This window comes from Felis catus, chromosome C2 (assembly GCF_018350175.1).
Source record: "Felis catus isolate Fca126 chromosome C2, F.catus_Fca126_mat1.0, whole genome shotgun sequence".
Classification (NCBI taxonomy): domain Eukaryota; kingdom Metazoa; phylum Chordata; class Mammalia; order Carnivora; family Felidae; genus Felis; species Felis catus.
Window position 1 is genome coordinate 57,804,693 of NC_058376.1, and position 252,937 is coordinate 58,057,629.

Here is a 252,937-nt window from a genome sequence, read left to right on the forward strand (position 1 = left end):
CTCTGGAGTATGTACAGCTGGCCCATCAGAGTTACCCCACATTGGATAAAACAGCCAGGTCTCCATACCCCTCCCTCCCTCAGTCACGGGATGTGGGCTGTCCTGCCTCTTCGGAGAGGAGGCCCCTCTGCAGCAGGGTCGACCTTAGAGGCTGAGAGCGAGGGCAACGGGTTCTTCCTCCATGTCCACTGCTCACACCAGGAGAGAACTTGAAGGAAGCTAGTTACTTTCATTAGAATGGTCGCTATTTCTTTACAGACTACGAAAGCTCTGGAAATGGTAAGATAATGTGTAAATTATGATGTTTTCTGCCTGTGTTTTTCCCCCCTTCTCTCTTTCCCCATTCAAGGGGATAGTTTCCTGATGTCAGGGGAGGTTTGTTCTGTTCTTTTCTGAATTTTTCCCTAGCAGCCGAAAACTATTATTCTGAGAATAGAGTTTGAAGAGAAGGCAATTTCTCTCAAACTAAAAAAGATGCTCGGGGCGCCTGGGTGGCTCAGTCGGTTGGGTGTCTGACTTTGGCTCAGGTCATGATCTCACAGTTCGTGAGTTCGAGCTCCACGTCGGGCTCTGTGCTGACAGCTCGGAGCCTGGAGCCTGCTTCAGATTCTGTCTCTCCCTCTCTCTCTGCCCCTCCCCGTTCACACTGTGTCTCTCTGTCTCTTGAAAATAAATAAAACACGAAAAAATTTAAAAAAAAAAAGATGCTCTAGGATGGTAGGTCCCACAAGAAATATCCATTTGCACGTTGTTTTTGGTATTTCTGTGCATTAGCAATAAAGACTTAGAGAGAATGGTTACCCAGTCAGTGGGGAGGTTGGACTGTCCTGTGTCCTAGTCCTGGCCAATGAGAGCACAGTGGTGGACCCAGAGAGACACGTGGGCTGACACAACAAGGGACTGAGCAGAAATTTCCCATCGCTTTTGCCACCACCACCTCGGCACTGTGTAGGACCCCAGGACTTTGAAACAACCTTGAAATAGAAAAGGTAAGCGGAAGAGTGTTGCCAGAATAGCTTTGAATTTCCAACTCACCTGTTGGGATGGAAGCATGGCTTTGGAAGAAGTGGACTAGAAGAGGGGCGCCTAGGTGGCTCAGTCAGTTAAGCGTCTGACTCTTGACTTGGGCTCGGGTCATTATCTCATGGTTCATGGTTTTGAGCCCTGCGTCGAGGTCTGCACTGTCAGTGGGGAGCCTGCTCGGGATTCTCTCTGTCTCTGTCTGTGTTCCTCCCCAGCTTGTGGTCTCTCTCTCTCTCTCTCAAAAGAAATAAACTTAAAAAAAATCTATAAAAAAAAGAAGTGGACTAGAAGAAAATAGACATCATATTTCCTGCACACCTATGTGTCTGGACTGATTCAGACCTGCTTCACATAAAGAAGGGACCCCATCACATCAGTCCTCCTCTGCCCTCATAATCGCTCAGGTCCCCAGCCCCCCACCTCTTCCACCTGTACCTACTGTGTGCTTAGGCACACTGCCAGCCAGATGCTGAGAGGCGGGGGAGCACTCTATGCAAAGCCTCACTCCAGATCCTCTCTTGCCACCTCCACGACCCAACCCCCGCCCCCCCCCCCCCCCCCCGCCGCCCACATGCTGGTTCTTGCATTGACTGCACCTTGACTCTAGTCCCGCAAATATTTATTTATAGCAGGTCTGGAAAAATCTTGACTCCATCCATGTCTTGTTTTTATCCTCAGTTTTTTTCAGCCGCACAGTCATGTTCCTTTCCTTGTATCACTCATCTTGTATCTCTGTTCTTGTTTCGTTTCCATTTCCACATATGCGAGGGTCTCTGAGAGTTCTGTGAAACAATGGATTGCAGTATCTGTCATAAGAAATCCTGAAATGCTATTTTAAATTTTTTTTCAACGTTTTTTTATTTATTTTTGGGACAGAGAGAGACAGAGCATGAACGGGGGAGGAGCAGAGAGAGAGGGAGACACAGAATCGGAAACAGGCTCCAGGCTCCGAGCCATCAGCCCAGAGCCTGACGCGGGGCTCGAACTCACGGACCGCGAGATCGTGACCTGGCTGAAGTCGGACGCTTAACCGACTGCGCCACCCAGGCGCCCCTGAAATGCTATTTTAAAAATGAACTCTTAAAACGCGTAGAACATGCGAATACTGGTTTTAGAATCCTTTGGAGTATTAAAATAGAATTTTTGGTAGTAATATCAAGCAGAATCAAAGACCGAAGGAGGGTAGTACATGTGTCAAAATCCCATTATCCTGGAAAAGGGGCAGCTGGGTGGTTCAGGCGGTTAAGCATCTGACTCTTGATTGCAGCTTACATGATCTCGCAGTCTGCCGGTTTGAGCCCCGCATCCGGCTCCGTGCTGACGGTGCAGAGCCTGCTGAGGGTTCTTCTCTCTCCCTCTTGCTGTCTCCCATAAAATAAATACATGAAATTATTTAAAAGGGATATACTGGAAAGAAAAAGTTGAGATGTGTTCACATAGAAGGCCATTTAATGGGTCTCATCCAGATGCTTATCATGCTTCAAAGATGATTCCCCTTTATAACCCCCGGCCTTGTCAGCCCATGTTTCAGTGAGCTAGGCTTCCACTGAAAGTATATGCGTTTTCCTAACTCTTCCTTCAGGAATTCAGACTCTGACATCTTTGTACAGCTTCTCTATAGTTATCCTCTTTCCCTCCATTCTTACAGCTCTCATCCATTGTGCAGTCTCAACCTTTCTCAGCTTTCTGTGATATTCATTTGTTCATTCACCCACTCATTCATTTACTCATTCATTCATCCACTGGTCCAGTACATATGATTGCACACCTGCCAAGTTCTGCTCTAGGTGCTAAGACCAGGGCAATGAACAGAACAAATAGAAACAGAGGAGGGAAGAGACAGTAAACAACTTAATTTTTAAAACAATTGTAAGAGAGAGATAAATATAAATGAAAAACAAAGTAGGGGAGGGAGTTAGAAAGTTTTGGGGGCTTAGTGTTTACAATTTAGATAGAGCGGCCAGGGAAGGCCTCACTGATAAGGTGATATTCAAGTAAAGGTATTCCCCCAGGAGGGCCATGCGCCTGGGGAAAGATCCTTGCAGGCAGTAGGAGCAGCAAGTGCAAAGGTCCTGTGGCAGCACGATGTCCACCACATTTAAGGAATAGCAATGAATGAGTGAGGGCAAAAGAGGTAGATGAGGTCTGAGAGAGAATGGAAAGTAGACACTGGATCAGGTACTACTTTGTGGGGCGTTGGAAGGACTTGGACTTCTCTTTGCATGAGGTAGGAGCCATTGGGAGGGGTCCCCAACAGGGGAGAGATATAGTCTGCTTATGCTTTAACAGGATCACTCTGGCTGCCGTGTTGAGACCAACCGAATAGAAGCAAGAACAGCATTGGGAGTCTAGTTTAGAGACCAGTTAAAGCATTTAATGGAGAGGTGTGGTGGCTTAGATCAGGGCAGTGACAGGAAAGCTGGTGTTTATACTGAGGGCATACCCTCCTAACCATCTGTCCATGCTCTGATTCTGCCCATGTTCTCTAGGACTGAACCCCTTTCGAAGAGTCCTCTCCTCATGTCGCTCTCTTGCTCAAGAATGTGACAATAACCCCTTGCTGACCAAATCATGTTCTGTTTTCTAGTTCTCTAAACTTTTGCAACTTGGCATTCTACCTCTCTGCTTTATCCCTTCCCACTTCCCAGCACGTGTTTTCCATTCCCACCAGCTAAGGTGCTGTTCCCCCCACAGAGAATGCCTGCTGTTCTAACCTTTGCCGGGAGAGCCCACACTCTCTTCTTGCCGGGATCCTTTCCACCTTTTTTTTTTCTTTCTTTCTTTCTTTCTTTCTTTCTTTCTTTCTTTCTTTCTTTCTTTCTTTCTTTCTTTCTTTCTTTCTTTCTTCTTCTTTCTTTCTTTTTGAGAGAGGGAGAGAGAAACAGAGGCCGCAAGGGAGTGAGGGGGCAGACAGAGAGAGAGAGAAAGAGAGAGGAAGAGAGAGAAAAGTGGAGCTCACCTGATGTGGGACTCGAACTAAGGAACCGTGAGATCATAACCTGAGCTGAAATCGGATGCTTAATGACTGAGCCACCCCGGCGCCCTCCTTCTCATCCTTAAAGCCCATTCCAAGTGCCCTCCTCCTGATGTCTCCCGCAGTCGAAAGTCCTTGTGCCTGTGTTCTCTGGCCTGGCCCTTAGGGGCTGCACCTCCCGTGCTGACAGTTTAGCTCACACCGTTTTGCACTGTTTTCTCACTTGGTCTTCGGTGCCTCCATGAGTTCATAAGCTCCAAAATGTCAGGGACTGGTTACAATATATTTTTGCCTCTTCCATCGCTCCTCCAGAACAGCTGAGGCATGCCATGTATATTTGAGAAACATTTGCTGGGTTGAACAAAATGCAATACATGCTCTTCAAAACTAAGATAGCTCTTTCCAAAAGTGCCCTGCAGAGTGATCTGGCAGACTGTCTTGAACGAGTTAAAGACACATGAGAAAACAGGACGGCGTTCCCACCACCCGCAATTCCTTGCTCGTGCTCCAAACTGCTTTTCCCTAGGACTCTCCCTGGAGTGGTAGCACGCTTCAATGCCTCCTCTCCAGGACCATGCTGAGATCTCTCCTACGGCTCTTGTCTAACACCTACCCCCTGCAGACTGCTGCCTGGTGCTCTTCTAGGGATTCAAGAGCTGGCTGCCTTCTGCCGCTTCCCCCCTGTTTCTGCCCCTCCCCACCCTGTCTACCCTTTCCCCCACGTCGTGTGGATTATTCACAGGCATTACTTCAAGGATGAATTTCATCAAGACCTGTGGAGCCGCATATCTACAGAGTCTCCACATTTTTCTTACCAGCTGTGGACGTTTTTTGCAAACTCTACATTACCACCTAATTGAAATGCCTGCTTGGTTCCATTCTTCTTATTAAAGACAGATTAAGAAAATCAGTTCAATACCTTAGCCATTTTAAAGTCATCATTAATCTCTTGCTCTTGATTTCCAATCTGGCTTTTAAAAAAAAAGACGTCCCTACAAATCCGTCTCCGGCTTTTCAGTCCCCTCCCCCACCCCCTGCTGGCATCAAAACAAACTCCATTTGACTGCTCTTTCCACTCCCTTTAGCCAGCTTGACCAGTTACGGTTTTTCTTCCTCCCCCATTGGGCCTTTTCGAATGCATACCTTTTTCCTCACCCATAAATCTCTTGTAATTTCTTCTTTGAAGTTTCTAGTTGTTCAAGAACTTGAACGGTGAGAAGAAAACACATTATCTTGAGTTTCATTTAGGGTCTCCTCAAGAGCTCTCTCCTTGTTTTCTCGGATGACGTTCGTAGCCCCTTGCCACCTCCATCTGCCAGCCCCACAGCTGAGACCTCTCAAATCCCAACTGGTGGCAGGATCTGGGCTTGCTCCCAGGCCTTGCCTGGAGAATGTTTGGAGTTGGTACCTAGGCGTTGAGGATATTCTCATCCAGCCTCGCCTTGCATGTAAACTCTAGTAACCGGCCTCCTATTTGGATGTTGGGGTCCAAGGATCTGACCTCGCTTGTCCAGATCCTCAGATCATCCGGTGGGTCCCCGTTAGCCTTGCCGGTCTGTCCCCTAAGCCACAGGCAAGGGCCCAGGGGTCTGCCTTTGCTTGCTGCAACACCCTGATATAGCCTCACATTTGGGTAGACAACATATTTAGTTCTTCATGCCTTATCGAGATCAGGGACACCCACCAAGCATCACTCAAGGAACTGCTCAATGCCAAGTGCTGTCTGCTTGGGCGACTGCCAGCACCTCATCCTCCGGATGCATGCGCTGCCTTCCTGTGTGAACGTCTCTCCACTATCTGCCCCCACATGGGTAGGTCTGACCTGCTTCGTTTCTAGCACGCATCTTGATCTGACGCTCACTGCCATAAGAGGGTTGAATGATTTCTGTCCATCCCCGGGTCCACCCTAGGCTTTTCTCCCAATAGAAATATCCTCTGGACGACAAGCTATTAAACAGTGTGTGTTTCAACACTGTCAATCCTCAAAAACTCTTTTCCATCCTCCAGCACCTCCCTCCCCAGTGTCCAAAGCCCTCTTGCCGGCAGCTCGGATAGGCCCCCTGCTCCCAGCTTGAGAGCTGTCCCCTTCCTCAAACCTGCCCCCTTCGCCCTCCCCTTCTTTAAAACTTTTAAATTTTTCTAAATGTTTAGTTATTTATTTTTGAGAGAAAGAAAGAGAAAGAGGGAGAGCATGAGTGGGGGAGGGGCAGAGAGAGAGAGAGAGAGAGAGAGAGAGAGAATCCCAAGCAGGCACTGCACTGTCAACACAGAGCCTCACAGACCAGGGGGTGTCTCTTGAAACTCTACCCTGAAAACATTATAGTTCCCACCAGATGGTTCTCTTTATGATAGTTAAGGAAGGCTCTTTAGGTAGACCTACTATAGATGTTTTGAAGAAAATAAGCCATATACGCAATCACGCCTTTTTCCTAACAGAAAAGGAAACCTCTTAGAAACGATGAGACTTGAAACAACAATGAAGTGGCCGTTTTTCACTCCTTAGAGTGATGAGGAATTTTAAAATTATAATATTTAGTATTGAAAGCAGGATAAGAAAGTAATGCTTTTTTCATACACTGCTTCTAGCAACACAAACGAATGCATCTTTATAAAAAGAAACCCACACTCTCTGACGTGAGAATTTCCCATTTAGCACTCTGCCCTGTGGATATAGTAAAACAATCAGACAAAGATTTATGTATTGAGATTTTTATTATATTATTACTTAAAAGACCAAGTATTTGTAAACAATACAAAAACACATTAATTGGAAAAAGGTAATATATAATCATACATTTATACTATGGAACATTGCGCGTTCATTGAAATGTTTTCAAAGAATATTTTATTTATTTTTTTTAAAGCTTATTTATTTACTTCGAAAGAGAGAACGGGAGAAAGAGAGCAAGAGCATGAGTGGGGGAGGGGCAGAGAGGGGGAGAAGGAAAGACTCTTCAGCGGGCTCCATCTGATAAAGCATGAGGTGGTGACCTGAGCCAAGATCGAGAGTCCGATGCCTAACTGACTAAGCCACCCAGGTGACCCAAGAATATTTTAAATCAGAGGAAAATGCTAATGATATGTTGTTAAGTGAAGCAGTAAGATTGAAAATATTGTATCCTGTGATCTCCGTTATGTCACAAATGCTGTGGTATGGCGTGTGTGGTGTGATACAGACATATCACAAATTGTGTATGTGTGTATTGTATACATAAGGCTGGGTAAATACACTAAATGTTAACAGCGTTCCTTTATAGGATCACAAATGATTTTTATTTTATATTTATGTTTGTGTCTTTTCTCAAATTATCTATAATAAACAAACATGTATTACTTTTATAGTCTCAAGAACAGAATTAAGCGCACAAAGGGGGTTAGGCTTGAGTTCAAGGTAAACGTTAAAAAAAATTTTTCTTAATGTTTACTTATTTTTGAGAGAGAGAGAGCGCGTGAGCAGGAGAAGGGCAGAGAGAGGGAGACACAGAATCAGAAGCAGGCTCCAGGCTCTGAGCTGTCAGCACAGAGCCCGACGTGGGGCTCGAACTCATGAACCGAGACTCACAAACGGAGAGACCGTGACCTGAGCTGAAATCGGATGCTGAGCCACCCGGGCGCCCCAAGGTAAACATTTTTAGCGGCTGGAGCTGTGGATGCAGGGAGCACCTCTGTGTGGACAGGAGGGACGTCCACACAAAATAGTGCTTCTATCCGTGAGTTTTCCTGCTTCATCGCTGGAGAAATCACACGCTTTCGGCTTCTTGGCTTACGAGTATAACATATGTTCTCACGTTCAAGAGGAACATTCCATGGGTTGAGCATAACAATCATGATGGTGTAAAATTGTGTTTGTTGAGGGGCACCTGGGGGGCTCAGTGGGTTGAGTATCTGACTTGGCTCAGGTCATGATCTCACAGTTTGTATGAGCCCCGCAGCAGGCTCACTGCTGTCAGCGCAGAGCCTGCTTCAGATCTTCTGTTCCCTTCTCTCTGTGTCCCTTCCCCATGTGCGCTCTAAACATTAAACAAACAAGCAAACAGTTGGTTTTTTTTTTAATTTTTTTTTTTTCAACGTTTATTTATTTTTGGGACAGAGAGAGACAGAGCATGAACGGGAGAGGGGCAAAGAGAGAGAGAGACACAGAATCGGAAACAGGCTCCAGGCTCTGAGCCATCAGCCCAGAGCCTGACGCGGGGCTCGAACTCCCGGACCGCGAGATCGTGACCTGGCTGAAGTTGGACGCTTAACCGACTGCGCCACCCAGGCGCCCCCAAGCAAACAGTTTTAAAATTGTGTTTGTTGAGATAAACTCCACACAAGGAAGATGCTGGAACTCTAACTGATCGGCCACCTCTGACCACCGTGTCCCTGTGACTCTTGCCGGACATCCCCGGCAGGGAGTGCTGACCGGGCTCACTCACGCTGCTGGAACCCTGTCCCCGAAACGAACTTTGTTTGAGTGACTTCCTGGAGAAACTGCCCTTCTGTCTTCTGTTAGAGGAGGAGGCAAACGGACAGTGGAGCCAGCCGGGGAGCCAGGGGAGGAAACCTCAGACGCCTTCCTGGGCTGGGCCCACATGTGGTTTTGGTTTTTCGAGGCACAGGCAGCTGTGGTGGAAGCCAATGCTTCAGGACACCCCTTTTCTCCTGGTGCCACGGACTGGTTCCGGTGGGAAGGCCTTGCTGGTGGACATTTTGAACTCCTCGCCTTTTTGCCCCCACAGCTTCTGGGCAGGTGAAGGACGGCTCTGCCCCGACTCCTGCCCTCGTCTGAGCTCCGTAGCCGTCAGCAGCCCCTCTTCCCTTGGTGGCACAAAGTTTCCCGGCTCTGACTTATGCATTCCTTACTATAAAGGCTATATTTTCCTAACCTCAAACCCGAACATGTGGGGACAGGACACTTTTTCCCAATCTGCCTTGGAAAAGTCTTTTCAATATAGAAATTAGGTCATACGTAGTTATATTTAGCAAAATGCTTCTTTTGAGGAAAAACAAATGCACGAAACAGAACTGTCCCAGCATATCTGGCTCTTGTGGTCACTGTACTTCTGGCTGACTGTCCTGAGGAAACCCTGGAGCATCAGTGGGGTCTGCCCTCGGGCCCCCTCCCCACCCAGGTCAGGTGACTCCAACCTAAATGGGCAGCCATGGTTTCTTCTCTCTAATGCTGCTGCTCCTGGGAGAACTTTGGGCAGAATTACTTAGTCACCTCTGAACTAATAGGCTAGCAGTTTTCAGCCACTCCAAGCTTATTCCTAAAGGAGCTTTAGTGTTTACACTGCTAAGCTTTTGGCACAGTCTATGTATTTGATAAACAGTAAAAAAAAAAGAAAAGAAAGGAAAAATTACATCTGTCCTCTCCTATTTTTCAATGATAGTCTTCATTTTCTTCAAAGGTCAACTAAAGACAGAAACAATTTATCTCAAATTGCAAGTTATTTGCAGTGAATACCTGAACAGTCAGCTCTGATGGGGGCATAGGTGGGGAGCGAGAAACTTCAGGGAGCTTCTCACAGTCTCTAGAGCCACACGGGGTAGGTAAGCTCCGCCTCTGTGGAAGGTTAGCTTTACCACCAAGAACTTGCTCTTTAAACGGTGCTTCATGAGGAGCCCCCGGGGGGCTCAGTTGGTTAAGCATCTGACTTCAGCCCAGGTCATGATCTCGCGGTCTTGTGGGTTCGAGCCCCGCGTGGGGCTCTGTGCTGACAGCTCAGAGCCTGGAGCCTGCTTCGGATTCTGTTGTCTCCCTCTCTCTCTTTCTCTCTCTGTCCCTCCTCTGGTCACACTCTTTCTCTCTCTCTCTCTCGGAAATAAACATTAAAAAAACACTTTTTTTTAAAAAACTCTGTTTCATGAGTTCCAGGAGGGTTCAATGCCTCATAAATGTTGTATGTGACCCAGGACAGGAAATAGGATAAAAGCACAGGAATTTTTCTTAGGGAAGAAAGAGAAAAGTCTCCGGATGTTCTTTAAAAAAAATTTTTTTTAATGTTTATTTATTTTTGAGAGAGACAGAGACAGAATGTGAGTGGGTTAGGGGCAGAGAGAGAGGGAGACACAGAATCCGAAGCAGGCTCCAGGCTCTGAGCTGTCAGCACAGAGCCTGACACGGGGCTCGAACTCAAGATCCGTGCGATCATGACCGGAACCGACTGAGCCACCCAGGCACCCCGATCCAGATGTTCTTTTAAAGGCGGTTCCCCGTCTTGGCCCCCTTACTTCAGAAGATGGCGGAGCTGAATGAGATGAGCTCCTACCCCTGCCCCTCCCCCCATTGGCGGCTTATGCCCCCTTTGAACCTGTGGCTGGTCAGGACAACACGGAACTGTAACCACCACCTCAGGAGCTTGATGGTCGGGGACCAACACCTGTGCTTTGTGACACGGCTACAGAGAACACCCACGTGTCTAGCCTGAGGTAGCCATCTCCAAAACATGTGACCTTGTTCAAAGAGAAGCAGAGCCTAAGAGTATTCAGGAAGAGTGCAAATCCATAAACTCACTCAACGATACATGCCCAACAGTGCCACCTTTCTCTCTGCAAAGGACACCCCTGCTATTACTCTGGGTTGTAGAAGTTTTTCTTTAATATAATTAAATCTGCTGTTTCCTAAAAATGGAAAGCAAAACGGGAAGCTTTTTAAAAGCTATTGTGATAGAATGGCCTTGAAATGTATTAATGGACTCATCACTGAAGAAGAGAAGGGAGTAAGGATGTCTTAGTTCCATTTTTATTATGCATTTCTTTCCCATAGAGATTTAGATAAACTTGTCTTTGTCCCTAATCATCTCCAAGAGTGGAAAAGGATTTCCTCACAGAATTTTAAAGCAGGAAGGAACCCTAGAGAATGTCAAGCCTGAGGGTAGATTTAGCAGAAAAATCCCACCTTTTTTTCAGATATTCAAAAGAACCTTAGAGCCAGCTTCCTCTCCTGAGAGACGCTCATAAAGGTCATCGATTCCCTCATCTGAAGCATAATTTCACTTGATTTGGGGGGGGGGGGGTAGGAGCCAGATTTACTCAGGTATTTTTAATATAAAACAATGGGAAAAGAAATAGTTTCATTAAATGACTGATAAAAAAAAGGTTATTGGAAATAATGGATACAAGCCATGAAATGTGAGTTTCCAAACAACACATGGTAATAATACCAGTCAGAACCGACCCTTATCCATCACTTGCTGCATGCCAGGTGTTGCTCTGAGTGGTTCATACTTCTATGAACTCATTTAATCCTTACAAGGTAGGTATACTATCAGTATTCACACTGCACAGATGAGAATACTGCTGAAAGAGATGAAATAACTTGCCCCAAGTCACATGAATAGAAAGTGCTAGAGCTGGTATTTGTAGGTTGGCAGTTTGGCCTGAGGACCTACACTCTGAACCACTAAACACACTGTGCCTTGAATCAACGGTTGTTCCCGTTCAACGGTTCCCCACTCCGTTACTGAGAAAATCTCAGTGAGGGACTAGAACAAGCATTTACGGTGTGCCTACTGCATGCCAATTATTGGGCCAATTCTCACAACACCCCAAGGAGATCTGTTATCCGAGAAAATCTCAATCAAAGATCTGAGTGAGGGGCACCTGGGTGGCTCGGTTGGTTAAGCGTCTGACTTTGGCTCAGGTCATGACCTCACGGTTCGTGAGTTCGAGCCCCGCATTGGCGTCTGCACAGTGGGCTCAGAGCCCACTTCGGATCCTCTGTCCCCCTCTCTCTGCCCCTGCCCCATGCACTCTTTCTCAAAAATAAATGGACATTAGGGAAAGAAAAGAAACATCTGAACGAGCATTTATCCTGAAACTGTGTGCTAGTTATTGGATCAACTCTCAGAAAACTCTCAGGTAGTTTTCCTGATGTCAAATGAAGGACTAGATTCAGAGAGTGAGGTTCAGAGAGGTGTAGTTAATTTGCTCCAGTCACAGCCGGTCGAGAAAGAGAGCAGGTATCTGGACATGTATTTGTTTGATCTCAAATTTGTATTTATCCCACCATCCTGCACTAAGAAGTACAGGCAAATAAGTAATCTGATACCTGAACTTGTTCTGTGGTCTAGAATTTTAGTTTTCTTTCTTTCTTTTTTTTTTTTTTTAATTTTTTTTTCAACGTTTATTTTTTTTTTTTATTTTTGGGACAGAGAGAGACAGAGCATGAACGGGGGAGGGCAAAGAGAGAGCGAGACACAGAATCGGAAACAGGCTCCAGGCTCTGAGCCATCAGCCCAGAGCCCGACACGGGGCTCGAACTCACGGACCGCGAGATCGTGACCTGGCTGAAGTCGGACGCTTAACCGACTGCGCCACCCAGGCGCCCCAGTTTTCTTTTTTTTTTAGTGTTTATTTATTTTTGAGACAGAGAGAGAGACAGAGCATGAGCAGGGGAGGAGCAGAGAGAGAGGGAGACAGAATCAGAAGCAGGCTCCAGGTTCTGAGCTGGCAGCACAGAGCCCTTGTGGGGCTTGAATTCATGAACCCGTGAGATCATGACCTGAGCCGAAGTCAGATGACCAACCAACGGAGCCACCCAGGCGCCCCATAGAGTTTTAATTTAAAAATATATACAGTTATTAAATTTTCCACACGAGATCTTTATTGAACAATTACAATGGCCAGTTAACATTAATGACTCTATTTTGACCTAATATCTTAAAACACCTTTGCTTTGAAAGCGAAAGCATGAAAAAGAGCTGAAAGGAGAAATGATGTAATTAGCATTTTCAGGACAATACCTGTTTGAGTCATTCAACCAGGTGCACCGGCGATGTGCATATAATTGTATGTCCAATCTAACTTGAAGGACCTTCTAGAAAGAGAGGTAGGTGTCAGAAATAGAGACCAGAGCTGCTGTGTGAAATCAGCCATTTGCCATTCTACTCTGATTAGGGCTTCTTGCTTGACCAGTAATGAGTAGAAACTGAATTACAGACTTTGGCCTTTTCTGCGGGCTCCCGTTATGCCAAAAAGCAGCTGATTTATCCGTGAGATCTGTGTACTAAATGAAATGGCCCAGATAAACAGATGGCCTGGCCACGGTGGTATTTCACAGCAACATGTGCTTGTTTGAATAACATGGTCATAAACCTTTCACTCTGGGTCTAAAATTAAATTGTGGCTTTTGGATCTTACCTGGGGCTACTCAACAGAAAGCAGATTCAAATGTCAAATTTATGGCTTGGTTTCCTCAGTAAGTTCTACATAATTTTCTACATTCATTTGTAAGAAGAACTTAAAACGTGTATCTTTCGAGTGTGTGTGTGTTGGGGGACATTGTACCTACAGATCCAAACCCGACAATTCTGATTTTCGACAAAACCAATTACTGCGTAGGGTTTTTGTTTTGTTTTGTTTTGCCTTATCAAATGAAAAATATGCTTCGCTGCCATTCTGAACCTGAAGTTTTACATTCTGACACAATAGCCCGCCAAGACTCTGGGATCCACTCTGCTATAATATAGTGACTGATTGTCTCTGTATCTTAAAAAAGTAGGGAAAGAAGCACTCTGTTTCTATAGCATTCTGCTCTAAATGCTAATCTGATGTGGTATCTATGACTCTTAACATCAGTCCTCACAGGAGAGCCAAGGATGATGTTGGTGGTGTGGATACTTCCCCTTATCAATGGTGAAATAGCATGAATTGAGAGAGGAAACAGCAAAGCAGTTCAGGACCATTTTCTTCTCATCGCTCAGATGTACAAAGAATAAATAAGACTGACGTTTTTGCTTTGTTAAAATCATGAATTATTATTTGAGATAGTCTAATAAACCTCATCCTATTCTTTGTGTTTATCCAGCCGCTACCCCCAAGAATAAAAGAAATTGCCATTATTGTTAGAATAGTGAATTGGTATTATGGAGATTATGTTCCCTTCTCTCTTTACTATTATAATTTTTAATAACATTTATTTTGAGGTAATTATAAATTCACATGCAGTTGAAAGAAACAATATAGAGGGTTTTCTGTGTACCCTTCACCTAGTTTCTCCCAGCAGTAAAATCTTGAAACAACTATAGTACAATGTCACAAACAAGAAATTAACATTGATATAATTCGGGCCTTATTCAGATTCCAGTTCGAAATGTACTCGTTTTTTGTGCATGCACCTGTGTTTATGCATTTAATTCTATGCAGTTTTGTCACACGTGTAGATTCATGTGACCGACACCACAGTCAAGATACAAAACAATTCTGTCATGAGGATCCCTTGTACTATTCTTTTGTGGCCATAGCCTCCTCCCTCCGTTGTCCTCTCCCTAACCCCTTCTAACCACTAATCTGTTCTCCATCCTTCTACACATGTCATTTCAAGAATTCTATATAAATGGAATCATACAGTATGTAACCTTTTGAGATTGGCTTTTTAACTCAGAATAATCCCCCTGAGATCTATCCAAGTTGTAGTTCATAACATAAATGTACCACGGTTTATTTAGTCATTCACTCCATTCAAGGCTAAACGGTCAAAAAACCTGTGCTTTTTCTCCCCCCAATTTTGGCCTATTACAAATATGAACATCTGTGTATAGGTTTGGGGGGGGAACGTAAGTTTCATTTCTCTGGGATAAATGCCCAGGAGTGCAATTGTTGAATTTTATGGTAAACGCTTATTTAGTTTTATAAGAAACTTCGCTACTCGTTTCTAGATTGGCTGCACTATTTTATATTCCCAGCAGCAACACATTAGATTGTTCCGTAACAATAAAATCACGTTCCACACACCTTTGAGAGCCCAGGCCAATTCAAGTTCTCCGTGACATCTCTCCCTCATCATTTCCGGCTATGCTTACCCCTCTCTTACATCTTGTAATATTTTGAACCATTCACTAATATTGGTAGACTTTCAATATTTAAATATTTCTTATTTTAAAGCCTCCCCATTCTAACTACACTGTAAACTCGCCAAGCCCTAGGATCATTATTTTCCCTTGCTATTCCCCCTGCTGAGTCTGACACAATAATTAGTAATCAGAAAATAGGTGTTGAATGATTAAAGTTGAATACATAAGAAGTAATAGGAGTCAATTAAATGTGTTGTAGTTTTCAAAAAATTTACCAACTTTCTCTTTATCAGACTTAGCTAAATTCTAGAACCATGGTTATTAAGCGAATTGCTACAGATACAGCACACTTAAATGTGTGACTATTCTATTTTGTTCCCCAAATAATCTTGATACCTTTTCTAGGAAGATGTTACACCATTAGTGAAATAGCAAAATATTATATCAATTTTTGCTTAAAGTGGTTTAAATTACGTCTTTTCTCCAGGTGTTTCTTACCTCGTCATCCTAGCATTAGTTCACAGAAGAGCAATGATGTGTTGGTAAATGTTTAATGACCAGCTCTCCGGAAGGAAAAAGAAAATGCCCTCGGGTGTAGCTTTTGCCACTGAGTAAATACTCTGACCGAGGCCAATTTCAAGCTACCATTTTGATGTCACTGAACACGATTTAGGGAGAGATGCCTACAGGAAGATCCAGTGAGCCAGTATGAACTAGCCCCAGCATTCCAGTGCTAGGGGTATATTAAATGCAACTAATGGAAAATGTTCTACAATATATATCAACGTTCAAATGCGTCACATGCACTCAAACAATGAGACTTTTTAAATGGTTTCAGTCTCCAAAATCTCTTTGCTCACCAGCAACCGCTAGTGTTTAATGCTTTCCCAGAAGTAGCCCGTTCTACCCGCCCCCACCCCCCAGCTGATTTCTATTCATCCCTTTTGTCTGTGCTCAGAGGCCTTTTTCTTAGTTCCCACTGACCACTCCCTCTCCCTCACACAACCAGCTTAACACCCGACCACATATCATAATTTCTCATCACGGTTTTACTTTGCCTTCAGGGTACCATGCACGATTTATGGATATATATTTTTGTTTCTATAATGTCTGAAACCCTCACTAAACTAGATACCACAGGAAGGCTGGGACTGTGTCCCCAGCAGCACCATGAATGAATGGGTGGGTCCGTTGCCTTGACTGAGAATTCCTGCTCAGCAATACCTCACAGGTTTCACCTCCTTCTGCCCTGGGGTGGCCCCTCCTCTGCTCTAGGCCCATAACTCTTCAGTGGTTAAGATGTAACAGAGCAAAAGAAGCTATTGTGTTTCCAGCCATTTGCATCTGTTGAAGAAGGTCATTGAATGGACGTGACCGCAGGTTGACCCTCAACTCCAGAGCTGGTCTGGGGCAATCGGAGGCTCCTCCCCTGGCCCATCCATGGAGTCCTCGTTCTGCAGATTCTGCCCCCCAGTTCCAAAGCCGGAGCCATTTTCAGGGATACAGACGTGAGAGAGCAAAGCGCTGCTGAGACAACCTGGACGAGCGAGACGCTTGACTGAAGCCAGGTAAGGCCTCGATGCAAACTTTTAAGTTTCTGGCAGGCGGCGGGTGTGGACACCTACCCGTCCTGCGGCTTCTCGAGACAAGCTTCACGTGTAAGTTCCCTGGCTTATTAAACCCGCCACCTGCCAGCGTGGAGTGGCTGCGTCTCTCCTTGTCTCTCCTTTCCTCCCCCATGCACAGGGTCAGTTTCACATGTCACCACGGGAAGCTCCGGAGTTCCAGAACCAACACCGACAAAACGCTCTTCGCAATCACCATTGGTTGGGGTGGGGCAGGTTCTTTCATTCACGTTTCATTCCATCTTATAATGAAATGTTGTTCTTTAATTAACATTTGCCAACTTTTTCCTTCTCCTCTGTTGTTTTTCCTGTCCTTACCATAAAGTCACCTCCTGTTCAGCGGGTCTGTTCGGCTCTGCAGATGAGGCCCCCGCCACTCATCTTTATTTAACAATCAGGCTATGCTTGTTTTAGCATTATAGAAGTAAAGGAACATTAACTGGTGTTTGTTTCTTTTTGCATCACTCACAGAAGTTGCAAAACTGGAAAGAAAGATTTTCTTTGTTCTTTGTTTTCTCTCTTCCTACACTTGAACAAGACAATCCCTGAAAGCATTTAAAAAAATACTGCATGCTCTATTATTATCTGGGACCTAGAACAGTGCCTGCTACACAGTAGGTACTCCGTAGGCATATACTGAATGAGTGAATTTATTTCTGAATCATTTTCATAAATAAGGAGAGTATGCAGTCCATTCTAGAAAGAAACCCCGAGGACAGATGTTTTATACAAGAATGATACTTAGCTATTTTGAAAAGAAAAACAATCTGTTAATAGAAATAACTGTAAAAATTAGCAACCAAACCTGAAGTTGAAATAAGTGTTAACAGAAGATAAGTCCGTATATTATGGGATCGATCTTGTTTCTGTCCTAAAACATCTTTCAGACTATGAGTGTTGAAAGTGCCAAGTTCCTGAATTAAAAGCTAGTAGATTTTTACTTCAATGATAATGTTTTACATTCATGTGACGCTGGCTGTGTCTTATGTTGTCACAGTTGATTATTATTCAAACTAATTGGAGAATTTCCTGTGCTTAAAGTCAGGCTATGTGCTACTGAATACAAAAGGAATAAAGATACTATGTCAGATATGTTAGTTAACTTCCAAGATCCATTTCTCCTCCTTTCTTAGAAATAAAGGGCACTAATTTTGAGCTGGGCACACAGCTAAGAATCTATTTTCCTCAGGAAACTTGCAGCTCAGTGTGAATGAGACTAAGTTTTTGCAACAAGTTCTAAGTGATGAGGTGGATAGTTCCTCCCTTAAAGAGGGAAGACATGCTCTTCTTTATCCCTCCTTACATCCTAATGACTGCAGTGCATTTGTGATGGCTGGAGCTTTAGCAATCATTTTAGACTATGAGGAAAAAAGCCACAACCATGTCCATCTTCTCCCTCAGTGTGTTTTCAACACTTAGCACGAGACATCGTATATAGTAGATATACAATATATATTGAATAAATGAATAAATATGATTTCTTTGATCATATTCTCTTCCCCTGTTTTCTTCTTGGAGAAGCTTTGGACAACTATATTCTAAGAAAGTAGTTATAATAGTAAGCGTATTAACATTTCACGTTTGCAGAGTCCTATGCCACGCCCTAAACCATCTCCAGCCATTTATACAATTAACTAGTTTTATAAATTTCCACAAATAATGAGTTTAAAAGTTACACAAGTAAATTTACACAGTTAACTAACCATTTACACAAATAAGTAGTTAATAGAATTATTCTGAAGTTGCCATTGTAATTCTTGGGAGAGTCACTGAATGTAAAGCTTCATCATAGCATAAGGAACTCATGCAAGAGAATTTATATCAGCAGATTGATACCAGGTAAAAGATACACGAAGCAAGGACTGGATTGTTACCAGCCTCCAACAATTCCAATCAGCTAAGCTGGGGAAAGGAAGCAGGGGACCTAAGGAGATACTGAGTATGACCAGAACTGGAAGGTAAAGCAAGATTAATCTCAAGAGAGCCCTGAGGTCTGCATGGGAAGGTGATTTAGGATGGGGTTATGGGTCTGGGACTGTTGCCTATGTAGCTTTTACCCCTAGAGTTCTTACAGGTGCATTCAGTCACTGGTAATTCCTGTGACTTCATGACTAACTTAAACGTTCATTTTGGTAGTAGCCATTCTGATTGTCATTACGTTATTGCCTTAAGGTCCAAACTATATTAAAGCTTTTGAGAACAGATATCAATACATTACGTTACTGTTCAGTGTATTTCCCAGTGATCATTCAGAACATTCTAAACTCACAAACTTTCACCATTCCTTAATAAATTGCTCAGGCAAACTAACATTAGTGTAGTTTCAAAAAGATTTCAAGGCAGTCTTTATACGGAAGAGTCGTGTATTGTTCCTACCTTAATGGTTTGAAGGATAATGCTCAGCAACATCCAATAAAATCTTTTGAAATATTATGCACCCCCAGTCTTATTGCATCCCAGATGGATGCATTGCCTAATATTTATAAAGATGGATGCTTTGGTATGTGTTTAATGGTGGTATTTTTTGCAGTAACTAAGGCCGAAATTCCAGGAGAAGAAATTCGGTGCTGCAAATATTTACTATAGTACTGGCACATAAACCAAGAGCTATTAGACTTTAATGCTTTTTTCCCTAAACTTTTTATAGCCTTTCATTTTTAATCGTTGCCAATCTGCTGATTTTATTTTAAATAGATACTTCAAGACTGTGCTTTGTCAAAACAGACAGATGTATCATTAAATTCCCTCCCAAATTACACATTAGGCAATGTCTTTGTTTCATGTGCTACCGAGGTATTTGAATTTGTTATAATCTGGAGTAAAGAGGAAGCCGGAAAGCTGATTTGCAGAGTGAAACGCTCTATAATTTAGAATTGATCTGATTGCATATGGCTTCGTGAAATGCCATTTGGCCCAAATGGGGGTGGTCGTGGCTCTGTGTGCTCATTCTTGCACGTCCTTCTAGCACAGTTCTATTGGGAGAGGCTAGAAGTCTCTGGCATTGCTTTTCCTGTTAATGAGTCATCTCTTTAAAGAAAGGGGTGAGGGATAATTTGGGTAATTCTCCAATATTCCTTATCAGTTGGGGAACTTCCTGTTACTACTGCTGAAATGAGTGATCACAAACTTAGTGGCTTAAAACAATACAAATTTAATATTTTACGGTTCTGGAGGTCAAAGTCTGAAATGGGTCTTACAAGGCTACAATTAACGTGTCCGAAGGGGTGCGGTCCCTCTGGAGGCTTTAGGGAAGAATCTGCTTCCTTGCCTTTTTCAGTTGCTAAAGGCTGCCTGCATTCCTTTGCTTGGGGGCCCTTCCTCCATCTTCAAAGGCAGCAGTGTGGCATCTGGAAACTGTCTTTTACTGTCACCTTCCTGTCTCCATCTTTCACCTCTAAGAACCCATGTGATTACATTGAACCCACTAAGAAAATACAGAATAATTTCCCCATTGCAACATCCTTTTTAAAAAACACTTACTGGGGCGCCTGGGTGGCGCAGTCGGTTAAACGTCCGACTTCAGCCAGGTCACGATCTCGCGGTCCGTGAGTTCGAGCCCCGCGTCAGGCTCTGGGCTGATGGCTCGGAGCCTGGAGCCTGTTTCCGATTCTGTGTCTCCCTCTCTCTCTGCCCCTCCCCCGTTCATGCTCTGTCTCTCTGTGTCCCAAAAATAAATAAACGTTGAAAAAAAAATTAAAAAAAAAAAACTAAAAAAAAACCCAAACACTTATTTATTTTAAGAGAGAGCAGGCAGAGAGAGAGAGGGAGAGAGAGAGACTCCCAAGCAGGCTCTGCGCCATCAGCACAGAGCCTAATGTGGGGCTCAAACCCACAAACCCCGAGTTCATGACCTGAACTGAAACCAAGATCTGGAAGCTTAACTGATTAAGCCACCCAGGGACAACCCCCCCCCCCACACCCCCCCCCACCCCGATTGCAAGATCCTTAACTTGATCACATCTGCAAAGTCCCTTCGGCCTTGTAAGGTTACAATTTCACAGGTTCCAGGGATTAGGACATGGACATCTTTGGGAGGGACATTATTCTGCCTTCTACAGAGTACTTACTGAATGCATATTAAGCCACTTCTGTGTTTAAGACCCTTTTGTAAGTGTGAAAACCCTTGATAGATTTCCTCTCAGCCTGGACAGCTCTGGGAGAAAAGCCATCTTTTTACCAAATAAGTCTCAGTACTGCTGTTAGTAAATGAGAAGAAATAGAGATTATCTTGGGAAGAGAAGCCTGTCTTCCAATAAGGGAAGCATCTAAGAAAGTTAGCTCTCTATAAGAACTAGATGCATATCTTTGTCCATTGCAACCCTGCGCCGCACCCCCCCCCCCCCCCCGCCTGATTCCATGACACATAGGATAGCGATGCCACAATACGGTCTTCAGTGACCTTTTGTTTTCTCATCCTATAAAGAAAATTCAAATCCCCCGTTTCAGAATCAGGAGAGAAAAACATTTAAAGAAAGCACATCTGATATACCATACTTACATTTGCATTATGTTTCAACTGGGTCAGAGACTGTGGTTAAAAAGACCATTTGAAATCCTCAGAAAAGGCATCTCTGGATGGGAAAATATGAAAACTAGCTTTGGAGGCCCTCATATTAGGGATGATGGAGAAATTTCCATCAACTCTGCTAGCTGCCATGTTTGTGAGCGGTGTGGTCTCCTGAGTTGTGTGAAATGGCCGTGCCTCAGAGTAAGCCCAGGTACTGAGAAGAATGTAGTTGATTTGAATGATAGAAAGAGGACAGAAGAAGAAAGGCAAGCCCTGCATTTTATGTACAGCCTGTCATTGGCGAGGCCTGTGCATCGTCATTAGTAAGCCTTACTAAATCCTGAAAATGTTCTCTTTGCTTCTGAAACTGTCCCTACTTTGGAGACTAAATGTTCTTTCTGTTCCTTTGACTGCCTCTAGGGTACATTTAAACTTTCTTTTACTACCTGAAGTTTGTCATGTGTTGGCCGCTTTGGTTTTTGCTGAGCTCAGTGATACCCCACTGGGTTCTGGAGGCCCCTCCATCAATTGCTTACTGGAGCTCCCTTGTGGCCACTGAATTAGGTTTTCTCTTTACCCACCAGGAAGAGATAGAGACATTTTTTTTTTTCAACGTTTATTTATTTTTGGGACAGAGAGAGACAGAGCATGAACGGGGGAGGGGCAGAGAGAGAGGGAGACACAGAATCGGAAACAGGCTCCAGGCTCTGAGCCATCAGCCCAGAGCCTGACGCGGGGCTCAAACTCACAGACTGCGAGATCGTGACCTGGCTGAAGTCGGACGCTCAACCGACTGCGCCACCCAGGCGCCCCAAAGACATTTTAACATCTCTTCCAAGTTCTTTGGACCCCTGAAGAAGGATCTGTGCAGGTTTTCCTGTGTGTTTCCCTCATCAGAGTCATTTTGACTTCCTCTCTGGCGACAAGTCCTGGCACCTGATGCCAACGTGTTTTGCAGACAGTGGGAGATGTTCTACTCTTAAGGTAGTTTTGTCTTTGCTTTTTCTTTTCTCCTGTCAAGGTAACAAAAAGGAATGGGTGTTTATTTCCAGAGGCTCTTTTTCCCAATGTAAAGTGTTAATCATTACTAGTCAAGACTCTTTTAGTTTAGTTTTTCTATTCTTCCAAACTTCGTTTATTGAGGATCTACTATATATAAGGGATACATTTATACATATTCATAAGGATTCTACATCTGAGTCCAAAGAATAAGCAGCATGAACACACAGAAAAGAGAGAACATATTTCCTTCTGAGATTCTAGGCCTGGGTTTATTATGATGTCACCAACAGAGTGTGACCTTGAGCAAATCCCGTCCTGTCTCAGGAACTCTGTTCCGCCACTGGGAAAGAGACTGGCACTGGCTGATCTCCAAGGTCACTCCAGCCCTGGGTTCAAATGAGCATAAGTCCAGGCATGTAGCTCTCCAGGCCTGCCCTGTTTCAACAAGTGATGGAAAAATCTTAGGAAAGATGGGATAGAAAGATTGCTTCTAAAGGGTGTACGCTTTATGGGAAATACGCCCTTTATGTCTACAAGATAAAAAACTTTCCCCTCACAGTGTATTTCAGGAATCAGAGATGAAATCTGTTACGTAAAAGGAGTATGGTAGCAATGTTTAGAAAATTAACCAACTTTTTTAAAAATTGAAAATGTAACACAAACTCACTGTCAAAAATTTAGAAAATAAAAAGCAAAGGCAGAGGGATAACATTCAGCAGTAATCCCAGTGTTCAGAGATATCCACTGTTAACATTTTAGTGTGCTTCCTTAGAGTCTTATAGTTCCTTATATATCCCCCTGCAATTTATATGTTGAAGCCTAACCCCAGTGTGATGGTATTAAGAGGTGACATCTTTGGAGGTGATTAAGTCATGAGGGTGGAGCCCTCATGAATGGGATTAGTGCCCTTAAAAAAGACACCCAGAGAGCTCCCCCACCCCTTCCACCATACAAGGAGACAGTTACGACCAGATTCTGAATCTACTGGTACCTGAATCTTGAACTTCCCAGTCTGAACTGTGAGAAATAAATTTCTATTGCTTATAAGCCACCCAGTCTGTGGTATTCCATTACAGCAAACCTAATGGACTAAGTTAAGTCCCAACTAAAATTGGGAATACTTTCCGTATGTTTTTTCCCCCATAATAGTGTATTGTCAATAATTATAAAATGATATGTAATTTTGGAAACTAATAACATAAAGAAGAAAAAAACAGTTACCTTAATCTTCACATTAATTCTTAGACTCTGATGTGTGGCTCCTGCGTGGATCAGTTGGGTGAGCATCCGACTCTTGGTTTCAGCTCAGGTCATGATCCCAGGGTCGTGAGATCGACCCCCATGGCAGGCTCTGTGCTGAGTGTGGAGCCTGCTTAAGATTCTCTCTCTCTCTGCCTCTGCCCCCTCCCCTGCTCTCTCTCTCTCTCTCTAAAATAAAAAAAAAAATTGGGGCACCTGCATGGCTCAGTCAGTTAAGCATCCAACTTTGGCTCAGGTCGTGATCTCATGGTTCAGGAGTTTGAGCCCAGTGTCGGGCTCTGTACTGACAACTTAGAGCCTGGAGCCTGCTTTGGATTCTGTGTCGCTCTGCCCCTCCCCCACTCACACTCTGTCTCTCAAAAGTGAATAAACGTTACAAAAATAATACAAAAATTAAACATCTAATTCTTAGATACTAGGAAGTGTTTGGTCTCTTTCCCACCTTGTGCTTCATCCTTGATTCTTCTCAAAGATCTCATTTGAGACTCAGCACTGTTTTCAGGCAGCATTGTTTCTTCAGACAGGCGTGACATTCTCCTCTTTAAGCACAGGTAAAACAGTATGTGGTTCCTGCCCTGTGGACACTTCCCATGGCTGGCGCGGTGATTAACCTGGCATCAATTATACTAAATGCTGTTTAAGGAAGGAGGACGTGCAACCGAGAAATGAAACCATTAGCACTAAATTAAGGCCACTGTGTAACTGTCCAGGCACCTTTTAGACACCAACGTGCTTTATTCTCTGTCTTTGTGCTCGACATAGAGATTTGGTGAATTCATCCAAGTTAAGCTGAGTTGGTCTGGGAGATATTTGAACAGACATCTGCACCAGGACTACCTTTCCTTCCAAGAGAATTTTCTGTTACTTTGTGCTAAGTTACTTTGGCACTGGGTGTCAGCCGTGCTGTTCAGGGTTTGTAGACAATTCTCCCCCTAAAAAATCCCCACGTGTGTGATGCTCACTATCTGTTATTAAGCTGTTATTATCTGTTATTATCTGTTATTAAGCTGATGCATGCATGCATCACGTGCATGTGTGCCTGAATGGGTGTACTTGAGTGTGTGCCTGTGTTTGCACGTGAAAGTTCACATTTTTAAGTACATCAGCCTATTATTACAAGTTATAAATAGTATAGAAAGAATTTATATATATATATATATATATATATATATATATATATATACACACACATATATATATATGGATTTGAAGTCAGAATGCATTGTAGCTGACATGTGCAGCAATCTTGTTAACTGTGGTTATCGTCTTATATAGGTTTTCCTGTATCACACAATTTACAATAACCCCCTATCTACTAAGATGTATTGAGGGCCCACCATGTGTCAGACATTCTGCTAGGCTTTGGGGCTACAGCAGGGAAGAAACAGACAAACGCTGCTCTCCCAGAATCGATGCTCTAGTGGAGAAAAGTAAAAAAAAAAAAAAAAAAAAAAAAAAAAAGATATTGATTACTGCTGGGGAGAGACAAGGCAGGGGGATAGGACATGCATATGAATGCTGGTAGGTGTTGGTGGGGAAGGGTTTGAGGGTGGGTTGTTTTTTTTTAACGTTTATTTATTTTTGAGAGACAGAGAGAGCATGAGCAAGGGAGGGGCAGAGAGCAAGGGAGACACAGGATCCGAAGCAGGCTCCAGGCTCTGAGCTGTCAACATAGGGCCTGATGTGGGGCTCAAACTCATGAACCATGAGATCATGACCTGAGCTGAAGTTGGGGATTTAACCAACTGAGCCACCCAGGTGTGCCCAGGGTGTTTTTTTTTTTTAATTTATTTTAATTTTTTTAAGGTTTATTTATTTTGAGAGAGCGAGCACAGGGGAGGGGCAGAGAGAGAGAGGGAGAGAATCCCAAGCAGGCTCTGTGCTGTCAGTGTGGAGCCTGACGTGGGGCTTGATCTCACAAACCATGAGATTATGATCTGAGCTAAAATCAAGAGTCAGACGCTTAAACAACTGAGCCACCCTGGTGCCCCAGAGGGTGGGTATTTTAAATAGTGACCACATGTATGACAAATCATGTTCACCACAGATGTGAGTGATAAGGAGGCTTGTGAATGGGGACCTACAGCCTGTGAGGAAGGAAGTCATGCAGCTTCCTGGAGGAAGAGTGACAGAGGCAGAGGGATCCACACGTGCAAGTCCCCAAGGGTGATACACCCCAGATGTACTCGAGGAAGAGCAAGGAGGCTAGTATGGCTAGTCCAGGAGAAGTGAGGGGGAAATGGTAACAAGTGAGATCAGAGACGAGTCAGGGGGTTTGTTAAACTTCTCTAACATTTCTTCTAGATGCTGTGTGCGTATCATCTCACTCATACTTTGACCCAGTATACTTTGACTTTTGGAAGAAATTGTACAAGAGAAATTCCAGCCAAATGGACTGGTGATTATTTGTTCTCTTGTTTTGGTAATCTGGGTGGGTATATTAGTGGATGACGTTTCCATTGCTGCGTAACAAATCACCACACATTTGGTGGCTTGAAACAATGCCCGTTTATCATCTAAAATTTCTGTGGGTCAGAAGTTGGATCCTCTCCTCAGGGTCTCACAAACCAAAATCAAGAGATGGACTGGTCTGTATTCTTGTCTGGAGGCTCTGGAGAGAAATCTGCATCCAAGCTGGTGTGGGTGGTTGCCAAATTTAGTTCCTTACAGTTAGTTGGAGGACTGTCTTTGTTTCCTTGCTGTCAATCAAGACCTACTCTCAGTGTTTACAGTTCCCTGCAGTTCCCAGTCACAAGGCGCCCTCTGTCTTCAAAGCCTGCAAAAGAGAACCTCCCTTTCGCAGTTCCAGTCTCTTATGCCAAGAAGGGCCCAGTTCTGTTTAAGGGTTCATCTGATTAGGTCAGGCCCACCAAGGGTGATCTCTCTACTTGGAGTCAACTGATTAGGGAAATTAATTACATCTGCAAAATCTCTTCATAGCAGCACCTAGATTGATGTTTGACTGAATTACTGGCAGAAGGTGTATATACACTGGGAGCCAGGAATCCTGGGGGTCCGCTTAGATTTCTGCCTACCATAGCGGGAAAACCTATAGCTAGAGTGCACTGTATGTAGGAAGGGAATGTGTATGACAAACTTAGACCTAAATCCAAATGTACATTGGAAATGGGTGAAGAGGGAAAGTTGAAAAGGTGGGGAGTTTTAACAGTGGTAGCTTTGTGGGGAGTTTTGGGGTGTTTTTGTTTTTAGTATATTTATTTATTTGTTTTTTAGAGAAAGAGTGGGGGAGAGGAGCAAAGAGGGAGAGAGAGAATCTCAAGCAGGCTCCATACTCAGTGCAGAGTCCGACTCAGGGCTTGATCTCACGACCCTGGGACCATGACCTGAGCAGAAATCAAGATTCAGATGCTTAATTGACTGAGCCATTCAGGTGCCTCCGAGTGGTAACTTTGAATCACCACTGGTGGAGGTGTGAGAAATGAGAGGAGGAAACTTGCATTTGTTGGATACGATTGTGGATTGGATTTGGATTGGATTTGGATTTGGACTGCGGATTGGATTGTTGGATTGGAAAGCGTGAGCGTTGGTATGAATAAGGAGGGTAAAAACAGTAAGGGGAAAACTTCTTCAGAGGAAGATGGACGGTCAAGGGGTGCGGGACACAGAATTATGAGTAGCTGAATGGTGGCTTTCATCCTCAGGGCCAGGAGAAGTAGAGCCAATCAGGAAAGTGAAGTTCTAAGAATACCATCTGGGAAGAGGTATGCCAGGATGCCAGCCTAGGCCTTTCCATAGCCCCATGTAGGCCCACCAACCCAGTGTTACTCAGAGTGTGGCCTGCAAATCCCAGCATCAGTGCCAGCTGATGAAGACATGAAGACATGAAGACGTGAAGAATCTCGGGTCCCACCGCAGACCTCCAGAACCAATATCTGCATTTTAACAGGATTCCCAGGTGACTCATACCTGCATTAAAGTCTGAGAAGCATTGCTCTACCCAGCTGCTCCTAAGGAGGAAACCTATTGTGTAGGCTCCTCAATCATCTGACAAAAGGTTTGCACTCGGGGAAATCCCTGGTAAACCAGGACGGTTGGTCACCCAGGCTTCTATCATCCAAGGCACAGTGTTACGATTATACACACCTGCTCGATGGCACCTCTGTGGCCCTGTGCCATTCCCTCCAGAGCTCCACTGTCACCCCAGGATTATATCATTCCTACAGTGGCTTCTCACAACAGGTGGGCTGGAGACAGGAACGTAAGACCCTCTGGGATGAAAAGACTTCTTACAGATCTCCACCCAGAGTGCTACCATTGCCATCGCAGACTCATGGAGGGCATGTCAGACGTGAGAACTCAGGAGGCAGGACTCAATCTGCCCAAGTCGATCGAGCAGAAAGGTTGTCCCTGAGAAGCCGAACACTGGGAGGGATGTCCCCTGGGAACCGGCCAGATGGGAAGGAGCCATCCATCTTGTGAGCTGCTGCTCTAACTCTTCAGAAATAATGGGTCTGTCCAGCGGGATGTGACTAAATGGCTTGAAGTTATAGCTGAGTGCCAACCGAGGGCCTGTCCCCGCTAAACAGAGCTGCCAACAGCCTCCACACAGAACCGCCCAACAAGATGAATGGCCAGCCCACTTTGGAACCTCACCACAGCTTGCCCCCCTCTCCTGGATGACAGGCCAGACATCTGGTATGTTGGGATGCTATAAAAACAGTTACAAATGAATGAGGGTGGACCACGGCTGGGAACTGAGGAAGTGTTATCCAGTATTCAGTATTTTCTCCCGTAAGCCTCACACCCACTCTAGGGCAGGAGCGTATTTCACGGACGGGGAACCTAGGGTTCAGGAAGGAAAACCACTCGGAGAGTGAGTCGCAGTCCCAGTAGTCTTCCCTGGCTCTTTCTGACTCCAAATCTACATTCTCAACATGGCTCTCCTCTGACTTTATCTTGGCCATCCTCTCCCCACTGCAGAAACAACGTGCACAGGACACATCCTCCAGCAGAGGGGACATCTGGAGGCATCACATCTGACAGCATAGCCCAGCGCACCGAACCCCCAAAGTTGTTCTCTGTTAGAGGAAACAATGAATAGGAAATGTGTTAAAATTTTTGAAACACCTATAATTATCTATGTTTTGAATTATGTGAGGGCATGCTAGGTTTAACAAATACCAGGATGACAATAAGCAATTTATAATATATAAGGGTTTGCTTACACTTATTATATTCGTTTATCTTTGCAACCGCTTTGTGGTGTTCATGGAAGAGGTATTGTTTTCCTTTATGGGACAAAGGAAACTGAGGCTGAAAAGTGAAACTGGGCTTCGCCGAAGTCATACAGCTAGGATGTGGTCACAAGCACAACCGCCTGCATTCTGACTGCACGTTCTGTGTTCTTTCTGTGACACCACAGTACAGCCGCGCGTGGCGGTGTGTTCAGTTCATGGCTCCTCGTCAGGGAGGAAAGTAAACTAGGGTCCATGATAGTTGGCATAACTCATGACAGACCCGAGTGATGAATTCTCTACAAATGGCAGCATTTAGTGATCATAAGGTGTGTCCACATAAATCATCTAATACACAGAAAATACACGTACTGTTTGTATGTATGTGAGATACTTAGGGCAGTACTGAAGCCGCTAGACACGGGTGGCTTCTGGGCATGTGAAACGTGGCAAGCCCGTGGGCGCCTGGATGGCTCAGTCGGTTAAGCATCCGACTTCGTCTGGGCTCAGGACACGATCTCACAGTTCATGAGATGGAGCCCCACGTCCGGTTCTGCACTGACAATGGGGATCCTGCTTGGAATCCTCTCTCTCCCTCTTTCTCTACCCCTCCTGCGTGCTCTCTCTCTCTCTCAAAATAAATAAATAAACGTAAAAAAAAAGGAAATGTGGCACGCCCAGATTGAGTTGTGCTGTGAATATAAAATGCAGAGTTTCGAGGACATAGTATGAAAGAAAATGTAAAATATGTCAATAAATTTTTGTACCCGTTGCATGTTGAAATAATTATATTTTGTATATGTTGGGTTAAAATGTATTGGTAAAATAATTTTCAGCTATTTCTTTTCACCTTTGGATGCGGCTACTAGGAAATATATAAGCACATACGCTTGCCTTTGCGTCTCTCAGACTTGCCTAAAGTCCACAGCACGTTGATATCAGGGTGAAGATGTTAAAGAAGGTCCCCAGGACTCATTCCAGTGAGGACTTAAGAAAACCGTCCCTTTCTCCAGTGGTGGACTCTGTGTGACGTAGAAGTGGGGCTCCGTGGAATGGTACTTCTCAAATTTCAGTTGTGTACAGAACACTCGCAGGTCTTGTTAAATGCACGCTCTCATTTGGTGGTAGGTCTGAGAGTGCGACCTGAGGTTCTTTGTTATGAGCGGCTCGGTGGTGCTGATGCTGGGGCGCCCACCTACCTACTTGGAAGAGCAGGAATCCCTAGAAGAGGGACAGAAACCGCACTTTTGAGCAGGGGGGCTTTGCAGGCTTCTCAGGCCACACCGTGAGCACAATAACTGAGGGAGAAGACTGCCCCAGATGTTGACACGCCCATTCGGCATGTGCCAGGCACTGAAGTAGGTGAGGGGCACGGGCTCATGCGTGTGGATGGCTGGAGTGTGACATCTAAAGTCCATGGGAGGAGCGGCAGGGGTGTGATGTACCTTGTGTACTGTGGGGGAGGAGGGCGGAGGGGCTTGACAAAGTGAGTCATTCGAGCCACGAGTGCGCCGCTTTTAAAACTAGGTTACTTGTGTGTTAATAGCTCCCTGAATTTTGACTCTATAGTTGATGTCTTAAACTATTTTCCTGTCTACATAGAACTGGAAGATTTTTTTTTAATGACTAGATGGTATTTTCTCAAATGGGGCTTTAGGTGAGAAGCTTACTGGGGAAGGGGTTTGATTGAACCAAGCAACAAATAAAAGCTCTAATAACCTCTCATCTTTTCAGTTGAGACTGTTTGTAAAGTCAGCCTGCAATTCTTCCCTGTGTTATTTCTGGCTAAGGTCAGTTAATGAAACTCAGAGAGCTTTCTCTCTTCTGTTTCGTTGGGGATTTTTTTTTTTTTTTCTCATGCAATCTACAATCCCAGTGCTACCTGGGATAGTCTGAATTCTTTTTTCTCTTTTTCCTTTTCTCTTCTCTCCCCACCCCCACCCCCCACCCCCGCCCTCCGGCTCTCCCCTTTCTTGTCTTCTCTTCTTTTTCACACTTTTCTTGCAATTTTCTTGGGCTTTCAGCTGCTTGTTTCAGGAGTTGCTTTTGCGCCCGGGGCCCCAGGTTTGCACCCGTCTTGCTTAGCACAGTATTTTTTTTTAATATGAAATTTATTGTTAAATTGGTTTCCATACGAGGCCCAGTGCACAATATTTGTGTGCAGCCCCTAAGGACGGAAGTGAGTCCTCAGGAGAAAGCACCTCTTCGCGTTGAGGCCTTCTTCAGCACAGTGGGCTGGAGGGCTGCTGTGGGACTCTCACGATTCTTGAGCTGGAGCCCCCTCCAGTGAGACATTTTCTAATATCAAGTGGGCATTCTTCCCAGGGAAATCGTCTTCAGCCAAATCACAGGCATCTTCTCGCGTAGCATGAAGTTATTATTACTCTTCAGTCTCTTGCCGCTCTATATCTTGTAGCCATCTGGAGACCAAACCTTTATTTTGCAATCTGCAGGAAATTCTGGTAAGAGCTTGATGTTAGAATTCATAATCACTTCATAAGCCAGCTTGTTAGGATGGCAAGAAAAGAAGTTTTCAAATAAAACTCAAGAACCCAATAGGTTATATTTGAGGAGTAGTGGGCAGGTGGGAAGTATAGTGTGGTGTGGCTTTTGAGGATAGGGTGCCGTGTCTGTGTTTTCTCATGCTCTATTTTTTTTTAGAGCAGTTTTAGGTTCACAGCAATATTGAGCAGAAGGTTCTGAGATTTCCTTTTACTCCTTCCCCCACACATGCGTCCCCTCCCCCATTACTCACATCCCCCACGAGACTGGTACCTTGTTATAACTGATGAACCTGTATTAACACACCATTATCACCCGGAGTCCATAGTTTTTAGTAGGCCTTACTCTTGGCTGTTGTACATTCCGTGGTCTTGCACAAAATGTGTAATGACATGTATCCACCAGCACAGTATCAGAAAGAGTATTTTCACCGCCCTAAAAAAATCTCTGCTTCACTTCTCCACCTCTCTCACTCCCCCAGTCCCTGGCAACCTGCTGATTTTTTACTGTCTCTACAGTTTTGCCTTTTCCACAATGTCAGGTAGTTGGAATCATACAGTATGTAGCCCTCTCGGTAAGCTTCCTTCACTCAGTAATAGGCATCTAAGCTTCCTCCATGTCTTTTTGTTGTTTGGTAGTTCATTATTTTTTATTGCTGAATAATATTCCATTGTCTGGCTGTGTCGTAGTTTATTTTTCCATTCACCTACCGAAGAACGTATTGGTGGCTTCTGAGTTTTGGTAATTATGAGTAAAACTGCATACGTCTGTATGAAGAGTTTTGTGGGAACATAGGTTTTCAACTCCTTTGAGCAAATGCTGGATCGTATGATCAGAGTATGTCTAGTTTCATAAAAAACCACCAGACTGGCTCCCCGAGTGCCCGTACCATTTTGTGTTCCCACCAGCCATGAAGGAGTGTCTGTTGCTCCACATACTAGCCAGCACTTGGTGTTGTAAGTATTCTGGATTTGGGCCATTCTGATAGAAGTATGGTGGCATCACTTTGTTGTTTTAATTTGTGTTTCCCTGGTGACATAGGATGTGGGAGCAGCTTTTCATATGCCTGCTCGCCATCTGTATATAGCCTCTTTACTGAGGTGTCTGACAAAGTTTTCTCAGTAAAAAAGCAAAATTATAAGTATTGCTCAAAACTGTCCAGCCGTTTCCCATCTCGCTTAGTGTAAAAGCCAGAAACCTTCCCGTGATCTGGAAGACCCACTACAACGTGGGCCCCTGTCACTTTTCCGATAGAATCTTTCTGTTCTCCCTGTCACTCACTTCACCTCAGCCATATTGTTCTCTCATTCAGGCTCAGCGTACTCAGGCTTCCAAGATTGTACCAGGAGGAAGCTCTTCCTCTCCACAGGTCCGTGACTCACTATCTCATTTCTTTTGGATCCCTGCTCAAATACTACCTTATCTAGGAGGCTTTTCCTGACTGCCATTTATTAAGGAACTCCCTCCCCACAGGCACACTGTTCTGTTTACCCTGCCATATATATGTGTGTGTGTGTGTGTGTGTGTGTGTGTGTGTGTGTGTGTGTATCCAACAGGTGCTTCTCATTGGCCAAATCTAACTGGGCTGACTGGCAAGGAGGTCTGCGAACTACGGTTTTTGAGCTTCTCATCCCTTCAGTACAGAGGAGAGCTTAGAAAGGTAGGAAGCTTCTGATTTCCAACAAACAATATCCAGCACAGATGGTTCATTTGTTGATTAGGCAACTACTCTAGTTTTGTGGTGGCTACAGTCTGCTCCTGTCAATCATAAGCCACCCAGCACACTGCAACAGCATGTTGTAAAATCAGAACTCAGGGTGCCTAGGGGTTTCCTAGCTAAGACTAGATCTACCTGGCAAGCTTCTTCCCTGCCCCCCACTGGTATTTCCAGTGTGCCTCTGGAAATAACTGTCAGGAGCATGCCAGACTACTGAATTTTCATCTCCTCACATTGTGGTCTGTTTGCTTTCCCTTCACTAGAAAACCCAAAAGATGTTTCCCTCCACCCTCTTGTACTAACCCATTCCCTAACAAGTATGCTCTGCTCACCTGATGGGTGCTCTGGGAATCGCTTTGGCTTCAGTCACTTGTAGGTATGATCGCAGCCAATGGGCCAGTGGCACCAAGCATCCAGGTCTCGATTTTTCACTGACAATCCTGACCCAGCCTGGGACCCAGGGCGGGAAGCAGGAAATGGAGGGCTGTGCCGTAGAGAAGGCTTCATAACAATCCACTGGGGTCAGAGCAGGCAAAGTAAATATTGTCCTGACCCCCCCCCCCATGAGAGCTGAAATGAGGCAGAACAACTTGTGGGTGATGGCCCAGTGGCTGTGGTGCGGACCGTCTCTCCTGGTGAGTCAGCAGTAGTCCTGCCAGGAAGAGATCTTCGGAAGATGGCTCCCATTCCGTTTTGCTCAGATGGCTCTGACACGTTGGCCTCAGCCAGTTCGGGGCACATCACTGCAAACCAGTGCTCAAAATTAGAACCGGCCTCATCTATGAATTGCTGGTAGGCGTTTTCCATAGTCCTGTTATGTCACTTTAAAAGACCTACAGATAGACACACTCATACAGTTGGCTGGAGATTGAAGTCAGGCCAACAAAAGGAAACATCACGAACTCCTGGGTACTAGAAATCCCGAGACAGTGCCACTCCTAGCTCAGGGTGATCTAGTGGCAGCTCACCCAAGGCAGCATGTCTGCCGACACCCCAGTGTCACATGCTCCTCCCTTCTCTTAGGGACCCCCCCCCCCACAGGCTCCTCCCCTTCCTTAGGGACCCCCCCCCCACAGGCTCCTCCCCTTCCTTAGGGACCCCACACACGGGCTCCTCCACAGGCTCCTCCCCTTCCTTAGGGACCCCATACACGGGCTCCTCCCCTCTCCTGGTGACCCCACAAACTCACGTCCCCGTCTGATATCATGATTGGTCACTTACAAACACTTCGAAATACTCAAAGCCATGGACTTGGATATTATGGAGACTGTCAAATTCCTTCTCTCACCATGAAAACTGTATGTATTATAACTTATTGGGTACATCTCTTGATTAGATATTTCACTCTTCAGAGGCCTATTCAATGTAAGGGAAACAAATTTCAGACACTACTATGTGATGCTCTTTGATACTCACATGATTGCTATGTACACATTCTTGGGATTTCACTGCAAAAAAATATCTCTCCCATGAAGTGTGGCCTATTGACTCAAACTGATTTTAGTTCCTTCATTGTGTCCCCTTGGCAATTATAGAATCACTAATTTTGTGCTCTGTGCTGTTTTCTGGGGACCCTTTCCCCCACACTTAGGCTCTCATCGTCCACAGTCATCAACCTCCCTGTGCCCCCATCCCCACCCCACAGACTCCTTTCCTGTACAAGCCACTTCTATTGGGATATGACGTTTGATTATCCTGCTAACAATTATCCTGTTCATTTTAACCTCAAGGCTTCTCAACTATGTATTCTCTATGTATGACTGCCTTTCCGAGCCTCTTCTGAGGTGCTTAATACCTTAAAATCTAATTTTGGCACTTGCAATTTTCCTGAAGCATCATCATTCATTCTTAAAGAGCTCTAGTGACTACCTGCTTCCAAGTTCAATAATCTTTTCTCTATATTATGTCTGACATATTTGCCAAAGTCAACTTACCTGATGCTTAGCTGCAGCTGCATGACAAACCAACCCCAAGCTCCGTGATGTCAAACAATAATTAGATATTACTGCTCACACATTTTGACGATTGTCAGGGGTTCGTCTGATATAGGACGGATTTGTCTCCTGGCCCTTTCTTCAGGCTGTGGCTGCTGCAGTTTCTCTGCTGTACTAAATTCAGCCATGGAGGCTCTTCTATTGAGCGTTCTCTTCCTGTGATCAGCGAGAAAGCTGAGACGTGCTCTTTTCCTGGTAAGGGCAGAGATACAAGAAGCCAAGCAGAAACACATGAAGCTCCTTAAAGCCTATGCTTGGAGCTGGCACACTGTCACTTCTTCCCACCTACCACTCACTGGTCAACACAAGTCACAATGATAAACCCGAAGTCTCAGGCAGAGAGGGACCTTCACCACTGATGAGACCATGGTAGGGGTGTGGATGTAGGGAGTGGGAAACAACTGAAGCCATTCAGGTGCTTTTGTGACTCTGCACCATTCTGAGATCTTAAAAGGTTTCTGGTGACCTTTCACTGGATCCTCTACTTACATACTTACGGATTTTCAGCAGTATTCTCTTGTCTTACACTCTTCTCTTCGTCAATAAGATCCTTGAGTTCCTCCATGTTGAATTACCTCTCAGGACTTTATGCTAAGCCCTAGTTTCTAAAATTTTTTTTTTCAACGTTTATTTATTTTTTGGGACAAAGAGAGACAGAGCATGAATGGGGGAGGGGCAGAGAGAGAGGGAGACACAGAATCGGAAACAGGCTCCAGGCTCTGAGCCATCAGCCCAGAGCCTGACGCGGGGCTCGAACTCACGGACCGCGAGATCGTGACCTGGCTGAAGTCAGACGCTTAACCGACTGCGCCACCCAGGCGCCCCTAAGCCCTATTTTCTTACCAGCTTTAGTTTGTTTCCTCTACTAAAATTTTTGGCTTTATAAATCAATATAACCCTAGATTCAATAATTCCAAAAATAATTCAGTATCTTTCACCTAAAAGCATCTTTTCCTCTTACGTTCTTTGACCCTCAGCAGTGGTATCACCATTACACTTTGGAGTTGTCATTTTTTTCCTCAATCCTTCACACTCCATATCATGCACCATATTAGGTCTTAACAAATTTTCTTTTTTCTTTTTTTTAGGTTTATTTATTCTGATAGAGAAAGAGAAGGAGAGAGAGTGCATGGGGGAGGAGGAGAGGGGTATCCGCACTGTCAACATAGAGCCCAGTGTGGGCTCAAATTCACGATCTGCGCGATCATGACTTGAGCCGAAATCTAGAGTCAGACGTCTAACCGAATGAGCCACCCTTAACAAATTTTCTTGAGCAAGGACTCTTCTTTCCTTCCTAACATGGCTTCTGTTTTCCTGACTCCCCAACTCCACTAGTCGTGCTCTGTATGCATCCTTCATAATTCAACACATGGCCCCCCAACTTTTCTGCAGAGCCAGCTTCTCTGACATTTCCAGATTGCTTTTCTTTTCTTTGCTTTTGAATTCCAAAACTATTTCTTTTTTTTTTATTTAAAACAAAAAAATTTTTTTTTAGTGTTTATTTACTTTTGAGAGACAGATCACGAGCAGGGGAGGGGTGGAGAGAGAGGAAGACAGAGAATCTGAAGCAAGCTCCAGGCTCCAAGCTGTCAGCACAGAGCCTGACATGGGGCTTGATCTCACCAACTGTGAGATCATGACCTGAGCCGAAGTCAGACACCTAACCAGCTGAGCCACCCAGGCGCCCCATCCAAAACTATTTCTAATCTATGCTACAAAAATATCCGTATTATCAATTATCAATTTATCAATTCAGTTCTTTCTGGCATAATTTGTTTTGTGCAGTTGGTATATATCTACTCTCCCCAAATGGACTGTAACCCAAGGAGGCAATGTGTTGCGTTGAGGAAGTGTAGGATTTAGAGGCAGATAAATCTAGTTTGAGTCTTATTTGACTTATTACCTGTGAACCTTGAGAAAATTACTTAAACTCATTAAGCACTGGTTCTTTCATCTATAAAAAATGGGTTATTTATGCTAAAGAATCTTCGTAAGGAATAAGAGAGATCATGTATGGAAATCACTTGGCACACAGTAGGCTTTCAATAATATTTTGCTTTCTTCCCCATTCCCCCCCTCTTTTTTTGTATCCCTTGGGTTCTCATTGCTATTTAAATTTTTTTTTTTTCAACGTTTATTTAGTTTTGGGACAGAGAGAGACAGAGCACGAACGGGGGAGGGGCAGAGAGAGAGGGAGACACAGAATCAGAAACAGGCTCCAGGCTCCGAGCCATCAGCCCAGAGCCTGACGCGGGGCTCGAACTCACGGACCGCGAGATCGTGACCTGGCTGAAGTCGGACGCTTAACCGACTGCGCCACCCAGGCGCCCCATCTCATTGCTATTTAATACGACTATGTTCTATTTATGTGTTTTCATTCTCTAATTATTTAAAAAAAATTTTTTAACATTTATTTATTATTGAGAGACAGAGACAGAGCTTGAGCATGGGAGGGGCAGAGAGAGAGAGGGAGACACAGAATCTGAAGCAGGCTCCAGGCTCTGAGCTGTCAGCACAGAGCCCAATGCAGTGTTCGAACCCACAAACTGTGAGATCATGACCTGAGCTGAAGTTGGACGCTCAGCCGACTGAGCCACCCAGGCGCCCTGTTCTCTCTCTAATTCTAAAGCAGATTCTTCAAGGAAAGGAATTTGTCTTTTATATCTCTTAGTTATCTGCATGTATGGAAGGTGTAAATCGTGTAGCCCGAGAGTCTGTATCTATTATAAAACACAACAGTCTTTTCCCTCCAACATTTCTAGAAAAGAAGCCCTGCTTGTATTAGCAGAGCCCAGTGAATTATGGACTAACTGTAGTTTCTATGAGATGTTTCCAGTTATCCTGTTTTGCACAACTTTCTTCTACCTTGTTCAGGAATTCAGTCACTGTTCCTTAATAAAACATTTTCTCAGAGAGTATCTGATACTGGTCATTTCTCACCCGGTGTGAATTTTAGCTTGGGTATTTCTTCTTTCAGGCATCTCCCCAATGATCGATTGAATGATTGATTGATTAATGAATTACTTCATTTTGCTGTTGATTAGTGGCTTTTCTCGGCTTGCAGAGATTACGCCAGACCACTTATCCTTGGTAAGCTGGGCCCAAACGATGCCTTACCCCTTCGTTCTCTGCACACGCTTAGGTGTAGCCCTGTTCCTCTCTCACTGTCATCAATTTAAGAAAATACTCTTTCCTTCATGATTTGGATGAAGCTTCCTGTCTGGTTTGTAGCTTTGTCACTGACAGAAAAGTGGGAAAAATAGAATTCAAAGTAGGACAGAACGGATGGAACGCTGGAGTCACCTGATAAGGTAAAACCCAAGAGATAAAGGCCTGTATGTAGCACCAAATAAGCTTGATCTTATAGTATTACATACAACAAAACAAAACAGAACCTGACACATTGGGATTCTATGCTGGCAAAGGTGCAGAGTCACTCTTTGCTCGTGGAAACTCTAGTCCCATTTTACTTGGCCACATCTGGAGGACTGGGTTAATGCGTGATGCACTCCAGAAAGGTGGCTGACAGACTGGGAGCGTTAGAGGAGGGCAGCCAGGGAAGAGGTGGGAGGGAAAGAAGGGTCTAGAAACCCTTCATGACGGGAGCCACCGGAGAGACAGAGCATCAGGAGGTCCGCCTCTGTGGATAGAGTACTTTATTCTGTACTAGAAGGCAGGGCCAGCGCTATCCAATAATGGATGAGTGTCCTAAGTTTTCCTGAAATTTCAAGCAGGAGCTCAGTTGCCCCTTGAAAATGACAGCGTCCGCTTACATTTACTCATTACCAGGCAGTGGTATAGATAAACACTTTACATATATATTGTCTCTTTTTTTAAATAAATTCTCATAATAATTGTCACATAATTATTCAATTCATATTCTCACATAATTATTCCCATTTTAGAGATGAGAAGACTGAGGCTCAGAGTTCATTGCCCGAGGTCACACAACCAATTAAGGGGCAGGGCTGGGATTTCAATCCAGGCATTCTAGTATCATTCTGTCTGTAAAAGTTTCTAGATGGGCTTTCCATACGGGATGTGCATTTAGCATGGAGGTGCTCTAAGTTCTCCTTCATCGCTAGGTCTTCCAGAAAGATGGTCCTTCTTGCATAAGTAAGAGTTAAAAATCCACCTATGCTTCATCTATGCTTTATATGATTTTGTAGATTGATTTGAATCCTGTGTATCTTAAGAATTTTATCTGGAGGTAAAGCACAAATAACACAAAAAAAGCAGGCATACAAATGATTTCCTTTTTCTTGGCAAGTGATTACACATCCAGAAGGGTTATAATATACCTCCCCTCCCTTTTCAATCATAAATAAGCCCTGGAGTTTCTTAATGTCTGTGAGTTATTAGAGTTGCCCAGAGTGATTCAGATGGGAGAATAGAAAGAAAAGATATTTACATATGATGAGGATTTCCTCGATGCCAGGAACTGCGTTTAGAGATTTAGTATATTACCTCACTTAATGCTTACAGTGGGTTAGACATTATTCCCATTTTATACATGAGTAAACCAGCTCTGAGAGCAACTACCCTCCTAACACTGTTAGTAAGTAAGCTGCAGAAAATACCTTAGCACCCAGAGGCCTCTGATGCCAAAATGTGCTTTTCCAATTCTCCTATATTGCTTCTTAGTCACCAACATGTAGAATCTACCTTGGGTTTGGCTAAGTTCAAGAACTCGTGAGGAGTAGATATACTAGTTCCTTTATTAGCCACTCTCTATGCTAACATGCTCACCGTTTCTCCGTCCAGAGTTTCTAAGAAACTTGGGGAAGGAGGAGAGTCCTGAAGATCTGAGTATTCAGAGGGTAGAATTTTTTCATAAAGTTTGGCACCCGAGGCATATAACTTTATACAACCTGCATAAAGGTTTTTGCTTTTACTGTTACTCCTTATTCTACTATGGCTCCCACTGGCAGCCACTTTATATGGAACTCTCTACTAAATTGGAAGCATTCTATATTCATATATGCCATGCCATACCTCATTCTGACAACAAAGCTGTGAAGTTAATATTAATAGCCTCATTTTACAGATGAGAAACAAAGGTGCAGTGAGAGAAAATAGCTTTCTCAAAGTCAGAAAATATGGAGTGGTGGGAAGAAAACTTGAACTCAGGTCTAACTGACTCCAAAGTTCATGTTATTTCCACTCTCAAATGCTTTATTTAGAATGTCTGCATGCCAAAAAAAAAAAAAGAGAGAAAAGAAAAGAAAATATCTGTACCCAAGACCCACTGCAGGGCATAATAGGGGGGCAGGCAGCCCTTTATCTGAGGTTCAGTCCCAGCCCTCTTCCACTGATCAAAGCAGTCTACTGGGGGCGCCTAGGTGGCTTGGTTGGTTAAGTGTCTGACTTTGGCTCAGGCCATGATCTCATGGTTCCTGAGTTGGAGTTCTGCATTGGGCTCTGCACTTACAGTGTGGAGCCTTCTTGGGATTCTCTCTCTCCCTCTCTCTCTGCCCTTCGTGTGCATGTTCTCTCTCTCTCTCTCTCTCTCTCTCTCTCTCTCTCTCTCTCTCAATAAATAAATAAATAAATAAATAAATAAATAAATAAATAAACTAAAAAAAAAATAGCCTTCTACCACTAATCTATCATACTTGGCAGTCATGGAAATCTAATTGATCTATGCATGTTAATTTTGTATCCTAAAATTTTACTGGATTTGTTTTAGTTCTAATATTTATGTGTGTGGGTGTGGTCTTTAGAGTTCTCTCTACATAAGGTCACGTCTGCAAACAAACTTCTTGTTTCTTGACTCGAACCCTTTTATTTCTTTTTCTTGACTGATTACTCTGGCTAGGACTTCCTGTATGATGCTAAATAGAAATAGCAAGAGTGGACATCCTTATTCTTACCTTATCCTGATGTTAGTGGAAAAACTTTCAGTTTTAGTATGACATTAGCTGTGGCCTTTTCATATGTGGCCTTTATTGTGTTGATGTGAGTTCCTTCTGTACCTAGTTTGTTGAGAGTTTTTAATCACGAAACGGTGTTTAATTTTTTCCAGTGCATTTTCTGTATCTATTGAGATGATCCTGTGGTTTTTATCCTTCTTTCCGTTGATGTGCTGTATTGCATTAATTGATTGGCATATGTTGAACCATCGTGGCATCCCAGGGATAAATCCCACTTGGTCATGGTGTATGGTCCTAAACTGTTGGAAATAATAGGTGATACAAAAATCAACATTTAAAAATCAGTTGCATTTCTATACACTAATAATGAGTTCGTTCTCTCCAAAAAAGAAAATTAAGAACACAATCCCATTTACAATAACATAAAAAGAATAAAATACTTAGGAATAAGCTTAACCAAGGAGGTGAAAGCCTCTGGTGAAAGCAGGAGAAAGGAAGAGGTAAAGGCAAAGCTGGATGGGGCAGCTCCGGTGATGCTCTAGGACACAAGTTAGTAATGGGTTCACAGACATCCAGGTTATAGTTATATTCTATAACTCATATAGCTGTTATATTCCTTAGTAAATATCAGATGTTGCATAATAAAAAAGACTGAGTATATCGACAAGGAGGTCACATTGTTGAGTCTAAGATTGGATCAGGCCGGTTGTCGATCAGCCTGGCTGCACCACAAGACCACAGAAGGAAGAGTCAGATCTCCTGAATAAAAATTTCTGATACAAGCTTCATTCAGGCAGGGATATTTGATTCATTTACTTCTGCATCCCTGCACCTGTACCAATGCCTGACACCTTTGGGCAACTATACGTTAAATGAATGAAGGCATGAATAGGAATGAGCCATCCACACTTTACTAAAGCTTCCCATGTGACTCTATTAGTCCATCAAATAAGACTCGCACCTTCTCCTCTCATGCGCCGTAGATCGTTCCTCCTGACTAACCATTTGGGAATCATTACACAAAAGCTCATTTCATGCATAAGGAACAGCAATGTGCATCGTCACCTCAAAGGAAACTTTAAGAGAAAGAAAGGAGATACATACCTTGACAGAGATCATGGGAGATAGGCATCGTACAGAGCAAAACGTAGCTGGTCTATAGTCTCGGGGTGGCTGAGGCTTGAGAAAAAGAGAAAGGGAGGAATAGAGGAGGCTTCAAAGCCTGACCTGACAAGGGAAAACTCTGGTCTCCTGAGCAGTTACCTCTTTCCTTCTCCAGTGTAGCTCATTCTGCCCAGCAACACTGTCCTATTGGTCCCCTCCCTGACACGACACTTTTCCTGAAGTGTCTGCTCTCCTTGTTCTTTTTTCCTAGAAACTCCCAGGAAAGGGTGCCCGGCTCACTCTGTAGCAAGTTGCCTCTGTGTGCTGCTAAATGGTTCCATCCTGTGGGAAAGACCCAGCTTTCAGTATTAACCGTCTACTGCTGCATGACAAATTACTCCCAACTTAGTAGTTTAAGACAACAAAATGCTTATCTCACAGTTTCTGTACGTTATGAATCTGGGAGCAGCTTAGCTGGTAGTACTAGATCAGGATCTCTCTCGAAGTGGCAGCCAAGCAATCGACTCAATCTGTAGTCTCTGAAGGCTTAACTGGGGCTGCAGGGACCACCTCCAAGCTCACTCATGTGACTCTCCAGGCGACATGACTACAAAGGCCTCTCCTAAGAGGAGGTTTTATTCATAACCTAATCTTGGAAATGACATACGATTCCTTCTGTTACAAGCTACTGATCACCCAGACCAACCCCAGTAAAATATGTGGAGTGGATTATACGAGGGTATGAATACCAGGAGACTGGGGCCATTGGGGGCTGTCTTTGAGGCAGGCTACCACTTTCCACTGATGGGCTTTTAAGTCGTATAGACCCTTCAGTTAAAATGCAGGTGTTTACGGGGCACCTGGGGGGCTCAGTCGGTTGAGCATCCAACTTCGGCTCAGGTCACGATCTTGCGGTTCGTGGTTTCGAGCCCCGCGTCGGGCTCTGTGCTGACCGCTTGCTCAGAGCCTGGAGCCTGCTTCAGATTCTGTGTCTCCTTTCCTCTCTGCCCCTCCCCTGTTCACGCTCTCTCTCTCTCTCTGTCTCTCAAAAATAAATAAATGTAAAAAAAAAAAAATTAAAAAAAACGCAGGCATTTACAGAGAGGGTTAGTATCTCAACAGGCCATTAGCTAATTAGCCGAGTAGCTGCCACTGTGAAAAGCGGAAAATAGGGAGTACTGTGTGTGTTGGGGGGTGGGGGGCAGGAGGCAGGAGGTGGGGCTGGGAAGGAGGGGCAGTGGGGAAGGATTTTTGTGGGAGGAAGTGTTAAGGCAGTATGATAATAGAGACACCAAAAAAGCAGGATCCGTCTCTCAGATGGGAGAGAGTGGGAGTGGGGAATGGAGAGATGTTCCATTCACTCTCTTTATGCACATCACCTACTGAGACCTTGGCGCTCTGCATCCGTGGTGTCTGCAGAAATGGGGAAAAAAGCAGGTGCTGAGCCTCACTGCTGGTTAATTAAATGTTGCTTCGAAGGCAGCTGGTGGAGTATGTGCACTATATACTATCCTTGGCTTTTCCTAAATCACACATTTTAATTAACCTTCAAGCCCTTGCTGGGGCTTTGAAAGAACTTAATTGGCCTGCAGGGACTGGAACACACAACAGCCAGAAAAAGGCTACGTCTCAGTTGTTTTCACTCTGAGGACTTGTAAAATTGAAATTATTGTTTTATTTCATTCTTTGAAGCCCAGAGCTACGTGTGGATTCCTATTTGGAACTGACAGAAGCATCTCTGAATGCTTAAGTGAGGATTGCAAAACTGTATTTAAGCAGCAGCTACATGTGACTGTGTAATACTTGAATCTTTCATGTATTTTGTGTCCTTGGGTTTCCCATAAGAGTTGAACTCTCACTGGTTGTTTTTTTTTTGTTTGTTCCTTGTTGGCTTCTTCCTGAGGATGGGAACTAGTTTGACCTGAATTTAATATGCAAAATTCCCGTGGGAGAAAGCTGAAATCAAGACCCCTTAAGATTTCCAGATACTTGCAGTTTTGTCAGTCATAATTCTGAGAATCACAGTCAATGTGCAGACAGGCATACCTTGGAGATATTGCATGTTTGATTCTAGACCACCACAATAAAGTGAATATCACAATAGAGTGAGTCAAGTGAATTTTTCGGTTTCCCAGTGCATACACCTTAATGCTTACGCTGTACTGTAGTCTACTAAGTGTGACATAGAATTGTGTGCAAAAAAACCAATGTGCACACTTCACTTTAAAAATACTTGCTTGCTAAAAAGGGCTAACCATCACCTGAGCTTTCAGTGAGTCGTGATCTTTTTGCTGGTGGAGGGTCTTGCCTCGATGTTGATGGCTACTGACTGATCAGGGGAGTAGTTGCTGAAGGCTGGGGTGGCTGTGGCAATTTCATAAAATAAGACAACAGTGAAGTTTGTTGCATGGGTTGGCTCTTCCTTTCACAAAAAGTTTCTCTGTGGCACGTGATGCTATTAGATAGCATTTTACCCACTGTGGAACTTCCTTCAAGATCGAAGATAATCCTCTCAAACCCTGAGGCTGCTTTATCGGTTAAGTTTATGTCATATTCTAAATCCTTTGTTGGCATTTCAACAACCTTCACAGCATCTTCAGGAGTAGATCCTATCTAAGGAGACCACTTTCTTTGCTCATCTGTGAAGCAACTCCTCACCCATTCAAGTTGTATCAGGAGATCGCAGCCATTCAGTCACATCTTCAGGTTCCATTTCTGATTCTAATTCTCTTGCTATTTCCACCCCATCTGTAGTTACTTCCTCTACTCAAGTCTTGAACCCCACAAAGTCAGCCGGGAGGGTTGGAATCAACTTCTTCCAAACCTCTGTGAATGTTGATATTTTGACTTCTTCCCATGATTCATGAATGTTCTTAATAGCATCTAGAATAGTGAATCCTTTCCAGAAGGTTTTCAGTTGACTTTGCCCAGATCCATCAGAAGAATCGCTATCTATGGCAGCCACTGCCTTAAGAAATAGGTTTCTTAAGCTGAAGTGACTCTTTGATCCGTGGGCTGCAGAATGAATATTGTGTTAGCGGGCATGAAAACAACATTAATTTCATTGTCCATCTCCATTTGAACTTTTGGGCGTCCCGGTCCATTGTCAGTGAGTAGTGGTATTTTGAAAGAAATCTTTTTTTCTGAGCAGTAGGTCTCAACGATGTGTTTAAAACATTAAATTCAGTAAACCATGTTGTCAACAGGTGTGCTGCCATCTAGGCTTTCTTATTCCACTTCTAGAGCACAGGCAGAGTAGCTCTAGCAGAATTTATAATGGCCTTGGGCTTTGCAGAATGCTAAGTGAACATTGGCTTCCACTTCAAGTTACCAGCTCCTAACACGAGAGTTGAGCTGTTTTTTGAAGCTTTCAAACCAAGCATTAACTTCTTTTCTCTAGCTATGAAAGTCCTAGATAACATCTTTTTTTCAATAGAAGGGTCTTTGTCTACACTGAAAATCTATTGTTTAGGGTAGCCACCTTCGTGAGTTATCTTAACTAGATCTTCCGGATAATTGCTACAAGGTCCACATCAGCACTTGGTGTTTCACCTTGCACTTGTATGTTACGGAGTCAGCTTCTTTCCTTAACCCTCATGAACCAAGGTCTGCTGGCCTCAAACCTTTCTTCTGCAGCTTCCTCACCTCTCTGAGCCTTCGTTGAATTGAAGAGAGTTAAGGCCTTGCTCTGGATGAGGCTTTGGTTTAGGGAAATGTTGCTGTTGGTTTGATCTTCTAGGCACACTTAAAACTTTCTCTGTATCAGCAGTAAGGCTGTTTTGCCTTCTTATCTTTTGTGTGTTCACTGGAGTAGCACTTTTAATTTCCTTCAAGAACTTGTCCTTTTCATTCACAACTTGGCAAACCATTTGGCACAGGAGGCCTAGCTTTTGGCCTATCTTGCCTTTGGCATACTTCGCTCATTAAGCTGAATCATCTCTAGCTTTTGATTTAAAGTGAGAGATGTGTGACTTTTACTTGAACACTTAGAGGCCACCGTAGGGTTATCAGTTGGCCCAGTTTCAGTATTTTTGTGTTTGGGGGAATAGAGAGGCCCAAGGAGAGGGAGAGATGGGGAATGACTGGTGGGTAGAGTAGTCAAAACACACACAAATTTACCGATTAAGTTTGCCGTCTTATGTGGGCACTCCAAGATAATTACGATAGTCACATCAACGATCACTGATCACAGATCACCATAACAAATATAATAGTAATGAAAAAGTTTGAGATGTTATGACAGTTACCAAAGTGTGACACCGAGATACAAAGTGAGAAAGTGCTGTTGGAAACATTGCCATCAACCTCCTATTTGTAAAAAATGAAATACCTGCACGAGCTTTGCCTGTGTTTTGTTTTCTATATGAAAAGCAACTCCCAGCTAATTCTTGAAAACCAGTAACATACAGAGATCAAGGTTATAGTAAACACTTGTGTGTCTTCAGGATAGAGAGGATGATTCTCAGGATAAAGCCAACAGAGCGAGTTCACCAAAGGAGTGAGCCAGAAACAGAAGAGCACTGGTGTGCTGAAATTCTGGAGGGTGAGGGACCAGCACAAGTGACTGGAAGGGGGAGACGTGGTGAGCTTGGGGATGCCAGGAAAGAGCAGTGAAGAAAATCAAGGGAAGCATTTCAAAGATAGGGTGATCAGTAATCTCAAAGCGTGCAGAAATATCAAGGAAAAAAGAAGAGGAAAGGCAGTTAGATATGAGAAAAATAAGAGATGGGAGTGACATGTTTCCTGTGTCTGACTGTTATTTTGTGTCAAAAGCATACCAAAGTCCCTTTATCTAGTGTGTTAGTTATCCACTGCTTGGTAAGAAACCAAGCCAGAAATTAGTGGCTTAAAACCCAAACCATGTATTTGGTTTTAATTCTGTGCATTGGCAATTTAGACTTATGATTCTGTACCCAGTTAAAATGTATGGGTTCCCCGCCCCCACTGACACCACCGAACAACTCTTTGACACCGGCAGGTGTCCTACTATTCTACTCAATTCTGGTACTATCTACACGGAGGTAGTGTCAGATCCCACAGGGTAAGGGCTCAGTCTTACAAGACCGCCCGTGCCCCCATCTGCAGATGTCAGTTACAAGTTTAGGCTGTCACCTGTGCTTTTGATAGACTGGCTATTATAGACTGGAGGTTCCAAGTACCCCCTTCTTGGGCCTGATTAATGTGCTAGAGTGGTTCACAGAACATTGTATTTACCAGATTACGGGTTAATTATAAGAGGACATAACAGGAAGAGCCAGATGGAAGATTCGTGGGGGGCAAGGTGTGGGGAAAGGGGTGTAGAGCTTCCATGTCCTTTTTCAGAGCATGGCTTTCCCCCAGGAACCCCAACATGTTCATCAAGCTGGGAGCCTTTGGACACCATCATTTTAGGGTTCTTGGAGGCTTTATTACAGAGGCAGTATTGATTAAATCATTAGCCGCTGGTGATTGATTCAACCTCTAGTCCCTCTCCCTTCCCTGGAGATTGGCAGGGTGGGACTGAGAGTTTCAACTCTCTAATCACATGGTTCATCCTTGGAGCACCTAGTCCCAGTCCTTAGATGCGTCCAAAGATCACCTCATTAATAACAAGAGACACCTTTATTTCTCACATCACTTAGGAAATTCCAAGGCTTTTAAAAGGCACCAGAAGTGGGGTCAAGACCAGATAAATATTTCTTGTTATAAATCACAGTATCACAGTGCTGGACTCACCTAGGAAATTCTTCCACTGTTTTTAGTGTTGGCTGGGCTCATTCGTGTTCTCAGATAGTTGGTTGATCAGCTTGGGACTGGCTCATCCTAGATGCCTTCATTCCCATGTTGGGATGGTTGGTATTGCCTCTTGGCTGGTCCTCTCACTTTCTGGTATAGCACAACCAGAAACTTTTGAAAGGATCAGTTTTCTGACTCTGCCATTTCATGCACATTATTATTATTATTATTATTATTATTATTATTATTATTATTTTAGACACACAGAAAGCATGAGCAGGAGGAGAGGGGGAGAAGGAGGAGAGAGAATCTGAAGCAGGCTTTATGCTCCACACTCAGCGTGGAGCCTGACATGGGGCTTGATCCCGTGACCCTGAGATCATGACCTAAGCCGAAATCAAGAGTCAGGCACTCAAATGGCTGAGCCATCCAGGTGCCCTCATGCACATTATTATTAACATGTGTTCACATGTCTGACTATGTCCTACAGCGGCATGTTGCTTCTATTCTATTAAGAAAAAGTTAATGAGAGCACCTGGGTGGCTTGGTCGGTTAAGCATCTGATTCTTGATTTTGGCTCAGGTCATGATCTCAAGGTTTTTGAGTGTGAGCATCATGTTGGGCTCTGTGCTGACAGCATGGAGCCTGCTTCAGATTCTGCCTCTCCCTCTGTCTCTGCCCCTTCCCTGCTGTCTCTTTAAATAAACTTAAAAAAAAAAAAGGTTAATTCATAAGTGAAGTGAACACATAATGGATAAGTAATCAAAAGAACTCTGCCCTTGGCTTAAACCCAGATTCTTGCTTCCTGACCCATAGGTACTATCTTCCTTTTCTTGTTCAAGGAGACAACCACTTTACTACTAGCAATTTTCTGAATCTTTGGTGGCTGAGACTGGGTTAGAAGCAGACCTTTGCGCTTCGCTGCATCAGCCAGAGACCTCACTTAAGGTTACAGGGGAGACCATGCACTTTGCAAGATCAATGGGAATGAACCCATTGATCTATGAAGGGCCTCCAGTCACTGGATTTGAGCTCCTCTCTAACCTCCATTCCCTTTACCCATCTCTTTCTTCTTAATATTCCAAAGAATGAATGTTATGTGAGTTACGGTATGTGTGGATTGCAATTGATTCGGAAGGATTTACTTATCAACGATGCCCTGAAAAGGGAATATTCAGACTTGACAGGCATCACATCTTCCTTCAGCATCGTCCTGAAAAGCTGGGGTTCAGTCCTTGGCGAACAATTTCATAATCAAAAGCTGGGAGTAACTTGGCCCAATAAGAAGCCACGATGACAAGAGAAACAAAAGATGCAGGGGCAAGGAAAGAAAAGATCTAACTCTAGCCTGAACTCCTGTTTTGATCTAGGCACTGAGGTAGGCACGTAATCCACAAGCTCTCACTTTGCTCCAGAACTATGGGTCGGACAACTATGGGTAGGATTAAAGTTTCAGGCTGTGAAACTTTAATCCTAGTTTCACAGGTGGAAGAACCTGCAGCTCAAACAGGTTAATCACTGGTCTCAAGTCACACAGCAAGTACTTGATGGAGCTTGGGTTGTGACTACATTTTGATTTCAAAGTTCGTGTTCTTTCTGTTTCCCCAGAGTAATAGATTCATCTTCACAAACAGTAAAGTCTCATTAAGAAAATCATGTTCTTCATGTTGTGCAGGGTTCTTTTGTTTTCTCGTAGTTTAAGTTTCATGTTCTATGAATTCTTGAATCCATGACGGCTTAAAGTATAAAGGCTGTCAAGATATCCTCTACGACTATTTAAATTTATCCTGACCCGGAGTGTTTTCTTCCTTTTTTAGAAACTGGTGATCAGGACAGACAAAACATGCAAATGCTAATCAGTCCATTTGGATTGTTAAAACAAATTTATGGCTTTATTTTTCCAAGGGACATCAGTTGCCTGTGTTATCCGCATCCACCACCATTCTTGGGAGGAGATGGTCATGGCCTGACTACCTTATAGCCTCCCCTGATTTTGGGAAAAGAAAAAGAAAACCATAAAGGAAGGCCATGCAAAACCCTGGGGAATTCATTTCATATGAGTGCAAACATCTCAGAAATTTCATTCCAAGGAAGAAGAAAGGTCATCTTCGGAAAACTTTAATTGATTTTGCTTATTATTGCTAGCAAATTGGGAAGCTAGGGAGGAATTATCTTTGTCACTTTTGTGCCTCTGTTTAACGCTTATTCAGGCTTCTACTCAGGCTGTCTAATTGGTTCTCCGTTTCATTACAAAAAAAAGAGAGATGCATAAACCTGGGCAGTGATTTTGTTTCCAGTTCATAAAATTGTTTAGTTTAATTATAAATGCATTTGTGTCTCATGATTTATGCATCTGAGATATTCGCACTAAATCTTCAACGTATCTCCAGCTTCAGTGTAAGAAGCAAGTCTTCCTATTTTTCTACCTTGTCATTTCTCCTGTGTCCCTAAAATCATGCTCACCAACCAGGGACTGTATTGAGAGAGGGGAAATGTACAATAATAACTAGAAACGGTGTTCTTGGAGTACTTACTGTGTGCCTGGCTTTGGAATCAGGCTTCTTGTACCTTCACTGAACCCTTACCACACCTCTGCGGGATGGGTGCTATTAACCCCATTTGACAGACAAAGGACTTCAGGTTCAGAGAGGTTAAGGCAGTGGCCAAAGTCAAACAGCTATTAATGATGAAATTGGGAATGGAAACTTGTTCTGTCTGACCACAAACTCAACTCTCAACTGCTTTACTTGCCTCTTTAAGGATTTTTTAAAAAAAATGTTTATTTATTTTTGAGACAGAAAGAGACAGCATGAATGGGGGAGGAGCAGAGAGAGAGAGGGAGACACAGAATCCGAAGCAGGCTCCAGGCTCTGAGCCGTCAGCACAGAGCCCGACGCGGGGCTCGAACCCACGGACCATGAGATCGTGACCTGGGCTGAAGTCGGACGCCCAACCGACTGAGCCACCCAGGCGCCCCAAGGATTTTTTAAAATTAAACTTTTAATTTTGAAATAACGATAGATTCACATGCAATTGTAAACAAAAATACAGAGAAGATACTTTTACCCTGTTTCTCCAATAATGTCTTACGAACTATAGTACCAGATCACAGCCAGGATATCGGCATTGCTACAGTCAATCTACAGAACAGTCCCATTACAAGGATCCCTCTTGCTGCCTTTTACAGCCACACTCCCTTCCCTCTTGTCCCTAACTCCTGGCGGCTACTATCCTGTTCTTCATTTGTATAATTTTGTCCTTTCAAGAATGCTATATAAATGGAATCATGCACTATGTCACTTTGGGGGACTGGCTTTTTAAACTTATTACTATTCAAACCAAGTATTTTTTTTATCACAATAGAATGAAACTAGAAATCAATAGCCGAAGGAAAACTGGAAAATTTACAACTGTGTGGAAATTAAACAACACCCTCTTAGACAATAAATCAATCAAGGAAAAAAATCACAAGGAAAATCAGAAAATATCTTGAGACGCATGAAAATGAAACACAATATATCAAAATATATGGGATATAGTGACAGCAGTACAAAGAGGGAAGTTTATAATGGTAAATAAATCCATTAAAAAAGAAGAAGAATTTCAAATGAACAACCTAATTTTACACCTTGAGGAAAGAGAGAGAGAGAGAAAGAAAGAAAGAAAGAAAGAAAGAAAGAAAGAAAGAAAGAAAGAAAGAAAGAAAGAAAGGTTGGAGTAGAAACAAGTATAACTGAGAATAGAAAAACAATAGGAAAAAAATAACAAAACTAAGAGTTGTTTTTTTTTAAAAGATCACTAAAATTGACAAGCGACTAAATTATCTATGACAAAAAGGGAGAAGATTCAAATAAGTAATATCAGAAAGGAAAGAGGAGGGGCGCCTGGGTGCTGACAGCTCAGAGCCTGGAGTTTGCCTCAGATTCTGTTTCTCCCTCTCTCTCTACCCCTCCCCGGCTTGCTCTCTGTCTATCTCTGAAATGAGGGGTGCCTGGATGGCTCAGTAGATTGGGCATCTGACTTCGGCTCAGGTCATGATCTCACTATTCATGAGTTTGAGCCCCTCGTTGGGCTCTGTGCTGACAGCTGGGAGCCTGGAGCCTGCTTCGGATTCTGTGTCTCCCTCTCTCTGCCCCTCCCCTGCTCGTGCTCTCTCTCTCTCTCTCAAATATAAAAAATAAAACGTAAAAAATATTTTTAAAAATTCATTGAAAGAGGAGACATTGCAACTCACCTCACAGGGAAAACAAAGATTATGAGACTATGCCAACAAATTAGATAACCTAGAAAAAATGGATAAATTCCCAGAAATCTACAACATACCAAGACTGAATCATGAAGAAATTAAAAATCTGAGCAGATCTATCACCAATAAGGATTCTGAATAAGTAATCAAAAACCTTCCAACAAAGAAAAACACAGCATCAGATGGCTTCACTGGAGAATTCTACCAAACTTTCAAGAAGGATTAATGCTAATTTTCCTCCAACTCTTCCAAAAAGTTGGAAAGGAAGGAACCTTCCATACTCATTTTATGAGGCTAGTATTACCCTTACCCTGATACCCAAAAATATTATAAGAAAAGAAAGCTACAGACCAATATCTTTGATGAATATTAATGTAAAAATCCTCAGCAAAATAATAGCAAACTGAATTCAACAGCATATTAAAAGCATAATACGCCATGACCAACGGAGACTTATTCTTGGAATTCAAGAAGGCTGCAACATACAAAAATCAAAGGTAATATACCACGTTAACAAAATGAAGGACAAAAACCACATGATCATTTCACTTGACACAGAAAAAACAAAATGACAAAACTCAATACCTTACATGATAAAAAAACACTCAATAAGCTAGAGTAGAAGGAAATAACTCAATATAATAATGGCCATGTAAGACAAGTCCATACCTAAAGTCATATTCAATGGGGAAAAACTGAAAGCTTTTCCTTTATAATCAGGAAGAAGGCAAGGATGCCCACTCTCGCCATTTCTGTTCAACACAGTCTGGAAGTCCTAGGCAGAGCAAAGGGACAAGAAAAGGAAATAAAAGACATCCAAATTGGAAAGGAAGAAGTAAAATTTTTGTTTCTAGATGACATGACTTTATATGGAGAAAATACTAAAGATTCCACACACACATATACATAAAATGGTTAGAATTAATAAATAAATTTAGCAAACTTACAGGATACAAAATCAATACACAAAAATCAGATGCATTTCTAGACACTAACAATGAACAATCTAAAAAGGAAATTAAGTAAGCAATCTCATTTATAATAGCATCAAAATGAATAAAATGCTTATAAATAAATTTAACCAAGTTAAAAGACACTGAAAACTGCAAAACATTACTGAAAGAAATTAAAGAAGGTACAAATAAATAAAAATGTATCCCATGCTCATGGATTAGATGACATAATATTGTTAAACTGTTCATATTACCCTAAGTACTCGGTAAATTCAATGCAATATCTATCAAAACCACAATGGCATGTTTTGCAGAAATAGAAAAAATTTTTAAATTAACATGGAATCTCAAGTGATCCCAATAGCCAAGCCAACCTTTAAAAGGAACAAAATTGGAGACCTCACATATCCTGATTTTAAAACATATTACAAAGCTACAGTAATCAAAACAGTATGGTATCAGCATAAAGACACACATATAGACCAATGGAACAGAATAGAGATCCCAGAAATAAAACCCCATGCATGTGCTCAAATGAACTTCAAGAAGAGTTCTAAGACTATACAACGGAGAAAGGACAGTCCCTTCAACAAATGGTGTTGATATCCACATAAGAAAACAATGATATTAGACCCTTATGTTACACCATATATAAAAATTAACTCAAAATAAATGGAAAACTTAAATGTAAGACCAAAAACTGTGCAATAACTAGAAAAAAACAGAGACTAATCATGGCATTGGCTTTAACAGTGATTTCTTTCTTTTTTCAGCCTTATTGAGGTATAATTAACAAAATTATCAATTCTAATGTTCTGATTGAATAGTTAATTTGAGTTTTAAAGCTCAAAGAGGCTTTTTTCTTTTTAAATATTTTCAATGTTTTATTTTTGAGAGAGAGAGAGAGAGAGAGAGAAAGAGAGAGAAAGAGAGAGAATAAGCAGAAGAGGGGCAGAGAGAGAGGGAGACACAGAATCCGAAGCAGGCTCCAGGCTCTGAGTTGTCAGCACAGAGCGGAACTCAGAGCTGAATGCAGGGCTCGAACCCACCAACTGTGAGACCGTGACCTGAGCCTGACTCAGACGCTTAACCGACTGAGCCATCCAGGTGCCCCAAAAAGGCTTTCTTAAAGTTAATTTTCTTTATCTCATCTTAGGACCTTTGAATGTGGAATAGTTCAGTGTTTTAGAGAGTGGGTTTGTGTGTGTGTGTGTGTGTGTGTGTGTGTGTGTGTGTGTGTGTGTGTGTTTAGCTTCATTGAAGTATAATTGACAAATAAAATTGTAAGATAATGTGAAAGGATTCCCATCATTGAGTTAATTAACACATTAATTTCCTCACATATTACCTTTTTTTGGGCCGAGGGGAACATTTAAATTCTACTCTTTTAGCCAATTTCAATTATACAGTACAGTGTTATTAACTAAAATTGTACAGTGTATCTTCAGACCACATTCATCTTATAACTAAAAGTTTGTACTGTTTTACCAACCTCAGCCTATTCTCCCTCCACAACTGCTGGTAGCCACTTTTCTACTTTGTTTCCAGGAATTTGGCTTTTTTTCTTTTTTTCTTTTTTAGATTTCACAGGTGCTAGATGCTAGGCAGTATCTGTCTTTCTGCATCTATTGATATATCCTTAGAAATTTTCACATAGTTCTATACCAGGTCAGGATATTTGGATGTTTGTATACAAATGGAAATTTGATTTTGACAACTTGAATCCTATTGTCCTGTTTCCTTGCCTGTTAGCTTCATTGCCTTCCATTATCTCCCCCAAGAACTTTCTGGCGCTATTCCAAATGAGGGTAGACAAATTTCTGTGAATGTGCAAACAAGAAGTAGTTTTTCTTTTCTTTTTTTTTTTTAATTTTTTTTAACGTTTATTTATTTTTGAGACAGAGAGAGACAGAGCATGAACGGGGGAGGGGCAGAGAGAGAGGGAGACACAGAATCGGAAGCAGGCTCCAGGCTCTGAGCCATCAGCCCAAAGCCTGACGTGGGGCTCGAACTCATGGACCGCGAGATCGTGACCTGGCTGAAGTCGGACGCTTAACCGACTGAGCCACCCAGGCGCCCCTAGTTTTTCTTTTCAAGTTTATTTGTTTATTTTTTTGAGAGAGAAGGGGTGTGTGTACCTGGGGTGAAGGGGGTGTGGCTGGGGAGTGAGGGGCAGAGAGGGAGGGAGGGGGAGAGAGAGAGAGAGAGAGAGAGAGAGAGAGAGAGAGAGAAAATCCCAAGCAGGCTCTGCATTATCAGTGGGGCTCAAACTCAGGAACCATGAGATCATGACTTGAACTGAAATCAAGAGTCGGATGTTTAACTGACTGAGTGGCCCAGGCACCCCAGACAAGAAGTAGTTTTAACAGTGGCCTGCTGGAGATCACATGTCCACCATCAGCATTTTCTGCCATGTCTCAGCAGCAGGTGTCTGCACAGGTGCTGGGCCAGCCCAGCCTGTGCCTTCTCAGCGGGAGCTTTACTTTCCTCCTGTGCTTGTCTTTATGAAACAGGTGCAGTTCTGTTTGAAGGGAGAACCTTAGGTAAACAACTTCTTAGCATCCATTCCGGGTCCATAAATCCATATTTTTACTCATCAAATAGAAACATACTACAGTTAAAAAAACAGCAAAAAAAAGTTTTCCTACAATGACAGTATGTCTTAGCAGCTTAGCAGTTACAACATTTACCAGGCAGTGATCCTTAACCTGCTTCTTCATAAATAGAGGCAACGTATTCAGTGTCATTTGCTTTAAAAAGTAAAGTGAATGTCAACCGCCCTTCCCTCCCTGCTTCCTTTTTTCCTCTCTTTTTGCCTTCCACTAACATTGAGTAAGCACTAGACACTGGAGTGATGGAGAAGAAGTCTTGAGTGATAAAATGAGGCTCAATTTTTATTTATTTTTTTAAGGGTTCATATTCTGTGATGGAGACATTTGTTCATAAGGTAAGAGGATAAAAAGCAAAACCTCCGTGTTACAAAAGTTATGGATGTGTCTCCTAATACTCCTTACATCTGCAGGACCATCATATGCTACATAATCTACTAGATGTTTACCATTTTATTTCTCTTAATCTCCCGGTGACCAACCTACAAAGTAGACCTACTTTACAGCTAAGAAACCTAACTTCGGGTGGCTATAGTCACATAATTGGAAGAGCTGGGGTTTGAAACCAGATCTGTCTCATTCCAAAGCCTGGGTCATTTCTACTACACTGTGCCACCTGGATACTAAGTTCAGAGAAGGGAGAAATACCCATCTGTTGGAACATTCATGGAAGTGTTTGTGGAGTGTGTAACCTATGACCTGGGCCCTGAGGGATGGCCAGAATTCTTGGCAGTTGGAAGGAGCTAGACAGAGGGAGTGGAGGCCGTAAGAGTAAATTTGAGCAATAAAGAAAGATAGAATTCAGGATATGGCATGCAAATCTGCCTGCAGGTTGAAGCATATGATTGTTTTTGCTATTGTAATATTTCTAGTGGGACTCAGTGGAGCAATAAAAGGAAAGCAAATTTGGGAGAAGATGTTGAGCTATGATTGCCAGGCCAAGAACTTTATACCTTGTTCAATGCTCAACTGGTAATGGGAGTTTTATTTTTATTTATTTCTGAGGTTTCAGACTCTCTTATACCTGTTGCCATAACACAGATAGGCTTGGCTGAAAGATATGTAAGAGACTGGGACATTTGAGTGATTGGAGGAGGAAATCAAGACTGCTTAGAACCTGAGAAAGTGAAACAAGAGGGTTACGTTACAGATTACCATTCATAGTTTCGTCTGAGAAACCGAGGGTTGATGGCGGTGTGTGGGGGAGAGAGGAAAATGGCTGATGGGCATTGAGGAAGGCACTTGTTGGGATAGCACTGAGTGTTATATGTAAGCGATGAATCACAGGCATCTACCCCCAATACCAAGAGCACACTGTTATATACTGTATGTTAGCCAACTTGATAATAAATTATATTAAAAAAAATAATTATATAAATAAATAAATAAATAAATAAATAAATAAATAAAGTTCACTTCAGTTGTGACCGGTAAGGCTTTATATACACATGGATTTTTAAAAATTGCTAAAAAGTCTTCTTTTAGCATTTTGGCTAAGCTAAACCTTAAATATTTCCAAAAATTTGATTTGTGGCTAAATCTATGATGATTATGAATGAAATAAAATGCTCACTATTACATTTAAATCACTCCCTATTAGTTTAACCCCTCAATTATTTGGAATGTCTTCCTCAAAAAGAAAAAGGAATGTCTTCCTTGATTATATTGTAATGTAAATGTTTATTATGTTAGTGTTTAAACATTTAAAAATATCTTCTAGGTTAAATAAACAATGTCTACACAAATGGTTTGGAAATTTGAGAGTAAGGAGTTCCTTTTTTTTAATTAAAATTTTTTAAAATTTATTTTTCATTAAGTTTTTAATTTTAATTCCAGTATAGTTAACATACAGTGTTATATTAGTTTCAGGTGTACAATATAGTGACTCAACAATTTTATACATTACTCTGTGTTCATAGTGATGAGTATACCTTTAATCCCCTTCACCTATTTTGCCCATCCCCCCACCTCCCCTCTGATATGCTTTATTTTAAATGAGTACCATCAGTTAAAGTTTTGTTTTTGCTTTTCTTTTTTTAACAAGAACATTTGTTATTTGAAGCATACTTCAGAATATATGGTTCCAAAAGCTATGTAAAAAACATGGAATGGGAGTTTTAGTAGATTGTTACTTTGATAGCCCAGAGTGAATCATGACTTCTGGAATTTCACGCCTCGATGTGATTTCTCTCTCATGTTGATTCTGGGCTATGTGATTGGCTATGTGACTTTGGCCAGTGGCTTTGGCCATCAATAAAAATGATGCAAGCAGAGGCTTAATATACACTTGAGAATTGGGGTTTGCCTTCTTGGAAGAAGGGGGCTGCCTTCATGCAAAATCACATGGAAGAGAGCTGAGGTGCCTCAGATCTAGTTGAATAAGGCCACCTTGGACCATCCACCCCAAGTCAGCCTGCCATGAGTGATGCCAGACAAGATCAGTGGAAATACTGCCCAGCAGAGCCCAGCCCAAATTGCAGATTCATGAGCCAGTAAGTTGTTTTGTTTTCAAGTTTGAGAAATGTTTGTTAACCAGCAGTGAATAACTTACTCACAGGTAAGAAAATTCATCGAGGGTAGGACTTATCTCCTGTGTGTCTACATAAGTAATCTCACGATTGAATCAGTCACCCTGCAGCAATGAGTGCAAAGCTATAGTTACCTGGAAAAAGTAGCAACACTGACATAGAGTCAGGGATTGCCCCTGGGAAAGATACACAGAGATCTCCTAATGAGCCCTTGTATTAGCATGATGGGTCACTTAAAGAAAAACTCACTTTGCCCCAAACAGTAGATTGTTGCCTAATTCAAAATACCTCTTTGTTCTGTGATCGCTCAGATGTTAAGATTTCATCTTGCATATTATATCTTCATTTAAAAATACATTTTCATTGAGAGAATGTAGCATTAAAATGAGCAACGTTATGATCCATTTCGTTTCACTCCTTGCGGTCTGGTTAACAATCCATTTCAATAAGCAAGTAGTTGGGGAACTACTGTCCGCTCATGTAAATGAGAAGGTACACTTATCTTTATTCTTCACTGTGATTACCTTTTATTTATTTTTGAAAGCTTCCTGGATTTCAGCTCATTGTTCAATTGGGAATCATATCTGTTCTATTCAGAGCAGTATTTTAATTTTTAGATTCTGAGCAGACATTATTTCTGTGATTCATTTTGCTCTGCCTTTTTGCTCTGGTCTCACTGAATGTAATTTCTACCTTTTTTTTTTTCCTGTGCCTGCTAGCAATTACTTTAACTATGAAGTCCCAGTCTTTGTTATCTCCCTCTTGCTTTCCATTCTCCCAATGGAAAACTCCCTTGGGCCTGGGGGAAAATGGGAATTTTGTGGGGTAAATTTTGCTTCCTAATGTTTTTGTTTTCGCGCATGATTACCTTAAAGCTTCAGTGATGGGTACATATTATGAACCAAGAAGAAGGAAAGATAGTAAGAAAGGAAGGGAGGAAGGAAGGAAGAGGGGTAGGAAGAAAGGAAGGGAGGAAGAAAAGAATATTACAAACCAAATGAAATTACCTGTAGCTCCTAGGAATATAAAGTGATGAGAGAGCATTTTATTCCATATTGTTTTTCAAAATAACTGGTGTCCAGGATAATACAACATGTGTGAAGAATGACTTACTGAAGAAACCCTGTTAACAGACTGGAGAAAGAGCTGGAAAATGAATACATACTGCATGGTATAAAATAGTGTGCTCTGAGGTACTAACTCCCTTTTGGAAAATGCCGTGAATCATGTTCCAGACCAGTGGCTCTGGAACATATCTTTGCCCTCACTGTCCGTCGGTCACACAGAATCCTATCCTCCTGGAATTGCAGGACATCCGAAGAGGAGGGGTGTGTGAGGAGGTGTCTCCAAGTAGGTTTCCATAAATTCTGTCATCTGCTCTGTTCATGCCAAGTGGGGCTTTCTAATGTCAGTCTGAACTCCTGCTTATCGTGACTGTGGACCCGCTTATCATGACTATGGACCCGCTTATCATGACTATCGGTCCCTGGGAGGACCCGCTCATTGGACCCACGTCTTCCCATTAAACAGAGTCAAGTTCCTGGTGACCATCTGTTGTACTAAGTGTACTTAATTCTTTATGTGAGTATACTTGCACTCTGAGCCACATAAGCTGACTGGAGTCACGGCTCGTCTCTTTTAATCAGCATTCTGCCTTCTTATTGTGCATAAAAGTGTATAAAACAATCCGTGTTACTGAAATTAGCCCGTACAAAATGGAATTCTGGATGGAAGGATTTCAATTGCCAGGGCGGCGTGCGGTTATCAGTGTTCCTGTTCCCTCCGATCTCATTCAGTAGCTTAGATTCTCCATCCGTATACCTGGGATGTTTCTCTCTCAGTCCCCTCCAGTCAGGACTATCTCATTTGTAAGGAACAGAGACCCAGTGAGATCAGATTGAGTAAAGGTGGGAGAGCTCTGTGAGGACGCAGAGCTCATATAGGGATCTGAGGATTGGAGCTGAGCCAGCGTAACTAGGAAACAGTGGTCACCAGGCGTCAAAATATCTTCCTTGGTCACTCAGGGCCTGATGAACTACCAGCTCAGTCCTTCGATGCACATACTCTCCATCCTTTCTTGAAATATTTATTTTCTCCTATTCGTCAATTTCCCAGTGACCCCTCAAACTGCGTAGACATCCTACAATCTTCACGATCTTTATACTCCCAACATTCGCCCCCAGCTAACAGCATAGCTTGTACTTTAGTGGAAATATTGAGAGAATGTTATGGGGCCAGTACCTTCGTGTAAGCCAGAGCACTCGGGCTGTGGACTGGTAGCCTCTGGTTGGGATATTTGTTCATATTCCAACCCGTCCTAGCCTAGCTTGGGGTGGAAGCGTGTAGTGCATAGCACCGACCCTTTAGGAACTTTAGGAAGGACAGGTGCACAAAACATACAGATTGAGTCCCCACCACAGGGGAGAGTAGAGAAGTGTTAAGTCCAGAGAGAAAAATACCAGAATCATGCTGTTAACACCACAAAAAGCAGTTGTGCTGTGAGCTTTCTGGGTTGAAAGGATACAGGTGCACTCCATATCTCTATGGGCAAAGATAAACTTTGTCCTCGTGGCATAATTAAGATTTTGGTATAGCTGCGGTTGGTAATGGGTGTCTTTATTTATTATGCACACCCTGCATGCATCAGAGGGCAAAAGAAAGGATTGTAGCTGGAAGTTAGGCAGAAGTAAGTTTCAGAGCATTGTATAAAAACAACCCACAAAAAACATTCTCACATTTAGAGTGTTTTAGAGTGTTTTAAAAGCTACACAGCCGTCTCATTTAATAGCAAGTCCCCTGTCACTGTTGCTGTTCATAGTCCAACATTGAAGGACTACCTTCCAATTTTCAGATTCCAATTCTCTGACTGTAACTTTGAGTTGATTGATCTTTTAAAACACAAATGAATTATTGACGAAGACTTGATGCTTAACACATAGGCTGTTAAAACTCAAATTGTTATCTTTTTTTCTTGATGGTTTTCAGTGTAGTGGTTCAGCTAAATCACTGTCTCAAACAGGTTGTGGTACCAGAGGAGCAGGAGTGGGGGTGTCAAGGTTAGTATCCTGTAATAAACATTAAGGAATCTGACCGATATTCTGCTTAGCAAAAATCCATCTCATGTCCACAGCAAAAACCAAGGCTATCGTCAATCGACAACACAGATCAGCATTTTAGACACGTTTAAAAGATCTCAGTCTTGCGGTGGCCCCTATAAAGCATTCACTTAAGTACAGCTGACAAATTGTGATTAAAAGAGGCAGGCTATCTATTCACTGCTCTAGGTTCTTCAAACTCTATCCTTGTGTAAAATAAGATCATCAGGATGTTACATACCAGGGCTGTTCTCTTAACTTCCCACAGAGCTACCTTCATGCAAACTTTCAAAAGGATTTTTTAATGTTTATTTATTTTTGATAGAGAGAGAGAGAGACATAGCACAAGTGAGGGGAAGGCAGAGAGAGAGGGAGACACAGAATCCGAAGCAGGCTCCAGGCTCTGAGCCGTCAGCACAGAACCCGTCGCAGGGCTCGAACTCACAGACCAGAAGACCATGACCTGAGCCCAAGTCGAATGCTCAATGGGCTGAGCCACCCAGGCGCCCCCATGCAAGCTTTTCTTTATGTTGTTGGATTTTCATTAAATTTTGATATAGGGAGGGACTCTTTGAAGAATATCTCATGATCACCTCCAAAATTTTATTTTTTATTGTGCCTGCTCTATTGCTTACTGTTTCTTACACAATGTGGAATGGAAAACCATTGTTCGGGAATTTAGTGCCATAAAAATGTCTTCCCAGATAAAATGGTGGGCTGCTTTTAATATAGCTATATAATGTTACGTTTAATGTTAGCCTTGACTGCTAGGAAGCTGGGAGATAAAATAAATGTTTACTTGCAGTAATGATCTCATACTAGTAATGGATAAAATTATTCTTTCTCCCCTAATTTGTTTCTTTAATCTTCATTTTAAGTGTATGTATTTAAATCATGCAACGTTCTTTTTAGAAGCAGACACAATTTAAACGGGTAGAAGTGGGAGAATAAAGGAGACAGCTCCTCAACCACGTAGACTATCAAGTCGGTTAATATAATAAGAAATTCCAGAGAATCCTTGATATTTGAAATATGGGTGTTTTTGTGAGTCTGACCTAACTCCATTTTCCCTTGCTCTGCTAAATGTGCTGCAATAAATTACCAGCAATAAACTTCAAAAGGAATGTAACTTGGAGGAAAATGCTCTAATAATCTCTAGGGTTATTTTGGATAACAGATCAATGTATTTATTTGTCATCCAGAAAAAAAATATCCTACTGACAGAATGGAAACCTTAAAATGCAATCTGTGGTGCATTGCCAAGAAGGCTGAAGTTGCCAAACTGAAGTAAATACCTACTTTAGTACTTTATTAGTTTGAGATTTTATTCTGCATCACATATTATATTTATGTACTTATAAGTAGGGTTTCTACGTGTTTAGTCTTGCCACGTTTTGCACTTCAATCTAAGCATTGACTCCTCTTCTTGGGGGATGAGGGGTAGGGATGTGTTTATGGTGGTACCTCGGACAGAGTCACCATAGCCACTCCTGTTGATGCTGGAGCGTAGCCATCCCCAGATGGATATGAAAAACAAAAACAAACAAACAAGCCCCACACAATTTTCAATAATAGTAGTGACTCTATGTAAATCGGGTATATTTTCTCCATACTCCTAGCAGGAGTGATCTCTTTTGATGCCTTGATCACTATTCTACCCTTGGTGCCTAAGACGGTATACTCTCAATAAATACTGCAGTAAGCATGTTGGCTGACGTACAAACGAAAAAGCTTATTTCTGTTTGCAACAGCAGAATCACAATAACGTGCAACGGTGGTTTCAGATAGATGGAGAGAAAGTTAAGGAGTAGTGCAAAGGGGTTTGCGTAGATGAACAGGGAGAAGCGCCCACTAGAGGTAGGTGCTTTCTTGTAGAAAGCTATTAATGACATAATTTTCATATACCACAGGAATGGTGACATAAAGCTGTACTTGATTTCTTCCCCAATTATCAAGAATAACCACACGTCATATCTTTAATTATGGTGGGCATTACTTAAAAATAAACGCTATTTTCCAGAGATTTCTGGAAATTTCAGCCACTCAAATGTGCACCTATGAACTTCATCTGTGAGTCTAGATCTCTCATGACTCCTTTTATTCCCTCCATCAATTTAAAAACAAGGACATCATTAAAAAACAAAAACAAAAACAAAGCTTCTGCTGCTAATAATTTTCAACCCGCCATTCTTTTTTTGGGCTTATTACCCAGGGCCAGGGGACTTCACCACATTTCCTACCTATCTTTTCTAGATATTTTTATTATTATTATTAGCCCATTGCCCAGTCCCAAATGCTGTTTTCCAAGCAGCTGAGTGGGTCTAGTTCTTCTATAATGTGAAGAAACTTGGTTTTCTGGCCCCTCTTCACTAGGCATGCAGTCTTGAGAATCACTCACTATCTCTGAGACTTTCCTCACCTAGTAAAAGCAAAATGGTTAGAAGACCAAGTAAGCTACTCTATGTGAATGCACTTTGAGAACCAAAAGGAGATATTACAGATAGTTGTAGTAATTAAAGGGTGCAAGCCATGTACCCAGTCACTGTGGAGATTTGAAGGACGCAGAGAAGAGATTTTGTTCCCTCAAGGCTTTGTGAGGGTGCAGTGTTGCTTTCCCCTACGATAAAGAGGTAGAATGTAATGGAGTTGCGTGCACCATTACTTGAGTTGCTCACCTGCCAGTGAGGAAGGCGATTGTATTATCGCTTCTTCCCCAGTCCTGTGAATGCGAGAGAATTCCCAATTACTGCAGACTAACCAGTATCGATCACCTGATTATTCCTTCCATTCACTGTGGACTAACAGCCTGGGCCAAAAATAAATTAAGAGGAAGATGGATCAATGTATCTCAAAGGAAGAAGATGACAGCAACCTATGAGAAGGTCTGAGTTTCTGGGAAGGATGCACCGGTTTTTTTCTACTAGAGATTTTCATGGTTTGCAAATACGTCTCAGAAGAAATGAATTCTACAAAATGACTTAGTAGAGTTGCGGTTATACCCCAACACATTATTCTTTCATGTCCCCTGCCTCCACCAAATTGAATTGTACCTTCCCATGCTACAATGTTCTCTGTGCACTTTGCAACTTAAACAATGAGTGATGCATGATTTAAGATGACAATCATTTGAGTGAAAATCTTAAGAATAAGGGTGATAATTATCCAAAAAGACAGGCATAGCAAAACATAGAAAGACAGTGGCAATCTGTTCATGCCATTATCCCTCTCACTGCTTTTCTTTTGTATTTTATATTTTGTCTGAATTGTAAGTCATGATTTTGGAAATCCACTAACAACCATGGAAGCTCTGAAGACCCATGAGGATCTAGGTGATCTAGATGAGGTTTTTCTCTGTGGATCCAGGAGAAAAATGGGTTAGGAAATTCAGCTTTAAGATGAGTTTCTGGGGTGAAACACACACACACACACACACACACACACACACGCACACACACACAACCCTCTAACTATTGAATATAAGTTCATTTCAAGATTAGGCCTTACTTTAATGATTAAATTTTTTTTTAATTTGAGTGTAGTTGACACCCAATGTGACATTAGTTTCAGCTGTACAACATGGCAATTTGACATCTCTATACTTCATGCTACGCTCACCACAGCATAGCTACCATTCAACCCCATACAACACGATTACAGTATAATTGACTATATTTCCTATGCTATACCATTACCTTAATGATTTTTAAAAAATTAAACCATGTATTCTTATTGCATATAGAATATATTTTATTTATTTAAATTCAGCTCTGGGTGCCTGGGTGGCCCAGTTAGTTAAGCTTCTGACTCTTGGTTTCGGCTTAGGTTATGATCTTGCGGTTCAAGAGTTAGAGCCCCTCATCGGGATCCATGCTGACAGTGCAGAACCTGCTTGGATTCTCTCTCTCTCCCTCTCTCTCTGTCCCTCGCCTATGCTCGCACATGCTCTCTCTCAAAATAGATAAATAAACGTAAAAAAAATAAGAATATAAAATAAATAAATTCAGTTTATTCACCAAATATTTGTTGAATACTGCCAGGTGCCCAGGTCTGCTCCCTGCAGGACCCTTCTTTCATTCACAAATTTCTAAAGGACCCAGGTCAGGCAGGCTCTGGCCTCTGGACATTGGACATCTCTGCCCTCTTGACATTCACCAGGATCTGCATTAGAGCCAGAATTCCATGATTTCTCAGGGAACTTCATTTGCAATGAGATTAGAGTCGTTTCCCAAGCTGGGGGTTCTGGAGCCCAAGCTGTGGTGCAAAACACGTAGGGAAGAAGACTCTTGGTTAGAAGGAAATCTGCTGTATGTCCTCACACTGCTTTCCCTCAAACAGACAAATATGGACAAGCTGTTCTTTCAAACAATTTCACTATCTTGCAGACCACCTTCTGGCCCAACCTCCTCTCCTGGTGGTTCTCATTCTTTTCTGTCTCCTCCCCTCTCTCCCTTCTCTCTCCCTCCCACTGCCCACTCCATCTCTCCCTCCTTTATGCACCATAATATACTTAATTTCATCAATATGGAGTATCCTGAAAGCTAAGGTGAAACCAAAATCTGGCTGGGAGCCCAGATATCACTTTCTGGAGTGACAGGCCCCTGGTATTAGGGAGGGTTTGCAATTATACAGATCATTGCTTCGACCTGGTGCAAAGTCAACCAGGCCACGATACAAGAACAAAAAGGCTTGATTTCTGCAGCTTCCAGAAGGGCTCCAAGCAATGCCTCAGTATTCACTGACCTGCTGCTATGTTAGCCAGCTGGTTTTGCTCTTCTTTAGTTGAAGCCTCTCCATAAACAGTTCAGTTCCTTTGCTGTCCCCTGTGATCTTCTGCCTTGTAAAGTAAAAATTAAGGTCTTTATTACATATGTTCCTTTTCTCCACAATCTATTCAAAACTATTTGCACAAATCAACAAAATATACTCTTACTGGTGTCAAGCTCTATATTCTAAATATCTGATTAGCTCTACCTTTTGCATCTTGGAATCAGCTTTGAGAGCATTAGAAAAGGCAACTTTTTTATCTTCAAAGTAAAATGTCTCCTTTCGGGATAGCTTGCATGTGATCTATGTAGAATATGGTGGGCAAGAGGCTTTCTTTGAACTATTGGGGGACATAGTTCAAAATGAGGACAAGATCTCAAATTGTTTGAGTGTGCTTATCACCCAGATAAGGAGATTGTGTGGTCTGTAACTGAATCCCTTATTACCATTCACTTTGACTTTCTCAATTTGGCTTGTCTTGAGGCATCTTTTTTTTTTTTAAGCTTTGGGGACTTAGAAATGTATTTATTAAAAAAATTTTTATTATTATTATTTTTTAAGTGTTTCTATTTATTTTTGAGACAGATAGAGACAGAGCATGAGCAGGGGAGGGGCAGAGAGGGAGGGAGACACAGATTCCGAAGCAGGCTCCAGGCTCTGAGATGTCAGCACAGAGCCCGATGCGGGGCTTGAACTCACGGAGTGTGAGATCATGACCTGAGCTGAAGTCGGATGCTCAACCGACTGAGCCATCCAGGCGCCCCTAAAAAATTTTTTTTAACATTTATTTATTTTTGAGAGAGAGAGACAAAGCATGAGTGGGGTCAGGGCAGAGAGAGAGGGAGACGCAGAATCTGAAGCAGGCTCCACGTTCCAAGTTGTCAGCACAGAGCCTGATGCGGGGTTCGAACTCACGAACCATGAGATCATGACCTGAGCTGAAGCCAGATGCTTAACTGACTGAACCACCCAGGTGCCCCTGGGGAATTAGAAATTTAAATGAGGTGTGGGAGAGGGAGGGGGTGCTCTCCTGTGAGAAAGCTTTGTGTTTCTGGACTCAGCAGTCTCGGGGGTGGGGAGAGAGCCACCTGAGAGTCAAGAGAAAGGAGTGTCCCTCAAGCTGCAAAAGTGCAGCCAGCCTTTGGCCACACACAAAGTCTTTAGGAGTCAAGATGTGAACTGTTGAATAATTTGCCCTTTTATGACTTGAAGACTATGACCTGATGAAATTAAGTTTATTTCTTGTTTTTCCTGCTTCCAAGACCTTGTATCAGGTCTAGCTGTTCTGGTTTCCATGTCTTGAGAATACAGATAATTGCACTTGGGCCTCGCAGTCATGTCGCGCTGGGTTTGTCTTCTCAAGGAGCAGGCATCAGTGGTAGGCATGATGCACACGTTCCCATCGTCCCTTCCGAGGGCAGGCTCCTGGAGAACCTGCATCAGAGCAGGTCTGTGTCTTCCACACAGTAGGACTCCTCATCAGACCCAGCGTGGTGAGCATACTCCCCCAGTGTCTTCGTTCTTTACTTTCTCACTGCTGTGCTCAGGAAGGAACTCAACACTGTGGAGCAGCTCAGGAGTGGGGAGTCAGGGAGAGCTTTTTACCTTTAGTACCTGAGTCCTGATTTGGGAAAGGGAGAGACGGAGCAGGTAATTGTGTTGGTTTCCTAGGATGTCATAATAACCCACCCCAAGCCTGGTGGCTTACAACGATGCAAATTTATTCTCAGTGCCAGGAGCTAGACATCTGAGGTCAAGGTGGCAGCAGGGCTGTGCTCTCTCTGCTCCCTCTTAAGGCTCTAAGGGAGAATCTTGCCTTGCCTCTTAGTTTCTGGTGGCTCCAGGGATTCCTTGGCTTGTGGTAGCATCACTCCAGCCTCTGCCTCTGTCTTCACATGGCCTCCTCTGTGTCCCTCTGTGTTCTCCCCTCTTCTTATAAGGACACCTTCCAATATGTTTAGGGCCCATTTTTTTTAGGTTTATTTATTTTGAGAGAAAGAGAGAACCAGTGGGGGAAGGGCAGACAGAGGAGGGGACAGAAGATCCAAAGTGGGCTCTGTGCTGACAGCAGAGAGCCCGATGTGGGGCTTAAACTCATAAACTGCAACATCATGACCTGAGCTGAAGTTGGATGCTTAACTGACTGAGCCACCCAGGCACCCCTCTTTATGGCCATTTTAAACCTAGAATGATTTAGGGGCGCCTGGGTGGCTCAGTCGGTTAAGCGTCCCACTTCGGCTCAGGTCATGATCTCACGGTCCGTGAGTTCGAGCCCTGCGTCGGGCTCTGTGCTGACCGCTCAGAGCCTGGAGCCTATTTCATATTCTGTGTCTCCCTCTCTCTCTGACCCTCCCCCATTCGTGCTCTGTCTCTCTCTGTCTCAAAAATAAATAAACGTTAAAATAAATAAATAAACCTGGAATGATTTAATCTTGAGGTCCTTAACTAACTGCATCTACAAAGACACGATTTCTCAATAAGGTCACACCCCAAGGAACCAGGCAGATAAGAATTTTTGGGTGATATTATTCAACACACTACAATAGTAGAAGCATGGAATGTAAAAGCTGGAAGGAAGGAACCTAAGATCATCAAGGTCTTTATTATGCAGATGAGTTGTGCAGCTTCACCCGAGTTATAAGTGATAGGAATTTTTTTTTTAACCTTAGTGCTAGATACACTCAACTATGTTGAGAGAGGAATAAATTTGAGAGGAAAGAGAATGTGGCCGTTTATAAAATTGGCTGCAAATTCTTTGACACTCCTCCTACTGAGTATAGAGGGACTTGACTGCTTTGATCATTAGAGACGGTGGTGGTGATGCCGTGTGAGTCCTGAGCTGAATTCTAGATGGGGAGGCAGCACTGTCTCGTTCACTGTAACACTCTAATTTGGAGGCCTGGACCACCATGGAAGCAGTCTCACAAGCCTGAGACCACCATGCGGTGAGGGAGTCAAGTTACGGGGACAGACCTCATCTCAGACAGAGCTCTGGTTGGCAGTCCGGGCACCAGATATGTAGAACCTCCAGATAATTCCAGCCCCAGCCAGGAAGTCATCCCCAGTCATTGAGTCTTCTCAGATGAGGTGCTAAGCATCATGGGGTAGAGACAAGCCATCCCTGCTGTGCTGACTGCTGCTGTACTTCTCACTCAACATATATGATAAAATGACTGTGGTATTAAGCCATACATTTGGGGATAGATTGTTACAAAGTAATAGTAACTGGGAAAAGTCACCTTTGTGATGGATAATACATACTCATCTCTGTTCTGCTAGGCAGAGAAATAAGCACCAAGATTTAGACTTATCTTAATTCCAACAAAAATAGAATCTCTAGGGGTGCACTCTGATGAGAGAGGAGCTCACCACACTGCTCGTGGGAGAGGCAGGGTGGTTTGTTCGTTGACATTTGTAAACTTCACTGAGGATGTTTCGTGGTCCTGGGAATGGCCAAATATTTGTCGTCTTTCCGACCACCCAACTGGAAAGAATGCATACTGGAAGGATTGAGTTCAGTATTCAAGAGAAACTGAACCTGAAAACGTATAACCTCTTCTCTCTGGGTTTTCAGTGCTTAACACAAATGAAATCTGGAGTCTGGTATGCCACAACCACCCTGAATTCTTAGGCAGAAATGAAAGTAAAAGCAGAGGTCACTCGCTGGCTTTTACAGAGACACACACGTAAAAAAAAATCTGTAACTTCTAACTTGTCTCAAAGGCTGAGTCGGTCCACATTCATCTTTTCAGGCAGCATCCCATTGATTAGTCAAATGTGAAGAGTACCTGGGGGCCAGGTACTTTTCTAGGTCCTAGGAATACAAGTACTCTGTATACAGGAGTAATGTATATGTGTGACAAAGACAGCATTCCTTTGTTATTGCAACCTACCTTCTGGGGGTGGGGGAGAGATGGACAATGAATATATAAATAAATAATATTTGGATAATGTGAAATGTCTTGAAGGCAATTAAATAGGGTAATGTGAAAGGCAATATATGTATGAAGGGGTTCTTAAACAAGAGTGCTTAGAAGTCCTCTCTTGTAAAGTAACATTTGAGTTGCGTCCTCCGTGATCTAGAGGAAGAACATGACCCGTGGCATCAGCTAGATGGCTTGGTTTCTGCAGGTGGCTGACCTATTTGAAGATCAAGTAGATATAAGATTTCCCAATTTCATGAGTACTTGTAGGACACAAGTTATGAATCATGGCTGATTGTAATACCTGTTAGTAGTAAGTACACCAGGAGACTAGAATTTTCCAATTCCATTGGGGACATTTAAATTCTGAGTGAGTGAAATGCCAGTGTTGGGATTGTGCCTAGGAGCTAAAGTGCCCCCAGGATCTATTTTAAACAAAGTTTTGAGATTAGTCCCTAAAATATCTTGCTCTATAAAAGGGATGGCATTTATAATGCATGTAGGGAAAAACAAAACCCCAAACAAACTACCATCAATCACTTTCTATAAAGGAAGCAGACAGCAAGTGAAAAATTGATGAGTGAGCAAACGAATACATACATAAATATGACTGGATAGAGACTCCCAGATGAATAAATGTGATAAAACATATTTTATATTCGATCTCTGATATTTTGGGTATCTGCATTCTCTGCAGGTCTGATTCCCTAATTAGTTATTTCTGTGTCACCCGTGCTGTCTTATTCCTGGAGTGTTAATGCCCTTTCTTTTTCTTTGCTCTCTTTCTCCCATTCCTTCCTCCCTTCCTCCCTCCCGTCCTTCCTGCTTCCATCCCTCCCTCCCTCTGTCCTTCTCTCTTTCTTCCTCCTTTCCTTTCCTTCCTTCCTTCCTTCCTTCCTTCCTTCCTTCCTTCCTTCCTTCCTTCCTTCCTTTTCCTTCCTCCCTCCCTCCCTCCATCTTTCTCTTTCTTTCTTTCTTTCTTTCTTTCTTTCTTTCTTTCTTTCTTTCTTTCTTTCTTTCTTTCTTTCTTTCTTTCTCTATCTCTTTCTTTTTAGTTTTATTGTATGCCTGTAGTGCTTAGAACTTTATTTGTGGAATTCCTTGAGGTTTGTGTTTGAAGTTTGCTTACCAGAGGCCATGAGTGTTTGCTTCTGCCAGCTAGGGATCACTTTAAACCAGAGGTCAGCAAATGCTTTCTGGGAAAGGCCAGGTATTAAATATTTTGGGCGTCATGGTCTATATGGTCTCTGTCACAACTACTCAACTCCACTATCGTAATGCAAAATGATCTGTAGACAATATGTAAATAAATGAGCATAACTATGTTCCCATAAAACTTTTTTGGACACTGAAATTTGAATTTCACATAATTTACATGTGTCATGAAGTATTTTTCTCTTTTTATTTTCTTTCAACCATTTAAACACATAAAAACCATTTTGGCTCATGGACTGTCCTAAAGCAGATGGCAGCCTAGATTTGGCCATGAACCATAGTTTGCCACCTTCTGATTTAAGCTAAAATTTTAGTGTGTGGTTTTTTTATGGGTCTTATGATCAATGTAGATTCCAGGCGTCAATTTGTGTGAGGGCAAAATTGTGGTTAAGATTTCAGAGGAATCATTTTCTTTTTCACCCCTTTTCCCAAAGCCAAGGCCAAAACATATTTATCCTCTCTCTATGAGGCAGTTTTTTCCCGATTTTACCCGCAGAAGATTCCAGGAGCCCAGCTTGATACGGAGATCCCTGATCTGAATGTCTATGATGTCCATACCCTGGTTGTCTCCTCATGGTTTGCTCAAGTATGGTTCAAGGCCATTAGGATTGAAAGAGGACAGATACTGACTTTTCATTTCTCTATGACCAATTCTTTTTTTTAAATGTTTATTTATTTATTTTGAGACAGAAAGTGCACACATCGGGGAGGGGCAGAGAGAGAGAGGGAGAGAAAATCCCAAGCAGGCTTTGCCATGTCAGTGCAGAACCCAATGCGGGGCTTGAACCCACAAACAGCAAGATCATGACCTGAACCAAAATCAAGAGTCAGACACCCAACCGACTGAGCCACCCAGGCGCCCCTCTGTAACAAATTCTGATAGCCCATTTCTGGAGTTGAGATTTCCATTTATTCTGACCTCTAAAGACATCTCTTATTTTCCAGCCAGTTCAGCCATGAATTTAAAAAAAAAAAAAGAAAAGAAAAAAAAAAAGGTTTTTACATGTCTCCCAGAATTTTTAGGCATTCTGTATACGTAAAAATATTGCTGTAAACAAAAGTCACTTTGGAATCTATGTCCCGTGCTCTTTTCTAGTATTTCACTCAGGTGGGTGTTTCATGCTAATCCAGGGGATTGGTTACATTTAGGAACAAAGTTGTGGGGGACCGGGAAGTTTTGAAGACCATGTGCATTCTAGAGGGTAAGGAGGGATGGGGTCACCAAGGGGTAGAGTGGTAAAGAAGTGAGAAGACTTTTAGAGAAGAAAAAAATTCCCGAGAGGCAGCTGCGGGCAAAGATACGGTGAGGAATACTGAAGGGGCTCGAGTTACTTTCCCAGGGAAGGAGAGACAAGATGAAAATTATGACTTAGGGAAGATGAATCCTGTAGCACATGAAGATGGTTTGGGCCAGAAAGCCATTGATGACAAAGGAGACCAACTAAGCAACTATTGCAGTAATTGAGATGTGAGCGTTGAAGAATTTTGCCCGTGGTGGAAGTGAGAGGAACAGGCATTTCTTCCAGAAACGTGGAAGGGGAAAGTCAGCAGAATGTGCTAACCGACTAGAAGAGGGAGCTGAGGGGAGCAAAGTCCAAGGTGGGAGAGAGCTCACAGATTCTCATGTGGCTTCTAAAGTTTCTTTTAGTTCTGAGTCAACCTCTAAAGGTATAATTTCAAAGCTCACTCAGTGGAGAATCAGGTATGTTCCAAGACACAAGGATCTCAAAGGTTTCGATTTGAGTTTTATGTTATTTTTTTTCCCCTTCCAGTTGACGGTGCTGGGAGTATGATTTTCTCAGAACATTCCTATCTTTATATCTGAGCCTCATAATGGTGTGAGCAGGCTCCCTTGATGTTTTCCCTAGCAACAGGACCACCGAGCTTCCTTGAAAACCTTTGTGACAGCTGAGACGGCTGCTGGTCTGTGCGCTGCCTTCCCTCCAGTGCTCTGATCGGTGAGTCAGAGGTGACACTTCCTCACAGTGACACAGATCAGATGAGGAAAACTCATCTTGTATGAACCAGGGTCGAAAATTGAAGATGTTCCACCTTAACTGCTTTTCATGCTTGACACACTTCAGAAGCTATTCTTTCTGACAACATAATCAAGGTTAGCGTGGGGCTTAATGTTTGTTTTTGCCTTCTTTGTTATGAAGATGCTGTTGCAGTTTTGAAGCCACCGATGCCAAGAGTAACCTTTTGGAATGGCAAAGCCATTTTTCAGAAGGAGGCAGAATGGACTTCCCACTTTATGTTATGGTACCTTTCTGTGCCGTGTGTGTCCGTTGCCTTTTAAAAGAGCCTAATTAATTTATGAAACAGATGGTCTTGGAGGTGAGGCACATACTTGGCTAACTGTGTAGTTAGGAGGAAAATAGTCAAGCTCAGAGGCAGAATGTTACGCCCAACATGGCCGTACGGCAGTGCAGCTAGAAATAACATGAGCACTTCTCTCCTCCTCCAGGGAAGTGGCCCCACACTCCATTTTGCTTCTGCTGAGACGTTTCCAAAGGGCCACCTTGAAGGAACAATCATTTCCTAACTCACTTCTTCATGGGAGTTTGCATCCATCTTCAAATACAGAGGAAAGGAAACATGTTTCTTTCCAGGGCAAGAAGGCCTAAAATTTGAACGGTAGGGCCCTAACAACTAAAAAGGTTGCTCATCCTGACAAAAAGGAATGAATCTTGTAGTACTGAAAATCAGGATCTTTGGTTCTAGTCTGGGTTCTGTCCCTAATTATAACAGCCACCTCTTACCATGTGCTTACTGTGTCAGACGCTGGGCTGTGTTTCATGAGTGCTTTCATTTGATCCTTTTCACATTTCCTAGAGGAGAGTACTATTCTTAGTCCTGTTTTAACAGATGCAAAAATTGAGGCTCAGGAAGGTTAAGTAGCTTGCCCAAGGTCCCAAAAGCAAATGTTGCTGGTGCTGGTGTCACAACCAGTGTGGAGGGCTTTGGACTGGTGCTCTCAATCATTGTTTGTCCAAAGGGTACTGGGCCTTGGAAGACCAACCAACCACTCTGAATATCAGTAGCATTTAAAGCAAGGACATTGGCCTTGATGATTCATAAGGTTGCTTCCAGCCTCAAAATCCTGTCCAACTCTGTCTTCTGAAGGATACAGTATAAAAATGGTGACATGACATCAAAGATTAAGAGTATTATGTCCCTGGCCTTGACAACTTAGAGACCAAGTAAATTCCTTTGGGAGGGGAGGAAACCAACAACAACAACAATAACAACAACTACTGAGTAGTTAAGTCCTAGGAGAATCCTGGAAAGATTTCTGAAATATTGTATGTTGATATGTCTCAGACAAAGAAAGGTGAATCTTAATTTTGGAGAAAGGACTCATGGGAGATTCAAACACATTATGTGGTCTCGTTTCCCACTTTATTAATTGGATGCTCAGAAGACAGAGCCTGAAGTTCTGCAAAAATACAAGAGATTCCATTTCGAGGGATTGCCAGGTTATCTGCCTTAGTTTTTGGGATCTTCAGCTTTCTGGAATCCTTTCATCTCATTTTGAGGTGGATTAAGCATTCCCTTCTTCATACTGAACCTGAGTTGAAAACGAACCAAAGACCAGTAAGGCCTGTAGGCAGGAAAACTCAGAATTAAATGGAAATCCAGCTGTACCTCCCTAAATGTGGGTAGGGGTCTCGGCATGTTCTCAGTTAATCTTTAGAGCATTGAGAGTCATTTTAGTCCAAATGTAGTGCTGTGGATAGCTATGTCATTTAAGTTTCCCTTTTCCTCCTTTCCCTCTACCTCCTACACATTTTTTTTTCTGATCATAAGCAATGTTATTGCCCTTGAAGCACAACAATAAAGTAATATTAACATCCAATCTGAGTCCAGGCATCCTCCATTTCTTTTTCATCTTCTGCTAGTGATAGAAAGCTGGCTTCTCCACTCCAAACATTTCCATTCAAATTTTATTTTATTATTTGCATGATTAAAAAAAAAAACATTCCAGGCAATAAAGTTGTTCTAGTGAGCTGATGGCTAATTGCGTACAGGGTAATTACAATTTAGCCAATATGAACGATTGTTTAGAAAGAGATGACCTCTGTGCTCTTGGTAACTGCAGTTTAGGACCCAACCAGCTGCTGTGATGCATGAAAAACATCTGACTTCATTACGATCAAAGGAGCTAGTCACTTATTCGCAGTGCTGATTTCTGCAGCTGAAAAAGTAGTTACACCAATTAACAACTTTCTAAGGCCCTCTGCTTGGATTGTTAACCTTCACATAAGCTATCTCTGTGGAAATCATTGACGATACACCCACTTGTCTCAGAATTCATCTGCCTGATCTTTATTGAACTTGATGTGCAAACATTTAAATGATAATTGAAACACTAATTAAATACTGCGTCTGGGCACTAGAGTTGGGAATTCAGAGAGAAAGGCTGACTTTGACTTACAGCCGACAGTATCAGCAACCAAAAGCCCCAGGTGCCGCCAGTTTTCCGCAGGAGCAGTTTGGATCCTGTTTGGGTTGCCCTGATGTCTATTGATGCCTGCAGGGCACTGTGTCTACTGTGCTATCAGACACAACACAGGGGATACATACAGCGTGTAATCCCAAATGATCAGCAAAGATATTTACCATCCATCCTGGAGATGTGGTATCAGTGACTTTAGTCTTGAGTGTTGATTCAGATTGAGGTACAGAGAAGCAGGTGGAATCATATTTTTGGATCAGGCCAGTTGTTAAGATTTTTATTTGTCTCTTTGTGTCCAGCATGCAAATTTTTCAGTTAGAATTTGGGAGTATTGGGTATGTAATCTGTTTACTTTCTTTTCATTCAATGGCTTAAAGCAGTTCTTCTCAACCCTGACTACACACCAACATGAATTAGAAAACGCTGATGCTAGGGCTGATCTCTGGTGATGAGGCAGGTGCTGGCATTTTAAATGTTTAAATGTTTATTTATTTATTTTGAGAGAGAGAGCTGACCGCAAGCAGGGGAGAGGCAGAGAGGGAGAACCCCAAGTAGGCTGCCTGCTCAACTTGGAGCCTGACCTGGGGCTGGCCATGGGGCTCCATCTCACAACCTTGGGATCGTGACCTGAGCCAGAATCAAGAGTCAGATGCTTAACCCACTGAGCCACCCAGGCGCCCCAAGTTACTGGCATTTTAAAGTAGCTGTGCAGGTGATACTAATGGGAAGTCAGGGTTAAGAACCGATGTAAGTCCCATTAGGGCAAGGACTATGTCTATTTGATTCACCCTTGGCATTTGTAGAATGTAGCACAGGTCCTGACATGTTATAAATATCCAATAAATATATTTTTAAAGTTTTTATTTATTTACTTGAGAGAAATAGAGTGAGTGGGGGAGGAGCAGAGAGAGAGAGAGAGAGAGAGAGAGAGAGAGAGAGAGAGCATCCCAAGCAGGCTTTGCCCTGTCAGTGCAGAGCCCAGGTGGGGCTTGAACTCACGACCCCTGAGATCATGACCTTAACCAGCTGAGCCACCCAGGCGCCTCTCAATAAATATTTTTGAGTGACGTGCTTCCTAATACTCCCGGGTAGAGGCACACTGCCTAGGGCCTCTGTGAGTGTTAGGGCAAATTAGCGAGTGTGGCAGTATTCCTACCCCAATTTTACCGTTGCTTCCCAACTCCAGAAGACACTCTTAGAGCCAGTTCTAGGAACCTGCATGCCTTCTAAGCTGCAATGTTTCCCTCAATCCCCACCAGATATGCTCCCTTCCTATGATTCCTGCGATTCCTCTTCACTTTCTCATTTCACTACAGTTTCCTGCTGGCACTAGCACCTTGCCCGGGATCCAACCTTCTGTAAAACATGCTCCCCAGCCACTGGGGGTGCTGCCCACAGACCCTCCTTAGCTATCAACCAGCCATCAGTAAGAGAGTTGCCTCATCCACAGTCACGCCCCTTGGTGCGGGTAGCCCGTATCTAATGACTGACGTGAGGCTATAAAGGCTCGTGCTTTGCTCCATCTCAGGGCAACTCCACTGGACTGTCTCAGCTCCCAAGCTCCCGTGGGTAAACTGACGCCATGGTTGGGCTGAATTGACTTCTTCCTGTGCCAGCCCCTCCTCCTTCACCTTCCTCTGCAGGTGTTGGTAAGAACACTTCCTGATGAACTCCTTCACCCTAATCTCCATGTCAGAGTCAGGCTACTGAGGACACAAAGACAATGGCACGAAATGCTGTCTGTGCCCCCTCAGATTGAGCCCAGGCCCCTCACACCCCTGTTCACCATGTACCACATGTCATGGCAGTAATGATCAGGACAGACAAAATCCCCTCCCTCATTAAGCTTACATTATAGTGGGAGACACAAGCAACAGACATATAAATCTGAGTGACGAAAGCTGTTTACAACAATAAAAACGGGGTAAGAGAGCAGAGAATGATGGCAGAGTAGGGGCCGTGGTGTGCTAGAGCTGGCTCCTGCTGGCTTGTGAGAACCTATTGTGAAATCCAGAGGGATTTTACAAGCCGGTTGTTAAACAGAGCTCTTATTAAGAAATCGATTCTATGAACTTAAAATCAAATCATATTGGGAACTGGTGTGATACATACTCAAAATTCATCACTTTCTCATTTTACTACATTTTGTGATAATGTACATTCTTGTGGTTATTTACATCATTATATCTGTGTGGTGGAAATACTATATAATGGTGCCTTACTGCACATCCCTTCCTAATTATACATTCGATGACATCAATGAATCTGAACTGTACGTGTTCAATTGCAGTCATAGATTGGCTATGGATACAAGAGTATGTAAACAATCAGCAAAAGCATTCTATGCAGATCAATCGACTCTGAAGAATTTATGATAAACAATAATGCTTAGTGTTACTTTCATTTCTAAATAGTTTGATATACATCTCTTATTTCAGTAAAATTATAGTAAACACATATGCATATATACGTACGTACATCCCACCCATCCCACCCCAGAGATCTGGTTGTTAACATTTACCAGCACATCACGGGGTAGGGAAACTTCATGTCAGAGATATTACGGAAGAGGTGTATAACATTTGAACTGATACCTGATCAAATTCAGGGAACCTGTGTTTATTACTGTTTATAAAAAAAAAATGCTGTCCAAATCCTTTGTATTCTCATTTCTAAATCTCGAATGATGGTCTCTGGACAGTTTTGTTAGTACTTTACCCATATGGAGGATTTATCTCTCTCAACCTCTATTGATTTCTTTTAGAATTTTGAGAACTTCTATTGGGTCACAGCTCAAGATCAACTTGCATGCTTCATTATTATTTATGTTCTAATAACCCTTTTCATTTGTAATCGCCTAGCTGTAAATAGACGTAGTCATCCTTAGTGGATGTTACACTTTAGTGGATATAATACTGGTAGTTACAGGTATTTTTGTAAAGAATAGCTCTGTTAGTTGTAAGTTTTGTCTCTTTCAGGAATTTAGATACTTGAGTATTAAGTTAATTTTTTGTTAGCCACAGCTAAAAGGTAATCGCAGGAATAAAAAAAAAAACAGGTATTATTATAGAAAAGCCATAGAATAAAAAAGTTGGCTGTCTTGAGCCACTTCTTGGCTTTATGACCGTGAACAAACCACATGACAACCCCAAACCTGTTTCCTAATCTGCACAATGAGAATTTAATTTGGCAAATTTGTTGGTCATTAGGACAAATAAGGTATGCTCCATGCCTTCAATTTAGAGCTATTAACAACCAGCCCTGGAACCATTTCTAATTCTGTGGGATGAACACTAATCGTAGCTGTAAGATGAATACAGAAGTATGTACAAAATCAAATGATGTAAGTGAACATATTTTGTGAACGTGGAAAATACTGTCCCATAAATATGTAAGATGCAGTTGCTCATAGAGCTTCTGGGTGCTGGGTGCGTTCTGGCCCCTGACATATGTATACCATGAACTGAGTAGTGAAGGCATGAACTGAGTAGTAGGCCACCGGGTTATTTAGGGAAAGCCTACCGTGTCTTTTTAAGTCTTGCTCCCCTCTGTGTGGTTATGTCTAAACTTCTTCTTTTTTTTTTTTTTTTAATTTTTTTTTTTCAACATTTATTTATTTTTGGGACAGAGAGAGACAGAGCATGAACGGGGGAGGGGCAGAGAGAGAGAGAGGGAGACACAGAATCGGAGACAGGCTCCAGGCTCTGAGCCATCAGCCCAGAGCCCGACGCGGGGCTCGAACTCACGGACCGCGAGATCGTGACCTGGCTGAAGTCGGACGCTTAACCGACTGTGCCACCCAGGCGCCCCTTGTCTAAACTTCTTAACACATGGTCACACTGTTCTAAAATAAATATATGGTTCCAGAACTTAGTTTAATTATAGTATAAGATAGTCAAGTAAACAAAATACTCATTTAGTAGAATCAAATCGTACTATTTGATCTGTGACTTTTCTAGGTGTTTAATCTTAGCATTTGTTATTGCCACATATCGGTCTTTTCTACAGTTTTCAGAGCGATGGTAACTACCCAGCCACTTCATGTTACAGATGAGGCACCACGCTGGGAAGTGATAGCAGTTAGAGGCCCATATCAACAAGCGTTTCATTAGTTGTGAGAAAATGCTTACATGTGATTGAGTTTTTTTAAAAAATGAAAAGAAAGCTTTTCCCTTTATACAGATTATGCCTGTTTACAAGAAAAAATTAGAAACGACTAAAAAGTAGATACTCATCTGCTATTTCACTGCCCCAACACCCTCACTTTAAAAAAACTTTTTTCTCATGTCTATTTATTTTTGAGACAGAGAGACAGAGTGAGAGCAGGGGAGGGGCAAAGAGAGAGAGAGAGAGAGAGAGAGAGACAGACAGACATAGAATCTGAAATAGGCTCCAGGCTCTGAGCCGTCAGCACAGAGCCCAACACGGAGCTCAAACCCATGACCACGAGATCATGGCCTGAGCCAAAGTCAGACGCTTAACCGACTGAGCCATCCGGGCGCCCCCCAACACCTTCACTTTTAACCTTGTAGTGTCTATTCCTCCAGTCTTTATGTATTTTTCTGTGGTTGCAGTAACACTTGATGCATGATTACATACTGTGCTTTTTCTAATTTAGCATTTTAACCAAAGCATTTTCTAAGCTATTAAACATCTTTTCAAACATCCATCGAAAGGACAGCATGTATTTCACTGTAGCCAGTCTTTGGATCACAATGCAAAAACTTACTTGAATTAATGAATGGTGACTCTGTTTTAATTAACTAGGAAGACTGTATTCTTATTCCAATGACTTTACCATTCTTAGATTATTTTTGAAATGAGGTTTTGGAAACACCTTCAAAACAACTCAGAATATTGGTGTTGTTCTTAATATATAATTTTTAAAATTTTATTTGTTTATTTAATTTATTTTAGAGTGAGCACAAGCTGGGGAGAGGAGCAAAGGGAGAGAAAGAGAGAGAGAGAGAGAGACAGAGAGAGAGAGAGAGAGAGAGAGAGAGAGAGAGAGAGAGAGAATCCCGAGGTCAGTGCAGAGACCAACATGGGGCTCGATCCCATGACCCTGGGATCATGACCTGAGCCAAAATCAAGAGTCAGACGCTCAACCAACTGAGCCACCCAGGCGCCCCTCAATATTCAATTTTTAAAACAAAAATATAATTTACATATCTCATTCCTTCCAATTCGCTGAGTGACTTTTGTCTGTTTCTAATAACCAAATCCACCTTGAAGAAAAACTATCTGCCAACACAAAGATATTAAAAAGAATTCCGCACAGGTTTTGGTAGCAATTTCCAAAGAGAAGTTTGAAAACACTTTGTGAATATTTATATTAGGATAAACTGTATTTTCTCACAGAGCAACTACTTGGGTTAAAAAATGAGGTGTTTTATGTTACAGTCACCTTTTCAGCTCTGAAGACCCTCAAAAGTTGATTATTGATCATGGCCTGGGAGTTTAAAGTCTTTCTAGCTGCTCTGTCAAGTGGGTCCTCGAGTTTCAAGGTTCCAAGTTCGAACACTGCTGTTACACTACTGCTCTTAAAGACTTCTCTGCTCTGATGTTGGAAGTGAAGACTCCTGCAAGCTCTTGAGGCAGAAGAGAATCCGTTCCTGGTTAGATTAAAAAAAAGAGAGACAAGAAAGCAAAGCAAAAACAACAAAAAAAAAACCATTGCCTTGGGCCACTTTTCTACAAGAAACTTGTGCTGTTCAGCGTGTCACTTATGAATGACTGCTAGGTGCAAAGTCCTGTGTCAGGCATCCAAATTCTTCCCTGATGGGGGAGAATAAGAGGAGATCTTTAGTAGGTTGACATTTGTGTGGAATGGTGAAAAGAGCAGTGGCTTTGTAGTCATGGGCCCTAAATGCTAAAAAATGTTACATCCACTTCCAACTTAGACAAGTCTCTTTCTTTTTCCCTCTGATTTTCCTTTTGTAAAATAGTGGGAATGGTGACTTTTTATGAGATGATCTCCAGATCACCATTGAGCTCTACGGCTCCTTGGCTCTACTCGTATGGTCAGGAGTGCAGGGGAGATCAGGATGGTTTTAGCCACAGCAATGTTTGTTTTACTGAGCAACAAAGACTCAGAGGTACTTTCAAGGGCACAAGCATGGAAAATGAGTCCCAGTGTTGTATGAAAGGGATGGAAACTCTTCCAAATGAATAGTCATATTCTTGATTTTTCCCCTGTGGGCAAATATTCCAGTATCAACTGGAATTTTAACTATTGTTGAAATGTTTTTCTACCCCGTGAATCAATAATCTGAAATGTAGAGATTACTTCTACTCAGTTCTCTCTTTGTCATCAACTCAGTGAGGTGAGGCTTAGTTTGGGTTGGTGTGGGTGGTGATGGGAAGGGCTTGTGATCTTTCTATGAGATTCTCCAGGGCCTGTTCTGTGCCAGCATTAGGAGGAATTCAGACGCTGAGACAGGGTGAGGTTAGGATGGATTAGGATGATGGAGGGAATTTTTAATAATTCCCCAGGAAAAATAAGAGGATAAAAATCTCAGGGACAGTTGAAGAAACACTTTTCAAAAATGAAACTCGTGTCCAATCTCTGGTTGCCTGAATGTCCAAGGGTACGAGGAACAGAATGAGATAGGGCTTCAAATGTGCACTTCAGCTACTATGGGTACATCGCATGGTGTGACAGTGTATTGAGATAGGGCACGGTAAAACAGGGAACAGGATTCTAGAATATGGGCCAGCAGGAATAATGCTGGATAACAGCCCCTATGTCTTATTCAAGGTCCTGGGTAGAATTCTCTCAGATAGCAAAGACTCTTGGGTTCCACTGACTTAAAAATTTTTTTTAATGTTTTTATTTTATTATCGAGAGAGAGAGAGAGAGAGAGACAGACACAAGCAGAGGAGGGGCAGAGAGAGAGAGGGAGACACAGAATCTGAAGGAGGCTCCAGACTGTCAGTACAGAGCCTGCCGTGGGGCTCAAACCCATGAACGATGAGACCGTGACCTGAGCTGAAGTTGGACGCTTAACCAACTGAGCCACCCACTGGCTCTGAAAGAAGGAGACTGGTCTCTGTAAAAGGGACTTCTCCTGTGCTGTCAAAAAATACCAGAGGGCCAGGTTGACCACCTACTTGACCCTAGGAGCAGTGAAAGACTATCATTATGTAACTCCTTTTGCTTTGGGCTGGGCGGCACTACCCAGCAGCCTGTAATGGTGCCAGGCAGTGGGGAATGGCAACCTGCAGGGTTCGACGAGGCTAGCGTTAGGAAGAAGGACTGAAACCCTCTTTGTCAGCCTGCCTTTTGGGGGAGGTGGTGGTGGAAGAGGGTGAACAAAGGGACATCGAAAGGGTAAAAGCTCCTTTTCCCCTCTTCTACGGAGCACCTCAGATGGGGCAGTCCTCCTTTCCTGTGTGTCTGTGCCTCAGAGAGTCATGTCTGTGTGTGCGGACGCTGAAAGCCTCAGGGTGTTTGCATTCATAAGCCCGCTTAAAAATGTCAGTTGGGAAAGGCTAAAGACCTTTCCACCAGCCACTTTTCAATCTTGTCATTTTAGTGCTTGCCTCCACCCTAGGCTTCACAGAACTGCAAAAGGTAATGAAGTGTTCCACATACTGTTTTCTGTCTTTTTATCGTAATTTAAATCTATCATTTAGTGTGTGCTTTAAAAACGATGTTTACGGAGTTGGAGTGCTATTTCGTGCAGCCCAGAAATGCTTATCTGGGCTTGTATTTTATTTTTTTTAAATTTTTTTTTTCAACGTTTATTTATTTTTGGGACAGAGAGAGACAGAGCTTGAACGGGGGATGGTCAGAGAGAGAGGGAGACACAGAATCGGAAACAGGCTCCAGGCTCTGAGCCATCAGCCCAGAGCCCGATGCGGGGCTCGAACTCCCGGACCGCGAGATCGTGACCTGGCTGAAGTCGGACGCCTAACCGACTGCGCCACCCAGGCGCCCCTGGGCTTGTATTTTAGACACACCAGGTATGCTGTCATTGCACACCATCAGTGCAGTGGGAGGAGAAATATATTTTCAAACCTTTAGGCCTCAGTTTTAACCTGGAAACCTGAGGGTTTTCTGTAACGGAATCCATGTAGGTCAAGTTGGACCTGCTACTGTCTAATATAATAGCAAACGGGATGGCATGCCCACACTCCCGAGTCAGACACCCCTGTGCTTTATCTCAAGGCTGTGACTTCCCCCTCCCTTGGCTTTATTCTTTTAGCTATAAAAGTGGGGGGAAAGGACTCTTGGTTTCTGTATTATGTTGTGAGTGAAGAAGTATTTTATTAATAATAGATTGCTAAGTGATCATTCTGATGTATTGAGCATATACTACATGTCTAATGGTGCGTGTGCCAAAGAGACCAAGTCCCTGCCCTCCGGCAGCTCTCAACCCAACGGCGCAGGTGGACTGAAGGAAAACAACACAGTGCAGTAAAGGCAAGAATGAAACTGAGAACACTGTTCTAGGAATTAGCGGAGAGAGCAGTGAATGCCACCTAGACATTTCAGGAGAAGGGACAGGAGATAGTAGGGTCCAGTTTGAAAGATGAATAAAGGAGAATGCTGGAACCGTCCAGACAAAGGAAGGAACATATGTATAGAAACCATTAGAAAAAACTTGTGGGGAGTAAGCTTAGGAATTCCCTGAGCTTGTACCAATGGGTTGACAAGGCATAAAGAAATAGAAAGCCACAGGATGTATGCATCCAAGATTAGGTAAAACAGATCAGGGAAACAGAGCAAAAGTGCCCAGTATAGGACAAAGACATAGGAATAGAAAAGCCTCAGGATGAAAACATCAAAAATGAGGTAAACAAGATTAGGTAATCAGGGCAGAAACGCCCCCCAATTTAGTACAATAGCAGAAAGCTGCTTTCACGGGAAGAAAGAACCAAAATAGGTTAACAGGTAAACAGGGCTATGGACCTCAGCAGGGTGAAGTTGCCCAGAGTGGAGCTAATTAGCAAAAGAAAGGTGCCTTGTTGACCCTGAGGTGGAATGCTCTGCCTTTCATGTCCCCTAGGCTAGTTTAGGTAAACAGAGGTGAAGCCTCATGTCTGTTGTAAATAACCTTCCCCCAGCGCCAGGATTTTGTTTTGGATTGACCCAAACCCCTAACGCCACATGTCTTCAAAACCCCCTTTCCCTCACACCCATGAGTTAATGTTCACGATTTCATTGCCTCTTTGTGCACATCCATCACACTTGTAAGCCTTTTCTGATCCTAATAAAAATGGAGCAAGGATCCTTACTCGCGGTTCTTGTCTCCTCCTGGACATTAGCTTCTCTCGCATTTCAATCCTGGGTCTGCTCTCTTGCTGGACAAGAGAGAACTCCAGACCCAGAGTCTACGGCAAAAACTCAGTGTGTCTGGGAACCAGTGAGAAACTGAACATGGCTAATGCGCAGGGACAATGAGAGAGTCCAGGATAACCCTGCAGACAAGAATGAGATCCGTGGGGAATACCAGGCACTGCTGTGAAATGCATTTAGACTTATTCCTTAGCATCCGAAAGCTAGAAAAGAAGTTAAGTCAAGACGCAATGCAAGAACTGATGTGTTTTAAAGGTATCTGTGTGAATGAAGGGTAAGGAGGGGTGCACAGGTGATTATTGAGTTTGGGTGAGAAGTAGTGATGGCATGAATTAAAGAAGTGATAGTGGAGAAGAGGGAGAAAGACCACAACCAGGACATGTTTCTAGAATGGAGTTTATAGTATTTAGTGATATTTTTAGGTGGGAATTAAGTAAGAGTTGGCTTTAGGGAAAAATGTGAAAATGGGTAAAATTTGTTTTCAGTCTTCTGGAATCCACTTTGTGGGCTCTGGCTTCTCTATAGGCCCTTTCATCAAAATCTGCTCTTACATCCTTCATTTATGGGAATGTGAATTTAATGATTACTGATTATAGCTTGACATAAATACTACTCCTGAATGGTAGGACTTATATTTTACTTCTTGTTTTTACTATGATTTGTAATTGTAATTTTATCATTTATATTTTACTATGAAATATACTTCATAGTATATAAATATAAATCAATATATTTATTTATGATATATCATAAATATATATCAATACATTTATTTACTATAAATACATTTGTCATGTATATTTTACTATTTATCTTTGTGTTCACAAAGATGTTCATAAGAGGATTTTTTATGTAAAGGAATCATTGAACAGTAGCTTAACAGTAAACAATTTGTTGAATCAACAGTGATACGTCCACAGATGATATCTAGAACAGCCATCTAAAAATATGTAAAAACACATTTATTGTCTTAGAAAGTTGTTTAAAATATATTAGAAAAAAATAACATTTTACTAATTGTATGTACAGTATAATCCTATTTTCTCAAAGTATATATTTTTAAGTGTGTTTCTAAGCAAAGGAAAAGGACTGAACAGGTATTCCCCCAAATGCTCAGTGGTTATATTTGTGTGGGAAGCCAAATTATCAAAGACTCTCGTTCTTCATCATGTGACCCATAGGTTCCAAGTTTTCAATAATAAGTATGTTAGGGTGTTAAACTGGAAGTTTCCCATGTACGCACCAACCTATAATGGGTATGACATTCCAAAGTGAGATTCTAGACCAAATTATACAATTGTAAAAGTAACTTCAAAACACAGTTTTACAAGTTTGGAACCCCTCATCCACAGTGAGAGTGTAAAGTGCCAGGTTGTTGAAGATTAGTAGGATGGGACTTCCAGAGGGATTTCTTTGAAAAGATTTGTACTGTTGATTCCTGTCTCCATCAAGGAGGAGAGGTAGAGGGATACTGCTCTTTCCTCTCTAGCCAAGAAAAAAGGTTTCAAGAGGATGACTGGAAGAATTTGATATGTATCTTCTTTGAAGGAGAATAGACTTGTGTCTGACTTCTACCTGAAAAATTGAAAGAGAGAGAGATGGACAGTGTAGATCCTGACAGAGGAGCTCAAGTGAAGGTGGTGGGGGGGGGGGGTTGCTGCTTTAGGATCTGCCTACATTCTCAGAGCTGTGAGGACAAAGCAGATAATTACTTCCTGTGGCTCACAGTGGGCCACCTCATAAGAGAACCAGCATGGGCTCCCATGAGGCCCTGTTCAGTAGAGAGCTGAAAGAACAAAAAAAAAAAAATAGTTCAACATATTTCTGGACTCCTGGGGACTATTGGAGGGGTAGGCGATGTGATCAGGAATAATGAATCACCCACGTTGTGGAAACTACATCTTAGAAACCCCCAACGCTGGCGATGGCGTGGTCCCTGGGGAAGCCAAGAAAATGCCTGCTAGAGAACGGGTCAGTCTCAAACCATGTAGGCCTCTTATAACAGTACCAGTCCAAACAGGACATCCGCAATTCCCTCCTTCCTCTCTCAGATTCAACCCTGGTGGGGAGAGGGCGGCCAGAAACCAGAGTTAGTAAGAGGAAGGAGGGATGAAAGCTTAGGACAGGAAAAGAGAAAAGAAGGACGATGCTTCTGTTTCCCAGGTTCCTGCCTGCAGCTGGGAGAGGATTTAACTTTCAGTCACGTTTGGAATTTTGATAACGTAGGATTAGACACTTTTAATATAGCATCAGGATTAGGTTTGGGGATTTAGGGTGAATGTGGAATTATTACCTGAGAGTGACTGAAAAAGTCATGGAACTATTTGAATTTTCATTCATGGGCATGGAAAAAAGCATCCTCCCACCTTATGTATGAAAATATTTTAAGGAGAGAGTTGGAGAAGAAGAATTCCTTTATAATTTTTTCAGCTAAGTTCTGCTTATTTAACGTTGGCTTTTGAATATATATTATTTTTCTAACTCCCAGGTCAAGTGTTTCTTTTTAAAGTTTGTCCCACTGGTTACCATCTAATATCTTATTGTCATTGTTGTAGGGGCAAAAATAAACCATGGCCCCTGTCTTGAGTGACTTTCCCCAAAGCCACGCAATAGCAAGAAAATACTTTTCTTTGCTAATAATGATTGGAAGATCTTGGACACTGATTCCATACGCAAGCGGGGTAGCCTCTCCTCTGTCCAGTTAAGGTGTTTCTCCCACCTTCCTTTGAAGAACACGAGACAAATTTCCCCTGGAAAACTAACTTGCAACTCTCTGGGAGTTAAAAGAACAGACTACTCCTCTTGGATTCATTTCTAGGAGGCACTAGTGAGCATTGCAAATTAAGCACTCATCTACGAAATGCGCAAACAAATCTAATAATCACCTTGTGTTACAACTGCTTTTGAGAAACTTGAATAAGAACTTTCTTATGGCAAGTGAAGAGGAACAGTGTAAATCATTTGAAAAATTGAATCGGATCACTTGTAAACTGAAAATCACTGTGGGCGATACAATAGATGTAAAATGTGTGTGTGTGTGTGTGTGTGTGTGTGTGTGTGTGTGTGTGTGTGTGTAGAGGTCAATAAGAATATATCCTGAAGGTTGGACATCAATTTAATTGTATCTGTTATATTCAGCTAAGCTTTGCCTCTGCTGCTACAGACTTTCATACTACAAAAAACGTTTAGCTGAAAGATGATTTTGGATTAGGAAAGGATGAGAAAACCAAGATAGAATATAAAATACCAAAGGTCAAGACTCAATAAGCCTTCTCTTGATGTTGACAATGGTACCACAGTAAGATGACCACTAAAAGAATAGAAGCAGCAACAGAGGAGAGAATTCATGTCTCCTAAATAAGCTGGCAACCTATCAGTTAGACATGTAGCCTCTGGGCCATTGGCCCAGCAGAAGCTGTGTCCCTGAAAGCTCAGTGCAAACTTCCAGCTCCTGGATGAATCTTCTCCTGCTGTGGGGGTCCCATAGTCCAAAAGGTGTACTCTACTTTGACGTTTGCTAAAGGCATGACCAGTGATGAGAACTTGTAGTTTTAATGCTCTGTTGAGTGGTTTATACTTGGATTCCTGAACCACTGTTCCCAGGTCACCCAAAAGGAGACATGGAAATCATTACTGTCCCTCCTGAGTATGTATCTGTTGAGTGAGGTGGGTAGGCCGTTTCGGTGAATATCACAGAGGAGAAAATAGAGACCTCAGGGACCTGCTTCTATTGAACTTTCCCTTCAATGTACTCATCAGGCAGGACCAGACACCCAACTACACTTGTTTTTTCTATGTGGTTCCAGATGTAGGTGCAGAAAGCTATTAAAGGTACTTAGAGCACCTTATGCAGAGTAAGAGCTTAATAAGCATTGCTTATTATGATAGAAAGAAGAAAGGAAACTAACACCTACTGAGCACCTACCCTGTGCCAGGAATTGTGCTAAGTACGTTCACATTTCCTCATTTCCTCTTCATACCAACTCTAGAAGGTAACTAGTTCAGAGAGCTTTGATGACTTACCCCAAAACAAGCAGCTAATCTGTGACAGATCTTGGATTTAAAAATCAGGTCTACTTTATTACACAATAGGATACTTCTTGTCCTCTGATTCAGTGTTTGAATCACAGGAAGAAAAAGAATAGATGTTTATTTCAGAAGTCTCTGGATCCTCCTTCAATTAAAGATGCTCTAAGTAGGAGTGTTTGCGCCCTGCCCACCTGTATGAGTAAGGGAAGCCTTGTTGCTGGAAGAGACAACTGCAGATTTCAGTGGCTTTACACGGAAGTGTATTCTGCTCACGTCAAAGCTGATCAGTGTTGGTGGATGGGTGGAGATGGGGCTTCTACATTTAGGAACTTAGGCTCCTTCCTTCTTGCCAGTCCTGGAATATTTCTGTTGAATCCTCTGCCTACAGCTAGCAAATGAGGGGAAAAGGTGAGTTTGGCACATTGGAACTGCTTACGATCCAGGCCTGGAAGTGGACACGTCACTTCTGCTCATATTCCTAACTGCCAGAACTTGACCACATGAAAAAGAGACTGGAGAAGCATTTTGGGTGAGACAAGCAGGAAAATAGATTTTATGGCTAGATAGTCTATGCCACAGTCTGTCTTGTGGTCACTAAATATTAATTTCACTCTTCTTTCCATATGTAGAACCCACTGTTCCCCTACCCGAGGGAGAAAACCCTAAGTCACAGCCAGTTCCTACATTCAGTTCAAAGTCCAGGATCTCTGGGCAAACCCAAAGTTCCTATCAGGCTTGGATGTGGAAAGTCAGGTGAGCTCTAACGTGAAAAAATAAGTATCATTTCCCACTCCTCACCCCTCCATGGCACTGCATTTTCCCTCAGTTGGCGATGGACACTTTCTTCCTTCCCTGTTTTCTCCATGGTTACATCTGAAGTGTGCACAAAGAAATATATTCTCCCTGGAAACTTTCCAGCTTTCACAGCCTGCTCTCCTGCTCACATAAGTTCGAGAGCTCAAGTATGGTGTTAAGCCTTAAACAATCAGAATTCTCATTAGCTCCAACTTGTGATTAGTTTGGCACTGTAATTGACTCAAGGACTCAGTAGGCTTCCGACCTATTTGCTTCTAATAAGTAACCGCATTCAAGTTCTTTACGAAACATAATTCTCCAGTTTGAATTCTTTCTTTTCCTTCATCCCTGCATTCCTTCTCTCAACTTCCTGGCAGCTAACTTGAAGCTCACTGAAACAATAGCCTTGGTTTCCAAGATATTCCTTTAGGCTGATCTTTGCTACAAATTCAACTTGTGAGCAAGAAGTCTTGGTGGGTCTCTGTAGCTCGGGATCCTGTCCAGTCTTATCTCTTACCATTTGGAGCACAGTCCAATCAGCTCTTCCAAATTTGTTCTTGAATAGCTCTTGATCTTTGTACTTTTTCCATTCCCTTCAATCTCTGTGTGAAAAGCACTCCTTTTTTTGTCTAAGCTTCTGTACTGAAGGCATTTAAGAGTAATCAGCATGCTTTTCCGTGTTTTCCCAACCGTTTTCCTCACAACTTGAGGCTCAGAAGCATGTGGTCCTTCTCTTAAGCTCCTGCAGATGACACTCATATAATGTATGGCTAGAGAATATCAAGGCTGATACTCTAACTTGCTGTATTTATTTCTGCCCTGTCTGCTATCTGACCACTAACACAATACCACACATTTAGGCTTTCACTAAGCCAGCACCCCACTTGCTGTCCTGATTTCTGTATTAGACACAGAAGGCTAACAGCTAGAACCAATAACCCCAAAATATCAGTGGCTAACACATTAGAGGTTTATTTCTTCCTTACGTAAAGTCTAATTGGCTGCAGGTGTAGAGCAGGGCTACACATGCACTCGGGAACCCAGGCTCCCCCACTCTGGTTTTGTCATCTCCTAGGCCTTGATTTCACTGTTCAGTTTTCTTTATCAAGTTTTATAGTGCCCAGAAGTGACTCCTATCACCCACGTGGCCACGTGGGCCAGAACTTATCAAAGGCCACATCTAATTGCAAGGCAAGGTAGAAAATGTTGTCTAGCTTTACACCCACAGATAACTGGATACAAGTGTAATAAATAATCTGTCTCCACTCTACTGCCCTTGCCCTTAGATGCTGAGATGCCCTCAGTTGTAGCATCTGAGAACATATGAGATGGAGTATAATGTGATGGAAGGAAAGCCCCTCTCTTGCTGGACACAAGTCAGTCCCTTGAGATAACAAATTCATTTCCCCCCACATTTTATATTGAGTAAAATCCTTGAATATGGGAGGGCCGATAAACACAACGTATACTGTCATATTTTCAGTATTCAATAATAGTTCAGGTCTTACTCTGCAGAAATAGACAGGATTGGTTTGGCTTTCTAGAGAGCTGACTTTTCCACAGTACTCCCTTCTAAAGCTTTTTTTTTTTCTAGAAAATACCCTTGGCATATACAAATTCCTCCCTGTTTTTTCCATGCCAGAATGTTTTACATAAAAGTCATTATTGTCTCCTTGTTATTATAGGTACTTACATTGTAGGAGACATAAGATTCTAAATAAAGTAAAATCAGCAATATTATAGCTCATCGTCTCTAGATGATTCCAAGCCGGCAACATAGGAATCCAGTTATGTACTTTGATAAAATCCACATGCTGGGATCCACTTCTGGAGATGAAACTTGTAAAAAAAAAAAATCCAGGATGACCTTGATGATTGGTATGATTTGGGAATCATTGTTCAAGAAGACGAGGTTGCCCTCATCTGTCCACATTTTGAGTTAGTACCTCCGGGTTGACTATCACAGGAGACTTTCAGGCTCCTCATTCTGTGGGAGTTGAGGGTTTTTGTCTCTGACACTTCTTCCTGGAGCCAGGCTGAAGGACCCTCTTCCTCCTTTTATCTGGTTGAATTGCTGAATGGTTCCTTGTTCCCTTATCTATTACCTAGGCTTGTGAGTTTTCTTATAGCTAAATGATTAAAGGCATCTTTCCAGTTTCCTAAAAAAGAAAAAAAGGCTCATTGTGGTGCTGGCCTGATTTCGAAAACTAAACCACACTTCTCAGATTTGGAGTTTCTCTTTATATGAGAGTACAAAGTAAAGAAGTACAAGCAACTAACACACTGGAGACAAGCTACAAACTCGGGGAGTTCTGGTGGCATACACCATGTGAAAGAGTGAAATGGCTGAGTTTGCAAGCACTCTGCTCCTTTCTCATCCAGTGCTATGCAAAGGCCCACCCTGAGTCAAGGATGTTGATATTTAATAACCAGGAATCCAGAAATGGTGGAACAGGGATGCACATGACCATTGCCCCCTAGTTCCAGGACAAGAAGAAGTTGATCAGAGATGCCCTCCTGTTCTTTGTTTCTCAGGCATGGAAATGATGGACAGGAAATAATGGCTCTGGAGATTTCTTGTGTGGTCAGAGGACGCTGCTGCCTCTTCCACTCTTTTGTCCCATCTCTCCTCTTTGTGACAGTCAAAAGAACATTGGACTCTGAGCCAAGAGCTGAAATCTTGTTCTGGCTCTGTATTTAGCTAGCTTTGTGGCCTTTGGGAACTTACTCAACATCTCTGGGAATTTTTTCACATGTAAAATAAAGAAGGAGGAATCTGGGAATTGCTGGGATCCTTGGTAATTCTACTGTTGTTGTAGAGGCTGACTGTGACCTCTCCTCTACGAAGGGGGACCTCCAGGAAGTTATGATTGGTTCTGGAACCATGGGCTATCCTGTGGGGAACCATTGCTTGGGTGATGTTTTAGCACATGCTTAAAGATGATAGTTTGGAAGAAATGGTTCTAGGTTGACCTTGAGTATTTTGTGGAAGCAAAGGCATGAGTGTCTTGACTTCCTCAACCAAAAAGCTAAAGAGTTATGTCATCAATAAATGTATGTCAGAGATGATTGAGAATTTTCCTGATGACACAGCTCCTTACTCACGTTCCAGGGCACCTGAGGAAGGCAGTTGGGGGGCAATTCCTGTGACGTGAGGTGGTGAGATTTCTTCCAGAGCAGCAGCGACAGCTATGTAGTCCTTCATCCTCTGCCTTCAAAAGTGTTAAAACCCCGGGCTATCTTTTTTTCCCCCCCACCAAATAAATACTTTTCAAGGAGAACTAAGGAAATGTCTAGTAGCCCTTAGGTTTCTGATGCTGACTTAAAGGAGGAATGCACTCAGAACCCAGAGGCAGAATGGTACAGAGTGGGTTCTGATAGGAACCCAGGGTGGCAAAGGCCAAATTTCTATGATTCATTTCAGTATTTAAAAATGATGTTTGGGGCGCCTGGGTGGCGCAGTCGGTTAAGCGTCCGACTTCAGCCAGGTCACGATCTCGCGGTCCGTGAGTTCGAGCCCCGGGTCGGGCTCTGGGCTGATGGCTCAGAGCCTGGAGCCTGTTTCCGATTCTGTGTCTCCCTCTCTCTCTCTGCCCCTCCCCTGTTCATGCTCTGTCTCTCTCTGTCCGAAAAATAAATAAACGTTGAAAAATAAAACTTAAAAAAAAAATGATGTTTTAGGGGCGTCTGGGTGGCTCAGTCAGGTAAGTGTCTGACTTCGGCTCAGCTCATGATCTCACAGTTCCTGAGTTCGAGCCCCATCTTGGGCTCTGTGCTGACAGCCTGGAGCCTGCTTCAGATTCTGTGTCTCCCTCTCTGTTCCTCCCCCACTCGCACTCACTCTCTCTCTCTGCATGTCTCTCTCTCTCTCTCTCTCTCTCAAAAAATAAATAAAGATTAAAAATTTTTTTAATGTAAAAAAATGATATTTTAATGTGGGTTTTAAGCTGTTTCATGGAGAGTAAGTTGACAAAGTTAGTCAACCAACTATTTGAGGATGACGTTGAATGGAGTGGGTCTGGGTTTCAGCCCGTGTTTGACAAGTTCTTCTGTGTTGCCCAGGATGCAAAATGCAGGGCTGTGAGCTAGTGAAAGTACAGGTGGATGGCTTAGTAACTGGTTGAGTGAGACCAGAAAGATTAATGAATGGATCAGCGTTGATTGAAATTCTTGTCATAGGATTTCTTCTTGACCCTGTCCCGTGTGTAACTTGTATTATGGACTTGAGTGAGAATATTGAATGGCAAACTGAAAACATAAGTCCACTTCGGTGAGGTGAAATTTAGCACAAGTAAATGCAAAGCCCCTCACCTGGCATCAGGATATTAGCTTCCTAAGAACAGCATAAAGGAGGCATATTTTAACAGCAGGATGTGAAACTCATTTACATCCTGTTACAGTTGACCATAAGCTCCGTCTGAATCAATAGTGGGATATGCCTGCCCAAAAGGCTGATGAGGTTCTGGACACCATTAGCAGAACCTGAGCTCTGTACTGGAAGAAGTGTACTTGAAGGAGAGCAGGCTCTTTAGGGCCCTGGACTGAGGAGCAGAAGCTGGCAAACTGACAGTACATGTGGACATGCTGAAGGAGTGGAGGGAATTCACATTGGATTAGGAGAGGACACGAGGGTGGATCATTCCCTCATCAATCTGTAGCACTCTTCTATGGAAGAGCACTTTCAGACTTGTTTTGGGTGGCTCTAGCGTGCAGGACTAAAGCTAATAAGGACAAAATACACTGCAGCAGATTTCAACCCAACACATGGAATTGCCTGCTCTACCTAAAAATTAAATGCACTAGCTTAGGAGATAGTGAATTTCGCATCCCTGGGGTGTCCAAGCAGAAATGGATGAATACTCCATGAACAAACTACAGAAGGGAATTTATGCAACATATGGATAGATGATGCCTAATGTCTAACCTTGGCATTTAGCGTTTAATAGGTAGGGTGGGTATAAAGTTGCAGAGAAGCTTATAGTTTTGGAGAAAATCCACCTTCACATGGTTTCAACTTCCTGGACAAGCCTTGAATGGTATTATATTGGTTCATGAGCTGGGGCTGATGTAATTTTTAGAAGGTGGATTAAGATTTTTAGGAAACCATTGTAAAGACGCAGGAAGAGCTCTGGAATGAAAGTTAGGAAGCCAGAGTGTGATTTTTGGTGCCAGGGTTGATCTTGAGGAGTCACCAGGCAGTTTGCTATGACTCAGTGTCCTTAACTTTAGAACAAGATTCAACTCTTATTTATTCTTAGAAGCTTTGAATTACATGTTGTGCTTCGAACAGCCCCAGGGCAGAGATATAGTAAATTATGAAAACACTTTGCGGGACTGTGGTGTGTATTACCAAGGAGGAGTTCCTTCTGAGCTTGAATTCCTTTGTTGAACAGATCTCTGTATGAATACAAATAATCATTAGAGAGACAGCTGGCTGCTGCTGTGCATCACCGATAAAACACTCTTCACACATCCCTGTCTTTTCTTCCTGGGAATTTTGCCAGAAGGGCTGGGAGCAAGTGTTTGAGTAAGCAAGTGGGGTCTGCTATCTGCTTCTGTAAGGCCCCGTGGGATGTATTGATTCTCCTACATCTGTAACATCAGGGATGAACATGAGTCTAACAGACTGGGATAAATAGACTATGCAGGGCCAGCACTCCTGAGCTGTCTTTGTTGATAGGGAGGCCAATGAGATTAAAGAAGCAAGGCCATTTGCACTGTCAAGAGGAGAAGGTTTCTGGGACTCCTGCCTATTGAGGCTGTTGGGAGGAGCAGACATCAGAGAGAGGAAGATCTGGGAGGCCAAATGTGTCCTTTTCTGTTCTTACCCCTCTGTACCTACACAGGAATTGCAGCTATTCCCGTGGTTGCAATATCACTTCTGAGCCAGTGACCTCCACATCTCTAGCCCCTGATCTACATTTCAGACCTATGAAGCCAAATTCCTACTTGACATCTTCATCTGAGTATCACACAGGAAGCTGAAACTCAACGTGTTCAAAGACATAATCACTGTTCCTCTGAAATCACTTCTGCCTTTGCACTTCCTTTCCAAGTGAATGACATCGCAATCCACCCAGTCATCCCAGAAAGAATCTTTTATTCATTCACTCACCGATCTGAAAAAAATATTTATTTTACTCCATACCAGACAATGTTTGCTTGATGTCAATATAGTCGTTCAAAAACAAAATCCCTGTCTTTAAGACAGTGCATTTTAGTGGGACGAGATTAACCACAGTGTGGTAAGAATAACAATAGACATAAAACAAAATAAGCACATATATAAGAGAATTTCAGATAATAATAAGACCTAAAAAGAGCAGTGAATAAAGTAGGGGAGTGAGGACTTGGGGTGTGGTCAGATGCTTCTCTGGCCAGGGTGATCAGGGAAGGAAGTTGAGGAGCCGACATTCCAGACAATGATGGAAATCTGCTGCCATACAAAGATCTGGATGAAGGTTAAATGCAAAGACCCCATACGTGTGTTTGTGTGTGCACAGAGAATATAGGGGTGTATGTGTATATGTATATATAAATATATATAACATTGCATATATACATTTTCTGCATGTATACATACATACACATGTATGTGTGTATATATATAATAAATTCTAATCCAATTAGAATAAATTCTAATCTGATCTACATAAAGGACTGAATAAAATTTCAGAAGGGTTAAGTAAACTTATATAGGGTTAAGTAAACACATTACCAAAATAAATGGGGAAAGATGAACTATCAGTGATTTATATTTAAAAGTAAGAATAGCAAAACTTTTCTGTATTAGGCGTAATATACCCACTAATGAATACTAGTAATATACCTACTAATGAAGTTCTTTCTGAAAAGTTCTATCAGGTATCAACTTCTCTATATTAGTAGCAATATACCTAAATAAATAGTAGTAATATACCTACTAATAAAAAGTTCTTCCTGAAAAGTTCTGGAAGTCCAGTCATCTGCCTGTGCCCCTAGAGAAGAGCTTTAGAGTTTTGTCAAGCACTTTACATCTACCTCATTTCTCAATAAATCACTGAATCGAGGGACCTCAGGAAAAGTTAAGGAACATGCTAATTTTAAGTTTAGCAGGTTTAGAAATATAATTCTTATGAATACAATTAATGAGCTACAAGTAGACTTTAGTATTTTTTTTTTAATTTTTTTTTCAACATTTATTTATTTTTGGGACAGAGAGAGACAGAGCATGAACGGGGGAGGGGCAGAGAGAGAGGGAGACACAGAATCGGAAACAGGCTCCAGGCTCCGAGCCATCAGCCCAGAGCCTGACGCGGGGCTCGAACTCCCGGACCGCGAGATCGTGACCTGGCTGAAGTCGGACGCTTAACCGACTGCGCCACCCAGGCACCCCTAGACTTTAGTATTATGCAAAAATTAAAGTCTATAAGCTATGAACGACACAGTTTTTCGTTCAGCCAACATTATTGGGAGCCTAATGTACCAGGTGCTGGACTGAACCCTGTGAAGTATATGATCACTGACCAGATACAGAACTTTCCTTTACCCAGCTCAGGATCCAGTGAAAGGGAGGAAGATTGTACATAAATGACTATAATTCAAGATAAAAAGACATGAGTCTCTTTTTAAGAGACGTGAGATTTTAAGGTGGCTCAGAGGAGAATGAAAACAATCCCCTCTGGTGGAGATGAGAAAAGACTTCAGGAGTGACATGGATTTTAAGATGGTCTTTGAGGCATTGGTAGAATCTCATGTGTGGAGGAGCGGGAGGAGGTGGAGCAGTGGGAAATGCCAAGAACGTACAGGGGTAGAGCCGTTTAGGAATTTTCACACATATTCTGCTTCTCACTTCCTGCTAGACACATGTGTACATGCCAGCCAATTGGAAGTGTGTCATGGCCACATGGCTTGCTGGTCATTGAAATGACATCAGAAAGGATGTGCATTACTTCCTGGCAGAAAGAGCCCTCAAGTCCTCTAATTCCCTATCGGGCCACAGTGCTCATGGAAGCACGACTCAAGATGGAATTTCCGTCACCCTGGCTCGCTTAGTGTTTACAGAACCCTCTCACTTCGGACAAAGCTGAACAAAAACTATTCAATTTGTGTGTGTACTGAGCAACTGAACTACTGGGCTATTTGTTACCGTGGCATAAGCAAGCGCATCCTGACTAAGACAAGGAATGTATGCGGTTCAATCTGACAGAGGCTTAGGATCCGTGAAAGGCAGCGGTGGGAGAGCAATGGCAGCTATAGAGTTGTATAAACACAGCAAAATGTGAGAAGCCCTCTAATCCAGGTTAATCTCAATATAGAAAGATCTTGTACAGACCAGCAATAAATCCCTTAGACCAAAATAGATAAGAACAAAGAATAGGTACAGGTGTTGATTAAATATAATAAGCATTTAAAAATGTTAAACATTGGTAATTAAATAAATTTACATGTAAATATAATAAGAAGGTGTTACTTGCCTTCAATTTTGGCAAAAAATATTAACTATAACAGTATCTTCCCGTGTGCTTACTGATGAGAATGCAAACTTTAGAGATTTCTGGGGGACGGTGAGGCAACATGCATGAATGGCCCTACATTTACTTTGACCAAGTAATACCTCTTTAGGAAATATTACTGTGCAGTTTTTACTAATTAAGTTTCTTTTGTTTGAAAGTTACCGAGACAAACCAGAGATAGCATGTCAAGCAAGGGTATTTATTGGAAGGATCCTGGGTGAATCTGGGGACACAAGGAGTGGTTAGAAAGCCAGGCTTTGGGAAGAAAGGAACCAGAACAGCTTTGGGGATCTCGTCTGTGGGATGAGAACGCTGCTGGTCATGTGGCTTGGCTAGGAATAACACTCAAGTTTCTACGTCTCTCGGGTTAAAATTCCGAATTCCAAAAATAAATAAATCAGTTTGGGTCTGGTATACAACATTGCAACCAATTAGTTATGGTCAGAAGGTCAGGATTCCACAGCTTAAGTGTAAATATAGGGGCCACCTGTGGGTGCAGCAGATCGTTCTCGGAGAAGAGATGTGTCCTAAGGGAGTAATCAGAAAGAGGAAGAAAGATTTGTAGGATGCTCACCCTAGGATTATTTACAGGGGCAGAGAAGGAGAAACCTCAATGTCTGGTCGGAAGGGAATGTTTCTGTAAGTTAAGATCAGCTCTTTTTAAGCCAGTTAGAATTATGTTCGTGACGAATTCAATGATGTGAGAAAAGTACAAATGATATAATAAGTGAAGCAATTCTTATGAAAGTTTGAAAAATAACACAAAAACATCAAAATACAAACTGAGGTTTAATGTGAGTGGTGGTAAAGACTATAGAAAGTTAACACTTTGATTTTAGTCTCTTCTTGATTTGTGGAAATTCCCTGCGATGGTCATGTGTGACTTATAATCAGCAAATTGAAAAACTGTTTTAAAGAAGATACTTACTAGAGGCAGTATTTTGTAGTGTCAAAACTCCGGAGTTAAACACTCTGTGTTTGTATTTTGCTTTTGCCACTTACTAGCTGAGCAGTCTTAGTCACGTGGATTGACCTCTTTTAGCCTGAGTTTCATTCTGGAAAATGGAGAAATAGTAATTCCTACTGCCTAGGGCTTTGTGAGCGTTAAGCGCATGTAAAACACTTAGCCTGCTGCTGTGTCTAACATCTGACGAAAGTAACTATTTCAATACCTGGAGAGCACAGATAAGAGACAACTAATCCTGACTATGAGAGCAAAAGGGTGTGACATTTAAACTGGCTCTTGTTTCATTCATATTTCTTGAAATACAGTGCTACTGTGAATTGGATTTTTTTAAAAATAAAGTTGGAAACCAGCCAAATCCATTAATATAAACATTCCCATAATGTATGGATCTTCTTGATCTTAAAAATTAACCGGGTGGCTTCTCAGCTATGCTCACGTGGGAAGGTCCATGGGTCTAAAGCAATGCAACTAAAAGGTCTAATTCTCCCTGTGTCCTCTTGGCCTTGGGCCTCTGCAGTGGGACAAGCTAGGTGAACATCCTTAAAACGTCGTAACAGTGTGAACTCCAGCCTCTGGTGCAGGCAGGCCATTCATTAGTCTTTCCTACACTTGGCATGGGGATTGGCCTAGAGGTTGCAAAGGCAGGATGTACTAGGTACGTACATAAGAGGTAGGGTAATGAGGCTGTGAGCTGGTGGGGGGGGTCTCTCCTCAGTCCTATTTCTGCCTTCATGCTGCCCTTCTTCCTTCCTTCCATATGTGTATCTAGAAGTGGCAACAGGGTTCAGAATTTGAAGCTTTAAATAGGCAAATAGTTCTCATACATTTTCCACATAAGCCTTACTCTTTCATTCTAAGTTTTTCTGAGCCTCAAGGTACTTCAGGTTATTTGTGGATAATGGGAAAAGCAGAGCCATGTTAATAATTGAGAGGCCATAAGCATGGAAAAGAGTAAGAGTGCCCAGCTGCTGTTTATTTTTGAAAACCCCCTAAGCTTTGAAAAATTATGTTTTAAAGTAACGCAAAACCTCAGGTACACTGAAATTAAAAGAACTTTCGAACTTTTGGCATTTTCTTAAAAAAAAAAACACTTTATTGAGATACGATGGACATACAAAAAGCTGTACATATTTCATGTCTGCAACTTGCTGGATTTGGAGCTGCATATACGCTCGTGAAACCATCACCGTAATCTGCACTGATCAACATCCTCACCTCCAAACCATTTCTCCATCCTTTTTATTATTATTTTCATGTGCGATTAAAACTCTTAACATTGTGTGCACTTTGGCAAATTTTTTTGTATACAACAGCGTGTTGTGAACTGTAGGCACTATGCGGTACAGTGGACCTCTATGATGTATTCCTCTTGCGTAACTACAGCTTTGTAGCCTTTGACTGATGCCTCTGTTTCCATCTCCCTCTACGTCCTGGAAGCCACCATTCCATTCCCTGCTTCTATGAGTTTGACTCTGTTAGATTCTGCACAGGAGTGGTGTTAGGTGTCACTTGTTCCTCTGTGTCTGGCTGATTTCACTTAGCATGATGTCCTCCACGTTCACCCTCATTGTCACCAATGGCAGGATTTCCTTTTTAAGGCTGAATGATATTCCATTGTGTGTGCACACCGCATTTTCTTTATCCATTCATCAATCAGTGGACATTTAGCTTGCTTCCATGTCTTGGTTATTATGAATAATGCTGCAGAAAACATGGGAGTGCCAATGTTTCTTTGAGAAACCAGTTTGAATTCTTGGGGGAATATACTCAGAAGTAGGATTGCTGGGTCATATCGTAAGTCTATTTTTAATTTTTTGAGGAAACTCCATACCGTTTTCTTTAATGGCTGTACCAGTCTACATTCTCACCGGCAGTGCAACCAGGGTTCCCTTTACTCCGTGTCCTTTACAGTACTTATCTTTTTTCTTTCTTTCTTTTTTTTTTTTTTTTGCTTATTTTTGAGACAGAGAGAGAGACACAGGGTGCAAGTGGGGGAGGGGCAGGGAGAGAGGGAGACACAGAATATGAGGCAGGCTCCAGGCTCCAAACTGTCAGCACAGAGCCCCATGTGGGGCTCAAACTCACAAACCGTGAGATCATGATCTGAGCCGAAGTCAGATGCTCAACTGGCTGAGCCACCCAGGCGCCCCATCTTTTTTTCTTTTAATAACAGCCGTTCTAGAGACGCCTGGCTGGCTCATTTGGTGGAATGTGTAACTCTTGATCTCAAGGTTGTGAGTTCAGGCCCCATGGTGGGTGTAGAGATTACTAAAGAATAAATAAACTTTAAAAGAAATAACAACCATTGTAATGGATGTGAGGTGATATCTTATTGTAGTTTTGATTTGCATGTCTCTGATGATTAATGGTATTAAGTATTTTTTCATACACCTGTGGGTAATTTGTATATTTTTTTGGAGCAATGTCTGTTCAGGTTCTTTGCACATTTTTAAATGACAGCATATATGTTTTTTGCTATTGAGTTGTGGGAATTCATTATATATTCAGAATAGTAACCCTTTATCGGATATGGTTTGCAAATATTTTCTCCAATTCTGTAGGTGGACATTTTATTTTGCTGATTTTTACCTTTGATACAGAAGTTTTTTAGTTTGATGTAGTCCCACTTGTTTATTTTTCCTTTTGTTGCTGTACTTTCAGTGTCCTATCCCAGAAACACTGCCAAGACCAATGTCAACAAGTTTTCAGCTAAATTTTCCTCTAGGAGTTTTACAGTTTCAGGTCTTCCATTTAGGTCTTTAATACATTTTGAGTTGATTTTCATGTATGGTATAAAATAAGAGTGCAATTTCTTTTGCATATGGATATCCAGTTTCCCAACACCACTTATTAAAGAGACTGTTCTTTCCCCATTGTGTGTTTTTGGTGATTTTGTGAGAGATTAGTTGACCATATACATATGGGTATGTTTCTGGGATGTCTATTCTATTCCATTGATCTAGGTGTTTATTTTTATGCCAATATCATACTAATTTGATTAGTTTGTAATACAGTTTGAAATCAAGAAGTTGCCTCCAGCTTTGTTCTTCTTTTTCAAGATTGCTTTGACTACTTAGGGTCTTTTGTGGTTCTGTAGAAATTTTAGGATGTTTTTTCCTATTTCTGTGAAAAAGTGCCATTGGAACTTTGATAGGGATTGCATTGAGTCTGTGGATCATTTTTGGTTGTGTAGAATCATAAAATTAATTCTTCCAATCCAAGAACATGGGACATTTTTTCATTTATTTGTGTCTTTTTCAGTGTCTTACAGATTTTACTTTATAATCTTTCACTTCCTTGATTAAATTTATTCCTTAGTATTTTATCATTTTTAATGCTATTGTGTATGAGATTGCTTTAATTTTTCTGTTAATTCACCATTAGTGTGTGAAAATGTTGTTCATTCATATTGATATTGTGTCCTACAAATTCACTGAATTTGTTTGTTTTAACAGTTTTGGGGTAGTCTTCAAGGTTTTTAAAAAATACATGAGATCATGTTTCCAGCCAACAAAGACAATTATTTAATTTCTTCCTTTATGATTTGGATCCCTTTTTCTCCTTTTTTAAATTAATTAATTATTTTATTTTATTTTATTTTATTTTATTTTATTTTTTACTAATTGGCACTTCTACTACTATGTTGAATAGAAGTAGTGAGAGTGGGCACTCTTATTTCTAATCTTAGAGGAAAGCTTCCAGCTTTTACTATTGAATATGATGTTAGCTGTGGACTTGTCATCTATGCCCTTTATTATGCTGATATGTTTCTTCAATGCCTAATTTTTTGACAGTTTTTATCACAAATGGATGTTAACTGATCAACTACTTCTCTGCATTTATTGAGATGATCATGTGATTTTTTAATCCTTAATTCTGTGAACGTGGTATATCACATTGCTTTATGTATGTAGAACCATCCTTACATTTTAGTGATAAGTCCCACTTAGCCATGGTGTATAATCCCTTTAATGTGCTGTTGAATTTGGTTTGCTAATATTTCTTAAGGATTTTTATATTCATTTTTATCAGGGATATTATCCTATAGTTTTGCTTTTTGTGATATCTTTGGCTTTTATGCGTTTGATACTTTTATTTTTTCAAATGGCTAAAGAAGGAGTGGTGTTCATTCTTTAAATGTTTGGTAGAATTCACCTGTGAAGCCATCTGCTCTTGGAATTTTGTTTTTTGGGAGGATTTTGAACAACTTCTTTTATCACTCCTTGTAAGGCAGTTCTAGTAGTGACAAATTCCCTTGGTTTGTGTTTATCTCAGAGAGTCTATTTCCCCTTCATTTTTTTACAGGACAGTTTTGCTGGGTATACTATTCTTGGCTGGTAGTTTTTTTCTTTGACACTTGGAATATGTCATCCCAGTCTTTCCTCACCTGCAAAGTTTCTTCAAAGCAATCTGCTGATTATCTTCTCATCTATGTCATGAGTTGCTTTTATCTTGCTTCTTTCAAAATTTTCTCTTTATCTTTGACTTTGACAACTTAATTATAATATGTGTAGGTATAGACCTCTTTAAGTTCAACCTATTTGAGGTCTTATGAGCTTCATGAGTATGGCTCTTTTGTCCTCCTTAGACTTTGGAAGTTTGCACCCATTATTTGTTTAAATAAGCTTTTTACCCTTTCTCTTTTACTTCTCCTTCTGAGACTCCCATAATGCACAGTGTCCCATAAATCCTATAGTTTTCTTTGATTTTTTCATTCTCTTTCCTTTTCTCTCTGTACACTATCAAATTACTTGGTCTTTCGATTCACTGATTTTCTACTTGATTGAGTTTAGTTTTGAAGTTCCCTAATGAATTTTTCAGTTCAGTCATTGTGTTATTTAGCTCCAGAATTTCTGTTTGATTCATTCTGATGGTTTTTCTTTGTTGAACTTCTCATTTGCTCATGTAATGTTTTCCTGATGTCATTTCTTATTCTGTGTTCTCTGGTAGTTCACTGAGCTTGTTTAAGATGATTATTTTGAATTATTCGTCAGGCAGTTGGTAGACCTCCATTTCTTTTCAGTCAGTTACTAGTACTCTATTTTGATCCTTTGGTGGTGTCGTGTTTTCCTGATTCTTTGTGATCTTTGTAACCTTGTGTTGGTGTCTGCACACTTGAAAAAGCAGTCACTTCTTCTCCACTCAGGCCTGATTTGTGGGGTCCACTGGTGGGCCTGATGCTGGGATTCATAGATGGGTGGATCTGGTGTCAAGGTCAGTAAGTAGGCTTGCTCTTTCTTTCCCCCAAAGGAGAGATTGTGGGCCAATGGGATCTCTCTCAGCTCTGCACTGTACCAGGTTGAAAATGCAGTGATGCAGGTAAATGAAATTGTTTTTACCTTTTTAATGAGTCTTTTCTTGTTTCTGAGGTCCATCAGGGTACTGTTACCTCACTTGAGTTCTAGAACTCAAATTATTTTTGTCTGTGGATAGTTGTTATATCAGTGTTGGTGTTGGGGGATGACAGCTGGGACCTCCTGTTCTTCTATCTTCTCATATTTTCTGACTTTCTCCTTTCCACCTCACTCCTTTTTTTAATTTTATGTTTTAAAAATATATGCTAAGTGTGTCCAGTGGACCATTCAGTACAGATCTGGAAGAGAGCTGATTTTGTCTCGACCTCACCTTCTCTCATTCTAATAGTCTTGAAATCATAGTTGTGGTCATAGCCTTAGAAATCATCTTGCCTAAAACCACAAAAGACTATTAAATACAGAGAGCAAACTAAGGGTGCATGGGGGTGGGGAAGAGGGAAAATGGGTGATGGGCATTGAGGAGGGCATTTGTTGGGATGAGCACTGGGTGTTTTATATAAGCCAATTTGATAATAAATTATATTCATAAAAAAAAAAGAAATGGTCTTGCCTAAACCTTTTCATTTTGCAAATCTGGAAATAGATCCAGAGATACTAAGTTACTAATACTTATTTAATACTTATATAATACTAATACAGTTAGTATATTAAGTATAAATAAGTATAATTAAGTATAATTATAAGTATAATTATAAGTATATTATAAATATAATTAAGTATATTATAAATATAAATAAGTATATTAAGTATAAATAAGTATATTAAGTATAAATAAGTATAATTAAGTTAGTATAAATAAGTATATACTAATACTTATTTAATACTTATTTAATACTAATACAGTTAGTATTAAAACTAGGTCTGGGGGCTCCTGGGTGGCTCAATTAAGTGTCTGATTTTGGCTCAGGTCATGCTCTCACAGTTTGTGGGTTTAAACCCTATGTCAGGCTCTGAACCAACAACGTGGAACCTGCTTCAGATTCTCTGTCTCCCTCTCTCTCTCTCTGCCCCTAGCCTGCTCATGCTGTCTCTCATTTAAAAAAAAAAATGAAAAAAATAAAACTAGGCCTTTAGGCATTTCATTGTCTAAAAAGTGAAATACAACTGAGCTATGCTTGGTTAATTAGCTAATTTACATCTTAAAGATTTCTTGCAGACTGTAGCTGAAATGGATCATGAGATTGGACAAAAGTAATTTACCTCATTACAGCTTCCTCTTTATTTTTGCTCCATATCTCTAAGACAGTAGTTCTTAGTTCAAAAGCACATTGGAATCAACCGGGAGGTTTTTTTTTTTAAATAATGATATGAGGTCTCATTCTAGCTATTAATTCAGAACCTCTGGGGATGGACCTAGGCATATATATTTTTTTTAACTTCTCAAGTAATTCTAATGTGTATCTAGCTTTGAGACCTACTAGACTAAGGGATTGTTCCCTTGTTTTTGGTTTTAGCTTCACATTTTTTCATGTATGTCTCTTTTCCCCTTTTCTCTTCCTTATTTCCATTCTCTTTTCTGATTCCTTCTTAACTGGATATCATACGGATTTATAGTTTATTGTTAAATATTTGTTACATATTTGTTACATGTATTGATTTTTGTTTCCTGCTTAGTCTTAATTTTTAAATCGGGTCATTTAAATCTTTTTTTCTTCCCTTTAAACTATCTCTTTTCACCCTCAACTAAACTTAATTAGGCTGTTGTTACATGTAGCCTTCAATTAATTTATTTTCCTGTGTGAAATAGACCTTTGTAGAAGAAAAAAATGACACAACTATTTGGAGTTTTGAGAGGCATTATTTAGTAATTACAAAAACATCTTTGACATTCTTAACTACCTTTTCTTTTCAATACTCCTGATATTGCCTTGTTCTGGTTTTTGACCATGTCCTGACTGATCTTTCCTGGCTTCCCTTTCTCTTCCTGATCTAATAGCCGTTTCTTTTCTCATTGCATGCATTCCACATTGGTGATCTCACCTACTAAAAGCTTCAGTCTCATGTCCTTCCCTTAATCTCATTCTCACTCTATCTAACTTTATTATTATTGGTTGAACAATCTTCATCTTTACCTCCTTTAGTTCTTCAAAATTAACATGAATTCATCTTCTTTTACTTTCTTTTTTTTAATGTTTATTTATTTTTGAGAGGGAGGGGGGAGGAGCAGAGAGAAAGGGAGGCACAGGATGTGAAGCAGGCTCCAGGCTCTGAGCTGTCAGCACAGAGCCCAACGCAGGGCTCGAACTCACAGACCGTGAGATCATGACCTGAGCTGAAGTCAGACGCTTAACCGACTGAGCCACTCAGGCTCCTCCTCTTTGACTTTCTTTACCATCTCCACAAAAGTTTCTTGTTCCATTTATTGATGCACATGGTTGTTAATTTATGAATATATTTGTTTAACTTCTACATACATATCAATTAACTATCTGCAATATACCAGGCACAATGATAGGCCTGGTAAAGCAGTTGTGGGAATTATATTATCAACAAGAATTCCTTCCTTCCTTCTCCTTGAGAAGGCTATATACATGCTGCTCATTGCTATGATTTACAGTCTGTTCTGTATAAAGAATAATAGTTCCCTGCTATATTAACTTTGGGCTTGGCTGGCCATGTAAAATATTTTAACCAAAGGAATATGAGATGTGATGTATACCATGAGTGATCAAATTTTTTAGAAAGTGTCACAAATTGGGGCACCTTGGTGGTTCAGTCATTAAGGGTCCAACTTCGGCTCAGGTCATGATCTTATGGTTCATGAGTTCGAGCCCCATGTCGGGCTCTGTGCTGACATCTGGGAGCCTGGAACCTGCTTCAGATTCTGTCTCCCTCTCTCCCTCTGCCCCTCCCCTACTCATGCTCGCTCTCTCTCTCTCTCTCTCTCTCAAAAATAAAAATTAAAAATTAAAAAAAGAGAAAGTGTCACAAATTTGCCAGCGCTCTAGCTCCCGACTTCTTCCAGAGAATGATATTTTCAGAGAGGGCCTACCTCTTCAGCCTAGGTTCTTGAATGAGGGACCTATTCAACAGAGCTGCAGGTGACTCACAGTACGCTTAGAATGTGAGCAAGAAATCAGTGATTGTGCAAAGCAAGTGGTGCTTTGGAATTCTTATAGCAGCTAGCTTGACTAACAGACTAATGATGAAATACTGTTCCTGCCATCATTGGCTCAGTATTCAGTAAAATATCTCCAGCTCACTAAGATTTATCTCTTCAGATATTTTCATATTCTTCCCTTTTTCACTGCATCCCACTTTTTATAAAATTCAGTTCATCCTCTAGATTTAACATCCATGCTGTCAACCCCTTTTTACTATTTGCCATTTTCTCAACTATAGCAACGACCCCTGTTTGGTTTCCTGGCCCTTAACTGCTTCCTGCACCCGATTTTTCCTGATGAACCATTGCCACTTTACGTGTTGATTATGAATCTATGTTGCAAGTTGATCAGAATATCAACTCAAATTAACCTAAACATTATTTATGTAATACATGTAACTAAAAATGTTGAGGTAGGAATGACTCAGGGAAAGCATGTTCCAGTGACTTAAACAACACCAAGGACTTGGTTTCTCTGTATCTTTTCATCCTGACTTTTTCTTTTTCCTTAAAAAAATCTTTATTGAGGTATTATCCACATACCATAAAATTTGCCTGTTGAAAATATACACTTTAGTGCTTTTTAGTACAGTCACAGAGTCTAGCTGCCATCTCCACAATCACTTTCAGAGGATTTTTCATCACCAACAAACAAACAAACAAAACTCTATATACTCTTTAGCTGTTATCCTTAGTTCTCCATGCCCCCTCCCTTACATCCCTAAGCAACCACTAATTATTTTCTGTATCTCTAAATTTGCCTATTCTGGTCATTTCATATAACTAGAATCATATAATATGTGATTTCTTATGGCTGGTTTCTTTTACGTAGAATCTTTTAAAGATTCATCTGTGTTATAGCATATAGCATACATATAGTTATATAGCATATAGCATAAAAAAACTTCATTTTTTTTTATGACTGAAAAATATTCCATTGGATGGATATACCACATTTTGTTCATCCATTAGTTACCTGATAGACATTTGGGTTGTTTATATCTTTTGGCTGTTATGAATAATGCTGCTATGAAATGAACAGTTATGTATGTTTTTGTGTGATCATATGTTTTCAATATTCTTGGGTGTATACTAGGAGTGGAATTACTGGGTCATATGGTAACTATATGTATAACTATTTGAGGAAATGTCAGATTGTTTCTGAAGTAGCCACATCATTTTATATTCCCACTAGTAGAGTAAAAGGGTTTCCATTTCTCCACATCCTCATCAACAATTATTGTTTGTCTCTGTTGTAGCCATCTTAGTGGGTATGAACTGGTATTTCATCATGGTTTTGATTTGCACTCTGTAATGGCTAATGATGTGAGCATTTTTCATGGCTTGTTTGCCATTTGTATAATCTTCTTTCTTTTTTTATTTTTATTTTTTATTTTTATTCTTTAATTTTTTTAAATATGAAATTTATTGTCAAATTGGTTTCCATACAACATCCATTGCTCATCCCAACAGGTGCCCTCCTCAATACCCATCACCCACCCCCCATCAACCCTCATTTTGTTCTCAGTTTTTTTTTAATTTTTTTAAACGTTTATTTATTTATTTATTTATTTATTTATTTATTTATTTATTTATTTAAAAAAAATTTTTTTTTTCAACATTTATTTATTTTTGGGACAGAGAAAGACAGAGCATGAACGGGGGAGGGGCAGAGAGAGAGGGAGACACAGAATCGGAAACAGGCTCCAGGCTCTGAGCCATCAGCCCAGAGCCCGACGCGGGGCTTGAGCTCACGGACCTCACGGACCGTGAGATCGTGACCTGGCTGAAGTCGGATGCTTAACCGACTGCGCCACCCAGGCGCCCCTAACGTTTATTTATTTTTGAGACAGAGAGAGACAGAGCATGAAAAGGGGAGTGGCAGAGAGAGAGGGAGACACAGAATCAGAAGCAGGCTCCAGGCTCTGAGCCATCAGCCCAGAGCCCAACGCGGGGCTCGAACTCACGGACCGTGAGATCGTGACCTGAGCTGAAGTTGGACGTCCAACCGACTGAGCCACCCAGGCGCCCCTGTTCTCAGTTTTTAAGAGTCTCTTATGCTTTGGCTCCCTCCCTCTCTAACCTCTTTTTTTGTTGTTGTTCCTTCCCCTCCCCCATGGTCTTCTGTTACGTTTCTCAGGATCCACATAAGAGTGAAAACATACGGTATCTCTCTTTCTCTGTATGCGTTATTTCACTTAGCATGACACTCTCCAGTTCCATCCACGGTGCTACAAAAGGCCATATTTCATTCTTTCTCATTGCCAAGTAGTGTGCCATTGTGTATATAAACCATAATTTCTTTATCCATTCGTCAGTTGATGGACATTTAGGCTCTTTCCATAATTTGGCTATTATTGAGAGTTTTGCTATAAACATTGGGGTACAAGTGCCCCACGCATCAGCACTCCTGTATCCCTTGGGTAAATTCCTAGCAGTGCTATTGCTGGGTCATAGGGTAGGCCTATTTTTAATTTTTTGAGGAACTTCCACACTTTCCAGGGAACTTTCCAGATCGGCTGCACCAGTTTGCATTCCCACCAACAGTGCAAGAGGATTCCCGTTTCTCCAGATCTTCACCAGCATCTGTAGTCTCCTCATTTGTTCATTTTAGCCACTGTGACTGGCGTGAGGTGATATCTGAGTGTGGTTTTGATTTGTATTTCCCTGATGAGGAGCGATGTTGAGCATCTTTTCATGTGCCTGTTGGCCATCTAGATGTCTTCTTTAGAGAAGTATCTATTCATATTTTCTGCCCATTTCTTCACTGGGTTATTTGTTTTTCGGGTGTGGAATTTGGTGAGCTCTTTATAGATTTTGGATACTAACCCTTTATCTGCTATGTCATTTGCAAATATCTTTTCCCATTCCGTCTATTGCCTTTTAGTAGTGTTGACTGTTTCCTTTGCAGTGCAGAATCTTTTTATCTTTATGAGGTCCCAATAGTTCATTTTTGCTTTTAATTCCCTTGCCTTTGGGGATGTGTCAAGTAAGAAATTGCTGCGGCTGATGTCAGAGAGGTTTTTTCCTGCTTTCTCCTCTAGGGTTTTGATGGTTTCCTGTCTCACATTCAGGTCCTTTATCCATTTTGAGTTTATTTTTGTGAATGGTGTAAGAAAGTGGTCTAGTCTTATCTGTCTGCATGTTGCTGTCCAGTTCTCCCAGCACCATTTGTTAAAGAGACTGTCCTTTTTCCATTGGATATTCTTTCCTGCTTTGTCAAAGATTAGTTGGCCATACTTTTGTGGGTCTAGTTCTGGGGTTTCTATTCTATTCCATTGGTCTATGTGTGAGTCTGTTTTTGTGCCAATACCATGCTGTCTTGATGATTACAGCTTTGTAGTAGAGGCTAAAGTCTGGAATTGTGATACCTCCTGCTTTGGTCTTCTTCAAAATTACTTTGGCTATTTGGGGCCTTTTGTGGTTCCATACAAATTTTAGGATTGCTTGTTCTAGCTCCGAGAAGAATGCTGGTGCAATTTTGATTGGGATTGCATTGAATGTGTAGATAGCTTTGGGTAGTATTGACATTTTAACAATATTTATTCTTCCAATTCATGAGCACGGAATGTTTTTCCATTTCTTTATATCCTCTTCAATTTCCTTCATAAGCTTTCTATAGTTTTAAGCATACAGATCTTTTACATCTTTGGTTAGGTTTATTCCTAGATATTTTATGATTCTTGTGCAATTGTGAATGGGATCAGTTTCTTTATTTGTCTTTCTGTTACTTCATTATTAGTGTATAAGAATGCAACTGATTTCTGTACATTGATTTTGTATCCTGCTACTTTGCTGAATTCATGTATCAGTTCTAGCAGACTTTTGGTGGAGTCTATCGGGTTTTCCATGTATAATATCATGTCGTCTGCAAAAAGTGAAAACTTGACTTCATCATTGCCAATTTCAATGCCTTTGATTTCATTTTGTTGTCTGATTGCTGATGCTAGGACTTCCAACACTATGTTATTAAACAACAGTGGTGAGAGTGGACATCCCTGTCGTGTTCCTGATCTCAGGGAAAAAGCTCTCAGTTTTTCCCCACTGAGGATGATGTTAGCTGTGGGCTTTTCATAAATGGCTTTTATGATCTTTATGTTCCTTCTATCCCGACTTTATTGAGGGTTTTTATTAAGAAAGGGTGCTGGATTTTGTCAAAGGCCTTTTCTGCATCGATTGACAGGATCATATGGTTCTTATCTTTTCTTTTATTAATGTGATTTATCACGTTGATTGATTTGCAAATATTGAATCAGCCCTGCAGCCCAGGAATGAATTCTGCTTGATTATGGTGAATAATTCTTTTTATATGCTGTTGAATTCAATTTGCTAGTATCTTGTTGAGAATTTTTGCATCCATATTCATCAGGGATATTGGCCTGTAGTTCTCTTTTTTTGCTGGTTCTCTGTCTGGTTTAGGAATCAAAGTGATGCTGGGTTCATAGAATGAGTCTGGAAGTTTTTCTTCCCTATTTTTTTGGACCAGCTTGAGAATGATAGGTATTATCTCTGCTTTAAATGTCTGGTAGAATTCCTCAGGGAAGCCATCCGGTCTTGGACTCTTATTTGTTGGGAGATTTTTGATAACTGATTCCATTTCTTCACTGGTTATGGGTCTGTTCAATTTTTCTATTTCTTCCTGTTTGAGTTTTGGAAGTGGGTGGGTGCTTAGGAATTTGTCCATTTCTTCCCGGGTGTCCAGTTTGTTGGCATATAATTTTTTCATAGTATTCCCCTGATAATTTCTTGTATTTCTGAGGGGTTGGTTGCAATAATTCCATTTTCATTCATGATTTTATCTATTTGGGTCCTCTCCCTTTTCTTTTTGAGAAGCCTGGCTAGAGGTGTATCAATTTTGTTTATTCTTTCAAAAAACCAACTCTTGGTTTCATTGATCTGCTCTACAGTTTTTTTTAGATTCTATATTGTTTATTTCTGCTTTGATCTTTATTATTTCTCTTCTTCTGATGGGTTTAGGCTGTCTTTGCTGTTCTGCTTCTATTTTCTTAGGTGTGCTGTTAGATTTTGTATTTGGGATTTTTCTTGTTTCTTGAGATAGGCCTGGATTGTAATGTATTTTCCTCTCAGGACTGCCTTTGCTGCATCCCAAATAGTTTGGATTGTTGTATTTTCATTTTCATCTGTTTCCATATGTTTTTTAATTTCTTCTTTAATTGCCTGGTTGATGCATTCACTCTTTAGTAGGATGTTCTTTAGCCTCCATGCTTTTGGAGGTTTTCCAGACTTTTTCCTGTGGTTGATTTCAAGCTTTATAGTGTTGTGGTCTAAAAGTGTGCATGGTATGATCTCACTTCTTTTATACTTATAAAGGGCTGTTTTGTGGCCCAGTATGTAATCTATCTGGAGAATGTTCCAAGTGCACTCAAGAAGAAAGTATATTCCACTGCTTTGGGATACAGAGTTCTAAATATATCTTTCAAGTCCATCTGATCCAATGGATCATTCAGGGCCCTTGTTTATTTATTTATTCTCTGTTTAGATGATCTATCCATTGTCGTAAGTGGAGTAGTAAAGTCCCCTAAAATTACCACATTCTTATCAATAAGGTTGCTTACGTTTGTGATTAATTGTTTTATATATTTGGTTTCTTCCAAATTCAGTGCATAGACATTTATAATTGTTAGCTCTTCCTGATGGATAGACCCTGTAATTACTATATAATGCCCTTATTCATCTCTTGTTACAGCCTTTAATTTAAAGTCTAGTTTGTCTGATATAAGTATGGCTACTCCAGCTTTCTTTTGAGTTCCAGTAGCATGATAGTTCTCCATCCCCTCACTTTCAATCTGAAGGTGTCCTCAGGTCTAAAATGAGTCTCTTGTAGACAGCAGGTAGATGGGTCTTGTTTTTTTATCCATTCTGATACCCTATGCTTTTGGTTGGAGCATTTAGTCTATTTACATTCAGTGTTAGTATTGAAAGATATGGGTTTAGAGTCATTGTGATGTCTGTAGGTTTCATGCTTGTAGCGATGTCTCTGGTACTTTGTGGTCCTTGCAACATTTCACTCACAGAATCCCCCTTAGGATCTCTTGTAGGGCTAGTTTAGTGGTGATGAATTCCTTTAGTTTTTATTTGTTTGGGAAAACCTTTATCTCTCCTTCTATTCTGAATGACAGACTTGCTGGGTAAAGGATTCTTGGCTGCATATTTTTCCTCTTCATCACATTGAAGATTTCCTGCCAGTCCTTTCTGGCCTGCCAAGTTTCAGTAGATAGGTCTGCTACTAACCTTATGTGTCTACCTTTGTATGTTAAGGCCTGTTTACCCTAGCTGCTTTCAGAATTCTCTATCTTTGTATATTGCCAGTTTCACCATGATATGTCATGCAGATCGATTCAAGTTATGTCTGAAGGGAGTTCTCTGTGCCTCTTGGATTTCAATGCCTGTTTCCTTCCCCAGATCAGGGAAGTTCTCAGCTATGATTTGTTCAAGTACACCTTCAACGCTTTCTCTCTCTCGTCCTCTTCTGGAATTCCTATTATATGGATATTGTTCCATTTGATTGCATCACTTAGTTCTCTAATTCTCCCCTCATACTCCTGGATTTTTTTTTATCTCTCTTTTTCTCAGCTTCCTCTTTTTCCATATTTTTATCTTCTAATTCACCTATTCTCTCCTCTGCCTCTTCAATCCAAACTGTGGTCGCCTCCATTTTATTTTGCACCTCATTTATAGCATTTTTTAGCTCCTCGTGTCTATTTCTTAGTCCCTTGATCTCTGTAGCAATAGATTCTCTGCTGTCCTCTATACTTTTTTCAAGCCCAGCGATTAATTTTATGACTATTATTCTAAATTCTTGTTCCGTTATAGTGCTTAAATCGTTTTTGATCAATTTGTTAGCTGTCGCTACTTCCTGGAGTTTCTTTTGAGGAGAATTCTTCTGTTTCATCATTTTGGCTAGCTTTCAGTCCCTTATACCTTTCAAAAGCTTGTTGTGTGCTCTGCACCTGTGATCACTGCTATATTAAAGGAGGGTCATACACTGTCCAGAGCCTGGCCATTCAGGAGGTGTTTTTCTAGAGATTGTTACTTGCTCTCTGTTGTTGTGACTTTGGTAATTTTATTACCCTGCTTGTAGTGATATTTTGGAACCTCCACCAGGTGTGCTTAGATTTGTTCCTTGGATAGCCCTGTGTGGCATGGCAAATTTTCTTTACCAAATATTTCCTTGTCTCATCTTCCTGTGATCTGCCTTTTTACCTTTTGAAGCGCCCAGAACCCCTCTCCCTTTCCTTAGCTTAGGATGGTATATAAGGTTCAATTGCTTGCTGTCATTTTGGAGTCTCATATCTTTGTGGGGCTCCTGTACATAATTATAATTGCTTTTCTACCATTAACTTTACTGACTATTGTGTTCCATTTGTTGTATTTTATTTTTTTTGTTTTTTTACATTTATTTATTTTTGATAGAGAGAGACAGAGCACAAGTAGGGGAGGGGCAGAGAGAGAAGGAGGCACAGAATCCGAAGCAGGCTGCAGGCTGTGAGCTGGAGCCTGGCTCCAGGCTCCGAGCACAGAGCCTGACATGGAGCTCGAACCCACAAACCGCGAGATCATGACCTGAGCCAAAGTCGGACACTTAACCGACTGAGCCACCCAGGTGCCCCAAATTCTTTTTGATGCCATTGAAATGGGTTTCTTTTCTTAATTTTAATTTCTGATTGTTTATTGCCAGCACATAAAAATATAGTTGATTTTTATATACCAACTTGTATCCTGAAATATGCCAAACTCATTAGTTAGTTGTAAGAATTTTTGTTCTTTTTTTGGTAGATTCTTTAGGATTTTCTAAATGGAAGATGATGTCACGAAGAATTAGTGATGGCTTTACTTTCATTTTTCTGGATTTTCTTTCTTTCTTTTGTTCTTTTATTCTTTCTTTTATTCTAGCCCAAAATGATCTGGTTATAACCCTTTATGTTGAATAAAAGTCGTAAGAATAGACCTCTGTCTTGTTTTCTAAAATCAGGGGCTACAACTTTCAATCTTTGTCCATTAAGCATGTCATTGGCTGTGGATTTTTGCAGATGCTCTCTGTTAGGTTAAGGAAGTTTCCTTCTATTCCCAGTTTTCTTGTTGTTTTTGTTGTCTTTAATCAGGAAATGGTGTTGGATTTTGCCAACACTTATATGTTGCCAGAGGGAATATTAAATGGTGCAGCCACTTTGGGAAACAGCCTGATGGTTCCCTAAAAAGTCAAACACAGGAGCACCTGGGTGGCTCAGTCAGTTAAGCATCTGACTTTGGCTCAGGTCATGATCTCCCAGTTTGTGAGTTTGAGCCCCGTTGTCGGACTCTATGCTGACAGCTCAGATCCTGGAGTCTACTTTGGATTCTGTGTCTCCCTCTCTCTGTGACCTTCCCTCATTCATGCTCTGTCTCTCGCTCACAAATAAAATAAACACTAGAATTTTTTTTTTTAAGTTAAGTGGAGAATTACCATAGGACTCTGAAATTCCACTCTTAGGTATAAATTCAAGGCAATTGAAAACATGTTCACGCAAAAGCTTGTAATGTTCATAGCAACATGATTCATTATAGTCAAAAGTGGAAATAATCTTAATGGCCATCAGCTGATAAATGGATTAAGAAAATCTGGTATATGCATCCAATGGAATATTATTCGGTAGTAAAAAACTATGGCGTACTGATATATGCTACAACATGGATGAATCCTGAAAACGTAGTGCCTGACACCAATGACCACATAGTGCATAATTCTATTCATATGAAATATCCAGAGGAGGTATATAAAGAGAGAGAGAAACAGATTAATGGTTGCCAGGGTCTGGGGGAGGGGCAACAGGGAATGACTGTTAATGGCCATGGTGTTTCTTTTGGGGGTCAGGAAAAGTTCTAGAATTAAATAGTGGTGATGGTTGCACAACTTTGTGATATAATAAAAATCATGGAGTTGTCTGCTTTAAAAGGGTGGGTTTTATGGTTTGTGAAGTATATTTCACCAAGAGAATTCTGCCCATTCTTTAAGCTACATTAATCTTCTTCAGCATCCACCTCAATCTAATGTGTTCCATTCTTCCTTTGAACTTTTATCTTTTAGGCAGAAATCTTTTCTGGTAACTCCGGTGACCTTGTCATACAATTGTTTGTGTGGTTTTGAAGGTTGAAAGGGAGTTTGTATTGAAATGGACATCACCAGGAGGGGCTGGGAGGTTATCCACACAGCGATTGTACAGGTAGCAAATTGTATGGCCACAGAGAATTTGCTGTGGTCCAAGCAGTGATTCCAGTCTCACTAGCAAAAAATTCTGTCTTGTCAGTGTTCCAGAGCCAATCAGACTTACACAGTTTGTAAATGCCTAAGAGTATGAACGTGAGATCAGAATGCCATTATGTTAATTTTGATTGAGATCAACTGTCTGGTGGAGTGGTCATACCGGTGCCTGTCCTTCCTCTGAGTATATACCAACGGGGGTAGCAAAAGCCAGAAATTTGCTTGATTGGCACGTAATCAGAGCGATGCTGTGATTCAAAAGCTTGGTACAAAAGGCCTCTAGTCAAAAGCAGCTTCCCAGCAGGGCTAAACCAGACAACAGAACTGGAGAGTGTTTATCTCTGTGGCTCTCCTTTACCCAAGAATCACCTGATTCTTTAGAATTTTTTTTTTCAACGTTTATTTATTTTTGGGACAGAGAGAGACAGAGCATGAACGGGGGAGGGGCAGAGAGAGAGGGAGACACAGAATCTCAAACAGGCTCCAGGCTCTGAGCCATCAGCCCAGAGCCTGACGCGGGACTCGAACTCACGGACCGCGAGATCGTGACCTGGCTGAAGTCGGACGCTTAACCGACTGCGCCACCCAGGCGCCCCAAGAATCACCTGATTCTTGTTCATCTTGCCATCTTCAAGCCAGAAATCATTTCATCTCTAAGTTGCCTTTTTGCAGGCTTCTGACCGTTCCTTATGTACCGATTGTGTAGTTTAAATCCTACAGAGCAGTTTTGCTGTACCCCTAGTCAATGCTCTTTTTTTTTTCTCCATGAAACTGTAAGTTTCATAAGGCAAAGATTGCATAACTCATCTTTGTATCTTTTACAGCATCTACCCTAGACTTTGTATAAGTATGATTGAAATGAACCATAACTTGAGATCATTTACTATCTTCAGAACATATTGATTGGTAATTTTCTTTCCCTTCCCAGTGTTGTGTATGCCAGTAGAAGAAATTTAAAATTCTGTACATGTGGCTAAAGTCGGTTTCTGAAATTATATAACAACTCTATCGGTATATTGAGTATATTTATTCTAAAGTTACTCCAATAATGTGAAGTTACTCACATAATGATATCTCAAAAAGAGTTATTGCAAGTGTAGTATGTCCCATTTCAGTAGTCCTCAAACCTAGTTGTGAATCAGCATCACCAAGAGAGCTTGCTAATACACAGCACAGGAATACACAGATTGCTAGGCCCCAACATCAGAGCTTCTGTAGGGTTTGGGGCCTAGCAATCTCTGTGTTAGAGCTTCTTCAGTAGGTCTGGGATGGGGGCCTAGAATCATCATTTCTGATCGGCTTGTTCTCAGGTGATGCTAATGCTGCTCGTGTAGGATTAACTATACTTTGAGAACCACTGCTCTATTTGTTTCTACTTCTTGGTCTTCAGTGCTTGAGTTGGAGCCCCAAAGTGTGGTCTGTGGGCCACAGCACTGACAGTAATCTGCCAGAGATTTTTAGAAATCAGGGATCTCAGGTATCACCCATGACCTCTGAGTCAGAATCTACACTGTAGCACAATAGCTCAGGTGATGACTTTGTAGTCATTAAAGTTAGAGAAACACTGACTTAGAGCACTGAGAGCGGTCACTGGCAGAGCAGGCCAGAGAAATGTTAAGAGAAAGATGTTCTGATGAAAAGTATCAGGAAGCTACAGTGTGCTTGATTGTGTATCTTTGAACTAAGGCAAGAGAGCAGAGAAACAAGGTGATTAAATCAGTCAAGGTCCCAGCAGAACCCTATCTGGACTATCTGGAGAGTCCTATCTGGACTACTCAAAGAGGAAATTGAAGAAACTTTACTGAAGATGCTATTTGCAAAGGTGTGGGCAGGATCAAGCTAACGTTTAATAGATGGTGATACATTTAGGTATTAATAAAAGCCAAAAGCTGTTACCACCCTTAGCCCCGAAGGGGCACGTGGAAGAGCTGTAGGGGGTAGAGGACAGATAAATATCCATACCTTTTCATTCTTTAGGATCCTCCATGTGTCCTTCACAGGCCAAATCCACCTAGAAATTAGAAGGCAAGGATGCCTAGCCCATACAGTCCCTAGAAGTCAGCCTCCTGGGGACACAGAGAAAAGTACAGAAGGGTGGAGGGCTCCTCCTTAAAAGAATCATATATTGTTCATGTACTAGTCAGGTAAGTCAGGCTGGTGGTTATAGCCCCCATTTATTTTTCTCCAAGAAGGTATATGGGGAAAGTGTCAATTATCTTGACACAGAAAACCCAAATATTCCCCTTCCACCTGTAACCTGAGAACACTCGAATGACTTCTACCAAAGGAAAAGGGATATAAAGCAACATGTAATGATAAATTAGTGACCAGAGGGTCAACTTGCTGATCATATTTGTCTGCAGAGCTCACGTGGTAGGTTGAGGCCCTGCAATGGTAAAATAAATAGGCATCTGATTGTATCAGTGAGTCCAGGGCGTGTGCAAAGGCTGGTGGGGGCAGGGGGCTCTGTTGGGGCAAGCATAAATGATCAAGAGTTCAAGTCAGAACCCAATATGAGAATGAGAGTGAATGGGTAAATTATTCAGTTGGAAAATTAAAAAGTGTCTTAGTGTGGATTCTCTTTATTTGTTAACAGTTTTATTGAGGTATATAATTGACACAAAAAGAACTACACATTTAATGTGTGCACTTTGATGAGTCTAACCACATGCAAACACCCGTGATACCATCACCACAATGAAGGCAGTAGAAATACCTAACACCTCCCTAAATTTCCTTTTGTGTTTTGTGTGTGTGTGTGTTGTGTGTGCATTTTAGAAACACTTAATATGAGATTTACTCACTTAATAAATTTTGAAGTGTACAATGCCATGTTGTTAACTGTAAGCAGTGTGTTGTTCATCAGATATCTAGAACTTACTCATCTAGCATAACTGAAGCTTTAAACCCACCGCCCCACTCTCTAGCTCCACTCCCCACCTTGTGCCAAGCACTGTTGTATTCTCTGCTTCTATGAGTTTGACTAGTTTATATATCTTATGTAAGTGGAATCATGTGACTAGCTTATCCTGTGACTAGCTTATTTCACAGCTTATAAAACTTATATATGATGTCCTCTATGTTGTCATAAATGGCAGGATTTCCTTCTTTGGTTCAGGATGAATAATTTCCATTGTATGTATATATCACATTTTATTTATTCATCTGAACACGGATACTTGGACTGTTTCTATATCATGTCTATCATAAATTAGCAAGAGTTCTCTTGAAAGCTGATACTCTATGTGTTGCTTACCCTAGGTCAGAGCATCTCCTGTTTTAGTAACTGCCTATAAATTTCCTGGGGATCTTGTTAAGATATATCTTCTCATTCAGTAGGTCTGGAGTAGGACCTGAGATTTTACATCTTTAGCAAGCTTCCCAGCGGTAGTGAGGCTACAGGCTGTAAGAACACACGTTAGGTAGCAAGGTCCTAAGGTAAAGAAAATCCAGAGCAATCCTGATTCCACTGAAATTGGAATGTTTCTGTCTTTGGTTTTACAAAATGGGTGGTAAATTAGAGAAGATCCGTGAAAGGAGGAGAGGATGGCTCATAGAGGCAATAAAATATCATGAGTTTCTTGTAGTGCCTAACTCATTCTCCTTCTTTAATCCCCAGGACAAAGCTATAGAATTTATTCTTTTTATCTCAGATATTTTATTTTCAACTTTATATTAAAAAATGATATTGTTTTACCCCTTACCATTAGCTCCATAGCCCTTTGACGTATTTACCCCAACAACAATCCCTTCAATCTCTAAATGAATTTAGTTTCACCCTATTATAGATGTTGAAACATGAATCACAGTTCTAATTGGGTTTGTGTTCATACTTCCTTGAAAGTGGCTTCTCATTGTACATAGTCTATGTGATGCAGGGAAAGAGGTCAATTTAATTCTACTAATTTTTAAATTTATTTCTATCCCTCTGAGCAGCAGGCATAATGGCAATCTATAAGATGGCATCACTCAGCATCCCCCTGGACATAAAATCCTTGGAAGTCAGTCGTCACCATGGCACAGGCATGCTGGCCCAGGCAAACAGTGAAAACTGTGGGTAAAGGACTTAAAGGGGCTGCAGGTCCATTGGCAGTGAATCAGCCAACCAACACTCACTGAGCATGCACTCTGTGCCTTACATTATGGCATAGAAGATGCCAGAGATCCAGAAGATGACAGCGTCAGAGGGAAAGTCAACACGTGAAGCAATAATAAATTGTGAAGTAATAATAAATTGTGATTGGTCAGGGAGGACGTTGTTGTCTCAAGGTTCTACACTCTACACCATACAAAGGAAAGAGGACATTTGGCACTGATTCACGATTTCAGACATGAACCTCTTGCTCCTCCAAACTCATTCCTCCTCAGCTATCAATTTTATAAATTCATTCTGTTCTTCCTTTGCTATTTGACCTGGTTGTGACTGATCTCCCCAATCCCAGCTTTAGGTTAATCTGGGCTCCTTTCAACTCTTTTGGTTCTCCACCCACCTGTGCTGCCTCAGGCCGCCTTGACTGACACCTTGTCCCTGAAGACCAGCCCATCTCATGGTAGGGGCTCCTACAAGCTAGACCCAAGGTCATGGGTACACTAAATAAAAGCAATATTTGATTTGTGCCTTGAAGAGAAGAGTTTGTGAAGTAAAATATTGGAGAGAGAGTTTATGGTGGTGGTAGGTGTGGTTTTTAAGCAGTGACGATGGTAAGGAATATGTTTTGACGACAGGTGATAATATCAGATATATGCCAGGGAATAGTGGGAAATAATACTGACAAGCTGTGCAGAAAGGGCCATGATGTGATCCTTCTACTCTAGAACTGTACCCATTGTCCTTCTCTATGTTTTGAGACCTCTGCATCCAATCCAGCTTTGTGGTGAAGCTCTGTGCAGAATAAACCCCTGATCTTACTGGCATTAGATTCTGCTTTGAAGCAGATGTGTTCCTGACTTTATGTCCTGAGGAGTCCCAAGATTGGGAAAGCCCTCTGACTTCCAAGCCTAAAAATGTCCCTAGACTGTCTACAAGACCCATTGGTCTTCACTGACCTTGAAGACCTAGACTGTCTACAAGACCCATTGGTCTTAATACCCATTGGTGGTATTAAGACTATTTGGGACACCAAGCAGGCATTGACAAAGAATTAAACAGATTTTGAATGTTTTACTAAAATATAATTTCGGCCACAGATCCTCATGACCCTGTGGACCTTTGTCTCCTCAGAACACCACTAAGATCAGTCAGTGATCTCATAGTCTAGCAATAAGATTCAAGTTTAAAACGGCATACTACTAGAGTGTCATATCGTCCTATACACCGGGACAAAATATACCCAGAACATTTGGTTCATATGGAAACCAAAGAACCAGAGGCAAATCCATGCAGTGACCCATGGAGAGTTGACACATGGTGATTCTCTGCGGCCATCATTTTGGGGAGAACCCCCAGGTCGATTCTATACATAGTTCAGCAGAAGCCACATCTGTTCTCTTTCACCAAGATGTAACTGTGCTCTGGCTCAATCAGCTGTCTCAAGATTTTAAGGCCCTTTTGTCCTTTCCCAATATAAATAGCAAGGCAGGGCCTTTTGACCTCGCTTTGGAACACTATCAACTCCCAACAGGTGTCAGCCTTTGCTGACCTCTGGGGGCCTTTCCCCTTTCAGGGAAGGGACAGTCTACGCTTTCCAAAAGGAATAGCCCCACAACCTGACACCACAGGATGACAGCTGGTCTCCTCTCACCACACATGCCGGCAAGGAGAAAAGCTCAGAAGAGACAGCCGAGGATACACGGCACCAGCCGCTTCTCCTTACAAACCACCCAATGGGGAAGGAAAAAAACCAACAGAACTGCTGAGAGTCTTGTTTTCTGTGAATGCAATTACCACAGATGTCAAAGATTTGGAAAGTTACAGGTTGCCATCAGGGAAAAAAAAACAAGAACAAAAACAATTACATACAGGTAAAAGTAGTCTTTGGAACATGGTAAATAAAAATGCAAATCAAAGTTGTTCAAATTAAAGCTGTTTTTGTAGGGAGGGACAGAGGATGGTGATGCTGTATGTATTATTATTATTATGATTATTATGATTATTATTATTATTATTTTGACTTTGAGGCATTGGCCCTCAAATTAAAACTGCCAGATTATTTGCCAAGTAAATTAAATTGCCAGATTCATTGCCAAGTAAAATAGAGTGCCCATTAAATTGTGATTTCAGGTGAACGATGAAAAATGTTGTATAAATATGTTTCAGGCAGTATCTGGGACATTCTTGTACCCAGGAGTTATTTGTCGTGAACCTGAAATGCAAATGTGACTGGGTGTTTTGTGTTATTTTTTTCCTGGATTTGGAGTCCAATGGACAATCTATTTCCCTTCCTGATTCCTGATTATTCTCCTCCTAAGACCAATGGTGGCGCCACCAAGCCGAAACGCAACTGTTTCCCAAGCTTTCAAGAGAAGTGGGGAACCTCAGGCCTCAACTGAATAACTGCAGTTGAGAGGCTTTGACTCTGTCTAATGCTGCTCCCCTCTTTCTGCCCACCCCAATTTTAACACAAGTTTAAGGAATCATTTGTTTTACAATACCTTAGAAACAACAGCTTTGTCCAAAGAGCTGACAAGTGTATTAAATCAAATTTTATTTAATTTGACTAATATTTGTCTCATGCTGGGTCAGGCATGATCTGGAAGGAGAAGGGCTGGTGACGTAGTCTGTCAGGAATGTTCTGCTTATTCTGGTTTTGATGAACTATGGAATTACGCTCAATATAAAAAAGAATAGATCAGTGTGGCCTGCCACTTGGCTCTGTTAAGTAAACACTCAGTGCTCACCGTGTACCATCTGCTGGGCCGGATGCTGAAGGGGTGGAAATGGATAGGCCTTTGCCCTAACATGCCGACAGTCTTGGAAGAGGTACATAATGAGGGAAAGATGCCTTTATCTGGTAGCATAAGGGGAGGATTGACAGAAGTGACGGAACCAGCAATTCTCCCTCTTGGGAAGAGTGTATCAGGGACCAGAAATTCTGGGAAAGTAGAATAGGCAGCCTGTTACGGGATTTCTCTGGCCTTGTGAGTCCTCCTCTATGTACCTGTGGGGTCATTTGCTTCATTCTATGGGAAACACTACCGTATTTCCTGCATGTTAGTAGGGTTTATTGCCAAATTTTAGAAAGTTAACATAAATTTGTAACTGTGGTGCAGGGAATCCAGGCACTGAAAGTTTATGAACCTCCAGAAATTATCTATAAACATTTATATGTATTGATAATATAAATTTTTCTAGGGAAGTGGGGTTTATAGTTTGTCAAGATTCTCTAAATGTCCTATGACCTCCCAAAAGTTAAAAATATTTGTCACAAAGAAATCAATAGAATGTTCTTCCAAAATAACACAGCTCACTATAAGCATAAATCTACTTTGAGAAGCAACTTCCCCCATAGCTGTTATTAGAAGCTCCGAAGGGAAAATAAGAAGAAGCATTGTGCTTGTGTAAACGTAATCTCAAGCTTTGGGGAGAAAACTGAGAACATGTGACCAAAGTGTTTATTTAGAAGCATACTACAGGAGGGACACCAAAAGGTTTTTCTATTCCATTGAAACTAAACTTAAGCTTACCAGTGAGGATCTCCTTGGCTCCATGCATCTCCAGGTAGAACCTCCCATAACTGTCTCAACATCTTCAACATTTATAATACTCATATAGACAGACTCTTCAAACCACGGCTTAATAAAATTTGGACTAGACCCCCTAAATATACTCATATCTACCTTTTCTCCTACTTTTATTCTTTCACATGTTGTTCACAGTCTCTTTGTAAGAGAATATTTATTCAGTAACTATTTGTCATTACAACAACTCTGTGAAGCATTAGATTTTTAAAAAAAAATGTTTATTCATTTTAAGAGAGAGAGAGAGAGAGTGCACATGTGAACAGGGGGAGCAGAGAAGGGGAGCAGGAGGGAAGGGGCACAGGGAGAAGGGGAGAGAATCCCAAGCAGGCTCTGCACTGTCAGCACAGAGCCCAATATGGGACTTGATATCACAAACCATGAGATCCTGACCTGAGTTGAAATCGAGAGTCAGATGCTTAACCAACTGAGCCACCCAGGCACCCCAAACATTAGATTTTTTTAATTCCCATTTTACACATGAAGATATTGAGACTCAACAATATTAAGTTACTTACCTGTGTCAGGAGAGCTAGGAAGGGTTTCTGAGCGAAGGATGCCAAAGGGAATGGGACCAGGTGAGTATGCAATGAATTGGACAGGTCCAGGCTGAACAGAGGAGTTGTAGAGAATCACGGTCCATTTGATGAGGACACTTACCTTGATGCTGTCTGTATTGGTAGGTCTCCTGACCCGTGTACCATTATCCCATGATACACTGATTGGAAATTACTGTTTTTAGTGCTTTTCATTTTATATGTTACTGGATGCAAATGTTGTAATCAAAAACAGTATAATTTTGTGTACAATGGACTAATGGAACACATTATCGTGGTGTTACCTGGACTTCAGATATTTGACAAGATAATCACTCTATGGAGCCAAGTGAATCAAAGAGGTAGTGATTTTATTCTGGTTGAATGATATAATTTAGATTAAAACAAAACTAGCAAATAAAGATGAGATCAGGCATTTATCCAATAGGTATTGAAATTTGTGACCTTCTGGTTCAACATTAGGTCCTTGTGCAAAGGCCACTAATACCAATTTCCATGTGCTCTTCTGCATTTTCTGGCCTCCCTCGCAGTTAAACTGAGGCCACATGCCCGGCTTATGCCATGCACTGCTTCCAGATGGAGGCGTTTAAAAGCCATGGTGCCACCACCATCCTTTTCATCTCCTACTCTGGCAACTTGGGAGGCCAGAAGTTCCAAATGACATAACTATGAGATGGAAGAGGGCCATCCAATCCGATCCAATCCACACTGGGCTCTCCATGAGTGAGAAGTATACATTTGATGTGTCTGGTCTCTGAGATTTGGGGAGTTGGTCTATCACAGCTGCCCTCAGAGTATAGTTACAGACAAGCAGTGTCAGCCTCCCCTGGAAGCTTATTAGAAATGTGGTATCTCCAGGTGTGCTGATTCGAAGGGGCACGTGCACCCCAATGTTTATAATAGCACTATCGACAACAGTTAAAGTATGGAAAGAGCTCAAATGTCCATTGACTGATGAATGGATAAAGAAGATGTGGTATATGGATATAATGGAATATTACTCGGCAATCAAAAAGGATAAAATCTTGGGGTTCCTGGGTGGCTCAGTCGGTTGAGCGACCGACTATCGCTCGGGTCATGATTTTGCAATTCATGGGTTCAAGCCCCATGTCAGGCTCTGTGCTGACAGCTCAGAGACTGGAGCCTGCTTTGGATTCTGTGTCTCCCTCTTCCTGCTCCTCCCCTGCTCACGCTTTGTCTCTCTCTCTCTCTCTCTCTCTCTCTCTCTCAAAAATAAATGAACATTAAAAAAATGAAATCTTGCCATTTGCAACAACGTGGATGGAATTAGAGTGTATTGTGCTAAGCAAAATAAGTCAGAGAAAGACAAACACATGACTTCACTCATGTGGAATTTAAGATACAAAACTGATGGACATAGGGTGAGGAAGCAAAAATTTTTGGGAGAGAGACAAAGTGTGAGCGGGGGAGGGGCAGAGAGAGATTGGGAGACAGAATCTGAAGTAGGTTCCAGGCTCTGAGCTATCAGCACAGAGACTGATGTGGGGCTCAAACTCACTAACTGTGAGATCTTGACCTGAGCTGGCCACTGAACTGACTGAACCACCCAGGCGCCCAGAATTTTGTCAGTTTTAATTGGGAATATAGATAAACTCATATCATTAGGTTAATTTTTGCTATTTCCTAATACTTACGAATTCTAGAACTCTTCAGAGTTTAGTAAATAATCTATGAGGAGGCCCTAGAACTTATCTGTAGAGTTGATGCAATTCATCATTTTTGTCACTTGCTTTCTGATCTTGAGATGCAAAATGACTCCTCTCTTTTCTTAGCCCTGGAAACGCTGGGAACAGAGCAGTTCAGCAGTGGGGAAGGTGCAGCATGCGTGGCCTGTCTTGGAACTACCTTTTCCAACTAAGTGGCTTGCTTCAGCCCTTCCGGAGCTAAACGTGTTTTTGAGTTTAAAAAGACCCCGCAAATCTCTCCATTGAGCAGCTTCCTTATCAGAATGAGACAGCTCCATTTCCATTTGTGTGCAAACATCAAGATACTGGCTTTTCCCTTCTTTATTTCTGCCTTTCTTCCTTGCAGATCAAAACTGCATTAGAAAGGAAGCATTGTAATCCAGTAAACTCACCAAAGAACTGGGAAGAGCCTGGCTGCCTCATGAAACAGCCAGTTAGAGTCCCTCTTTTTAAGTTTCTCACTGGGATGATGGTTATTTGCAAATCGTTTCAAAAACATCCTCTCTGTCTCCTAAAACTAGCTCAGCAGGCTTCGGATCCTTTTATACCTCATCTTGGCTCCCAGCCTTCTGTCTGTACATGCTCTGCAAGCATGTAACACCACAGAAAAATCTTTAAACAAGGTTTTGCATAGCTGTTTTCTCATGACAAGACCAGTTTTAGATGACAGAAACCCCTCATTTTTTAATAGCATGACACATCAAAAACAGTCATCCAAGATGGGGGGGGGGCACAGCTGAATAGGCATTTGCCTGATTTCATGGAAGCTTCGAGCCTTGTTTAGAATAGGGTATTTCCAACACGAACACAAACTATGGAAGCTAATGAAGGTGTGTCATTTGTTTCAAGGACTTTGGGACGCGAAACGGGGCTGGGATGAGGAGGAAGCAGAAGTCACCACATTTCTGGACTTGAGGGGAGAAGGAGGAGGGGGAAGAAAAGGGGTGGAATGTAGCAGGTGGCAAGGAATAGATCGTGAGGAGACAGAGAAAGGGAGCAATGTTGAAAGTAGGGGTAGTATGTTGTACTGATTAGGAAGCAAATCCTTCTCATGGAAACAAACAAACCATAAAACAAAACAAAAAAACAACCAGTGATTTGTTTTTCAGTACCCAAAGGGTAGATATACACAAAGCAAATTGGATGGAACGTAAATAAAAATGTGTCTTAATTCAAACAACTAGTTAATAATTGGTTAGTATCTGTGTGGGGCAGTGGTGATGTTAACATGTTTCTATGTAGATACCACCTTAAATGATCATTTATTCTTCGTCCACAGCATAATCAAACACGGGAAATATTTAACGATGGCAAAGTTGTGAAGTAGTGTTAATCTTTTTTTTCTTTTTTTTTCTTTTGTTAATGCCTCCACAAAGTAGAATTCTCCATTAGGATTCTCTCTCTCTGTCTCTTCCTCCCTCACCCCCCTCTCTGGTAACTTTTGGGTTTTGTCACCATTTCTACTCAGACACTTCTCTGACCTGGAGTCATGCTAAACTGAGGCCATTCTTTGCCTCTGTTTTTCTTCTCTTTCTTTAAATGGCTTTCTTGTGTTCTACCTTGCCCTCCCAGCTTTCCCTTCATATCCTCTGCTCCTCCCTGGAGGCAACGTTTATTGCCTTCCTTGAATGCATTTTAAACAGCCAATCCACAGCTGCCACCTAGTGCTCCTACCTAGAGCCTGAGAGGCCCCTAACAGTTTTGCAGGAGAAAAGGTGAGTCTAGACTCCCTCCATGAGCAGCGCCAAAGTTCTCAGAACTCGTGGTGGAATGAAGAGGGAGTCCTGTGAGCCATCAAGGGAAGATACAAAATAGTTCTTCTCTCTCAGAGAAATTCCTGGGTTAGAAGCTCAAAAACAGGGTTCATCAAATCCTGGAAGCTACCAGTATAAGAGAAACCATAAGGTTGAGACCCCAGAGAGCTTGATTTTCAGAACCAAGCATAACCAGACCTTTGTAAGAAGGGCAAGTTAATCAAGAGATGCAAGATGGAAATGCATTACTACCTACCCTTAGGGCATGAGATAAAATGAGTCCCTAGAGTCTAGATTTCCAGTTCTGTGAAGAGGAGGGAAGAAAGGGAGGAAAAGAGGGAGAAAGGGAGGAGGGGAGGAAGGAAGGAAAAGAGAGAGGGAAGGAGGGAGGGATGGGGGAAGGAAGGAAGGAAGGAAGGAAGGAAGGAAGGAAGGAAGGAAAGAAGGAGGGAGGGAGGGAGGGGGGAGAAGGGGAGGGGGGAGGAGAGAAAGTAAATAAAATGGCAAGATGTGGCAAACCCACCCTGGGCAGAAAAGAGTTAGCATTAGGAGACCTGAGACTGCTATCCTGTCAAAGGTTGGCCCTTGGCAGGAGTCTGCGAATTTGGAATTTTGGAAGAGTCTCACAATTTGCTGATAAGAAAGCCTCACCTGCCTGAACTGTTTGTGAAAATGATGTGGTCTGTGTTGAATCCCTGTGTGCTTTCTGGGAGTCTGGATTTTGATACACGCTCAGTAGAGGGAGCTTCTGTGACCTTGAGCTCTGAGTCTCTAATGGGCTTTCCTGAGAGGCAGCATTTCACGTGTGCTGTCACAGTTCCTGGCAGGAGGAATCGTGCAACAACACACTGGCAGAGGATTTTAGAAACTTGAGCTTTGTTTTCTCTGGACTTGCCACCATGCACCTTTTCTCTTTCCTGATTTTGTTTTGTATCCTCTTGTTGTAATTAATCATAGCTCCAAGTACAACTCTATGCTGAGTCCTGTGAGTCCTAGAAAATTATGGAACCTGGCACTGGTCTTTGGGGACCCCTGACACATCGCCGTTCTGCCATCATTTAATTCATTCAATTTTAAAAAACTATGTGGTAACTTTATAAACGGCCCAGGAGAAATTTTGATTCATCTTTTCTGTACTCACGAATTTCAAGTTTGTTTGAAGAATGTGGTCAAAATGAATAGTCTTTTGAAATGTTTAGAAGGTGAGGCCGATGGGGAATGCTAATGTTCTTTGGATTATATACAACGAATTAATTCACAATCAAAATGTTATAGAGATCCAAGTGAAAAACAGGTCAGAGCAGAATCATAAATTTGTGTGTGAGGCTTGGCTCTACTATCTAAATCTAATTACTCTACGACTTTATAAAAGTTAACTTTTCTGAGCTGGAGCTTTCGTTTTTAAATCTGTAAAAAGGGACTAGCAGTACCCATTTGTTTTGGGGAATTAACTTGAATGCTTATGTAATACACTTTACATAGTGCCTGGCACATTCTAAGCACTTAATCAGCAGCATAAATATATATTGTCAATGAACAATGAGCTTGACGCAAAGATGCTGTCAAGTTCACTTCTGGCACAATCTGAGAAGGAGAAACTGATAGCTGATTGACTGGACCTGGGAGGCTCCATTCATGTCTAGAGCAGCCCCTGGAGGTGTTGTTTTAAGACCATTCTAGGCTACTCAGGGGTGAGCCTACACCTCACCGTCCTCTAACTAAGTGTTCCCCGTGTCCATTCCCAGTCTTTCTTGCATGATCTCAGGCTCTTGAAGCTACCTGCAGGGGCAAGGGAGACTTTGGGGGTTTCCTTAAGTCCTTTCCCTAAGCTTCCATAATGCCATGATGCTAGAAATGTTGAGTGATCAAGGTAGAAAGACACGTGGGCCTCTCTCTGTTTGTTTCACCCCATACGACCTCGGGAAAGGCACCTCTCTGAACCTCAGTATGCCTCGCTGTAAAATAGATTAATTAAAAATATAAATTTTCCGGGGGCACCTGGGTGGCTCAGTTGGTAAGGCTTCTGATTCTTGATTTCGGCTCAGGTCATGATCTCACGGTTTGTGGGCCCAAATCCCGCATTGGGCTCCGCGCTGGCAGTGTGGAGCCTGCTTGGGATTCTCTCCCTCTCTTTCTCTTTCCTTCCTCTGTGCGTGCTCTCTCTCTCTCAAAAAAAATAAATAAAGTTAAAAAAAAATTTAAATAAATAAATCCATAATATCAACTCTCTGTCATCTCCTTTGACACTTGTGGAGAAAGAAACCTTCTGAAAATGTTGGTAAAAGTGCTTTGGAGGGGCGCCTGGGTGGCGCAGTCGGTTAAGCGTCCGACTTCAGCCAGGTCACGATCTCGCGGTCTGTGAGTTTGAGCCCCGCGTCGGGCTCTGGGCTGATGGCTTAGAGCCTGGAGCCTGATTCCGATTCTGTGTCTCCCTCTCTCTCTGCCCCTCCCCCGTTCATGCTCTGTCTCTCTCTGTCCCAAAAATAAATAAACGTTGAAAAAAAAATAAAAAAAAAAAAAAGTGCTTTGGAGTTGTAAAATACTACACAGAGGACCACTCAGGGCCTGCTCTGGGTTTTTTATAGGGTGGTTGTGGAAGGCATCGTCCCTGGTTGTTTGGGTATTTGGCAGAGGAAAGTGACAGGAGCCTGGGACTTCTTGCCAAAAGAGATACCACGCTATGACATTACTCTTAAAGATATAAATTGAGTCCCATCTACTTATTTAGAGGCCACAAAATCTGACAAATATTAGATCCCCCTCTAGCTTCAGCCGGAGTAATAGATAAGGAAACCCTTGCTTTGGTATTTCATTGCAGTAGCTGGTATCACTTTTTTTTTTTTTTTTTTTTTTTGTACAATGAAGCGGCACAATTATTTGGGATTGATTTATTGCTTTGTTGTGAAAACTTGTTTTTCATTGATGTTTTTTTCCCTTCAGTGCTCTTCTTCACTAATTGATTGATTTGATTGTTCGAGCTTTGACTCCATCTCTGAAGATGGATTGGAATAATTATTGCAGCCTGCTGTTTAATCATTCCGCCACACAATTACTGCTGCTGTTGCGCTCTGCACCAACACTTTATCAGCGGTAGTAATTGTAGTCGGGTTTAATAATTTAATACCACATTTGGAGGTGACAACTCGGTCATTATTGCAGGGGCACTTCTGGGGAACCTGCGGGCTCCTGGGCAGGGGAAAGGTCTGGTTCCCACTGGTGACCTTTGAAGAGGTGCTTGAACTTTCCTTCTTCCAGACAGTTATAGCCCCAAATGCCCAACCTGGAACAGGCACTCGCTAGCTCAGGGGACCCCTATGGGCATAACTTCCTTGAGTGGCGTCATCCCCAAGCCTTGAGATTACGTAGATGCTACGCGGGAAGAGCGTAATGTTGTTCTTTGTTAATTGTGGCTCATGATATTTTTTGATGAGCCTGTAAAGCTCCTTCTCCAAGGTTCTTTTTTTTTTTTTCTCTGAAACCAGAAGAAGTGAAGCAGGGTCGTCTGGAGAAGTAAGAAATAGTGATTTATCGTTGTGCGGTGAAGCATCCTTTCTCGTTCCATTGCCTTGTTACACTGAGTTGGGCGAAGTCTCCCTATCACCCTGGCAACCCTATACGGAACTTGCCCTGTCCACCTCCCTGGGAAGACAGACCATAACACATGCCCGAGACTGCTCTGGATTGATCTAACTGTTTCACATCTCAAGATGGGCTCCCAGTCCTACTTCAGCTGCACATCAACCACATCCTAAGTCATTCACTCAGTGTTTTTCTTCCCACATCATGTAGACAGCCACGCTTGTTGGTGAAGATCCTTGAGATTCTCATAAAAGAGCACTGTTTACTGTTAAGTTGTATTAATAGTCTGCTTTATCAGTATTGCCTAGATTGGAAGCAAAACACTTTGGAAGCTAATTCTGATTTCCTACTTTGTTTTCTACCTTAATCACAATTTTGGCATCTACTAAATCAGTTGGGAACAAAACAGTTTTCAAAAAGCATTTGCTGTTTAATAACCTATAGTTCTTTCCCTTCCTTCTCCTTCTCCCTCTCAGTCTCTGTCTCTGTTTCTCTCTCTCTCTCTCTCTCTCTCTCTCTGTCTGTCTGTCTCTCTCTCTCTCTCTCTCTCTCTCTCTCACACACACACACACACACACACACACACACACCACTGACTTCACTACTTATTCCTGTTATCTCTCATGTTAATATCCTGGATTTTGGAGCTTATAATGTGGACAAATGATAATCTATACACCATGAGGAGATAAACTATCAGGACTTGATTTGACATTCATAACTATACAGTTTCTGTCCTTATTTATTTTATTTTATTTTATTTTATTTTATTTTATTTTATTTATTTTATTTTATTTTAATTTTTTACCATTGAGGTATCAGAAAACTATTGGAAGGGGCGCCTGGGTGGCTCAGTTGGTAACGTGTCTAACTCTTGATTTCGGCTCATGTCATGGTCTCACAGTTCATGGGTTCAAGCCCCACACCGGTGCAGCCAGTGCAGAGCCTGCCAGGGATTTTCTCTCTTCTTCTCTCTCTGTTCCTCTCCTGTGCTCTCTCTCTGTCTCAAAATAAATAAATAAACTTTAAAAAAAGCTATTGGAATATAAGAACCTTTATGTAAAATCCTCTCTATTGTCTTATGCTTAGAAGAAATTAATTTTGTAGAATTTTTTGCAATTGTAATTTCTTTATGTTAATTTTTTTAATGTTTATTAATTTTTGAGAGAGGCATAGAGCTTGAGTCAGCCGGGGGTGGGGGATGGGGAGCAGAGAGAGAGGGAGACACAGAATCCGAAGCAGGCTGCAAGCACCAGGCTTTGAGCTGTCAGCACATAGACCGATGCGGGGCCCGAACTCATAGGCCGAGCCATGAGATCATGACCCGAGCCAAAGTCGGATGCCTAACTGACTGAGCCACCCAGGTGCCCCATAATTGTAATTTCTTTTATTGATTTTTGTTAGCTCAAGAATCCTTTCCCAGTCCAACTACACCTGTATCAAGGAAGCATGTTGGCTGATGAACAAATTGCTAAAGTTGCAAACAAATGCCATACACAGAGACCTGGCAACAATCCCTAATATGACAGCAAGCCTTTTCTATTTCAGTAGAGCATGTTGACAAGTTGAAAAGAGACACCTAGGTCTGAAAAAAAGCTAATCTTTCCTATCTTCTGTTCTGTGGCAGCTTCAGGCACAGATAGATCTTGCTGTGATTTTGCAAGGAGGAAGAGAGACAGGATGCAACCCTGTATGTCTATGTCAAATAAAGAATAATTGGGGTGATGTCAAATAAAGGCACATTGGAGTGCCTGGGTGGCTCAGTCAGTTTAGCATTTGACTTCAGCTCAGGTCATGATCTCACGGTTCTTGGATTCGAGCCCTATATCAGACTCCGCTCTGACAGCGAAGAGCCTGCTTGAGATTCTCTCTCCCTCTCTCTCTCTGCCCCTCCCCTGCTTGTGCTGTCTCTCTCTCTCTCTCTCTCTCTCTCTCTCTCTTCCTCTCTCTCTCTCAAAAATAAATAAAAACAAAGAATCAATTATAACAGCCAACTTCTGTGAGCTACCTCCTGACCCTCCTGTACTTCTACTGATCTTCAGAAAATGTATCTGATTAATGTTGTTTCCGGGAAACCATAATGGATTATTTCTCTTATGAGTTAAGTGGAGGAAGCTATAATCCTGTAGTCCTTTGTTTCCTCACATGTGTAACTTTAGTAGAAGCTTAAGACATAAGGATTTCTTGGTCTGCTGCGATAGATCTTAAGTACTGTGCATTTTGCAGAGATACCAGATACTTTGATTGGGTATTTAGTGTGTGTAGAATTACCCATACCACTCCATCAAGTTTTTCCATTCCAGTGATATTAACAATGGTATGGTAGGCTGAATAACGGGTCTCCAAATTATCCAGGTTAGGTCCCAATCCCTGGAATTGTGAATGTTAACTTATAGGGCAAAAGAGACTTTGCAGATGTGATTAAATTAGGGTCTTTGGATTGGAAGGTTACCATAGATACTCCAGGTGGACCCTACATGTACTCACAAGTGTCTTTTTTTTAATGTTTATTTATTTTTGAGAGAGAGAGAGAGTCAGAGCATGAGCGGAGGAAGGACAGAGAGAGAGAGGGAGAAACAGAATCCAAAGCAGGCTCCAGGCTCCGAGCTGTCAGCACAGAGCCTGACGTGGGGCTCAAACTCACGAGCCACGAGATCATGACCTGAGCCGATGTCATACGCTTAACTGACTGAGCCACCCAGGTGCCCTGCAAGTGTGTTTATAGGGAACAGGCAGAAGGAGAACAGACCCAGAGGAGGAGACCATGTGAAGGAAGCAGAGAAGCAGAGTGGAGAGGGATGCCACACCTCTGGCTTTAAAGATGGAAGATGGAGCAGTGAACCTAGAAACACAGCCAGTCACTGGAAGGTAGAAAAGATAAGGAAATAGATTCTCCACTAGAGCATCCAGAGACTGTATGGCCCTACCCACACCTTGATTTCAGCCCGGGGAAACCCATTTTGGACTGCTAGTCTCCAAAACTGTATAAGTGTGTGTTGTTTTTAACCGCCAATTTTATAGCAATTTGTTATGGCAGCCAAAGGAAACAAATACAGGTGGTACCATGTTGACCATTTGCTGCTTTACTTGCTAATCAATAACTTTGCTAAATATTCTACATGGGTTTTTAGAATTTTATACTCACAAACCGACGTAACATAGGTATGAAAATTATTCTCACTTTACAGATGAGGAAACTGAGTCTTAGAGAAGAGCTGGTATTAAACCCATATCTGTCTGACCCCAAAACCACTTCTCTGAATCTGTATAGGGAAGTTGTGCCCCCCACAGTGTTAATATTCCAGGAGGAAACAACTGCTGTCCCCAGAGGTGGCTGTACTGTTAGAACTCTGTCATGCTGGGACAAAGCTCCTGATGTCTATAAGAGCAGATTAAAATGATCATCCATTCTGGAGCACCTGGATGGCTCAGTCGGTTAAGCCTCCAGCTCTTGGTTTCAGCACGGGTTGTGATTTCACGGTTCATGAGTTTGAGCCCCACATCGGGCTCTGTGCTGATAGTGTGGAACCTGCTTGGGATTCTCTGCCTCTGCCCTTCTCCCACTCATGCTGTCTCTGTCTCTCTTAAAAATAAATAAATAAACTTAAAAAATGATCATCCATTCCTTCTTCAAACATATTCTCAGTACTGTCATACAGATGACATAGAGTCCCTATCATCTTGCAACTCACAATTTTTGTGGGAAAAGCAGAGAAGTAGATTCAAACTTGAGTCTTTCATAAGGATAACATTAGGCTTATGCTTATGGTAGTGATTCTACCAGTATTAAGATGGGGTGGGTAATAGAAAAGTCTTCCAGAGGCAGTGACATTGAGTTAAGCCTTGAAGGAGATATAGGACTTGTCTAGGTATGAGGTCTTCAAGGCCTTCTGGATAGAAAGAATAGCACACACTCTAAGGCCCTTGGGGTAATGGAGACTGTGGAGCCCTGAGCAAATTATGAGTCACTTGTTGTGGCAGTAAGTACTGCATTTGGTGGGGAGAGAGGGTAGGTAGGTAGGGGGTGATGCGAGAAGAAGCTAGAAGGGAGGTTAGGAACCAGAGGTCACAGAGATCCTTGAAAGCTCCCCTTCCCACTGTCTCCTTTTCCTTAGATCACACGCTTCTCAACTCATTCCAGTCTGTGCTTTCCTTGCATTAGTTCACCTCATCATCTCTTCCACTGATGACCTCCATCTGAGGGGTGTTTTCCGGAGCTCATCCTATTTGACCTCTAAGAAGAATGTGACATAAGAACCACTCTTCCTCTTGAAATGTTCCCTTCCTTCTCACATCAGCGATACCGTATGATGCCTCTGACTGCTCCTTCTCAGACTTCCTTATAGTCCATACTCCTCCCTTCACTAACCCTTAAACGTTGAACCTCCCCAAAGCTCAGTCTTAGGTTCCTCTTCTTTCTTACTTTATTCACTTACTCTCCAGACTAGATCAGGCTCTTCTGCTATCTGCTTTCACAACACTGAATTTTTTTCATCATAACACCCCAGTTGGTTATTTTGTGCAAAATCTGTGATGATTAATGCCTCCATCCTATATCTCTCATGAGAGACTGTAAGCCCAGGAAAGCAGATTTGATTTTACTCACCATTTCCTGGGATGTTTGGCTTCATGTACACACGCATCAAATATTGGTTAAACAAATGAATGAATGGAACTTTTATCCTAGTCAAGAAGAACCACTGAGGCATCTCAACTAGGTCAGATTTGCATTTGAGATAAAACACTGGCTGTGATATACAGAATAGATAAAAGACAGACTGGAGGGAGTTAGAAAGTATTGTTATAACCCAAGTAAGCAATACTGAGAAATCATCTGTGGAAGGGGAGAGAGGAAACATGCCTGAGGACTAATTACGATTTAGAATTTATAGAACTTGGTGACCAACTGACTGTGAGAATGAAAGGAAAAAGAGAAGACAAGAATTGTAACTAGGTTTACGGCCTAGTGACTGGCTATGTGGTTATGCAATGCAGTGAGATAGACACTATATGGGGAAGGCTCTTTGTGGATTACATGTAATGAATTTAGATTTAGGAATGTTAAATTTGAAATGCCTATACTGGACATATATCCAGGATTTTGGATGTGGTTCTGGCACTCAGGAGATATAAATTAAAAAGAAATGTGGATTTGTATTCACTTTCCCTCCCCACTTTTTTTTTATTAAATTTTTTTCAACGTTTTTTATTTATTTTTGGGACAGAGAGAGACAGAGCATGAACGGGGGAGGGGCAGAGAGAGAGGGAGACACAGAATCGGAAACAGGCTCCAGGCTCCGAGCCATCAGCCCAGAGCCTGACGCGGGGCTCGAACTCACGGACCGCGAGATCGCTACCCGGCTGAAGTCGGAGGCTTAACCGACTGCGCCACCCAGGCGCCCCCCACTTATTTTTTCTTTTGTTGTCCCAAAGCAGATATCAGATAGTTGAAATGAAATGAATGATTGATTGATTTCCTGCTTTCTTTAAAAAAGGAATTGAGGCAGCAGTACAGGGCTTAGTTAAATACCTTCTGTTGGGAGAGAAATTTTCATACTAACTCCATTACAAAAAAGCCAGCATGGACCCTCTTTTCACTATGAAGAGGCATGGGGTCTCATGGTAGAAGGATAGTCTGTAGTAAGAAGTTCAGCCTCAAGTAGATTTGTTGAAACTTGATTGGGAGAGGTTTATTCACACAACGTATCTCAGTATTTTCTAAAAACAGTATCAAAAAAGCTATTATTCATCCTGTGGGTTTTGCAGTTTTAGCATTTGGCTTATTCAGGGGTGGGGGTATTCTGAACTGGGCTGAAGGAGAATGAGCTAAAAGAAGAAAAGAGAAAATTCATATTCTTCTGCTAATGAACCCTCTTCATATTCTGGTGAGGTACACAAACAAGGCTCAGTGGGTCTAGGTGCATTTGTAAGAAACTACCATTGCTGTAGAATCTAAATAAGTAGAATTGGAAATGAACTCAAGCAGAAAACTTCAAATCTACCATCCACAAATCCCTGCCTAAACTCTTCAAGACAGGATGGTTTTGAATCGTCATATACCTGCATGCTGACTTTCTTTTGCCCTTATATCCAGCTATGAAGTTATGTCAACTGGATTAGATCCTTAAACATCCAGATCTTGATCCCTCTTTTAGTCACGTCTAATTAAATGTCAATATAAAGATGTTTTCTTCTATCTAGTATATAAACTATAGTGACATAGGATGCCAAGGACTTTAATTATAGAATAGGTAAATATTAGAGGTAAGGTTGACCCATCAGGATGAAAGGAGAGTTTGGAAGTGCTCCCCTCCACTCTTTATTAGATCCCCTCTACACCCTCTGCACTTTAGCCATAGGAATTAGGGTAAATGTGGTGATGGACTAGAAAATGAGATGGGATTTCTGAGAGAAGACTTAAGAAGCTATTGTAAATTTTGGAGTTCATTAGCTGTTGTTTCAGCCCCTCTCAGATTAGCTTCGATTGGGTTATTTTATTTTATTTTATTTTATTTTATTTTATTTTATTTTATTTTATTGATTTTGTTTTGTTTCGTTTCGTTTCGTTTCATTTCGTTTCATTTTATTTTATTTTATTTTATTTTATTTTATTTTATTTACTCTCCCAGCATGGGAGATACCATGTTGCCTATAAAAACTCCTAATATCCTGCAGCCTGGTAGTCCTTCTTCTAATGTCTGATGCTTCAGGATACCATGAAGCATAGCAACAGGGGACATGATGCATCCTTGTCTCTGAAGCATTCATGCCCTTTGAAGGACAGTTTAGGTGAATTTGAAAGCCCTTTCTTAGACTTGCTATGTCTAGGGATCCTTCACCACTATAGCATCTAAGGAAAATGTATTTGTAAACAAAAATGTAGAAGCTAGCATCAAACGGAATGAGAAGTCAATAGTCTGAAATAAAGGAACTGACATTGGTCCCTTTAAGACTACTGATGAGTTAGATGGAGAGAGTGAGGTTGCTTCATATGATGCCACTTTGTGACATCTGCTTGTGGTGGTGCTCACTGTCATATTCTTTCACCCCTAAAATATTTTGAGATTCAAAATTATCAGTAGCCCTGTGAGCATGGCAATTGGTTGATTTCCTACATTCCTACTTTGCAAAAGCTTAGGAAATATTGTTGGTTACTGCTTCCTTACATGCACCCTAAGCTATAATCAGACAGACATAAGTGGTAGTGCCTTGAATATGTCCTCTCACATAATGTATTCTATGCCTTTTTCTTTCCATTTAGGGAAATTCTTAGCTAAAAATCAGGAAAGACCCTCTTCTTCCTCTGTCCTAGAGTAATTAATTTTTTTATAGATAATAGTGAATAAAGGAGTCAGTACTTCAAGAATGATCAGTGGAAAAATATTTAATAAACTCCTATTTATTTTCTATACAAGACACCATTAAGTAAAAAAAAAAAAAGGTAGGCATTATCTACACTAGTTTCTCAGCCCTTTGCTATTGAGGCATCTTTTGCTTCAATAATCTGAGTAGTGGAGACCTTCCCTACTTTAAGAGTAAAACGATCTCCCATGATCTAGCCCTTTGGAACCCACCTGCTTATTATAACAGACCTGAGGTAGGTGACTTCCTTTTATACTCAAAATGGTTAACAGTGATGATATTGAGTTGCAACTTTTTCTCTCTCACTTAAGGCATGGGGGAGTGGGCTTTATCTAGTCCTAGGTGGAAATATTACAAAGTATCAACCACGCAAAAATTTTCACAATATACAAAATAAAAACTGCCAGGCATCTCCTGTTTTGCTGTCTCATATTGTAACTATCCTCAGAATGGAATAGCCCAAGTTCTCCTAGTTTATCTATTACTCAGGTGTCATGGTTGAATTGTGTCCCCACAAAAGGCATATTGAAATCCTAACTCCTGGTATCTGTGCATGTGACCTTATTGGGACATAGGGCCTTTGCAGATGTAATCAAGTTAAGATAAAGTAATTAAACACTAATATGATTGCTGTCCTTACAAGAAGAGGAAAGTGCCATGTGAAGACAGACACACATAGAGGGAACGCCACTGGTGACAGAGGCAGAGGTTGGAGTGGTGTGACATAGGCTAAGGAATGCCAGAAATCAATGGCCATCCACCAGAAACCAGGAAGATGCAAGGCAGAGTCTCAGGAAGGGATCATGGCCCTCTTTGATATCTTGCTTTTGGACTTCTATCTGCCAGATTGTGAGAAAATAAATTTCTGTTTTTGTAAGCCGCTCAGTTTGTGGCACTCTGTTATGGCAGCCCTAAGAAACTGATATGCCGTGTGTAGGAGAGATGATCACTTGAGAAATAGCTGAGAAGTCATAATACGGGATATTTCAGGGAACTCTTAAACATTCTACCCTCCAATTCCTTCTAGTTCTTGGGGAGCAATGGGTGTAATACCCTAAGGCATCGTAAAATCTTATATTAGACGTTGTCCATGGCACCAATGTTAAGGAAGGGGGCTGGCATTTATCTGACCTAGAACAGCCTGGAATTGATAAAATGATGATATTCAGGGTGACATAGACTAGTGTCCATAGCTTCTAGTCAAGGATGTTTTCACTCTGAGAGTTTGGAACCAACCATCCAAAGGTTTAATGGGTTTCTAATTTATATTTGTATTTCATCTTTATCTCATGTTAGTTTTTTTCTGTAGTGTCAGGTAAGATTGCTTCCTTTCAGTGTGATCTATATCAAAGTAACTACTTCCGTTTCATCTCATCCCATTGGATCTAAGGATGATAATCCTGGCCTTCATGAGTTTTATTTTTTATTTTTTTTTTAAATTTTTTTCAACGTTTTTTTATTTATTTTGGGGACAGAGAGAGACAGAGCATGAACTGGGGAGGGGCAGAGAGAGAGGGAGACACAGAATCTCAAACAGGCTCCAGGCTCCGATCCATCAGCCCAGAGCCAGACATCCATCAGCCCAGAGCCTGACGCGGGGCTTGAACTCACGGACCGCGAGATCGTGACGTGACTGAAGTCGGACGCTTAACCGACTGCGCCACCCAGGCGCCCCCTGGGCTTCATGAGTTTTAACTGAAATACTGAATGAAATGGAATGAATACTGAATGGAATATTTTCTTTCACCTTGCCTTGGAGGCCAGAGTACCCACGTGAGTATTAACAGTAACATTAGTTAGTTTAACTTTAAACTGACACTTGTAATTTATCAATCAGCATTAGATATGTCTAGGCATTTTTTTTTTCAAGTGTCCGAGAACATTTTAAAAAACCTATAATAAACAAACACCACGGTTGAGCCAGAAAAAAAGAACACTCCTGGTGTAGTGGTAGCTAAAAATGGGACAATTACAAGTGTAATACAATTGATTGAAAAACACAAGTGAACCAATACTTCTGACATTGCATTGAATAATTTCCAGTCTCAATTCTTAATACAATTCTTAACACAAAATTATACCATGCAGTTGAACACAAAATGTTTTCTATTTATAATTTTATTTCATCATTTTATTTTTAAAATCACTTTATTGAGATATGATTGACATGTAAAAAGTTGTACATATTTAATGCATATAATGTTGAGCTTGGGCATAAATACACATTCGTGAAACCATCATCGTTATCAAGGCCATAGGCATATCCATCATCTCCCTACGTGTCCTCTTGCCCCCTTATTATTAATTAATATTTTGGTGGTAAGAACAAAACATAATATCTGCCCTCTTAGAAAATTTTAAATGTACAATAAAGTAGTGTTAGCTATAGGCACTCTACTGTATAGAAGTATATCTCCAGAATTAATTTCACATAATGGAAACTTTGTTCCCTGTGACCATGACGTCCTCATTTGCCTCCTCCTTCAACTCCCTGGTAGTCACCATTCTACTCTCTGCTTTTATGAGTTTGACTGTTTTAGGTTCCACATGTAAGTGGGATTGTATAGTGAGTGGTTGTCTTTTTGTGTTTGGCCTATTTTACTTAACATAATGGTCTCCAGATCCATCTAGGTTGTTGCCAATAGCAGAATTCCTTTTTTAAGGCTGAATAATATTCCATTGTATGCATATACCCCATTTTTTAATCCATTTGTTCGTACCTTGACAGATTGTTTCCACATCTTAGCTATTGTGAATAATACTGCAGTGAATATGCGAGGTATCTCTTCAAGAGTCTGCTTTCATTTCCTTTGGATAAATATCCAGAGGTAGTAGTGCTGGATCGCATTGTAGTTCTACTTTTGAGTTTTTGAGGAACCTCCATACTGTTTTCCATAGTGGCTGCACCAATTTTCATTCCCATCAGCAGTATACCTGGATCTCTTTTCTTCATATATTTGCCAACACTTCTTATCTATTTTTTTTATAGTAGTCATCCTGACAGGTGTAAAGTGAGATCTCATTGTGGTTTTGATTTGTATTTCCCTGATGATGAGTCATGTTGAGCATCTTTTGGCCATTGGTATTATTAATCCTTTGGAGAGATGTCTGTTCACATCCTTTGCCTGCTTTTTAATTGGGTTATTTTTTTTTTTGAGTTGTATTTTGGATAGTAACCCTTTATCACATATATGGTTTGCAATATTTTCTCCCATCCCATAGGTTGCCTTTTTATTTTCTTGATTGCTTCTATTGCTGTGCAGAAGCTTTTTAGTTTGGTGTAATCTCACTTATTTATTTTTACTATTTTGGCCTATTCTTTTGGTGTCAGATTCCAGAAATCTTTGCCAAGACCAATGACCTGAAGCTTTTCTTCCATGTTTTTTTCTGGGAATTTTATAATCAGGTCTTATGCTTAAGTTGAGTTGATACTTGTGTATACTTGTGTGTACTTGTGTTAAGATAAGGGTCTAATTCAGTTCTTTTACATGTGGATGTCCAATTCTCACAGTGATGTTTACTGGAGAGAATACTCTTACCCACTTTGTATTCTTGGCACCTTTATCGAAGATTAGGTGACATACACACATGGGTTTATATCTGGGATCTCCCTTCTGTGTTGTGGGTCTGTGTATCCTTTTTTATGTCAGGCCCTGACCTGGTGCTGGGGTGGGCCTGGTGCCTGGGTCCTATTTCTCCATTTTGTTATATCTGAGTTCACAGATATAATCTGTCTCTTATTACCTCTGTGGCAGCAATTCTTCCTATATAGACTCTAAAATTATGTTAATAACTCATTAGTGTGCATTCTACTTCCCTAAGCAAATTTTAAAATTTCAACGATAATTTCTACTCAATCCTCAACTTCAGCTTTTTGAGCAGTTGCAGCACAGTGGAAGTTTGCTTCCTACAGTGGCTCATTCTTATTTACTTTGTGCCCTGGCTTCAGAAATATAATTAAATATTGTATGATCTCACAGCACTGTGCTTTGACTACCCCAAAGTCAAGATTTTAGCAGAAACCTAATGCAACCCATCTTTTCACTTTATACTTCCAAAGCCCTTCTGCTAAAAAGGCTCAAAGGGCCATTACCCTAGTCCATGGAGTCCTACAATTATATTAGATTCATTGTTCTGAATTTGAAGTATGAGAAGGAGTTTCTTTGAGACCTGTATTACTCAAGGTGGCAGTGAAATGAAATGACTGCCTGAATACTATTTAAAGATTTATTTTATACTCTAGTTTGTTGGAGGTACTCCATTATACTTTGTCTATACAACACAGTCTATATCTAATGTGGACAAATTATGTCTATACAACAGTCTTTCACACTGACTTAAGAGAGTTACACACACATTATTTTTAGCATTTGTTTTAATATATTGATCATATCCTCTGATTACTATAATAGGACAGTTTGGTCTTTTCTGTAGTTGGATATGTCCTCACATAGCCTAGCCTCTTTCCATAGATATTCTGCAAGTATTTGTTTTTGTAATTTTGTAAATCAGAGCCCCCTGGCTGGTCTCCATTCACACTACATTGTGACATGGGAAGATGTGTACCTATTCCAAGAGACTCTGGGTCAAATTTCTCTTTATAGGCTGGATAGCCTCATTAATACCATACACTTAATTATTTAACCAATTTTGGGTATGTTGGAGTAATAAATTATGACTTAAGTAAGCCCCATCAAGATCTCTATGAACATTTCTCAAAAATATGCATTTCAGAGAATTGCAGCTAATAGAATGTGTAATATTTAAGCTCCTATGATAATTGTTTATTAAAAATGAAAATTTGCGGGGTGCCTGGGTGGCTCAGTTGGTTGAGCGTCCGACTTCGGCTCAGGTCATGATCTCATGGTTCATGGGTTCCAGCCCCGCATCAGGCTCTGTGCTGACAGCTCAGGGCCTGGAGCCTGCTTCGGATTCTGTGTCTCCCTCTCTCTCTGCTCCTCCCCTGCTCACACTCTGCCTCTCTCTCAAAAATAAATAAAGATTAAAAAAAAATTTTTAATGAAAATTTGTAAATTAATGTTTTATTAGAGAATAGGGAGAGAGGGAGAGAGAGAGAGAGAGAGAGAGAGAGAGAGAGAGAGAGAGAGATCTAACTATTCGTTTTATCTAAAATGAGATGATGGATTTAGTGTGAATGTTATCATTGTCAATTGTACCTGCCCTTAGAGAAGTTATAGCAACGGCCAATAAACTTTCTCCCTTTGAAACACATGTCTGATTTTGAGAAAAGTTTGGAGAACCACTTCACATCTGCTCTGATATATAAAAAAGGGAAATGTATAGCGAGTAGAAGGCTGGAATAAAAGTGCTAATAACTGAATGCAGAGTAATATTTTGAAAAAATTGTAAGTTTATTTATTTATTTTAAAGAGAGAGAGAGAGTGAGGGAAGGGCAGAGAGAGGGAGAGAGAGAATCCAGAGCAGAGATGTGGGGCTTGAACTCACAAACCAGGAGACCATGACCTGAGCCAAAATTAAGAGTCAGATGCTTAACCGACTGAGCCCCCCAGGCACCCCTATAGATAAATATTTTTTAATGTTAAGACAGAAGGGAATAGAAAAACACTATACTAGTCTCTCATTCTCTTGGTAACTTTAAATATCTGCCTTACGGCATTTCGAAAATGCCTGTTTAGAAAAACAAAACAAAACAAAAATTAAGTCTAACTCAGAAAGAGATGCCATTCCTAAATTGGCAACTATTTACATACATACACACTATCATCTCTCTTGGTGCGTCCTACTTCTTCCTTCCAGAGCCAGCAGCATCCACGTGGCTAATTCCCTTAAGACTCCCGTCAAACATCACCCTCACCATGAGGCATCCTGCAAACTTGTTTTTCCAGCAGAGTTCCCGTTAGATCCAGCATGCATCTTTCCAGTAACCTTGATTGCACTGTTTTTATTATGGTGCCTGCACATGGCTTGAGAGTTGTGTGGGAAATGAACGAGCCAAGCTTATCAAGTACCCGTGAAGGCCATGTGATTGGACAGGTGGTGGCAGGGGACACCTGACTTTCGAATCACTTAACACTGTCATATGATAAATCAAATTATAGAATACTTCCGAGCTTAAATTTTAAACAGACACACTATCACTTTCATCAAAAGCGGGCGGGAATCAACAGGACGGGATCTACCAAAGACTTTATAGGAGCAGAATAAGAAAAAAGAAATTCCTTCGTAAGCATGAAGAATATTATTTGTGGGATGGCTATGATTATTTTTTCCATTCATCTACATAATATGGTGTCTTAGCCGCATGCTTTCCAATGGGCCTTGACGCTGGCTTCTCGGTGTTTCCTCTATATGTACTGTCTCCCCCCAGGTCAGTTTATCTGCTGTAGGGAGGCTCTCATGCTCTCGATGGCAGCATTTGCATTTTTTTTTCATTTCCATAGAAACATCTCCACTGACTCAGAACCGCCTCTGTCCTCTGAAGACAGAGATATTTGTCTTTCAAACAGTGAGATATATGTGACATAAGATGGACGGGACTGCTTTCCCTGCAGGCCTCACCTTGTAAGACTCTCCTTTTTAGAGGAATTTATGATGGTCTGCCTTTAGATTATTTATTTATATTTTGCTCCTTGACCACTTTTCCAGTAATGAGTTTAAATATAGGCAACATAAACCCATCTGGAAATAAAATTATGCACTAGCTTCACGACAAAAGATAATTACATTATAATCAAGCTGTCATTTTTGGAGATAGTAGAAGATGAAGCGTGCTATAAACTGACATGTAAAGTGTATAGATCGTTCTTTCAAATATTCTCCACGGTGACTGGGACCACAAAGATTCCTAGTGCATAATATCAGACTTTGTAACTGGAAATTTTCTGGGAGTGACCAAACATTTAGTCTCTGAAAGTAATGGCTGCTAACCCTCGGAGGACTAAAGGCTAGGATCAGAATTCCTGTGCTCTGGCTTAGACCTCAGTGTGGCTACACTAAAACCACTTGGGTTGTGCCTCGTTTCAGAGCCTGAATCTTCGTTTTATCATTGTGTTAAACTTGTCTTTATTCTTAGGTCGTTCTTTTATTTAGGTTGATAGGAACTTGACACTGGGATCTTTCTGACATGTTTAAACAGAATGGGGAGAGTCGGCTGATGTGGCAGAAACTGATATTTTTAGGAAAAAAAGAAAAGAAAGACCATCACTGAAGTTACTCTGCGCCGCTCTGAGCTCAGTGTTTTTCTCCGGCAGCAGTGAGATGGCTCACTGGTTTTTTATGTGTGGGAGAACATTTGCTCTTCCTTGAGTTCAAGATAGCTGCTGTGATAAAAGGACACAGTCTGCCTCCAGCCATGTACTTGGCCAGGCCATCAGGAAAGAGAGAATAGCATAGTTGAGATGGGAATGGGCCAGAACACTGGACCAGAAGGGCACAACTAATACTTGTCCTCTGTCACTGCTTCCGCCACGATGGAGAGCCTATCATCTCAGAGCAAATACACTACCTAAGGAGTCCCAGGGAGGTAGGCTTCTAGAAACCACGATTTTCCAAAGGGATCAGAGAATGCCTATCGTAGGATGGCATCATGCCATAGGCCTCCTGGGACTGTAAGCCCTTAGCTGCTGCTGACTGAATAGACATTGACTTTGAGTCACTTCTTTGTCTTCCCCAGCTTCTCTGAACCCTAAGTACTAATTTCTTCAATCTGCACTCAATTTCCCCACCCCACCCCCTCACCCTTATTCGTTGGTGAATCCCGAAGAAGCGAGCAGTACCTTGCTCCTCCAAGTGTGGTCTCCAGGCCATCTGTATCAGCATCATCTGGGAGTTTGTTAGAAATAATTAAGGGATTCAGTTTACCGACCAGTGTGATTTAGCTTTGGTCTTGCTGCACCACACCCCCAATAGGCTGAGTCAGGTACACACGGGATATGCCATTGTTTATTGGCCTAGTCTTTGCACCCTGGATTTCTGTTCTGGATCTAAACTTTCTGTTGGATCCAGAGCCCTATCCAGAAGCCCAGACTCTTTGGCTAGGATCTGACCTGTTTAGTTCCTACGACCATCTCCGGTGGTGGGTGTGGTAGGAGAAGGCTGGATCCTGGCTCCTGGTCCCTGATTTCAATAGCCAGGTGACCAGAAATATGAGTACCACTGACCTGATTTCCACTAGCTCCAACTTTCTGTCCTTCTGCTGCATGACCATCTCCATATTGGACTGCTTTGTATACTGATGATGTCATTTCAAACTAAGACTGTTTCCATGGTGTTTATAGTACAACAGACGTACTAAGAAGGCCACAACTTATGGTCACCCATGTTAATGGCCGTGTCAACATCCTCCATATATAATTGCACCATCCTTGTTTTCTTTACTTTTCCTACAACTCAGCCAGCAGAGTTTCCGTTCTCACGATTATGTTCAGTTCAGTTTTGGCATCTGGCCACTGAAAGGCAGTTCTCTTCAAATGAGAGATGAGAAGACTCAAGTTTGAAGTACAATTACACACCTGTATTCCCTTCTGTCTTGGAAAGATGGGCTTCCAATCTTTTTTGTGCAAAATATTTGACTCCGTGGATCCTGGAAATGCAAGCTGTTAAGAAAGCAATCTATAGAGCCTGCGAGGATTCATGATGGAATGATACACAAACCCTTAACTGAAAACAAAATGAGAACGAACAAGAACGATTTTGAACAGTACACTTTGCCTTGCGGTTTCCTCATCATGACATGTAGACTAGGACCCATTAGAAAATCAGGGAGAGGAGAAAAGGTAGGAAGGAATGAACACCCATCTTTCCATCCTCCAGAAGGAAACTTCTGTTTTATTTTATTTTTTTAATTTTTTTTTAATGTTTATTTACTTTTGACAGAGAGAGAGACAGAGCATGAGTGGGTTAGGGGCAGAGGGAGAGAGAGACACAGAATTCGAAGCAGGCTCCAGGCTCTGAGCTGTCAGCACAGCACAGCACAGCGGGGCTCCAACTCACAGACCGCGAGGTCATGACCTGAGCCGAAGTTGGACGCTCAACCGACTGAGCCACCCAGGCGCCCCATGGAAACTTCTATTTTAAATGAAACTTGATAAACATCACAGGGAAATGTCATGTGAGGAACACCTGATTCCATGTTTGCCAAAGGTCAGATGTGGGTCTGTCTTAGACTCTGCTAAAATAAATTACATACATATTAATGTGTTACGGAAATCTTTCTGTAAGATGGCTTTGCACATTGAACCTTCAGCATGATGTTTCAGAGGGTTAGGCAAAAAGCTAAAGAAAGCAAACAATTCAATTAGAAAATGGGCAAAAGAGGGACGCCTGGGTGGCTCAGTCAGTTGAGCGGCCGACTTCAACTCAGGTCTTGATCTCACTGTGAGTTCAAGCACCACGTCAGGCTCTGTGCTGACAGCTCAGAGGCTGGAGCCTCCTTCGGATTCTCTGTCTCTGTCTCTTTCTGCCTATGCCCCACTTATACTCTCTCTCCTTCTCTCTTTCTCTCAAAAATAAATAAAACATTATAAAAATAAAAAAAAGAAATGGGCAAAAGATATGAACACGCATTTCACTGAAGAGGATATACAGATGGAAAGCAGGCAAATGAAACGGTTTCCACATCATTAGCCATTAGGGAAATATAAATTAAAACAATGAAAAGAAGAGAAAAAAGAAAACAACATGAAATATCACTACAACACTACAATACACCTATCAGGATGGCTAAAATTAAAAAGAAAAAAAAAAGATAACAACACTAAATGCTGACCAAGATGTGGATGATGAGAATGTTAAATGGTATAGCCACTCTGGAAAACTGTTTGGAAATTTCTTAAAAACTAAACATATGCTTCTCATATCAGTCATGATAAATTACACTCCTGGGCATTTATCCCAGAGAAATGAAAACTCCATGCTTAAAACCTGGCGCTACTGAGACCCTGTGCACCAGACCAGGAAAGGGGACGCGTAGGGTATCTGGGCTTGCCCCTCTCTAGCCCTATTTCCACCTATTAAGGTTTTGCCAACCTTTAGGAAACATAACATAAAATAGACAGGAAGGACAGAGTCACCGACCTGCTCTCTGCCAGAAAAGCTACCAGAATAAAGGTTCCTACCTGATTCTGAATGACTACAGAATGACTAGCAACATTGCTAAAAAATAGGATTTTGATACCTGTTTGGTATTCACCAATGTCTCTATTTTAGTAATCTATACTGAGGTTTGGGTTGTAATGAAAAATAAACTGAAATAGTAAAACAGAAAGGGAGGCAACATTGGGTGAGGTAAGAATGTGAGATTTGAAAGCAAAGCCATTTAGACTAAAAGGGGTCCAAAAGAGGTCAATGATCAAACAGTCCCCCCACACCCCTATCTGTAGAAATGGATTATATGCTAACCCCATGTCTCGGATCATGGAACATACCATTGAGTTATGGGCAGCGTCCTGATTGCTGCATCAGGACTCCTGTCCAGATTTCCGTTCTCTCTGACGTCTCTCCTCTTTGGGAATACTATGGAATAATAATAGCTAATATTCATTGTGCACTTACTATATTTCAGGCCTTGGATTTAACCCTCTATATGTATTAAATCATTTGTACATGAGTACAAGAGACGTTTCAGAGCCTGTGGCCGTAACCACTGACTTGTCCAGCTGGTCTAGACAGGCTACCTTAGAATACGTTATGAGATTTGGTTAGGATCGTGGTTACAGGGGAGAAACAAGAGACACTATAGGAAGTATAGTATACTAACAAGCTGGATTCTTAATGAGATATAACCTAATCCCCTGGCTATGCTGAGCCAAAATCCAATAAAAACTGACTAGAGGAATATTTCCAATAACTCCATCTCTGGTTTACTCTAATTAAGGCCCAGGGAAGCCACATCTACATGGATGGGTTCAATAATAGTCAAGCTGAAACTAAAAAGGTAGAGTAGTGGTTAAGAGAAGTGAATCAGACCTGAGTTCAGATCCACCTCCATCACTGACCACCAGTAGACTCCTCTGCCTCAGTTTCCTCATTTGTCAAATGTGGCATGCGTGTCATAAACCTGTTGTAAAGATTAGATTAGTTTATAATCAGTTCTTGAAACATGACAAGCACAAGTTACTTAGCCCCCTGGACTTTAGCTTCCCCAGCTTTGAAGTGGTGATAATAATACCTACTCCATAAAGTAAGAATAAAAGAAGATAACATATATAAATTACCTGGCACACAAATGAGCACTTAAATATTATAAAAAAATCAAAGCATACAGCAATAGCTAATATTCGTCCTATGTCAGCTCCACATATTCAGCTAATTAGATAAGACACTTATCAGGATAATTGAATAAATTTTATTTTTGGACCTCATTAAACTAAAAGTCCCTTTCCATCTTACAAATTGAACTTTTAGAAGATGATCCATTTGAATTGCAATTAAATAGCAGTCATCTAAATAATTAAACAATAGGGTATCTATGTATAGCAACTATTAGACAGTTTTTCACTATCTATTTTAAAGACTTGTGGGTGCATGCTATGCAAATGGATTTTCAGGAATTTTTTTTATTAGCATAAATAGGCTGTGAAATTTAAGTAACTCAAGCAGCACAGACAGTGTGAGTCATAGTATTTTCATTTTTTTCTCAAATGCCTTGAGTTCTATGACAGCCATATTTCAGGAAACCAGTAAAAATGGGGCCCTTGTAAAGGATCCAGGAGATCTGAAAACATGTATCGCACAGAGTGTTTTTACCTCAGATACTCAGATGTGCCCTGAGGTAGACTCTTTCCACCCACAGAGTTTCATGGAGATGAGACACATTTCCCCATTCTGCATGGTACACGAAACAGCAAGTTTATCAGATGGGACGGTTCCTTCCTAGATACCGAGCAAATGGACTTCCGCTAAGTTGACTGATGTTTTATAGTTAGTATTTCCTTACCGTAAGTTAAAATCATGACTATGGTCAAGACCAAAGGTGAGAATCCAATAACAAATGACTCAGGATAGGTCAAATTAGCAAATAGACTGGGAATATACCTTCTTTACACTATTTAGTCCTATCACCTTCTCATACAAACTGCAGTGAAATATTTGCCTTATGTGTTATGGATTTAGTTAGAGAAGAAACATTTCAGAATCAAAAAGCCTTCAGGCTTTTAAAAAATTTTTGTCTTCCCTAACATCAGATGGGAAGAAAGAACATATAATCTTGGTATGGATTGTTTTGTCTAGTTTGAAGCAGCAGTGGTGAGGAATAAATCTTTTGCAGTCTCTGTCTCTTTCTCTCCCCACTCCCCCCACTCCTCTACTCTGACCTGAAATCTCCACATGGATGGCTTATTCTGTGTCACATGCACAGAGTTCTGGGTCTTTGTCATCTCTCCTCCAGGTAGCTCACCTTCATTTCGCGCTGGCAGATGCATGGGCAGCCATACCTTGAAACTTCTCTTCAGGCCTAAGTGTGTCGACTCCAGTATCTCAGACTTGAAATTTCGTCTTTTTAATGGACTTCTGTTTCTCCTCTTTTCTCCCTCCTATTCCTCTTTGACTTACCAGCCACTGGAAAGTTGGGGAAAGGGCGTGGGTTGCACTGTCAGACCCAAGATTGAAAGCCGGCCCCGTACTTCTATAATGGTGCACAAACTATCCAACCTCTCCACACCTCCGTTTTCTCCACTGTAAAAGAGTGATAATGTTACCCATGTCAGAATAAGTGTACACCTGTGGCACCTGAATGGCTCATTGGGTTGAGCATCCAACTCTTCATTTTAGCTCAGGTCATGATCCAAGGGTCGTGGCATCCAGCCCCATGTTGGGCTCGGCGCTGAACATGGAGTCTGCTTAAGATACTCTCTCTGCCCCTCTCACCCACTCATGCTTTCTCTCTCTCTCTCAAAAAAAATTAATTTAGCTTAATTTAATTTAATTATAAAAAAGAATAAGGGACACCTGGGTGGCTCAGTCGGTTGAACGTCCAACTTTGGCTCAGGTCATGATCTCGCGGTTGGTGAGTTCAAGCCCCACATCAGGCTCACTGCTGTCAGTGCAGAGCCCGCTTCTGATCCTCTTTCCCCCTCTCTCTGCCTCTCCCCGACTGTGCTCTCTCAGAAATATGTAAAACATTAAAGAAAAAGAATAATTATACAATAAAGAGGAACTTTCCCCTGCTTTTCCCAACCCCCACTCCCCTCCCTTTCCCCTCCCTTTCCTTGTATCTTCCTCACAAAAGCTCAGAGCTCCCTGATGTTTCCCTTTGATTCTTAGTCATTTCTGCCTTGGTGTTCTCTCAGCCCCGGACTCTATGGTTCACATTCCAACTCTGCACTCACTAGATCTCAAGATCATGTCTCTTTTTTTTTTTTTTAATTTTTTTTTTTCAACGTTTATTTATTTTTTTTTTTTTGGGACAGAGAGAGACAGAGCATGAACGGGGGAGGGGCAGAGAGAGAGGGAGACACAGAATCGGAAACAGGCTCCAGGCTCCGAGCCATCAGCCCAGAGCCTGAGGCGGGGCTCGAACTCCCGGACCGCGAGATCGTGACCTGGCTTAAGTCGGACGCTTAACCGACTGCGCCACCCAGGCGCCACAAGATCATGTCTCTTGAATATCTGCCATACTTTGATAATCCTTTGCTCTGGATAAATCCGAACATCCGTTCACTCTGGGTTATTGAGTATTGATGGCCTAAGTTACATAGTGGTACTTCATACTGAGTTTTAGTGGTGATTTCAGAGAATATTGTATCATAACAGCCTCTTTTATTGCAGGTGATCCTTGACACACTTTGGCTGAAGTAGACTACCATTCCCTTCTGGAATCATTTGTTAGTATGACACAGTTGACATCCAGTTGGACTAGAAATGGATGTAGAAGGCACAGGAAAGATGGAGTTTTACAGTTTGTCAAGTGTTTCTTAGTGGAACTTTATCTTCTCGCATAAAATCCATCGACCATACTTCTGACCCCCAAATTATTCTTAGCTGCCGCCATAGAATTCTAAAAGTTGCCTGGCAGTTCTTTCATTCTCTCCTTGCTGGCTGACTCCTTACATCAGTCCTACAGCTCTTCTAATCTCCTCCTGTTCTTTGTAAGTAACCAACTCTACTCCAAACTGCATTCCTTAATTTTGGCCATTCAAGTTGGTTTGTAATGGTACCTGTGTGACTTTACTAAGGCTGCCATAAGAAAATAACATAGACTGGGTGTTTTGAACAACAGAAATTTATTTTCTTATATTCCTGGAGGCTAGCCATTTAAGATGAAGGTATTAGTAGGCTTGGGTTCTTCTGAAGTCTCTCTCCTTTCCTTGGAGATGGACACCTACTGCTGCCTCTTCATATGGTTGTCCCTCTCTGTACACACATCCCTTGTGTCTCTCTGTGTGTCCTAATCTCCTTATTAAGACACCAGTAAAATGGGATTACGGCTCACCCTAACAACTCAACTTAATCATTTTTAAAGGCCCTGTCTTCAAACAAAGCCATATCCTGTGGTAGTGGAGGTTAGGGTTTCAACATATGAATGGGGGGGGCACAATTCAGCCAATACAGTACCTCAGTTTTTCCTTTATTTTGGAGGACAATTATGCATGGATTTCTCATGTTTCTGAACATTTTGCAAGCAGAGGCACTGACTGCCCTTTTATTCTGAACTACCTATTTAAGGATGTTTGGATGGTGATCAGCCTTGGGAAGTAGAGGCAGCTCTCCTGAGGTATGAAGCTGACTTACCAGCTCAAAAGATTGAAGTTCTCTAAGCTCAGAGTTCTTCAGTTATGATTCAAACAAATTGCATGAGCGGCATTTTTCCAATCTTAGGAGAAAATCATTTAGTCTTTTATCATTAAGTATAATGTTAGTTGTAGGCTTTTTGTAGATGCCCTTGATCTGGTTGAGGAATGTTCCATCTATTTCTGTTTGCTGAGAGGTTTTTGGTTTTTTAAAATCAGGGATGGACTTGGAATTTTGTCAAATACTTTTCCTACATCTATTGACATGATTAGATTTTTCCTTTTTAGTCTGTTAATATGATGAACTACATTGATTGATATTCAAATGTTAAAGTAACCTGGCATTTCAGGAATAAACCTCACTTGGTCATGTTATAAACATTTTTTAAGAAATTTGCATCTATGCTAGTAAGGGATATTATTTTTCTTGTTATGGCTTTGTCTAGCTTTGGTATTCCAGTAATGTTGGCTTCATGGAATAAGTTTGGAAATATTCCCTCCTCTTGAATATTCTGTAAGAGTTTGTGTAAAATTAATATCACTTCTCTCTTAAATCCATAGTAGAATTCAAAGTTCTCTTAGTCCAGAGTCTTCTTTGTAGTAAGATTTTTCACTGTAACTTTAGTTGTTTTAATAGATAAAAGGCTATTCAGGTTATCTGGTTCTTCTGAATAACCACGGGTAACTTGTATATTTTAAGAAATTTATGCATTTAAGTTGTTAAATATATTGACTTAAAGTTGTTCATTATATTCTTTTATTATTTTTAATATCCTGTGGACTATTGATGTCACTCCACATTCCTGATATTGTTAATTTGTGTCTTCTTGCTTTTTTCCTGATCACTCTGGTTAAAGGTTGATGTTAAACAATCAGCTTTTGGTTTAATTTATTTTGTGCTGTAAGTTCCTTCTCCATACTGCTTTAGTTGGATCCCACAAATGTCTATGTTGTTTTCATTTCCTTTTGGTTAAATGTACTTTCTGATTTCCCTTTTGATGTCATCTTTGTCTCATGAGTTATTTAGAAGCACGCCAGTTATTTTCCAAATAACTGGGTGGATTTTTCATATATCTGCCAGTTGTTGACTTCTAGTTTAATTCCATTCTGGTCAGAGAACATACATTATATAAATTAAATCCCTTCAAATTTATTGGTATCTGTTTATGTCTCCAAATATGATCTAGGTTGGTAAATGTTCTGTGTCTACTTGAAAAGAATGTGAATGCTTGCTGGTTTTCTGTGGTATGCTCAGTAAATAGCACTTAGTTTATGTTGATAGATTGCATTCATCAAGTTTTCTATATCCTTCCTGATACTCTATAACTTAATAAGAGAGAGGTGTTGAACTTTTTTACTACAATTGTTGATATGTTTGTTTTCCTTGCCCTCTCTCAGTTTTGGTTTTATGTATTCTGAACTTCTGTTATTAGGTGCATAAAAGTTCAGGCTCATTATGTCATCTTCATGAAAAAACTATATATTATTAGGAAATAATCATCTTTATCCCAGTAATTTTCTTTACTCTGATAGATACTTTGATATTAATAAAAAATTCCATTGCAGCTTTCCTTTGATTCTTAGTAGCATGGCATATCTTTTTTATTTTTCCACTTCTAAGCTATTTGTGTATTCATATTTTAAGTATGTTGTTCATAGACAGTATTTAGTTGATTCTTGTCTTTTTACCCAATCAGCAACATACAATGTAATTACTGACATGTTTTGGTTTAAATCTACCAAGCTGTTATTTGTTTCTATTTGTCCCATCTCTTATTTGTCCCCCCTTATCCTGCCTTGGTTTTTGGATTCAGTGATGATGTGTTATAATTTCATTTTATTTCCTTTGTTGTTTTATTAGCTATAGAAATTGGAATGTTATTTTTGTAGTTGCTTTAGGGTTTATGGTGTTCACCTTTAAGACATCCCATCCTACCTTTGAGTGATGTTATACCACTTTCCATAAATCACAGAACCTGAGTAGTACTTCTTTTTCTCCTCTGGTGCCCTCTGTTGTATTGTCATTTGTTTTGTTTCTCTCTTACATACATCATAAATTCCATAATATATTGTTATTACTTTTATTTTATGTAGTAATTTTTGAAGGCTGTGAGATAATTAGAAAAACACGCTTTATACTTACTCACATAGTTACTAATTTTTTGTTGTATCCAGATTTCCTCTGGCATCATTTCCTTATCATTTTCTTATGCTTGAAGAGTTTCCTTTATTATCTCTGTTAGTGCAGATCTGCTGGTGATGAAGTCTTTCAGCTTTTATATGTCTGAAAAATCTTCCTTTCACCTTGGATTTTGCAAGATATTTTTAAATGAGTATAGAATTCTAGAAGACAGTTTCTCCTGCTCCCCACCCCTCACGCTTTTTCCCTTACATTAATGATGCTCCTTTACTGCCTTCTGGCCTGTATTGTTTTCCAGCAGGAGAAATCTGGTATCCTTATCTTTCTCTCTCTGCACATCACATGTACTCTGGCTACTTTTAACACTGTCTCTATATAACTAGATTTAAGCAAATTTGAGGGAAAAAATTGGCCATGATTGTTTCAATCATTTTTTTTCTGTCCCCTGCCTCTCCTCTTTTTCCATGATTCCAAAAACATGTATAGCAGACAGCTTGGAGTTATCCTAGAGTTCAGTGATGCAGTTTTCTTCTTTTCCAGTCTTTTTCCCCTTCTGTTTTCATTTGGGGATCATTTCTTCTGCTATGTCTTCAAGTTCACTAATCTGTCACTAATGGTATTCAGTGAAGTTGGCATCTCAAATGTGTTTTTCATCTCTGTAATTTCAATTTTGATCTTTTTTACATCTTCCACGTTTTTGTTTAACATGCTTATGATTTCCTTTAGCTTGCAGAACATAATGAAATACAGTTATGGAAACTATTTTTATATCCTTGTCTACTAATTTTATCAATTTTATTTTATTTTATTTTGTCAGTTTTGATTGATTGGCTTTTCTTCCTCTTGCTCCGAGTAGTTTCCTCACACAGATGCGCTGATCAGAAGCATGAAAAGGTTGTCTCTGCAGTTCTTTCTCTGTGCAGGTCTCTCTTCTCTGGGACTTTGCTCTAATAAATTCTGCTGCCTTGGCCTTCCTGGACTCCTAGCTCTATCTCATAGCTGATGGGGTCCGCTGGGCTCCACATGTGTTTCTCTCCCTGCACTATGACTCCCAAACTCTCTCTAGGCAGGAAGTTCGTAGTTATAGCTCAACTCATTTGGTGTTTTTTTTTTTTTTTTTTTTTTTGGCCTCTTAGTGACTACTCTCCTTCACTGTCTGTTGTCTACTGTCTTGAAAACCATTTCAAAAATATTTAGTGCAGCTTTTTAGTTGTTACAAGCAAAAGAATAAATCCAGTCCCTGTTTTGGCAATTAGGTATTATAAGACCCTCCTAACAGGTCATACTCTTCTCATTCATTTTAACAAACAAACAATAACAACAGCTTTATCTCCCTCTGTGGATTATAAGATCTCTGGCTTATTTGTTGCTATCTTTCCTCAGTATCTAGCAGAGGATCTATGTGGAATAGACACCTAATAAATATTTGAGTGAATAAATTTGCCCATTAGAGGAATGGGGACATGATCAATATAATAGAGAAGAAATAAATTATTTTAAGTAAAACAAAATCTCTTATGAATCAGAGAATAAGGTGGTGACTGGGGAGGAAGATGAGAGGGACAAAAAGGGGCTTAATAATTAGATGGGTCAAACAGTCCAAGAAGGACTGAGGAGGACACAGTTAGGACAGAGGAGAGCTGGGAAGAGGTGGTGAGGATGAAATAGGAGAGCACATTCAAAGGCCCCCCACCCCCACCCCAATAAACAAACAGAAAATCCCACCTCCAAACAGGCACAGAAAAATATAAAGAAATGATGGGAACTTTGAGGCAATAAAGGAAGAGGAACAAAAGAGACATATAACATGAATGATAGGGTGAGAAGAGAAATGAACATTTCATTTGTAACCATCTCTCTAAAATCGACATGTATTAGTTGTTATGTATGATTTAATGGGCTTACCAGAACGACTGCCACTTTATTCTTCAATGTCCCGGTTATAAAACAAGAGTAACAATAATTATGTCCTTATTCCTACAGATTCAGTCAGTGTAAGTATTTCCTATAGCCTGTAGGATAAAGGCCAGGAAATGATTCATATTTCACAACTCAATTTTTGGCTGATTCTCTAAAATTCAAATGTCTCCTCTTTTTTTTTTTTTCCTTTGAAAAATGTAGTTTAGTTGAACAAGATTTAGCCTTGGCCTTTTACCCAAACACTTTAGAGTAAGAGCTGTGTTGACATGCGTGATATGGTTATCTACAGTAAGGCCATGACTCAATGACTGTGCTCTCTAAAACACAAAGATGTGAAACAATGAGAAGTGGAATTGCTAATACATCTCAATGAGAAGCAAATTAAAAATTTCTTAGGGAGCTAACAGTGTGGGATCCTGAGAAAAAAAATGCCCCAAGAAATGTTCTAGCTATTATTAATTTTAGGTTTGGAATAGGGTAGACACTTGAGATAAGCAAAAAGCATTTCACAGAAAGAAGAATCTGAAAATAATAAGTATGGGTGTTTGGGGGATTGCCCTTTGGCAGGGAAGACCGGCTTCCAATTTGATTCGGACCAAATCTGAGTTTCTCTGTGTGGGAAGATGAGTTCATAGCAACGGCTAAAAAATGATGTCCTTTGTGAATCACCTTGGCCAGTTATGATCTCAGCTGTTTGCCCCAGTAATACCCTCCTTCAAATGACCAGGCCTATTGCCTGGGAAGGTGAGATGAGGCAGAGGGGCCCTTGGTCCTGAGCCTTCATGTCGAGTCCAAACCTCCAAATCTCCTTGGAATATCTTGGGAGTTGAAGCTGGTCTCTCCTCAACCATAGATACAGCATTCTCTTTAAAGAACAGCCTGGATCTTAGCAGAACTCAGGAGGCCCTTGGCGACATGGCCAAGGCCTACTCACGACCTCGGGGATCATGTGGTCCGGCAACAAGGAACTATTGCAATTACTGTCTAAGCTACACACTCTCTTTCAGACGTCCTGAGCAACAACATCTGCGTTCCCTGCTTAGAAGTCCCTCCCCTTCTCCTTTTCCATCAGTGGGAGGACAAACGTTTGTCTTTTAAGACATCTGAAATGCCACTTCCTTCATAAGGACTTTCCTCATCGCAACCTCAGTGGATCCTGACCCTTTTTCTTGGATACGCCCACCAGGCAGGGTTCAGTGAAGACTTGAGGCCCAACCACGAAAACAATGATGCAGGCTTCCCAATGAGTAATGCAAATAAGACATTACTAAATCCCAAAATGGATACAAGGAGTTTTTTTTTTTAAGTTCTGAGTTTTTCCAGATAACCTCAATTCTTTTTAAAAAATATATCCCATTTCCATATGAAGACTCATGTCTTGTCTTTGTATTTTATCTGTTTGAGTGACTAGCACAGAATAAGTGTTCAGCAAAGGCCTCTTGAGTAGAAAAATGAGTCCTTGAACATTTATACACACATACTAACTATATATATATTTGAGAGAGACAGTGGGGGAGGGACAGAGGGAGAGAGAGAAAATCTTAAGCAGGCTCCATGCCCAGCACCAAGCTTGATGCAAGGCTCGATCTCATGATTCTGAGATCATGACCTGAGCCAAAATCGAAAGTCAGTCACTCAACCGACTGAGCTACCCAGTCGCCCTTCCTTGAACATTTTTATTTGTGCTTTATTTATTCGCTTTTTTTGAAAACAACAAGAACCATTTCCCAAATCTCCTGTGTTTTTTCCCCTTTGTGTAATAGTACTTCATAAAGGAAACATTTAATAGGGTAAAGCTTAAAATGAAAGGACAAAACAACCAAAAACAAAGAACGGGTTAAAATGTATTTTTAACTTCTGGGATTGAAAATCTTCTTGTAGTCTATATATTAAAAGTAATTCCCCGAGTGAAATTCTTGGAGGGGGGTGATGCTTCATTTCAGAATACTCCCATTCATTACCTTACCTTATTCATGCCTGAATGTGATCGTCATCATTATTATGATCGCTATTACAACACACTGAAATGGACAAGTCCGGGACAAGGAATAATGTTAGGGAGAAAACAATCTGATGGCAGATCGAAAGGGAGCTGAGCACCTTTGGAGTGAGCTGAGGACACCAGAAGGCTTAGAATGGGGAGGAGGGGAAGGAAAATAATGGAGGTGGGCCTTGAGCACAAAATATCCCTCTTAGGGTGGTGGGTGACACCATAGATTTCTAAAAAAAGGAGTCTACAGTGTCCTGATTCTGCTCCTACCTTCAGACTTTATGCTTGAGGTTCTGCTGCTTCTCCCCGAATATAAAACATGTAGTCATAAAAGACTTTGGAGGCTTATTATGTGCTAAGCAGTGTTGCAGGAATTTTACATGTACTTGCTTTTTAAATTTTCATTAAAAATCCTATGAGATAGAAACTCTGACAATTTCCATTTTACAGATTAGAAAGCAAGCATAATGGGTGTAAATCTAGGCAGGCTGGCTCTAGAGCCCTCACTTTTTAAACCTCTGTGCTATTGTCCCTGTGTCTTTTAAGTAGGAAATGGGAAGAGTCCTTAAGACCACGTAACCAGGCTCCCTCATTGTACAGGCAAAGTCTGGAAAGGTTAAGCAATTTACGTGATATCACCCAGTTAGTGAGAGGTGGAGTTGGATTTGAACCCAAGCAGTCTGTGTGGTAGCCCTTGCCTACACCTTCGCAGCACCTGAGAATGCATACTTGACCATTAGTGCTGTGTGCACAAACATAGGAGGATGGGCCAAGGATGAGGATCAACTAAAGCCAGAGTGCAGTCTCACCTCTAGTCACACGTTCTTTCCACTACACAACTGTGTCTCTTCTGTATGACCCAGCCAGATTCCATCTCAAACGCAGCACTGGGATCTTGTTTACTCTCAGACCTTTGGGAAGTCCTACTGAAGAGCGGAGGCACGAAAGGATACTACCCAAAGGCATGCAGCTGTGTAGTGGGAGAACTGGGATGTGGACTCAGCTGTGTCTGACTCCAGGGTCATGATCCTCCTGGCAGCTAATCAGAGCAAAGACAGGTCAAGAAAATTATTGCGAGCATTTAGAAATCGCGTTAATAAGCATTTGAATACAATTAAGTAGAACCAGATGATTGATGTTAATGCTATAGCCATCTCTTGGTTGGTAGTCAAGGAACTGCATTTGGTTCCCCAAAGTCCCAAACCAGAAAACACTGCAGTGTATTGTTATACCCAAGGCTAGGAGAATTTTGCTATGGTGCCTGGGCTGCCAGAAGGGGTGAGCATGATATCGCTGGTGAGCATTGGATCACTGAGAAAATAGTGTGCAGTCTCTCTGAACAAGAGCTGCACATGAAGATGAGCCTGGCCTGCAGAGCCAGACATACCCTGACCACAGCAGCTCGATGCATGAGAACCTGAGAGGAGCAAAGCTGAGCACAAACCACCGTTTATAGTTATCAGTTTGCAACAGGAAGTGAAAAGCTTGTGCTGCTCCTTGGCCAGCGCCGTCAAAGCGGCTGAGGTTACCTGAGTGGTTCAGAAATATTTCCCAGCTGCCGCTTCTTACAGACAAAATATACAGGAGTTTTCCACCGCTTTTCTTCTGTGTCTGGAGACTGTGAGATATATCCTGGAATGTAAAATCGCCTCTGTAGAAAATTGTAATTGTAATCATGAAAAACATATGTATCTTTTATAGTGTGGTGATGGAGATGCACTCAAGTGCTTTTACAGGTAGTGGAGGAAAGGGCGAGTTAGCTGAAATGGAAGTCTGTATATTCCACATATGTAAACTAGGAGAGCTCCATAAGTGTGAGGGGAGGAACATGAGCACTTGACCTGTATGATTAACCACAGTGATACAACAGTGAGTGTTTCCTGAGCCGTTCTATCGTCCAGGCACTAGACTAGTTTCTGTGACGGGGAAAAGATGACCGAAACGCATTCCCAACTCTTGAGGACTTAACGGTCTAACAGGAGGTGAGACATATACCTAACCTTAGGATCAAGTCACGAGGTGACCTTTCTCTGTTCAACAGAGGTCTTAGTTTTACCAGGTAATAAGGGAGTTCAAGACATGGAGAACGGGGCGCCTGGGTGGCGCAGTCGGTTAAGCGTCCGACTTCAGCCAGGTCACGATCTCGCGGTCCGTGAGTTCGAGTCCCGCGTCAGGCTCTGGGTGGATGGCTCAGAGCCTGGAGCCTGTTTCCGATTCTGTGTCTCCCTCTCTCTCTGCCCCTCCCCCGTTCATGCTGTGTCTCTCTCTGTCCCAAAAATAAATAAACGTTGAAAAAAAAAATTAAAAAAAAAGACATGGAGAAGTAAGCCCAAATGGGCATAAATTAACATTTGAGCTAGGTCTAGAAGGAAGGGTAGAATATTAGTAGGTAAAATAGGGCATCAGCTCTTCAGGAACAGGAAACAATCTTAGCATTTTCTGGATAGATGATTATACTGTCTATAAAGAAAGACCGTTTTCCCCTTTCTTTTCCAATCTGGATGCCTTTTATTTACAATTCTTGAATTTTCCTGAAAAGAGCCTTCAATATGATGTTGGATAGAAGCGGTAAGATATCTTTCATTGTTTGCTGATCTTGAAGGGAAAGCCTTCAGTCTTTCACTTTTTAGGTATGATGTTAGCTATAGTATTTTCTTATATGCCCTTTATCAGGTTCAGTTCCCTTCTATTCCTAGTTTGCTGAGAGAATTTTTTTTAAATCAGGAATAGAGTGTTTCTTTTTTTTTAATGTTTATTTACTTCTTGAGAGATAGAGAGAGAGGGAGAGAGAGAGAACAAGTGGAGGAGGGGCAGAAAGAGGGAGACACAGAATCTGAAGGAGGCTCCCGGTTCTGAGCTGTCAGCACAGAGCCCAATGTGGGGCTCAAACCAACGAACTGTGAGATCATGACTAAGCCAGTTTTACCAACTGAGCCACCAGGCGCCCCAAGGAATAGAGTATTTCTTTATAAAACGCTGTATCTGTGTCTATAAAGAATGTAATAGAGACTTTTTTTCTTTTTGTATCTATTAACATAGTATATTACAATCATTAAATTTTGATTTTTGTATTCCTAGAATAAATCTCATTTGTTTATGATGTATTATACTTTTATATATTAGTGGATTCAATTTGTTAAAATTACATTAAGAATTTTAGAGTCTGTGGATGAGGAATGCAGTTTTCTTTTTTGGATTTGGATGTACTGGCCTCATATTAAATTAAGTTGGGAATTATTCCTTCCTCTGATTTTCTGGAAGAATATGTGTGGAATTGGTATTCTTTTTCCCTTAAACATTTGGTAAATTCATCAGTAAAAGTCATCTGAGCCCAGAGTCCAGTTGTTTGGAATCATTTTTTTTTTTAACTGTAAATTCAATTGCTTTGATCTGTACAGCTATATTCAGGTTATCTATTTCTTCTTAAATGAGCTTTAGCAGCTTTTCTCTTTTTTTAAGATTATTTATTTTGAGACAGAGAGACGGGGAGAGTGTGAGTGGGGGAAGGGCAGAGAGATGGAGAGAGAGAGAATCCCAAGCACTGACAGCTGACAGAAAATCCACACTGACAGCCCGGAGCTTGATGTGGGGAGTGATCTTACCTACCGTGAGATCATGACCTGAGCCAAAATCAAGAGTCAGATGCTTAACTGAATGAGTAACCCAGGTAGTTCATTGTGTCTTTTAAGGAATTGTCCCTTTCATCTAAGCTTTTAAATATATTGGCATAAAGTTCTTCATCCTAAATGTTTATGTACCTGATAAAAGAGCTTCAAAATTCAAACTGATAGAATTGCAAGGAGAAATAGAAAAACCCACAAAAGTATTCAACACTCTTCTCTCAATAACTGATACAACACGTGAAATGTCAACTGTGTCTGGTTGACTCATAGTCTTCAAGTTCTTCAACCTTCCTTGTTCTATCAGTTTTCCAAATATCTTTTTGTTATCAATTTCTAATTTAATTTCATTGTGCTAATAGACACACTTTGAACTATTTGAATGATTTTAAATTTATTAAGTCTTTTTTATGGCTCAGAATGTAGTCTTTCTTGGGAAATGCTTCATGGGTTCTTGACGAATTTGTACTCTGCTGGTATTGAGTTCTATAAATGTCAGTTAGGTCCATTTGATTAATAGGATTGTTAGTTTCTCTTGCGAATTGGTCTTGGCAAATTTTTTCTGCACTGAAAATATTTTGTCTACTATTAATAGGGCCATTCTAGCATTCTTTGATTAGTATTTACATGGCTATGTAAATGGGTTTTTTTATTTATTTTGTTTATTCTTTTACATGTAGCCTATATATGTCTTCATATATTTTTGTACACAAGATAAAATTGGGTCTTGCTTTTTGATCCAATATGACTACCTTTCTCTTTTCGGAGCATGGTTATATGATTTACATTTAATGCGATTATTGATATGGTTAGGATTCAGTCTATCATTTTGCTGCTTATTTTTCCATGTATATCATTGGTTGTTTATTTCCTGTGTTCTCTGTTTTTGCCTTCTTTTGCAGTTGAGCATTTCCTTTTTGGTTCCATTTTATCTCTTTGGTTGGATTATCATCTAAGACTTTTGGTTGTTTTACTGTAATGGCTGCTTTAGAGTTTATACTGTTTAACTACAATAAATAGTGTACCTTCAAATAATACGATGTTGCTTCATGTACAGTACAAGAAGCTTCAAACAATAACTTTCTATTTTCTATTCCTAGCCTTTGTATTTTTGTTGTTCTACACTTAAATTCTGTATCTATCACAAACCTCACGATATATGATTTTAAGTCTTGTTTCAAAAAATCAATTATTTTTTAAAGATATTTAAAAATAAGAGTAACGTCAATTTATATTAATACACTTATTTACCAGTTCTAGTGCTCTTCATTCCTTTGTGTATATTTAGATTTTTCATCTGGTAATGTTCTCCTACCTGAAGGACTTATTTTAACATTTCTTGTATTACAGTTTTACTGAAATATTTCAACCCTAATATGTCTAAAAAGATATGTATTTTACCTTTGTTTTTGAAGGATATAGTCATTGGTTATAGATTTCTAAGTTGATAGTTTTTTTTTTTCTTTTAGTACTTTAAAGTTATTACTCCATTTTTTTTTCTTCTAGCTTGCATCATTGCTGGTGAGAAGTCTTCTATCATTTCTATCTTCATTCTTGTGTATTTAGTATGTCTTCAAGTTCACTATATTTTTTTCATCAGTATTTTTTCTGTTGTCAATCCCATCACTGTATTTTTCATTTTAGACGTATTTTCCTGTCTAGATTTTCACTTTAGGTCTCTTTTGCATCTTTCATGTCTCTCTCTTTTTTTTTTTTTTTTAATTTTTTTTTCAACGTTTTTATTTATTTTTGGGACAGAGAGAGACAGAGCCTGAACGGGGGAGGGGCAGAGAGAGAGGGGGACACAGAATCGGAAACAGGCTCCAGGCTCTGAGCTATCAGCCCAGAGCCTGACGCGGGGCTCGAACTCACGGACCGCGAGATCGTGACCTGGCTGAAGTCGGACGCTCAACCGACTGCGCCACCCAGGCGCCCCTCATGTCTCTCTTTAACATGCTCAGCTTTTATTTTTTTGAACATATGAAATGTTCAAAACATATAATGTTAATAAATTTTAATACCCTTGTTTTTTTAGTTTTATGATCTATGTCCTTTCTTGATTGATTTTATTGACTTACTTTATCCTTCATTATTGGTTGTACTTTTCTGCTTCTTTTCAAGCCTGGTAATTTTTGATGGGATACCAGACATTGTGAATTTGGGGATGCTGGAGATTTTAGTGTTTCTACAAATGGACTCAAACTATTTCTGGAATTTCATTAAGCTTGTTGAAGGCAGGTTTTTTGTTTGTTTTTTGTTGTTTTTGTTGTTTTTTTTTTTTTACTTTTTTAATGTTTATTTATTTCTGAGACAGAGAGAGAGACAGAGCATGAATGGGGAGAGGGCAGAGAGAGAGGGAGACACAGAACCAGAAGCAGGCTCCAGGCTCTGAGCCATCAGCACAGAGCCTGACGCGGGGCTTGAACTCACAAACCGTGAGATCATGACCTGAGCCGAAGTCGGTCACTCAACTGACCGAGCCACCCAGGCACCCCTGTTGTTTATGTTTTTGAAGCCACCTTCTAAGCTTTGTTAGGTGGGATCTGGAAAATATTTAGTATAGGGCTAACTTTGCCCTGTGACTGAGGCAATACCTTCTTCCCAGTTCCGTATGAATTAAGAGTTTTTCTATTCTGACTATAAGAACATGTTATTCTCAGCCTTATGTGGACTCCAGGAATTATTTATTTTTATCCTTTTGGTTGATCGTTTCTCAATCCTTGGGTACTCTCCTCATACATATTTGCTGCTCAGTACTCGGGACACTTTGCATATCTTCAGAGCTTTTTCTCTATGCAGATCTCTCTTCTCTAGTGTTTTGTCTGTTCGCTGTAGCCAATCTGACATGTCCAGATTCCACCTCCATCTCCTTCACTCAGTAAATTTTCTGGGACCTTCTTGGCTTTACCCTCCTTGTAATTCAGTCCAGAAACTCCAGGAAGTAAAGTTAGGGAACTTACAAGGCTTATCTGTTTTTCCTCCCCTTTCTCAGTGATCACTGTTCTGTGCCATCTGATGTCTAATGTCTGACAACTGATACTTCATGTATTTTGCCTGGAGTTTTAGTTGTTTTTGGATAAGGGAGTAAGTCCAGCACTCATTACTCCACCTCGCTTAGATATGGAGGTTTCACTGTTTTTCCTACTCCTAGATGTTACTTCCAAGATTTTTGTTTTTATTGAGGTGTAATTGACATAGGCCATTGTATTAGTTTAAAATTTTTTTAATGTTTATTTATTTTTGAGACAGAATGAGAGACAGACAGAGTGGGAGCAGGGGAGGAGCAGAGAGTGGGAGACACAGAATCTGAAGCAGGCTCCAGGCTCTGAGCTGTCAGCACAGAGCCTGATGCAGGGTCAAACTCACAGACCCATAAGATAATGATCTCAGCTGAAGCCAGATGCTTAAACGACTGAGCCACCCAGGCGCCCCAACATGGTATTAGTTTTAGAAGTACAACTTAATTATTCAATATTTGTATATATATTAAAGCGTTCACCACAATATGTCTAGTTAACATTGTACATGGTTATAAATTTTTTTCTTATGATAATAAGTACTTTGAAGATCCATTCTCTAAGCAACTTTCAAATATGCAATCCAGTATTATTAACTATAATCACATGTTCTATGTTACATCCCTATAACTTAGTCCAAGCTGTTTTAACACATTTTGGTTTTCTTTTATTTTTTTTAATGTTTTATTTATTTTTGAGAGAGAGAGAGAGAGCACGAGTGGGGAAGGGGCAGAGAGAGAGGGAGACACAGAATTCGAAGCAGGCTCCAGGCTCTGAGTGTCAGCACAGAGGCCAATGAGGGGCTCAAACTCACAAACTGTGAGACCATAAACTGAGCCAGAGTCGGACGCTTAACTGGCTGAGCCACCCAGGTGCCCCTGACACATTTTAGTATGTATCTGATTGTGACATGATTTTGAGACTCATCTCAGTTCTACAACTTTAATAAGTTACCTAATATTCCTGGTCTAAATGACTTTGTTTCCTTATAAATGATATGGTTGGACCAGGTCAGTGATGCTAAATTTTTTATCTTGCTCAGCAGATCTGAGTAAAATTTCAGAAATTCTCTCTGGGAGTGATTCTCAGTAGGTTAGGATGAGGTAGGTGTTCATTCCCTTTAGGGGATGAGATAAAAGGAGTTGTGTACCTTGAAAATGGGTCTTTAGTTGGATGTTCCATTCTTTCAACTGACACTCTCTGGAGTAGATGACTCAGTTCTAGGAACATCTGTTTAGCAACTTGAATATATATAGAATCATGTGTAGTTCTGAGAGAGGGACAAATATTTGTAAAACTAGTTTCATATCCCTTAATAATATAGAATATATAGTGATAACATCCAGTTCTATCACTAAAATTATCTGAAAAGTATTATATCAGTTGGGATAATGTGTAACTGGTGTTAGAATATTAGAACACATGGCATTAATAAAATTTCTTTCTTGGATCTCAGATTTAAAAAAAAAATTTTTTTTAATGTGTATTTTTTAGAGAGAGAGCGTGCGCAAGTAGGGAAGGGTCAGAGAGAGAGGGAGACAGAATCCAAAGCAGGCTTCCGGCTCCGAGCTGTCAGCACAGAGCCTGACGTGGGGCTCGAACTCACGCACCGTGAGATCATGACATGAGCCAAAGTCCGATGCTTAACCAACTGAGCCACCCAGGTGCCCCATCTTGGATCTCAGATTTTAAAAAGCACACAAATGCAGGGGGTACATGATATGGCACTTTGCATTGCCAATTAAAATCTGGAATAGTTCTATAGGACTCTGGGATCTGATAAACAATCTAATCTATGGAAAATAAATATAGTTTTTTTGCACTCTTATATTTTACAAATTTATTTTCAAAATAATTCTAAATCTCAAAGTATTAAAAATATATCAAGAAGATTCATACACCTCTTTGGGAGAAATTCACCATCAATGCTATTTATCCATAATTCATTGACTCAACTATAGGAACTAATTTATCTGTATTATGTGTTGGAGACAGTTAAACACGTGCCATTTTACCCAATGAACTAGAATGGTTCAGTAATTTTCCCTCTTAGTAGACTTTTTTATTTCTTACCTACAGAGTCTAATACAATTAATGCATTTATGGATTAGCCGTCTTAGACTGTGAAACAGTTGTTCCAGAAACCCCACTAATCACTAATTACTGTAGATCCTTTCTGGAAAATCATTTTCAATGTGTAGACCCAGGGGTTTCTAATCTGGTTAAAGGATTTCCAAGTGGGATATGCAGCATTTCTGCCAATCTGTACACACTGATGACTATGTAGCTAAGTGGCACAGGAACTTAATCAAAATCATATGGGCATAACCAGAGACTTGCGGCTTTATACACAGTTTCTGGATGTGAATGAAAAGAATTGTTGAAGTATGACCTGGCACCAGACCAGCTTTGTAGTCTAACCCAAACTCCTGTTGCCATCTGCTTACTTTCTCCTGCTTTACTATACTAGTATATATTTTGTACTATAACCTGATTTGTGTTTTATAGTTTCCAATTTTTCTTTACAAATAAGACCTGTTCCCTGGTAGGAGAGGAGAGAGTTTAGCTCCTCAGGAGAACTAAGGCTAATTTCGTGTTGTGACCATGGTTCAAATACACCTGTAGTGAATATTAGTGTGTGCTGTCTTAAGGCCAGCTCTCCTGTCTTCACTGTGCATTTGAATTAGTCAAAAAGTTGCTTGATACAAATTTCTCTTCCTGTCTCAAGAGATTCTGATTCCCATAGGTGTGAGGTGCATTTTTAATAAGCAGGTCAAGTGACTCTGATAAAGGTGGACTATAGAAAGACTGCAGTAGATTTGGTTTTCCAAACTTTCCTCACTGCTCTATATTACCTTTTTTTTTTAAAATTTTTTTTAACGTTTATTTATTTTTGAGACAGGGAGAGACAGAGCATGAACAGGGGAGGGGCAGAGAGAGAGGGAGACACAGAATCTGAAACAGGCTCCAGGCTCTGAGCTGTCAGCACAGAGCCCGACGCGGGGCTTGAACTCACGGACCGTGAGATCATGCCCTGAGCGGAAGTCGGACGCTTAACCGACCGAGCCACCCAGGCGCCCCACGCTATATTACCTTTACTCAAAACTCAACTGTTTTCTTTTGGGAAAAAAAAAAAAAGCCCAAACAAATATAAGACAGGTGCACACACTCACACCTTGATATTTTAATTAGTAAACATCCTTCTTTCTCCTCTCCCTCACATTACATACTTCCTGTCCACGGGTCCGTTGAATGTAAAATGTCTGGCACTTCATTCTATGACACAGAATGAAAGGAACAGGACAAAAGATGCTGCAGTAAGAAATAAGAAAAGTTAAAGTTTCTTTTTAACGCTTAAATCTGTGGAAAAATGCATTTCCCCCACGTTTCTGGGTTCATGTAGTAAGCTCCTGCTAGAAGTGTCTCTCACCCCAACTCCTAAGTCACTCCTTCCCAAGGAGGCAGACTGTAGTATCTGGTTAACAGGTGACATGAGGTTCTGTGTCTCAGTTGGAGGAAGATAGTGTACTAAAATCCATATGTAGTGGGGAGTTAGGCTCTCTTCCTCCCCTGTTCCCAAGCGTGAAACAGAAACTTGGGTACGTGTGACTAGGAGAGAGATTCACTTTTCCCTTGAATGCCAGGACTGGACTGGGAGTAGGAGAAGAAAAAGTGCTTGTAAGTCTATCGAGCCCTCCCACTAAGCCATATCATCCCAGTAACTTACAAGCGATAAAGGTGATATATTTTTTAATCTGCATAAATGACTCCTGTTTCATCTCAATGTTTTTGAACTTGAGGGGGAAAGGGGGAGTGTTATTTATTGATCCCTACCTCTCAGACCCCAGTGCCTGGCTTACTAACTCATTTACATGTCTCCCTTTGCATGAATCTTTCTATAAGTCAGTTTCTATCCATTTACATGGTCATGTATACTTGTTTTCCCACAAAATTTTCCGCTAATGAAGAAAAGTATAAATTAATGGGAGCCTGAATGAAAAAGAGCAATTTGCCCTTCTAAACCATGCCAGGAAAAAAAGCTCTAAACTATGGGTAACTGTGAACGATTCTGTGCTAACACTAAGCAGTTTAAACCAAGGCACCAAAAGCACAGCGATGAATTTATGGCAGTGTAAGAGAAAGAAATTTATGTACAGAGCGTCCTCAATTTATATTTGTGTTAGGCTTATAGAGCCAAGTTCTCCCTGACCATCCCGGAGCTTGTGTTTTTATAGAAGCACAGCAGTCCCCAAAGAAACCCCAATCTTTATTCACTTCTCTTGAACCATTTAAAGGGGTTTCATATATATGGTCTGTGTAACCTCTTCTTAACTTCTCTTGTCCTTTCCCCCCTCTAGCATTTCTTATTTTTATTTTTTTATTTATATTTTGAGACAGAGACAGAGAGCAAACTGGGGAGGGGCAGAGAGAGAGGGAGACAAAGAATGTGAAGCAGGCCCCAGGCTCTGAGCTGTCAGCACAGAGCCCAACACGGACTCAAACTCAGGAACCGAGAGATCGTGACCTGAGCTGAAGTCTTAACCGACTGGGCCACCCAGGCACCTCAACCTCTTTTGCATTTTTACTTGGCAGAAGCCTTCCTCTCTCTGAGCCCAGAACTTTCTCTCTGACAGCAGCATATCCTACATGCGCCCTCTCTTATCACTGTGTCCTTCAAAAAAATGCCACTGACACATCACATCTCCCTGCCATGCAGAGCCCCACAGAGATGGCTCATCTTTTTTCTGGATTGCTTATGGATTTTGTTCTTTGTTCGCCTGGAGTACAGAGGACTCTGCAGGCTAAGCAGGCATACCAGATCATTCTGTTTGGGGAGTATGTGTGGGGAAATGGCAGGGGTGGGGTGGGGAGGTTGGGGGAAAATTGGGAGCCTCTACACCTCCGTAATGTTTTTGTCTCATCACGCTTGTAGCATGGAAAGCCACCAGAACTATCTAGATGCACTATATTAGCATGACATCCCATCTTCACAGAAAAGCATTTATGAGTTGACATTTAATGCTCTGTGCTTACTTTTATGAAATACACAATATTTGTCCAGGCTCCTGAATGATTATCTGTTCCCACAGTTTGAGACATTGGGGGGAAGAGGGAATAGAGAGCGGAGTCATCCACTGGATCTGCTGAATCCAGCTTTAACGATGCTGTGACCTGAGACATGAAATAGATTTGGATCAACATTTTTCAGATTGTCCGCGGATCCTTTTGAAGAGTTGGATTCCTCCCCCACCACATATACACACTCTTTGTAAATGGAATGTGTGGTTAGCATGTTTACTTATGTTTCTGTCCTTACATGTTCTGACTCACCTGCGCTTTGCAGAGAATAAATCACGAAAAATGTTTCCTTTGAAAATGTCCCTTTCTACATATACCCCCTCCTCCCTTTCCTGCCCCTCCTCTATCACAGCAAGTTCAGAACCAGGAGAGATTACTCTAGGGTTTTAAGAACATCAATCAGTTTCACAGTTGGAGGCAAAACACTTTCTTTGGGGAGCACTTCTTAACATAAAGCAGAATACTTTGTTAGCCTCTGGCTGTGTTGAAAGGAGGGAGAACCAGAATTCACTTTTCTATTCCTGTTCAGTTGTATTTTTCCTCATTTATTTTTTTCTCCTTTCTTCCACTTTGGCTATTGAGCTGTGAAACTCCATGATGGTAAGGAGAAAAGTCACTTCCAACCTTGCCCAAAGACATTGGGGCACCAGTCAGAGCTGAAGTGCTGACTATCCTTCCTCTCCTGGGCCAAGGCATGCTAAATCTTTTCAGAGACCCACAAGGGGGAAATAATCCTATAAGTAAAAGCTGCTTTTTAATTTCTGGGAAATTTGTCTGTATCTATCTGCTGATCTCCATACCTATTTATCTCAGACATATCAGCACTGGCAATATCATGGGCGAAGGGAAAACGTGAGTAGACATATGTGTGGGAGACCAGTCCAGATAACTTGAAGAACTGCTCAAATAATGAGATGATTTCTTCGAGTGAGATAAATGTTGGCATGATTATCATTCAGCCATGATATTTGTGCAGGCTAATAATGACAACATTTTTACATCCTTAATGTAGCCTGGAGGTCAAAATAGAAGGTTATCCCTTGCCTGGATTGTTTTGTTTTAATAAATCACGATAGGGCTTAGTAACCCTTATCTGTGTCTGCTTTACAGTGTTAATATTTGTCTTAGAATTTGAGAAATGAGGCTGTACACACTTCTTAAGACTTCAGAAGAGTTCTAGTTATTATCTGTCCCTGGTGCATTTGGAGGGCAGCGCCAGGAAAGCCTGCTCTAACACTTTTGGTGCCCCAGCAGCGGGAGCTTCCTATCTTAAATTTGTACCTGTCTAAAAATATCCTGCCTGGCCAGGTGAATTATTATGGGAGTCACCTTACTACCTAGTATTCGTCCTTCCATGTGGGTTTTACTTGGATTTTAACAGGAACTCTCTCTCTTTCTTTTAACGTTTTATTTATTTTTAAGAGAGAGAGAGAAAGAGACAGAATGCGAGCAGGGGAGGGGCTGAGAGAGAGGGAGACACAGAATCCGAAGCAGGCTCCAGGCTCCGAGCTGTCAGCACGGAGCCCGACACCAGGCTCGAACTCACGGACTGTGAGATCATAGCCCGAGCCGAAGTTGGATGCTTAAAAGACTGAGCTCCCCAAGCTCCCCATAAGAACTCATATATATATAAATGTCTGTATATATAAATATATTTATTTATTTGTTTGTTTATTTATTTAGAAAGAGTTAGCATGAGCAGGGGAAGGTCAGAGAGAGAGGGAGAGAGAGAATCCCAAGCAGACATTGCACTGCCAGCACAGAGTCCCACTCGGGGCTCAAACTCTCGAACTCTGAGATCATGCCCTGAGCCAAAATCAAGAATGGACGCTTAACCGACTGAGCCACCCAGGCGCCCCTTAACAGAGACTCTTATTTACAACCCATGTGCCTTCTGTGACCTGTGAGCTTCTGTGGCAAACAGATTCTACCCTAGAATGCTGCTTCCATGTCTGTCCCTGAGCTAATTCGCTCAGGCTGCTTGCCACACGTGGTGGTGTGTGAGAATGCAATTTGAAGAAGCCCAAGAGTGTAATTCCTCAAATTGGGTGGAAATGCAGTACTGGCCCCAGCAGTGGTTGTGCGTGGGGACCTCCAGGAGTGAAGTTAACTGGAGCGAAGTGGGACAGGCAGTGCTATGTCGAGTTGGAGGGGACTGGGAGAGAGCAGCCAGAGTGGGAAGAAAAATAGAAAAGGAAACCTTTCCTTCTACTTCCTGCGGAAGCTTCAGTGAAATCTCCTTTGACTTTGCGTTCACAGGATTGGATTTGTAGGTTTGGGGGGAAGAAGGGCCTTGGGAGTCAGGTTGCAGCAAAGGCTGAGAGCAGCCTCGGGACAGAAGAGTGAAACCACAGGCTGCCTTAGGGAGCTCAGATGTAACCTGGGTCTACCAGTGCCAAGATAGTTGTCTGTCTGTCTATCGATCTAGATCAAGAGTGCACAGAAATATAAAAACTGAACTAGAATAGCGTTTTTCTGCTATTTACATGGATTTTAAATATAAGGCCCTTAGAGCAGTGAATATTAACCTATTAACCCATCAACCCATGATTTTTTTGTACCCAAAGAACCGGTTCGATTTCTGATTTGAGTCATGGAATGGGTCTCAAGCACTAGGCAATCTATGTCACTCAGCCAAACCCACTTCCGCTTTTGTGACGTTTCTCTAATTGTTTGCTACATCCCTCCCTTCATTTCATTGATAACACTCTGCCCCTTCCCCCGCCTAAACGTTTTTCCTCCTTCATCAACACAACACGGTCACCGGGGTAGTTTTCGAGAGCAATGACAAAGATTCCATTAGAGCCACAAGCACTTCGCAGGCTTAAATTTCAAAAGTCTGTGTGTAAATCAATTGTTTCATAGTGTGCTTGCATTTTTGCCTTTGAAACTGTATTATAAATTGTGTAGCAGACTTCATAAATCTGTGGCCTAAAAACTCTTTAAAACGTGCTCTCTTCATGTGGTGAGATGAATCCTTTTTCTTCTCCTGAGCCTGCCATATATTTAGCTAGGTTAACTGAAATAGGCCTTTGGTAATGTAACTCAAGTCAGGGAAAGAGACACTATTTAATAAAAGAACTTGGGTTAGTACACAGTCAAGGCCCATCTTGGCAGTGGGGCCAAGGTGGCACTCCACCCTGAAGTTAGACGACACCACAGCGAGACCTTTACTTGGTACTTTACACTGCCCCTCACTTACAACCTGGGTGAAGGCTGAGTGTAAGGGCAGGTAGGATATTACAGAGGGCAAGGAAGCAAAGGGGTTAAGCAAATAATGGGCCATGCGGTTGGAGGAGAAAAGAGAGAAGACCAGAGAAGGAGAGGTTTTCCTGATAACTGGATGTGGTAGTCACATGGGATGCCCTAACTGGAGAAATTACACCCTGAGCGCATTAGCTCAGGAACAGACATGGAAGGATGAACAGAAAAGAGAGAAAACATGGATAATAGAATAGAAGGAACTTTTAGCAGTGGCTGGGATTATGTAACTTAAAATTCATTTCTGGGAACCTTTCTGTGTAAAACCCCTGAACTAGCTCTTACAAGAAATGTGTAGAAAATACTTTTGTTATTCTCTGATACACCTGATGTCAGTTTTGACTGTGATCCCATGCAGACATTTACTAGGTGACAGCCCAAGATACGTCAGTTAAAAAGGCAGAGGGGCACCTGGGTGGCTCAGTGGGTTAAGCGTCCAGACTCTTGATTTCTGCTTAGGTCTTGATCTCACGGTTTGTGAGTTCAAGACCCGCATCCAGCTCTGGGCTGACTTTGCGGGGTGTACTTGGGATCCTCTCTCTCTCCCTCTCTCTCTGGCCCTTCCCTCTCTCTCTCACTCACTCAAAAAATAAACTTAAAAAAAATTTTTTTTAAAGGAAGAAGTTGATTGTACCATTGAAAATTTACCTTTTGTTTTTCGGGTGTGGAGTTTGGTGAGCTCTTTATAGATTTTGGATACTAGCCCTTTGTCCGATATGTCATTTGCGAATACCCCAATGTTCATAGCAGCACTCTCAACAATAGCCAAATTATGGAAAGAGCCTAAATGTCCATCAACTGATGAATGGATAAAGAAATTGTGGTTTATATACACAATGGAATATTACGTGGCAATGAGAAAAAATGAAATATGGCCTTTTGTAGCAACGTGGATGGAACTGGAGAGTGTGATGCTAAGTGAAATAAGCCATACAGAGAAAGACAGATACCATATGGTTTCACTCTTATGTGGATCCTGAGAAACTTAACAGGAACCCATGGGGGAGGGGAAGGAAAAAAAAAAAAAAAAGAGGTTAGAGTGGGAGAGAGCCAAAGCATAAGAGACTGTTAAAAACTGAGAACAAACTGAGGGGGGTGGGAGGGAGGAGAGGGTGGGTGATGGGTATTGAGGAGGGCACCTTTTGGGATGAGCACTGGGTGTTGTATGGAAACCAATTTGTCAATAAATTTCATATAAAAAAAAAAGAAAGAAAATTTACCTTTTGTCAATTCCGAGGAAACAAATATGAACAATTTTATTATGAATTCGTCTTAAAAGTAGAACTTAGAATACATTACCAGCAGCATTTATTAAAATTCCTGATACCAGTACCATTTTTCCAATGATTTTAAGCCTCCAAGATGTGAATCCTGGTAGATACAATTTGAGGTAAATCAATCAACAACTTCTGTCAAAAGGAGAGGAGGCTGATGAAAACATACCTGAGGCCTTGAGGCTTCTCTGGAGCTAATTTTCCAAATGTCTTGAGTCCGCAAGCACTTTTGTGAGTTGCAGGGAGAAGAGCAGGAGAAACAACACAGGAAGACTTTATTGCACTAAATCCGCATTTTAGGAAATTATTTTTTCAGTGGTCTAGAAATCTGCAGAATCGTATTACTCAATGTGGTTAGCAGTTTATGGTTAATGGAATCCCAGCTGTGGGTGTGGTTACCCTGGAAGACTCTCATACAATGCCCCCAGGCTGTGTTCCTGAGCAAGGTGGGAATGACAACACGAATTTATAAAAAAAAAAAAAATGGCTGGAAAATCAACTTGGTGTAGACCTATCTACTAAGGATCACTAATCACCTTCATTTACAAAGGGTAGCGTCTCTTCACTCCCCTGGAACCACCATTTTCTTTAATGTCCATGTAGACAGATTCAGCCCTCCAACCCGCCTAACCTTGGAAAGTCATGATTTCCCCCAGAAGGGCAATGTGGGATGGTACTTATCTTCTACCGTGGTCGATGGTCTGTCAGCTTTTTCTCTGAACTCACCCTACCAACCAAAGTCCCAGATTACCACTGGTGTATTAATTGTTACATTTTTGTGGCCCAAGTAGGGAGAGACACCTCTGTCCTTTATTCTTCAAGGCATGAGACAATCACGAAGGTCCTGTGTATCATGCTTTTACTCAAGAATTAGAAATAATGGATTGAAATTATAGTAAAGAAATCATTTAAGATCAACTGTTCATTTCAACATTCTTTAAATCCTTCTTCCAGCCCCACCACAGAAGTATGTTGCAGGAGGAGTTCTTTAGAAAGCAGAATCTTAGACAAAATTCAGTGTGCAGGATGGGAGTCCTCTTGGAAGGGCTGTGGAAGGAGAGGTAGAGAAGCCGTATTAGGCAGACAGGTTCAGCTGTGATGCGTCTCAGTGAAGGCTTCAGAAGACTCCGTGGAGAACTCTGAACCTGGAATGGCCCTTCTAAGTTACCTCAAGTTGGGGAAAAATGGACAGTCCTTTATACCACTGTTTCATTGGAGCTGAGTTGCTTCAGAAGGATACCACTGGGTGAGGTAATGCTCTTCAGTCTAGCCTGTTTTCAAAGACAACTGACAGCTGAGTGCTTTCTGTCAGTAGTCCTCCTACCAGCTAGAATAAGTGTTTTCTAAAAGGGGATCTGAAGGGGCATTACAGTGTCGACTGCAGGAGGCTTTGACTGGCTATCTCTCTCCATGCACATGGCTACACCCATGTGGCCAGATCCCACTTTCTGTGTACTTAGCCCCCTTTTCCATCATCCTCTCTTTTCTCTGAGTCCTCTCTAGGCTAAGTACTGTGTCTTACCTTTAATAATGAAAATTTCTATGAACGTTGCTCTCCTTAACAGAATAACTTCCCTTTGGGACCACAGAGAACAACCAGAAGCTTTGAAATCACAGATTTTCCTTAATGAATCTATATGTTCCATATTAAATTCTTAGGTGGGGTGACCAAGATCAAATTCACTGCTTCTTTCATTTGTCTGTACTGAATTTTAAGTGCAAATGATAGTTTGGGGCTGGTAAAGTTATTCTTCCCCTTTCCAGAGCAAATGTGAATAACTTTTGTGTATGTGTATTTCTTTAAAAAAAAACAAAAACAAGATTAAATTTATTTTCAAGATTTAATGATATACAAAATGCATATAGTATTGTATCTTTTAAAAAATTTTTTTTAAATGTTTTATTTATTTTTGAGATAGAAAGAGACAGAGCATAAGCAGGGGAGGGGCAGAGAGGAAGGCAGACACAGAATCTGAAGCAGGCTCCAGGCTCTGAGCTGTCAGCACAGAGCCCGATGTGGGGCTCGAACTCGCGGACTGTGAGATCATGACCTGAGCTGAAGTTGGACACTTAACTGACTGAGCCACCCAGGCGCCCCTAGTATTATATCTTTAATACACTCCCTCCATTAATATTAAACAGTATTTAAACAGCTTATCTTTTTGCCTTGTCTGTATCTATGAGACACACTCCTGAATACAGGTAAGATTTACACTGCTCCTTCCTAAATAAAAATTAAAATTTGCACCTAGAAAACAAACAAAAAGAAAAAAAATCAAAGCATAAAACTTCAGTGAAATGAAAGCTTTTCTTGTTGAGTATTCAACAATAATACCTGGGGCCGTTAAATTACATTTTATTGGCCTAAATTATATTACAATCCATTGACATCACATAATGATAATCCAATTCCATTTCTTAAATAAATACCACAAACAATACTCATGTTCAGATGTCCCTACACAATTTTAAATAAATTCAAGAATTTGTTTACATTCTGCTGATTTGATATATCGGTCAATAAAATCTTTGGACAAGTATGTAACTTCCAGGATGTCGCTGTAGATACAGATAGGAAAAAAACACCTTATAAAGTAATTTATCTTGAACAGTGAGTTAAGCTTCTCCTGATATATTTAGGTTATATCAGTCTACTATGGCTTTCTTCTACTTAGCAATGACTTGATAAAACGACGTTAAAAAACAAACACACTCTAACAACATTTTTGCACAATTTGGCTCCATTTAACAAAAAAACTGGCTCCATCTTTAAAGCCTAATCCTGATTCATAAAGTCTCAGTTGTGTGTGTATTTCAGTTTATTTTTTCCCTTCCTATTACACACAGATAAGAGTGAGTGAACTAAATTTGCATTCAATACTAGTAAAGCAGTATGGTTTTATATACACACATATATATTTGTTATAAGTGTGTGCATGTTCATACACATACACAACAATAGTATCTTCTTTTAAAAAATGGTTAGAGGTCATCAATGGCTAATATAATTCTGACAATGAAATTTCATTTAATCAAGTTTTGGATTTTTTCTACATACAGAGAGATACTCAAAACATTTGTGACCTAGTGGATTAGAGATGTAATATCTTGATTCAGGGGTGATTTTGGAGACATTGCAAACATGTATAAATATGGAACTTTATGAAGACCTTGAAAAATATAAATATAGCAACCATCTTTGAGGTTGTATTTTGTCCCAACCACTTTGTATATAGCATCTCATCAAATCTTTGTAAAAGCTCTAAAGCTATTGTTGGTATTGTTATATTTTACATATGAAGAATTTGAAGCTCAGAAGACAAAGTGATTAACCCAAAGAGATAGAGGTTAGAGATTTTAATCCCAAACTCCTTGACCCCAAAGACCTTGGTTTTTTTACTCTTCAACCATGATGCAGCTACGGGGCCCATCTTTAAAAACTGACTAGTCCTGGGCTTTGGAATGGTCAGTTTGGCATTTTCAGCCATTATCATTTCATCCCTTAATTCAGTAAACATTTATTTGTGCCTATGGATGCTAGGAAATATGATAGAATCCAGTGTGGCTGAACCAGCTAATTTTGGGTATATGCTTAGGTAATTTTTTTTGGATGGGGGGAGAACTTAACAGTGGAGTATTTGGTCGTGTCATTCAGTCCTTGTCATAAGCATGTTTCTGGGTCATTCAGTCCTTGTCATAAGCATGTTTCTGGGATGGTATTAGATATGAGCCTATTTAGAAACATGAGATTAGTCCCGATAACACCTTAAAGTGTCTGTAATGTTTTCCTTTCTATGAAAACAAAATGAAATCATTTAAAGCTTGGGAGAAATTTTAAGTTGGCACAGAAAATTGAGGGAAAAATGTGTATTCATTAATTTCCTAATCTAATTGAAAGGACACCTGCAGGTTTTATTGATTAGGCATCTTAGCAATAACTCGGTTGCCTTAATTAGTTCTCTTATAATTGCATGGAGATTAATTTTCACTCTGAGTATCAAATCACAGAAATCAAATAAAAATATTTATTGAGTGTCTTCTGAGTGTAAGTCATCATGAAATGAGAATTGGAAAAATCTGTGAGTTCATCACATTTGTCCTCCATTTAAGAATAATGCTATTTGTCTTCTCCAATATTTCTTCCAGGACCTTATCTGATGTGATTTTGACTATCTTATCCTAAGTCACAAATTTTGCCAGAGGACTTTATTTTTCCAGATGAGCAGTTGAGCAGTCAATTCTGTCTTTACCCACTTGGAAAACCCTCTGGTTCTTACCAGGAAAACCCTCCATTCTGTTGTAAGCACTAACATTAGCACATAGCAGAGTAAGTAGCTCCATTCCCTATTCTATTAATAGCTCTCTGGTTTCCTTTTCCAGAATCTCCCCACATCACTCTCAGCCATGGTGCATAGTGAGTCTAGCAATAATCACAGGCTCCAGCAAAGGCCATGAAACCTAAGCAAAACTGGTTAAAACCTTGTTCATCTGGATTTGTTTAGGGATGGGAAGGCAACCGACTGGGTCAATGAGAACCCTTCCCCAGAATTTTCTGGTATTATCGGTATTATCGAGGGGGAGAAACTCTCTTTCATCTTAGAAGATCTCAGTCTGCAACTGCTGGGTGCTACTCTGTGGATGAGGCCTATCTGTGAGTGAGGTCAATCCAGAGGAAGGTAGAGATAAGGAAGGAGAGAAGAAAATTAGACACTAGGTCTAGCTTTCATCATTTCAGCCTTTGACTGGAACTAGACCTACTCTTGAACTTTTCTAATACATGAGCCAATTACCATTTTGAAATAGCGAATCAAGTCGGATTTCAGTACTTATAACTGATAGCCACATGATAAATACACAGATCTACCTGGACAAATGCATCAGTGGGAAGGAAGAGACAGCACCACCCTTATTGTATACAGTCCTTCCTCTTCTCATCTACTTCTGTCCTTGTCATTTATAGCATTTCCCTCTAACATGCTTCCTTCCCTTTAGCATCTTTACTAAGGTGCCAATGGGGAATTTAGTTTGGCAAAGTCTCTCTTGGCAATCTGCCCTGTACCTGAGCTACCACTGCTTGAAGAAGTTTGGGATCTGCCCAGACTACCTGAAATGGGAGTGATGCAGGAATTGCATTTGTATGAGATCGTTCTATCTTAGGACTTTCTTCTGTAGTCTTCAGAGCTGCCACATTACTTTGTTCCTGTAGTTCACTGAATCTTGACAGCTGTCAGGCAAGACTTGATACAGTGACAATACAATCAATTAAGAGGCTGGGAAGAAGATGCTGGCTTCTTCCTAGCACATGAGTTCACCTGTCTCCACCAAGCACTAATTAACTATTCTGTTTGGAGAGTGCTTCACAATGTGGCAGATTACAAGGGTCTTCAGACAAGCTTTTGATGAGGAGTTTTGTCTGGCTTGTCCAATTGTGCCAGTGAATCTCTTAGAGTTCAACTTTTCTCATATTGCTTAATATCACTCAGAGCCGGTGCAGTCATGTGCTGTGGTTACAGACTCATCTGGAATGGTGACCCTTTCTTTTAGGGCTCTTACTCTAATCTGCGGTTATGTGTTGTATGTTTCTTGATGAAGGCTTACCCACCTATCTATGCCATTAGCTACATGAAACTAACTCATCTTGGGGCGCCTGGGTGGCTCATTGGTTAAGCATCCGACTTCGGCTCAGGTCATGATCTCATGGTCCGTGAATTCGAGCCCCACATGGGGCTGTGTGCTGACAGCTCAGAGCCTGGAGCCTGCTTCAGATTCTCTCTCTCTCTCTCTCTCTCTCTCTCTCTCTCTCTCTCTCTCTCAAAAATAAATAAACATCAAAAAAAAAAAAGAAACTAACTCGTCTTTGAATCTGCAACACCTAGCACTGTGCCACACATATGAAGGTATTCTGTGAACACTTGTTTAAAGAAAGGATGAATAAACAACTAAAAGAACGAAAAGGGTATAAAATCACATTTAAGGAGATGAACTGAGAACATCCATTTGATAAAAGATGGGGAGGACAGGAAGCAGAACACATCCGCAGTGAGATAAAGAAATCCCTTTCATTGAGAAAGAGTACACATTCTACCCACGGGACCCCTTGTGTCTACTCTTTTAACCCGAGTGAGCACTACCTCACACTAAACCTGCAGTAGAGGCTACAATCCCCATGCTGCTCTGAGAATAGCGAATAGGGAAATCTTTGTGAAGGCCTTGCTGGAAAGGGGGTGAGATGAGACAAAAGGAGAGAAGTTCACGGATGCATCGGTCTTGGTGCTAGAAAGTACTTGAGAAGACCACCTTGTACAGCCTCCCACCTTTTGCAGGAATTTTTGCATTTATAGATGTGTCATCCATAGGGGTTTGTTGACTTTTATGAAGTTCAAAGTCATGGTTATCTACAGGAAATGGCTTCAGTCTGTTTCAGAAACAAACCAATTTAGACTCTTTTCAGAGTACAGTTGGGCAGTTCCCTGTTAGCCGAAAGATGGAAACTCGAACTTTTTGAAACTTCTTTGAAAATGACAGATATGAGTGGAATGAATCACCATGTCTGTCCACAGGGGGAGTTTCCCACAGCTGTGATGCAGTACTAAGAGACGGTGTGGGGGGTGAGTGTGGAAAAAGGTGTAGAGATGTAAGAATCACATAGGGGGGTTCCAATTCTCTCCTGTACCAGCAACAACAACAACACCATGAAGAAGAGAAACCCTAACTTTCCTTGCCTCTGTGAAGGAAGTTAAATTGCATGTGTAACCCAGAGCGTGGCTGAGTGTGATCATTTCAACACCATAGTGATGGAAAGCTCTCTGGAGGAGATCCTGCTGGCCGTGTTGGAGTTTCACAAGATGGCTGTGAAAATGCCCAGTGCTGCCCAGACACCTTTACTCCATCACACCGTGAAAGGACACATGTAGCAGGAGGGAGACATATGCTTCTCCACCTAACTGAATCCTAAATAGAACATTTCCCGAAGGAGGCAGAGCAGTGTGAAGACTGGATGACAGCACCACAACATTACAGATATGGGGAGGAACCGAAACCCTTTCTGATCAGGATTGTTGAAAATCCACGGAGAATCTGGGGGACCCACCCTCCCGTTTAACCCCTGGGCAAAGCAGAGCCCACAAGCAGTCTTCTGAAGGATGCAGGGGTCAGAATGGTTCAGATGGTCTGTGGTGGGGGACACGGACGTGAGCAGTGAGGGGGCCTGGATCAGGTCCTCTTGCTTCTTCACCACGGAAGCTGCAGGTCACACACAGGAAGCTGCTGTTGAGTGAGCCCTAATGCCAGGTGAAGAGAAATGTAGAAGACCAACCGGTGATCTGTCCTGGAGGACGATGTGGGATGTGGCACAGCCAAGCTCCAACTAATGAGGAACAGCTTCACCAAAGTGGCCACATTTAAGTCCATTATCCACATTCAAAATGGGCTTGGGGCACAGGAGTAGGAGGCAGAGGCGGGTAAGGGTACAGGCCAGGCCTATTGATGTGGGTATGGGTGAGGCCCGAAGGGTGGAGATAATGTCTTCCTTCCCCTGCCTGGGATGCACAGGCAATTAAAAAATGGTTTTTATCTTAGACCGCTAATTCTTAAGTTTCAGTGTGCCTAAGAATTACTTAGGGGATGAACCAAATGCAGATTCCTAAATTCTATCACCAGAGAGTATAAGAAACTCTTTCCAGGAGAGACTGGAAATGCAAAGCTTGAGATTTTTTTTATTTGCATGAAAGTTGTCATTGAGGGAAGAAAAAAAATATACGTTGGAGTTTTCAAAAGCGTTTTCCTTTCTATTATGACAGTTTTTGCATGCTTGTACTTTTACACATTTTTATTCGATCTTGGAGTAAGCCTGTCCCTCACATAAGCAGGGAAAAGTTGTCATTGGATGACATCATTGTCAATCATCTGGATCAAGTGCAGGAAGCTGGTGGCCTCAGCAAGGACAGGTTGTTACTAAGTTGTGGGCTTTATTGAAAAAAAAAAACAAAAAACAAAAAACAACACAACATAAAAAAAACTTTCTGAGGGATGTAACTGTTTGAGTTCTAAAGCTTTCAAGCCACAGCTTTATAAAGAGAAACTGAATTACTTGGGGTATGGCAAGAACCAGAGTCTTTGGCTAAGAATTCCCCCAAATAGCAGGTTTGGACTAGGGAGCAGGAATCTGCATTTGTACACATCATTTGTTATTTGATCCTTGTGCACACTTTCAGAAACACTCCAGACAAATGTCATTATGCGAAATGGTTCTTCAATTTTCAGTTACCTCTTTTTTTTTTTTTTTTTTACTTAGTAAGTACTGTAGTAATTTCCAGACTACTCCTGAGTCTTATGAATCCACAGAGGTGTCTCTTGAACCACCTACCAGAACCCAGCAAAGAATCTAAAGTATCTAAAGGTTCTTTGTACCTTGATCCCACATCAGAGCATCTGAGCTTTTATGTATATAGTCATTTATAAAGGGGTAGCACATAAGAGTTCATCTGAAAAAAGAGTGCCACTGTTAACAGGAAAACAAAACACCACTGTGAGCAGTAACAACTTGAAAGTCTCTGGACCAAATAGGTTCATTGTAAAGCTCTCTGTGTCAGGCTCCACCTGCGCTTCTGCCTTGTCTTTCCAGCTTCCTGGAACTTTCTGTGGGCCTCCCCTGCAGACCTGCTGGTGCCATAGCCAATCCTGTCTGGGACAGGAAGCTTCTCAGCTGCCTCAGCATCACCCTCTGATATGCCTTAGATTCCCTGGTGCTGCCTGCAATGGTGCCTGGACCCTGCTGTCACTAGCAGGTTGCTGTGGCCCCCACGGACAGGCTTGAGTGGGTGCCCAGTTTCCTGGGGAGAGGCAGTAAGGCTTAAGAAAGAGGAAAGGCTTTGAAGTCAGACAGACTTAAGAGTCTAGCCCTGACTCTGCCATTTCTTAATTCTTTGATCTTAAGCAAACTGTCTCATGTCTCAAGGTCTGCTTTTCAAGTGTAAGCATAAGAGCATTCACCTTTCAGGGTTGTTATGAGATTCAATTAAATATGTAAAGAGCCTAGCACAGTGCCTGGTATTAGAAGACGCTCAGTGAGCTTCCTTTGAGTTGCAGCTTAAGGCTTGTGCTGCCAACGTGTCCGTGGTGCTTGATGTAACTTCACTAGACATTCCAGAGTTCCCAGGAGTTTCATATTTAGTTTCAGTTGGAATTTGAAGTTATTTGGAGGTAAAACATATTTAATATGATGGCATTTACTAAAGTATAAAATATTTGACAAATGTCTCATCATAAAAGATCAGGAGGAAAAAAATTCACCAAGAGCCAGGAAGGTTTGAGCAATATAATGGAGAAGTTCGGGGGAATCAGACATCAAGTAGGAGCGTCTTGCCTCTCCTGGGTTTGTAAAAACCTTCGCCGAAATTAGTATCAATTTTTACCCTAGATATAAAACATGTAGTGCCAATAATAATACATCGTTACAGTTTGAATTCACTGTATTAACTCCTTATAAGGAATTCTGTAGTAGTATTAGACTTGCAGATTCAAATTGCAAGGCGACCTACTTAACTGCTATTATTAGCTTCTGAATTCTCTTGACTGCTTAGATGGCTAGGCGTTAGGTTAACCTTTTCACACACAGATTTCATTTAAACACCAACAACTCTGTGTCTTAGGTACTAATGCCATTCTCCTTTTGCAGAGGCGGACACCGAGGTCCACAGGTAAAGAGCTTGGTAGGGTAACAAAGCTAGTGAGTGGCAGGGGTGACGCTCAAACCCTGGTTGTTGGACTCCAGACCCACAGTGAACATTCGTGGACCCGTAGCCGTTCCGTTCCTTTCAGTCAAGGCTTAATCAGGAAATGAAAAGCAGAGCTCTTCCTAATCCAGCAATGCCCCCCACCCCCCATCTCTTTTTTCTCCGGTTCATCCATTTTCTCAATTAGCAACAATTCAACTGTCAATGATCAGGCATTTGAGAAATCAAAGAAAGGCAAAATTATCATTAATTGATTTTGAAGGGGGGGGGGGAACGAGTGCTTACATTTCTGAGACTGAGATCATTTCCCTCAACGTAAACATAATACCCGTCAGTACTGAATGCTTGCACCAAGTGCATGACACGTATTGTTGCCTGGAACACACAGGTCATCCCGTGAGATGTCGTCACCCCCATGGAGCCGACGCATAGACATTTTGAATTACTTTAATGTGGTCACTTGGTCAGCAAGCGGTGGAGCCAGGAATCCAGCCCTGATAAATCTGATTCTGAAGTTTGTGCTCTTAACGTCTATACCACGTTGTCTTCAGTTTTTGGAAGGAATTTTCATTTCTCATTCACTTTTATCTTCATTAGATACTAAGTATCTTGAAACCTCACTTTTTCTTTCCATTTCCTTTCACTTTCCTACAGAGTGCATTTCAAAGTGGTCTACACGGCAGGGGCTCTGAGTGACTCCTAAGAGACAAAGGGGGGAAGGGAGGCGCATTTATGAGCTGAAAAAAATGCCAGTAGCCACATTTGTTTTGTCCTGCTGATTCTTGTGGACAAACCCTCACCTATGGAGGAATCTCATAAATCTTGAAAGATGTGTGATTAGATCTTCACTGGGTGTGTAGTTTATCAGTCCACTTTTGTACCTTCCTGGTAAATGTGCATTGATTTACATGACTATCCCTGAGGGCAATGAATTACTGAGAAACACAGATGAAGTGGAGTTTCTCTGAGTGGAAGTACACCAGGCTCTGATCCACAGGCTCTTGTTTACCCTTCTGTCTAAACATTCATCAGCTGAATGGCAGTGCATTTGCTTTCTGCTATACAGATGTTAATGTCTTGTCTCTGCATTCTTTGAATTTTTATTATCCTTGTAAAAAAACACAAGGCAACAAGGCCAACTGCATGACCCAATTTCCTTCTAAGCTTTCTTTCTGAAAACTCGCCTCTTCTTGAGCTCCTATTTACAGTTATTGGTTGCAGTTCATTCAGTTATTCATTTTTTTTTTAAGTCCACAAATACCTATAGAGTCCTGGGCACCGGGGTAGACCCGAGCTAAAAACACAGATATGGTTTTCACCTTCATAAAACTTACAGCTCGGGGTGCCTGGGTGGCTCAGTCAGTTGAGTACCAATGCTTGGTTGCAGCTCAGATCAGGATCTCATGGTTCGTGAGTTTGAGACCCACGTCGGGCTCTGCGCTGGTGGCACGGAGCCTGCTTGAGATTCTCTCCCCCTCTGCCTCTCCCCCACTCATGCTTGTGCGCAGTCTCTCTCTCTCAAAATAAATAAACTAAAAAAAAAAAAAAAGAAAAAAGAAAGAAAGAAAAGAAAGAAGGAAAGAAAGAAAAAGAAACACGGACATTTTATAGTGTTAAAGAATAAAATTTCAGGGGCGCCTGGGTGGTGCAGTCCGTTAAGCGTCCGACTTCAGCCAGGTCACGATCTCGCGGTCCGGGAGCTCGAGCCCCACCTCGGGCTCTCTGCTGACAGCTCAGAGCCTGGAGCCTGTTTCCGATTCTGTGTCTCCCTCTCTCTCTGCCCCTCCCCCGTTCATGCTCTGTCTCTCTCTGTCCCAAAAATAAATAAACGTTGAAAAAAAAATTAAAAAAAAAAAAGAATAAAATTTCAACTGAGTAAATTTAAACATCGAATTGGGTTTGTTAAGCAATTCATGAATTGGGCAGCATCCCAGCTAGCAAGCAGAGGGGAGCTCTGAAGAATTGTACAAAATGGAAGGTTTTTATAGGAAGGAGGATGGGGCAAGAGGTTGTTAACAAAAGAAAAGGAAGGATTATTTCAGGCCAGGACGTCATCTTTTTGGGGAAGGGAGTAGGCAGGGTTTTTAATTATACTGATAACATCACTCATGCTGATAAGGAAATTTCAGATTTACTGTTAAAATGTCACATTCTCGGAATAGGTTGAAACTGTAACTAAGTCTTGGCTTGCTGTTTTGGGGACCAAATGGCTCCATTTTGGACTTTTTTTCCTTTCTTAACAACTGATATTCTTTTCATAGTGTTGATTAGTAAAATTTATTAAGCCTTTCCACACAATCTCTCTCGTTTAACCCTCAAAACAGCTCAGGAGGTAGAGATTACTGTCAGTGTATAAATGAGGAAAATGAGGTTTTCGGGGTAAACAATTCACTCAACTGACAGAGCCAGCAAGTGGCAGGTTTGGGATTTTAACCCAGTTCTTCGGCAGAAGAGTCCATTTGTCCTTTCTTAATGCTATGGCGACATCACATTAGTTAGTGTTGCTTTGAACTGGTGCTCACATTTTTACCTGACTTTTAAAATCTTTTCATCTCATTTATCTCTATTGCGCATTCATAGACCCCTTATGCATAATTATTGACACAACACTGAGAAGTCCTAGCTAGCCCCTTTAGCCAGTTGGATTATTCTCTATTTTCCATTCCCCAAACTCCCTCACTATAGCTCGTCACAGCACCTTCCTTTGGCCCATCAAAGTCGAGGACTTCTTGGATGGCAGTTATGCTTATGATTATCTGTGGAAAAGACTGAAATGTATGCTGAAAATTGTTTATGTTTTTAACGTGGTCGTATAACAAAATTCTTGGGTGAACTTAACAGTGTGATAAATATGGTGGTCTTCTTTCATTTCCATTTGACTTGTTTTTAAAATATTAGGCTTGTGCAACAGAAGAAGCCCTTATGCCATATGAGAACAAGTTATATATGCTTTCTTGAGCCCTATGCAACAGAGAGGCAGAAGGAGGAAATAGATTGGCAGATGAGATCTAAACATTGTAAAGGTTCTCCTGAATCCTAATTTAACATGTCTAGAAGGTCCCCTTGTAGAGACTGTGTTAACATTAAAAAGATCTTTGCTAAAATAACAGTACAAATGTGTCTGAAAACTTATTAATGATTGTAACACACTTAGTAATATAAGAAAATGTTATACAACATACATTATACGAGGGCCCCTGTATGTTCTTACAATGGGGTTTGGTAACACCTGGATTAGAATGAAAATACAGATTTCTGCTGCCTTAAATGCTTTTTGAAGTAACATGAGTAAGTAATAATTAAAAAAATTAATTTCTCTTGAAGTCAAACTAACATAGGCCTGATTCAGAATATCCTTTGGCTTTTTGTAGTTCATGTGGAATAAATATTCTCTAATTGGGACTTGGCTTTTGAACCCGTTGGTAATAAGCAACTGTTTCATAATACTATAAATCTGTCACTCTAAATGATCTTGATTATCGTGAAAGTACACGGCATTTATTCAAAGCATATTTATTGTGCATCTACTATAGGCTGAAGTATGAGGTTTTGATTGCATACAGTTTGGCTGCTGCCCCCACCCTCACCTTTCTATTAATTGAAAGCTATCTTGACTCTTTCTGCAGGATTAATGCTTAGAATGTCAGCAAATTCAACCCATCACCCCTCTGAATACATTCATCTTCCTACCAGGGTAAGTGCAATGTTCTTTTGGGTATTTATTTTATAACCTGTAATCTTGGTGAGCTCTCTTATTAGTTCTAATACTTTTTTTTTTATCTGATTCCCTTAAGTTGCCTAAGTAGGCAACAATCATATCTTCTTCAGATTAAGATATATTTGGCTCCTTTTTTCCAAAATATGTATCTCTTAAATTCCATCATAGCATTAGGTAATAATATCGGTAATGGCCAACGTTCTCTGCTTATTCTGTATTTTAATAGAAATACTTTAGAATTCCACAATTAAAAGTAATATTGACTGTTTACAATGAAAGTCCTTCATCAAGTTAGAGAATTATCCACCTGGTCCCAGGAAACTAAAGGTTTTAAGCAGTAGTGGGTGTTGAATTTTATCAAAAATGTTTTGGCATCAGCTGTGTAAGATATGACTTACAACGGTAACACTTAATCTTTGTTCTGAACCCACTAGCTGCGAATCTTGTGTGAAAGCCATTGTGATCTTTGGGATGAAAGGAAATCAGGGCCTAGCCAGGCAGTTACCTGACCACCAGCTGCTGGAGAAGAATCTGAGTAGGAAACAAGTCCATTAATTCCATAGGCACGGAGGGTTGTATACCTGGTATGTGGTGCCGAAGAAAACCATAAGAATGGTATCTACTATATTGGAGATGCCAGTTTGAGCCACATGTATATGAGGAAAGTGTTACAGGAGTACTGTAGTTTTGAATAAAAAGGAGGTCGGTGAGCCAAAAAAAATGAAATCAAGCTGTAACAAGTCAGAAAAAGAAAAAGGAAAGGTGGTAACAAATGTGAAATCAACTTTTCTTAAACTGACCAAAGTAAATTGGAACGACCTTGAATAGAATTCAATGAACATTAGCTGTGGTTTATGAGAAAGGTACAGGTTGGAGAAAAAGGTCAGCAAACGATTTGAACAACAGCAGTACCTCAACCATTGAGAGTTAATGCACTTGCCAAGGGCCAGAGCCACCGAAGTGAGCAGAAAGCTCAAGGATGCGTTCCTCAAGAGGATGGAAACCTGAACATTTTTGAGGATAAGAAGCCAACAAAGAAAAATTTTGAGCAAACCAGATATAAGGAATTACTGGCGGAGAAAAATCTGCAGAGGTGGGCTAGTGGGAGGTTTGGAAATGGAGAGAGGGAATAGGACCAGGAGGAAGCAGATGTAGGAGTTAATTTAGGAAAGAGGATGAGTGTGTAAAAGTACATAGGAATGTGCCCAAAATATATACATAGATATTTTCTGGAAGAGAAAAAGAAAAAAATGGCCTCAAGCTTCACAGTGACATAATAAATGGGGTTCTCTGCTCTGAAGATGGAACTAGACATAGGACAAAAGAAAAACTGGGCAACAACTACAATGTGGAATTTTCCATAGTGTTAATGAAGGGTAAAAAGAATTTTTGAGCATTAATTAGGAGCCACTGTCTGAATCTATTAAGGGCTAAGAGGCTAGAAGATGAAGTTTACTCAGTGTGTGACTTTCTCTAGCTGTTTTCTAGGGCAGGGGTGATCTAGGGTTGAGGGCCGGTGTGAGGAATAGGAAAGAGGTCCAAGGAGGCAAAGGGATCAGGAGTCATAGTTTCTCTAACATCAAAGGGCTGACCAAAGCCTCAAGCCAGGGTAGAAATTCAACCATAATCCAGTAGATTATTATAGATGATATGTATTCAGCCTTTGTATGTACAAGTTAACAAGACAGAAATAGACATAATTACTTAAATCTTTAACTGCAGAGCCCCACTGTAGACACACATCAATAAGGTTGGCCCTTGAGCTACCTAATTTCAGCAGTAGAGCTTTTAGTAACCACGGTTTATGTTTGAGTTGCCTATGTCATGACATTGCCATATATATATTTTATGTATATAAATATATATATTATATATTATTATGTATATATATTTATATGTAAATAATAAATATAAATAAATATATATGATATATAAAAATATATATATAAAATATATATTTTGTCCCTGCCCAGTAAAGCAAAAGGAAAATTGAGCTAGTAATCAATAAGTGTAGATTTTTACCCTTATCTTAGCCACACAGCTGTGTAATTAGGGTAGACCCTATTATTGTTTTGAATCTCAATTTCTCTATCTATTAAAGGGAGGGGATGGGGAGAGAGAGGGAGGATGGGGGAGAAAGAGGGAGGAAGGCAGGGTGAGAAGGAGGGAGATAGAAAGGGCGAGAGAGAGAGAGAGAGAGAGAGAGAGAGAGAGAGAGAGAGAGAGAGATTAAGGTAGGTGTGTTTTAAAGATGTCCTCCTGGTTCCAGCAGTTCATAACCATAAACCAATGAGTATTTTCTGTGGACTTAGAATGCCTTTAACATTCTTTTTGAATGAGATCCTTTTCTTCCTCATTAACTCTTCATGAAAATTGTCCAGCTTGTCTCCACTTTCCTCTTTATTTAAAAATGTTCACCTCTTCCTCTCCTCCCCACCCTCCTTCAACAACATAGGCTAAGAAACATTAAGGTCATGATTTCTCTAATATTATTTATGCAGTCTATTTCCTTTTTTTCTTCCTTTGTTTCCTCTTCTTATTAGGGTATCTTTTGACTATTTTTAAAAGATAAAGGTATCATTTTTATTACCATTATCATGATTATGGCATTGATGCTGCCACAATGCCTTATATGAAAATTATTTTTACTTCCAATATCTCAGGTAGCAAGGTTCCTGTTAGAGAGACTAGCAGAACTCTATGGAGACCTCAAAGTTAAGCTTTTATTTCAAGAGTCAGCCAATGAATGTTGCCATTCTTTAATTAACAGGAAAGAGGTGAATTGGTTCCAAGTTCTAATTAAAAACATGTAATGCTCTTGTACCAGAATGTTTATTAAGGAACCAATGATTGCTTGTTGACTTTATTATAATACATCAGGCAAATATTTTTATTGTCAGTGTTACTTAATGAATAAATTGATGACTACAGGTATTTTCCTCAGTGTTTCTAAATGGAAAGATCCTCAAAGCATGTATGAAGACACGGACACAGAATTTAGTCCACCTAAAAGTGATTAGCTCAAACCCAATCAAAACAAGATCAAGGACTTCAAAGTGTTTCTTTAATTTTGCTTTAATTAATTTATATCCTATATCATATCCTCCCCCCTTCTGCAAAAAAAAAAAAAAAAAAAAAAAAAAAAGACCACTCCACTAAACTCAAAGCAGCCTAATAAAGGTAATAAAATACAGCATGATAAAATAAATCTAAATGTTCATATGCTATACTGCAATATGTTAACAATCATTATCCAAGTGATAGGATAATCTTTAATTTTCTTACATATTGTCTATCTGTATTCCCTACATTTCTCAACAGTGAACACATATCAACAATATAAAAATAATACAAGTAATGCTAAAATAAAGGTACAGTAATTTAAAATGAAGTCAGGAGTACCTTAGTCAGTTGAGCATCTGACTCTTGATTTTGGCTCAGGTCATGACCCCAGAGTTGTAAGATCAAGCCCCATGTTGGGCTCTGTGCTGAGCATGGAGCCTGCTTAAGATTCTCTCTCTCTCTCTCTCTCTCTCTCTCTCTCTCTCTCTCTCTCTGTCTCTGCTCCTTTCCCCCACTCACACATACTCTCTCTAAAAATAATATATAAAATAAAATAATAAAATAAAAAATCAAAATAAAGTCAAAAGTAAGATTAGTGCTTGGAATGCATGCTCTGACTATAAATATTCTTGTTTAATGCCAGTCACGAATTTAACTGAGTTTTCTAGCATCCAATGCAAAAATGAAAACAGAACCAATTCCGTAATCTAAAGGGTTTCTGAGTTTAATTTTTTTTTAACGTTTATTTATTTTTGAGACAGAGAGAGACAGAACATGGACGGTGGAGGGGCAGAGAGAGAGAGGGAGACACAGAATCTGAAACAGGCTCCAGGCTCTGAGCTGTCAGCCCAGAGCCCAACGCGGGGCTCAACGCAGGGCTCAACGGCGGGGCCCCACGGCGGGGCTTCACGCGGGGCTCGAACCTTTGGACTGTGAGATTGTGACCTGAGCTGAAGTAGGATGCTTAACCAACTGAGCCACCCAGGTGCCCCAAAGGTGTCTGAGTTTAAAAGCCATCTATTTCTCAAGAGAGGAGCACATAATCCTGTTGTTGATACTTAAGAAATATCTCATACCTGGATTATACTATGTAGTGTGAGAAATCATAACTCAAACAGTATTCTAGAAATCACAGTGATGAGTTTAATGGAATGGTCCGTGTAGGTCTCAATTCAGACTAATGACATTTTACCAAAGAATAATTTGATGTAAGGCAATTGCCTAGGAGGTCAGCATGATGCCCAAAATGTATTGGGCATATCTGATAACATGCTCATTCCATACCAAGATTTTTGAGCACCTAGAGAAATGGATATACTGAATATCCTCCAAGCAATTATACATAAATATTGTCTCATTCAAACTTTTATTTTTAATTTATTTTTTTGAAACATTTTAATTTATTTATTGTTTACTTTATTTCCAACTTAGTTAGAATATGGTACAATAATGATTTCAGGAGTAGATTCCTTAATGCCCCTTATGCATTTAGACCATTCCCCCTCCCACAACCCCTCCAGCAACCCTCTGTTTGTTCTCTATATTTAAGAGTCTTTTATGTTTTGTCCCCCTCCCTGTTTTTATATTATTTTTGCTTCCCTTCCCTTATGTTCATCTGTTTTGTGTCTTACAGTCTTCAAATGAGTGAAGTCATATGATATTTGTCTTTCTCTGACTAATTTCACTTAGCATAATACCCTCCAAATGGCAAGTCGCAAATGGCAAGATTTCATTCTTTTTGATTGCCGAGTAATACTCCATTGCATGTATATACCACATCTTCTTTATCCATTCATCCATGGATGGACATTTGGGCTCTTTCTATACTTTGGCTATTGCCAATAGCTCTGCTATAAACATTGGGGTCTGTGTGCCCCTTTGAAACAGCACACCTGTATCCCTTGGATAAATACCTAGTAGTGCAATTGCGGGGTCGAAGGGTAGTTCTATTCTTAATTTTTTGAGGAACCTCCATAGTGTTTTCCAGAGTGGCTGCACCAGTTTGCATTCCCACCAGAAGTGCAAAAGTGATCCACTTTCTCTGCATCCTCACCAACATCTGTTGTTGCCTGAGTTGTTAACGTTAGCCATTCTACAGATGTGAGTGTTATCCTATTGTCGTTTTGATTTGTATTTCCTTGATGATGAGTGATGTTGAGCATTAGTTCATGTATCAGTTGACCATCTGGATATCTTCTTTGGAGAAGTGTCTATTCATGTCTTTCGCTCATTTCTTCACTGGATTATTTGTTTTCTGTGTGTTGAGTTTGATAAGTTCTTTACAGATTTTGGATGTTAACCCTTTATCTGATACGTCATTTGTAAAGATCTTCTCCCATTCTGTCAGTTGCCTTTTAGTTTTGCTGATTGTTTCCTTTGCTGTGCAGAAGCTTTTTATCTTGATGAGGTCCCAATAGTTTATTTTTGCTTTTGTTTCCCTTGCCTCTGGAGACGTGTTGAGTAAGAAGTTGCTGCAGCCGAGGTCAAAGAGATTTTTGCCTGCTTTCTCCTTGAGGATTTAGATGGCTTCCTGTCTTACATTTAGTTCTTTCATCCATTTTGAGTTTATTTTTGTGTATGGTGTAAGAAAGTGGTCCAGGTTCATTTTTCTGCATGTCACTGTCCAGTTTTCCCAGTACCACCTGCTGAAGAGACTGTCTTTATTTCATTGGATATTCTTTCCTGCTTTGTCAAAGATTGGTTGGCCATTCATTTGTAGGTCCATTTCGGGGTTCTCTGTTCTGTTCCATTGGTCTGAGTGGCTGTTTTGTGCCATATCATATAACTTTTTAAGTTTGAAAACAGGGGGTATGATCCTTCCAGCTTTCTAATTCTTCCTCAAGATTTCTTTGGTTGACATAGGTAGGGTCTTTTGCGGTTCCATGTGAATTTTAGAATTATTTGTTCCAGTTCTGTGAAAAATGCCATTGAAATTTTGATAGGGATTGCATTGGACCTGTAGATTACTTTAGGTGATATGGACATTTTAACAGTATTAATATTCTCAATCCACAAGCACAGAATTCCTTTCCGTTTATTTGTCCATATCCTTTAATTTCTTTCATAAGTGTCTTACAGTTTTCATCTCCTTGGTTAAATTTATTCCTAGGTATTTTACTCTTTTTGATGAGGTTTTGAATGGTATTATTCCTTGATTTTGGTTTCTGGTAGTTCATTATTAATATATAGAAATGCAACAATTTTGGGGGTGCCTGGATGGCTCAGTTGGTTGAGCATCAGACTCTTGGCTCAGGTCATGATCCCAGGATCATGGGATGAAGCTCCAAATCAGGCTCCACAATCTCTTTCTCTCCTTCTGCCCCTCTCCTCTCTCTCTCTTAAAAAAAAGAACTGCAACAATTTTGTATATTGATTTTTATATCCTGTAACCTTACTAAATTCATTTATGTGTTCTAATAGTTTGTTGTTGTTTTTTTGGTGGAGTCTTTAGCCTTTAGGAGAAATTGGTCTATAGTTCTCCTTTTTAGTGGGCTCTCTGCCAGGTATTGGAATCAAGGTAATGATTTCATAGAAAGAGTTTGGAAGTTTTCCTTCCATTTCTATTTTTTGGAACACCTTGAAGAGAATAGGTGTTAACTCTCCCTTAAATGTTTGGTAGAATTCCCCTGGAAAGCTTTCTTGCCCTAGACTCTTGTTTTTTGGGAAATTTTTGATTACTAATTCGATTTCCTTACTGGTTATGGGTCTGTTCAAATTTTCTATTTCTTCCTGTTTCAGTTTTGGTAGTGTATATGTTTCTAGGAATTTGTCCATTTCTTCCAGATTGCCCATTTTACTGGCATAATATTGGCATAATATTGGCATTTTATTGGCATAATTATGGCATAATTGCTCATAATATCCTCTTATTCTTGTTTTTATTTCTGCTGTGTTGATTGTGATCTCTCCTCTTTCATTCTTAAGTTTATTTGGATCCTTTCCTTTTTCTTTTTGATCAAACTGGCTAGTGGTTTATCAATTTTGCTAATTCTTTCAAAGAACCAGCTTCTGGTTTCATTGATATGTTCAACTGTTTTTTCGGTTTCGATAGCATTAATTTCTGCTCTAATCTTTATTATTTCCTGTCTTTGGCTGGTTTGGGGTTTTATTTGCTATTCTTTTTCCAGCTCCTTAAGGCGTAAGGTTAGGCTGTATATCTGAGATCTTTCTTACTTCTTTAGGAAGGCCTGGATTGCTATATACTTTCCTCTTATGACCGCCTTTGCTGCATCCCAGAGGTTTTGGGCTGTGGTGTTATCATTTTCATTGGCTTCAATATACTTTTTAATTTCCTCTTTGACTTCTTGGTTAGCCCATTCATTCTTTACTAGGATGTTCTTCAGTCTCCAAGTATTTGTTACCTCTCCAAATTTTTTCTTCTGGTTGAGTTTGAGTTTCATAGCACTGTGGTCTGAAAATATGCACGGTATGATCTCGATCTTTTTGTACTTACTTAGAGCTGATTTGTGTCCCAGTATATGTTCTATTCTGGAGAACGTTCCATGTGCACTAGAGAAGAATGTATATTCCACTGCTTTAGGATGAAATGTTCTGAATATATCTGGTAAGTCCATCTGGTCCAGTGTGTCATTCAAAGCCATTGTTTCCTTGTTGATGTTTTGATTAGATGATATGTCCATTGCTATGAGTGGGGTGTTGAAGTCTCCTACTATTATGGTATTACTATCAATGAGTTTCTTTATGTTTATGATGAATTTATTTACATATTTGGGTTCTGCCACATTTGGCGCATAAATGTTTACAATTGTTAGGTCTTCTTGGTGGATAGACCCCTCAATTATGATGTAATGCCCTTCTGCATCTCTTGATACAGTCTTTATTTTAAAGTCTAGATTGTCTGATATAAGTATGGCTACTCTGGCTTTCTTTTGTTGACCATTAGCATGATAGATGGTTCTTCATCCTCTTATTTTCAGTCTGAAGGTGTCTTTAGGTCTAAAGTGGGTCTCTTGTAAACAGCATATAGATGGATCTTGTTTTCTTATCCATTCTGTTACCCTATGTGTTTTTATTGGAGCATTGAGTCCATTACATTTAGAGTGAGTACTGAAAGATATTAATTTATTGCCATTATGATGCTTGTAAAGTTGGAGTTTCTGGTGGTGTTCTCTGGTCCTTTCTAATCTTTGTTGCTTTTGATATATGTATGTATATATATTCATCTTTTCTTCCCTCAGAGAGTCCCCCTTAAAATTTCTTACAGGGATGGTTTAGTGGTCACAAACTCCTTTAATTTTTGTTTGTCTGGGAAACTTTTTATCTCTCCTTCTATTTTGAATGACAGCCTTGCTGGATGAAGAATTCTTGGCTGCATATTTTTCTGATTCAGCACATTGAATATATCCTGCCACTCCTTTCTGGCCTGCCAAGTTTCTGTGGCTAGGTCTGCTGCAAACCTGATCTGTCTTCCCTTGTAGGTTAGGGACTTTTTCCTCCTTGCTGCTTTCATGATTCTCTCCTTGCCTGAGTATTTTGTGAATTTGACTATGATATGCCTTGTTGATGGTCAGTTTTTGTTGAATCTAATGGGGGCCCTCTGTGCTTCCTGGATTTTGATGTCTGTGTCTTTCCCCAGGTTAGGAAAGTTTTCTGCTATGATTTGCTCACATAACCCTTCTACCCCTATTTCTCTCTCTTCATCTTCTGGGACCCCTGTTATTCTGATGGTATTCCTTTTTAATGCATCACTAAGTTCTCTTATTTTTATTTCAGGCTCTTTTGCCTTAGTCTCCCTCTTTTTTTTCTGCTTTATTATTCCCCATAGGTTTGTCCACTATATCGCTGATTTGCTGCTCTGCCTCATCCATCCTTGCTATCATGGCATCTATTAGAGATTGCAGCTCAGTTACAACATTTTTTATTTCATCCTGACTAGCTTTTACTTCTTTTATCTCTGCAGAAAGGGATTCTAATCTTTTTTCAACCCCAGCTAGTATTCTTATTATCGTGATTCTAAATTCTGGTTCAGACATCTTGCTTGTATCTGTGTTGATTAATTCTCTGGTTGTCATTTCTTCCTGCTCTTTTTTGGTGAGTTCCTTAGTTTCGTCATTTTGAAGGAAGAAACAGAATTAATAAAGTAAAAAAAAACCCTTAAAATTAAAAAGTTAAAAATAACATAAAGAAATCAAATTAAGGATGCTAGAGCCTAGGTGTTTTTTGGTCTGGTTGTTGAAAGAAGTTTGATAGATTAGATAAAAAAGGGAAAGATAAGAAGAGAAAAAATAGAGAAAAGAAAAAAAGTGGGGGAAAGGAAAACATTTGAAAATTTGAAAAAATGGATACAATAAAATAGAATAAAATGAAATGATGAAAGTAAAATAGAATTGAAAATATCTACAAAAAAGTAAAAAATACAGTAGAAAAAAATTGAAAATCTTTTTAATAAAAATGGAAAATAAAAATATTTTTTTCTCTTTTGTATTCAAGAATAAGAAAAGAAAAAGGAAAAAAATGAATAAAAGGACCAGCGAACAGAATGACGTATGATTGAAATTACATCTGGTTTCCCATAGAAGTCAAGCTATAAAGCACTTTATAGTCTGTAAACTAAGCAGGTGGAGAGGCTTGTGTTTGTCAAGAGTGCAATTGGCCCAGCTGGGTGGGGTTTAGTGTAACGGCTCCATTCTCCACTTAGAGGCACTGCTTAGCTTACTGGGGTGGATTGCTGTGGCATGTCTAGGCATGTATGTGCATGCGTGGGAGGGGCGAAAATGGTGTCACCCAGCTACCCAGTCTCAAGTATGGGAACTCTGTGCTTTCCACAACCAGCAATCAGGCATCCCTCCTTTGTCTCTGGCTTCTTTCCACCCCTGCTTCTTGTCTGTGACCAAGCCATCAGGTGCCAGGTGGCACCTCCCTCCTGAGTTTTATCTCAAATAGGGCTGCGTTTCTCACCCCCTCACTTCTGAAGGACTGTGGTTTTGATCTGCTCAGGTCCTCTAGGGGAGAGTCTCACTGAGCAATGGCTGGGTGCCCGCCCACCCCCAGGAACGTTTACAAGACCACAATGATGCCAATTCCCACACTGATGCCAATGGGCTGGGTGCTAGCCCACCCCAGGAAAAGTTCACGTGATCTTGTAGCAGCAGTGTTTCAGGGTTTATGGAAAATCACAACACACATCTGGCACCAGGCTTCACCTTTAACATCCTTGTTCCAACACCAGCGAATATGGTTGTTCTCCAGAGTCCATTGGGACCTTTGCCTGTGTGGTGGCTGCACAGCCTCTACCAGATGTCCTCCCAACAGGAGAACCACCTCTCCCCGTGTGGCCTGAGGACCCCTTGGACCTCGCTCTCTGCTCCTGGGGATTCACCCTTCCCACCAGAGCACCACCAGGTACCAAGCTATGGAGCCTCAGACTCTGTGCTCCCCTATTTATAGAGTCTTAATGGAATTTAAACACTCTCCTTTATCCTTTTTGTTCAGTCCCTGCAGCTGATTCCACTTTTTCACCTTCTCTCCAGCTGCTTTTGGGGGAGGTGCTTTTCCTGTACTCTCCCCCCATGTCTCTGTCCTCTTTCCACAAGCAAAAACAGCTCCCTGCCCACCATGTCTTCTCTCTTCCCCAGTTCACCTCTCCATGCTGCATACCTGCCAAGTTCTGTGGTTCAGGTTGTGAAGATTGTTGTGTTAATCCTCAAACCAGTTTTCTAGATGTGCAAGATGGTTTAGTGTTGATCTGGCTGTATTTCAGCAATGAGAGACGCAAAAAAAACCTTTCATGCTTTTCCACCATCTTGGCCCCTCCCCCCTCATTCAAAATTTTAAATAAGCAATAATTAATTTGTTATTATCTCTCCTGGAAAGCCTTGAGAATGGAATAATCTGATGATATTAGTTAATACATAGACATGTTTCCTTTAATAAAGTAGTGGGAAAATGAATACCCTTTTATAAAAATTTAAGGTTTTAACAAGGACAAATGCATGGATAGATGGAGATCCCATCTCTCTCAGAGGCTGTCAGCAAAAAAACACTGTGGAAAGAACCAATGCTCTCCTTAGAAAGTGAAGTTGGATTTATTTTAACACCATTAAATGCTGGTTTAACTCTCTTTTAAATGTGTGAAGTTAAAAACTGAGTTTAAATATGTTATTTTTAAAAATCTAAACTTGATATGTTACCTTCATCCAGCTTCCCCTAATGTTAGCATCTTATATAACTCGAGTACATTTGTCAAAGCTAAAAAATTAATCTTGTTACAATACTGTTAATTAAACTACAGACTTGATTTGTATTTCACCTGTTTTTTCCACTTATGTTCTTTTTCTGTTTCAACTGTATTACATGTAGCCAAAATGCCACCTTACTGTCCTCTAATCTGTGACAGTTCCTCAGTCTTTTCTTGTTCCTTATTTATTGAGAATTTTGAAGAATAGTGGTCAGATATTTTGTAGAAGGCCCCTTGATTCTGGTTTGGTTTGATGTTTCCTTATGATTAGACTGGAATTATGGACTTGGGGGAGACATGCTGAGGAGGTGAGGGACCGTTACATTATATCATACCATATTGGATACATATTATTAACATGATTTATCACTGATGATGGTACCATTGATCTCTTGGTTAAGGTGGTATTTGTCATGGCTCTCTACTCTGAAGTTATTATTTTTCCTTTCATATTCTATTCTTTGGAAGTGAGTCACTAAGTTCAATGAACACTCAAGCAGGGGAGAATTAAGCTCTGCCTCCTGAAGAGGGGAAGAACTATATATATATATATATCTTAGAATTCTTGTCTATGGAAGATTTGTCTCTTCTCCGGTATTTATTTCTTATTCAGTCATTTATTTCCCTTAGTATGGGCACATGGATATTTGTTTAATTCTTCGAGTGTTAATCCAATGCTATAGTTCTTTATTTTGTTGCTCAGATTGTTGCAGTTTTGGCCATTGGGAGCTCTGTTGGGTTGGTTCCTGTGTCCTTTTGACATATGTCCATCTTTTTTCCTTTCCTTTTTCTTTTGTTCTTTTATTTTTAAATCCCTTTCTTTCTAGCACTACAAGATACTCCAGGTTCATCTTTCTTTTCCCTGCCCCAGCCCAAGAATTAGCCACATCTCCAAGGAGCCTTGTTAACGAACTTATTTTTTATTCATGAACTCAGAAACTTAAAATAAGCCTTATTTTCACTTAAGTGTCTGAAAGCTGAGGCAAATATGCAGATGGTCCATCTTATGCATATGGATCTTCCCTTGATCATTTAACTTTTACAGTGTCAGAAATCATATCTGACATGCAATTGAAGAACTTGCCAGTTATCAGAAAGCTTATTTTTATGGTTTTAGCCAGATGAATGCCATCTACACAAGGTCTGAAAAGGTGAATATTATTCCTGTTCAGTCAGATCTTTAGTGACCAGGAATAATTTAATTAAATTCTGCTCTAAGCAATAATGCAATGGCAATTTGTGTTTTCGAATATAGTAGAGATTAGTGTACATTTCTTAGCTTGCACTTTCTAAATATATTTCCTAGTTTATATGGCCTGAAATATGTTACCAACATTGTTGAGCTCTGGACAGCTGGCCAGAGCTAAATGCAAGCTATTCTCCCCTATGAGCCATATGTTCTGGGAATCACATTGCTGATGGATTTAAACCCTTTGCTGTGATCAGGAAGAAAGTAGGTGTGTCTAAAATATTCTACACAGAATCCAGGCACAACCAGGGAGAGACACAATTTATTGCCACTTCTCTGGTCTTATGAATGCAGAAAGGACAGAAAGTAGATTGTCAATGTGGAAAAAGACTACAGTAGAGATTGCATTTTCAGGAGATCACATTTTTAAAAATGTTTCATTGTTTAATTCATTTCTTTTCAAAAAATATTATTACAACCTTCCTAGATAAGTTCAATTTCCTTCGCTAACCCCCACATTGAAATACCTCACAGCACAATATCCTAATATTGAAAAGTTAGGAAAAAAACCTCTTTCTTAATAACCTTATAGTCTCCATGATGCAATGTTCATTTGATTTACTGCTTCAATATGTTCTCTTTAATGACAAGTTGCTTTGGTAATGGTCAAAAATCAGTAGTTTTATTGTCATGTTCCTTAATTTTAATGGCCTATATATTACTAGGAGACAGAAAGAAGACATATACTACAGTAAAAAAAATGTTGGGCAAAGAACTAATTCATGCTTATGTTTGGACATGGAGAACCAGTCTGGCCTTATAAAATGAATTTATCAAAACCTTTGTTTCAACACTCCTGCTTTTACATTATTGGAAGAAATTTCTGATAATCTCATTTCCTGAATAGTCTGAATGGGCCACACTGGTCAAGTTTTCATTCTGCCTCATCATTCACAATATCTTTAGCTCCATGGAAACCAGCAAAACAGAGAGAAGAAGAAAGAAAGGTAGGTCCTCACAATAATGTTAATTATATAACCAGGTTTTATGCTATCACAAAATGCCTTCTTATGTGCCATCTCTTTTGATACTCTTAATAAGTTTTACCTAGACATTGATTCAGGTAAATCACTGAAGCTCTGATTCAGAGCTCCTTGGGCGTCATTTGAAATACTGAAGTGCTATTTACTAATGGCAGGACCAGAGCTCCAAGTAAGGATGGATGGATCTCAGGGTCTTCTTTACACACCCAAGTAGCCTAAGGATTTCCAGAGAAGATAGCTCTCCCTTAGCCCACAATGCCTTTAGAAAGTGCATTTAGCCAGAGACACCAGAAAATAAAAGGTACACAAATACAGTGAAGGGATTAGTGGGATGGCATCAACTTCATTGGAGAACTGGAAAATACGAATGGCCTAATCATAAGGATATAAAAGATCATATTTGCTGTTACTGTTTCCAGTTTTATTGACTTGGTGAACAGCCCAAGGAGAGATATGGTAGATAGGCCGTGAAAGGGGCTATGGTGACAGAGATCCTTTGAAGTAGCCAAGAACACCGAAATTCCCCCATTCCAATAGCACCAACTGTGGCCAAAGATACACTTGGTATGACTGAAGTACCAGGTTCCAAAGTTAGGAAGAGCCTCAGACATTCCCTTATTTTATAAATGTGAAACAAAGTTGAGAACTTGTCCAACTCCACTCAGATGGTTTCTCCTACTTTGAAAACCTCCACAAAAGTGTAGTGGAGGGGCGCCTGGGTGGCGCAGTCGGTTAAGCGTCCGACTTCAGCCAGGTCACGATCTCGCGGTCCGTGAGTTCGAGCCCCGCGTCGGGCTCTGGGCTGATGGCTCAGAGCCTGGAGCCTGTTTCCGATTCTGTGTCTCCCTCTCTCTCTGCCCCTCCCCCGTTCATGCTCTGTCTCTCTCTGTCCCCAAAATAAATAAACGTTGAAAAAAAAATTAAAAAAAAAAAAAAGTGTAGTGGAAGCCTCTCCTCCATACCCCTTTCCGTGTTCATCATTGTTAACTATCATGATATTTCTCCCAAGGTTTAGCTTGAATCTCTCAGGCTGCATTTTATGCTCTTTCCCTTGAGAAAAAGGATAAAATAAAATATATATACTCTTTTTTGTGAATCTTCTTATCTCAATGGAACATTCTTCAATTTTAGATATGATTGGGGAGAATCTTCTTTTTAAGACTGACAAAAAAAAAAAATCTGATTCATACCTACCTCATTAACCCATCTTTTTCAAGCAAGTCCTCTTCCCCCTTCTTCACTGGAGCTTTGTTTTTCACAATAGACTGTTCTCTTATGCTAATACTTTTGTCTTAAAATGTTAAGCATGAATGCCACTTCATTTAGACAGACTTCTGTCAATAAAACTTACATGAAATGTAGCAAAAATACCTAGATTTTTATTTTTCATAGCTTTGCAGATTACTGCTCTGCCGCATGGCAACATTAACTTCATGGAACAATGACAATTAAGACTCTACCGGGGAAAAGCACCATTGCAAAGTTCTTGAAACCACATCAGCATAAGGAGTTCTTGGCAAAGACTTAGTATCTGTGGATAATGATAGAATGCAATTGTCATGAAAAGCTAACCTTAACCTAAGTTAAATTTCTCTCACCAGGAATGTGTAAACTAATAGATCCTGATGTTAGTTTACATGTTAATCCAAATTTAGCGTGGAAATAAGGAGATTTTTTTCACTCTAGAATCGGCCAAGTTATAAAATATGTTTTAAAGAAAGTGGATATTTAGTAAGCATTAGCACATCTAGTTGGTAAGCATTAGCATATCTAGTACAGAGAAGACATGCCTAGGACACCTACATGCAGGAGGGAGGCATCCAGTAAAGGTGTGGTGCTCAAGTTGACTTGTAACAAGGAGAATTAAATAGCCTACAGTTACCGATTACTGAATATCCAAAAATGGCCATTAGCTCCTTGGATGTCCTTTATCCAAACTCATGGCTATTGGGAACAGCTTTCTGTTGGCTAAAATAATGACTTTGGAACATTGTGGATATTACTTCCCTCTTTGTCATTTTCCTTCCAGCTAGAGCTCATTATCTGGTATTATGCAGCTGATGCTAGTTTGAGGCCCAAGATGATGGGATGAGACGTTTTGGCAACTTTAGTAATGAGGGCAGATTCCCTAGGTGCTGCCACTGTTTCATACTGCTGTATTTGGAGAAGTCCTTGCATGTCATCTAACATCTCTTTTCAGATAAGAAACTCTGGCATAGGCAGATTGAGTTACTTGCTCAGGACACCTAGCTTATTAGTGACAGAGCTTCAAAAAAAACAAAAAACAAAAAACCACCACCACCACCAACAGCAAACCCCAAAAACAACCCAGGTATCCTGACTTTCATGCTGGTGCTATCCAACTATAGTTCACGAAACTACCTCTTGATCCTCTAAGTGAGATGTTAGAGGAACTTCTAGTTCAAAGTCATGGCAGCACCATGTAAAACTCAGTGTATGGTGACCAGAAACACTGTAGGGCAGGGGGGTGGAGTAGGATCTGGATCTCATAATGAATGAGTGCAAAAGCACTAGGGAGGGCTCCCTGGGAGATCGCATGGAGAGGAGGGCAGGGGAAGAATAGGAAAATGCCTGGGGCTTGAGGAACATTCTACTATTTTTTGTTCTTTGCTTGTTTTATTTCTTTGTTGTTTTTATTGTTGTTGTGTAGTCTCACCCCTTTACATTAGAAGCCAACCAAACCTCAACTAAGGCCTTCAGTGTTTAAATTTCAGTGCCTTAAGCAACAATAATAAACACCCTTCCATTTATTCAATGATACGGGTCAGAAAGTATGTTAAACCCTTTAACTGCCTTAGACAATTTAATCACCATAAATTTTTGGGCATGCAGAAGGTATCATCTTTGTTGTTATCCTCGGGCTGTACTTCCAACTTTCCATCTGCCTTTCCAGAGCTTCATGTCTAGATTCTGTCTCTTTGTGCAGCAACTGGACTGAGTTTGGGCTCTTCATTCTGGCTGCACTATGGACAGTCAGACTAAGGAGCCATCTCCCCTAATACTTGACTCCATGCAGGCTCCAGAAACCCTTCACTGGTCTGGCCTCCTGAAGGTAATTACTGGCCCTAGAATTAGAGCCTCTACTGCGAAGCTCCTTCCTGAGAGCCGGGAAAACCCACCGGCCCTTGTTATCCTCTGTGTAAATGTGATTTAATGTCATTTTTTTTTCAACTGAGAAATTCCATGTTAATTCAAAGTTAGTCATGTAATATGATAGTACAAACCTCACTAGGCTAGAGCTGCCAAACTGGTTATTTACCCAAAGTTCACATACTCCATGCTAATTTACCTCTGTGACTTTGCACTTGCAATTTAGAACACTTTTCTTCCTTCATCTATCTGGAAGTGTTGAACTCTGTCTTTCAAGCTCAGCTAAAACGTCTGTTCTGTTGACTTCCCCAATCACTCTGGGTTCTTCCCCCCCCCCTGCCCCCCCACTGTGGGGAGACTGTATTTGTACAGGAAGAAAAGAAATTGTGAAAATGGAGTTCTAAAGTTGTCAGGAACCTTAAAGGTCAATTAATCAAGCTTCTAATTTTACAGGGTAAAAGATCAGGGAAATATAGGAGTGGTAAGAAGATCAATGAATAAAGACTTTTCGATACAGAACAGAAATTATGACTTAAGTTGCCTCATTTCTAATCCAGGGTCTCTTCAACATGTAGGTTGTAGCCACATTAAATTCTAGAATTTAACATTCTCGACAGAGGAGATGCATTTGGCTGACTGCCTCATCACTGTTCTGTGATTACAGTGTGCAGGGCAGTAACTTCTCTTAAAAAGGAGGTTGAGATGAGCATTTCACTTTGTGTTTCTGACCACAGGCACATTAATGGAGCACCCTGAATGTCAGATTAATATTATCAGAAAGGGGCAGCATAATCTGCCTGCTCAGGAATCTGTGCAGCTTTGAAGAATGAGGGGAAAGAAACAAGGACCAATGAGGATAGATCATTGAATAAGAAAGACCATGACAAACTGATTTTGTGAATTAATGCACAAAGGAAAGATCTCCAGTATACCAGTTCCTTTATGACTGGCAGGTAAATGTCTATCTATTGGTAGGAAAATATTCACTGGACAGTAGAGTGACCAGTACTATTTGAGAAAATGAAAAGCTATTGAAAAGGAATAATAGAATCAAACAGGCAGTGAGAAGTTCAGAGAACTCTTCAACAAAAGGAAAGCAAGCAACTTTCTAATGACAGCCTATCCTAAATGTAGCTGTATATCCAGAGGGGGGGAAAAAAAAGATTGAGAACAAATTCTCCAACAATTGAATTTATGGTAATGGAATGTAAGCACATCGGCTCACTAGGACGGAGGACTCAACAAATAATAAAGTAGGGGAAAAAATAACTTTGCCCTTCAGAAATACATTTTTTAACTTTAGGTAGCAAGAGTGGAGAGATTTCTTGATGCAAAATGCCTGAAGTCCTGCTATTGCATTAGCCTTTATGGTTGGGAATTGGACGATTCACCAGAAGCACCGAGGGATCAAAGCAGAAGGTGAATGCCCCGAGTCTGAGAGAGCGTCGGACGCATGAGGAGAAGCAAAGGCAAGTTTTCTGTGAATGCCAAGTGCACGTTCCCCTGGGTAGAAGGGAGGACAGCTGTTAGGTTGCTCCCTGATGGAGTTAATCTTGACAAGCTTTTTGGCAGTTGTTTCATCTTTATGATACCATAAGATAAAAATAGTAATCTCTGTTAGAGCTTTACGGTTTTTTAAATGCTTCAAATTACATGACTTTTAATAGCCTATGCTCACAATCACCCTGGGAGTTAATGCATTTTTATTGTCTGGGCTGATCTGGGACAAGTCACAGTCCCCTCCACTTTGTTCCTAGCCATCACCACTTCGTGTGATCCTGACCCTATTGTTCCCTCCATTAAGGCCTGACTTGTCTCTGACCCTTGCCTCTGACTCCCATTTACTGGTCTGCCTTTGCTCTTTGAACTTTTCAAAATGCTCATGGGTGCACAGCCGGACTCCAAGTCCTCCAAATACTTGAGGCGACTTATCCAGTACTTTCCACTTTTTACCACCAGCCAAGTCCCCCCATTCTTCCTATCCCTCACCCAGGTAATTCTCTTCTTTACCCATCCAGTGGGTGAGAAATAAACCCGATTTCCTGATTGCCTAGTATTCTAGCTGGGCCCACTTTTTAGACAAGGAAACTGAAGCTGAGAGAAGTTTCCTTGACTAAGAAGATCACATGTCTCATAAATGCTTGAATTATAACCCAAATTCAAGCTACCTCTAATTATCAATAGGCTATACATTAGCCACCCTTTTTATACTCTCCAATCATATATCACTCAACAGCAAATGCTTTTTCAAGGTAAATTAACTGTCTTTCCTCTAAAAATGTCAAGACAGGGGCTGCCTCGTATCTCTTAATTTTGCAAGTTTAGTGGCAGGACCATGCACGGGCTGGGTTGCTTTGGCTTAGTGTAAGTTATATCAGATAGGGATAACATCAGACAAATCCAGACAGAATTATGTAGTAAACCTACAGCCACAGTTAGGGAGGTTTGTATGCTCACATGTGTGCATGTATGTGTAGCTTGGAGGGGAAGTTCAGAAGCAGTGGTCAGGGATCCAGTGAAGAACATGGCCGAGGGTCTCGTCATGGAGGGTCTGTATGTAATATTAAGAAATTTACATCTTAAAGACGTGAAGACTTGAATGAGACTTAAAGCGATTTTCAGCAAAAGAGTAATAGAATCACATTTATGGTGTTTATATTGCATTTTATGCCTTCGCACTTGTATGTACCATGTATATACTCCCAACAGACTTAAAGACATAAACAAAATGGTCAAAGTCCTGAGGGGATTCTCAAACCATAAGCACAGCCAACAGGATCATCTTTCATCAAGCAAATTAATTCCAGCATCCCTGTTTATATCTTCTTGATGATTTATAAATTTCATACAAAACAAAGATTAAATTAAATTATGTGCAAAAACATATTTTAAATCAGATATCAACTCCAGAGTTATGGAACTATTTTCCATTTCATTTTAGAATACAATTGCAGAAAACATATTGTGTATTATATACCATTTAATGAATTTAATTTCCATTAATAATAGTACCTTTTTGGAGATGTCCTTGGCTGACCTCTCTTGGTTTCCCAAAAACAGAAAGATAGATAACAAGTAGGCTGTTCATCAAGTGACATTGCTTTTATCTGGAAACATCCCATTGCTGTTGAAAGTTTTTTTTTTTTAAATAAGTTGAAAGTCCTGAATTGCCTGAGTTGTAGTTTTCTCATATGAATATATAATAAATCATCCTCAAAGTCTGACTGTATAAACAAATAGTTTCTGTTCTAAAAAGGGCTTGCTCTGGGGCCCAGAGAATCAAAACAACTTTCAGGGAAACTAAAATAAGGCTGTCAGCCTTTATAAATTATCTCTTGGATTGTAATAATAAAAAAGCAGTGCTTAGACCCAAACAGTGGCATCTACTGTGTCCTTCGCTTCTACTTACAAGTACCAGGGGTGACCCATAAGGCAAAATAATCAGCATCCCCGACAACCAATCCCTGAAAAGCAGAGAGATGGCTAATTTCTAGGAGATTAGCCAGGACAACAAGCATAGACACAGAGAGGTTGTGAAAAACCTCATTAATCATGAATAAAGCAGGAAGCCACCATCGGTCATTTCAAGAGCTATAACTTCATAAGAAACCCGAAAAGCAGAGTTTAATCAGTATGTTAAAAGCTCAACCACAAAGACCTAAGTCAGAGCAAATAATGCCAAGAGTCAGAGAATTTAGAGAACTTAATCCTGAAAAGACATGCCCCTTGTTTAACACCGCATCGATGTTACTGTACAATTGCATATTACTATATAGTAAAATTTGAATATCCATTATAGTACAATTTATAGTACAATTTGAATATTCAATTAAGTATACAATTGAAGACTCAATTGCTTCCCATGCATGTCCCAAACAGGCTGTTAAGGTGGTAGCCGTTATAACAGATATTTTTCTAACTCATGGTTTAGAACTTCTTGAGAACGATTGCTCAGGTATGTGAGGGAAGGAAAGGGGAAGAGGGTCCCATTGGTAAACCCAGATTTTCTGTATTTTGCTCATCAAAACAGAAGGCTGTAGTTAATTTGTCTGGTCCTTCCTGGAAAGCAGTTTAGGCATCATCTGTTGATACATATCCCTTGAGAGTCTTCTCCTTCAGCCTAAGTTATCAAAATCGTCCTCCCAAACACATGCACACCCATTCCGCATTTCATCCCATTTAAGTGTTCTGATAAATAAGGTTTTCTTCCTCCTTTTACATTCTACGTAACATGTTACTGCTCTAGTCGGTTGCCAGTTGACCTGGCTCTGATCACCACTGAATATCATCCATCTGAAGAGCAATCCACAGTAAGTGCAGTGTTCTATAGCATATTTATAGTTTATCAAGCTTATTCAAATATATTTATTTACACAGCCCTCTGAACATTTGAGAGAGAATAAATGGCATGTCCGAAGTCATATAGATCATAAATGGCAGAGCTAGAAACTCAAGTCCTTTGACTCTAAATTCTATAATTTATCCTTTAAGGTATGGTTCTAGATTGGGCCTTACAACCGTTCTCCGTGCCTAGAGGTCATTGCAAAAGGAAAAATGAAAAGACAGCCGCTGCCTTAGGTGGTTATGATACAAGTGAAGGGGGACTTACAATCTAGGTCAATAGCTATGGCATCTTTCATGATATGGCAGAATGTGTGTGATGGTCTAAAAGAGATCTTCTGATACTAGTCGTCTTTGTGACTCTAAAAAGAAAAGATACTGATGGGTAAAGTAAATAACACCTGGAGTAAGCCATGATTTGAGAGCTCATTAACTCCCATATGTCTCTTGACAATAATGGAAATTTTGTATATTGCTGCCTCTAATATGACCAAGCTGAATGCTTCACTATTATTGTGAGCAATTTGGTAGAGTGAACTAAAGAAAATAATGATTTGTACTTTACAAGTGCACAATTTCCAAGACTTTTCAAAATTCCATTTATTTACAAGTTGAGCTTTCTTTAAAAAAAATAATAGGGGGGCGCCTGAGTGGCTCAGTCGGTTCAGTGACCGACTTCCACGCTCTGTGGAGAGATTCTGTGTCTCTCCATCTCTCAGCCCCTCCCCTGCTCATGCTCTGTGTCTCTCTGTCTCTCAACAATAAATAAACGTTAAAAAAAGTTTTTTTTTAAAGTAATAGAGAATTTCAACTAGAGTAAGATTTGTACAGGTAAACAAAAATCTGGTTTAGATGTATTTTTTACATGTGAATTTTATCACTTTAATGTACTCATAATATTCAGAACTAGGATAATATAAAGTTCAAAATTAGCATAGTAAAGTAAGAACCAAGGCCAACTTAACTTTTATTTTATTCAGTTCTAAATCAATCATGTTTACTGGGCACTAATTAAATAAAGAGCCCTGCAGATGACACAGGAGTCCCTGCTCTCGAGGCATTTAAGGTGTGGCTTCATCGTGAAAATATGGAAGTTAAGATGGTGGCAGGCTTGAGCTGTTTATGTCAGCTCTCCCACTTACCATTAAAATATCCATGAAAATATGAAAAGTTTTGTTAAAAGCTGGCAAAAGCACTGTAAACTCAAGACAAGAGAAGACCATATGCCAGATCCGGGTGGAATTTCAACTAATTGCATCAGCCGTGGGGATAAATTCAAGAAGTACATTTTTGAACTGCACAACACATGCTTTAATCTCTGAACCAAAACAGGCCAGATGGACCTAGTAAGGTTAGAAAAGGCTTTGATTCACCTTCTCTGTAAGAAGTTAATTCTGCAACAGTGAAGATGGACTGACTCAGAAAAACAGGTGGCCATTCTCCAACTCCAGAGGAGTTAATTTTGTAGCCACATAGAGCCAAGGTCTTATCCCCTCCACATGTATTCCCTATGACATTCTTTTTATTGCCATCATTTCAAAATGGTAATTCCCAGAACACAGCACAGAAGGAAGGACATAGGGATAGAAGAAACTTGATAAAACAGAATATGCTCTGTCCCCTGAACCTGGGCAGAGATAAGAAGAATGTTAGAAGTGCAGGCTGGGAGCGACGGTCTTTCATGTAATTCCACTCTTCAAAATACAAATTACATCATACCCCCTAGTTTAGTGAGAGAATCTGACAGAGCAAGAGAAGATCCAGGAAACTTTCACTGGATTCCTGCCTTCTAACAATGATAAAATGAGTAAGAACAAAACTTAACGTTTATGTTTAAAATTTTTAATGTTTATTTATTTTTGAGAGAGACAGAGACAGAGCATGAATGGGGGAGGGACAGAGAGAGAGGGAGACACAGAATCTGAAGCAGCCTCCGGGCTCTGAGCAAGCTGTCAGCACAGACCCCGATGTGGGGCTCGAATCCACAAACCGCGAGATCATGACCTGAACTGAAGTTGGGCGCTTAAGTGACTGAGCCATCCAGGTGCCCTTTAACTGTTATATTTTAAGGAAACAATTCTCCAGACCCCCAGGAGATAGTGATGGACCTAGAACATACTACCAATCCTTTCTGATAGCAAATCCTAACACTTCATTTGTGTCTCCCCTGACAGAAAAGCTTAAAAAGACCCACACTGAGCCCATAAAAAAAAAAAGTCACACTAAAGAGAACATTGTTGTGAAGATTCACAAGGAGAAAACTCTTAATATGATTTTCTATAATAAGCCAATGAAAGTTTCAGAAGCCTCTACTTTGTATTCTCAGAATGCTGTGATAGAAGAGTATTTTCAGTTTTAAAATGGCTGTAAAAAAAAGTGGTTTCTCCTTTCCACTTTTAGATATCACACAAAACTCAGAGAATGAGAAACAAAAGTACTCATCTTCATTTTCAACAAATTTCTAAGAAAGAACATAGTCAAGGTCTAATAGCATTATGGAAGAAACCGAGGACGTGTACTCATATCTGTAAATATCACACAAAGCTGTCAAAGCACAAATCTCCAAAGTAATTGGCACCCTAACCAATGAGCTCTCATTTGGAATAAGAAGGATGAGAATGTTGTCTGGTAGCCATCACTTCTCTGGATTATTTCACCACAGTATTTTAAGCAGCAAGGAAATCAAGGGTAAATAAGAGATCACACAGAAAAGCCATATTTGCTGGAAGATGGCTACTGGTAAGGCAGGGGATGAGAGAATTTGCATATGGTAAGTTACCCAACCAGGTTGATTCCAGTAGGTTAAGGAAAGTAGAGGCAAAAAGAAGTTACACACACACATGTCATAAGGAGAATTTCTACAAACTTGAAAGATAGTCTTAGTCCTTAATCCATAGGAAACTTCAAAGTCTAGGAATTTATAATATGAATTATATGAATTCAAAAGAAATAACACAAGATCGTTACAAAGATATTACAGATAAACAGAGGAGAGGAATTTGGAAAGAACTTACAGATAAAATACACTCATTCTAAAAAGTTTTGTTGGAGCAAACACCAATTGTGGGCAAGTGGACCCCCATAAAAATAAAAATTAAAAATCAGAAGCTTAATTGTCTCTAAATTGCTTTTAAAGAAGTTGTCTCTAAAATAAAAGGAAAGAGGGGCGCCTGGGTGGCTGAGTAGGTTGAGTGGCAGGCTCTTGATTTCAGCCCAAGTCGTGATCTCAGGGTCTTGGGATCAAGCCCCACATTGGGCTCCTCCCTGAGCATGTAGCCTGCTTAAGTTAGTTCTCTCTCTCTTATTCTCTCTCACTCTCTTACTCTCTCTCTCTCTCTTCCTCTGCCCCTCTTCCCACTCATGGTCTCTCTCTCTCTCACTCTATAAAATAAAACAAATAAATAAAATAAGAGGGAAGATATGACAAGGCAACAGAAGGAGATAAAATTTGATCTTTTACCAGGTAAGAAGTAAACAAAAAATGTTTAAAACCATAACAGAAGTAAAAGATACATCAAAAGCAGAAAACTGCACAAAACATTTTCAAATAAATGAGGCAAATGATAGGCTTGAGGAAAAGGATCAAAATGAGATTAAAATTAGTAAAATGAAAGGTACTAGAAAGAAGATTATCCATGTGGAAAACAGATATGGGAAATGCAGCATAAGTATAATATGTATCTCCCTCTGTACCTACCATAAAAAAGAGATCTGACATAATGTGACAGAAAACATATAAAGATATTTGTAATGTTGCCAAAAATGTTTTTAAAAAACCCTTTCATCTGTAGACTGTAAGGGCACACCATGCCATGGAAAAATGTTTACATAATCATCAGCACTAAGAAATAATATTCTGGGGGCGCCTGCGTGGCTCAGTCTGTTAAGCATCGGACTCCTGATTCTGTTCAGGTCATGATCTCTCACGGTTTTGTGAGTTCAAGCCCCACATGGGCTCTGTGCTGACAGCAGGGAGCCTGCTTGAGATTTTCCCTCTGTCTCTGCCCCTCCCGGCTGGCACCCTCTCTGCCTGTCTAAAAATAAAAAAAACTGTAGGGAAAAAAAAGAAATAATATTCTGGCAAAATGATCAGTTTCAAAGATAAGAAAATAAGACTGACCAGTGAAAGCTAGTCATCTGTTATGGGGAAAAAAAATAAGATTCATTTCAGACTTTTCCATAGCAACTTCCAATCTAAAAGTGTTATAAAATTCTCAAGGGAAGAAAATGTGATCCAAATATTTTATACCTAGCTAATCCACGATTAAGGTATAGAGCTGACAGATAAATAGTGTGAAACATGCCAAGTCTAAGTTTCCTTGAGCTTGTCTTAAAGACACTTGAAGACACTAAAGAAAACTTTACTCAACTGAGATTTAAATGCAGACCTTATAGAAAAAGGTCTGGCATGAACATTTGATTCATTTAGCTATAAATCTGAAACTAATGCAAATATGAGGATAACAATCACAGAGCAGAAGATGGAGTTTATAAGCCCAGATTATGTAGAAATTAAGAACCTAATTAATAAATCAGAAAAAGGTAATTGCAAATAATAATAACCCTAAGTAAATGACTAGGAATTAATTAGTTAAAAATCACAAATGGATATCATAAATCTGAGAGGTGACTCTCTGATAAAAATGAAAACAATGATAATAAAATAGAGACAGATAAATTGATAAAAAACTAAATTAGGAGAAATGAGGATAGCACAAATTTACAAACTAATTATAATAATTACAAGGATGATTTTATCAGCTTAAGAGAATATGTTCTAGGATTTAGATGAAATGGTTGATTTTCCAGGAAATTATAAATACCAAGCATTGACCAACATTGACCAAAGACAAAATATGAACAGATCAAATACCATGCAGGAAACAGAGAAAGATGTCAAAGAGATTAAATAAATAAATAAATAAATAAATAAATAAATAAATAAATAAATAAAAAAGCATCAGTCCCCAAATGGTATCACAAGGGAATTCTACTAAGGAGAGGATAACTTCAGAATTGTTTAAAATGTTCACTGAGGTAGAATAAAATAGACATCTACTAAATTCTTTTACCAAGTGAGTATAACATTGATAGCTAAACCCCAGGCAACGAAATGAAAACAGGAAAGTTATTTATAAAGGAAGACAACCAGATGAACCTTAAACTTTTTTGACATTGAACACCAGGCAACCACAAAATAGTGGAAAATGTCATGACCCAAGAATGTGAGTCACAAAATGTGGTCACTTAGGTGTGAAGGCAAGAGAAAAACAATCTTTTAGATATTCAGTGGCTCAGAAAGTATACCATCTACCTATTATATTTGAACAATCTGTTTCAAGATATTTTAGCCAACTGAGATAAATGAAATAAAGAATTAAGGAATAGGGGAAAAAATCATATAAGAAGATTGTCATTAACACTGAAACCAATTTATAAATATATATGTATATATGTGTGTGTGTGTGTATAAAATATACATATATACAATTTTATATATAAAATGTACATAAATATATAAAATATGTATAAATGTGTGTGTATATATGTAAATTTGATGCCAAATGTTCATCTATTAATTTATTTAATAAATATCTTATGACAAGAAATAAAAATTTAAAGAGACACTTCCTTCCAAGTGGACATGGAAAAAAAAATCTGTAAAACCACTTTATTGAAGAGGACACCAAGAGTACAATTATAGATTTTTGGGTTCCTGTAGGTCAATTGCAGTTTTCTAATTCAAATCTATCCACACATTGTCAAAAAAAGCATGCAGATCCATATGAAGAGTAAATAAAACTACTCACCACTTGGGGCTCCTGGGTGGCTCAGTCAGTTAAGTATCTGACTTCAGCTCAGTCACGATCTCCCGGTTCGTGAGTTCAAGCCCCATGTCGGGCTCTGTGCTGACAGTGTGGAACCTGGAGCCTGCTTCGGATTCTGTGTCTCCTTCTCTCTCTGACCCTACCCCATTCCTTCTGTCTCTCAAAAATAAAATAAACGCGGGGCGCCTGGGTGGCTCAGTCGGTTAAGTGTCCGACTTCAGCCAGGTTACGATCTCGCGGTCCATGAGTTCGAGCCCCGCGTCGGGCTCTGGGCTGATGGCTCAGAGCCTGGAGCCTGCTTCCAATTCTGTGTCTCCCTCTCTCTCTGCCCCTCCCCCGTTCATGCTCTGTCTCTCTCTGTCCCAAAAATAAAGGTTGAAAAAAATAAAATAAAATAAAATAAACGTGAAAGAAAATTAAACAAGAACTATTCACCACTGGTTTTTATAGCAAAACTAGAAGGCAGGATGTAATATGTGAAATTACATGTGTATATGAGGAACAAATATTCCAAAATATTCCAAAGCCAGCTCTAGAGCCATGCCATAACAGACAGTACATAGGAAACCATTATCCAAGTGAGAAACCAACATGGCAGTACACAGATAAAATAACTCCCATAAAAGAGAGTCCATTCCAAATGTGGACAATACTTAGAACAGGTCTAAGGCCAAATGGATCAGAACATAACTACTAAAGGATCAAAAGGAAATAGCTTGAAGGATGAAGAAGAAATTTTGGCAGTCTTGGAGAGATATAATTTCTATGGGAGAAGAGCCAACTTGGAAAGGAGAGGCATTCTTTGGATGCTTGAAGATAAAAGGAAAGAAAGAAGCCACTTATACACAGATTTTTTTTTATACATACAGTACAGTTCTATAAATGCATATTCTCTTCCTTTTGATTTTCTTAACTTTTTTTCTAGCTTTATTGTAAGAATATAGTATATAATTCATATACAAAATATGTGATAATGGACTATTTATGTTCCCAGAAAGGCTTTCAGTCAATAGTAGGCTATTAATAGTGAAATTTGGGGCAGTCTAAGCTTATACATGGATTTTCAGCTGCAAGGAGGGTCAGTACCCCTAACCCTCATGTGGTCCAAGGGTCAACTGTATACATAATCAAATTTCTAAAAAAGAAAAACAGAACCGTGGACAAGAGAACTAATATTTAAACTGTAATCCAAGAAAAATGTCATAAATAAGAGAAAACTTGGGTCCACGAATTGAAAGAACCCATTGTGTACATGGGAAAAAATGGCCTAGAATGGTCAACTCTACAACATAATCTTATAAACCTATTAGACAAAAAATATTAAAAGCAATCTTCTGTGCATCCACACGAAAAAGCCAAGTCACAAAGAAAATAAGATCATAAATTAAGAAAATAATGGAATAACAACTTTCAAAAACTGAAGAAAGTGTAAACCAATGATTTTATATGTAGGCAAGCTGTCTTTTAAATATAAATCCTATAGAAAAAGTCTGATGCAGACAAAAAGTCAGTAAATACTCTACACATGAACCCTTCCTAAAAAATTTGTGAGATACAATTAAAGTTGTGATTAGAGGAAAATGCATAGCACTACACACTTGTGATACTTAGGTAGATAAAAAATTAAAAACAGAAACCAATTAAATCCCCAACTCAGAAGGATAGGAGGGAAAAAGAAGAAAAAATTTTATTTTATTTTTTTTAATTTTTAAAAAATTTATATCCAAGTTAGTTAACATATAGTGTAATAATGATTTCAGGAGTAGAACTGAGTGATTCATCATTTTAACACCCAGTTCTCATCCCAACAAGTGCCCTCCTTAATGCCCATCACCCATTTAGCCCATCCCTCCACCCAACACCCCACCAGCAACCCTCAGTTTGTTCTGTGTATTTAAGAGTCTCTTATGGTTTGCCTCCCTCTCTGTTTTTATCTTATTTTGCTTCCTTTCCCCTATGTTCATCTGTTTTGGTTCTTAACTTACACATATGAGTTAAATCATATGTTTGTCTTCCTCTGATGGACTTATTTCACTTATTTCAGTTATTCACATAATACACTCTAGTTCCATCCAAGTTGTTGCAAATGGTGAGATTTCATTCTTTTTGATTGCCAAGTAATGTTCCATTGTATGTATGTGTGTGTGTGTGTGTGTGTGTGTGTGTGTGTATACACACCACATCTTCTTTATCCATTCGTCAGTCAATGGACATTTAGACTCTTTCCATACTTTGGCTATTGTTGATAGTGCTGTTAAAAACACTGGGGGTGAGCCCCTTCGAACCAGCATTTTTGTATCCTTTGGATAAATACCTAGTAGTAGAATTGTTGGGTCATAGGGTAATTCTATTTTTCATTTTTTGAGTACCCTTCATACTGTTTTCGAGAGTGGCTATACCAGTTTATATTCCCATTAGCAGTGCAAAAGGGTTTCTCTTAAAAGAAAATTTTAAAATAAAGAAGTACAAATCAATGGAATAGGAAGTAGAAAAATGGTAAAACTAACTAAATAAATCAAAACATTGAATTTTGGTGAAAAATCACCAAAATAGACAAACTACTAGCTAATCGAACCCAGAAAAAGAGGAGAAAGGGTATATTCATAAAATAAATGGTGTGAGGGAAATAACTTTTGAAAAAGAGAAAATTATAAAAGTCATAACAGCTTGTTTTGCACAGCTCAATGCAAATATATGAAAATTAAAATGAAACGGATAGCTTCCTACCAAAATACAATGTGCCAAAATTGACCTCAACAGAGATAAAAGTTTCAAGCAAATAATTTTTGACAGGAAAAACCAGTGAGATATGAAAGAATTATCCCACAAGAAGCACCAGATTCAGATATTTTTCTCAAAGATACTCCATCATCCTTGCTCCTGAGCATAGAAAAAGAAGGGAAACTTCCAAATTTCTTTAATGAAGCAAGTATGACATTGATGGCCAAATCAATAAAATATACAAAGGAAACTTAAGAACCAGTCTCATTTTTTAATAATAATGCCAAAATTCAAAGTTAAACACCAGCAAACAAATTCCAATGGTATATTTATAAAAATACCCATGATCAGGTGATTCATTCCCAAGTGATTTAATATGAGGAAATCTGTTAAGACAGTTCATTACCTTTACTAGCTAAGGAGAAATAATAAATGCTGATTTCTTATAGATCCTAAAAAGACCTTTGACAAAATTCAGCACCCATTGCTGATTAAAAAAAAATAATAAACTCAATGAAAAAGTATTGCTTCTGCTTTAACACTAAATATGTAGAACTCATTTCTAAAGCCATATTTGACTTAACAGTACAACTTTAGAGGTAGTTCCACTAGGGTCAGAATAGAGTTAAAGATGTCCACTCTCTTTCACTAACAACATATTCCAGGTATTAGCCTATATATTTAGAGAAGAGAAAATGATTACCAACATGAAATTGGAAAAAGAAGCAAATCTATATCTTTTTTTGAGAGACTATGATTAAATAACTCAAAGTAATAAATGATAAAACACAAATAATAACAATAATGTAGAAAGATACAAAATTAATATATGCAAATACATGGCCTTCACATATATAAGCAATAACCAGTTAAAAGATATAATTTTATAATGGAAGAGAAGACATTTTGTATTCACTATTAAAAGATGAAATACTTGGGGCGCCTGGGTGGCTCAGTGGGTTAAGCGTCGACTTCAGCTCAGGTCACGATCTCGTGGTCCGCGAGTTCGAGCCCCGCGTTGGACTCTGGGCTGATGGCTCAGAGCCTGGAGCCTGCTTCCGATTCTGTGTCTCCCTCTCTCTCTGCCCCTCCCCCGTTCATGCTCTGTCTCTCTCTATCTCAAAAATAAATAAATGTTAAAAAAAAAAAAAGATGAAATACTTAAGGGTAACCTTTAAAAGAAATATGCAACTTGGTTCCAGATCTATCATGGTGGCCTAAGTTCACTGGGTCTACCTTTCCAGCTAATTACAATTAAAACCCCTAGATAAAACACAAAAACACACCACGTCTGGCCTCTAAAATTAAACAACAGCAAGCTGATTGTGGGGGAAAATCAAAATTTAAGGGACCACATACGTGAGTTTCTCAGTTTGCTTTTTGTCTCCTAATGGGCTTTGCTCTGAGTGCAGACCTCTGTTGCAGAGCTGTGGGGTGATGAGGGCAGAGCACCAAACCACCAATAGTAGCTCTATTTTTCTGGCCAGAGGAAACAGGGAAAAGACACCCTGGAAGCTGGAGTATGAGGAAGGAAAATCCCAGATCAGAAAGGAATCCCAAATTATGCATAAAAAGCTGCAGATCTTAGGCTCACTCCTGAATTATGCATGTGTGGGACAAACCCAAACCAGCATAGCGGTGCCTTAAAGAACCCAACTTACATGTGAGCCATAACCTTGGGAAAGTGAAACAGTACTTGGGTCTGTACGTATATGGATAAAAATCACTACATTCGCCCGAAGATTATAACATGTTTCAGGGTCTACACAAGTAACATGCCATAATTTATAAAATACAATCATAAATTGCCTAGTAAATGTGAGCAATTTTCGGGAGAGAAGACAACAAATGCTAATCATAAAGTGACTTGGAGTTTAAAATATGAAAAAAAGATTTTAAAGCAGCTATTATAACTCTTCTCCATAAGACCATGGAAAATGCACTTGAAAGCAATGGAAAGAAGCTCATTTAACCCCCAATGGGATATAAAAACAAAAGGAAAAATAGCATGCCTAGACACAGCATAATCAAAGTACTGAAAAAAACAAGGAATATAAAGACATATAAGCAGTTTTGAAAGCAGCTAAAAAATGATGCATTCTATTGACTTTTACTTCTTGCCACATGTAAAAATAACTAAAAAGGGATTATAGACCTAAACATAAAAATTAAAATTATAAAACTTTAGAAGAGGGGCACCTGGGGGGATCAGTCAGTTAGGCATCTGACTCTTGATCTCAGTTCATATCATGATCCTGTGGTTCATGAGTTCGAGCCCTGCGTTGGACTCTCTACTGACAGTGCAGAGCCTTCTTGGGATTCTCTCTCTCCCTCTCTCTCTCTGCCCCTCCCCTACTTGCGTGCACTCTCTCTCTCTCAAAATAAATATTTAAAAAATTTTTAAAAATAGAAAACAACAAACAAAAAAGCCTTATAAGAAAACACAAGAGAAATTGCTTACAATTCAGCAAAACCATAAAAAAATAATTGGGACAGCTCCACGGTTAAAAGCCTTTGCACTTTGAAAATTATAATTAAGAGGGGGGAAAAAGACAAGCCATATTATGAGAAGACATACTTAGAATACATATATCAGACAAAGGACTTGTATCTAAAATACATAAAAAAAAATACAAGTTAATAACAGAAACAAAAAAGACCTTCATCATCACCCCCTACCACCAGAACCAAATGGGCAAAAGATTTGAATGAACACCACAGATGATATACCAAAAGTAGATAAGGACATGAAAAGATGATCATCATTAGTCATGAAAATGTAAATTAAAAGCATGAGATTCTACTAAACACCCTTTAGAATGACTAAAATTAACAAAACTTAACCAGATCAAGAGTTGGTGAGGATGTGAAGAAAGTAGAACTCTCATACACTGCTGGTGACAGTGTAAAATAGTAAAACAATTTAGGGAATTTTTTTTGGCAGTTTAAGAAGAATTAAATACACACGTAGCAAAATACCTGGCCATTCCTCTCCTAGGAATTGGCTCAAAGGAAAAAAAAAATCTGTTCATTCAAAGTCTTACATGCTTTTGTTTATAGCAGCTTTATTTGCAATAGTCAATAACTGTAAACAACCCAAATTTTGATCAGCAGATGAGTAAACAAATGATGGTATATCTAAACAATGGACTGCTGCCCTGTAATAAAAAAATAACAAGACTATTGATACATGCAACAACATGGGTGAATCTCAAAATTATGTGACAGAACTCATACCAGAAAAAAAAGTACCAACTATATGGATTGAAAATTTGTAGACTTCCGATCTCTGGTCTGACGTGTACAGAGTTTGGAAGTTGTCATCCTGTGCTACAATAAGGAAAAAGCTAAACAAACTGAAAAACAATTACTCTTCTTAGATTCATCAGAACCGACTTCACAAGGCAAACTACTGCCCTGAAAACTGGAGTCAGAATACAGGAACTCACAGCTTAGTGGCATCAGCAGCCACGGCTGGAGCTTGTTAAGAACAATCAAAGGATAATTGACTAATAGCTGGAGACTGAGCATGGACTAACATGAGAAATAAAAACTTCTGGATGCCGAGAACCACTAGGTTCTCAGGTTGAAGATCAGAGAAAAATCCCCACATGCTTTTGGCAGGAGGATGGAGTAAGCAGCCATTTTGGAATAAGTCCAGGGTTCTCTGTTCTCCTTAACAATGGCCTGCCCTCAAGGGAAACTATTTTACTGGAGCTTAGTTTACTTGGGTTCTACCGGAGTCTAATCTGGGGAAAGGACTAAGAAAGAATCAAAAGGAAATGCTAGAATCATACTGTTACAGAAATGAAGAATATCTTTGATGGCCTTATCAGCAGACCAGACAAGGCTGCAGTAACAATCAGTGATCTCGTATTCAGTGAATACGTCTTTCAAAATTTAAGGATGCATGAAGACTTTTTCAGGCAACTGAAAAGTGAGAGAACTTGTCATTAGTAGACCTGCCTTAGAGGAAATGTTAAAAGAAATTCTTCAGAGGGAAGGAAAATGAAATAGGTCAGAAACCCAGATCTGCATAAACAAAAGGACTTTAGAGAAAGAATAAATTAAGGTAAAATAAACTATTATATTTCTATTAGTCGTAATTGATTTACCAAATAACGGTTTTGTGAAAAATATAATAACAACAGTATACTGGCTGAGTAGAACTTATTGATAAATGAAATAAGTGACAGTAATGTAACAGGGGACAGGAGGGAGAAATCAGGAATATTCTGTTATAAGGTAACTGCATTACCCATGAAGTAGTACAGTTATTGCAAAGGGGACCTTGTGTTTCTACTGTGTTTGTGTTCATCTGTAATGAAAACTAATTATTTTAATTCAGATGTTGCAATGGATTCTATATGATGAATATAGCCATGATAAATAATTGATACATTTGAGCTTCCTTGAATAGAGGAAGAAGATTCTCTGCAATCATCTACCTCAGATATTGCTGAGGAATAAGATCAAGTTTCTAATCTGCATGATGTCATATGGATGAATTATAGTAATTCTGTAATAATTTATTCTGTTCCATCTCCACTAACCCTACCATTCATTCTTGACTCTCTCAAACACTCATCCTATACAATTAAATATATATAGTTATTTGTGACTATAGATTAGGACAATATATTTTGTGAGGTACACTGATATGATGGAAATTCCTTTCTTAAACATTTTAAGATTAAAACATTTCTAACAAATGAACACAGATAAGATTATCAAAAAACAAAATTTTGGATTTCCTGTTAGAATTGGCACCCATTCAACTCTATGTTTGGGTAAATGACCCAATTATACCTTACAACTCTTAGCTTGTTAGTTCTAACAGGTTTGGTCTTGGGTGTTTTGTTTTGTTTTGTTTTGTTTTTTGGGGTTTTTTTTATGGAGTCTTTAAAGTTTTCTATATGTGAGGTTTTTTTCATCTGAAAACAGGGCTAATTTTATTTCCCTTCCAGTTTAGATGTTTTTTAGGTTTTTTTTTTTTTTTCTGCCTAATTGCTCTGGCTAACACTCTCAGTTAAATAGAAGTTAGCATTCTTGCCTTGTTCCTAATCTTAGAGGAAAGGCTTTCATTTTTCATCATTGAGTATGCTAGCTGTGGGCTTTTCATATATGGCCTTCTTTGTTATGTTGAGATACTTTCCTTTTATTCTTAATTTGTTGAGAGTTTTTATCTCTCAACAGAGGTATGGAATCTTGTCAAAGTCTTTTTATGTATCTATTGAGATGATCATATTTTTTTATCATTTATTTTGTTAATGTGGTACATCACATTAATTGATTTTTGTATGTTGAATCATCTGTGCATCCCAGGGATAAATCCTGTTTGGTGATGGTGTATGATTCTTTTAAAATACAAAAATCAGTCACATTTCTATACACTAAAAATAAACTACCTGAAAATGAAATTAGGAAAATAATCTCACCATAGCATCAAAAAGAATAAAATGCTTGGGAATCAGCTTATCAAAGAAGATGAAATACTTGTGTACTGAAAACTATAAAAACACTGATGAAGAAATTGAAGAAGACACAAGCAAATGGAAAGATTTCCAGTGTTCATGGATTGGAAGAGTTAATATTGTAAAATGTTCCTACTACCCAAAGCTATCTACAGATTAATTCCAATCCCTATAAAAATTCCAATGCCACTTTTTACAGAAATGGGGGAAAAAATTCCAAAATTCATATGGAACCATGAATAGCCAAATAAGTCTTGAGAAGAATAATGAAGTTGGAGGCATTAAACTTTCTGGTTTCAAAATATATTTCAAAACCACAATAATGAAAGCACAATGGTACTGGCATAAAGACTGACATACAAACCAATGGAACATAATAGAAAGCCCAGAAATGAACCCTAGCATATGCAGGAAATCAACCTTCAATAAGGGTGTTAAGAATACACAATAGAGAGAGGATGATTTCTTCCAAAAGGTTCTGTGAAAACTGATTATCTACATGCAAAAGATCGAAAGTGAAATCTTATCTTACACCATACATAAAATCAACTCAATATGGATTAAATACTTAAACATTAAACTTGAAACTGCAAAACCCCTTGAAGAAAACAAGGGAAAAACTTTTTGACATTGGTTATTAGTTATGGCAGTGATTTCATAGATATGACAACCAAAAGCATAGGCAATGAAACAAAAAATAAACAAATGGGACAACATCAAGCTGAAAAGATTCTGCATAGCAAAGGAAAAAATTAATAGAGCGAAAGGCAACCTAGAGAATGGGAGAAAATATTCACAAAGCATGTATCTGATAAGGAGTTAATCTCCAAAATATAAGAGGGACTCCTACAACTCAATAGCATAAAAACTAATAACTTGATTAACTGAAGAAATTTTGATATTGAAGAAGACACACATAAATAGAAAGATATTCCATGCTCATGGATTGGACCAGCCAATGTTGTTAAAATATCAATACTACCGAGATAAATCTACATATTCAGTGCAAGCCCTATCAAAATTACAATGCCTGTTTTCAAAGAAATGGAACAAATAACCCTAAAATTTGTATGGAACCAAAAAAACCTCGAATAGCCAAAGCAATTTTGAAAAAGAATAACAAAGCTGGATCATGTCTTTTTGCAGTAAAAGTGTAGATTTTCTTTGTGACTTTTTCTTTGTGATTTTCTTTGTGACTTCCTGATTTCAAGCCAAACTACAGAACTATATTAATTAAAACACTACAGTATTGACATAAAAATAGACACATAGGTCAATGGAATAGATAAGAGAGCCCAGAAACAAACCAATGCATATATGTTCAATTAATTTATGACAAAGGTGCCCAGAGGATACAATGGGGGAAAGGACAGTCTCTTCAATAAATGGTGTTGGAAAAACTGGATAGCCACATGCAAAAGAATGAAACTAGACGGCTATCTTACACCATACACAAAGTTAAGTTAACATGAAGACTTAAGACTTGAAACCATAAAACTTCTAGAAGAGAACACAGGTGGTAAATGCCTTAACATAGGTCTTGGTGATAATTTTTAAAATATGACACCAAAAGCAAAAGCAACCAGAGCAAAAATGAATAAATGGGATTACATCATACCAAAAAGCTTCTTCACAGCAAAGGAAACCATCAAAACAAATGAAATTTGTTTGAAATGAAAACAAATGAAAAGGCAACTTATTAGATGGAAGAAAGTATTTACAAATCATATACCTGGTAAAGAACTAATATTCAAAATATATAAAGAACTTGTACAACCCAACGACAAAAACAAAAACAAAACAGGAACAAAACAAAACAAAACAAAACAAAAAACCCACAAGTCCAATTAAACCATGGACAGAAGATCCAAGTACACATTTTCCAAAGAATATGTACAGGTGACCAACAGGTACATGAAAAGGTTCTCAGTAGCATTAATCATCAGAGATATGCAAATCAGAGCCACAATGAGATGTCACTTCACACCTGTTAGAATAGCTATTAACAAAAAGACAAGAAATAATAAGTGTTGGTAAGCGTGTAAAGAAAAGAAAGAAAAGAAAAGAAAGAAAAGAAAAAACCCTTGCACACCATTTGTGGGCATGTAAACTGGTGTGGCTGCTATGGAAAACAGTATGGAGATCCTCAGAAGATTAAAAAATGTAACTACCATATGATCTAGCAATTCCACTTCTGGGTATCTGTCTAAACAAAAATGAAAACACTAACTTGAAAAGGTATTTGTACTCCCATGTTCATTGCAGAATTATTTACAATTAAGATATGGAAACAACTTAAGTGTCCATCAACAGATGAATATTATAGACATGTGTTGTGATATATATACACAATGGAATACTGCTCAGCCATAAAAAAGAATGAAATGTAGCCATTTGCAACAAATGGAGGGGACTTGGGGGCATTTTTCTAAGTGAAATAAGTCAGAAAGAGAAAACCACCGTATGATCTCTCTTATGTGTGGGATCTAAAATAAAACAAAACTAACAACAATAAAAACAAAAACAAGTTCATAGTTTCAGAAAACAGATTGGTAGTTGCCAGAGGAGAGGTGTGGGGGATGAAAGAAATTAGTTAAGAGGGCCAAAGAAGAAAACTAAAATGTGTGAAAGACTTGGATAGGCATTTTCCCAAAGAACACATATTAATGGCAAATAGACATGTGAAAAATATTCAGTGTGACTAGTCATCAGGAAAATGCAAATCAAAATTACAATGAGATATCCTCTTGTATCTGTTAGGATGGCTGTCCTCACAAAGATAAGAGATAGAGTGTTGGCAAGGATGTGGAAAAAAGAGAATCTTTGTGCACCGTTGGTGGGAACACAAAATGGTGCGGCTGCTATGGAAAACAGTATGAGGGTTACTCAAAAAATAAAAAATAGACTACCATATTATCCAGCTATCCCACTTCTGGATGTTTATCCAAAAGAATTGAAGTCATTATCTCCAAGTGATATTAGCATTCCTATGTTCATTTCAGCACTTATTAGTAATAGCTAATGTGTGGAAACAAACTAATTGTCCATTCACAAATGAATGGATAAAAATGTGGCCTATATATGCAATGGCATATTATTCAGCCTTAGAAAAAGAAGAAGATTCTGCAATGTGTGACAACATGGTAGAATCTTGAGGACATTTTGCTAGGTGAAATAAGCCAGTCACAGAAAGAAAATACTACATGATTCAATTTATTTGAGGTGTCTAAAATGATCCAATTCATAGAATCAAGAGTAGAATGGTGATTGCCAAGGGCTAAGGGGAGAGGAGAAAAGGGAATTATTAGCCAACAGATGTAAAAGTTCAATTAGGCAGCAACTTCTAGAGATCTACCCATACAACATGGTACCTGTAGTCAACTCTACTGTATTGTACAGTTAAAAATTTGTGAAGAGGGTAGCTCTCATGTTATGTCTTCTTGACACAGTAAAATAAAACAAAGTTCAAAGCACTGTTCAAAACAAAAAGATTTTTCAGAGTTACAAATATTGTTTAAGTACCCAAGTTTTTGAATTTCCATATTAATAATGTCTCCCTCACAGTAACCTTGACAGGATTAAATGAGATAGATGTAAAAATGATTCCCCCTACCTAATCTTATGTAAAAATGGAATAGAGAGAAAATCTGCAAGGTACTTAACATTTTTTTTTTTATTATTGAGAGACAGACAGACAGAGCATGAGCATGGGAGGGGCAGAGAGAGGGAGAGATAGAATCTGAAGCAGGCTCCAGGCTCTGAGCAGTCAGCACAGAGCCCGACGTAGGGCTCGAACCCATGGAGCATGAGACCATGACCTGAGCTGAAGTCAGCCGCCCAACCGAGTGAGCCACCCAGGCGCCCCTTAAGGGACTTAAAAGTCCCTGTTTTCTTTTTAGAATTTGTTTTCCCTTCAAATTTAATAGTTAGATCTTACACACCTTTAGGTTGAAAGAGGAAAGACCAAAGGGCTGCTTCTACTCAAGTTGCTGCTTATGTCTATCCTTTGTATGAGATGGGAGGCTATGGCCTTGTACAACAGCATTGTACCTCCAACTGGATAAGATAGGAGAGAAGGAGAGAATATCATCATAAACAACTAAGCTATAGTAGAAAATGAAGAATTAACCGATCTTTCTCTCCCTATATTCCTGTTAGTAATCCCAGTTTATTCTGGTCTTATTTTAAGCTTCCAAATAAGGGCAATACATTCTGCTTAGAGACTTCTCTATTAAGGCTATGATTTCAATGTGGAAAAATCAAACCATGAATTTCCTGAGGGGAAGAATCATGTCTTACTCATTTTTTTTCTTTCCAGCAATTAATAGCAGTTAGCATATAGGAACCCCATAAATTCTTAATGTTTAGATAAGTAAATGGAAGAAAAAAATACTGTGACAAATTATACAAGGAAATATTTGATTTTTACTTTTCACTAAGAAGAAATTTATGCCTAAAACCTAAACCAGTACAGTCTTATTCTATTTGAACAAAGCCAAAGATGAGATGGGATAAATTAAGAGTAGATGAGGAATAAAGGTAAGATAATTCTTGTTTGAGGAAATGGCATCACTCAGGAGTTTTGTTTTTTTCTACTCTTTATCCTTCACCTTCAATGACTATTTCAAGTTTTCCCGCAGAGTCCCCAATGATACAGTAAGTTACAGCCTTGAGCTGTGCTAAATAAAGGAACAATTATAAATTTCATAGTGAAGGTCTCTCTGATATACCATTCTCTTGGGGAGAGGTAGATGAGAGAGAAAGGTGGGGGAAATATCATGGTCACTTTTTTTCATTGCCTCCTTTTTCTTCTTGCCCATTGTGTGTTTTACTACCATCCATCAGAGTTATGGCAAGAACGGGCTTTACCTAAAATAGCTGAAAGGTACCATTGTCTATCACTTACCCCCGTCAACAAGTCAATTTGAAGCTCACTGTCTTCTACTAGGTCAAAAGGAATTGCTAATATTTTTAGAGAACATGATGGATTGCAGTGAGAATTCTAACAAAAGATGACCAAAATAAACCATCAACATCATTTTAATTTCTGAATTGGATGGAAGAAGAATGGGGAAAGCATAGATGACATTTCTCACTCAACCTTATTTGCCATGTAGTTTAAAAGGGAGGTAGGAGGGCACTGGGGAGAAATTTCAAGCCATCATTTAAAAATGTGGCCACAGGCACTTGTTACTGATATGTCATTGCATCATGCTACTTGATACAATTCAAAATGCATTTTTCTTTCCTTGAACTTGATTTAAGGTTGTCTGCCCAAAACTCCTCCAGGGATGCTCCCCCTCTTTGTGTCTTCATTTTTCAAGGAATGTGAAGTTGACACAAAACTTCTACAGTTTGGTCTTGAAGTCATAGAGGAAAGAAAATTGGTGTTTTGTGGAATCAGTCCTCTGTTTTATGAGGCATCTCTCTGAAACTTTGATGCTTTTCCTAGTTGACTCCAGAACTAACTAGAACCACTGGCAACCCAATTTCTAGCTGTTTCCAAGATTTAGCTTCTACTTCGTCACTTCAAATGTACCTACTTAGTTTCTAGTGCTTTAGCCCCTGCCTCCACAGCGTAGTGGTTTATAATTTGGTATCTGTGGAACACTCGGGGCCAGAGGAGGTTTGAGAGGAGTACAAAGAAATTGTAAAATCTATCTCCCACCTATAATTCATCTACAAAACTTCTGCCTTTATTTGTTTTATGTGTTAAGACTAATTTATATACCATATGGATTAAGGACACCACTGGTTTAAAAAGCTGGAAAATCATTACCCAATTTAGAACAACCAAAGAAAAGCAGAATCATAGAAATATAGAGCAAAAAGAGATCTCAGAGACAATTTAGTACAATTCTCTGATGATATGGATGAGAAAACTGAGTTGGGGAGAAGTAAAGAAACATGTCTGAGGGCTCATGGTGATTGGCAGACATAGATCTATTGACTTCTAATCCAATATTCTAACTTTTTTTGTTTGATAATGTCAGTGATGTTTAAAGAATGATGAGTGTGGAAACATATTTCTAATGGCTAACTAAACTGGATGATGTTGTTAACTACTTTAAATATCCTATGGAGTATTAAAACATATTCATCCCCATTCAGTCATCCTTCCATCCAGCTCTTCATCCATCTACCCATCCTTAGCCAATGAAATGTAGGTTAATAGTAGAAGCCTATTTCTTTTTCCTTTCTTTTTTTTTTTAATGTTTATTTATTTTTGATGGAGAGACACAGAGTGCTAGCAGGGGAGGGGCAGAGAGAGCGGGAGACACAGAATCTGAAGCAGAATCCAGGCTCTCAGCTGTCAGTATAGAACCTGATGTGGGGCTCAAACCCACACACTGTGAGATCATGACCTGAGCCAATGTCAGACGCTCAACCAATTGAGCCACCCAGGTGCCCCTAGAAGCCTATTTCTGATTATATTTTTTTACAGTAGCAATTGTGTAATAAGTTCACCCAATTCTCAAGCACTCAAAGTCTGAAGACCAGAAGCATGTCTTTAAGATATATATGAAGGTCATATATTCCAGACCCTACATTTAAGAGAACACTGAATCAGATAGTGGGCGTACATATAAGACTTCTGATCAATGATTCCTGGGGACTTCACCAAACAATTCATATTAAATAGAGGAACTTTGTACTTATATTTTGCTATGAAAACCCGGATATCAGTATATCAAAGTTGAATTACATACTGATATCATTTTTGTCGTAAGTGATCTATGTGTCTTCAAGGCAAACATCCTCACTCCTGGACTTGTGATACTCTCTAGAAGAGCATAAAACACAGGAATTAGAGTGACATTAGCTAACTTTTCACTGGCTCTTTCTGCCATCCGCTATTATAGTATCACTAGCTCCCATATCAACCCCTTAGTTTTTAAATGGTACCCCACATAACGCTTCAAATAATTATTTTCGTGACCAAAAGTCATGAGCCCTTTTCTTATTCTTCTGCTCCAGACTCATTCAGGGATGCCTGCTTCCAAGGCCTCCAGTGCATGGGGACCCATGTGAAGGTGCCCTGCATCAGCTGGTAGAAGCCATAGTGGTTCTCTCTTACAGGGTATAGCTGCTCTCATGGGTCTCCCCATCACCTCCACAGGGCCCTGATGTTGCCACTGGGCATTGCCACTGCCTCTCCCTGTACCTCTATACCACTAATGTCTTGATGCACCTCTGCCACTTACTCTGACTACCATTGCCTGCGTCGGGGCTGTTCTTGCATATGAACCCTCAGGGAACCCTGGCCAAGGCTATATGGGGCTCTGGGGAGAACTGTAAAGATCTCTTCTCTCTACTTGTGTTGTTTCTCTTAATGGCATATTAAAAAGGGCTGTTTGGTTCCAAACTTGACAGAGTTTTTATCGAAACAGCTGTGAGGAGATGAGCCTAACACATAGATGTTCACAGCTTCTTTGCTTCCCTCCTTTCTGAATAGAGAAAGGACAAAATCAAAGTTTGAGAAAAGCAATCAAGGAAAAAGAAGTAAAAACCCAGTGAAAGGGAGCATACGGTAGAGGGAGAGCCCAGGTCAGATGCGTGTTGTGAATGCTCTGTACAAAGGATGGGGAGCTTGATAGATCAGGATGGTGAGGACAAGACTATGCAGATGGGAGAATTCTGTTAGGAAGCAACGATGAGAAGCTTCCAGGAATCTGGAGATGCTCAAGAATTTGGAGGGGACAGGAGGTTTTCATGAGAGTGGCTGTGGACTAAGTTTCTCTACTCACATGATCCTGGAAAGATAAAGAAGTCTTAAATTGCAGTTGTTTCTGTAGTTATGTGCTGCCCACCTCCCTATCCACTCCCTATGCCTCTCCCCTCCATAGACTAAGATATGAGTTCATAAGGACGAGGTCAGGAGACAAATGCAAAGGAGAGACACCAAGATGTATACAGAGTTCCTGCTGCCTCTTGAAGCTGAGGCTTTACTACAAAATGAAGCCTGTCTCTCTCCTCCCCTTGATGAGATGAACTCTCATCAGGGTTACTCTTAGTCCTATAAACTTCTGGTAGATTTACTCTTGACTTAGCCAGAGTTGGCCAGCCTTGGCTTGACCACAACTAAAAAGAGTTTAGGCTGAGCTGGGACCCCCACTATCCTCTCTTTCAAATAAGAAACAGAATTGCTCCTTGGGTCATGATAAGTAACTTTGCTCATGCGGTTGAGTTCTTTGAGTGCCAGCACAAACTGACACTTTCATTGTTTCCTCATTCCTATACTCCAGTTTTATAACCCCCAAATTAATTCAGTGCAGCAGAAGATGAATCTGCTTCAGAAGACTACGTGCTTCCCAAAGTATCCCAGTTGATTCAAAGGCTGATTTATTGTAGACTTGTGGGCTCACCAGCTTTTAACCTCATTTTGCTTCCCAGATCAGCATCTGTGTTTGTTTAACAGCCATTGGCTGAATCACTCTGAGAATCACGGAAGCCATGTGGAAGGCCCAGGGACCACATGGCTCATCTCTTGAAGTGACACTATGGGTGTTTATATCATTTGTCAGGTTAGGATTTCTCTCATGGAAATTGAGCTCAAAGATTGTGTCTATCAGTTCCCTGGAAAAGTAAATCTCAGAATTCTGAATGACCTAAGATTTTTCCCAAGGATGTCAATATGCTTTTCTTCTAAAGCCACGGCAGAAATGATGACATCCTCTGATAACAAGGAGGCTGTATTTAATTCTTGTTTCCAGTGTTTATTGTGTTCCTATCATGTGCCAGCCCCAGCACTTGGTACAGAGATCATTGAAAGATACACGTAGTCTCCATTCTTATCTCAAGGAGGTCACTGACTCCTGGGAGAGCAGACAGGGCAGAGAGAATTACTAAGACAGGGCAGAAAGATGTATTCAAAGTATATGCCTGGATTCTGGTAGATGGGCAAGTTTGACTATGGAGAGAGGAATAGCTAATGGTAGTGCAGAACAGAGTGAGAGACACTTAGCCACTACCTTGCACATTACCACATCTGTGCCATGAGGGGAGACCCTTGGCTTAGAAGCTGTCATATCTGTCATTTGTAAAAGTTCGTACTATCTTTCCCCAAATGCCCCCACCCTGAGTTAGTGTGATGGCTGCATATCAAAACACTTCTGGAACTTCTGAAAAACACAGATGTCCAAGCCCCACCACAGACTGACCTGAAAGAGGATCTCCAGGGGAGGATCTCTATTTCTTCAAGCTTTCTCTCCAGAAGATTCCCTAGTGGTAGAGCTAGCCAGCTTGGCCCAAGTTTTCACACCGGTTCTTGAAAACCATTGCTCTAAAAGTTCTCCCCAAATGGCCTCAACCAAAATCCCAGTCTAGTGGTGGGGCTGGGTGAGTATTCCCTGAAGTGTGCCACATGACGTTACCTCCTTTGAAAGATTCGGCTATAAACCCAATCTGCAGAAGAGGTACCTGGGGGAAATACGGTATATGTTAAATGTGGAAGTCCCCCAAGTATTTTTCAATGCCATTCGTTATGTCTAGACTCTCATTTGCCACCATTGGGTAGAGCTCCTTAGAACATAGCCAGACCACTGTGGGCTATGATGATATGTGTACGAGGCCAGCTCTAGGTGGTTACTTTCAAGGTTAGTCTTAGCCCTTACATAAATTTCTGGAAGTACTTAACCTGTCAGCCAGATTGAATGTTCCTTTTTCTGTTGTGATTTGAGTATGTGCCAGGTTCAGCCACTTTCTGAGACCAGTGAGTTGACTGAAAACTTGCAAGCATCCCTGAACCTTCAGACTTCATGGACACATGCACTTCTTTTTCCCAGCTCCAGTGGTATCCACATGGTAATGGGTAGCTCAGGAGTCCAGGCAAGAGAGCCGGCTGCAAGTCTCGACTGTGCCACTATGTACCTGTGTGACCTTGGGTGTTTCATTTAAGGTCTCTGGGTCAATTTCCTTGTCTATAAAATGAGGGAATTGGACTAGAAGATTGTTAAGGTCAGACACTTTTGACTGGGGTAGTATACGTTTGACAACCTTTGAAAATGGCTATGAAATGACTTACGCAGATGTTGTCTCTGCTAATGCTCTAAGTAGGTAGAAATGTGATTCCTAGAAACAATTTCTCAAAATCCATCCTTCATTCATTAAAATGGGAAAGAAGAAAATAACCTAGGATTTATCCGGTAACTATCATGCACCAGGCATTGTCTGGGGTGCTTCTTTTGTGAGTTCATCTAATCCCTTTAAAAATCTAGGAGAATTCCTATTCTAGTTGGAAGATCCTGGAAAATTCTCATTTTAGAAAACAAAGCAGACTCAGAGGGTAAAATAACTTGTCTAAGTTCACAGAGCTAGTGAATGACAGAAGCAGGGCTCAAGGTAAGGTTTTGTGATCCTAAATCCAGTGCTGTTGGTGGCTCAAATTCTGTTATAATCCTGCAGGTGGAAGAGGTCCTTGTGTATAAATTAACTGGCTGGTTCACTTGGGTAGGGAATGACTGTGGATAATAACCTGTGAGAGCACTGCTATTTGCCTTCACTTCATGCTTCTCTTCAAGGTCCCCCATAAGGCTTACAGTACACTCAGTCTCTGGGCTAACCGAGTAAATGTCTCTGTCCCCTTTCTGTTCTCACTCACTCTCCTTCCTTAAAAAGGAGAACTAAAAATAAAGCATAGTTAAGTATTAAGGCAAAATTAATGCTGTCTTTTTAATCATGCAAATTCCAGTGAAAACCTCAAGTTTAAAATCCTAAGGCAGACATAGCTGAACCCATTGTACTAGCAGAAGAAGGAATTAATACCATACCTGCTAATGAGAAGTTTTAAGTACTGCTAGGACACTGGATTGTAGTAGAACCGGGGGTCGCAACTTTACATTTTCTGCCTTTCTGTATGGTTAAAGTGCTGATTTTGAGACTGCATTAATTTTAACCAGAATTCTTTCCCATTTTGTAAACATTCTTGAAAAATGAAGCATTATTATAGAGACGTGAAATATTAAAAAGAAATACATAAAGGTGTTACTGCCTCAATTAATATTCATAAAAAATGAGGAAACGGCTTGAAATGACTCTGAGGTCACATAGTAGAGACTTTATGTTGTCAAACCCCAGTTCGTACTTGGCAGCTGGCAGATTTTTAAACAGCACATCTGTGAGCCATTTAGCCATTCTTCTGCGTAATAGAAATGCTTCATATGGAATCTACTCTGGCAGAGAAGCCAGCTGAGCAGACATGCCTTTTACCACAACAAGTCCAGTGGTATGGGGGAGCACCAGGAGTGTTTTCTGGGCTCAGCTGTCTCCTTGGCCCCTAACATTCTCTCATTTACTTAGTGTTCAATTTCCTCTCACCTCCCACCACTACCACCATTTCAATTTCTTCTAGCTTAGAAAGTGTTGCACTGATATTAATATCTACATTGGTCAATTCCAGAAGCGAATGGTCCTCACCAGTCTTGATCTGAGACAAACATCTATCTATCTATCTATCTTTTTTTTTTAATTTTTTTTTAAAGTTTATTTATTTTTGAGACAGAGAGAGACAGAGCATGAACGGGGGAGGGTCAGAGAGAGAGGGAGACACAGAATCTGAAACAGGCTCCAGGCTCTGAGCGGTCAGCACAGAGCCTGACGCGGGGCTTGAACTCACAGACCGCGAGATCATGACCTGAGCCGAAGTCGGACGCTTAACCGACTGAGCCACCCAGGCGCCCCAAACATCTATCTATCTATCTATCTATCTATCTATCTATCTATCTATCTATCTAGATTGTAAGGCAGGTCTTTCCAGTCTGAGGCTGTGCAGTTTTTCAGGTATTTTATTTCTTGTTTCCTATTTTATTCCTACTTATTTCCTATTAATTCCCTTAATTTTTCTCGTCTGGTTTCAATATAGACCCAGGTATAGCCAATAGGTAAAAGAGATACAGTATCACTGGCTTGTGAGAGTAATTGCTTTAATGAGTGGTCTGGCGAGCTTCTGTTGGTCCCCAGGAAGCATGGCAGAAGGGACTGTATTTATAATTGACTCTAATCCACTCTAATCTTCCACCTTAACCTCACCAAGAATTAAGTGATTGATTTTGGGTCTCTTGAAAGAAAATAAAGACCTCCTGGGATGAAAGTTGGCAACTGCCCAAAGATAATCAGACAGTCGAGGGCTGGCACCATTTGTATTTGGATGTGGAGAACTGTCTTGATCTAATCAGGTGATTTCCCTCCCACATCTCCACACAATCCGGGTGTTTGGTTCCTAATTGAGCACCAGCATGATCCTGGGTCAGAGTTGGACAGAATTTCATAACCATTTCTTCCTCTCATTTAATGCCAGATATGCCTGAGACACAGCACAGCAAGAATGGAGGAAGCAAAGCTTATTCTTCAGCATTGTGCTAAGGATCACGCCTCACGCCCTTGCCCCACTCCCAAGTCCAAGGTCTGTGGTTCCCAATTGCAGCTGCAGACACTAGCCTTTTTCTCTTTAGCTCACTCAGAAAGGGTATAGCCTATAGTCTCCTTGTAACAAAGGCCGTTTTTCCACGTATATTGGTGTGAGCTGGTACAACAATGAGCTGTTGGGATAAGGAGTAGTTACATTCTAAATTGGATATTAGCCACACAAGTCCTTCTTTAAAAAATTTGCTAGTGAAATTGGGTCAAAATTATAAACCAGCAGGAACAGAGAACAATCTGTAAGCATGGAGGGAGAGTTGATCTCTCTCTTCTTTACCTCCTTTATCCCCTCCAACGCTCCTCTTCTCCCCATTCTTCAGCCACCTTTTCAGTTTCCATCTCTCCTCAGATACCCCATAGCCAGCAGGTTTAGTTGTCCTCTGTCTTATCTTTGCACCTGGGCCTCTCAGCCTCCTGGGATTACCGCCTTGCAGAGCCGCAACTGTCTGTCCTGCTCCCTGACATCAAGCATTGTTTGATTTCAGTCCAAAGTCGGCCCATCATCCTCAAGCGCAGTCTCACCTCTGCTCAGAAACCCTTTTCTTCATATCTCTTGCCCTCCTGTCACCATCCTCCAGGTCTGTAGTCCAAAACTCCCTACTCCACTTTCCTCAGGGCTCCCCGATCACCGATTTTCTGCAAGCTGTCCACCTGCTCTTCTATTTACATCCAAGGCTGAGGGCTCAGATCTGAACTCGTCCGATTTTCTTGCTCTCTACATACCGAGTCCACTATACTTTTCCTTCTCCCCAGAAGAATGGAAGCACTTTGCTCTCCCTTTGCAGTGTGGTCACTGCAACTGTGTTGTGATCTCAGCCCTCCTCATCCTTTCCCAGACACTTTCCTGTGACTTTCCCCCTTTTTCTTAAATTATTAGTCTCTTTGCTGTCTACTTCCCCTCAGCCTAAAATCAATGTTGTACTCCCAAAAATCCTATCCTAAAAATAGGATAATTCCTGCTAACTTAACCGCTCCCCACTCCTGCTACTTCACACTCGCCTTTTTTTCCCCTAAAAGAATCCTCTATTCTTTCTGCTTTCCCAACACGAAGCTCAGCATCTGCATACACTATTACTCTGCCACCGCCTACTTGAACTCCTGGTGAGAAACACAGCAGAGAGGGTAGACAGAGAAGAAAAGAAGAAGGAAAACAGACTCGTATTATAGGAGGACTCATCTTATGGAGTGGAAGTTTGAATGGCTTCAAAAAGATGGAGGAGGGTTGGCCACGGAACAGTGCATAGGGTGGGGGGATAGGAGTGGAAGAGCACTGCCCTGGTCTTGCCTACGGAAACCAGACAAGTTTCCCAGCAGTCCCACTCTCTGAGCGAGGGGAATCATGATAGGAAAGAACCAGCGTCCCATTCCATCCAGGTGGACTCGTAACACGGTCAGTTCATGGGCAAGTTGCTGGGACAGAGCAGTGGAGTCCTAATGCAGCAGGTATGGGGCTGACCTTGGCCCTCCTGCCATGCACTGCTAGGCAGAGGGATCAGTCAGCTGCTGATACCAGGGAGTCCTGCAATCCAAGATGGAGCTGCTAGAGGATGAAGGAATCTTCTAGTTGGGTGGTGCGGTCTCCCCTCACCTCTCCCCACCCACCCATCCAGCCGCAGCTTCTAGCCCCAAGTACTTCAGCTTTAACAAAGCATTATAAATTTCCCAGTTTCGTTTTCATTTAAATTTGCCTGCTCTTTTCTCGGTGCTTATTTCAGGTGATGTCTTCTTTTTTTTTCTTTGAATTAATGGAAAATATTCTTGATCTTTGACCTGTCAGCAAACACCAGGACCTATCATCAAACTTACATTTATAAGAAGCAAAGCCAGGCTAAAGCTCCCGTATAACTCAAAGAGAAGAGAGTGCTTTATTGTTTTGTCACACTGAGGCCCCGAGCCAGAAAGATCGAGTTTATGTCAGAAAATATTAAAGGACCAACTCGACAACATATGGAGTTGGGGGCAGGTGTCACATTTGATACGAAAAAGAGAGGAACAGCCACGACTGGGTCAGAGGCAAGGGTACTCAGAAACACCCTGAAAGGAGCGGAGACCAGTGCAGAAAGAACTCTCGAGTCTTCGTCGGCCCAAAGAAACAAAACTCCTCACGCAGACAATACTGCACCTGAGTAAATACCGTCAGTAAGAGTATTCATCTTTGTGTTCCCACTTTCTTTTATGGTATCATTACTCTAGACAAGGATCGTTCCTGTCTGGTTTCCACTGAGCCCCCAAACATCACCGACACATAAACTCTAACTTGCTTAGGGAACTCCGCTGGCAGCAGAGCCCAGGGAAATGTGTCATCCATTTAAGATGTCTCACATCCTAGACACTCTGTTATCCCAGGCCATTGCTGGCTCCCTTGAAAGCAATAAGCCGACAACACAGGAAGCTGTCAGGAAATCCAATATCTAAACTCAATATGAGATTGTGGCCCCAATCTAATAAGAATAGATTCATTTTGTTTTATTCCCATTTTGTCACCTGCTTTGTGGGAAAAGCGAAACATGATAAATCAGAACATTATGGCCACTTCTGAGTACATATCGACTCATCATGCATGACCTGAACCTTTATGCCAAACATTTTGAGCCATGTGGATTTGTGGAGACTGAACTTCCTAGCTATCTTCTCCTACCATAGTGTTACAGCTGTCTTCTGCTGAAGAAGCTTAAAAGACTTTCTCAGGGTCAGCTTAAAAACACTTAGTTGTTGAATGATCTGGGGCTAACTTAAATTCACAAATGAATTTGATGGAGATGAAGATATTCATGTGGTCTAGATTAAATAGCCTAGAACCAGGACCACACCAGGAAGCACCTCGGGCAGATGTGTTGACTAACTTGCCTGAGACTTTCATGGAATCTATGATTTTAATAAAACTTAAATTTTATTTGAGCAAAATAGCTAGAGAGCCAAAAAGATTAAGAATCTGAGGTCCCAATCCCTTCCGCTTTAGAAGTTATCTTTTTTTAAATGTTTACGTATTTATTTTGAGAGAGAGAGAGAGAGAGAGAGAAAGTGGGGGGAGGGGCAGAAAGAGGGAGAAAGAGAGAAACCCAAGCAGGCTCCACACTGTCAGTGCAGGGCCAGACACAGGGCTCCAACTCACAAACTGTGAGATCATGACCTGTGCTGAAATCGACAGTCAGACATTTAACCAAGTGAACCACCCAGGCTCCCCGAAGGTGTTTTTTTTTTTTTTAAGTAGATAGGTTTATTAATTCAATTTTAACTGGATTTTATAGTGTCTCTATACCCTAACCAGTATATCTGTATATTGGGTGGCTGTTTACTTTAGGCTTTCATGCAAGCCCTAGCAAGATCTTTCCGTCAATCCAATTACTACAGCAGGTTATGATTAATTTACTATAGCATTGATTTTTAAGGATTAGAGAAAAAGCCCCTTACTCAGAGGGGAAAAAACATTAAGAGATTATAGGCTGCATCTGCCAGAACTAAGATATTCATCCATATAATTTACCGTAATTTTCTATGTTTTATATGGTCTCTCATCTTTTGTATATTTCATGGATATCTTATGTTTTGTAGCTTTATAGCAGGCCTAGCAGACTGCTATAATGTTGAGATCTCTAAAAGTCATTCAATGATGACCATTAGACTCGTCTTGAGTCAGTGAACTAGAAGGCCATTTCCATTTCTATAATCTTTAGCAGTTTACTGTTTTACTAATGAGGAAACGCAAACCCAGAAAAGTTAAATGACTTATCTGTCTAACATCACTGAGTTGAGGAAGACCTATAGTTAGAAAGCCTTCCTTGACTCCCTTCCTTTGCATCTTATTTTTATTATCATTACTGTGGCCTCATTAGCTACACTATTGGCCAGACTCTGTTCCAAGTACTTTGACATATGCAGTCTCACTGACTGCTTTCTCACAGCAACTCTGGTGGCTAGGTATTGTCACTATCCTCCTATGTAAGAAAACTAAGGCTCAAAGAAGTTGTTACTTGACCAAGGTCGTTGACCTAATAGCTAGTGAATCCAATATTTTAAAACCAAAGTTCATTTTAAAGCAAACCCTAAATTCCCCACCATACCCTATACTGCCTCTCTTAAGGCAAAATGTGATTTTCTAATTTTCTCATCCCCTGAGCTCAAATCCTTGTCTGAAAATCGTTCCTTTTGACCCAACCTTTGCTTCACACGTTACTGTCTGTGTTAAGGATTCAAAACATAGCTGGAAACTTTAGTTCATGAAGAATGGCACTAACCAGGGCACAGATCATTTTCCCTAACTCCTTTGAAAAAAAACAAAAAACCTTTTTAATGTTTATTTATTTTTGAGACAGAGAGACAGAGCATGACTGGGGAAAGGGCAGAGAGAGAGGGAGACACAGAATCCAAAGCAGACTTTAGGCTCTGAGCTGTCAGCACGGAGCCTGACCCAGGGCTTGAACCCACAAACCATGAAATCATGACCCGAGATGAAGTCAGATACTCAACCAACTGAGCCTCCCAGGTGTACCTCTTTAGCTCCTTTGAAATTGTAGCTGGCACACATTGAGAAAAATAAATTCAAATTGTTTTCAACAAGGAAAGAATTAGGCAATAGATGCAAACTAACATTTTGGGAAAAGTTATTGTCATTATAAAAACAATAAAATAGTACTCGGCATTTCATGTTAATAATAGCTAATTTTGCAGTGGGTTTCCTTTGGTGTCTGGTGCTTTACATGAATATTCACACTCACCCTATTTTACTGATGGCAGGACACAGCAGCTCAGAAACGTTAAGCATTTGTTTAAGGTGGTAATGACAGTAAATGGCAAAGCCAAGAACTGAAGCCGATCTAACCGTGCAGCTCATGCTCCAAATGAATACAGATCTTTTTCTTTATATTTGTGTACAGGTTTGGGTGTGGTTTTCACACATGGCGTGGGACTCTAACATGGTGGAGCAATCTGCAGTTGAAAGGTTCCTGATACATTTCTACCAAATACTTCCACTGGGAGTGTAGACATTACGTTTCTGGAGGCCGTGCCTGGATGTCCTTATCCATCTAGCCAAGATAACACATTATCTTTATTAATGTGTTAAGATTTTTGGTTTGATTTCTCTTACTAATATTCAGTACCTGCTAATCATCTTAGCCCTATAATTTTTGAAGAATGCTCCTTATATTTAAAAAAAAAATGTGTCCTTGTCTTCGTGTGTTTAACTTCTTCATGTTTCTAATCACAGGGATAATACAGCAGGGAGCTCACACAATGGAGGGTAAGGACTTCTTTTACCCGGGCTCTCCTTTGATAATCCAAATGGCTCTCCCAGCCCATTAAGCAGATGGTTCTCCAAAAAGACTCCTTCTAAGCTACTTAGAGTGTCTATGGTTTATCTCATGTCAGGGTGCGTCTTAGGTCAAGGTCTTCGGGAAACATATTGTGGTGAGATTTTGCCCACAGGAGGTGTAATGGGGGCTGCTCTTGGGAACAACATCTACCAGGGAGTGAGGAAGCAAGATGGGGCAGAAGGAGAAGTTGGTTTGTGATAAAGTTGTAGCAGAGAACTCAGCCCATCCTACAGGGGGCCCTGTTAAGGTGTCCAAAATTGAGGCAAAGACCAGGCCTTTGTACCTGCCCCTCATTATCCTCTCATTACGTCTGGGTTTTTCCCAGGAAGGAAGCATACACTTGGCAGAGGCAGCCCTCTTCAGATGATGAAAATTCTTGGAAAGTGACTCAGCTATGAGCCATGAGCAGGCAGGGGAAATGCGCGATTCAGTCCTGAATGGGGGAGTTTGTCAGTACACCACAGTATCTATGAGATGCCAGTTTTCTCAGTGCTCAGAGCATGCTTGATTATCTGAGATGATTTTGCTTCACAGTATCTTTAGTGGTTTGAAAGGTGGCCTCCCAAAAGAAATGTGCAGGTTCTAAACCTATAAATGTGACCTAATTTGAAAAAAAAAAAAGAGTCTCTGGCAGACGTAATTAAGTTAAAAATCTCAAGATGAGATCATCCTGGATTCACAGGGTGGGCCCCAAATCCAATGACTAATGTCTTTATAAGAAACAGAAGAGGAGATGACACAGGGTGAGGGGGAGAAGGCCATGTGAAGACTGAAACAGACTGGAGTGATGCTAAGAGTCCCTGGAAGCAGAAGAAGGAATGAACAGATTGTCTTCTAGCGCTTTCAAAGGGAGAGCAACCCTACTGACACCTGATTCTGGACTTCCTGTTCCTAGAGTTGTGAGAGAATAAATTTCTGTTGTTTTTGACCACTAAGTTTGTGGTAATTTGTTACAGTAGCCCTTGGAGAACACATATGGTATGTTACACCATTTAATCCCTACATAGGAAATTGTATACTTAAAATCCATAATCTCTAATATCTCTGTCCAGTGGATTTAGTGCAAACCGTGACAACAACGTGTCAGGATCCAGGACTCCATGGGCATCACATGGTGGTGGTGCACAAGGTCTTGATAGATATTCATGAGAAAGGGGTTTCAGTTCATAGTCTGTGGCTGGGTCCTGCTACCCACTTTGAACTCTACATTTCTGGTTTGCTTATTCTCAAGTCTTCATTTTCCCCTTCTAATAGGCCATGGGGTATTTTCTTGATCTGCAGTATTTCATGCCCTATATCAAGCTTCTTTTCCACATTATAAAAGTAGAAGATTCACTGGAAACATCCAAGAGTTTTCCTAGATAAAGATTTCAAGTTGACACCTGTGCCCATGCTCTTCCTGTCAGGGAACCTTGGTCTTACCTGGAACGTTGGGACCAAATGAAAAGAGGAGGTCTGTTATGGCAACACTTGGTCTCCTGGGATGCTTTTAACATACAAGGAAGTGACAAGAGGTGATGGAACTGAAGTTGAACATAATGGCACATCCTTCTGATTTCAACCATTTTCCTTCCAGGAGATCTGAGATCCTCTTGCAGGCATTGCCAATAGGGGAGCTCTTTCTCATGATAGGACTTCCCTCCTATTGCACAGGACTGAAGGAAGTGACATCTTTTTAAGCCCTTCTTACAGAAGGAAAAAGATCCTCCAACTGGCTCTCCTCTATCACCCTGCTGCAAATTCTCTGATTGGTGAGTCCTGTGAGGCTGGGTACTCAACAGTGGACTCGACCATGATGCAGGTGAACCAGCAAAGAAAGCCTGCAGCCTTTTCTGTTACAATAACTGAGGACCACATAGCTGGTATGCTGGAAATTACCTTTTTGTCCCTCCAGATCCGCCATGTTTACCAGTCCAGGAGGCTAGGCTGTGTGGACTGTGTAGATGAGTTCTCTTGACCTTTGGTTCTGCAAATGAGTACACACGAATGTCTCGACCTCACTCTCCTTCCTCCCTCTGTGGGAGATGAGCTTGGGATGTTTATGTCCCCAGCTCCCTCTCTGAAGGGTGTCCATGGCTTGCTTGCACTTCTATACTGAAGGCCACGATTCCTGTCAAGAGGCCCTCTCCCTACAGTTACTCTCTCTGGTGCCCCTCTCCAATCCTCCTCAGTCTCGGGAAAGGAAATGGATCCCCAGTGTTGCTAGCCCTGAGAACTATGCCTTCGCTTCTTGTTTCCCCTACACCCTACCATGCCTTATGTATAAACCCTATATTAAACTCTACTCAATTATCTCTTTGGGGTATGCCTTTTGTCTTCTGCTGGGATGAGACTGGCTTACCAGCTCTGGAGGAATGCAGCTCCCAAAGAGCACTAACTTCAGCGAGTGCTAGGCCTCTAGTGCCGACAGAAGTTGCATTGTGTCTTCTCTGATATTTTTAAAGATTACCTGCCTTTGTATAAGAGGCCTAGATTTTATCATACTCATCTCCTCATGGTTATGGTTACACCTTTTGGCTGTGTGGGTATCAGAGGAAAGAATTTTGCCATGGGTAGAGGTAAGTTTGTCACTTCTGTCTGAAGTACTGCCATTGGATTCCATGGCTCGTGGGACAAGGCTGTCTCTATTTTCTACAGTTCATTTGAGCATTTGGCAAGTCAGCCACGAAGTGTCTTTAAATGTATATTGACTTTGTCAGGGTATATACCGTCTGCTCTTTTATGAGCTGCTAATTTCCCTAGTCTTGTATTCTTTACAGTGGACCTAAAGGTCATAATTTGTAGGGGACCCAATGGGAGTCCCTTAACTGTTCGCCCTTACAGTGGTCACCCCTCTCCTTGATAATGCTGAAATGATGTCAGAGAAGAGGAAAGGTTCTTTATCTTTACCTCTGTAGATCAGTCCTAGTGCCTAACATGTAGTTGGAGCCCAATATTTGTTGAGAAACGCATCAGAATAAAGGATACATATTATTTTTAAGACTATCTGACTAGCTTATTTCAATTTCATGGACACTGTGAGATAAGATAATACCATTGATGGGAAATGGCATTACTCAGTAAAGAGAATCTGACCAAAAAATACTCAGATAGTATCTATTTTGTGGCCAGAACCATTCTGGGGGCTGGAGATAGAGCAGTGAATAAGGAGAGAGCCTTCGCATGCATTCCCCCTCAAGGGCACAGCCTGAGGTAAGAGCCTGTTTACAGCTACTTTGGGGTATTGTTCTCTGGAACCGAAATGAGGGACTGGAATGAGTAAAGCAGGAAAGGAAGGCAAGCCGGTCCAAGAGCACATTATTAAGCAGCTTATATTGTGGACAGATGTGTCTGGGTCCCTCTGGGCACCCTCTGAGGGGCCATGCATAACACACCCTAGAATCACTCACCTGAACATGAGAAGAGGAGGGATTTAGGCACCAGCAGGATCCAGCTCCTCATTGGTCACGTGTTGCCCCATGGTGCGCTAACTACCTTGAATTTTCAGGGTTGTTCATGTATCAGAATAGATGAGGCACTGCGTCTCTGCTCCAGAGACCCCAGGTCAGAAAGAGAGGGACATTCAGGGCGGCCAAGACGGGGTGCTTTCGTGTTGCACATGTAAGCAGCTGGTTCCTTCAAAAACCAGCTGGAACGAAAAGGTGAGTCAAGGGGATGTTTGGTGAGGTGTAAGAGGTGATTACTACACAAAATCCCTCTCCTTGCAGAGCTTACATTCTAATGGAAAATAACAATACACCAACAAGAATGTACGCAACCTGACTTCTCTTAGTTCATAAGCCCCATAGAGGAAATACGGCTGTTGTGAAACAGACCCGTGGTGAGGGGGTGGGGGTGCTCCCTTATATAATCACAGGGGTCAGAAAAGCCCTTGAAGAGGAAGGGGGCATTTCAATAACCCCAGAATGACAGACTCCAGTAACGTAACAAGGCTGGGGAAGAGTACCGAACAGAGAAAATGGCATATACAGACACCCTCTGTGTCTGTGTTTAATGAATACAGAGGGCCTGAGGGACAGAAAGGAAAGAGAGCAGGATTGTGGTGAGTGAGGGCCTGTGGGGCTGGGAGGGAGGAGAGGGATCCAGGGGCCCAGCGATTGGTTGTGCAGAGCCTGGCCAGCCACAATGAGGTGTTGAGTTCCTCTCAAGCACCACTGACTATGCCTTAGAGATGTATGGAAAGAGGAGCTTAGACATTTACAGAGCTGGCATTTGAGGTTTGCACCTCTGATCAGGTCTCTGATATATTGTTCTGTGCAATTATATGTCACAAAGACACATATTTGAGTTACCTGTGTTGGGAGACTGGTATGTGGGGGTGAATCTCTTTCCTGGGGAGGCCTAGTTGACAACTCAGCCTGGTTCTGTGGTGCTTTAAACCACAGAACCGTGTAAATAGGGTCAGGTAAATAGCAATATTCACGATATAATCTGTATGGGGGTGGGGGAAGTGGCCCAAGTTAAACCATGCCTTTGAGTTCAGTATTTATGGAAGACATAGCTCTGTGCCTTTAGGTTCATCATTTCTCTTCACTGGGCCCCAGATTCCTTATTTATAAAGTAAGGCGTTGATTATTCTGAAGTTCCAGGGCCCTATAACAATTGTTAGAGTGTGAAAACTATACAAATGTTGGTAATTCCAAGTAGATTCTAACATTCTCAAAAGCAAAAAGGCATGATTAAGATTTAGGGGAAAAGAGAGAGAAAAGCTTTTCTACCTTCTCAAAAGTGACAAGGCATGACTGTTTTAGAAAAAATAATGCTTTGAGGATCTTCTGTTTGCTTCAGAGGACTCTCCACACACACTGTTTTCTGTTGTTCATTTGTGTGCATGATCATCTAGTTCTAGAAGTGTGGTCTTCCCGGCTGGGTGCTGGGTAATTAGAGCAGCTTCCTCGTCTACCAAACTGTGTGGGTGGAGGACAGAGAGGCCCCCAAGAAAGAGAAGTGTTTGGAGAAGTAAATAGGAGACCTATTGTTCCCTCTCTGAGCAAAATGAAAGAGAAAATACATAATAAATGGTGAAAGAACAGTGGCAATAAAATGAAATCGATGCTGAGTTACATAATACCAGGTGAAGTTAATTCACTGTCTTCGATTTAAAAATTGCCTGTTTGGCATTGCCCAGAGAGTTGGTCAGAATTCCTCCAGGAAATTAAACTGAAAAGCAAGCAAGCAAACAAATAAATAAATACACAAACAGAAACTTCTCAAACAAATTTTGTGTGTGTGTGTGTGTGTGTGTGTGTGTGTGTGTGTGTGTGTACATTCAGACATATAAATTGCTCACTGTTTCCTCTGGGATATACAGGAGCAGGTGAGTCGAGAGAAATGTCAAGGGAATTAAAAAAAAAGCAAATGATTTCTAGATTGTTTCTTACTTGTAAAGATATTGGAGGCAATTTGCATTTTAATTTGAAGAATGGTTGGTTTTAACTGTTAAGCATACTAAACTGAATAGTTTAATAGTGTGAGGTATGACTCATTACCTCAGTGTAACAAGTAGTACAGGGTTCTTTACAATAAACTCTTTGACCTTGGCCAAGACACCTCTGGAGCCTCAGTTTCTTCATCTTTAATATGAAGGACTCTACCTATACTAGATAATGGCTAGCTCCAACATTCTATAGATTTTGGCAGAAAATAGACAATCTTCGTGTTGGGGTATGCACGTGTCTCTGTTTTTGATTCTTCCACAAAGCAGACAAATTTTTAATAAGTTAGACTTCTTTTTTGGAGAAGGGGAGTATGTTTTTATTTATAACTACCCTCTATATTCTTAGATAGGGTCTCAGGTTCAGAACAATATTTGTGGTCTCTGTAAGATCCTCAATCACTGGGGTACCTGAGTGGCTCAGTTGCTTAAGCATATGACTTTGGCTCTGGTCATGATTTCACGGTTCATGGGTTCGAGCCCCACATCAGGCTGTGTACTGACAGCTCAGAGCCTGGAGCCTACTTCAGATTCTGTGTCTCTGTCTCTGTCTGCACCTCCCCTGCTCGTTCTCTCTGTCTCTCTCTATCTCTCAAGAATAAATAAACATTAATTTTTTTAATTAAAAAAAAAGATCCTCAATCACCAAATAAAGTGAAATAATGTTCATTCCAAGGTTATCATTGAGCTAGAAATGCGAAATAATACCTTTTTAAAAGATGTTCACCAATGAGGACTTTCTATCCCACTCAACGAGCCTTCCCATTATAGTTCTTCTTCCCCCAAGAAAAGAATGTGATTTAACTCTCAATTGCCCAGGAAATGCTATTAATCACAATCTGCTATTTCCTGGTAACACTACCTAATTAAGGTTGTATTGAGCCACACCATTACATAAAGCAGCAAATATCAATGTGGCCTCTGTATCCCTTCCTCTCTCACTTGCTCGCTCTGATTGGTGGGGGGGATTACTGGCTAATGGTCAGATCTAGTTTTACTTAGTCTATTCTTTTTACCAAGTACAGAAACACAGGAGCACCTGGGTGGCTCAATCAGTTAACTGTCGGACTCTCAGTTTCCATTCAGGTTGTGATCTCTTGGTTTCGTGAGTTCGAGCCCCGTGTCAGGCTCTGTGCTGGTAGTGCAGAGCCTGCTTGGGATTCTCTCTCTCCCTCTCTCTGCCTGCCCCTCCTCCACGTATGCTCTCTCTATCTCTCTCAAAATAAATAAATAAACTTAAAAAAAAAAAGAAACACAATATCTGTATGTGATCTATAGTTTTAAAAATACAATGTGGTCAAAAATATATTTGTAGAAGTCTACAAAAGAATCATAGTATGTGATTTAGTTCCATACTATCTTTTTTAAGTTCTAAAATCAATTGCAAAACTTCTCAGTTTTTCAAGTGGTACTTTTTTCTCCATTGTGTGTGAAGAGACATTTCAATGTTTTGAATCTGGGTAGCACATCATCTAAAAGATTTCTTCTATTCTATGTTAATCCTAGAAATATTAATAGTTTTTAAAATGCATTGCTGCAAAAGTCAACTTTATTGAGTGATTAGTGAGCCAGCATTAGCTTCCCAGGGCTTTGGCAAAATCAAGCTCTCTCTCCTTTCTGTCTGTTGCTCTTTCTCTCATTGTTTATTTTAGCCTACCATTGAAAAATATTCAGAGATCACTAACTATAATTATTCAACTGAATTTTTAAATTCTATTTCTTAAAGTAAAACATTAGTAGAAATTTTATACTTATCTTAAAGATTTTTTTTGTATGTCTATACAATAAAATACCATGCAACTATTTTAAAGGAAGGAAGTTTATCTTTGTTTCATTACCATGTGTGTCTACATTATATTATGAAGTAAAACAAAAGGGACAGGATACAGTGCATATAGTAAAAATAGTAAAAATTCATTTTCTTCCTATATACATATTTATGTAAAAATCCAGAAAGATATAAGACAAAATGTAAGTACTGATTGCCTGTGGGTGGTTAGGATTCCAGCTGATTTTTATTTTCTTTGTTAACCTTTTAAAATGTTTTCTGGCAATGAGCAGATATTGATGTTGTCATTGGGAAAATGCATTACATTAGAATCAGTCTTTAATGGAGAGAGTTGAGCATGGTGGAGAGGACAATGATAAAATAGATTGCTATATGTTATGAAAGTGCCATGATATTCTTTCTCTCCCTTTAGATGGTAATTCTTAAAACTCATAAAATCCAAGTGAAAACCAAAAGGGGGAACTTGATTCTCGTGAAGGCGAGGCCTCTCTACCTGTACCCTAATAGGCTATCCCTCACTTTCTGTCCAAAGTTCAGTGACCCCTTGCCCACTGCCCCGAGGGTAGGGTGGCTCTTCCAGCAGGGATATTGAATTAATCCATTACACTTTCACATCGTTTTACAGCCCTTACATCTATTAGAGTTGTTTTTTTCTCCTCATTCTGATGCATGAAACTTGAGAGCAGATTTTGATTGCATGTTCAATGGGACACCAAGCCTTACTTCCTCTTTCTTTGTAATGTCCACCGCCTCTCCACCCCCCCCCCACCACCCGTCACACTGCCATAACCAATCAGTAGCCTCTTGCCCTCCACTGCTTAGGGAAATATAAGACCCCTAACAGCTCTTAACCCTCTTTTCCCCCCTTACTGTTATTCACAAGCCCACCTGATTCATCTTTCTAAAATGTTACTTTATATATGTCACTCTTCTCTTGAAAAATCTGTAACTCTCTCTAACAGGAAGAACAAAATCTATAGCTCAGAATTCAAAGCCCTCCATAATCTAATCTCACTCTTTGGACAGCTTTGTCTGACCCAAAGCCCCTCAATAAAGCCTCTGTTCCATGATCACAACTGACTCAGAGTTGGCCTTGAACTTCAACAATTCCAACTGTTGGCTCTACTGTTTGCTCTGCTTGGAATGACTTACCTTGTGGTTTCCACCAGACTCGCCCTTACAATGTGAAGCCAGCTTTAGATTTCCACTCTTAAAATGTTCCTAGCTTACTTGATCCCTCCTCTTCCTTTCCTAAAATCCTGGGCTACTTACTCATTCAGTTCTATGTCTTACGTTTCTTGACTCCTTTGTGGTGTGCGCGGATGTTTCTCTCCAGCAAAATAGCAAATGCCTTAAGAGCAAGAGCTGTGTTTTATCATTTGCATTTTAAAATCACTTAAAACTGTGCCTCTTCAGTAATCTCTTAAGAGGTGGCACTCAATGAATAAGTATTTCTCAATTATTTGAAACATTAAACAGCATGTTTTCTAAGCATTTTGGGAGAGAAACATGTGCAAAGATAGAACAGTCTACATTTTAATTTTTATATATAATAATTAAGAATAAAATCTAAGACACATCAGTAATATTTGAGCTAACCCCTATGCAAACCACAGAGGTAAGTGTGCCTTTTGCTCAACTTCCTATTTCTGAAAATGTCCTTTTCTCATTGAGGGCGTTTAAATGGAGCATTTAAAAAGTTTGCTCAAAACACACAATGACAGCTTGCCTCTAGCAGAAATAATACGTGCCCCTGCTTCTCTTTGTAAATAATTGAATTTGCCTCTGAAGTTCAAGAAGTTCAAGATTTCTTTTTGTATGTGGAACTGACTGCCTCTGTTTTCTCTTCACAAGCAGCGGACTATCATCTAAGGCAGGAGAAACGCTGTGCAATTGGGATTTGGTCGAGCAGGGAGGATAATAGAGATTTTCACGACTTCCACTGAAGAGTTATTTTTAAGTGTAGAGAACGCCTATCCCCATGCTGCATGGGCCTTTAGAAAATATTACTGGGATTGAAACGCAGTGGGGGCAGCTCCCATCACCTGGGAGAGCGGCGCCCGTGTGCGGGGCGCTGCTGCCACCTGCTGCAAGCACACTGTCATGGAGGGGCTGCTGCTTGGGTCTCACAGCCCTAGGACAGACACCACGTCCGTTCAATTAACATTCTGTGGGCATCTGCAATTTTTCCTCTCTTAGAGCCTGAGTGAATCCCAAAGGAAACTAGACAAATCAGAAGACTCTGGGCCACCGAGGTTTCTAGCCCTGAATGACACCCAGAGAGGGCCAGTCTGCCCAGCGGCCTCTGCACGGGTGCCTTGGGCAGCCCAACCCCAGTGAGAGGCAAGGGCTCCATCTGTAGCTCTGGAAAATAAGTGATCTTTTCCCTTTTTTCTGAATTTGAGGGATTTTTTTTTCCCTGAAAAGGTGTTTTAGTTTAAAGCAATAGGAGACAGGAGACCACTAAATGCTTCGAGAGGACAGATTGTTTTTAGAGAATTCAGTAAGTTTAGATTTTTATTGATTTCATGTAGGTACATTCCTGATAATATGACAGGTGGAGTGAGATAACCTAAATCCCTCCCCAGGCTTGTAATGGGAACACCACCTGCAGGTCCAGATCTTCTTAGCCCATGTTTGCCACTGTAGTCCATCGCTGTTATTTACAAGAATGTCCAGGGGTAAAGGGGAAGATAGGAAAGCAGAGGTAAAGGGGGGGGACATGAAGGCACTGAGAGCAGCGATACCTCCTGACTTTCGTTCAAAGTCTCTGCAGTCTGCAGCCTCCCTGAAAACATTCCTGTCAGCACCACCTGACCTCGCCCCTCCAGGTCACACCCCTGAAACTAAGTGTGGAGATGGGGATGGGGGTGGGAATAAAGGTCTGGGGAGCACTGGGCTAGGAAATAAGTAACTCCATCCTCTGGCCTTTACAAGAAACATCATTAGCTTTGTAGTGATGAATTCGGATGACAGTCGTCATGGCAACTGTTTGCAGTGGTGGTGTAGAGGGGAGCCTGGACATCCGGGGGGACAGTAGCCCTTGTTTAACCACATCTCTGTTCCCCCGGTTACATTCTGGTCTTCTCAATGGCAGAGGTGATGCCTTATATCAGCATCATCCATATTACTCCCAAGTCCTTGCAGAGGGACAGATCGGTATATACAAGGTAGATCAGTACACCATGATGTCACGGTACACGATGGCAATATACGTGATGACAACCTGGCCAGAATTCTCTCCCTGTAAAGAGTAACCACCTCAGGAACACAGCTCAGCCTTCTTGTTTGCCTTCGGGCTTGCTGGCTGATGCCTTTATTGTGTTAGTAAAATTAGAGTCACAGAATACTTCACCAGTTGTTCATATGGTTATATGTAAACACATATATCTATTCATTTTTACTCTTCGTTCATCAACCTTATGCTGTGGTCCTCAGCCTAATGCATGTTTCCTTGAGTCTGGAAGGCCTATTTTATCTCCAGCTGGAAAACCAATATCTGGCATCATATCCGGCAGGGAAGTCATCATATACTAGGACCCTTCCCTGAACCCCAGTCTGTCTTCTGTAAATGGAGGCAGCTGGGCAGATATC

The 252,937-nt window shown here is 40.7% G+C and overlaps 2 long non-coding RNA genes across 2 annotated transcripts; one reads left to right on the plus strand and one right to left on the minus strand.

Annotated features, from left to right (window-relative positions):
• The first annotated feature begins 12,485 nt into the window (after positions 1-12,485).
• On the plus strand, positions 12,486-209,100 carry LOC111562216. The gene is made up of 3 exons (XR_002745262.2): positions 12,486-16,343; positions 189,333-189,400; positions 207,331-209,100. It is a non-coding gene; the product is annotated as an uncharacterized LOC111562216 (long non-coding RNA).
• On the minus strand, positions 27,882-28,500 carry LOC111562217. The gene is made up of 2 exons (XR_002745263.2): positions 28,356-28,500; positions 27,882-28,208 (listed from the first exon to the last, which is right to left on the minus strand). It is a non-coding gene; the product is annotated as an uncharacterized LOC111562217 (long non-coding RNA).
• Positions 209,101-252,937: the final 43,837 nt, after the last annotated feature.